The sequence below is a fragment of the Macaca thibetana genome, chromosome 14 (genome assembly GCF_024542745.1).
Source record: "Macaca thibetana thibetana isolate TM-01 chromosome 14, ASM2454274v1, whole genome shotgun sequence".
In the NCBI taxonomy this organism is placed as follows: domain Eukaryota; kingdom Metazoa; phylum Chordata; class Mammalia; order Primates; family Cercopithecidae; genus Macaca; species Macaca thibetana.
Window position 1 is genome coordinate 44,948,023 of NC_065591.1, and position 288,358 is coordinate 45,236,380.

Genomic DNA, 288,358 nt, shown 5'->3' on the forward strand with positions numbered 1-288,358 from the left:
ATTCTCCTGTCTCAGCCTCTTGAGTAACCCAGATAATTTTTGTATTTTTAGTAGAGACGGGGTTTTGTCATGTTGGCCAGGCTGATCTCGAACTACTGACCTCAGGTGATCCACCAGCCTCAGCCCCCCAAAATGCTGGGATTACAGGCGTGAACCACCGTACCTGGCCACTGTCATTATGTTTATAAAACTCGATAAGGCTTTTAAAAGTTATCTGATCAAGATTCCTCACTAAAATATCCTGATTATTAATATTCATAGTTTATGTGGCTATGTGTTCAAGAGATATTTGGTATCATTCATAATTTTGTCCTTGTTTCCTTACCTACTAATTCACAAGTAAACAATATTAAAATGTGTTAGAATTTATATTGACCTTTTAAGGGAAGTTTAACTATATCTATACAAGCAGTTTTCACACACTTACCAATACAACAGGGTTAGCCTTTGAAAATTCTAATATTACCAGATTATCTACGTTTCAAAAAGGATCAACATGCAAGTCAATTCAAAACTATTTAAATGTGTACATATCAACTAAATGACCCATTCATATGCAAACCCAGAGTTTTACTGCGGGCTCAGACCATCCTATGGTCTACAGCTTTGAAATTTTAATACATCACAGTGGTTGAGAAAAGAGAAATATTTAAATATATACTAATGATATTCAAAAGGTTTCCTAATTCAGAAAGGCCAAAGTAATTTATAGACAATAAAACAAATAAAGAAGATAACTGCCATAGTATCATTGGTTAATTATGTGAGGTACCAGTCTAGATCATTGGCCAATAGATGCTACATTCATTCATTCATTCATTTATCCAACATGTATTTATTGAGCTCCTATTTTGTCCCAGTGCACAACACAGTAGTTAATAAAACAGATGAAAATCCCTGTCCTTCTGGAGCTTGTATTCTATGGGGGGAGGGGAGAAATAAAATAAAAATATGAAATTGGTAAAATATAGAGTATATTAGATGGCAATATGTGCTATGAGAAAAATAAAAGAGGAATGGGGTTTGGAAATGTGAGTGTGAGTTTTATAACTTTTAACTGGCAGGTTGGAGAACCTTGTCGAGAAAGTAATTTTTGAAGGCAGATCTGAAAGAGGCGAAGAGTGAGTTATGTGGCTCTCTGAGGGAAGAGGTTTTCGGGCAGAAGGAACAGCTTGTGAGCGGAGTGGAAGGAGAAGAAGGCCAGCATGGCTGGAGCTGAGTCAGTGAAAGAAGTGGTCCTGGGGCACGTTTCAGAGACGTATGTAATGGGATTTGAGGTGCAGGGTTTTCATAGGCAAATGTCAGGACTTGAGTTTTTATTTTGAGTGAGATGAGAAGCTTCCGGGAGTGTTTGAGTAAAGAAGTAACAATCTGATTTATATTTTAAGAGAATTACTTTGTCTGATTGAGGCTACGTGGAGGCAAGTCAGAAGTAGAAAGACCAATTAGGAGGGTCATGTAATAATCCAGGTTAGTGATTCTCAAACTTTTTAAAATTTCGTGACCCCTTTACTTTCTTAAAAATTAAATATTCCGGCTGGGTGCAGGGGCTCATGCCTATAATCCCAGCACTTTAAGAGGCCGAGGTGGGCAGATCAAGCTCAGGAGTTCGAGATGAGCCTGGGCAACATGGTGAAACCTGTCCCTACTAAAACTACAAAAAAATTAGCCAGGCGTGGTGGTGGGCACCTGTAGTCCCAGCTACCTGGGAGGCTGAGGCAGGAGAATTGCTTGAACCTGGGAGGTGGAGGTTGCAGTGAGCTGAGATTGTGCCACTGCGCTCGAGCCTGGGTGACAGAGCAAGACTCTGTCTCAAAAATAAGTAAATAAATAAATTAATTAATTAAACATCCCAAATAACTTTTCTTTATGTGGGTTACATCTATTAATATTTGCCATAATTAGAAATTAAAACTGAGAAAATTTTATATTTATTAATTTATTAAAAATAATAAACCATATATGTTGATGGAAATAATATGTTTTTAATAGAAACAACTATATATATATTTTGAGACAGTGTCTTGGTCTGTCACCCAGGCTAGAGTGCACAGGCACAGCTCACTGCAGCCTCCACCTCCTGGGCTCAAGTGATCCTCCCACCTCATCCTCCCTCACCAATAGCCGGGAACACAGGTGTGCCACCATATGGAGCTAATTAAAAAAATTATTTTTGTAGGGATGGGGTCTCGCCATATTGTCCAGGCTGGTCTTTAACTCCTGGGCTCAAGTGATCCTCCCACCTTGGTCTCCCAAAGTGTTGAGATTACAGGTGTGAACCACCACACCCAGCCTATTTTTAAAAAAATATTTAATGAAAATAATGGTGGTGTTTAGCATTTTTACAAATCTCTATTGTCTTGTTTAGTAGAACCCAGCTGGTTTCTCATAGCTGCTTCTGCCTTCAGTCTGTGAACAGTAAGTTGTTTTAGTTGAAGTTTAGGAAGAAAATATGGCATCACACCAATAGTCCTCTTCAATACTAAACCAGAACTTGACAAGTAGTTTCTTCAACGTTGTTAGGCAGGAATCTAGACCCAACATGACGGCATTACCCGGCATAGCAGGCCTTTTGTTAAAGACTCCCTTCACCCTTGTGCACACCCACAGACTTACATGCGTCAGAGTTCCAGCTGGGCAACCACACTCCCCCATGACCCACAGCTCACCTGCATTCCACAAGTTTGTAAACAGCAGTTTCGGTTGACAGTTTCCAAAGACCCCTTCCTCATGACCTTTACTCAACTCCCACCCTACTAGTTTCAAGACCCCCCAGGCCCTGTTTGCACAACCAGCTTCCCTACCTCTCGGGCTATAAAAAGCTCCTACCCTTCTCCCTCAGTGCGACTTCCTTGGCCCATGCCTTTGGACCGAGGAACCTAGCCCGCAAGCCCTAATAAAAGGCTATTCTCACTGCCATTTGCCTTGTGTCTTTGTTCCTGGTTTGGCTCCAGCCTCAGTTTACCCTTACATTTGGTGCCGAAACCCGGAAGGAGACCCTCCTCCCCGGACCCCTGCCAGGTCGGGCAGGCTCTCCTCTCCCTGAGCCAGGACCTCCTTTCCGAGCCAGGAGCCGTTTCACCAAATCCAAGACTCAATTCGATCACTGCTGGCTAAGTTTTCCCCCTGTCCTGAAGGCTCCCTCCGGGAGTCCCTGTTCGAAACACGCGGCCGCGTCAGGGGCTCTCTCCAGTCAACTGTGACCTTGGTACCGGGGACTAGGAGACGTCCAACCTCCCCGGAAGCCACCAACCCCGCACTCGCGTGGCAGTGAGAGGACACTCCCATTGCCGCTGGACTGCCCGCCTTAGGACCATGGGAACTACCCAGTCCAAACCAAACCGAAAATCCCCTCTGAGGTGCCTCTTGGCTAATTTCCAGACTTTAAGTCTCAGCCAAGACCTAAAACAAAAGCGGCTCATTTTCTTCTGCACAGTAGCATGACCGCAGTATAAATTGGAAAATCAGTCTCGGTGGCCTGCAGAAGGCACTCTAGACTTTAACATCCTCACATATCTGACCAACTTCTGCAAGAGACTAGGCAGATGGTATGAGATACCCTATGTTCAAGCCTTTTAGGACTTGCGTTCTCACCCAGATCTCTGTGCTCAATGCTCGTTAGCTCAGGTCCTACTCGCAAAGTCTCTTCCCTCAAGCAAGGAGAGGGATGATTCCTCCTCTTTTTCTGAGCCTCCTGACACCCTATCCTGGCCACCCCTTCGGTCTCCCACCCAACCTTCTCCTTACCCTGACCCGCCATTATCCCCGTCCTCGTCAGCGCCACCCCTCCCTTCCACCCCTCCTGTGCCCTCGCCAAACCTGACAGATTCTGTCTCCCTTACCTCCACCTCCTCCCCTTCCTCACCTGTCTCAGCACCTAGGTGGTCCAGAACCGACCTCCTGTGTCCCTTGTGAGAGGTGGCAGGCGCCGAAGGAATAGTCCGGGTCCATGTGCTGTTTTTGCTGGCAGACCTGTCTAAGATTGAAGAGTGTGTAGGCTCTTTCTTGGCCAACCCCACTCAGTATTTCAAAAAGTTTAGATACCTGTGCCAGGAGTATGACCTCATCTGGCATGATCCCCATGTCGTTATGACCTCAACCCTATCCCCTGAGGAACGGGAGCGTATTCTAGCAGCAGCCGGCAGCACGCTGACCAGGCTCATTTAACTGACCACGCCATGCCAGTTGGCACTGAGGCGGTGCCCTCAGCCGAGCCCAACTAGGACTAGCAGGTTGGTCAGGCAGGCCGCCACCGCCGAGATATGATGGTCCAGTGCCTTCTTGCTGGCATGCAGGCAGCCTCCAATAAGTCAGTCAATTTTAAAAAACTAAAGGAGGTAGTCTAAGGCACAGATGAAAATCCGGCTGTTTTTCTTATCCGGCTGACTGAGGCACTTATTCAGTACACCCGCCTTGACCCTGCCTCCCCCGCAGGGGGGACCGTCTTGGCCTCATATTTAATTTCTCAGTCAGCCCCCGATATCCAAAAAAAGTTTAAAAAGGCAGAGGAAGGCCCTCAAACTCCCATCCAGGATTTAGTCAAACTGGCCTTCAAGGTCTACAACTCCAGGGAGGAAGCAGCTGAGGCCCAACGACAGGCCAGGCTAAAACAGAAGGTGCAACTCCAAACCCAGGCCTTGGTAGCAGCCCTAAGGCCAGCCGGCTCCAGGAGCTCCCAGAAAGGAGGTATTACCCGAGCGCCATCTGGCGCCTGCTTCAAGTGCGGCAACAACGGCCTTTGGGCCAGGCAGTGCCCTAACCCAAAGGAGCCAACTCGCCCCTGTCCGAACTGTTGGCAGATGGGCGACTGGAAGTCAGACTGCCCCGACCTAAGGATGGTCACTGTGCCTCCACGTGACGACCCTCCTCCAGGTATTGGAGGCGCCTTCCAGCTCCTCGACACCAACGAAGATTGAAGAGGCCCAGACTCGGGGACCCCTCTCGCTCTCGCCAAGCCCAGGGTCATGCTCCAGGTAGCGGGTAAGTCCATATCCTTCCTTATGGACACGGGGGCTACCTACTCTGTTTTGCCTTCCTTCAGTGGCCCCAGCCACCCCTCCACTGTCACAGTCATGGGAATTGACGGCACTCCCTCCACCTACCGCCAGACTCCTCCTCTGTCTTGCCGCCTGGATGGCTGCCTCTTCTCACACTCATTTCTTATCATTCCTTCGTGCCCAGTCCCCTTGTTAGGACGAGATCTCCTCTCCAAGCTAGGGGCCTCAGTTCACTTCCGACCCAACCCCTCCCCACACCTTGCATTCCTCTTCCCCCTCCTCTCACCTGACGAACCCCGCCAGGCTGAGCCCCCACTCCCGTTTCCAGTCCCCATTAACCCTGAGGTGTGGGACACCTCCACCCCGATCATTGCCCAGCACCACACTCCGGTCCACATCCGGCTAAAAGACCCTTCCAAGTTCCCTTCTAGACCTCAGTTCCCCATCTCCCTTGAACATCGACAGGGATTAAAACCTATCATTACATGCCTGCTCCAACAGCATATTCTAATTCCAGCCAACTCACCATGCAATACTCCTATCCTGCCTGTACAGAAAAGCTCTGGGGCCTATCGTCTCATACAGGACCTACGCCTCATTAATGAGGCAGTAGTCCCTACCTTTCCAGTTGTTCCTAATCCATATACACTCCTCTCGCACATTCCCCCTGACACCACCCATTTCACTGTCCTTGACCTGAAGGATGCCTTCTTTACCCTCCCTCTACACCCAGACTGCCACTTTCTGTTTGCTTTTACATTGGAAGATCCAGACACTCATATTTCTTCCCAGCTGACTTGGACTGTTTTAGCAGCCTTGTCAGCCTGGCCTCTGACATCAGACAACAGGAGGAAGCCATCTCAGCTCTAGCCCAGGCAGCAAGCCTCAAGACAGCAGCAACCCTTTTTCCTGGCTAACCTTAGTCAGGGAAGGGGCTCAGGTGGTACACATGGCCGAGGTACACAACATCTCTTGTTGTTTCTTGTGTGCAGCCTTGAATAAGCCCCCACTGGTTGCGGTACCTTTACCTAGCCCTTTTAACTCCTCTAACCTAACCCCCTCCTTTCCCCTTCCCAGCCAAGCCCTGGGGGAAGTTCCTTTGTTCCAAGACCCGCTTAGACAACAACTCCCCTTTTGCTACTCCACCCTTAATGCTTCCTGGTGCAACCGGACAGGATCGGCAGCTCCAAATCTCACTGCCCCCCCAGGCGGGTATTTTTGGTGCAACTCCACCCTGTCAAAAACTCTCAAGGTTTCCGACACTACTCTATGCGTTCCCATCTCCCTAGTTCCCAGCCTCACCCTCTACAGTGAAGCTGAACTATCCTCTCTTCTGCCCCTTGCCTGCCCCCGCCAGGCAAGAGCAGTATTCCTTCCGTTAATGATTGGAGTCTCCTTAGCTGCATCCCTTGTGGCCTCTGGCCTTGGAACTGAAGCCTTAACTCATTCTGTCTGATTGTCTCAAGACCTTTCAGCTCGATTACAGGTAGCAATCGAAGCTTTGGCAGAACCCCTGGCTTCCCTCCAATGACAGATCACCTCAGTGGCCCAGGTGGCAGCCCAGAATCACAGAGCACTCAACCTCCTTACGGCTGACAAAGACAGGACCTGTATGTTCCTTAATGAAGAATGCTGCTACTACATCAATGAGTCAGGACTAGTAGAAACCAACCTCCTCACTCTGGAAAAAGTCCAAGAAGGACGCCACAAAAAAACCTCAGGATTAGAGTCTCCATTTGGGTGGTGGCAGTCGTCCATGAATGGCTGGGTCCTACCCTTCCTAAGCCCCTTACTAATCATTGGCTTCTTACTGCTCATAGCTCCCTGTGTCCTCCGCTTCATCCAGGACCACATGAAATAAGTCTCCCAGGTCACTTTCAATCAGATGCTGCTCCACCCCTATACCCGAGTTCCGACCTCGGAAGAACCCCACGATGACCCATACCAGCAGAAAGCAGTCAGATGAACATGTCGCCCCATTTTCTTATTAGAAAGAGGCGGCGTTACCCGGCATAGCAGGCCTTTTGTTAAAGACTCCCTTCACCCTTGTACACACCCGCAGACTTAGGAACCTAGCCGCAAGCCCTAATAAAAGGCTATTCTCACTGCCATTTGCCTCGGGTCTTTGTTCCCGGTTTGGCTCCAGCCTCAGTTTACCCTTACAAACGTCAGGTGCAATGTGGAATCTGAAATCACATCAGTAAATTTTTGTGTTGTTACATTCAAATCCAGTGGTTTATCTTGCCCACTGAATGAATATTTGTAAGATCATCCATTTTGGGGGAAATATAGATCACTGGGTTATGCAGATCTTCCAAATGTTGACAATTTTGTTCTACAATATAAAAAAATCATATTTCTTATTACCACTAATCTCAAAATCTAAAAATTGGGAAGCCTCAAGTTCACAGTAGAAAATTACGTATTTTCTAAAATTCATATTTTAGCCTGAAAGCTTGAATTTTATCATTAGTAACAAATACTGCTAGTTGTCTTACTTTAAGTGATAAGCTCACTTTTTTCTTTTGCAGAAAAATGTCTGCCATGGTTTGTCTGTCAGTGATTCTTTCAAGTAAAAATGATGTTCCATAAAAAAATGTGTCTAGTGTAGCTCACAGTTCAATTGCATAAGTGCTTTTCTTCAAGGCAAACATTATATTTCGGGATGCAACAGAAGTGCTTTATTAGTATCACACAGAATTTTGAAAAGATATATATTCAAGGTTCAGAATTTAAAAAAATTAGTTTTTTGTTTTGTTTTGTTTTACAGCTTCATCAATAGTTTTTCTTTTCTTTTCTCTCTCTCTCTTTTTTTTTTTTTTTGAGATGGAGTCTCGCTGTATTGCCCAGGCTGGAGTGCCGTGGTGCAATCTCAGCTCACTGCAACCTCTGCCTCCTGGGTTCAAGTGATTCTCATGCCTCAGCCTCCCGAGTAGCTGCGACTACAGGTGTGAGCCACCATGCCCGGCTAATTTTTGTATTTTTAGTAGAGACGGGGTTCCACCATGTTGGCCAGGCTGGTCTCAAACTCCTGACCTCAGATGATCCACCCACCTCAGCCTCCTGAAGCTCTGGGATTACAGGCCTGAGTCAACTCACCCAGCCAAGAATTTTTCTTTTCTTTTCTTTCTTTTATTTTTTTGAGACAAGATCTTGCTCTATTGCCCAGGCTGGATTCAAATTCCTGGGCTCAAGAGATCCTTCCAGTCTGTCTCCTACGTAACTGGGACTACAGGCACATGCCACTGTGTCCAGCTTATCAAGGATATTTTAGAGAGTATGTGGTAATAAAGAATGCAATGCAGCCGAATATGATGGCGCATGCCTGTGATCTCAGCTACTCGGGAGGCTGAGGCAGGACAATCACTTGAATCTGGGAGGCGGAAGTTGTGGAGAGGTGAGATCTCACCACTGCATTCCAGCTGGGCAACAAGAGCTGAACTCTGTCTCAAACAAACGAACAAACAAACAAACAAAAGAATGCAATGACCATTAGTATAGTTTGGTGCCTTGATCTGCGCTAAGGAGCCAGCAAGTTTACCTTCCATTGTTGTTGCACCATCAGTGCCAATGTTGATACAGTGAAAAAGCAAACAATGTGTTAGTACTATGCCAAAAATAGTTTTTCTCTCGTGACTGCCAGCAAGGGTTTTTGGGAACTGCCAGAGTCTGTGCATTACCTTTGAGAATCAATGATCTAGGTGGAAGACGATGGTTTGGACCAGGTTGGCACTAATAGGTAGTGGGAAATACTCTGGTTCTGGATGAATTTTGAAGGCAGATCCTAGAGTTGTTAACCAGTTTGGATATGGTGTGAAAGAAGTCAAGGATGACTTTACCATTTCTGGCCTGAGCTACTGAAAGATGGAGTCCATTCAGTGAGATGGAGGAAGACAGCAGGGACAGGGTTTGAGGAAAGATTGGAAATTCAGCTTTGACTATGCAAAGTTTGAGATGCCCGTTAGACATCCAAGGAGAGATGCCATGTACACAGTTATACTCAGGAGACTGCCCTGGAAGATAGATGGATGGATAAATACCTCTAGGAGTCATCAGTATCTAGGTATTTAAAGCTGTAAGACTGGATGAAATCCCCAAGGGAGGGACAGAAAAGAGATCCCAGGACTAAGGTGCCAACATGTTAAAGGTGAGGAGATGAGGAAGAACAAGGGAAACTGAAGACGACCAAGGAGGAGGGAGGAGAGCGGGGAAAGCCAAGTGTCTTAGTTCAGGCTGTTGTAACAAAGTACTCTACACTGGGTGACTTAGAAACAACAGAAATTTATTTCTCACCATCTAGAGGCTGAAAGTACAAGATCACGATGCCAGCATGGATTGGGTTCTGGCTGGGTTCTGGTTAGGGTTCTCTTTCAGGTTGTAGACCACTGACTTCTCATTGTGTCCTCACTTGGCAGAAAGAAGGCAAGAGAGCTCTTTAAGGACACTAATCTCATTCATGAGGGTGCAACCTTTTGTTTCTCAAAGGCCATCCCCCTCCTAATACCATCACATTGAGGGTTAGGATTTCAACATACAGGCATACTTCGTTTTGTTGTGCTTCACTTTATTGCACTCCAAAGATACTGTGTATATATGTGTGTGTGTGTGTGTGTGTGTGTGTGTGTGTGTGTGTATATACTTGAGTCTATACTTGAGTTTTGAACTCCTGGGCTCAAGCGATCCTCCTGCCTCAGCCTCCCCAAAGTTCTGGGATTACAGGAGTGAGCCACTGTGCCCAGCTGTGCTTCTGCTGTATATATATGTATATAATTTATATACATTATTAAATATATATTTTTTTACTAATTGAGAGCTCGTGGCAACTTTGCATCGAGCAAGTCTATTGGTGCCATTTTTCCAACAGCATGTGCTTCGTATCTCTATGTCAGCATTTTTTAGCAATAAAGTAATTTTAAGTTAAGGTCTGTACTTTTTTTAGACATCATGCAAATTATCATACACTTAATGGTATAGTGTGAACATAACTTTTACATGCACTGGGAAACCAAAAAATGTGTGTGACTTACTTTCCTATGGTGGTTTGGAACTGAACCTGCAGTATCTCTGAGGTATGCCCGAGCAAATTTTGGGAGAATATAAACATTCAATCCATAACAGCAAGCAAAGTGTTTCAAGAAGGAAGTGAATAAAATACTGCTGGTAAGTCAAGTAAAATTAGGGTTGAGAACTGGTTACTGGAATTAACATAGTTCCCTAGTGAGCTTGGTAAGAGTAGTTTGAATGGGGTGGTGGAGGTAAGGGCCTGGTGAGGGTGGGCTCAAGAAAGATTTGCACACAAATGTTCATAACAGCTTAATTCATAACAGCCAAAACCTGGAAACAGCCCAAATGTTCACCCGCAGGTGAATGGATAAACAAATAAGTGGTATTCCTTTTATCATATAGAATAATATTGAGTAATAGAAGGGAATGGGCTACTGAAACATAACATGGTGAATCTCAAAAAACATGCTGAGTGAAGCTGGAGACAAGCGTATACACAGCATGATTCCATTTGCTGTGGTTTGAATGTGTCCTCTCCAAAACACAGGTGTTGAAACTTAATGGCCAATGTGATGGTAATAAGAGGTGGGGCCTTTAAGAGGTGATTAGGCAATGGAGGCTGCTCCCTCTTGAATTGGATTAAGGCCCTTATAAAAGGGGCTTCAGACAACTTTTGGCCCTCTTGCCCTTCTCCTTCTTTTTTGTGTTTGAGACGGGGTCCCACTCTGTCACCCAGGCTGGAGTGCTGTGGCACAGACATGGCTGAATGCAGTCTCGACCTACTATGCTCAACACACCCTCTCCTGCCTCAGCCTCCCAGGTAGCTGGGGCCACAGGTGTGTGCGACCATGCCTGGCTAACTTTATTTTTGTAGAGAGTAGGGGTCTCACTTTGTTGCCCAGGCTGGTCTTGAATTCCTGGGCTCAAGCGATCCTCCTGCCTCAGCCTCCCCAAAGTTCTGGGATTACAGGAGTGAGCCACTGTGCCCAGCTGCGCTTCTGCTGTGTGAGGACACAGGGTTCCTCCCCTCTGGAGGATGCAACAACAAGGTGCTATCGTGGAAGCGGAGAGCAGCCCTCACCAGACAACTAAACCTGCTGGTGCCTTGATCTCGGACTTCCTAGACTCCAAAACTGTAAGAAAAATGAATTTCTGTTCTTTATAAATTACCCAGTCTGTGGTATTGTTATAGTTGCACAAATGGACCAAGACACCATTTAGATGAAGTTCTAAGACAGGCAAAACATATTTACCATTGATAGAAATCAGATTAGTGTCTGCCTGAGGAGGAACGTGAGGACAAATGTTGACGGCAAGGCGGCATAAGGAAACTTTTTGGTGTGAAGGAAGTGTTCTAAATATTACTAGAGGTGATGGTTGCAAGGGTGTATACATTCGTCAAAACTCATACAATTAAAATGTGTGCAACTTATTGTATATAAATCATAGGTGAAACAACGGAAATAGAGAAAGCAGTAAACACAGACAATTCTTTTTGAGGGTTTTCAGTGTAAAGGGAAAACTAGAAATGTGGCAGTAGCAGGAAAGAGAAGTGGAACCAAGATAGGAGAAACTATAGCCTATTTGTATGCTAATTGGGGAGCAGTGGAGGGAAACGGTGATGATGCAGGGGAAAGGGGAGAAATGCTGACAAAACATCTGAGTAATTAAGGGAGTGGGGCATGAGGCACAGGGACAGAGGCTGGCCTCAGCCTCAGTACCCAAAGCTTTGTGATACTAAAGAGAGCAAGCTGTAAAAATAGGTAGTGAGAATGATACTTAAAATTAAGATCAAGCTGGCGTTGGAGTTCTGGGTTATGGCCAATTCTAGAGGGTGACCAGAGGGGTGAGTGGCTGAGGTCAGGTGGAGACAAGATCACTGAAGGAGGCCAATGAACCAAAAGGTCAGGGAATAAAGGATCATCCACATGATACTCATACTGACTCTGATTAGGCAGGAGCAGTGCGGGCAGTGAGTTAGGGGCTAACATTTTTAAGGAGGTGGGAGAGGTGACAGTTGCAAGGGTGTATACATTTGTCAAAACTCATCATAGTATGCAATTAAAATGTGCAATTTATTGTATGTAAATTAAAGGCAAAACAATGGAAAGAAAACAGGAATGAGGTGAGTGACCTGGGGTTGGGGTGATGATGCTGACAAGGTTAGGTGGTTGGTGTTAACAGTCTTGATGACAAGTGATTCACAATGTAAAAGCAGTAGAAGTAAGGAGAATGGTCTATGATTGGCAACCAAAAACAAGAAGTCTCCCACCTTACAGCCAAGTCTAGGGCGATGAGTGGTGCGCGAGAAGATAGCTCCCATTTAAGAAGGCTTCAGGGGAAGCAGTGATCTTGGCAATGATCTCAGGATTTTATTTAGAAAATGGGGATATATTGGCACTGCATGAAGATTAGAAATGGGGGATGCAGAATGAACTGTGAAACCTGGGCTTCTTGGTGATTGGCATTAATAAGAATAAAGGGCATCATGAAATTAGTCCTGATGGTCTCCAAACAATGTTTTCAAGCCTGGAATTGTCGGCAGAGATGGAGGGTTGCGTCTTGCCAGAGTATGCAGAATTTTTGGGCTTCCACATTCCATCTAAGCTGATGGGGTGATCTGGTGGGTTCATTTCTTATATCAACACTTTGCAAAATGATTTCAGCTACTCAGTTTTGTTTAAGAATATATTTTAAAAACTTACAAAAGTTATGCAACATTATAGATAGTTTAATTAGAGGAAAAAGCCATTTATAATCCAATCACTGACACTTTTTTCTTTCAGCATTTTAGCATGTGTTGACTTTTTCTTTTAATCAGTGTAACCTTATCTTGCTTTATCTTTTTATCATGAACTTTTCCACGCTGCCTTGAGGAAATACTGATTTTTCTTGAATGCATAATATTCCATAAAATATGCTATAATTTACTTAATTGCCTCCTTTATTATCAGATTACCTTCACTTTAATTACAACTAAGTGGCAACATTTGTGTGTGCATTTAGCTACACTGTAGAACTGACAATGTGAACAGCTCCGTGTTAAACAGGATGGTGAGACAACAGATGAAAACTTCATTGGAAAGGTCAAATGAATTACTAAGATATTTAAAAAGTGTTTCCTTTATCGTTCTTGAAAAAGTTTAACTTTATAGCAAGGAAACACTCAAAATCATGAAGAGACTTAAGACTGCTGAGCCTCCAAGTCAACAAAGCATGTGTGGATAGCTGTGCAGGCACTTTATATATCTTGCCATGGCCCCATGCATCACTGCAACAGTAGTGCCATGTTCTGGGGTGACATCCAAGCAGGTAAAGCATTAAGGAATCTCAAGACTTGTTAAAACTGCTAAGTCCTTCCCCCACTGTCTCTCCTAACGTCGATAGTTTTGGGTCCAGAGCTATCTTGAAGACCATTGCAATTACCTTCTTTAAGGCTCAGAAGTTATTCACTAGCTGGGTTATTTTGTAGCTCATGGGCAGGGGTCAACCATCTCTAGCTTTAAAATGTTCTGTTTAGGCTGGGAGCGGTGGCTCACGCCTGCAATCCCAGCACTTTGGGAGGCTGATGTGGGCGGATCCCTTGAGCTCCGAAGTTGGAGGCCAGCCTGGGCAACATGGTGAAACCCCATCTCTACAAAAAATACAAAAATTAGCCAGGTGTGGTGGCACATGCCTGTAGTCCCAGCTACTAGAGAGGCTAAGGTGGGAGTGTCACCTGAGCCCTGGGAGGTCAAGGATGCAGTGAGATAGCGCCCCTGCACTCCTGCCTGGGTGGCAGAGCGAGACCCTATTTCAAAACAAAACCAAAAACAAAAGTTCTGTTTGCAGATTTCTTCTGGTCTAATTAAAACTTTTTAAATGGAGTTGATAATCAGCTACAAAGTTTCAGTTTTACTAATTCTCTTTATAGAAGGCACTAATTGTTACAATTCAAAACATCAGTTTCATGTAAATGCTGTATCTTTTTTAGCAATTTAGGTTTAAGCCTATGTTCATAAATGGAGTATATCCAGTTGCTTAGCTCCATATTAAAGAAAAGAAACATAGTTTTCAAAATCTATGTGTTCTGTTGTGTATTTATATCTTCTCTGCCATGACCATTAATGAGTTCTATGAAGAAATATTTTATCTATGGCATTAGCCATCTCTGCTCCAAAAGGTAGCTTTTCTTTCTTGACTGGAACTAAAAACAAATTTATTCCTTCATCTGAGTAGGTTTTCTATACAGATTATACATCCTTTTTTTTTTTTTTTCCTTTTTCTTTTTCTTTTTTTTTTTTTTTGAGACAGAGTTTTGCTCTTGTTGCCTAGGCTGGAGGGTAGTGGTGCTATCTCAGCTCACTGCAACCTCTGCCTCCTGGGTTCAAGCAATTCTCCTGCCCCAGCCTTCTGAGTAGCTGGGATTACAGGCATGCACCACCACACCCACCTAATTTTGTATTTTTAGTAGGGCCATGGTTTTACCATGTTGGTCAGGCTGGTCTCGAACTCCTGACCTCAGGGGATCCACCCGCCTCGGCCTCCCAAAGTGCTGGGACTACAGGCATGAGCTACCATGCCCGGCCTCAGATTATGAATCTTACTTAAATTTGTTTGACTCAGAATTGACTTCCCTATTATCATCACCTCACAGCTGTAACAGCAAATAAGTAACTTGCTACCATTACAAGCCTTATAGGGCCAGGAGTTGGAAAACTTTCTCTGTAAAGGGACAGCTGGTAAATATTTTCAGCTTTGTGGGCCACGCAGTCTCTGTCACAATTACTGAACTCTGCCATGATAGTACAAAAGCAGTTACAGAGAGTATAAAAATGAATTAAGTGTGACTGTGTTCAATAAAATTTTATTTACCAAAACAGGGGGCAGGTGGGTTCGGCCCCGGGGCTGCAGTTTGCCAACCCTGCATTCGACAGGGCTTGACCTCGGGTATCTCACCTAACAGGTCTTTCACCACAAGTTTCTCTCGAAGGAGTGAAATAGTATAAATAGTATAGCATCAAGTTTTTAAACTATTTATTTCTGCAAATGATTTAAAGTGCGGCTGAAACTCTGACAGTGTTGCAAACCTGACATGTTTTTGTTATTCTGCTACACAGAAAAATCTGAATACCTGGATATTTTGGGTGTATGTTACAGCCTAGCAGTTTTGGCATGGTCATTAAAAGCAAAGTGGCATATCATATTGTTTTAATTTCCCTGTTGAAAGCATGAGAGCATGTCTGGTAAGACTCTTATGGACTGATCTCAAGTCAATATCACACGTTATATTTTACATCATCATCAAAAGTGAGAGGTAGAATGCTGAAGGACACAGGTGGCTACACTGATTAATCCACATTGATTTAAACAACAACAAAAAACAACTCTGTAGGACCAGACTTTCTCACTCCTCCCTAACGCAAACGGATTGTTTCAAAGTTAAACTACAGCTGCCTGATTAATCATGGAGTGTGCTCTGTAGCCATTATGGCTACTTATTGGACCATTCTGTATACCCTTGAGAGGTCTGTTTCTTGGGAACACTCCTTCCGAAGTGCTCTCTTCAGACCCCACTGTTCTGCTATAGATGGCCGTCATATTGAGATGAGCCCCACGCATTACAAAACACAATATCACAAAAGAAGATAGAGGAAAAATGCATTTTCTTAATGGAAATAAAATCCCTGGAACAGAGTACACTGATAGCTATAAACACCCATCTGTCACAACAGAAAAGCACACTGTATCATTGTCAAAGGCTACAAAGTACTTATTTTTTACAGCAGCTTGAAGGTGGAAATTCTAATTGAAGAGCTAACATTTGGACACTTATGTTCTCATAAAATGCTTGGGCACACAAGTAAGAATGTCCTGGCCTTGGAAAGCTAATTGAAATGAACAAAGATCCACTAACTGCAGCTGGGCTAGTTATAACCTGAAGAGAATAAAGTGTCACCAGGTGGAAATCTGATGGAAACCTAACAGGAGTTCTGAAGAGAAATAATTTTTAAGAAGTTTATACAATAGGAAATACTTGGTATTCAGTTTCAATGAAAGAAAACAAAAAATCTGATAGTTTTTGGTTACTTTAAAAATTCATTAAATCTTTTTGGCCTCCTTATTTATCACCCTAACCTACTCAGATTTGTGTAGGAAGCCATTCAAGACAAAACTGCAAGTAGTTGAAACTGTGTTATCAGCACCATAAATTTCTAGTAATGGTCTGAGTTCAAATCCATAGTGAAAACGAGCTGACTGGTTTAGCCCAGTGAAAGCAAATCATGCTTGTGAAGGAAGACTAAAGACTTACGGTCTTAAAACCATCATTTGAAGAGGTTTTTCCTCCTCATCGCTAGGCCAGTTTTCTAAGAGACCAAAGACAATTTCTTGTTGAAACAGATTTTGCCACTTTAAATATTAATGCCCATCAGAATCTTCTCACCCATTCATGTACTAGGGCAATAATTACTATCTGATGAACATGACAATTCTTAAACTGATCTAATGTAGGTGCTATATATTCTTTGGAAAGGGAATCCTTGAATGGATAATGATGATTCTATCACCTAATATTGTTTTCTGTGTGCCAGGTACTGATCTAAATTCTTGATTTATTAACTCATAAATTTGGCATGTTCATGGAGGGAGACAGAAGTTAAGGAAAGTGACTAAGATCATACAGCAAGTAAGAGCTGGCGCTAGGATTTGAACCTAGGCACTGACTCCATAGCTAATGCTTCTCAATACTATGTTAAGCTGCCTGGTGTATGTCTTGTTTTGACAAAGAACCAAATGCTGAATTTAAAGGAGGCATGTGGAATGCCTCTCCTTAAAAGTCTTATTTTCTTAAAAATAATCCCTTTGTTAAGTAAGACTTGTTTTAAATGCTTTTGATTTTACAAAAGGCCTTAATATGTTGAAACTTATCTATTTATGAGTGATAAATGAGTGATGGGGCCTAACACTGTCACCCGGGCTTGGAATGCAGTGGTGTGATCATTGTGGCCTTCACCTCCTGGGCTCAAGGGATCCTCCTGCCTTAGCCTCCAGAGTAGCTGGGACTACAGGTGTATGCCACACCTGGCTAATTTTTTGTAGAATGGAGTCTCCCTGTGTTGCCCAGGCCGGCCTTGAACTCCTGACCTTAAACAATCCTCCTGCCTTGGCCTCCTGAAGTGCTGAGATTTTAGGCATGAATCACCATGCCTGGCCCTATTTTTACTTTTAGGTAATTAACTTTTTTAGAGAGTCTTTCTCTGTCACCCAGGCTGGAGTGCAGTGGCACGATCTTGACTTACTGTAGCTTCCAACTCCTGGACTCAAGCAATCTGCTCACCACAGCTTCCCAGGTAGTTAGGACTACAGGCATGCACCACTATGCCTGGCTAATTTAAAAATAATTTTTGTACAGACCTGGTCTCACTATGTTGCCTAGGCTGGTCTCAAACTCCTGGCCTTAAGTGATCTTCCTGCCTTGGCCTCCCAAATGCTGGGATTATAGGTATGAGCCCCCACACTTAGCTGAAATATTTTATAATGTTGTTTGATACATTTTATTGAAACTTTTTATAATATAAATATTTTAAAAATATTTTATAAGTTGTTTGATATATTTTATTGAAGCTTTTTCATTCTACATTTCAAATTGAATCAGTAATTGTAAATGACAACTTTATAGAGTGCTCCGTATAGTAACAGTTACATGTTTAACCTTTGCACATAAATCTAGTTTGAAAAAGATGATACATTAGTAAATAAGTACATATTTATCCCAATCTTTAAAAACTTTCATGAAACCTAGAATAAATGTATTGAAATTAGATTTCCTGGGCAGTACTAAAAATCTATAAGGCTAAGGAATAGTCACAAAGAGGGAAGAAACTACAAAATGAGAACCTTAATCAATTAGGCTGTCTGCATATATGATTTGTATAAGAAGGCTGAAGCTATTTTCCGTATTTTAGATTTTTTACACTAATCTTTATTACATCCTGATTTTCTAGCAAATAATACAATTAAAAACTCTTCCTCCGAGGAGTCCATAATAAAATATGTACTACCTGTGTTACTAGTTTAATAAAACATCCAAATAACCAATTTCTGTTTAAAATTTATAGTAAGAAACTTATTAAAAACAAAAGACTATCTTGCTTCCAAATACAGGCCAATGTAAATGATTTTCCATATAGATAAACTCAAGGTGGGAGTTATAGTTGGTTAAATCTGGTGGAGCAAACTTCTAAGAAAATGATTATGTGGCAGACCATGAGGATCAGCTGATTCTCTTCCTCAGCTGAACTATGTCAGATTCCCACAGTAAGAACTTCTCTCTTATTGAGGAGGCTCATTAGGGAAGGGTCCATCATCCATCCGTCTGCTCACATGAAACCAGCTCCCTCCTGCTGACTCACTCTACCCCACATTAAATACAAGGTAGTGTGCTTTTATGGCGTTTTCACTGGAGACCGTAAGTTTGAGTTGAATTATTCAATGTGAGGGTCACGGTGAGAGAACGTGGATCTTTCTTATTCTTGTGAACTGTGACCTTTCCTTTCAAGGCTTCACCTGTAAAAGAAAGGCAAAAATTGTTAAGAATTCAAGGAATACAGTGTAGCAGAAAAGCAAATAATGTGTAACTACCACTTCTTTTTGTTGTGCTTTACCACTTTTTAAATTTTATTTAAAGTTAATAATCATATTTTGTTTTTTCTTTTTGAGACGGAGTCTCACTCTGTCGCCCAGGCTGGAGTGCGGTGGCACGATCTTGGCTCACTGCAACCTCCCAGACTGGAGTGCGGTGGTGTGATCTCAACTCACCGCAACATCCACCTCCTGGGTTCAAGAGATTCTCCTGCCTCAGCCTCCCCAGTAGCTGGGACTACAGGTGCGCGCCACTATGCCCAGCTAATTTTTTATTTTTAGTAGAGATGGGATTTCACCATGTTGGCCAGGCTGGTCTCAAACTCCTGACCTCAGGTGATCCACCCGCCTCGGCCTCTCAAAGTGCTGGGATTACAGGAGTGAGCCACCGCGCCTAGCCAATATTCATTTTTTAGAGCAGCATTATTTTATTTTTATTATTTTTTTAAGACAGAGTCTCTCTCTGTTGCCCAGGATGGAGTATAGCGGTACAATCTCAGTTCACTGCAACCCCCGCCTCCCGTGTTCAATGATTTCTCCTGCCTCAGCCTCCCAAGTAGCTGGGATTACAGGAATGTGCCACCATGCCCTGCTAATTTTCTATATTTTACTAGAGACAGGGTTTTGCCATTTTGGCCAGGCTGGTCTCAAACTCCAGACCGCAGGTGATCCGCCCACCTACCTCAGCCTCCCAAAGTGCTGGGATTACAGGCGTGAGCCACCACGCCCAGCCCTGTTTCATTAATTTTTGAATGAAGCGAGAACTAACTACACACCACAGTGTCAAATCCTTGTGAAAGTGAGTAAAACTATTGTGGTCATGCAGGGTCAATGGAAGCATTTCACTGAACTTCTGAATATGAGGCCCTATGGTGGGTTCTGGGCATCTAGAAAAAAGATACGGTCCCTGCCCTCAAAGAGTTTGTGATCAGGGTGAAGAAAAAAGCTATGCTAACAATTACACAATAGGCATGTGTATAAAGTGTGCTAGAGGTAAATGCTGGGGATGGTTGAAAGGCAGTTAAAGGCAAGGTTTCAAAGGATTAATGGCCAGGGCTAAAGTCATGGTTCACCAGGCTTAAGGGATGTACATGTAATGGTATTTAAGGAAAACATATACACAGAACCTTCACGAATGGCATTCTGAGGAACTGGAAATTATAGCTGGGAAAATGTAGAGGCACATGACAAGGCCATTGGCCATTAATGCACTGGTGCTGTAAAAGGGAAACAACGTAGCCATGTGAAACAATGAACACACAAAAATTACCTGTGCAAAGGCTGATTTCCTAAATTATGTATGTTCCAAATTTTTATGTACTTTTCTAATTATAAATCTCATTCATTTTTTCCTTTATTTTAAAGAGCTGTTTAAAAAATCACAAAACAAACCACTAAGTTGTAGTTGATCACCATTCTTTCCTTAAATAATATTAAGATAACACCAATTAGTATTAGGAATAGCTTTAGCATCTGCATGGACACAACGAGGCTCCATATAATGACCACGAAAATCTATGTAAAACTACTGAAGTACTGAATCAATATCATATTTAAAAAATGCAAATTCCCCATATTCAAGGAAAATTATCTGAATGCTTTTCAAGATGGTAGTGAAATAACACAAGTAAAACATAACAAACCACCTAATATATTTATTTTCAGAATATAAAGATTCCATTACTGATACATTATTCTCTACATCTTTGCAAAAAAGGAGAGACTCATAGTTTAACACAAAATTAAGGAGTTCAATATTAGAAGAAATAATGTGGCCCATTCAACAAAATATAACAATTTTTGTGTAGGTATATATGTTAATGTATATATTTGGCTTTAGCCTTTATACCTGACCTATTCCTCTGTATTATTAAGAAAATGATATAAAACTATCTCATATGACATGTTCACCAATAGTGGACATAATAAAGATTACCAGTCATAGTTCTACAAACTTTATGGAGTTCAGGTTAATCATTAGATAATTTATGCTTCTATTTGTTCAACACCTACTTTGTGCTAGGCTCTATTCTAAGGTCTTTACATGATTTATCTCACTTAATGGTCACAAAATATTGCTATGAGGTAAGTGCATTTTCCTGACTCAGATGAAGTTCAGAAAAGATAAGTAATCTGCCCAAGGTCATCTGCCAGCTAGTGAAAGAAGTAGGATTTTCAGCAAGGCAGTTTGATTCTAGAACCAAGCTCAACTATATTCTGGTGCTTCTCTATATCTAAAAAATCATGATTTATAGCTTTAAATATACTATAATGAACAAGAAATGACCTGTATTTTACTGCCCTGTGGGTGGTTTTTTTTTTGGTAAAAATATTTAGCCACTTGTTTATAAACACAATTGATATGTAAGTTAATGTAACTATTATTCTATAATAACTCTAATGAAAAATGATACATGTTTTCTTATCTAAGGCATTAACCTAGGGAAGAAATAAAAGATCATTAATATATTGAACACATTTAAGATTTTTTTATTTTGGCTGTTTTATTGCTTTTTAAATTAACATTTAAAAATTAAATTAAAAGTTACTTATTGACACCGAAACTGAGAACGAACAGCCACATTATGATAAACTGACAATGTTTTTGTAAATACAAGACAGAATAGTAACTGCCAACTTGGTTATCGGGTTTAACTTACTGTTATTGAATTGCCAACACTGAATCAACAAACTTGATTTTTACAACACAGTGGCTTGCTAGTTCCTTTTTACTTACAAGCAGCATGTCTTATGTAAATTAATTTAGTCGCTGGTATAAAGTAGTTCACATATGAAAAGACAGATAATGGACACTTGAGATTCAAAAATAACAAAATTACCTCCACAGACCCAACATAAAGTAAGTATTCTATTAGATGTCCTAGTTAGGACATTTAAGTGTGGAGGGAAAAAGGATAGATTGGGGGAGCGGGAGATTAAAGTGTTCATTTGCATACCACCTGGTTTTACACATAGAAAATCCTGAAGCTATATGCAAAGAAGGCAACTAGAACTATATACTGAAGTTTAAGCAAGGTCTTATCATTTAGGATCAAGATATAAAAAATCCTATTTCTACATACTAGCAATGAAGAATTTATGTAACACTACAAACAGCAGCTTCAAAAAAGCATAAAGGCGGTGGTGGCTCATGCCTGTAATCCCAGCACTCTGGGAGGCAAATGTGGGTGGATCACTTGAGACAGGAGTTTGAGACCAGCCTGGCCAATATGGCAAAACTGTCTCTACTAAAAATACAAAAATTAGTCAGCTGTTGTGGCACACCCCTGTAGTCTCAGTTACCTGGGAGGCTGAGGCTATGAGAATAGCCTGAACCCGGGAGGTGGCAGTTGCAGTGAGCAGACATCACGCCACTGCACTCCAGTCTGGGAGACAGAGCAAGTCTCATTCATTCTCTCTCATTCTCTCTCTCTCTCTCTCTCTCTCTCTCTCTCTCTCTCTCTCACACACACACACACACACACACACACGCATACAACACTTGAGATAAATGTAACAATATATGTCTGACTTACATAAACTACAAAACAATTCTAACGATGGTCCACATAAATGGAGAGACCCACTCTCTTGTGGGTGAAAGACTCAATGTTAAGATGTCAATTTTCAGTAATCTATAGATTTAACAAAATCCCAGTCAAAATCCTAACAGGCTTTTTAAGACCAGAAATTAATGACCTGATTTTAACATTTATATGGCAATATAAAGGACCCAGAATAGCCAAAACAATTGTTTGTATAAATCTTGCCATCTTGTTCTTTTTCAATCTTATACAGTCTGTCTTAAAGGCATAAGGACAGACATACAGGTCCATGGGGGAAAATGAGAACTCAGAAGTAGATCTATATACATATAGTCAATTAATTTTTGACAAGGGAGCCAAGGCAATTAAATCAAAAGGATAGTCTTTTTAAGAAATGACGATGGAACAAGTGAATATATATTTGGGAAAAGATGAACTATTATTAACTTTTAAATTTAACTCAATTAGATGACAAACCACCCAATTTGAAACCAAGCAAAATATCTGAGCAGAAATCTCACAGGAAGATATAAAAATGGCCAATACACATATGAAACAATGTTTAACATCACATCAGGCAAATGAAAACTACAAGCACAGCTATAACTACATACTCAATAAAACGGCTTAAAATACTGCATCTTTTTTATAAGTGCTAAAAATGATGTGGAACAACTGAATTCAGCAATGGAATGCTAGCCCTAGGAATGTTAGATAGTTATAATCATTTTTTATTTATTTTATTTATTTTTTTTGAGATGGAGTCTCGCTCTCTTGCCCAGCCTGGACTGCAGTGGCATGATCTGGGCTCACTGCAAGCTCCGCCTCCTGGGTTCACGCCATTCTCCTGCCTCAACCACCAGAGTAGCTGGGACTACAGGTGCCCGCCACCACGCCCAGCTAATTTTTTGTATTTTTTAGTACAGACGGGGTTTCACTGTGTTAGCCAGGATGGTCTCCATCTCCTGACCTGTGATCCACCCGCCTCAGCCTAACAAAGTGCTGGGATTACAGGCGTGAGCCACCGCGCCCGGCAGTATAGTCTTTTTAAAAAAATTTGCCAGTTTCTTAGAAAGTTAAATATACACTTACCATAAGACCCAGTAATTCCACTTCGAGGTATTTACCCAAGAGAAATGAAAACATCTGTCTGCACCAAGACTTTTACATTAATATTCGTAGCAACTTTATTCTTAATGGCCCCTAACTGAGAGCAATCCAGAAGTCTAGCAGCAGGTGAATACCTAAGTAAACTGTGGCATGGCCAAAGGAATATTACTTGGCAATAAAAAGGAACAACCTAATGATAGATGAATCTACAAAAAAAAATGCTAACAAAGCTAGAGTACATTCCATATAATTCCATTGATAAAAATTCTAAAAAGGAAATACATATAATGACAAAGCATATCAGTGACTGTCTTGGTCTGGAAATCAGGGTTGGGGACTGCCCATACAGGGAATTGAGAAACTTTTTGGAGTGATGAAAATAATCTATATTTCCACAGTGGTGTATGTAATTTTCAAAACTCATTGAGCTGTACAATCAAAATGTGTGAATTTTAATTACATGTAAATTATTTGTTTAAAAATGTGCCTAGGAATAAACATAGACAAATGAAATGTAGAGAAATCAGAAGATCAATTAGATTCAGTACATAGAAAGTGGCGCATTTTAAGTCACTGAGGAAGGATTCAATAAATTGTACAAAAGTAGTAATATAATCTTTTAAAGGATGAAACCAAAGCCAGAAACCAAAAGGAAAAGTTTGACAGACGTGACTATAAAAAAATGAGAAAAAAAAATTCTATAAAGCAAGAGTTTAAAGAAAGAAAAGAAAAGAAAAGCAGTGTTAATTTTCATTTCTTTGTGCAACAAGTATTTTTTAAATCTGAATTTTGAATTGATTCCTTAGGATGGATGATCAGAAGTATAATTTCTTCATAAAAGGTATGAAATATATTCCAGTGTTACATTCCTGCCATCTTCATCAATAAAAGAGTAAATGAAAACAACAACCAAACTATGATTGTTCTGATTTGTATTTCAAATCAGAGGAGATAAGTATGATTTCGTTTATTTAACTACCATCTAAAAAATCTGGTGCATTTACCTTACGGCTTTTCTCATTAATGTATATGAGGTATTGCTAGTAAATATTTCCTTTTAGTACATTTGCTCTGATGGTTGCGCGCTTTCATTTACATTGCCTTTCGAGTGTTAAAATATGTAAGTTGTCTTGTTTATGAAAGTCCTATTCAATCCTTAGTGTAAGTCAAAAGAGAAATGTTCCATGGTGCTTATAAATCTGGTTATCATCTTCATTTCAGGATCAAAGGATGTACCTATAAGAGTTCTATGTGTTCCTCAGTTTAGAAACAAAAAGCCCCAGTCAAAATGAATTAGTAACGGATATTTCTGTTAATTTTTCACAAAAGAAAAAATCGTAAGCATCAATGTAAATAGTTGAAAAATTAACATAATGTCATATGTATATAAGCTGATACTGATAACTATGATTTTCATTTCTTAAAATGAAATACAGGTAAATCTTTTCCATAATCATAATTTCAAAGATGAGGGTGCACACACACACTCATTTAAGTTAATTAAATAGCATGAAGGGTCACAGTAATAAATGTATAATTCACACTGCTGATCTCCCTTCTACTGTTCAGACCTAACGAAAGTGCCAAGGCAATGGCTATAATACCAGAATGGATCAGAGTAATTAATCAGTGTCAAATAGATATAAAATGACTGATGTTGTTAAGTGTGTGCACTGTGTTGAGAGCTGGAAGGAACACTCTGGAGCTGAGCTGCATGGACTCGTTTTTTATCATCAGCAGATGGCTGTTAGTATAACACAAAGCAGTGCCATAGTTCTAGACAAAAACGACTTCATTTTAATTGTTATACTGTATTTTTTAGAATTAATTTCTTCTGGAGCAATGAAGCTTCATTTCCCCAGAAAAAGGAAAGAAAAACACAATAAATCATTATTAATTGCTGTTAAAGCTTAGAGTTGAAAAATGAAAGAAAAAACTCCCAGATTCTCTATCATATAAAAGCTTACTATGTACTGTATGGATAAATAAAGAGAAATAGCCTGATTTTATATTTTCAAAGCCAAATCACATTAAAAAGATTTGAATTTTAAAGTACTGCCATATTTACTTACAATAAAAGTTTGTACAATAAAACAGAACATGAATTGTAAAGGGAAAACCCACCCTGAATTTAAACTTTAAGTGTCCTCATCTAGGCAAAATAACTCTATAGTTCCATTTACAATATTTTACTTATCTTGTCATATTACCTTCTGGACACTAAAATAAGCTTTACATATAGTAATTTTTCCAAATGAGACTCACAGCTTCATCTATTTTCATCTAAAAATCTTATAGTACATTGAGTCAAAAGCTACTTTTAGTTTAAATGTAACTATAGAGAACTCTTTTAAGCCATACTAAGGTAAGTTTGAATACTAACCTGCTCAAGTGCAATAGTATGAAATTTCTGATAACACCGGAGTTGGCAAAATTGGCCAACAAAATATGGACACTAGATGACCTTGGCATAGTGTTACCCAAGGTGATGGAGAAAATTAGATTTCAATGACAATATATACTATTGTACTTATTTATTCAGCAGAATATGTCAAATATTACATCACATCAAGAAGAAACAAGGGAGGCACACTAAGATGTTGAACTTCTATTAGAACCCCAGCATGCTAAGATGTTATAACACGTGTGTGTATGAATTTATCTGGGAAATCAAGAAAGAGAACAATCAGCTCTGAAGACATTTACATTTTACAGAAATTAGCTATGCCATGAAGGGTGAGTCGGAATTTATCAAGTGAAAGAGGTCAAAACAACCTTCTAGGTAGAAAAATACCTTCGACAAAAGCAAGAAGAAAAAAGTTAGCTTAAAAATGGGCAATCTGTATAACTGAGGTATATGAGCTTACCTGGGGTTGTGAAAGGATGGGGTTGGAAATGATGAAAAACCAGAATCAGATTGCAAAGGGCCATGGTAAGGAGTTTGTATTTTATCCTGAAGAGATTGACTGTCCAGTGGGAAGTTTAAAACTAACTTTACGGCATTATTTACATAAATTGTGTTCGAATGTTGCCACTTTCTTAGTTTCATAAACCACCCCAAAGTCTCAAATATTATCTCTTCCAGAAGTTTTACAGTTTTAAGCTTTTAGATTTGTATCTATGATCCACTTAGTTTTTATACATGTTAGTTTTTGGATATGGTGTGAAGAATCATTATTTTCTCAAACAAATATTTACTTGTTCTAGCACCATTTCAAAAGATCACCCTTTCTCTATTAATCAGCACTGCTCCTTTGTAAAAATTTAATTATACAAGAGTAGGTCTATTTCTGGATTATTTGTTATATTGACTTAAATGGCTATAATAAACACTACTATACTGCCTAGATTAATATAACCTTTGGTAAGTTTAGAAATAACACTGTATAAAGATTCCAATGTGGTTCTTTCTCAATTATTTTGGTTATTCTAGGATTTTGATTTCTATATAAATTTTAGAATCAGCCCATTAATTTCTACAAAACAGATTTTGACTGAGATTGCACTGAATAAAGGAAATTCTTCTATGAAGAAGTAACACTGTAACAGTATTAAGTGTTCCAATTCACAGAATATATCTCTCCATTTATTTAGGTTTTCTTTAATGTCTCTCAGCAATGTTCTATAGTTAAGTGTACAAGTTTTGCATGTATTTCGTTAATTTTATTCCTAAGGTTTTAATTTTTCTTGATGCTACTGTAAATGGTACTGTTTTTTTAAATGACAAGTTCATTCATTCATTGCTCCTCCAGGAGCTCTCGCTGTGCTGATCCCTGTCTAGGTTTCAGGCTATCTGGAGTCAAGGCTGGGGGATATTGGAGGAAAACATCATAAATTTACCACAGGTTTGCTGGTACTTAGAATTCTGGCCTTCTCCTCCCATTTATTTGCTATTACTTTTCAGAGATCTTAATAGCTGCTCCATGCCCTCTGGTTTTATAGCTATATTTGGTGGGAAAAATTGGATAGAATGTGCTATTATCACCTTATCCTGGGACTGGAATTTCAGTGCCTTTATATTTAAAGTGTGTTTCCTGGAGGCAGCATTTAGTTCTATTCAGTCTATTTCTGCCTTTTAATTGGCATGTCCAGATCCTTCATGTTTAATGTAATTATCAGTCTATTTAAGTCTGAATTTAAGTCTATCATCTTACCGTTTGTTTTTTATTTGTTTGTGTCCTTTTCCCCATCTTCTTTAAAAAAATTTAATTATTTTTTGAGAGACAGGGTCTTGCTTTGCACCCAGGCTGAAGTATAGTTAGTGATGCAATCATAGCTCACCACAGCCTGGACCTCCTGGGCTTAAGCAATCCTCCTGCCTCAGCCTCCTGTGTTGCTCAGACTACAGTTATGTGCTACCACACCTGGCTAATTAAAAAACTTTTGTTTTTCTTTAGAGACAGGGTCTTGCTTTGTTGCCCAGGCTGGTCTCAAACTCTTGGTCTCAGCGATCCTGCTGCTTTGGCCTCCCAGCGTGCTGGGATTACAGGCATGGACCACCATGCTTGGCCCCTATCTTCTTTTGAATTGAGTACTTTTTTCAGGATTCCATTCTGTCGCCACCACTAAATTATTAGCTATAGTTTGTGATTAAATTTTAAATTTATTAGCTGTTGCTTTAGGGTTTACAATGTACATACTTAAACTTCATATACAGTGTAAAAACTTTACAATACATTAAATATTTCTATTTTCTCATTAATTTCCTTGGTTATCATTGCCATATATTTTACTTCTCCATATGTTTTAAACCTACAATACATTATTCGTTTTGCTTTAGTCAATGATCATTTAAGAAATTAAGAAATGAAAAAATAAAGCTTTTTAATGTGATCACACATTTACCATTTCTGGCATTTTCCATTGCTTTGTTAAGATCCAAGTTTCCATTTGGTGACATTTTATTTCCTCTTGAACTTACTTTAATACATGTCTTATATTTCCAGTCTGCTGAAAATAAATTCGTTCAGCATTTTTCTTCTGAAAAAGTCTTCATTTAGTTTCATTAAATAACATATTTCTTGTAGATAGAGAATCTAGTTTGCCAGTTTCAATATTTCAAAATGTCATTCAATTAATCATCTGGCTTACATAGTTTTTGATGAATATTCTTTTTTTTTTTTTGTTAGATAGTCTTGCTCTGTTACCCAGGCTGGAGCGCAGTGGCGCGATCTCAGCTCACTGCAACCTCTGCCTCCCGGTTCCAAGCAATTCTCATGCCTCAGCCTCCTGAATAGCCAGGATTACAGGTGTGTGCCACCACGTCCAGCTGATTTTTTGTATTTTGAGTAGAGATGGGATTTCGCCATGTTGCCCAGGCCTGTCTTGAACTCCTGAGCTCAGGCAATCTATCTGCCTCGGCCTCCCAAAGTGCAAGGATTACAGGCATGAGCAATCACGCCTGGCCAGTTTTTGATGAACATTCTAAGGTTATTTCTTTGTCCTTCTCTACATGATGTTTCCTTTTACTGTGGCTTATGTTAAAATTTAAAAAAGTTATCACTGTTAGCTTGATATGTTTCGGTGTTTTGAGTTTATCCTTCTTTAGGTTAACTAAGTTTCTTCAATGTGTAGTATCAAATATACTTCCTGTTGCATCGCCTCACCTTCCCCTATTCCTCCCTCAGCTTCTTCCAAGGACTAGGATAGAGTGCTTGGTATTTTCCCATAGGCTACTGTGGATATGTTCATTTTTATTTTAAATATGTTTCTCCTCTCCTTGCTCTATTTTGAATACATTTGATTGCTGTGTATTCAAGTTCACTGATCTTTTCTTCTGCCATTAATTCCATCAAATGACATTTTCACTTTAAGTGTCTTCTCACATTCTCTTCGCTATGTTCATATATAAGCATAGTTACAACATTTTCTCAACATGCTTCTCTGCTAATTTCATCACTTCTGGGTCTGTTCCTATCAGACATTTTCCTGCATCCAATGTTTGGTTGAATGCTGGACATCAAGAATTTTATATTATTGAATGTATCCATTTTGTTTTCCTTTGTGGCTACTAAGTTACTTGCAGCTTAGTTCTTTTCCCTTCAAGGCTTGTTTTTAAGATTTGCTAAGGAGGATCTAGACAGCCTTAAGCTAGAAATGTGAACCCCATGCAGCCCTGTGTGAACTGAGAACTCCTTGGTACACATTTGCTCCAACTACTTTGCTTGACCTTGTGCATTTAATCCTATATATACACATCTTACTCGTGTAAAACTCCAGGAGTCTTCCTATAGATCTTTTTGAGCTTGTTTTCTGATGAGCTTACCCTCTTCAGTACTCTGCTCTGCAACTTCCCAGCATCTATTAATTAACGCTACCATCAAAGGCTTAGCAGGATTAAGAAAAAGTGTTACTTACATGATCCTTTCTTTATATTCCCATAACTAAGAAATGACTATTTTTCCAACTGTACCATTTCCTTTTAAAATCTTTCTTCAGCTTGTACTCTCTTAGGGGATTCTAATATTTTGTGACATATTGGTCTTACTATTTAGATACAAAAGCATACACCACGGTAGTAAAAGAAACACAGGTGGTGCCAGCAGGCAATATTTGCATCACACAACTCCTTCATAATATTCTACAAATGCTTAAGAGCAAAGCACAAACCAGTTCTTCTAAGGATTACTAGGTAAAGAATAGTAAGGATTTCAAAACTTCACTAGTCATTAAACAATATTTTGTAATGAAGCAGGAGAAAATTTTGAGAATCAAACTCAAATGCTATCTTAAATCTCCCTCACAATTAAAACATGAACTAGTACTGCCTTTAAAACTCTAGTATTAAGATGACAAAATGGCTACAATGAAGAAAAAAAGCAATATTTTCAAGTTTCCAAACATCAATCCAAATACCAGAGCTACAGAAAAACAAAAATGAGGCTAAACGGACTTCATTTGGGTTTTCCTCATTTCAGTTCTGCTGTGCTCAAGCTTTCTGCAGACAGAAAATGACACCATCAAGGTTTTATTTCCGTATCACTTGCAACTTCAAAGTGAGAAAATGACAAGGTGCTGCTTCAATCTCGTATTTATTTGCATCTATTAAACTCAATTTATGTATCAACAGTGAATTTGAAGCTATAGTAGAATTTATGAAATATTGAACACAGAGATTGATAACCACCTGGTAACTGTAATATAGAGTCCACCACCCAGCTTTGTTAAATCTTAGTATTCTACCAGAGTTCCTCCAATTTTTTACAAAGTTTTCTTGTATATGTCTTTTATATGACATTGACCCCCCTGCCACCTCAGTTGTAGCCTACCCTAATCCTATTTCTGTCCTTCCCCAGAGGTAACCACTATGCTGAATGTGAGTTGTTTCATACTTGTATTAGGTATGTGTATGTGTGGTTGTTTTACATGTTTTAAAAGTTCACATAAATGGTATCTTGTCAGACTCATTCTGCAATTTTCTTTTTTGCTCAATGTTGCCTCGCCTACCTTAACTCCCCAAGAGACAGGGTCTTGCTATGTTGCCCCAGCTGGAGTAAAGTGGCTCAATCACAGCTCACTGCAGCCTCAAACTCCTGGGCTCAAGGGAACTTCCGGTCTCAGCCTCCTAAGTAGCAGGGACTATAGGTGTGCACCACCATGCCCGGCTTCAATGTTGTTTTTGATAGAAACATACATACATAACTTACCTGCTCTAGATACTATTCTATGCAACTACCACCTTTTCTAATCCATCTTCTGCTGGTGGACAATTAAGGTTATTTCCAATTTTTCCCTTCTACAAACCATGCTGCTATAAAGATTTTTATATATGTTGTGGGAGAGACTGTTAGAATACAGGCCTAGGAAAAAATTGCTTGGCTGTAGGGATGGTACATCTATACTTAGCTTGATAGTATCAAACTGTTCTTAAAAGTTCTACTAATTAAAAGCCAGCAAAAGGGGATGAAAGTTGCATTTGGCTACATTATTGCCAGCACTTGACATTGGTAAACTTTATGTATTTTCTTCCCCCAATTGATGGACAAGAAACAGCATCTCATAGGTTCAGTTAGCCTTTCCCTGAGTTATTGGTGAAGTCGGATTTTTTTCACTGAAGCTTGTTATACATTGAGCTTTCATGCCCTCAGGAGGTTTTCAGAGAAGGTTGTACAAGAAGACTTACATGTAGTAAGCAGTTTAAAATTTTAAATCCCATAATGAAATTCTAACTTTTAGAGTGAAATGTATAGGTATGTCAGAACTATAGGTGCTAATATAAGTGAACAATCAATGAGTTTTTAAAATAAAAAATAGAATCTGATTTGCCCTTGAATATTGCGTAACATTTGGATAGGCAGGGAAGAGACAGTGGAGAGAATGGTAAGACAAATAAACTTTGAATGCAATAACTTTTTCTCTTTTTTTGAGACAGTCTTGCTGTGTCACCCAGGCTGGAGTGCAGCGGTATGATCACAGCTCACTGAAGACTCAAGCGAGCCCCCTGCCTCAGCCTCCAAGCAGCTAAAACTACAGGCTTGTGCCACTATGCCCAGCTAATTTTTAGTGTTTTGTAGAGATAGGGTCTTGCTATGTTGCTTGGGCTGGTCTTAAACTGGCCTCAGCTGGGTGCGGTGGCTCATGCCTGTAATCCCAGCACTTCGGAAGGCCGAGGTGGGCAGATCGCCTGAGGTCAGGAGTTTGAGACCAGCCTAGCCAACATGGTGAAACCCCATCTCTACTAAAAATACAAAAATTAGCTTGACCTGGTGGCGGGCACCTGTAATCCCAGCTACTTGGAGGCTAAGGCAGGAGAATTGCTTGAACCCAGGAGGTGGAGGTTGCAGTGAGCCGAGACGGTACCATCGCACTCCAGCCTGGGCAACAAGAGTGGAACTCCGTCTCAAAAAAGAAAACCCAAAACCCAAAACTGGCCTCAAGTTATCCTCCTGCCTCGGCCTCCCAAAGTGGCTTATTACAGGCATAAGCCACTGTACCTGGCCTACAATAACTACTGAATGAAATTGTCTTTAACTTTTATTTTATTGGTGATATCTCTCTTTAGTCACTTGGAGAAAGAAAATATTTTCTTTTAGTTATATTTGTAACTTATAAAATACTAACTATTGCTTAAAGTTTTCTGAATTCTGTGATACTTTAAGAGCTAGGTAATCTTATTTATTTTAGTTGGCAGAAATTAGACTTAAAAAATTTTCTTAAATTATGTCTTTAATTAAATGATATGCCATCTAAAATGTATGTAGATGGTAAACTCTAAGAACATCTTTTCTTAACATCTGTTATATATTGCTTCAAATATATTGTGCAGGCCAGGCACAGTGGCTCACACCTGTAGTCCCAGCACTTTGGGAGGCCAAAGCAGGCGGATCACTTGAGGTCAGGAGTTGGGGACCACCATGGTAAAACCCCATCTCTACTAAAAATACAAAACTTAGCCAGGTGTGGTGGTGTGTGCCTGTAATCCCAAGTACTCAGGAGGCTGAGGCAGGAGAATTGCTTGAACCCAGGGGATGGAGGTTGCAGTGAGCTGAGATCACGTCACTGTACTCCAGCCTGGGTGAGACAGCGAGACTCCGTCTCAAAAAGCAAATATAGTGTGCACAGAAAAAGTGGTTGTAAAATGAATGAATATCTTCTACTTCAGAATGAACAAGATACTTTTCCCCCTACTATTCTTTCTCACCTGCTTTAACAGAAAATGGTTTTTCCAGTAGAAATACTGTTTGTTTCCAGTGTGTTTTGGTGCTCTGAGGGCCCGTAGAGAACACGACCTGAATTGGTAAAGTTCAAAAGTATTTGATGAAGTACAAGATTTTTAATATCATGGTACATTAATCTACAACATCAAACACAAGCCCCGACTGCTTACAGCAGCAAAATGCTTATGATTAAACACCTTGGGGCACAAAATAAAATATAATGTACTTCTGTAATAATTAATTCTTATGAGATAACTCATGATACTCACCCTGTTGTGGCAATTCTTCTCAAAATATATATCAAAGTAGCCAGCAATTGCCTGTTTTTTTAAAAAAGAAATATAAATACTTACTAAATGAATTACATTATGTAATAACTAATTATTGTCTCTTAAGACATGGCAAATGAGAAACTATTTCAGAAACTCAATACCTCTTAAACTCAATATTTTTCCTGGAAAAGATGTTATAAGTAAAAACAAAGTAATGTAATTTGGCTTTTCCTCACAGAAGTAACATAATAAAGGTAATAAGGCTAATCAAATAATCAGTATGATTTAATAGAGAAATAATCATGCTAGACCACTGAAAGGGAAACACACATGGAAAGAGAGCTGGCCCCTCACTGATCCTCACTCGCCAACTGAGTGTCCACCCATGCGTTAGGCCATCTTGGCTTCTCCAGCTGTAGTCAAGCATTCAGACAACTGCAGCAGCATGAAAGATGCCAGGAAAGACCAGCAGGTGCACTAGTCAGTTAAGTCCAGTCAGGATTGCAGAATCGGAAACACAGATATGTTTTGGGCTTCAAGCCAGAGTTTTGAGATGGGTTATTATACAGCAACAAATAATTGAAACATGCCCTTTTATACAAAGCCAGTTCATTTAATTTCTTCTAGTCTAGTATATCTGTTTTTAAGTCAAGTACTGTGAATATTTTTGTGACGAAATAAAGATTTTTAAAATGTTACCTATTTTATTTTCCTGAAAAAATGAACAATAGTACTCAAATTTTATGTTTAAGCAAGTACTCAAAGGAGAAACTCCAAAGTGAGCTCTAAGGGTTATTGTGATAGTACAAAAATAGTACAAAAAGATCTTTTTTTTTTTTTTTTTTTTGAGATGGAGTCTTGCTCTGTTGCACAGGCTGGAGTGCAATGGTGCGATCTCAGCTCACTGCAACCTCTGCCTCTTGTGTTCAAGTGATTCTCCTGCCTCAGCCTCCTGAGTAGCTGGGATTACAGGCATGCGCCACCTGTAATTTTCGTATTTTTAGTAGAGATGGGGTTTCATCATGTTGGTCAGGCTGGTCTTGAACCCCTGACCTTGTGATCTACCCCCCCTCGGCCTCCCAAAGTGCTGGGATTACAGGTGTGGGCCACTGCACCCAGCCTACAAAAAGATCTCTTAAAGAAATTAACATATTCAGGTAAATACATAATTTTGAGTTTTTTGGTTAAATTTAAATACCATTTCTTTTTCTTTCACTATTGGAACTAGCTGGACTTAATCATTTTTTAAAACTGGCATTACATTAAGCTTATAAAGTGTTAAAAACAGGACACTGTTTTTGAAAAATCATGGTAAAGCTAATTTGTGTACTCCGCTGCTTTTGTTAAAAATGTGACATTTTATTGATCTTGTAGGGTTAATATGGATTAGGTCCAAACCAAATTCAATATTTAACCTTGAGGTTCATTGCAATTTAGATACTGAGAGAATCAAAATACTATTAATAATTCTGCCAAATAGAATTATAAAACAATGTAGTACTCAGCCACAGATTATCATAAAAACGATGTGGTTAATTAGAATATTTCTAAATAAAACCTTTTACAATTGATTTCTGGATACTTACGATGCCTCTTCACAGACCAGTTCAGCTGTTTTCTTATTTATTTCTGTATGCCTGTCTTGTTCACCACTATACTCTTAGTGCCCAGAGCAGTAACCTGGCCCATAGGATACAATACAATATTTGCTGAGCAAATGTGTTTATTATACATTCTATTATGTTAGTTACGATACTATATTATAGTTTGCCTTATACTGCAATTTATTTAAGAGCAGGGCGTATGTGTAACTCACCTCTATGCCCCTTACCCAATACAATGTTATATAGTAGGTTTTCAATACATTTTAGCCAAATGAAAACTTTGTCTTCAGTCTCAAATATGGCTAGCTTTATTATATAGTTAGTATACTTTATTAAAGCATTGACTAACTGAACTTGAATGGAACTAATAATTTTTAACTCTGAAAAGCATGGAACATGTGGGACAAATATGGAGAGGAGAGAGCTAGAAAAGATCTCCTAATTTTGTATGTAGGAAATGCCCAAGTCTCAGCCTATACAGGTGAGACCCAAACCCACATAGCAAAAGCTTAGAGAATTGAACTAAAATTGGAATCACTGGTGCAAGTCTCAGGATTAACCTCTGAATAAAACATGCATGGAAAAAAAACCAAAACTAAGTAAAGGCCTAGAGAACTGAACTGAGATTTGAAAAACCTGTAAAAGTTTCAGACTAATCCGTAAAGTAGGTATGTGTAAGACAGCCTCAAAACAGCGTAACAAAAGCTTAGAGAATGTGACTGAGACTTGGCCAACTGTCTGCTCGGACACTAAGACAGAACTTATGGTCTGATTTTAACTGGGCTGGCTGACTGCTAACAACAAACATCAACATTCTTAAGATTCTAACAAGGTACACAGTTTATACAACATAGCATGCACAACATGTAAGGTACAATCTCAAATTACTCAACATACGAAGAATCAGGAAAATTGAACAACTCTCAAGAGAAAAGACAAGCCACCTCTGAGATAACCCAGATGCTCGAACTATCAAGCAAAACTTTAAAGCAGCAATTACAACTATGTTCTAACAAGGACAGAAAACACAATGGAATGAATCAAAAGATTAGAAATTCTCAGCAGAGAAACTGTAAAAAAGAACCAAATGAAAAAATTTTAATTGGAAATTATAATAACTGAAACTTCTGGGCTGAATAGCAGAATGGAGATGACAGGGAAAAAATCAGTGAATTTGAAGATTAATAGAAATTATCCAATTTGAAGAAGGGAAAAAGACGGCAATAAAATGCATGTTATAGGACCTCGGAGACCCATAGATCTAACGTGACATTGGTGGTCCAGATGGAAAAGAAAAAGATACTGATGGAGGAAGTTTTAAAATTCTGCATCTAGACAGAACATCATTTATGAATGAAGGCAAAATATGACATTTTCAAGTCAAGGAAAAGTAAAGAAATTCATTGCCAATAGACTTCCTTCAGAAACATTTTAAAAGAACTTCTTCAGGTTGATGGGAAATGCTACCAGAAGGTAACCTGGAACAACAAGAACAGAAAACCCATAGTTTTAAATATCTTTTTGTTTTCAAAATTTTTAATGTATCTTTTAAAACTGTGTTTTAAACTCATGTGTCAGCCTCTCATCTTTCTGCAATTATAATTCTGTAACTGTTATATTTATTGCCAGTCTTTAAAATCAGAATTAGAAATGTTTCTCTTCATATATCTGAAGCTGAAGATGTTACAAAAGCTGCTTTTAAACCCAAATTTTCACAAAAGCTCTTATTAGCTTACTTAGGATTTATTTTTCCCCACATTTTTTTTGGGGGGGCCTCCCAAAGTGCTGGGATTACAGGTGTGAGACACCACGTCCGGCCATACACGGTTATTAATCAATCTCCAAATCTGTGTATGAATTTCAGTTAAAAATTTCCAGCCCTTAAATAATACAGTGAAAGAAATACTGGGAAGTTCTGGGTAACCAAAAAATAAGTTTTAAGACAAAGAAAAATGACAGACAGAGTTAACTTCGGTTATAAGCACCGGAAAGGATCTATGACAAATATCTGAAATTGCCTCCATGTGAAATGCATCACAGTATCTTTGAGTCCTCAAGCACAGTCACATTTCTAATGAGGTTTGGTTTACAGTAATACTAACTCAGTTCCACAGCACACATTAAACAGAAAGCAGAAGCATGAAGAGAAGTTAGGAAGGAATTCACCTGAAATTCAAACTTTGTGCAGATAATCTACCTATTCATTAGACAGCACTCATATAGCTGAGAAAGTAGAAGATTCTTGCTCTGAAAAAAAAGGGAGTTTCTGGTTTTAAAATGGGTGTTTACCCTCAAACACCAACACGATCTAGAATGCCCCTTAAAGAGACAGGGTTTGTGTTTTTTTTTACTTTTGTGTGTGATTATTTTTAAAAAATTTTATTTAACTTTAGAGATGGAGTCCTGCTATGGTACCCAGGCTGAACTCAAACTCCTGGGCTTAAGGGATCTTTCTGCCTAAGCCTCCTGAGTAGCTGGAACTACAGTTGCATGCCATTGAGGCTTAATTAAGAGATTAAGAAAAAACTTCAATTTTGAAACAGTAATATAAAACCAAATGAATTATGATTAGTGTTTTTATTTCTGCAAAGCTATTATATATGATATAACCAAATATCAGCTGATTTAGGAATAAATGATTTATTTTGTCAGGAAAATATAAACATGCCACTATTTTCAATTACAGTTTGATCATCTTGCTACCATCACTTTGACAGGCTATCTTTACATCTTTTAAATGTTAATTTCAATGAATATACATTCTCTCTGTGGAAGTCATTCAAATATAAGAATAACCATAGGAAATAATGACTAATAGGCAATAGCAATAAATAACCAGAGCTACAACTTGATATGTGCTTGAAAAAGATCAGAGGTTTGAAGGCTGACTACAGAAGAAATTTCTCCTTTGTCTCACACATACATCTTGTCGGGGCAATGAGAACTGCTGAGGGAAAAACATTAAAATGTATCTGTAGGAGCAGGGTTAATTTGCAAAGGCAAGGTCACAATTAAATAAAATTCCACTGAATTATACCACAGTCAGAAAAACTTATAACTAAAAGTTTTAGTTATAAAAGTCCCTTAGAGTGAGAGAAAGGAGAATGAGTGGTAAGTAATTAAAAAACAAAACAAAACAAAAATAATGATAGAAGAAAACAGAATGAAAGGAAAATACATACACATGATGAATTTCTGGGATAGCTTGATCACTCGACATTTTGTGAGAATCCTCCACAATTACTTTGATGCACATAGGGAAATACAAGCATGTAGCTTTGCTGTACATCTTAAATATTCCTCAGCATATAATAGTTCCAGAACTCATCTTTTTGTGGGTTTCACAAAAAGAAAACTCATGGCATTTGTAAAATGAATCATGGAAAAAATCTGTTTTAAGCCATGTTTTGCTTGTTTATTCTATATAAAGGTAAATGCAGTTCATTTAATATACACTCATTTGAAGAACAATGATTTGGGATAAAAACAAATGACTTTCTCATGTATTTTGGTGTGATGAGTATTTCTTTAAAGAGGACACATTGTGTGTATGTAATAGGATGGCAACCAATGAAATAAGATCAGACTAGACCTTATAAGGAAGAAGGAAATTAAAAATTATCATTATCACTATCACCTGCAGGGAGTAATTTATCATTTCTGTTCTTCATTGGTATCATGTTCCAACAGCATGTGGTTACAGCAGATACAATTAGGCAGCTGGCCACAGAAGTAGGAGGATAATGTGCTTTTGATGGAGTTTATCCAAGCATGGAGATAGAGTGCTTGTAATCCATGCAGCAGAATCACTATAACAAAAATACAATTTTTCGTTGAAGTAGTTCTTTCAAAATCATAATATGGAATGCAAAAGCCAACTGATGAGTCTGAAGCAAGCAAAGAAAGAGTAAGCAGACAATGCATAAAAATGACTGTTAGAGCTTAGATCATTGTATATAAACCAAGCAGATGAAAATACAAACATAAGCTATACGAGCTGCCACATATAGAGAATGAACTGTGCTAGTAATAACTGGTGTTTAAGAAGACACAATCAACAAATATGAAAATTATATATTATGATTTTTTCCCCAATTGTAACTATACATTAAATTATGGACTCTTCCTTTTTCAATTAATTTTCTATTGTATCCCAAGAGAAAAATCTGCACCTTTTCTTTCGTTCATGATTCCTCTAGGGAACAATACACATTAAGTGCCATATACTTCTCAAGAGATACTGCCAGATTGAGTGGTTTTAAAAAATAGACCAAGCAATATGGGAAGTAGTAAAACAGACAATAGGTCTAAAAATATTAAAAAAAAAAAAACTTTTATTGAAAAACACAATGTAATTTATTTCTGATCTACTTAGAATATTTCAAGATAACTGAAACTCCTTTTAAATTTATTTGGGATTGCTTCCTTGTAATTTCAAAATTGCTTATTAAAGTGGTTTTGGGGGGCAAAAATCATCTTCAGTCTATAACATGAATACTTTCATTAATTGATACCTCACATGCCTTAATTGCTCTACATTTCTTCCTAGCTATAAACACAAAATTATTTTATACAACTAGTATTCGTTGACATTTACTGATTTTTCACATTTTAAAAACTGCTTAATATATATAATGTACATTCAGTGTAAGTGTATATCAGGCTGAATTTTCAAACTAAACACAGCTGTGAAACCCAAACCCAGAAGAAAAAACAGATCATCTCAGCACCCTAGTAGTCCCCCTTACGCACCTAGACTCTACAAGGCACCCTATGCCTCTAACAACCTATCCTAATACTCTTAAGCAAAGATTCATTTTTCCTAGTATACTTAAATATATAGAGAATCATACATCAGGTAGTCCTTTCTATCTGGCTAATTTTCCTCAATATTGTTTGTGAAATTCATCTACATTATTGCAGATGATTCATTTTCATGGCTGTAAGGTGTATGTGACAATATAATTTAGTTTACTGCTGACAGGCACTTGAACAGTTTCTGTGAATATATGTACCACAGCCATTGGGTATATACCTAAGAGAACTACTGGTATGTAAATATTTACCACTTTTGTTCACCTTTATTCCTTCCTGAATTTCTGGCCTTCCATCAGGGATCATTTGCTGTTTGCCTGAATATCCCTCGGTACTTCCTTTGGCACAGGTTTTTTAGGCAAATTCTTTTTCTTCTTTTCTGCTTATCTGAACATATCTTCATTTCAGTTTCATTCTTCTTTTTTTTTTTTTGAGATGGAGTCTTGCTCTATTGCCCAGGCTGGAGTGTAGAGGTGCAATCTCGGTTCACTGCAACCTCCACTTCCTGAGTTCAAGCGATTCTCCTGCCTCAGCCTCCCAAGTATCTGGGACTAGAGGTGTGTGCCATGACGCTCGGCTAATCGTTGTAATTTTAGTAGACACGAGGTTTCACCATGTTGGCCAGGCTGGTCTCGAACTCCTGACCTCAAGCCACCCGCCTGCCTCACCCTGCCAAAGTGCTGGGATTACAGGCATGAGCCACTGTGCCCAGCCAAGCTGTCCACTTTCATTCTTAAAAAATATCTTAGTTGGGTTAAACTCAGGGTTGGCAGTTATTTTCTGGCATCACAGTGATAATGTCATCATTACAATTTCTTCTGTTTGTCTTTTTTCTTCTGATTCCATTGTTCCTCTCCTCTGCTCCCCCAATTCCATTGTTCTTGTGCACCTGGCTAATACAGGGCATAGATGCTCTGTATTAGGTAGATGTGCAAGGGGGGCTACTAGGGTGCTGAGATGTTATGTTTCTTCATCTGGGTGTGGGTTTCACAGCTGTATTCAGTTTGAAGATTCGCCAATTGTAGAAATTATCTACTAGTCTATTTAGCTCCTCTTTAAAGGTAATTCCAGCACCATAGCTCCACCAACTTTGAGATATTTCTTTGATTTCTGTAGTTTTACTAGGATATGTCTAGGTGTGGATTTCTCTTCCCTCTTTTAAACTGAGATATAATTCACATACCATAAAAATTGACCCATTTAAATTGTACAATTCAGCATTCTTTAGTGTACTCAGAGTTGTGTAACCATCACTACAATTTAATTTTAAAACATTTCATCTCCTCCAAATCTTCCATCCATTCTCCTCTCGTTCAGTCTGTGTCTACAGATATACCTATTCTGGATAATTCATCTAAATGGAATCATACAAGAGATGGTCTTTTGTGACTGGTTTCTTTCACTTAGCGTAATGTTTTTAAGGGTTAACTATGTTGTATCATGTTTCATTCTTTTTTATTGCTGAATATTACATTGCATGAATATGCCAAATTTTATTTATCCATTCTGTAGGTGATGGACATCTGAATTACTTCCATTTCTTAGCTATTACGAATAATGCTGCTATAAACATTTGCGTGGGCATGTTTTCACTTCTCTTAGATATACACCTACATTTCGATCTAATTTAAAAATTACACTATTTAGGTTATGTTGTACTTTTTAAATTGTTGCTTTCACCTGTTTTGGAAAATTCTTAGCCAACATCTCTTTAAATATTGTAACATTCTCATCCTCCTTTTCTCTGGGATGCCCATTTACATGTATATGTAATTAGACCTTTCCTTGTATCCATGTTATTTCTTGCCCTTCCCTCTGTCTCATTCTTGCATCTCTCCAGGCTTCTTCCTGGACATTTTCTTCTGCCCTAAAATCCAGTTTGCGGATCTTCTCTACACAAATATGTGAAGATCTGCTGCTCAAATCGTATTTAATTTGGTCTTAGAATGTCTGTTCTTTTCCAAACAATATTATTTTTAAAAATGTTTCCATTTGTTAAAATTTGCAATTTCTTTTCTCTTTGAATTTAGTAAGCATAGTTTTTTCAAAATCTGTGTCTGTTATAACTAATTCCTGGAGCACCTAGAGCTCTGTTTTTATTGTCTACTGCTTCAACTGGTTCTTGATTCATGTTTTTGTGTCCTTGTGTGACTGATTACGTCTGAATATGTTTTGAACATTAATATTTGAAAAACTTCGTGAAAATAATTTGAAACCTGTAATAATCTTCTAGAAAGATCTTTTGTTTCTGCAGGGAACCTGGGGGCATGAGCAAACCGAGGTCTTAATCTAATAGCAGGGTTTGAGATTTCTACTTCTCTCATATCTTATCCTGGGCACAGTCTTTATGGTCCCAATGCAAAGTGCTGCAAAACTATAAGGGTCCCATTTTGTATTCCTATCCATGTAAGCGACATCAAAAGGGCTACACAGTCTTTCAGCTCCTTCCTCTGAATTGGTAAATGCCTATAGGACAAAAGTAGCCCCAAATGTTAGTCTCATTTTTCAGATTACCTTCTTTTCTGAGTCTTGGCTTAGTAGTACGTCCTTATTTGATAACTTCAAACAGATAGCATTTAACATTTTTTTGGCATTTGTAGCTGTTTTCAGCAAAAGGGTTTCTCCATTTTATGTGGCTCACCAACACAGGAGGAAGATTATTCACTGTATTGCTTTTTCCTCCCTAAGGCCCCCTACCTGTATGATAAAGACAAACCAGAGACTGGGCAATTTACAAAAGAAAGAGGTTTAACTGAACTTGCAGTTCCACGTGGCTGGGGAAGTCTTACAATCATGGTGGAAGGCAAAGAGGAACAAGTCATGTCTTACATGGATGGCAGCAGGCAAAGAGAGTTTGTGTATGAAAACTCCCCCTTAAAATAAACATCAGATCTTGTAAGACTCACTTTCATGACAGCAGCGCAGGAAAGACCTGCCCCTATGACTCAGTTACCTCTTACTGGGTCCCTCCCACAACACATGGGAATTCAAGATGAGATTTGGGTGGGGACACAGCCAAACCATATCACGGTAACACCCACCCCAATTCTTAAACTAACTCATTTGTTATGTCCCAGTTTAAATATTACTTCCTCTGGGCAGCCTTCTTTAATCCTAGAGTAGGTTATAATACATCCATTAAATGTTCCTGCACTCCTTGTAGTAACACTCACTATATAATACTTTTTGTTCAATGTCTTTGTTCACTTGTAGATCCTAATAGCCCCTTAAGGGCACTCTTACCATTTCTTTGTTCACCTCTGTATCCTTACTGCCTAAGCATGCCTGGGCATGCCATCTAAATGGTGAAATTGCACTGAGTTACAAAGGCATGAAATATCCTGGAATGTTCAGGGACTACAGGAAATCAGTATGATTTATTAAGTAAACTATTTGTTAAATGACAAAAAGATGGTCAACCTGTCCCAACCTTTGGTAAAAGGAAATGATGATGCTTTAACTTATAACTTCCTATTTTCAATTAAAAACTGATATCGGATGCAACTACTTCAGACAAATATTCCCTCATCTGTACAATTAATCACTTCCCGCTAATACAATACATATGGTATTAGAAAGACTTTCATGAAGAAGCCACACTTAAAGTAAAAACCTTAAAGATGATCAGGGAAAGGAAGAGTATACAAGGCTAAGGGTGTCTTTTATATGCCTCTGCTATTGTGTTATAGAGCACTACATTACAATTCTCCATTTATGTTGGCCTCTCCTTCTAAATGAATGTCTTTAGGGCTAGAAATTACATTTTGATTATTTGTTGTATTCATAGTGCCTAGCACGGAAGCCCACACATAGGGTTCAGTACATGTTTGAATGAAAAGTGATGTTGCATAGTACTTTTTTTTTTTTTTTTGCAATCTCTGCCATTTAAAAAGGCTTGCAGCCCACTGCTTCTCTAGATTTCTCTCCTCCTGCTCCCTCACACATCATTGGTTTTCCACTGCTTGATATCAATGACTACTATTTCCTTATATTCCATTTTTTGTGCTGCTTTCTAATCTTCCCCAAAAACTATCCATGCAAAGGCCCCTATGTTCCATTCCTATTTCCTCAAATTATCAGTTATAAGTAAACATTGTATTTTAATTTTAAGAATATATTTGTTCACCTGAACAAAACATACACTGAATTTACAAATAAAGGCAGAACAAAAAAATTAGTTTTATGACTGCTGAAGAGGTTTAAAACTGATAACTATTAAAACTAATTTTTGTGTCTAGGTGACCAAGTTCTATCAAATGCTACTTGTCTTCACAACCCTTCAATAGTATAAATTAAGAGATGGAAAACTGAAAGAACAATTTAACAGACAGTAAAAGGGGGACATATAGAAGATGTGATATGCCCTGTTTTCTGAAATGAATAGTTTTTTCTTTTTTTTTTGCCCTTTTGAAAAGTAAGGTAGAAAGATGGCTACCAAGTCACCATCTAAGCCCTTCTGTTATGTACCCGATACATAGGGTGGAAACTAAAAATCTGGCAAATATTATAAGGTATATTCTGAGTCATCTGGTATATATATCAAATTTATTTTTCTAATTTTTGACTTGTCTTTCCATGAGCACTGATTTCCTCCTGTTAATACATACATCTACATAAGATGTCTGTAAACATTAGGTACTTTAGGAGTTTTAGAAGATCTTAATGCCAATATTCTCACAATGGTTTCTGTCAGTGCCTAAGTTAAAATAAATCTGAACCTGGGAAGATTACTTCCTTATAGGTCATTACTCCAGGGGTAACTGGCTGAATCAAAAAGGAAAATACCTGGTCAAGCTCATTTCTTATCACAATCTAATAATGTTAATTGACAGCCTCTGTGATAAGTCTAGGGAGAACCCCTCTGACATCTCTAATCAAGAGTCCACTCTTATTGATTATTTGATAAATACACTATTTTGTGCTTATTGCTGTACTTCAGATAGATATTCTAGTCCTGCTTGAGTGTGATTATTTCTCAATTTATTGTCCTTCAACATTGCTGATTTCAAGTGTAAACCTATACCTATCTAGAATTAAACGATTTTAATATAGCTTAAGAATTAAGATTCTACTCAAATTGTATTTTAGAACAATTTGAGTTATAATATCACTCAAATGGAGGCTTTAGGATCAGAATCTTTTAAAATGCTACTACAATTTCTTTAATGTCTCTGAAATTTAAATAATGAATTACAGAAATGCAGAAGCATTATTTTCAGCATGGCTTTCAAAAGAGGATCAAGCACATGAATCTCTATCAACTCTATGGACAGGTTATTTTACTCAACTTCAGGGTTCCTCATTTTGTGAACTTTTGCATTATCTCTGACTAGGTTTAAATACGATTTCAGTATTACAGATGATTCCTCCCACTATGCTAGGCAACAAACACATACCTAAAAGTTATCCAAAGCAGGAAATATATCTTCCTAAACATGTTTTCATAATGGTAATGTTTCCAAAAAGACTATAAAAGAGTAGACAGAAAAGCTAAACACAAAGAACGGGTTGAAAAAAACACAGATTTTAAAAAGGCTAAAATCCTCTGGGGTTCAGTTTCAAGGGCTGTTGACTCTCTAGGGTTGCAAAAATGAAAGATAAAGTCAAATGGAAGTAAATTTTGAGAGCAATGCATAAGGTGCACCTGGACTTCAATCAATTATGGAAAATATTAGAACTAGACAGAATCCCTTTGAAACAAAGTAGTAAGACATTATTTTATAGTACTCATATTCTGCAGAGGATAAGTCACATGGGAAAAATCTCAAAATTACCAAATCTCAAAATTACCTTGGAAAATCTCTTAAGATGTCATTTTGGAGACTAACATATAAACTATCCCTCAGTAAGTTCAATACAACCCGTTCTTTAAGCAATGGTACAAATCACCATTTCTTTGGCTGGGTTCCAGATGAAGTAGATGGCTTATAGTGAGTGCCATACTGTATTAAAAATACACACTTTTTATAAAGACAATCACATGCAGTCTAGCAAGATGCTCATCCTACAGAAATCTAAAGAAACAGCAGATGTGTTTCTCACCTCATGCTCATTTTGGGGCACATGTTCAAAATTAAAAAGGAGGGCAGAATCGTCTGTACTACTGAGACCATTATTTCTCTGACTCTTTTTTTAACCTGAATGCTTGCAGTTAATTTGCATAAATTATATCTGCATATGATGCTACTCCACTGGATTTGCTTTAAAAAACGAGCTTTTGGAACTCAACAGCCTCAATGAATAGCATAGGTTAAAAAATACATCCTCATTCAAGAGCAATTTATGAAATTTTATGATTGTTTAAAATGCTTTGTTAAATAGTGTCAGCAGCATATTTTGGTGGATATTTTCAAAAAGTCTTCCACGAAATGTTCTTTGATTCCTACTCTCAAGTATCTGGGCCAAATATGTCACAAGTATGACTTGACAAGACAGGTCACAGGACTGTGTTTCAATTCCCTACTAGATATCACTACTTAACTCAAAGGTATGAAATTCAACATACTAATAATTGAGCGTCTGATCCTCACCTCTAAATGTGTTCTTCTTCCAATTTTCTTTGACTTAAAAAGACAGGACTATCATTTTTCCAATTGTATAAGAAACCTTGGAGTCATCACTGATACTGAGAGCAATGGGAGTTATGCCCTCACTCCCCATTATCTAACCCATTCTCAAATCCTGTCAATTTTCTCTCTTAGATAACTCATGAACAAGTCCACTAAAACTGCCTTTGTGTAAGTCACTGCAAATTATTGCCTGAGCTACTAGATTAACCTACCCATTGGCCTCCCACATCCACTCTGGTCTCCTCTTTGTTCTCCATATTCTAGACACAGTCTTTCTAAAGGGCCCTTCTGATCACAACACTGTTTAAAAAACATCACAACTGAAACGGCCAAATAGCACAAGGTGCTTTCCATCTCTTAGCACTATTATCTACATGCCCCAGCCATGCTAGGCTTCTTTCAACTCCATCAAATCACTGACAACCAGACAGACATTTTTTGGCTTTGGTCAACTTTTCACCTGAAGTATTACGTACAAGCAAAAAAAACAGATTTTTAGCTAATTCAAGAACCACTGGTTTTACATAGAACACACACACACACACACACACACACAGAAGTGAGCAAATCATTGGGATACATCTCAGTGAACTTTTTCAAGGTGAACACACTTGTATAACCACTACCCAGATCAAGATATGGACCACTCCTAGTACTCCAGAGACTTCTTTTATGCTCCTTTCCAGTCAAAGTCACCCCACAAATTGTAACCACTATTCTGATGTCCATGATCAGATGGATCTCGAACTCCTGGCTTCAAGCGATCCTTCCAAATGTTGGGATTATAGGTATAAACCACTGTGCCCAGCCTTCCCCCGCTTTTTAAATCAACTGTTTGTTCATGAAATTCATCCATGTCGGCAAGCTCATCTTTTTCAATGCTGTATTTTATTCCATAAATATACCACATTTATCCATCATACTTTCTAGCTTGGGGCTGAAGAAGGCTGCAATGTACATTCTTGAACATTTTTTTTTTTTGGTGAACATATCAACATATTTCTGTGTGTGTATCTGGACCCAGGAGGGAAATGTTTAAGACACAGGGTAAACATGTATTCAGCTTTGGTAACTACAGCAGGTGGCTGAGATGTACAGAAATATCTTTATCTCAGTGCAGTACTTATGCCTCATCACTCTTAGGCATTTCTTATTGTTATGAGATTCTTTAAAAAAAATACCCTACTATCACAAATTTCAAACATACACAATTACAGAACCTCTGACGAACTTATCACCTATATTCGGCACATATACTTCACCTATTCTCTTGAGCAAATACCCTATATTATGTCATTTCTTCCCTCCAAATTCAGTTTGCATCTGTAAAAAGATGGACATTTTCTTAGATAACTAGAATGCCCTTATCACATGTAACCAAATTTTCAATAATTCTTTAGTATTATCTAATATCCATAGGGTGAATTTTTTTTCCACTGAGGGGTGGCGTTGAAAATAGGGTGAATTTTATCATGTTTCCACTATTAATGTCTCCTGAATAGAGGAACTATCGGTTTTGGCTTGTTTTACTACATTCCCAATGCCTCTCAGCTCCTAGTGTGTGCTACTACTCAAAGAACATTTCCTGAGAATAAACGAAGACATGTAAATGTTCTCATCAGCATCTAAGCCCAGCCACAAAGGTTCAGATTTCAGAGAAGAGTAGAAAGTTCAGGACCATACTTTAGACCACATGGTCATTCACAAGGAGGAACCTAAAACCAACTGTAGAGGTGGGATCACATAATGAGAAATGTTCTCCCCAAAGACATAAAATTTACTTAATGAAGCCTATTAAAATATATACCAGATGTCCCATTAAAACCTATGATGCAAGTTCAAGACAAATCTTACTATTTCTAAGCAGCACAGATGTGTTTTAATAATTAGTTTCGTTAGCTGATTAGCTTTGCAAGGTCAAAATTAGGTCAACTTACAACAAAAAGTACTAAGAGCTAATTTAATACCTAGAAATGAGCTTAGAGTTAGTAGGATTCCGTTGTCAGAGATTTTTCAGAAGCATTATAAGATTTAAAGAACACAATTGCAAATAAATGGGCTAATCTTGAAGTTTTTTTCTTAAGCCATTAGAAAAATTTAAAGCTTAATTAAAAAGTAAAATGAAAACAGAGAGTATTATGACTAAGAGATCACTGATTTGAATTGTAAACATTTTAAAGTTTCTTTTAATAGCAATTGCATTAGCCTTAAAAAACTGAATAACTGAAAGACTTGTTTTGATTCCATCCAAAGCCAAATATTGGTGCCTCTTAAATATCTCTATCATTTATCAAGTAGTTTTTTTTTTTTCTCAGAGTCTCACTCTGGAGTGCAGTGGTACAGTCATTGCTCGCTGCAGCCTTCAACTCCTATCAAGTAGATCATCAAAGAAAAAGCAAAGAACTGAAAGGTAACATAAAATTTACTTTTACTTCACTAACTTTTGTTTACTTTCATTTACCTTTCTAACTTTATTTCCAAACTTTCTAAAATCCTAAATATGTAGGCCCAGATTTATTTTCCAGTTTGGGCTTTAAAAAGCAATTTATCCAAGGATGACTTCTAATTAGGATGTAGAGGGTTGCAAAAGACCCTCACTCTGACATAACAAAAAGAAAATACTAGACTGACTAAACATTTCTCATTAAAACCACAGAGAAGTCTCACATGCAAATAGGTCTAAATATACTGTCTGCAGAGAAGAATAAATTCTTCCTAGCTGAGCAAAAACAGCAGCTTTCATACCTGAGGGCATTTGCCCAATGCTAGGGCTCATGCAGTGGGTAAAGTAGCAAAAATGCAATAGGCGCAAGAACTGTGCTGGGACAAAGAAATACTAGCCAGGCGCAGTGCACTGGTGCACTAATCTAGTGCCCTGGAATATGGAGAAAACCAAAAGGCAGAGCTGGTCCTGTCTTCAAACCAATTCTCCCTCATGTTACTTACTGGAGTGGAAGAAACTGGTGGTTGCGCTGCAAAGCAGGAAGAGACGGGGGTTTCTTCTAACCCAAAACCTTCTGTGGCCACACAGTTCACTATCTCTATTAATATGACATTACTATTCATTTATCTGCTATTCCAGAAGCTACTGCTTAGAAAGAAGAAGGTATTTGTTTCAAGTACCTCAAGAAAATCTATTTATTTGAACATCAGATTTATTAATGAACCCTCAGGAGAGTAAATACCCTCTTCTCAAGAACAGATGACTCACTACACTGTTTACTCTGCAAGACTCTACTTTTTTTGTTTTGTTTTTGTTTTGAGACAGTGTCTTGCTCTGTCACCCAGGCTGGAGTGCAGTGGTGCTACGTCGGCTTACTGCAACCGTCACCTCCCAGGTTCAAGTGATTCTCCTGCTTCAGCATCCCGAGTAGCTAGGACTATAGACATGCACCACCATGCCTGGCTAATTTTTGTATTTTTAGTAGAGACCGGGCTGGTTTTGAACTCCTGACCTAAGGTGATCTGCCCGCCTCAGCCTCCAAAACTGCTGGGATTACAGGCGTGAGCTGCCGCGCCCAGCCAAGACTCACTTTAAAACCCACCCCTAGATGTGTCTACCAATTCTCAACTCATGGCAAATCCTAATCAGGACCTTTTCCCTCCAATGCACACAATGAAAGACCTGCTGAGAATTTCATAAATATTTTCACATCCTTCCTCTGAGATGCTATTAAGACTGTCAATGTAGTGGTCATCCTTACTGTAGTAAACCATAAACTCGGCTTTAGTTTGATGGTCTTCCCAAGAACTTGGCCAGAGGGAAGGGCTTGATCCTGTGCTTAAGACACTGGAAATCAAAAGGGATCAACCCTTCCTCCTAGCTAGCTAGGAGATATTCTTCTAAGGGAAAATATTACCTACTCTAGTCTGTATTATTCTTTTACACAATGTCGAGCATAAAATACGAGAACAAACTGGAAAATGTGACCCTTAAAAGGGAAGAGAAGCAAAATCACAGATCACTTGGGGGAATAAGCAAATTCATCTTAAAAGAATGATTATAAATGTCAAGGAATTCAGATAAAAAGATGGATCAAACTGGTTAAAGAGATAAAATGAAAATGGACATTGTACAACTAAAAAAAATCTGAAATAAAAATATTTATTGGCTAAAAATGAACAGCAGAAAGAATACAAAAAAGAAATAATGGATTAAAAAGTAGGTGAAAACAAATTATTCAAAAGGAATTTAAGAAGTGACTACCATACTTCAAGCTTTTCCTTTATTTTGGGAGGGGCAAAGTTTTTCACTGCTTCATGGAATGTTGGCTGTAAAATTTATTAACTACACTTTTCCTCCAGGAACCCAGTCCCATACCCTAAATATAGAGATATACAGAGTCTCTGTATCTCTGTATATCTGTATATCTCTATATTTAAACCTTTACATTCATATTAAAATGTTCACAGTACTTGCCTCCTTTCATTTAAGTGCCTTTCCAGGGCAGAGAATATGTTTTGTTTTGTTTTTGAGATGGAGTTTTTGCTCTATTGCACAGACTGGAGTGCAATGGGGCGATCTCCACTCACTGTAACCTCTGCCTCCTGGGTTCAAGCAATTCTTCTGCCTCAGCCTTCCGAGTAGCTGGGATTACAGGCACCTGCCACCACGCCCGACTAATTTTTTTGTATTTTTAGTAGACATGAGGTTTCACCATGTTGGCCAGGCTGGTCTCGAACTCTTGGCCTCGGGTGATTCACTCACCTCGGCCTCCCAAAGTGCTAGGATTACAGGTGTGAGTCACCGTGCCCGGCCATGTTTTGTTTGTTTTTACATGCCTGCTTTATAGACAAGTACTTGGCACATAGTCAGCATTTAATATTTGTTTAAATCTGTGAATGTAAAGATTTAAAAGGTTATTAAAAAGACATTAAATAGGCAGGCGCGGTGGCTCACGCCTGTAATCCCAGCACTTTGGGAGGCTGAGGTGGGCAGACCACCTGAATCTGGAGTTCGAGACCAGCCTGGCCAACATGGTGAAATCCCATCTCTACTAAAATACAAAAATTAGCCAGGCATGGTGGCATGTGCCTGTAATCTCAGCAACTGGGAGGCTGAGGCAGGAGAATTCCTTGAGCCTGGGAGGTGGAGGTAGCAGTGAGCAGAGATCGCACCTCTGCACTCCAGCCCAGGAGACAGAGCTAGACTTCGTCTCCAAAAAAATAAAGAGACATTAAATCTCTCTTATGACACTACTCAAATTTATGAAGTTTGATAGAATCCAAAATAAAGGACTTTAAGAGGTTTTTAAGTAAAAACAGAGTCATGTGCCACATATCAATGTTTCAGTCAATGACTGCATATACAATGGGGGTCCCATAAGATTATAGTACTAAGGGGGCCAAGATGGCCAATTAGAAGCAGCTGCAGTCTGCAGCACTCAGCAAATGAAAGCAGCAAATGAATTCAGCACCTTCAACTGAAGTATCCAGGTGGTCATATTGGGACTGACTAGGCAAACAGCTCAACCCACAGAAACAGAAGAAAAGCAGGGTGGGGTGACGGCCCAACCGGGAGCAGCACTGTAGAAAGGAACATTTCCTCTTCAAGGTTTCCCTTCTTGTTAAAGGATAATAATAATCGTAAATGTTAGAAATAATTTATTTTAAAGACTAACTTTGTTCAAACCTCCTTGCTTTGTGCTAATAACTTTGTTAAGCCCTATCCTAAGTAGCTCACAGGCAAGTAGTACATTCTATGTCCTTGTACCTTAACCAAGATAGTTGTGCTAGACGTGCTCACAGGTATGTCCCAGCTCGCAGCCTTAAGAATGTTACTACTTTTCTAAGTCCTTTAGTAAACAACTTCCTCTTTTCCTTTGTCCTTCCATTGCTTTCACCTATTTAGAAAAGTTTTAAATTATTATCCAGTTAGGTTTTAGTTTAGATTGTGAGGTCTGGCTCCAGCCAACGTAAACAAGGCATAGCAGCAAAGACAAGCTGCGTAAAAGACATAAATTGCTTCCCTCCTTTGTTCAAGTGTGCTCTTGCCATTGTTCTATCCGTAAGGAGCACCCGTTTTGCAGAAAGTAAAATTGCCTTGCTGAGAGAACTTTTTGTCTAAATGCTGATTTTTTTCCTTGCAGGACTGAAGAACAAGCATTCTAACAGCACGAAGCCAAAGGAACACTCAGTCCCAGTCAAAGGAAGTGGTGAGTGATTGTGCAATCCTGCCCAGGAAACCACACCTCTCCCATGGATCTTTGCACCTAGGAGATCCCTTTGTAAGCCACACCACAGACCTGTATTGATCCTGGTCTCCACAGAAATACAAACCACCATCAAAGAATACTATAAAAACCTGTACATATACAGGTCCAATACACAGACCTGTACAGAGTCCTGGCAGAGCAGCTGCTGGGGCATACACAGAGACTCAGGAGTTTTGCATACTTTGGCTCCAGGATTCCTGGCAAGGCCAGAGATCTGTCCCTACATCCTCTTAGGAGGGGAACTGAATCCAGGAAGCAAGTAGTATCATTCTGTGGGCCCCACTGGCTTGGAATTCCAATCAAGTTTGCCTGAGAAGGACCAAATTCCCAGGGGGAGGGGTGGCTGCCATCTCTGCAGTTCTGTCAACTTGATTATTCCAGCCTGCTGGCTCTGTAGAGTCCAGATAGTCTGGATAAGGAATGGTCTCCCACAACACAGCGCAGCTGCACTACCAAAAAGGAGCCAGACTTCTTCTTTAAGCAGATCCCTGATCCCATTCCTTCTACCTGGGTGAGACCTCCCAACAGGGGTCTCTAGCCACCTCCTAGCAGGGGCAGTTCAGGCTGGGAACAGGTCAGTACGCTGCAGGGATGGGGCTTCCAGAGGAAGGAGCAGGCTGCCATCTTTGCTGTTTTGCAGCCTTCACTGGTCAAAGCCTGTATAACACTTGGTATGAGAGAAACTGAGGTAACTAGGGCCTGGAATGGACCCACAGCAGCCCTACTATTAAAAACAGAAAACATCATCAATGAAAAACCTGACAAAAACCCCATTCAAAGGTTAACAACCTCAAAGATGAGAAAGGATCAACACAAAAATGCTAAAAACTCAAAAAACCAGTGCCTCTTTTCCTCCAAATGACCGCAACCCCTCTCCAGCAAGGACACAGAACTGGGCTGAGGCTGAGATGGCTGAATTGACAGAAGTAGCCTTCAGAAGGTGGGTAATAACGAACTTTGCTGAGCTAAAGGAGCATGTTGTAACCCAATGTAAAGAAGCTAAGAATCATGATAAAACATTATAGGAGCTGTTAACCAGAAGTAAAACACTCCTCAGCAAATGCAAAAGAACTGACATAACAGTCTCTCAGACTTCAGCACAATTAAATTCACTTAAAACGACACAACTACATGGAAATTGAACAACCTGCTGCTTAATGACTCCTGGGTAAATAAGTGGAATTAAGGCAGGAAGCAAGGAGTTCTTTGAAACTAATGAGAACAAAGAGAATATACCAGAATCACTGTGATGCAGTGATTAAAAAAATGCAGTTTTAAGAGGGAAATATATAGCACTAAATGCCCACATCAAAAAGCTAGAAAGATCTTAAATCGACATCCTAACATCACAACTAAAAGCACTAGAGAACCAAAAGCAAACAAACCCCAAACCTAGCAGAAGGCAAGAAATAACCAAGATTAGAGCAGAACTGGAGACACAAAAAACTCTTCAAAACATCAATGAATCCAGGAGCTGGTTTTTTGAAAAAATTAATACAACAGACTGCTAGCTAGATAATAAAGAATAGAAGAATCTAATAAATACAATCAGGAATGGTAAAGGAATATTACCATGGTCTCCACAGAAATACAAACAACCATCAAAGAACACTATAAAAACCTGTACGTAAACTAGAAAACCTAGAAGAAATGGATAAATTCCCGGACATACACACCCTCCCAAGACTGAGCCAGGAAGAAATTGAATCCCTGAACAGACCAATAATGAGCTCTGAAATTGAGGTGGTGATAAATAGCCTATCAACGCCCTATCCTCCCACCAACAAAAAAAAGCCCAGGACCAGATAGATTCACAGCTGAATTCTAATTCTACCAGAGGTACAAAGAGGAGCTGGTACCACTTCTACTGAAACCATTCAAAATAATTGAAAATGGAAAAGGAGGGACTCCTCCCTAACTCGTTCTATGAGGCCAGCATCATCCTGATACCAAAACCTGGAAGAGCTACAACAAAAGAAAACTTCAGGCCAATATCCTTGATGAACATCAATGCAAAAATCCTCAACAAAATACTGGCAAACTGAATTCAGCAGCACATCAAAAAGCTTATCCACCACGAACAAGTTGGCTTCATCCTTGGGAGGCAAAGTTGGTTGAACATATGGAATCAATAAATGTGATTCATCATAAAAACAGAACCAATGACAAAAACCACACAATTATCTCAATAGATGCAGAAAAAGCCTTCAGTAAAATTCAACATCCCTTCATGTTAAACACTCTAAATAAACTAGGTATTGGTGGAACATATCTCAAAATAATAAGAGCTATTTATGACAAACCCACAGCCAATATCATACTGAGTGGGCAACAGCTGGAAGCATTCCCCTTGAAAACAAGCACAAGACAAGGATGCCCTCTCTCACTACTCCTATTCAACACAGCACTGGAAGTCCTGGCCAGGGTAATCAGGCAAGAGAAAGAAATATAGCATATTTAAATAGGAAGAGAGGAAGTCAAATTATCTTTGTTTGCAGATGACATGATCCTGTATCTAGAAAACTCCATCTCAGCCCAAAAGCTTCTTCAGCTGATAAGCAACTTCAGCAAAGTCTCAGGATACAAAATCAACGAGCAAAAAATCACTAGCATTCCTATACACCAACAACAGGCAAGCAGAGAGCCAAATCATGAATGAGCTCCCATTCACAATTGCTACAAAAAATACCTAGAAATATCACTAACAAGGAAACTGAAAGGCCTCTTCAAGGAGAACTGCAAACCACTGCACAAGGAAATAAGAGAGGTCACAAACAAATGGAAAAACATTCCATGCTCAGGGATAAGAAGAATCAATATTGTGAAAATGGCCATACTTCCCAAAGTAATGTACAGGTTCGATGCTATTCCCATTAAACTACCATTGACATTCTTCACAGAATTGGAAAAACTATTTTAAAATTCATGTGGAACCAAAAAGCCTGAATAGTGAAGATGATCCTAAGCAAAAAGAACAAAGCTGGAGGCATCATGCTACCCAACTGCAAACTATAGTTCATGGCTATCGTAACCAAAACAGCATGGTACTGGTACAAGGACAGACACATAGACCAATGGAATAGAATGGAGTGCTCAGAAATAAGACTTCACACTTACAATCATCTGATCTTCAAAAAACCTGATGAAAACATGTGAAGGGGAAAAGAGTCTCTATAAAGTGGTGCTGGAAGAACTGGCTAGCCATATGCAGAAAATTAAAACTGGAACTCTTCCTTACACCATATACAAAAATTAACTCAAAATGGATTAAAGACTTAAACCCAAAACTATAAAAACCCCAGAAGAAAATCTAGGTACTACTACTAAGGACATAGGCATGGGCAAAGATTTCATGATAAAAATGCTGAAAGCAATTGCAACAAAAGCAAAAATTGGCAAATGGGGTCTAATTAAAGAGCTTCTGCACAGCAAAAGAAACTATCATCAGAATGAACAGACAACCTACACAATGGGAGATTTTTGCAATCCATCTGACAATGGTCTAATATTCAAAATCTACTGGGAACTAACGCAAATTTACAAGAAAAACCATTAAAAAGTGGGCAAAGGACAGGAATACTTCCTTCACTTGTGGCCAACAAACATATGGAAAAAAAGTTCAATATTACTGATCATTAGAGAAACGCAAATCAAAACCACAAGGAAATACCATGTTATACCAGTCAGAATGGCGATTATTAAAAAGTAAAACAGATGCTGGTGAGGTTGTGGAGAAGGAGGAACACTTACATAGTTGGTGGAAATGTAAATTAACCATTGTGGAAGACAGTGGTGATTCCTCAAAGACCGACCTAGAGGCAGAACTACCATTTGACCTAGCAATCCCATTACTGGGTACATATCCAACGGAATACAAATAATTCTATTATAAAGATACATGCACACGTATGTTCACTGCAGCACTATTCATGATGGCAAAGACATGGAATCAACCTAAATGCCCATTAATGGGAGACTGGATAAAGAAAATGTAGTACATATACATATATACCACGGAATACTATGCAGCCCTAAAAAGGAACAAGATCATGTCCTTTGCAGGGCCGTGGATGGAGCTGGGAGCTGTTATCCTCAGCAAACAAATGCAGGAACAGAAAATCAAACACCACATGTTCTCACTTATAAGTGGGAGCTGAATAATGCCAACACATGGATACCTGGGGAGGCAACAACAAATACTGGGGCCTGTTTAGAGGGAGGAGATTGAGGAAGGGAGAGCATCAGGAAGAACAGCTAATGGACACTGGTCATACCACCTGGGTGAGGGGATGATCTGTACAGCAAACCACCATGGCACACGTTTACCTATGGAAAAAACCTGCACATCCTGCACATGAACCCCAGAATTGAAAAGTTGAAGAAAAAATTATACCATATTTTTACTGTACCTATTCTATGTTTAGATATATAAATACCATTGTGTTATAACTGCCTATAGTTGTAAATACAGTAACATGCTGTACAGGTTTGTAACCTAGGAGCAATAGGCTATACCATATAGCCTAGGTGTATAGTAGGCTATATAATCTAGGTTTTCATAAGTATATTCTATAATATTTGCACAATGACAAGACTGCCTAATGATACATTTCTTCACATATATCCCCCTCATTAAGTGATGTATGACTGTATAAAAAAAGTCTGCTTCTTTTTAAATTCACATGTTTAACAAAGAAAAATTCCTAGGAAAAACATTCTTAAATGACATTTATAAACATGTTAAGGAATGTTTGTGCAAACTGAAAATTGCTATACCAGTCATGCTAGTACATGCTAATAGAAAAGTAGAATAAAAGAAAAAAATGCTGAAATTAAGATATAAAAACTATTATTAAGAGATGATATATCAAATAAAAACCTTTACAGGTTGAATACCCATAATCTGAAAACCTGAAATGCTCCAAAATCTAAAACTTTGGGTGATGACATGATGCTCAAAGGAAATGCTTTTGGATTTCAGATTTTTGCATTAGGAATGCATAACTGGAAATGGAAATATTCCAAAATCCAAAAAATTTCTAAATCTGAAACACTTCTGGGCCCAAGCATTTTGCATAAGGGATACTCAATCTGTATTATTTGTGTGTGAGCATGTAATCTGATAAATCCATCTTACCTATTTTCATTTTTAAGGTAGACAACTCATTTGTTCTATAATAAGCATTACTAAAAATCATTTAATGTATACTTAGAATTATGAACGAACATACCTTTCTATACTTTTAAGTAGCTTATAGACACACAAATGCAAATATAAATGCCACTTGGCATACAGAGTAAAAATATTACACAAATGACATTATAAATAAACTAGAACTCACAAGATAAAACATGAGTTCTAAATTTTATAGTCTCACCGCTTTTGCTTTTGAACACCTATAAACTTTCCACAAAAATAATTGACCTTATTGTTCATTTTTGGCTAAGGAGGCTGATATGACAGATGAAATGTCAGGAGCCAACTAAACCTTCATCTCTATTGTAAAAACAATGACAATTTTATCTAAACTGTCAAAAATATCCTAGAATAAAGTAAGAAATGCTCAGAAAATTGCTATGTATGTGATACCAGTATTCATTGAAAAAGTATCCTTCAATCATTATAGGCAACCAAGATTCAAGACATTTACATATAAATATCACACGTTAAATTCCCAAAAGTCTGTTAATGTAAAACATTAAAATGCCATGAAACTTCATCTGTGGCATATGGGGATGTGTGTATTTGGTGGTGAAGACTGCAGAAGAAAATGTTTTTCATGAAAGGTTCTAATGATCAAGAAGCTATATAAAAGTATTATCAGTCTATAGGATACATGCTCTTAAAATACAAAAGGGGTGTTCTTAGCATCTTGTAACTTTGTAAAATCCAATTTCCTCTAACTTTTAAATTAGGCCACAAATTTAGAATCTCATTAATAAATAAATGGTTATGACCAGGCGCAGAGTGGCTCATGCCTGTAATCCCAGCACTTTGAGAGGCTGAGGCAGGCAGATCATCTGAGGACAGGAGCTCCAGACCAGCACAGCCAACACAGTGAAACCCTGTCTCTACTAAAAATACAAAAATTAGCCAGCTGTGGTGGTGCACGTCTGCAGTCCCAGCTACTAGGGAGGCTGAGCCAAGAGGATCGCTTGAACCCTGAAGATGGAGGTTGCAGTAGACTGAGATTATGCCACTGCACTCCAGCCTGAGCAATAGAGTGAGACTCTGTCTCAAAAAAGAAAAAAAAAAATGTTATACATATACATATATTTAAACTGGGCTAACTACAATAGAGAAATTCTCCACCTTAATTAGCAGCTGAGCATTCAAGTTTCAACACCAGAGCAGCATTTAATATATCTGAAGGTTTGTACTTAGCAGTACAAATTCAGATACTTTCTTCTTCCCTCTATCTAAAAAAGTCCAATCTCTTCCTCTTATTCCCCAAAGTAATTTATTCCTTTACTAGGCTTTTAAAAAACTTTCAATATCTTCACTAATTCTTCTAACTATAAAGGGGAAACAAGGTTCCAATTAGGCACTCATCATTTTTAATACTTTCGTTATAGATTATTCCCACAGAAGTTGGGCAACTAATCCATTCAAAGAGGCCATGCTTGCATAATAAGCTCCAGATGGATAGGTCCATAGGTGGGAGGGTAAGGAGTTGACACCACCTCAAAGAGCAAGAGAATCGAAGTAAATATGGGCGGATGGTTAAGATTCACAAATAATGAACACCTAATAAAAGCATTAGGCCACAAAATCTTATGTCAAGCTCACGTTAGAGTAAGCATGCTGGGAAGGAGGTTTCCAAGAAACGTAGATGCTTAACCAAACAAGTATAAGCTTACTCTGACCGGATAAAGGGAAACTTCAAAGATCTACCTCCTATCTGCTACAAAGAGGATGAACTATGGTATTGATTTCATCACATGAATCTGTGAGGCCTGTCTCTAAGAAGAGTGAATTCTGATTATACATATTCTCTTTCCCTCTTCATTCCAACTGCTGGATTATTTGCCAAAAATAAACACTGTTAAATCTGTTTCAAATGCAACACGAAGCCTGCTTTCTTCTACCCCTTGAGATCTTATTCAAAGGTTTCTCTATGTTCTTTTAATAGTTTCTACAATCCCACCAAGAAGGTTTTTCAGGTCAGAAAAGAGTAAGGAGATTTTATTTCACAAGTAAAACATAGCAATTTTTTCCTTCACCAGCAAGATGGGAATAATATGAGTACTCATCTCAAATGGTTATTACGAGAACTAAATAATGCTTTTAAAGTGATCAGCACATTATCTGACATTCAAGTGTTCAATGACTGTTGACATAAGTTATCTTCCTCTGATAATATTAACTAAATTTGAAAGGATAACATCAGAAGAGTTAACATTCAATGCCAACTACTAAAATATTTTATCTTCAGTACCTGGCATGCATCCAATAAATGGTTTGTAACAATACTTTCTTCCTGAGGTGAATTATGGAACTAGGTTATTCAGCAGTGACTAGACACCTAAAACTCCACTCCAACCTGTCACCTTCTTCGCAAACCTCAGGCTCACCTAATTTCCAAACAAACTTTTTCATAAACACCATTCAGGCAAGGTGAGACTAAAAATGCAAATCTAAATAAAAGGTACTTTATAGAGATATAATGTAACAGTTTACTTAAAATTCACTTTTCTTATGGAACTTTGTACAGGGACAAATGCAGCAAGTAACTACTTGACCCTTTGATTCTTCAATATTAAAAGTTCAATTACAATCTCTGAATTAAATAGACTTTATCAGTTTTTTTGTTTTGTTTCTTTTTACTCTAAGTATACAGAATAAAACTAAGATGACTGAAAGATACAGTTTCATTTAATACAAACCTTCTTGTACTCTATCCTAAATACTAGGAAATAGAAAACAATTCCATGTATGTGTTATGAAACTCCAGATCTGTAGTACAAAACTGCAGCTAAAACTAGTTTCCAAAACTTACTGACAGCTAGGGCCCAAAATGACCTAGATTCACCAAGCAGATATGCTGAATGAAGATTTGGAAGGAGGAAATGGACCTACATGGGTTGGGAGGACAGAAAACCAGGAACCAGGATGGTAGTAAAGAGTTTCATTCATGTGGGGTTGTCAGTGGTGGCTAACAGGGAGTGGGCCAGGGGAATTAGGGTAAACAGAACTTACAGTGGTAGGTGATTTAAAACAGGCAGCTTTGTAGCAGGCCAGTTTAAAAGTGTGGTTCTAGAAGTTTCTAGAAGTTCAAAATACAGTCTGTTCCTTTTGCTCTCCCAATGTGTCTGGAAACTACTGTATTCCCTCTAATAAATCTCTCAGTTTAAACAACTGATTTAAATTCAGTTGTCTAAAACTAAGAACCCTGACCAATAAACTAGAAAAAAAAGAACATTTCAATGAAAGTCAATAAACTTTTCTATCTATATAGAGTTCACAAATATGCACAACAGTTTTTGACATCTTCACTAGTTTCACATCTGCTCTATTTTGATTCATGTGATAGTCACTGAAAATAAATGTGAAATATATACTTAATACTGGTGATATGACAATTTATATCTAGGAATTCCTTTATACATGATTGATCAATTTTCATCAGTCAAGATGGTCTTTTTTCAACTCTCATGTATTACTAATATCAAAACAGAGGAAAGTCTAGGAGTTAGTCTTTAGCCTAATTTCAATTGACAAAAATAATTACTAAAAAGCAGAATTAGAAAATGCATGGGAAATACAAAGAATCAAATTTTGCTTTTTGTTAATTAAATAAATGATGAGTGCTCCAAAGTCACAAATCTGGAATCTGGATATTTAAACTTTAAAAAATTATAAAGCCAACTTCAACTAAAAGAAGAAGCCCTCAAAACATCAAAGTACGTTGTTAAACTTATTTGGATATAAAATAATCGCTGAATCAAAATGAACTGAAATAACTGTAAAGAAGACATGAAGTCTTGTGTATATCAATCTGAACCAAATATTTAAAAGAATCAGGCAGAAGACTCAATGTTAACATGACTTATAATCTATTTTACAGATTCTTTTTTTTTTTTTTTGAGACGGAGTCTCGCTGTGTCGCCCAACAATACAATTTTCCATAAAAATGGTAACTTCTGAGGACATAGTTTTAAAAACCATATATTTTAAAAATAATATAAATATTCATGTTAATACCACCTATATAAACTCATACTATAAAGGAGCACATTTTATGAACAATTTGAGTCTCCTGACAGCAGTAAATGTTACCTTAATAAATATTTATAAATTGAGGGGAAAAATTTTTTACATTTTAATAATTAATGTTTCTGGCTATATTGTAGGTATTTCACATATATCTCATTAATCCATGTAATGAGTCATTGAAATAGAATTATCCCCATTTTTCTTAAAGCAATTAAATAGTCTGAAGTACAGATTACTTAGGTAACTTGAACAATGAAATAAGTGGTAGAACCACATATGAACCCAGATCTCCCTAACGTTTCCAAAGTTTTCTATTAGACCATTAAATTATTATTAGATTTATTATTAGATTTTTGAAAGAAAGGTAACTGAGATTTTTGAAAGTTAACTCAATAGCAATTCTATAATTTTTTCATACATAAATATAAAATATTCTACCAAATAAACATATCTTCCATCTAAATTAAATGTTAAGAGTTAAAGGGAGGAATACGGTATGAACTTTGGTCTTTGAAGATAAAGTTGAGTACTCTTGACTAATCACGTGATAGGAAATGATGAAGACTCTATACAGAAAAATCATTATGTAAACAGGGTTTCCTAATACCTTTTCTACTGAATTAAACTTTTTTGAAGTTTACTGACCTATTAATTGGATCTGTTCAATGGCCTAGCAAAGGCAATGGTAGACTGTCAGAGGCAATAGTCGTTTTCATTTGTCAGAAGCCTGGTAATTAAACTCATTAGCCTGCCAATCAACTGCACTGCTAGTGAAATTTGTAAAAGCGGAACAAAATAGCTTACCGTGCACATGGATGTCTTTGTGATTTTCAGGGTAAAATCTGATGAAAACTCCAAATCTGAGATAGATGTTGTATGGCAATCTATATGCTACCCATTAAAAAGGAGTGAAGAAAGAGCTTAGTAAAAATAGTCCAAAAGCCCAAAAAAAAAAAAAACAACAAAAACAACCCAGACAAACACTACTTCTTTTATGCACAAATGATTATTAGAAACCAATGTTTTGCAAACTTTAACTACATGCTAGTTTTTGGAATTATTTATAAGTTTAAGGAGTACTAGTACTATCATTTTGTTAATTTTTCCTTAAATTCATTTAACTTAGACTCCTTGTAAACAACAGTATTTATCAAATCATAGCTCTAATGTGCTAAAGTTTTCCTGACACACTAAAATAAATACTTTCAAACCAAAAATGTTTTCCTGTGTTTCACCTAACATTTTGCCTATCGTGTATGGTACACCCACCACAATTGCTATAAATTATGTGTGATAACAGTCAATACATTTATAGGAACTGCCCACTTGAAAACACAGGCTAATGAAAAGAAAGTTGTTTTAAAATTCATGTCTATAATTGTATTTGAAGATAGGTTTTGATAGATATGAGGAGAAACCACACAATTCAAACAAAACAGCAAAACTATGGAGATTCAACCCGGAGAAAAAAATAGCGAATTATCTTTATTTTCCCATTCTGCCTTTTTCAAATCCTTCTCTATTATACTTTGGAGAAGGGATGGAATCACCTTTCAACTACAGGAGTCTAATCAGAAATGTGCTGTAAAGACCATCATCAGCTGACCAGTCAGGAGAAGATCATAACCCAGTGAATGCAATTAATGTAACCACACACCTGAGGCACTATTGAAAACAATTTGAGAAAAAAATTTAACAGTACAATGTGTTTGTGGGAGGACTGGAGAATACAGAACAAACTATTTACTTAAATAAATGTAAATAAATGTTAAAAAAAGAAAGGAGTACCTACACTTTTTAACATCTTGTTTTCAGTTCTAAATTTTTCTATCTCAACTATTTATTGATAGTAGTTTTTGCATTAAGCAGAGATCACTAGAGAGAGAAATCAGCAACCTCCACCAACTCTCCTCTTTCTGCTCAACTTTAAGGCTTAGTTGGTCATAACTGTACACTCCTATCCTGAGCCAAAGAGCCCAAATAAACCCTTTACTATCAGTGTACCAGAGCACTGAACAGTCTTATAACCATCAAGCAAACTGTTTTTCTTAAAAGCTGAACGCACTTTTAATCAGCCTGCTCTTGTTAAGAAACTTCACGTTTATTACTCTATACTAACTTTTAATGCTGTATCCATTTAAGAAAACTAAATATGTACTAAATACTTTGTACAGAGAAGAAATATTGATGCTATATGAAAGTAACAGCATGATTAAAAAGAGAAGACAGCACTTTGGGAGGCCGAGGCAGGCAGATCACAAGGTCAGGAGATCGAGACCATCCTGGCCAACATGGTGAAACCCCGTCTCTACTAAAATACAAAAAATTAGCCAGGCATGGTGGTGCATGCCTATAGTCCTAACTACTCGGGAGGCTGAGGCAGGGGAACCGCTTGAACCCGGGAGGCAGAGAGACTGCAGTGAGCTGAGATGGCGCCACTGCACTCCAGCCTGGGTGCCAGCGAGACTCTGTCTTAAGAGACAAAAAAAAAAGACAATATCCTGAACCTAACACTGAACATATTGCTCTAGATTTGATTATCTAGTTGAAACAGACAAATTAAGGAGTTAAGCAGTATTATTTTTTGCTGCAAAGTTATTAGTGAACCCATGTAAATTCAACATAGAAAAATTCACAATAAAACCAGAGATTAACATGGCAAAAAATAAATTGACAAAATGCAAAAGTAATTAACTGAGAAATCTGAACCTAGTAGGGCTTTCGTTTCATGGGCAAATTCACTACATGTAATTCATCTGAAAACACTGGAAGAAATCTGAATGAGAGAAGTTAAACTGTGTGGAATATATGACACAAATGAATAATCTGGCTATAAATGAGAAGCTAAAATAAGGCTAGGAGGGGGTGATGAAGCAGAACTAATAATACAGCAGGACTTTTTACCTTGATTAAGCCAAAGTAAATATAAATTGTTAACTGGTTCAGAGTTAGATTTGAAGGACTGTAAAACTGAGTGTAAGGAGTTTTAATATATAGAGAAGTGATTCCAAAGAGATGATATAGTCAACTGGTAAACATGACCTCAATTTGTTTTAGACTGATTACAATGGGAAAAGTACTGTTTTGAAAGCCCACATATAAAATCAATGTATTATTTTCAAATGAACTAAGAAAAATAGCAATGCCATTATAAAAAATAAAGTTAGCAAAACACCTACCTTAATACCACAAGGTTCTGAAATAAGAGTCTTCGGATCTAAAACTTCCACAACAGCTTCTGGAATAACTGCTTTCTTCATGCAGGACATCTTGAAGCCATAGACATCATCCCAAAAAGCAATTCTATCAGCATGTTTATTCACATCACTCACTGCTACAAGGCTGATAGTGCAAATGTCAGGGTAGACTGTAACAAATAAAATGCCCGAAAATTAAGCATCTCCTTTTCTTATGGAATATATTTTTTTAAAGGCTAAATATAAATATCAAATCCATCAGTAAGGATTACTAGCAATGGGAGATTAATGAAGGTATAGATCAGGAAAAACAACCATGCTTCATCTTATAGCCTCTTTTAAAAACAGATACCCATTATTGGCCGGGCATGGTGGCTCACGCCTGTAATCCCAGCACTTTGGGAGGCCGAGGCGGGTGGATCATGAGGTCACGAGATTGAGACCATCCTGGCTAACACGGTGAAACCCTGTCTCTACTAAAAATACAAAAAAATTAGCTGGGTGTGGTGGCGGGTACCTCTAGTCCCAGCTATCTTGGGAGGCTGAGGCAGGAGAATGGCGTGAACCAGGGAGGCGGAGCTTGCAGTGAGCAGAGATCGCGCCACTGCACTCCAGTCTGGGAGACACAGCGAGACGCCATCTCAAAAGAAAAAAACAAAAAAAAAAACCCAGATAGCCATTATCATGATGATAAGATTAAAACAGGAATTCCAATGATAGGGTCTGAATTAAAATAGGATCATATAATTAAACAATCCTGAAATAAACATATTTATTGATATTAAAACTTAAAGTGTGCTAACTTAAAAGGTACTAGATCTTTACTTATTCCTATATTCCTCTAAAAACATGCAGAAAAGGACAAATCATTTAAAAAGATACGTAGCATGTAAGAAAATCATGAAATGGGGTTTTATCGTTATACAGAAGACCACTTCATATTACTGTCATTTAATAGAAAAATATTTATAAGCATAAAGTATGTGCCAGACATATGTGCCAGTCTAATTTACAGACTATGGACACATATCACTACCCTCAATAAACTTATATTTAGACAATTTTTGAGGAAGAAATGCACAGTTATTTGTGAGGTAATAAATACTAAGAGTGAGAGCATACAAGGTACTAAGGGAGCTCATGGCAAAACTAGCTAATTCAGACTTGGCTGGGGCAGGGGAGAAGGGATAATATATAAGATAAGAACTGAAGCCCAGTGAGTTGGGAGTGGGGAGGGAAAGCGTATTCTAGGCAAAGTGAGCAGCAGTGTGGATAAAGGGTCACAATAGATGGGATGGCCCATATACAATCTAATTTAGAGAGAAATAGACAAAAGGCTAGAAAGTTAAGTAGAGACCAAAGACTACATGCTGAGTAAACCAAATGAGTAAATTGGACTTTATTCTAAGAATGATGATAATCCAGTAAAAAATTTTTACATAGGGTAGCAACATGACTAGATTTTGATTTTAGATAAACCACCTAGAATGCAATGTGGAGAATAATGGGAGAGTCTAAGATGAAAACTGAGACAAATTAAGAGATCGTTAAAATAAACCAGGTGATCTGAACTAGGATATTGCTGTGGGAAGGGAAAGGATGAGACATATTCAAGGGATTATTTATGAAGTAGAACTCAGAGGACTTTGAGACTGACTGGCTGTGGGAGAAAAGGTCAAGGATGACAGCATTTAGCTTCAGTAACAGCACAGATTGTGACGGTATATATTATAATAGGACATAAATATGGGGAGATTCAAAAGGAACAGGAGCATTTAGTGCTTAAGAGACAGATAAAAATGTCTGAAATGTAGCCGAATACAAAGGTCTGAAATTCAAAAGAGGTTATCTAAGTTGAAGACATAAATTTGGAGACCATAGGCATATAAATGAAAGATAAGTAACAGGAGTTCACGAGACCTAGGGAGAGTGGATGATGAATACTAGAATTCAAGGAACTTGACCAAGAAGCTGGGGCCACAAAAGTAAGAGAACCAAGAAGGCATGAGTTAAGGAAAGAGTGATTGAAGGAGAAACTCTCCACTAATAACAAGTAAAGAAATAACAAAATTAACTTTGTCTTTCCCATATCTCAAATATCAACTTTTAGGGTACTCATGAATTAAAAATATAAATCACATGTTCCCATATCAGCAAACTGAAACAAGTGTAAATGTACCAAAGAAATGCAGCACAAACAAACAAACAAAAAATGAGTATTAACTAGCTTTCAGGTGTAAACAGTAGAAAAATTACCCCCTCCTTCCTCCAAACATTTATTTCCACAGCCTTAGCAATTTTATTATTCACTAATAGCAGCACTAAATTATTCTCCAAATAAAGCCCATGATAAGATCTACTGGCATCAAAGCACCTGCTTCCAAATCTAACTTGTGAGATACTCAGAAAAAACTACCTAGTAGTAAGTCACTGACAAGAAGTTTCTCAAGTCTTCCCTGATAGGCATGTGAGGGAGGTATGCCAGCTGCACCAGAACAGAGTCCATGGCCATGCAAACTCTCCCCTTCCTCCACAAACAGGTAAAGCCTCTGGATTGTGTTTAAATTCTTGACTTATAAAAATTCTTCAAAATAACTGATTTGTTATTGAAAATGTTAACTCAGTAAGAGGATCAGCCATAAGGAAGTATATTTAGTTTCCTGAACCAGATCCTTAAGATGAGAAACACTGAATAAAAAAATAAGAATTTGGAAGCAACGTTAGGTAGGTGGCTAACTTCCTGATATATCCTTTGTTGGACTGAATAATTATAGAAGCTTTCCCACATTATGCCCTGTCATTTCATCATTAAAGAGGAACATAGTAAGGGTATAGTCAGGTGGTCAGGAAACATTTTTTGTGAAGTTACCAGTTTAGGTTTTGTGGACAAAACTGAATTTTGTTGAAACTACTGCTTTCTGCTATTGTTGGTGTGAAAGAAGCCACAGACAATATGTAAACAAATAAGCATGGCTGTGTTTCAATAAAACTTTATCTACATAACAGGCAGCAGGCTAGATACAGATACCCTTGACATAAATGAGCAGAAATGGAGGGAGGTTATTATCAGGGCCACCATATGGTCCGAGTGCCATTCACACTATATACTTCATGGGAACTGAATATCCTCCGGAGTTGTGCAGTGCACAGACATTCAAGATACTTAACATAGTTCATACAGTTCTGCTATTTTAGAATATCTTTTAAAATCTTACTGAAGTTTTAAAATGCCATCAGTCTCTCTATCAGGGTCAGCAGACTGTGGCCCATAGTCAAATCCAGGCTGCTGCCAGTTTTTGTATTAATATATGAAGTTTAGCTGTAACACTACCACATTCATTTGTTTACATGTTGTCTATGGCCACACTGCGCTACAGTGGCAGAGTTGAATAGCTGGGACAGGGGCTATATGGCCTATAAAACTGAAAAATATTTACTATATGGCCTTTTACTGAAAAATTTTACTTATCTCTGGTTCTATATTAATATATTAGTGACAGCATAAAAATAAAGATAACTTTTTCATAAGAAAAAATCGTAACTTACTAAAAGTAATAAAACAATTTTGAATATGTTGGTAATTAGAAGAGAAACTAAAGAAGAACATGATTTTATTTTTGGGTGTTGTGTATTTTTCAAATTATTTGTCTTTCACAAACAGAAAAGCAGTTTTTATATTGCTAGAATTTGGAAATAAATTATTTTTAATCTTTCAGTTAGTAAGATCTATGAATATTCGTAAGGATATATAATCAGTGTTATAGGTCAATTTGGTTCTATATCCACCTCCTCACAGCTGGCTAAAATCTTGGACCACCTGCCAGAATCCTGACTAACCCTTTACCTTCGCATTCTGACACATTTGTCATTTGATTTTTGTCAGATAGAAGCTATAATTGAATAATTATTTCTTCTTGTAGGTGAAATTAACAAAGCGCTGATTGGACAAAAGCACCCTCTTAACAGACCATTTATAAATTCATGGCTTTGACATCTGTGTCCTTCTCGATTCACTGCCCAGAATTCATTTGTCACTAGAACGGCTCACATGGTGAATAGATAAAAATGGGAAATCCTTTATCCCTTAGAAATGCCTCATAAACTTTTGGACACTAAAGGATAAGATAGAGGTGCATAAAGAAACAATTTCTAGTAAACACTAGGAATTTTGTATCACTGTTTGTATAAATAACCACAGAGTAAAAAGATTTAAAACAAAGGAGATAATAAATAAGTCAAAATAAACCACTTTTTTCCACAATATATATGAACAATATGAAGATTTTAGTGAAATAACAATGGTAGCAAAAATGCTTGGTATGCGTAAAAGAAAATGTACTAGAAAGTCACCAAATGGGAATTAAATGAGTTTTAAAAATTAGTTTCTAGTTTATATAATAAAGGTATCTTTAAAAAGTAATATTTATTTGGAAATTGGACTCATTTCCCCATCATTAATGTACAAATAATGAGTAGACCCACTAAAGCTTAGCTAAGGCTAACATATAGCTGTAATATGCTTTGAAAAATTACACGCTGAAAAATAGAAAATGATACTACCGCTCTATTACTGAACAAACTCAAACTAATAAATGTGAAAAAAGCAGATCTGAAGATGAGGAAGTAGACAGTTATGAAAATACTAAAGGAATCCTTTAAGCACTATGAACCAACGCCAGTGGCTGATTATATTGAGATAATCTATGTTAACGTGTAGAAAATGTGAAGTGCTGAATAAAACGTAAGTGTTAATACCACAATGCTTAAATTCATTTCATTAACTTTTATAAAGTATAAACCTAATGCTAATCTCATGTGCACCAGTTGTAACTCAGACTGGGAATTAATATTTATTAAGCAACTACTTTGTGTCAAGCATCTCATTTAGACTTTTGAATAATTTTACAAAGTTGGATTATAATCTTCATTTTATAAATTAAAAAAACTTAAATTCAGAGAGTAACTTGGGCAGAGAGTAACCTGCCCAAATACCTGGTCTTCTTCAACTAACCAGATAACTAGTCAGCTGATATAGCAGAGATTCACCTTAAGGTCTAATTGTGAAATCCATACGCTTTCCATTACGCATGATGCCACATTTTAATGCTTTTCAAATGGAAGAAAAGGAAAGAGGAACCCCATGTTCCTAAGGTAAACGGTATTTGTTGGAAGAGAAGGAGAAAGGGGGTTGAAAAGAGTGGAGATAAATAAAATTTCAGGACAAAGTAAGGAAAATGGTAACATTTAAGCTTATTTTGCTCTGAGCAAAGGAATGAGATGACAAGGCAAAAACAGAACAAAAACACAAAAGGAAACCAAGCAAGCAAGGTGAAGAGATCAAGACCAGCCTGGCCACCATGTTGAAACCCCATCTCTACTAAAAATACAAAGAATTAGCTGGACATGGTGGCAGGCGCCTGTAATTCCGGCTTCTCGAGAGGCTGAGGCAGGAGAATTGCTTGAACCCAGGAGGCAAAGGTTGCAGTGAGCCAAGATCGTGACACTGCACTCTAGCCTGGGTGACAGAGACAGACTCCATTAAAAAAAAAAAAAATAAGACAACTTAAAAATGAAAAGATACATTATGCTCATGAACTAGACAACTCAATATTAAAATGTTGATCATTCCCAAATTGATATATTCATTCAATCCCTTCATAATTCTAGCAGTCTCTTTTTTTTAAGCAGAAATAGCCAGATTTTAACATTTATTTTAAACTCCCTCTTGCCACATGACCCAACTATCAAAGCAATTTTTAAAAAGATCAAAATGGGGAGACTGTCCTTACCTGACCAAGACTCAGTATAAAGTTACAGTAATTAAGACAGTATGGTACTGGTGAAAAGACAGCCTTAAAGATCAAATGAAAAGAACACAGAAATAGACTTACATGAATATGGTCAATTAATTTTCAAGATATGCCAAGCAATTCATGGGAAAGAATAGCATTTCAATTAAGGGTGCTAGAAAATATTAATATCTAACTTTACCTCACACTATACACAAAAATTAATTTGAAATAAATCATAGACATAAATGTAAACACTGAAACTCCAAGAAGGAAACACAGGAAAATTCTGTGTGACCTTGAGTAAAGCAAAGATTTCTTTTCTTTTTTTTTTTTTTTGAGACGGAGTCTTGCTCTGTCACCCAGGCTGGAGTGCAGTGGCCAGATCTCAGCTCACTGCAAGCCCCGCCTCCCGGGTTCACGCCATTCTCCTGCCTCAGCCTCCCGAGTAGCTGGGACTACAGGCGCCCGCCACCTCGCCTGGCTAGTTTTTTTGTAGTTTTTAGTAGAGACGGGGTTTCACCGGGTTAGCCAGGATGGTCTCGATCTACTGACCTCGTGATCCGCCCATCTCGGCCTCCCAAAGTGCTGGGATTACAGGCTTGAGCCACTGCGCCCGGCCTAAATTTCTTAAGATATTTTTCTTAGTATGACGGAGACTGAACACATGTTAAGAGTCATCTGTATTTCCTTTTTTGTGAGCCACCGTTCAATTATTTGTCCAATTTTCTATTGGGTTTGTAGTCTATTTATTTATATAATCTACTTATATGTGGGAGAGATTAGCTTTTTGTTGTGACAGAAATTGAAAAATTATTTTCAGTATGTAGTTGTTCTTGTGACTTTGCTTATAGCATATTCTGCCATTTAGAAATTTATATAGATGCAATTAGATTTACAATGTTTCTTTCAGGGTTTCTGAATTTAAGTTCTTATTTAGAAAGACTCCCTTCCCCCAAGTTTATAAACCTTATGTTTCCTTCTAGTATTTTTAGCATTTGACTTCTCTTGCATTTAATCTTTGATTTGAAATTCAGTGTACAATTTTATAGTGTGGATTAAACTTTTTTTTTTTTTACACAAGTGTCTCAATAGAATTTGCTACAGTAAATCATTTCTTCAATTACATGAGATGCCACATATAGTTAGGTCTATACCATTCTCTTCAACGCATCTCTCCATTCAAGAACCAATAATATATTGTTTTAATTATTAAGGCTTTATAATGTGTTTTAATATTTGGTAGCACTATTCTTTCTGCTACTCCCCATCCTGCACCCTTCTATTTCAGTCTTCCTTATCATTGTTTATTTTTCTATGTAAACTTAATTTTATCCTTTTTTTTTTTGTTTTGTACACAGGGTCTCTGTCATCTAGGCTGGAGTACAGTGGTACAATCATAGCTCACTGTAATCTTGAATTCCTGGGCTCAAACGATCCTCCCACCTCAGCCTCCCAAGTAGCTAGGACTACAGGTGCACGCCACCACACCTGGCTATCTATGAAAGAGGGCCCATGATTTTGCTCTTTAGCCCTACTCCCATTAAAATGATTGGTTATATAATATTTTGGCCTTGATTCCCCCTTGTCTGGTATCAATATCATGACAGCTGTTTCCATTTTGTTTGCATTTACCTGAATGTCTTTATTCTTTATATTTTAACTTCTCCGAATTATTTTGTTTTAGGTGTGGCTCTACAAAGTGCACAGAATTGGGCTTTCTTTGGCGAGCCAATCTGAAATTCTTTTTCTTTTAATGGGTAAATTTAGCCTATTTACACTTATTGATATAAGAAACAGTTTTATGTTCCTGATGCTACCATTTTGTTATTTTTTCTGTATCTATAAATTTTTTAAAGAAATAGTTCACTACATGGTCTTTTGATTTTTTTCCCAAAGTATTAATCCTTATATTTAGAAAGATCTTTGTATTTTTGTTGTAGTAGCTAACTTTTATAAGTATAACCTTAGTATAATATCTTTAGTTCTCTCTTGTCAACACTATTTACTAAACTCCTACCTTAAGCAATAATAAAATTAGTATATTTCCCTTATCATTTCCCTTCCCTTTTCTTTTTCTCACACCCTCTTGGGCCTTCTCTTTTCTTCACACCAATTTTTTTCTGTATGTTAAAGAGTTGCACTGATAATACTAATAACAAGTACAGAGGTGGGCATAGAGTTAGTACACGGTTTTAAAGAAAAGTATTTTTCAGAAAAATTAGGAATCAAATCATGTAATAATTCATTTGAACCGAAGAAGGTGGGAATTGCTACTTCAGCTGTTTTTAAAAGTCGCTTTTCTGAAGTATAATTTATATGCAGCAAAACTCACTCTTTTTGGTATATATTTACATGTGCTTTGATAAAGTCACACAGTTATGCAATCACCACCATGGTTAAGAGACATAGACAGGATCTGCCACCACCAACCTCATCACTCAATTTAATGTTAACTTTGTAGTGCTAAATGTACTTAATAATTCTACTACTTGATCTGTCAGCTTTAAATAATATTCCTTAAGTTTCTATTATTAAAGATAAAGCAATTAAAATGTGAACACTTCTACCTGCCGTCTGCATTCCCTTTCCAATTTTTGTGAGATGGAGTATTTGACACTGTTAGCATATAAAACATTTATATTCTCTGTTGCCATCCTAAAATATACATTTATTTTAGTCTTAATTGTAGTTGTAAAAACACCCATTGGCCATAAACAATATTTTCCCACTTTTCCTCCTCATTTCTTGTTGGCTGCATGTAAAACATTACAATTCCTGACACACAATTAGTGCTTAGTAAATATTAGCTAGAAATAGTAGAAATCATTGCTAGTAAACCTGCTTTCATGAACTTTACAAAATTACTTTTCTTAGAAGTAAGGGTAGTAAATATATAACTGTAATACAGTGGAACTGCTTGATTGATAATGGGGTAGATGAACATCCAAGTTATTGACTGTGTTTTATAAAGCCTTTACTGCTCACTATAATATGTATGGTGAGACATAAATTGAATTTAAACTCATGCAAAAATAAATTGTGGTCCCATCACATTTGTATGGGCCTTCAATATTCTCCCTCTCTCATAATGCATTCATTCTTTCTATAACCTTCATACTACTAATTACTTGGTAAATCTTTCCTTCAGAAAAACATAAAGGAAAACTTTGCTTTGCAATAAAACAATGAGCATTTAAATGACCGGTGATATTCATTAAAACGTACTCAAAAACACAAATAGACTAAACTATTGTGTGTTACTCTTTTCTGAATTTTCTTTCTTTCTCTTGATTCTGTTAACAAGTAACATTCAACAGCACTGCTTAAGGAGTTAAATGCTGACCTCTCTTAAATATACTTCTGTATTATCTTAACACTAATATTAGCTATATAAAAGTATAGAAAGAGCTAGATATATAAGCCTCCACTTTATCCTTCTGATGATAAGAAATAGCTCTGTCATTGTTCACATTGCTGTACGTTCTTAATGAATTTCAGTGAGAATTCAATTTAAATGTATTAAGTTGCTGTCAGTTCCTCAATAAGATCAAGTCAGGCAGGTCTGGAAACAGTTACTTGGATCTTCCCTAGAACATCAAGGCAATAATCACATTTTAAAAATACATTTTAGTAGGGAAACAAGGTTTAGTAAAAAGAACATGAATCTTGGGAGGCTGGCAGATGTGAGTTTAAAAAAAATCATGGTTTGGCCATTTAATATGTGTCATCCAGGACACTTTTAGGAGACTTTCTAAAATCTCAAAGGGCTATTGTGAGGATTATGTCTAGTAACGTAAATGAAGGTAGAGTATATTGTCTGGCAGCCACTAGATGGTCAACAAATGATGGATTATGTTGTTTTTAAGTCATTAAATGTTACAGTTTATGTATCCCTAATCTGAAACTCTGAAATCTGAAATGCTCCATGTTCTAAAACTTTTTGAGCACTGACATGAACCCAAAGGAAATGCTCATTGGAGCATTTCAGATTTCAGATTTTCAGATAAGGATGCTCAACCAGTAAGTATAATGCAAAGAACTGTACTCCAAAACCCCCCAAAACACAAAATCTGAAACACTGCAGGTCCCAACCATTTTAGATAAGGGATATTCAACCTGTAAGTACTCATTAAAAAAACAAAGCCGCTGCAATCATAGAAAGTTGCAGCCAATTGTTGCAGGGTAAAACATACCTAAAAATTCTAGTCAGGTTCATGACAGAGATTGGGAACATATCTTGAAATGGTTGCAGAAAATAAAGTGACAAAATGGGCACATTTTGAAAAAGAAAGGCAATCCATTTAAATGCTCTTATAAAAAGAACTCTCTTGTTCTGGAGAATTTTCTCTGTACTTATGTTTTAGCCTTACTTTTTTTTTTTTTTTTTTTTTTTTTTTTTTTTTAAGACAGAGTCTTGCTCTGTCACCCAGGCTGGAGTGCAGTGGCAGGATCTCCTCTCACTGCAACCTCTGCCTCCTGGGTTCAAGCAATTCTCCTGTCTCAGCCTCTCGAGTACCTGGGACTACAGGAACCCGCCACCACGCCCAGCTAATTTTTTGATTTTTTTTCTTTTTTTTTTTTTTTTTAGTAGAGATGGGGTTTCACCATATTGGTCAGGCTGGTCTTGAACTCCTGACCTCAGGTGATTCGCCTACCTCGGCCTCCCAGAGTGCTGGGATTACATGCGTGAGCCACTGCACTGGGCTGGTCTTACTGATTTTTCACTGTACCAGAACTGCCAAAGTAATTTCATAGAACATGGATGGTAGGAGGCATAACTATGGTCAAGTCCTTTGCATCACTAGTTTGAAATGCCTACCCCCCCTTTCGTGTGACAGTTTTACCAACTGTATTCTGACCATGGAAACCACTTGCTGATTCTGAAACTCTGAGAAAGGTAAGATGCAGGGAGGTAAGTGAAGGAGAAACATGCTGTTCAATTCAGTTTTAATGATTCTTTAAATGATTCAATTCAATAAACATGTATGATGCTCCATCTACATCCTAGAAGCTGTGGAGCTCATTTAAGAGTTTAAGCTAAACAAACATAATCCCTGTCCTGAAAGACAATTATTTTGTATGGACACAATTGCTCACAGCAGAAGGTCTGTAAAAACAGAATCTCACTCTGAGTATGCAGAGTTAATATGATTAAATGTTTTCCAGAGACATGAAAAGAAAGCCTTCCAAATTTATTAGGGTCCCTTTATATGTGGATTGGGTATGCTGTACTTTTAAAACGTATTAGAAACCAGTCACTACTTAAAATGTTCTCAGAAAATCACAGAGAAGTCGGGTTTTCATATTTAGTGAAGCCGTGAATAATCTCCAACTTAGACTGAAACATGCCATTGGGAAAAAAGGGAACTAAATGATATGAGGATTAAAAATAGAAAGGAGTTTGTTAGATTTGAGTTTGAATATCAAAAAGCTTCCAAAACCTAGTCTTCAGATATTTATTAAAAGGACCTTTTAATAAAAGCATTCTTGAGAATACCATTACCTTGGAGTCCTCCATATCTCATATAATATTCTACTTTCAACAATATAGTAAACAAATGTCTTAAAGCTTCTTGTAATGGAAACATCTTTCATCTCTATCAGGAACTTCCTCAGCCATGCATAGTTTATTTGAAATCCAAAGGTTCATTTGGTTCTGCTAGACTAAAATTAGATTATTAACCAGAATTTTCTACTCACCCGAGCCTCCTTTTGCCAAGTATTTGTTCTTTGCATAAAGGACAGAATCTAACATAGACTCAAACAGAAGAAAATAGCCCTGCATAAAAAGAGGGGGGAAAAAAGTTTAGAAATGTGCAATACTGTTATAAGCAGGTCAATTTAAACATAGGTGCTATTCTTTTAATTACAAAATAGTTTTTTGTTTCTGCCATAGATGTAATAATATTCTGCAAAATCTGAAACTTATTTTTGCAGTAAAAGTTATTGGAAAATCAGGCCAGCTTATAAAGTGAACTCAGAAAGTTTATTGTGGTAGAATATACTGCATGTTCTTTACCTATGATTCTACTTTCCAGACTACTCTTTCTTCCTCATTAAAAAATGTTCGGAAAGAAATTAATAACAAGCCCCATAACTCCCTGGAATGATGCAACATCCATCTAGAGCAGTGGTTCTCCACTTGATTTTGCCCGCTGGGGAACATGTGGCAATGTCTGAGTAATTTTTGATTGTTGCAACTAGGGGTGAGGGATGAAGGAGATGCTACTGGTATCTACTGGGTAGAGCCAAGGTACGTTGGTAAACATCCTACAATGCACAGGACAGCTTCTCACAAGAAAGAACGGCCTGGCCCAAAATGTCAATAGTGCTAAGGTTGAGAAACTCTAGTCTAGAAAACCATTTCCCAAATAATTTCCTGTATAGTGACTTTCTTTTAGGTATAAAAAATAAAATAAAATAAAATAAACAGACACAAGAAAGGAGAGGGATCCTTAGTCAAAAAGGTTTAAGAAATGCCAGCTGCCATATCCTCCTACTAGAGATTCATAATGCGCACAAGCACACTAAAAGTTCTGAGCAGTTGTTATGGTAAACAGAACTGCTGAACATATTTTAACCCAGTATTACCTACTTTCTGACTACAGACCTTTTTTTCTACTTAACATCTATCAACACCTTGCAGAACTAGTGTTTATGGAAATATAATTCATGAAACATGATCCTGGTATACTACCGATTTTACAGTATGATAATGAATCCTCTACCAAGAAAGGATAATGATACAGTACAAATGAAAAAAGAATTTGCCACTATTGGTGTCACAAACACACTACATTCTAATACTGTGCTTCACAGTTTATTAAACAAATGACAAATAATCATGACTGAGAAACCACTCTCAGTTTCAGTCAGTCTTTCTCCTTCTAGGGTCCAACACCCCAACAGCCCTATGCAGCAGGGAAAGCCAAGTGCTCAGCACATAGCACACCTTATTGCTTAGGGTGAACCAACATTAATTTTACCTTTACTTTAGCATTCTATATCAAAACTGTCCTCATTCACTCATTTGTTCTGTGCACAAATAAATGACCAGTGGGGTAACTATAAGTATTCTTTAACCACATTAACAAAAAATATTTTAAAGGTTTCTCTAGAATAAGAAAAACCTGCAAACCCAGAATGGATAATCTTCACAAGAGATTAACAGCAATTTTAATTTACAGAAAATACAGCTCTCATGCTTGAATCACTTATGAAGGAACTGGACTGAATGCCGGCAACTCTACATTGGTATTGACCTATTCCTCCCAACACACTAATTCACTGATACAAAAATAACTGCCTACTAAACAAAGGCTTAGGAACAAAGCTTGTTTATCAATATGTTACTTTAGGAAACTTAAGGCTTTGACAGAAACTTGTTTTTCTGGATAGAGTACTTCAGTAACATGTAAAATTCTCACAAGTTAGTTCCCCATTAATATTATCTATGTATTCAAAGAACAAGGGACTTAATGGGATTCAACTAAGAAATCTTTACCAATCTGACATATCCATGTAGATTACGCACACAAATGCTTATAAATAGGCATTCAACTGTTGCTTATAGTGAATTATAATTTATGCCAAGGAATTATTAAATGGAAGGCATCTATTTATCTTATGAGGAAAAGACTGGCTGGTAAAACACATTAATAGATTTGGTGAAAAAAATGGTCCCTATTTGCAAGATTGCTGTGTTTTAAAACTTAAAATAAATAAACTTTAGTACAAATTAAGTATTAATTACAGTCCAATCCTTTTTAGACAAAAGCCCAAAAAAGTTTGTACTGATTTGTCATTGTCAAATTGTTTTCTAGTATTCTGGCTCTATCTTTCAGCTCTGCTGTTACCTCATCACAAAGAATTTCTCTGATGTTCCTATATAAAATATCCTTTCTTTTTCTTTCATCAAGCTCCATTTATTTATCCTGCTTTGTATTTCATCATAGCACGTATGAATTAAAATACTATTTATTTTTGTTAATATTTTGTCTCCTTACAAAACTAACAGCTCCAAGACTAAGGATTTTGTCATATTGTTTGAAGCTATATTCCTGAAGGCTGAAAATGTGTCTGGTAGATAGTAGGAACTCAATATATAACTTTAAAATGAATAAATGAATAAAAGTTATTAATACTATATGTAATATATTTGTTAAAAGGAAACTGCTTGCTTTTTGTTATTTTTTGTGGTACAAATTAAAATGTTATTTTAAAATGACATTTTGTTTTCTTTTCCTTTTTATTTTTTTTTTTTGAGACGGAGTCTCGCTCTGTCTCCCAGGCTGGAGTGCAGTGGCACGATCTCGGCTCACTGCAAGCTCTGCCTTCCGGGTTTACGCCATTCTCCTGCCTCAGCCTCCCAAGTAGCTGGGGCTACAGGCGCCCGCCACCTAGCCCGGCTAGTTTTTTGTATTTTTTAGTAGAGACGGAGTTTCACCGTGTTAGCCAGGATGGTCTCGATCTCCTGACCTCGTGATGTGCCCGTCTCGGCCTCCCAAAGTGCTGGGATTATAGGCTTGAGCCACCACGCCCAGCCGATATTTTGTTTTCTAAAATTAAAACTGACAAATAATGGTGGTGATAATTGTTAAAATTCATTGTAATGCCTCTATAAAAATTATTTAATTCTTCCCCAAAGCACCATTTATTGTTATTCCAATTTAATTTATTTATGTTAAGTTGAGATCTAAAATAATAGTTCAGTCACATAAATTGGGGAGTGAATGAGACAGAATTTGAACCTTGATCTCACTACACAAGTTCTGAATTGCCCTTGTATGTTGCCTCTTAAATTGATTTGCCTAATTGAAAGTAAGATTTAGTATGTGTATTATACTACATTTGTAATTAAGGATTCAAGCATTCCAAAATTGAAAAATTTTCCATAGACCATATTAAACAAGATTAGAATTTACAACAGGTGTGCGATCATTTCAGAGTAATATCTCAGTTGGCAACTGGCTCTTAGCCACCATTCATTGTGAAAATATTAGTTTGGAAAAATCAATGCACATACTAGAATATATATAGAATAAGACATTCGTGAGATAAAATATCCAGTTAAAAATATTAGCAGATGAAAAGATTCATATATGTATTGCTAATGGTCATTGTCCTTTCTCTCAACTTTCCCCTTTGCTAAACTTCATTTTACGATAGGCTCCCTATGTGATACAACAGCCTTTAAATTCCTGGGAATTTTCCTTGGTTCTGAACCAAGTCATTTATTACTGATACCAGAAGGCTTTGGTCCAAATGCCCCGCTCATCTGCAGTGTAATTCAGACTGTAATTTCACACGCTGCTGCCTCACCTGTAGCGGTGCCATCTGGAAGGAGAATTACGCCTGATATTTTCTCCCATGATGCTCATGGGCATTCTTCTTTCAATAGTAACATTTACTTTTTAAAAAATTAAATATTGCATTTATACTTTAATGGTTACTGTAAAGGAACATATGGAATTAAATCAGGGACTAGAATATTAATCTCATTCATTGAAGTGGGAATCTTATTTTTAAAATGGCTGTTCATGATATTTTCTTGGATTAGATACATTAGTGATAAATGAAACTTTTGATACCTTCAGTATAAGGTGCCTTTCTAACTTTTTGTAGTTCAAATAACTGAATTACTGATACATCTTTAGGCAAATTTAACTATTAAAAAAAAGGTGAGGCAAGGGAGAGTTACAAATAAAATGGAAGAGTTAATCTGAAGGACGACAAAGAATCAATAATCTGAAATGTTTAAAGATAAAAGATTACCTGCAACAAATACACAAGCCTATATAATCTAATCATAATTTCTATGTAGTATATCTCTGAATCATAATAAGCGGTTGATAACATTTTTTCCAGTATTACTCTCAAATTCTGTAACATTCACTGTAGATAGAATTTTTTTTTTTATGTGATTGGAGCTGGCAGTCAGTTGTTAATGGGAAACAAGACATTTTAAGTAAAAACATACAGATTTGTTTGCCAGCATTCTTTGAGGACATACTCACTGACTGGAATCCTCATCATCTTCCCTATCTAAACCACATTCATAGATTTTAAGTAATTTCCAGGTTTGGTTAAATAGAAGAAAAAAAATCTATCAGCACTTGCCAAGTGGAGAATCCTCCTTGAATTCCATGATTTCCACCCTCCTACTCCTACTCTTCAAACTAGGAGGAGACAACGACAACCCAGGAAGGAGAAAACACCAAAACAAACAAACAAACAAACAAACAAAAAACCACTGTGGAATGGACTGAGTAAAACAATTTGTTTACAAACAATTTACAGTTGTTTATGAGTAAAACAATTTACTCACTCCATTCTACAGCTTTTTTTTAGTGTTTTCTCCTTCCTGAGTTTTTCCAAAGCAGTCACTTTTGTTTGCATAGAAAAAAACCAACTGTATCCTTTATATAATCTTATCAATCGTTTGTGTTCATATTTAACTGATTTTACATAAATAAGCAGGCAAACAAACACAATAAGCTCTTGGTAAACAACACAACTGACAGAAGCAGAACAGTGGCAGCATGCTGAAGGTGGCTTTACGTGTTCAGAGAGAGCCACAGGAACCTAGCAATGTTGATAATAAGTTATTATCAACGCATAGAAACAATCATTCTAAAGCAGGGTTTCTCGATATTGACACTAATGACATTTTGGGCCAGATAAATTTGTAGGGGCTTTCCTGTCCACTGAAGGATGTTTAGCAGCATTCCTGGCCTCTACCCACTGGCACCATTGTCCCCACCCAACCCATAGTCCCAAATTATAACAATCTAAAATGTTTCCAGAGATTGCCCATGTCTCAAATATCCCCAGGAGTACGAAATTGTCCCCTCTTCCACTCCATTGAAAACCACTGTTCTAGAGGTATCCAAAATGCAAATAAATAAGCATTCTTTCCTAATCTACTGTGTTCTCTGCTTAAAAAAAAAGTACCAAACTTAAGGTCTTACAGAATTCAATACAATCTCTATTTATTTCACTGTTATAATAGCCTTAAATATTAAACATTTTTACCACAAAGTTTTTTCAATGATTCTGCAGTCTATCACTTGACCCTTCCATCTTAAAATGTACTAATAATATCCACCTAATTTATAATAAATGTGATAATGAACATGAGAGTTTTCAAAGTAATTATATAAAATCCGTTTGGGTAAGATACTTTCTTTACAGCTCCACAGTGACTGATAAAGATTATGTTATACTGTTACGCACTTGGCAAAATACAGGCGGCTGATGATATCACTCAACAGGGATACCTTTACCCTTTGCACTTATTTGCCATAGAATGAGTAGGAAATGTTGTGTTGGCATCTACATATACACACATAGACATCTTTGTACAATGTTTAATGTATTTGGCCAAGCTAAATTTCTTAAAGTAGAATTCTTGGATTAAAGGATATGCACATTCAAAATTTTGATATGTATTATCAAACTGCCCACAGAAAACTACGACAATTTTTATTCCCACAATTGTATGAGTGGAGTAAAGACCTAAATGTAAAAGGGAAAGGTATAGAGCTTATGGAGAATATTTTCATGTTCCTGTGAAAAAAGTACTGACCATAAAGACCAATACATTTGACTATGTTAAATCCCAGAACCTCTGCTCATAAAAACAACCTAAATGTAAAAGGGAAAGGTATAGAGCTTATGGAGAATATTTTCATGTTCCTGTGAAAAAAGTACTGACCATAAAGACCAATACATTTGACTATGTTAAATCCCAGAACCTCTGCTCATAAAAACAATGAAGTTACAGAGTCTGAAAAGATATTGGCCACCCACACACATATACACATTTGTATATTTTCCATCTCCAATGAAGAATACTAATTGTTAAAAAAAAAAAAAAGTATGCAACCCAAAAGAAAAATGGGCAAAATAATTATATACAATTACTTCATAAGACAAAAAATATATTAATTCATTAGTAATTCAAACACAGTGGAAAAATACTACATGACTACCAAATTAGCAGTCACACAATCCCCAGGGTTGAGAAGTCTATGGAGGCATGAAATAAAATTTTACTGCAGTACTTTGGAAAAGTACAGTACTTCGGAATTATCCATTAACATGTAAGAGCAGCATACCCTGTGATCTAGCAACTCTACTCCTAATTGTATACCTAGACACAAGTGCTTAAGTATAAGAGCACACACATACAAGCACACTATAGCACTATTATTTGCATGATAATAAACTGGAAATGATCCAGCGCCCACCAACAGTAAAATTTGAAAAACACTTTCCTACCATGTGTTTTCTTATGGTACATTCATACAATGACATCTATAGAAATGAAAATAAATTATCCTTATAGGCAATAAATGAATGTTATGAACATGACTGAGTGAAGAAAGCAAAAAAAAACCACATTTAAAAAAGAAAAAGATATGTTTTGCTCCATTTATATAAATTTCAAAAACTGGTAAATATAAACTACACTGTTTAGGGATGTAAGTATTAGTGGTAACAGCAAAAAGAAAAGGTAGGAAATGATTATCATAAAGGACAGGAGAGTGGTTACCTCTCGGGTAGGGAGTTGTAACTGAGAAATGATATCTGGATGTCTTCTTTCTATATTTTAATCTGGCTGATGATCACATAGGTGTTCATTATATAACTATTTGTTATACTGTACCTGTAAGTTTATGTAATTTTCTGTGCATGGTATATTTCACAACTAAAAAAGTTATACAAAGAAGATTTATATAACTAGCATATATAATACACAATAATGTGGGTGAAAGCAAAAAGAACACATTCATATCTGCTGATAAATGGTTATAGCATGTGTGGAACAGTACACAAGTAGACAAAATCATTGCCTCTGTAGATGGAATATAATAGTAGGGGTATAGGAAGGGAAGGAGAGTAACCCTTCAATATAAACTCTTTCATATCTTGTGAATTTTATATCATTGTTATACACTATTTGTATACAAAATTTTAAAAAAGAAAATGGCAAATAATCACAAGCTAAAAAGACAACAGTTTTTCATACTCTATTTTGAAAGAAAAAGTGAAACTGATTTTTTTAAAAAAGACATTAAGATTACAGGAAAAGATTGTTAGAGAGGTTGAGAAAAGGAAAAATCAAGGAAGTGCTATACAGAAGAAATCCACTTTTAACCTATCTATGTTTTTATATTTAAACAAAAAGGGTGGGAAAACCCATAACATTTAAACATTAACCATAAGAAAATTACAATTATTAAAAACATTATCAGGGACAAAGAACAATACTTCATAATGATAAAGAAGCCAAACTATCAATAACACATTAAAAACCTAATGTGTATGCACCTAATAACCACATAAAAATACCTGAAGCAAAACCTGACAGAACTGGAGAGAGACAACCCTGAGCTACAGGTAGAAATTTCATTCTTCTTCTTTCAGTAATTGACAGAATTAACAGACAAAATAAATAAGGATTTAAAAGACCTGAACAATACAATCAACCAACTTGACTCAAATGGCAATTATGTAACACTCCAACAATAACAGAGTACTTCATTCTAAATCAGTGTGGAACATTCAGTAAGAGAGACCATATGCTGGGCCATAAAGCAAGTCTGAACAAATTTAAAGGAATGATAGCATATAGAGCGTGTTCTCTTATCACAACCAAATTAAATTAGAAATTAATAACAAAGATATTTTTAAAATTTCTTAACATTTAGAAATTAAACATGCTTCTAAATAATCCATGGACCAAAGCAGAAATCACAAGGGTGTATTTTGAATTGAATAAATTTGTGGGATGTAGCTATAGCAGTCATTAGAGGGAAACTTATTATTGATGAAAAAAGCAAGGTACAGAACAATATGTAGAATAGGCATACCTTACACTGAATATGAGATTCACTGCTTTATCCCACCTAGAAGAATGCCAGGTACGTAGTAGCCACACTATCTGTTAAGTGAATGAGTATGCCAAGGGGTAGAAATATACATACATGTTTATAATAGAGTGAAATATTTTAAGAAGGATATACTAGAAACTGGTAACAGATTTTGTTGGGGACGAGGGGTGGGTCCTGAGTAACAGGGTTAAAGACCAAAAAAAAAAAAAAAAAAGGATAAAATTTATAATATCTATATATCACACAGTCAAAAAATGACAATAGAATCTTACATGTATTAATCACAAATATCTGTCAGAGAAGCTCCTAATTTACCTATTATTTAACTTGATCACCACCTTCCATGCAAGAAGAATCAGGGCAATAACTGCCACTTATCAGGTCCCTATTATATGCTTGCTACTGTTCTGCAAGACTACTATCTTCCACTTCTCTCACCTTCCAACATACAGTTCCCACTTTTTTAGTGCTGTGGACTTCTGGAGAACATAACTTAGCACAAGAAATAATTTCCACTGCATATTCTAAAGTTTAAAAAACTTGTATTAGTTTTTTCTCCCACTAGATGGCACTCTCACTTAATCCACAAAAGACTGACAGTCAAATTGGCCCTATTCCTCAGACTGCAGAAAACTGTCCAATAAGCAAGTCTATCAAAAGAAAAAGTGAATATCTAAAACTATTTCCAAAGGCATGTGTGGGTCTTATACCAGACCCACAAAAACAGTTTCTAAAACAATATTCACAATCCCCCATGGTGGGTGAAAAAATTCATTAATGATAATTGGATATTCCACTCTCAAAACTAATTAATGTTGGCCAGGCATGGTGGCTTATGCCTGTAATCTCAACACCTGCAAGGCTGAGGAGTGAGGATCCTTTGAACCCAGGAGTTTGAGACCACCCTGAGCAACACAGGGAGACCCCGTTCTACAAAAAATTGAAAGATTAGCTGGGCATTGTGGCTCATGCCAGTAGTTCCAGCTACTCCAGAGGCTGAGGAAGGAGGATAGCTTGAGCCCAGGAGGTCAAGGCCGCAGTGAGCCACGACTGTGCCACTGCACCCCAGCCTGGGCAACAGAGCAAGACCCTCTCTCCCAAAAAAGAAAAAGAAAAGTAACAATCTCTCCCTCTGTTGCCCAGGCTGGAGTGCAGTGGAGTGATCTTGGCTTACTACAACCTCAGCCTCTCCGGTTCAAGTCAGCCTCCTGCCTCAGCTTCCTGAGTAGCTGGGATTACAGGTGCACGCCATCATGCCTGGCTAATTTTTTTATTTAGCCAGGGTTTTACCAGGGTTTAGCCAGGGTTTTACCATGTCAGCCAGGCTAGTCTTGAACTCCCAACCTCAAGTGATCCACTCACCTCAGTCCCCCAAAGTGCTGGGATTACAGGCATGAGCCACTGTGCCCGGCCCCAAGCACTTTTATTAAAGACAATTATAGTATTACATAGTAACAGTGTGTGCTATGGTCTGAGTGTGTTCCCCAAAATACGTTAAAACTTAATCACCAATGTGATAGTATTTAAAGGTGGAGTCTTCAGGAGGTGATTAAGTCATGAGGGCTTGGAAGGGATTGGGGTCCTTAAAAAAGAACTTGAGGTAGTAGGTTCATTCCCTTCTATTCTTTCCGCCATGTGAGGATACAGCAACAAGGCACCATCTCGGAAGCAGAGATTTAGCTCTCACTGGACATTCAACTTGCTAGAACTCTGACCTTGAACTTGCAGCCTCTAGAACTGTGAGAAATAAACTTCCTTTGTTTATAAATTACCCAGTCTCAGGTATTCTGTTATAGCAGCACAAATGGACTAAGACACAGTGATTCTAGAATACTTACAGACTTTTGAGGCTATAGGAAATAGTTACTGACAGTATGATTCAGTCTATAAAGAACAAGATCTCATTCTGTTTCCAGCAACAATGTATTTTAGGAGCTACTGACACTCTAAATACAATAAATATGCTAGGAGGAAAAAGAACATCTTATTAGACGCATCAGTAAGCTGGCTTTCGCCTTGAGAGCATTTGCTAAACCTAGTCAACGAACATGGAGGAAACAGGAGACAAAGCCCAAAGTTCAACCAAAGTGAGAACTCTAAGAAGAAATCATCCTAAATAACGGAGCTGGGACAAACAAATGTACCTACAGAGCAAATGTGAATTTACAATCGCATTTGCTGTCACCCGTTTCCCTAATTCAGTTTAGAACTTTGGTGTTGAGTACTCAAACACATACTTCCTCCCTAACTCCACCCCGTCTCCAATACGCATAAGACAGGCCCCAAACATACAACTCTGATTTACAATGCCTGGGTGGCAGGAAAAACCTAAACTCAATAATTTAAAAGTGACCCTTCGACACACTCTTTGGTAAGACTGCGGAAACATGGGTATTCTCATTCCACTGTTGGTAAAAAAGTCAAATGGTACACAGTATTGAGGAGAATTTGGCAATAACCAGTAACATTGCCTTCTCCCTCCCTTTCTCCATCCCTCCAGAACTGGCCTCAAGCAATCTTCCTGCCTTGGCCTCCCAAAGTGCTGGGATTACAGGTATAAGCCACCATGCCCAGCCCTCATTAACCCTTTGATATCTCAATCTCACTTCTAGCAATATAAAATGATATTACACATGTACAAGAATATTCAATATTATTTGTAATAGCAAAAGTATGGGTAAAATTCAAATGAGCATGATTATGTAGAATGTAATTATCTATACAATTTATTCTATACAAGAATAAAAACCTTATATTTGAAATATACTTGAATATTATTAGTTCAGGTCGGGGGCTGCGCAAAATTAATCAAATACATGTCTAGGAAAGTTGGTGTGCATGTGTGTACAGCCATAAAAAGGAATGAGAAATATTTCTATAGAATAATGAAGTGATTTCTGAGATAGAATTTTAGTTGAATAAAAGCAAAGTATAGAACAATATCTCGAATATGCCAACTTTTGCATAATGGTGAATATATACATACCTAATATTTTCAAAATAACCCCAAAGATAAAAAGAAAATGGTCATCTATCCACAAAGGAAGATAACAGAAGAAGAAACAGAATCTCCTGTTATCTTAAAATGTACATAAAAATTACTAAAAAATCAGTAATTTTTTGCATAACTAAAACACAAAATTAAACTAAACAAGGGAAAAAGAAGCAATCCTCCCCAAAATTGAAAAAAAGAAAACACTGAAATCTGGTTGTGTATCAAGTTAGTAACATAAAAGGAGAAAATAGTGACAAGTGACTTTAAAAGAAAAACCAATATTTTGACTGTATATTTCTCATGAGATACATTCTATAAGAAAAAATATAAACAAATTTTAAGCTACATTTAGAAGTCTTATTGTTTAGTAGTAAAATTGGTGTTAAATCTCGGAAACTGGCCGGGCGCAGCGGCCCAAACCTGTAATCCCAGCACTTTGGGAGGCTGAGGCGGGCAGATCACCTGAGGTCAGGAGTTCAAGACCAGCCCCGCCAACATGGCGAAACCCCATCTTTACTGAAAATACAAAAATTAGCCGGGGCGTGGTGGCAGGTGCCTCTAATCCCAGCTACTAGGGAGGTTGAGGCAGAAGAATCACTGGAACCTGGGGGGCAGAGGTTGCAGTGAGCCAAGATCACGCCACTTCACTCTAGCCTCGGCAAAAGAGCAAAACTCCGTCTCAAAGAAAAAAAAACAAAATCTGAAACTATTATAGGTAGGCTATATGATAAAGCAATTATTATCTTAGGAACCAAGGTTTTCTGCATAGAAGTAAAGAGATCCAAGTATAAAATCAAAGATTTCAAGTAAAAATTCCATAATCTTACACTGAAAATACGAGTGTAGATTTGTGACTTTTTATATTTAAAAAGTTAATAACATCTGGTCTGTAGGAACCTAGATGATGGTCTCTACATATCATTTTCCAATGAAAGACCAGGATTCTTTGATTCCAAATTTAGGCAGTAAAAAATGACCATAAAATATCTTCTAGTACCAGAAAGTAAAATTTGAATCATAAACATACTTATTTGATATTTTCTGTGTATTACTACAATATATCAACCTGTAATTCAGATATTATATTGAGGACTACTAGGGTTTGTTAAAGGAACACAAGAGACAAGAAAAAAAAGGGAGAGGTGAAACTACAGATTAAGAAATTTTAGACTTGATACCAAAGGCATGATCTATAAAAATAATTGATAAATTAGACTTTATCAATATTAAAAACTTTTGCTTTATGAAAGACTCTGTTAAAAGGACAAAAGGACCTGCCAGAGTGGGAGAAAATATTTGCAAACCACATATCCAATAAAGGATTAGTAAAAAGAACGGCCAAACACAACAGTAACCAGTGCTTGGGACATAGTAAGTACTCAGTGAATGCTTCAATATAATTTCAAATTTTTTCTTTGTAAAATTCAAGAAAAATTAATATTACTATTTTAATATATAGTACAATACTAACCATTTGGATAAAAGCATATCAATTTATTCATCATCGCTGTACATAAAAGACATCCAGAATGACTGTTATTGCTTTTCATGCTCTTAAATATGTATTTTTACGACAGAATCTCTTAATTTTGATGTAGTCCAATTTATTTTTTCTTTATCTCTCTCCCTTTCTCCTTTTTTTTGTATTTTTAGTACAGACAGGGTTTCACTGCATTAGCCAGGATGGTCTCGATCTCCTAACCTCATGATCCACCTGCCTCAACCTCCCAAAGTGCTGGGATTACAGGCGTGAGCCACCGCACCCGGCCTCTCTCTCTCTAAGAGTCAGCATCTTGCTCTGTTGCCCAGGATGGAGTGCAGTGGTGCAATCACAGCTCATGCAGTCTTGAACTTCTGGGCTTAAGCCATCCTCCTGCCTCAGCCAATTAAACTGCTGGGATTACAAAAGTGAGCCACTATCTTTTCTCTTAACATTAGTATTTTGGGGGTTTTGACTAAGAAATTTTCTCTATCCAAAGTCATAAATGTATTCCCCTTTTATTCTCTCCTAAGGCTCTTTTTCCATGTAGAACTTTACTCCACTTGGAACTGATTTCTTCGTTTTCTATGAAGTAGAAGTCTTATTTCTTTATACTGGAGCTCCAGTAAGGATATTCAGTTGTTTCAGCATCATCCTTTCCTCACTACTCTGTAATACTACCTTTACCATAAATCAAGTGACCTTATGAGTATGGGTTACACAGGTCTGTTTGTCAGTCTTTGCGCAAGTCAAACACTGTTTTAATTGCTGTATTATACTTTATAGCTTGATATCTAGTACACCACGTCCTCCCACCTTATTCTCTTAAAAGTATACAGGCTGCTTTTGGGCTTCTTTTTCATTTACCTAAAAAGCTGATTTTTCAAACTCCACATAAACATGGTTGGGATTTTTACTGGATTGCATTAAATCTACAGACTAATATGAAGAGAACTGACACCTTTACAATGTCTTCCAAACTTCAAACATGGTAATATGATCTCCACTTATTTACAGTATTTCATCAATTCTAAAATGGACATCTCCCCCAATACTACGATTTTTGAAACTGCAATGTATATTAATAAAATTGGTGGCTTTCGAGAGTGATATCAGTAAGGGCTGACCAGAAGCCACTGGCACTTGTCCCTTTCACAAAGACAGCAAGAACAATGAAATATACAACTATGTTAACGAAAATAACCCAGGGAGAGCTCTGGAGACATCATTGGAGTAACAGAAAGCCTGGTGAGCACAAAAACGCAGGATGGCCACAATAGAGAATGAAAGAAAACACCAGTCTCCTACCACCCCAAACCCCAACCAGGATTAAGTGGGAATCAGGAGGAACTTCTCCCTAAGGCAAAGAGGTAAGCAAGAGGATCCCAGCAACCTCCATCAACACACTGGACATCTACAGACCTCACCACTGGGGTCACCTGCGGTCCTGATAGGCAATATGCCAGCTGAGGGAGCTGCCTGGGGTCCAAAAAGCCGTGCTCTCCCAAGAGACACTGACACTGTGTCCTGCCCCCAGTGGCCTGTGTGGTTACTGCCATCTTGGAACTGAAACTATGGCTGAAGTGTACCTTGCTTCAGGGGCTAGTAGCCACAGCTCCCCTTCATCTCTAAGGCTAAGCTGCTGAACCACCCCAGTCTGGTGGTCCAACTTCCCCAGGCAGAGCTGTGAGCAGCTGTTACACCCTTACACGCAGGGTCAAGCAGAGGTGGAGGCACTCCACCTACCCCTCTCCCCACCCCCTCGAGCTGGAGCTGCAGCAGTATGCTGCCTCCTGGGAAGAGTACTAGGGCCACTCAGAGCAGTAACACTGCTCTGCCATTAGGGTTGAAGCAGTGCCCTGCATCCCAGGAAATGGTGCCTTGGCTGCCCAGAGAAGCCACAACCCCAGTACCTAAGCTGAAGTAGTACCCAGTATCATGAGAAATGGTGCCCAGGCCACCCGGAACAGTAATGCCCCACAGGCCTATGGTGAAGTGGCATATCATCCTCTGGCGAATCAGTGACCTGGCTAAGCTAAGTATCTGTGCATCCCAGGGCTGAGCTGATGCAGTATCCTGCATCCCAGGGAAACAAGAGCAGCGGCTGAGCTGAGACACCCTACCTTACACAACAACTCTAGTACCCTGCTTGCCTGAAGCTAGATTAACCTCCACGAGTCCGAGCTGCAGAAACACCCCTTTCCTTGGGAAGTAGAGTCATCACTGTGCCTTTAGGCCACCAGCTGCCCTTAGGGCCCAAATGACAGCTGAGCTCCACCATTCTGGGGTACCTGCTGCTGCTGCACCCAGCCTCACAGAGTCTGGGATACAGCTAACACCCACCATCCTAGTGTCTAGAGTCACTACTATACAGTGTACCCTGCTCCCCCAAGCCCAAACCTCCAGAACATCCCTGCTTCCCCAGGGTCAGGCCAGTGCTGTGGCTTGAACTCCAAGGGTAAAACCACAGTTACAACTGAGCCGCCTGGTTCCGAGCTGCTGGAGGGTGCCTCATTGTCACAGATCCTGGTTCTTGTGGGAAACTTACATCCAACCCTGCCACAGAGGGTGAATCGGCACTCCAAGACCCAGGTGCCACAATAGGTTCATGGGACTCTGATTGCAGTACTGTAGCCCCATTGCAGCTCCAAGCACCACTGCTGCTGCTTATAGACCATGTCAGACCTAACAGCAGGGTCAGCTAAGTCTTCCTATTGTAGGAAAAATGAAAACAGGAGGATCTCCCAAACTGTTGCAACTGCGTACCTTAAAAACTATGCTGCTGCCACCACTGCCACAGACTTCTACAGCCTATACCACTGAGTAACTCATATTATTGCTGATGTTGAACACAGGTCAAGAAGCTGCGTAGAGGCTGTACCACTGCATCTATCTGGAAACAGAGTCACCACACCACTCCCAACTGGAACACTAAAACTCATCTACAGGTAGAAGTCTTTCCCTCTGGAACACTAGGAAGTCTGGAAACGGCCATTGCTCCACCAGATGTCTACATCAAAAAAAGTTGAATGATCTCAAATACAAAACCTAATGATGCATCTCAAAAAACTAGAAAAACAAAGTAGAAGGAAAGAAATAATAAAGGTCAGAGCAGAACTGAACAAAACTGAGACTTAGAAAATATCAATAAGAAAACTTGGTTTTTAAAAAAGATAAGCAAAATTGACAAACCATTAGACTAACCAAGAAGAGAGAAAACACCAAAATAAATAAAATCAGAAACAGACATTAAAACAGATACCAGAGAAATGCAAAGGTTTATTAGAGACTATGATGAACAACCATACGCTAACAAACTGGAAAACCTAGAGGAAATGGATACATTCCTGGACACATACAACCTACCAAGATTGAACCAGGAATAGAAAATCTGAACAGAACACAAGTAACTAGATTGAATCTGTAGTAAAAAGTCTATCAAAGAAAAATTCAGGACTGGATGCCTTCACTGTTAAATTGTACCAGACATTTAAAGAACTAACAGCGACTACTCTCAAACTCTTCCAGAAAATCAAGAGTGGTGATTTCTTCCAAACTCATTCTACGAGGTTAGCATTACACAGATCAGTTAAAGACACCAGCAAAAAGGAACTGCAGGCCAATATCCCAGATGAACACAGATGTTAAAGTCCTTAACAAAATACTAGCAAACTAAATCCTGCGGCACATCAGAAGATCACTTGCCATGATCAAGTGGGATTTATCCCAGAGATGCAAGGATGACAAAATGTACACAAATCAATAAACATGATACTTCAACAAAATGAAAGACAAAAGCCATATGATCATCTCAAAAGACACAGAAAAAGCATCTGATAAAATTCAACATCGCTTCATGATAAATACTCTCAACAAGTTAGGCATAGAAGGAACATACCTCAACACAACAAAGGCCATCAATGACAAAACCACAATCAACAACATACTGAATGGGGACAAGTTCAAACCATTTCCTCTAAGAAATGGAATAAGACAAGGATGTCCACTTTCACCACTTTTATTCAACATAACACTAGCCAGAGCAATCAGGCAAGAAAAATAAATAAAGGACATCCAAATTGGAAAGAAGGGCAACAAATTGTTCCTGTTGGAAGACGACATGATCTTACACAGAAAATCTAAAAACCTCTTGGAACTGACAGATTCAGTAAAGCTGCACGATACAAAATTAATATACAAAAATAGTAGCACTTCTATACCCAGGGGAAGTAATAAAGAAATCAAGAAAGCAATGCCATTTACATAACTACAGTAAAATAAAATACTTAGGAATAAGTTTAAACAAAGAGTTGAAAGATCTCTACAATGAAAACTACAAAATACTAATGAAAGAAATTGAAGAGAACGACCAAAAATGGAAACTCATCCCATGCTCATGAATTGGAAGAATTAATACTGTTGAAATAACCATACTGGCCAAAGTGATTTACAGATTCAGTGTAATTCCTCTCAAAATAACAATGACATTCTTCATAGAAATAAACAACCTTAAAACTTGTATGAAACCACAAAAGATCCTGAATAGCCAAAGTGATCCTGAGCAAAAAGAGCAAAGCTGGGGGTATCACAATACCTGATGTCAACAAGCTATAGTAACCAAAACAGCATGATATTGGCATAAAAGCAGACACACAGACCAAAAGAACATATTGGAGAACCCAGAAATAAATTCATACATTTATAGCCAACTGATTTTTGGCAAAGGTACCAAAAACATTCATTGGAGAAGGGACACCCTCTTCAATAGTTTGGGAGGCTGAGGTGAGTGGCTTGCTTAAGCCCAGGAGTTCAAGACCAGCCTGGGCAATATGGCAAAACGCCCTCTCTACTAAAAACACAAAAATTAGCTGGGTATAATGGTGCACACCTGTAGTCCCAGCTCCTCAGGAGACTGGGGTGGAAGGATTGCTTGAGCCCAGGAGGCAGAGGTTGCGGTGAGCTGAGACAGTGCCAGGGCACTTCAGCCTGGGTGACAGAAAATAAATAAATAAATAAATAAATAATAAATCAACTAAAAATGGATTAAAGATTTAAATGTAAGAACTGAAATTATTTATTTTTATTTTTATTTTTTTGAGACGGAGTTTTGCTCTGTCGCCCAGGCTGGAGTGCAGTGGCGCAATCTCGGCTCGCTGCAAGCTCCGCCTCCTGGGTTCACACCATTCTCCTGCCTCAGTCTCCCGAGTAGCTGGGACTATAGGCACCCGCCACCATGCCCGGCTAATTTTTTGTAGTTTTAGTAGAGACAGGGTTTCACTGTGTTAGCCAGGATGGTCTCAATCTCCTGACCTCGTGATTGCCCCCCCTCGGCCTCCCAAAGTGCTGGGATTACAGGCGTGAGCTACTGCGCCCAGCCAAGATCTTAAATTATTAAACTAATAGAAGAAAACATCGGGAAATGCTTCAGGACATTGGTCTGGGCAAAGACTTTGTGGAGATGATCTCAAAAGCACAAACAACAAAAGCAAAAATAGACAAATGGGATTATACCAAATTAAATAGCTTCTACAAAAAAATCCCATGCTGATGAGTAGGATCAATATCATTAAAATGGTCACACTGCCCAAAGTCATGTATAGATTCAATGCTATTCCTATCAAACTACCAATGACATTCTTCTACTTTAAAATTCACATGGAACCAAAAAACAGCTCAAATAACCAAGGCAATCCTAAGTAAAAAGAATAAAACTGGAGGTATCACATTTTCTGACTTCAAACTATACCACAGGGCTACAGTAATAAAAACAGCACAGTACTGGTACAAAAACAGACACACAGACCAATGGAACAGAACAGCAGGCCCAGAAATAAAGCCACACACCCACAACCTTCAATCAGATTGAAGATTAATTTCTAGTCTTCAACAAAGCTGACAAAAACAAGCAACAAGGAAAGGACTCTCTACTCACTAAATGGTGTTGGGATAACTGCCTAGCCATATGCAGAAGACTGAAATTAGACCCCTTCCTTATAACATATACAAAAATCAACTCAAGATGAATTGAAGACTTAAATTCATCAATTTAAGATGAATTTTAAATTCATCTTAAGATGAGATGGACAAAACTATAAAAACCCCGAAACAAAACCTAGGCAATACCATCCTGGACCCAGGAACAGGCAATGATTTCATGACAAAGATGCCAAAAGCAATTTCAGCAAAAGCAAAAATTGATAAATGGGGTTTAATTAAACTAAAGAGATTCTGCACAGCAAAAGAAACCATCAACAGAATAAACAGACAACCTATAGAATGTGAGAAAATACTTGCAAACTATGCATCTGACAAAGGTCTAATAAACAGCATCTATAAGGAATTTAAACAAATTTATAGAAAAAGTAGGCCGGGCGCGGTGGCTCAAGCCTGTAATCCCAGCACTTTGGGAGGCCGAGATGGGCGGATCACGAGGTCAGGAGATCGAGACCATCCTGGCTAACACGGTGAAACCCCGTCTCTACTAAAAAATACAAAAAACTAGCCGGGCGAGGTGGCGGGCGCCTGTAGTCCCAGCTACTCGGGAGGCTGAGGCAGGAGAATGGCGTAAACCCGGGAGGCAGAGCTTGCAGTGAGCTGAGATCCGGCCACTGCACCCCAGCCTGGGCGACAGAGCAAGACTCCGTCTCAAAAAAAAAAAAAAAAAGCAAACAACCCCATTAAAAGGTGGGCAAAGGACATGAAGAGACACTTTTCTAAAGAGGATATGCATGTGGCCAACAAGCATATGAAGAAAAGCTCAGTATCACCACTGATCATTAGAGAAATGAACATCAAAATCACAATGAGATACCATCTCACACCAGTCAGAATGGCTATTATTAAAAAGTCAAAAAGTAGGCCAGGTGTGGTGGTTCACACCTGTAATCCCAGCACTTTGGGAGGCTGAGGCAGGCGGATCATGAGGTCAGGAGATCGAGACCATCCTGGCCAACACAGTGAAATAGAATAAATTACAAAAAATTAGCTGGGCGCGGTGGCAGGTGCCTGTAGTCCCAGCTACTCGGGAGGCTGAGGCAGGAGAATGGCGTGAATCCAGGAGGCGGAGTTTGCAGTGAGCCGAGACTGCTACTACACTCCAGACTGCGCTACTACACTCCAGCCTGGGCGACACAGCAAGACTCCATCTCAAAAAAAAAAAAAAGTCAAAAAATAAGAGTGCTGGCAAGATCGAAGTGAAAAGGGAACACTTACACACTGTCTGAGTGTAAATTAGTTCAAACATTGTGGAAAGCAGTATGGTGATTCCTCAAAGAGCTAAAAACAGAACTACCAGGCCAGGTGCGGTGGTGCACACCTATAATCCCAGCACTTTGGGGAGCCGAGATGGACAGATCACTTGAAGTCAGCAGTTCGAGACCAGCCTAGCCAACATGGTGAAACCTCGTCTCTACCAAATATACAAAAATTAGCCAGCACGGTGGCGCACGTCTGTAGTCCCAGCTACTCGGGAGGCCAAGGTTGGAGAATTGCTTGAACCTGGGGGGCGGAGGTTACAGTGAGACAAGATCGCGCCACTGCACTCCAGCCTTGGAGACAGAGGGAGACCCTATCTCAAAAACAAAACAAAACAAAAAAACAGAACTACCGTTTGATCCAACAATTCCATTACTGGGTATATACCCAGAGAAATAAAAATCATTCTACCATAAAAAGCAAGATGCATGTGAATGTTCATTGCAGCATTATTCACAACAGCAAAGATACGGAACTGGAACCAACCTAAACGCCCATCAGTGACAGAGTACGATAAAGAGAATGTGACACAGATACACCATGGAACACGATGCAGCCATAAAAAAGAATGAGATCATGTCTTTTGTGGGAACATGGATGGAGCTGGAGGCCATTATCTTTAGCAAACTAATGCAGGAACAGAAAACCAAATACCGCATCTTCTTACTTATAAGTGGGAGTTAAATGATGGGAACTCACGAATACAAGAAGGGAATAACAGACACTGGGGTCTACTTGAGGGTAGAGGTTGGGAGGAGGGAGAGGAGGAAAAAAAAAAAAAAAAACTACTGGGGGCCGGGCGCGGTGGCTCACGCCTGTAATCCCAGCACTTTGGGAGGCCGAGGTGGGAGGATCACAAGGTCAGGAGATTGAGACCATCCTGGCTAACATAGTGAAACCCCGTCTCTATGACAAATACAAAAACTTAGCCGGGGATGGCGGCAAGTGCCTGTAGTACCAGCTACTTGGGAGGCTGAGGCAGGAGAATGGCTTGAACCCGGGAGGCGGAGCTTACAGTGAGCCGCGATCGGCACCACTGCACTCCAGCCTGGGCGACACAGCGAGACTGTCTGAAAAAAATAAAAGAAAATAACTATTGGGTACTAGGCTTAGTACCTAGGTGATGAAGTAATTTGTACAACAAACCCCCATGGCATGAGTTATTACCTAAATAACAAAGCTGTACATGTACCCCCAGATCTGAAAGTAAAAAAAAAAAAAAAAGCCACTAAAAAATTAAAGTTTCTGCACAGCAAAGAAAACAATAAAGAGATAATCTGCAGAGTGGGAGAAAATATTTATAAGTTATTTATCCAGCAAGAGATTAATATCCAGAATATATAAAGAACTCAATAGCAAAAACTCAAATAATCTGATCAAAAATGAGCAAATAAACTGAATAGACATCTCTCAAAAGAAGACATATAAAAGGCCAGCAGGTACATTAAAAAATGCTCAACATTACTAATCACCAGGGAAATGCAAACTGAAAATATAATGTGATATTATTTCATGCCAGTTAGAACAGCTGTTATCAAAAAGACAAAATAAGGATGCAAGGATGCAGAGAAAGGGAATTCATATACACTGTTGTTAAGAATATACATTAGTACAGCCATTATGAAAAAGAATATAGAGGTTCCTCAAAAAACTTAAAATAGAACTATTATATGATCCAGCAATCACACTACATATTCAAAGGAAAAGAAATCAGTATGCCAAAGAGGTGTCTGCACTCCCACGTTTATAACAGCACTATTCACAATAGCCAAGATATAGAACCAACCTAAGTGTCTATTAACAGTTGAATGGACAAAAAAAAAAAAAAGAAAAAGTGGCGTGTATACACAATATACAGTTTACAGAAGACAATTTGTATTTATCATAAATGCTTGTGTGTCTACAAATGCAAGCTGTAAATTTGAAGGGTTTACTTTTACTCCCAGGGAGAAGTAAACGGTATTACTGACAAAATATTTTTAAGTTGTTATAGAATTTTAGAGTTTAAAATCAAAATTAACAAACATTTTGTGTTCTCTGAGGGATTACCTGAAAAATGTTTATAAGGGCAATTGATTCATGTTCCTGAATAACTTAACCTTTTAATATTCATGATTAGAATACTTTATAACTTATTGAAGATTGAATAAAAGAAAGGCTAGGAAGCGGTTAAGAGCATAGACAAAACAAACATATAGATTATAAGACCAAAATAATTATACACAAGGGACGTATTCTTAATTACATTTCTATTCTCTTTGTTTTCATTTTATTCTTGATTCAGATGTTAGCCTACTTATGAAAAAATACGAACCACAATTTTTCTTTCATTGTTCAAGTACTATAAATATCTCCCTGCTAACACTTAACAGTACTAGAAAATAGTACTGTGGAATGGGAATTTTATATTTTATCTAAAATTATTAGGCATTGTCAGTACTGCCTAAAAATTGTTTCCAAGGCAGCAAACTGAGAATTATGCTTGAAATATACATAAAATACATTTTGATTCAACTAACATTAAGAAAAATACCAAGAATACCCCAAATCCCAGTCACTCACATCCATCAGTTTACTTTCATACTTCTGCACACCACCCACAGACAGTCAATTAGTAAATGCTAGACATGGAAAGAGAAAGTCTTCTGCTTTTACAAAGGGCTGTAAGCAAGGGAGAAGCCCTAAGAATGTTCTTCCTCCAAGAATTAATATTCTTTATTTCATGTATATGATTATTTTCAACTTTTATTGAATTAGCTAGTGTGGTAGCTCGCTCATGAGTTACAGAGTACTTAAAAGTTTGTATAACTTTCAAAACTGAATAGCTAAATTATTAAGATCTTATGTGCCAGAAACTGTTCTAAGAAATTTGCATGTATTGACTCATTTAATCCTCACAAAAAAACCTTATGAAGTAGGTAATACTGTTATTTTCATTTTATAGAGAAGGAAACTGAGGCATAGAGAGGTAATATGCCCAAAAATGGAGGTAGTTTGCCTATGGACCAACATTCTTAACCCTGTCATATACTAACTCCATGCCTTTAATGTGCTGTACATAAAATTATAAAAGTCTGAGGCCAGCGAATTTCTGTCTGGGAACATTCTCTTACAATTCACATTCCGTCATTTACTAATGCTAAGCCCTGTGGACTTACTCTATGTCCTTGCAAAGTCATGCTGAAAACAGAGGAAACACAGCAACACCAAATGAGTCAATTTGGCTTACTGGGTCAGAATTAGGGATGCTTATTTTGAACAGTTTTATTACGTAGTCAGAAATAAGAAGCAATAAAGAACAGCTCTCAAAACAAGAACTTCTATTAGTAGACTAAAATGTAAAAAATGGGGACACAGACACAAAAGGCAATACGAGTATTAACATCTTCTGGGGATTAAACTGTTTACATTTAATTGAAACAATTTTGTCAAACAGAAATTCCATCTGATGAAAATGAAAATGTAGAGCATGAGGACTCTAGTTAGTAATACTGTATTGTATATGAAACATTTCCTAAAAGAATATATTTTAGGTGCTCTTACTACATACACGAAGACAGGTAAGTATGTGAGATGATGGACATGTTAATGTGACAGCAGTAATAATTTCACTGTGTAAATAAAAACATCATATTGTACACCTTAAATATATAAAATAAAAACAAAACTTCTCTTAAATAAAAACAAAAACGAAAATATAAAATTAAAGGCAAGCCTAAAACTGGGAATTTGTTAATAAAAGACAAGTGATCGTTTATTAAATAACATGCTAACAGCAATAATTTAGCTTTTAAAATTAGTCTTATTTAGAAAAATCTTCCAAAATAAAGACAAAAATTCATGAACAGGTGCAGACTAAAAACATATTTAGATTCAGCCATGAAATAGTTAGTGGACCACAGAAGAAGAAAACAGATGTATATCTCTGCAATATATGATTTATACATTGCTATACTGGATTACAAGTCCATTAAACATCTGTGCCCAATTCTGGAGGGTATATTCCATTTTTGTCTTTCCTTGTTGGAAACACTTGTAAAAAGAGAAAAAAAAATGCTTAACCATGGTTCATTCTAGATTTTTGTATCCTTATTATGTTGTATGTAAAGAAAAAACAAAGACAGGAGTCTGTGCAATTTAAGTTTAAAATGCTGGTTCATGAAAATGTGGCTACAGATTTAAAATAGTTGTTTACCATTTGCCTACTGTTTCAGCCAATGTGCCTGAAACATGGAGAATAAATTTTAGAAAGCATACCTGCCCTTTGTTTAATTATGTAATTAATGTTTTCCAGTTTCTCACATCAAAAATCCTAATGAAAGTACTAAATAAAGTTAGGGACTTGTAGGATTTAGAAGATACCATAAATGATATTTCCAATCCACAAAGATGACTGAAAATAATTTAGCACAAGCCTTCTTAATGCCTTAAATGCAAATTTCACTAGAGAAATAAGGCCATCCAGAGCTGATTGCCATAAGTTCAGTGTCCAATGCCCCACCTAGAGCACTTAAAACAGTTGTTAGACTTCAACTCGCTTAAAACAAGGAAAGCCAGACAGTGAGATAATGCAAATGCTTAAAAGTAACACCTTTGTGGCGAGGAAGAAGAAAAGTTCTTAGTTATCCCTTCCTGGACACACTGATTTGTTTTTCATTACTGGCTTCCAAGCATCTTGGCTTCCAAACAACTGGCTCCTTTCATCTCAGCCTCCAGTGACTCCAATGACTGCCTTCCTGAAGAAGGGAGAGGTCCTACCCAACCAATGCTCTAAAGTGAAAAATGTTCTTTATTTCAGTTAGAGCAAGAGTCCCCAACTCCCAGGCCATGGACGGGTACTGGTCCATGGCCTGTTAGGAACTGGACTGCGCAGCAAGAGGTGAGTAGCAGGCCAGCACTACCACCTGAGCTCTGCCTCCTGTCACATCAGCAGTGGCATTAGATTCTCATAGGAGCATGAACCTTATTGTGAACTGTGCATGTGAGGAATCGAGACTGTATGCTCCTTATGAGAATCTAATGATGTAAGATGGAACAGTTTTATCGTGAAACCATCCCATCCCTATCCCCCAATCCATGGGAAAACTGTCTTCCATGAAACTGGTCCCTGGTGCCAAGAAGTCTGGGGACTGCTGAGTTACAAGTACAAACTAGGAAAAGAGAAATCACAACAGCTGTCTAAAATAGAGGAAAATTAATGTCAAAAGTCACTTATACAGAGGATAAAAGATACGAGAAGTCATCAAGAGAGTGAGACAACCAGACTTTATAATGCCCACAAGTTTATAATTCCTAGGCTACTGCTACAAGAACCCAGGGCTGGGGTTGCACAGTGGATGCTGGAATTACAGCATGCCTGTCTGGTGGGAAGTGGAACCACAAAAGAAACAGCTTTTGCCAGCAACACACTAGAGATAAAGAAGGGAAGAAATGCCCTGGCTTCTCCCTTTCTTAAATTTTGGGAGATTTAGTGTTTCTAGTGTTTCCCATTGGGTTCCCCAAACTCAGTAGAAGTCAGCCATCACTGGAGCTTCGGAAAGGCAGCCTGCAGGGTTAGCCCTCCTTAGTACAGAAGAAAGCAGAAGGGTACAAAATGGATTCCAGTACAACTTTCAACAGTACAACGTTCAAAGTTCACATCATAAAGACAATCTCATGAATTCATTCAATCCAGCTAACTGCAGTTATTAAACCAGCTGGTTCTAAGGTATCAATTGCATATTAATAATTCTAGATCATCTTTCAGATTTGGAAGTGAAAAATCCTAGAACATCAACATCCAGAAGTATAATTCTGCTAGGCAGAGCAAGAACTATCCCATTAGTTATTGTAATCAGATATATAATAATGTTCAACTGAGGTAACAGGAAGTTTGGACAAGTCTTTCTTTTGGTTTGCCTATAAAGTCTATTTTGGAGTGATTTAAAAGATGCATTTTCCAAGAAGAGTAAAACATACAGCATAAACTATTTAAAATTCTTGTCAAGTATATGCCTCAAATGTGCTTTCTCGGAAGCATCTTTTCATAGTCTTTAAAGAAATGTTACATTTTTAATTCATATCTACTTTTTCAATTCATGAGAAATTAGAGTGCTGATACAAATTCTTTGGTGTGAGAATATTAATATTGTGACTAAAGGTTGTTTAAGGCCAATCTTAGCATTAAAAAAAATCAACATACTGTTTCACATACAAAATCGTAACCGTCAACAACTATGACTGTCATCAGCTCTAGATTGGAACTCCCTACACTACTACATTAAATCTGAATATTCCAAAAGTTCCTTGAAATGTCTATTTCGCCAGGATTATAACTATGTTTATTCAAAATTTATAAAAAAAAATAAAGCAAAACTCATTGTTTTAAAATTTTTTGATAAATTTATTTTATGAAAATATATCCACCAAATAGAACTTTAAGGAAAAAAGAATTTCAAAATAATTTAAAAATCTTTATTAGAAATACTATCCAGTTTATTTCTGTCAAATTGACATATCAGTAAGTATAATCAGCTGTCAAATACAATTTTTTTTTTGAGGTGGAGTCTCGCTCTATTGCCCAGGTTGGAGTGCAGTGGTGTGATCTTGGCTCATAGCAAACTCTACCTCCTGGGTTCAAGCCATTCTCCTGCCTCAGCTTCCCAAGTAGCTGGGATTACAGATGCCTGCCACCATGCCTGGCTAATTTTTATATTTTTAGTAGAGATGGGGTTTCATCATGTTGGCCAGGCTGGTCTCAAACTCCTGACCTCAGGTGATCCACCTGCCTCAGCCTCCCAAAGTGCTGGGATTACAGGTGTGAGTTACCATACTCAGCCCCCATTAATTTTATTTTCCATATATTTAAAAATAAATATTCTGTCTTGACTCAAGATTTCAACAGCAAATTATGAAGCTATGTAACATGCCTTCCTTTTATTATTTCAATAACAGCAATAAATTCTATTTTACGTGATAATGGACATTGATTACTTGGCCTAACAGATTAGAAAGATAGGACATTCAGTATGATAATGGTGGCAGTATTACGTTAATTTTGATGAAACAGTCCTAATAAGTTCTTACTAGTCCCTGAAGGCTTTCAGGCAAACACTTAGATATCTAAAACTTAGAAAGTAGAAAAATAATTTATTAGGATTTTTAAGATAAAAAAGATAATTTATCACTTTTTAAAGATTATGAATAGCCAATAAATAAGCGCCATTTCAGAATAAACTACTGTAAGAAGACTGTAGCTATTTTTTAAAATTACACATTATAGTATCTAATGTAGCTACTTAAAAAATAATGTCACCATTCTGCCATGTATCGAATATAATTAAATTCAGGAAAACTATTATCTTATTCATTACTTTAAAAAGGTTTTTTCATTTTACCAATGAAAGTAGTTTTTTCCGTAAATACTCACCATCCACTCAGATATAATAACATCCACTTTTTCTACAGGAAGATGAACTTCTTCAATCTTTCCTTTAATTAGTGTAATAGTATCTTCAAGTTTATTTAGTCTGAAAATTATCATAATGAATTAGATTAGTAGATTAAACAGATTCTGAAAGCTAGTTAAATTACATAATTTTTTGCCAACAACTCGTTTTGTGAGACAAAAAAGTATTTCAATCAAAGTTTAGTTGTTCTTTGGACACTATAATTATTTTTATGGTTACTCCATGAATGCCCAAAAATGTTTCTGGTTAATATGGCAATACAGTGAACCAATATTTAAAACTTGAGTTTGAAAAGAAATCCAAATTTTATCAAGAATAACATGTCAATGAAGTTACATGTCTTTAAAACAAAAAACAACACAGAGGTGAAGACAGACATATAAGACATACAAAAGTATGGTTTAAAGGGAAATAGTGTGTCTGTCATAGGGCTGAGAGAATTTGAAGCCCCAAGCCCCTAATTTAACCCCCAGATTCTCTGGCATTTGTCAGCTATGTGATCTTCACCAACATTTTAAGTAATTTCATTGAGCCTGTGCTGCTCAGGTGTAAAAGAGAATACTGACCCTATTTATTTCACAGGCTATTAAGAGGATCAAATACTTGTGAAAGCTATACATGTATCTATAAATAATAATGACACTATCAACAAAAAAACATTAAGTGTTATATAAAACCTGAAATCCTATCACTACCAAAAATTATTTAACCTTGACCAGTGGCAATCATTAGATGTTTTTATACATTTGCTAATAAGATTAGCAATATTTTCAACCTCCCCTTCTTTTGTAATATGAAACAACAGTTAATTTCACAAAGGTGAATGTAAGCTGCTGGTTAAGTTTATATCTGATTAATAAATTCTGAATTCTCAGAGTGTACATTTTAACTACAGAGGATTTTTTTCCTCCATCAAAGAAGAAATTGTCCCTCCTTAACTTCATTGGGTATTATTTACATACAATTCAATGCATTCATTTTAGGTTAATTTTGTTAAATTCTGAAAAACAGATACTTTGCTGACCACCACCATCAATATACGGAACGTTTCCTCTTCCCCTAAAGATTAGTGCCCATTCCGAGAAAATCTCCCCATCCACAAGCAACCACTGATTTTCTTTCTTTCATTATATATTAGAGTTGTACTTTACAGAGTTTCATGCTAACAGAATCGTATTGCTTCTTTTTGTGCCTGGCTTCCTTCGATAAGCATGACATATTTTCAGTTTCACGTATGCTTTTGTGTATATTAGTTTGTTCCTTGCTACTGCTGGGTAGTATTCTACCACAGGGATAAATCACAATTTTGTTTATACATTCACCTGTGTATATAATTCTGGATTGCTTCTAGCTTTGGATCATAATGAATAAAGCTGCTATAAACATCTGTGTATAAGCAGAATTGCTCCATCAAATGGTAGTGTATATCTAACTTTTTAAACAAACTGCCAACTTGTTTTACAAAGCATATAAACTATTTGACATTTTAAGCAGTAATACATGTGCATTCCTGTTGCTTCACATCCTTGTTAATACTCACTATTGTTGATCTTCGAAACTTTCACTGTGTAGAAGGAATTCATTGTGGTTATAAACTGCATTTTCCTAATGATCAAGCATTTTTTCTAGGCTTGCTTGCCATATTCCCAAGTCTTCTTTTGTTTGAATCTTTTGCCCATTTAAAACATCAGGTCAGTTGAATTCTTTTTTTTTTTTTTAAAGACAGGGTCTCACTCTGTTGTCCAGGTTAGAATGTGGTGGTGCAATCACAGCTCACTACAGCCTCAACCTCTCCCAAGCTCAAGTGATCCTCTCACCTCAGACTCCTGAGTAGCTGGGACTACAGGTGTGTGACACCATGCCTGGCTAATATTTGTGGTTCTTTGTAGAGATGGGGTTTCTCTACATTGTGGCTGGTCTCAGACTCCTGGGCTCAAACAATCCACCTGCCTCAGCCTCCCAAAGTGCTGGGATTGCAGGCATGAGCCACCACGCTCAGCCCAGTTGTATTCTTATTACAGAATTGTAAGAGTTCTTTACATATTCTGGATACAAATTCTGTCAGATTTATGTACAGTGAATAATTCTGCCATACTGTGGCTTGGTTCTTAATTTTTTAAATGGTATGTTTTGAAGAGCTAAAGTTTTTAACTTTGATAAAGACCAACTTATCATTTTGTTCTTTTATAGTTCATGCTTTTGGTGACATATCTAAGCAATCTTTGCCTATACCAAATACTTCACCTATGTTTTCTCCTTAAATGCTTCTGCTTTCTTTCATTTCAGTTAATTTTCCCATATGCACCTTGTTCATTTTTCCCCCATATCAATAACTATTGATACAGTGTTGAAAAAACTTTGTTTGACAGACTATCAACAGAGATAGTTTCAACGTTGTTGGGAAAACTATCACTAACTTAGGAATTACTTTGGTATCTTTGTCAAAAACAACCATGTATGTAGAGATTTATTTCTGGGCTTTCAATTCTGCCCCCCAAATTTAGATGTGTATTCTTATGCCAATATAACACTTTCTTGATTACTATAGCTTTAAATTCAGCCAAGAAATTTGATAGTGTACATCCTTAAAGTTTATTCGTTTTAAAAATCCTTCTGGCTATTCTTGATCATTTGCACTCCCATATCAATTTTTTTTTTTTTTTTTTTGAGATGGAGTCTTGTACTGTCACCCATGCTGGAGTGCAGTGGCGCGATCTTGACTCACTGCAAGCTCTGCCTCCCGGGTTCACGCCATTCTCCTGCCTCAGCCTCCTGAGTAGCTGGGACTACAGGCGCCCGCCACCATGCCCAGCTAATTTTTTGTATTTTTAGTAGAGATGGGGTTTCACCGTGTCAGCCAGAATGGTCTCGATCTCCTAACCTCGTGATCCACCTGCCTCGGCCTCCCAAAGTGCTGGGATTACAGGTGTGAGCCACCGCGCCTGGCCTTTTTTTTTTTTTAAGAGAGTGTCTCACTCTGTCACTCAGGCTTGGGTGCAGTTGTATGATCATGGCTTACTGTAACCTCAAACTCCTGGGATCAAGAGAATTTTTTGGAATTGATAAAAAGCCTTAAGCCACAGACAAAAGTAATCCAATGAATCTCAAGACTAAATTTTTAAAAATCTTTAATACTTAAACAAATCAGAGGCAAAAAATCAACAAAGGCAAATTGTCTTCAATGGAATAACAATTGTTCTGATAAGTGACTTCTTAATAGCAACAATGAAAGCCATAGATAGTAGAATATCACCAATGAACCAGGTAAACCTTTTCTTAAACTGCCGAAGTAAAAACAGTTTAGACTTGCAGCACATATGATCTCTGTTTCAACTATTCAACTGCTATTGCTGTGTGAAAGAGGCAATAGACAATATGTAAACAAAAAGGCCCAGCCGTGTTCCAGCTTTACTTACAAAAACAGGTAGCTGGCCCATGGACTGAGGTTTACCAACTCCTGTACTACAATATTACTGCCAATGTAGAATTCTGTATGTACAGAAAAATATCTCCCAAAATTATAGGCAAAATACATTTCAGACCAACAAACAACATTCTGTTTGGCTACTGACATAAATGTACAATGAAGGAAATACTAAAAAATTAGTTCAAGAAGAAAACTGGTCCTAGATGGTCAGGGAAAAAGGAAGAAATGAGAAAAGCAAATGGACATACGTAGTGAGTCAATACATAGATCAGAGTGTCAAATCTAACTCACATGAACCACAGATCTTACCCATATAATAGAGGGAATCAGGAAGTCCAGACAAAGAGATTTGGGATATTAAAAGCAGCTGCTTTAGTCCTTCCTTCCCTATATGAGCTACACGATCTCTGGCCCGGAGTAGAAAAGGTCTGCAAATGGGGTGGATGGGTTATCAATTCACACAGTAAGAAGCCTTGCTCTATGTGCCAGATTAATCCCTACTTCTTCTGAGTCTCCTCATTGCCTGTACCTTTGAAATTATTAATAAAGTTTAAAACTGGGTAATCTCTCTCGGTAATATTGGGTAATTAGGTTCATGTGTGTCTGACTTGAAACTACGTTAGCTCAGAATGGTGCTGTGTGCAGGACTCTCTTGCAGACCCATGAGTCACAAAGGCTAAAGAATTTCTTTAGCCAGAAAAAGGAATTAAAAAAAAAACTGGCAGAGGATTGAATCCTAGGATGTTTGCCTACCTAACCTTGGTAGGAAATGGCAAGATTTTGATAACTAGCTAGTGGACTGATAGGGAATAGTATGCAGAGGGTAAGATAGTGAAAAATCCCATTGTCTGGCTGTTACTAGTTTCTAATAAATGTCAGTCCTTTCAAAGAGGAAATCGTGGCAAGAGAGAGAGTTTTTCCTTTCACTGAAAGACTTTCTTAAGCTTTTACATCTACCTGGAAAGATGAAGTATTCACTAGGAAAGTAATGAACTTAAAACTATGAGTTGCCACAAAGACAATGCAAACAGCTAGAGGACAAGTTTCGGGGACTACTATGTTCTGAGAGTATTCAGTAAAAAAGAAAAGAAACTGTTTTACGGAGAAATACCAGAAAATCCTGGTGATTCACTATTGGCATAAACTCTCAACATTTACTACTGGCATAAATTCTCAGAATTAATAAACAGGGAAACACATCACTCACTTTATATACTGCTGAGTAGAAGGGGTAACTGGATTGATGATTGATCCCCAAGTGGCTGTGAAGAGATTCTTCCAGGTGGTATGACAACCAATCTGCTACAGTGAGTAAAAGCAGGATTGCAGCATACCTACCCCAAGAGAGGTAACTGCCATACTCTCTTCCCCACATATAAAGCAAACAGTCCTTCTGAAGGAGTAGGCATGCTAGGAGCACAACTGAACTTAGATTGGCTTTATAACAATAGAATTTAATGCTATGGACAGAGGTGACGATGTATGTAGAAATTAGCAACTCTCCATTCTCATATACTTTATGTAATCTTACGATTAGGAGGCCAAGAGAATATTCAGGAGGCACTATCTGATTGACTGGCTCAGTTAACAAGCATGAGGCCCACACGAAGTTTTTAACATAGAAAGGAAAAGGAAAATCAATGAGAGGAAAGAAAGGACAAGGGAAAAAAACCCCAGCTCACTGAGAAGGACTCAATGGTTTTTGAAAAATGATGTAAAAAAGAGAAATCAGATGGGAGTTCTACAAAGAAATTATTAACAAGCTTTATAGAGGACAGGTCAAATCCTGGTGGTCATTAAGGGTTTTTAGAAACTTATTCTTTGCATAAGTGATTGCAGAAAACAATAAAACAAAGACACCTGAGAAATATATGGAAAGGAGATAATGATCAAGGTCAGAAGGTGGTGGGGAGGAAGAAATTAAAACAGCTGACCCATGATTCACAGCCAACATTTATTGGGGGATGTTCATCCCCAGGGTGAATTTTCCATTTAAAGTGACTTAATGTCCTTGCATTGTCTGGGAGGAGGTTAAAAACATTAACAATAGGCCAGGCGTGGTGGCTCCTGCTTATAATACCGGCACCTTGAGAGGCCAAGATGGGAGGATTGCTTGAGCCCAGGAGTTCAAGACCAGCCTAGGCAACATAGGAAGAACTTGTCTCTACAAAAAATAAACAAACTAGGCAGGCATGGTGGCATGGGCCTGTGGTCCCAGCTACTTGAGAGGCAAGGTGGGAGGACCACTTGGGCCTGGGAGGTCAAGGCTGCAGTAAGACATGATTTTGCCACTGCACCCCAGCCAGTCACCCAGGATGACAAAGTAAGACCCTGTCTCAAACAAACTAACAAACAAATAAACAAAAATAATAATAAACTCTGATTAATTATGTATTCAGCATCTTGATACTTTTATCATAATTTGTTTATAGATTCTTTCTAATGTCTATATTCATAAACATACACAAACATCATAAAAACAGTTTTGTTTCTTCATACCCCATTCTTATACTTCTCTTTTGATCATATTAGTGCATTGGCTAGGATCTCCTTTATGGTGTTGGATAGAAGAGGTGATGAAAGGTATCCTTGTCCTATTCCTGAACTTAAAGAGAATGCTTTCACTGCTTCATCAAGATACTGGCTGTAGGTTTTGTTTTTATAGATACTCTGTATCGGCAGTCCCCAATCTTTTTGGCACCAGGGACTAGTTTCATGGAAGACAATCTTTCCATGGACCTGTGGATGGGAGATGGTTTTGGGATGAAACTGCCACCTCAGATCATCAGGGATTAGATTCTTGTAAGGAATCTAATCCCTGATGATCCCTCACATATGCAGTTCACAACAGCGTTAGCATTTGCACTCTGTGAAAATCTAATGTCCCCGTTGATCTGACAGGAGGTGGCACTCAGGCGATAATGTTCACTCACCCACTGCTCACCTCCTGCTCTGTGGCCTGGTTCCTAACAGGACACTGACAGGTACTCGTCCACAGCCTGGGGTTTGGGGACCCTGTTCTTTATCATATTGGGACACTGCTTTCTAACTCTAGTTTGCTAATGGTTTTAAATACATAGATACACTGAATGGATACCAAATTTTATCAGACTTTTATACTGCATCTCTTGAGACACACTCAATAGATTTTTCTGATTTTCTCATATTTAACCATTCCTAGAATAAACTTTACTTTCCAATTTATTGCTCAGTTTTCCTTTATTTTTGAGACACAAATTATTTTGAGACACTCTTGCTCTGTCACCCAGGCTAGAGTGCAGTGGCACGATCTCAGCTCACTGCAACCTCCGCTTCCAGGGTTCAAGTGATTCTCCTGCCTCAGCCTCCCAAGTAGCCGGGATTACAGGCATGTGCAACCATGCTGGGCTAACTTTTGTACTTTTAGTAGAGATAGGGTTTCGCCATGTTGCTCAGGCTGGTCTCCAACTCCTGGTCTAAAGTAATCCACCCACCTTGACCTCCCAAAGTGTTGGAATTATAGGCGTGAGCCACTGTGCCTGGCCCAGTTTTCCAATATTTTTATTAGGATTCTTGCATTTGCATTCATGAATGAGTGACTTGTGAATTTTGGTCCTACTGCCTTAGTGGAGTTTTAGTGTAAAGGTTATACAGGCCTCATATAATAATGCTTGATTCTTGATAAAAATGATAATATAAGTACAAAGATTAATGAATGGGACCAGGACAACTGGGTCATCTAAATATAATACCAAGAAAAGGAACAAAACTGGACCACCACTTCATACCATATACAAAAATCAATGCCTAAGAGTAAAAAGCACAATTATAAAGCATTTACAAGAAAATATACCTCTATAACCTCAGTGAAGGTACAGATTCCTTACTCAACTCACAAACAGTGGCAACTATAAATAAGAATGTTGCCATATGAAAACCGAGAATTTCAATTCATTGAGAGATATTACAAAGAGGGTGAAAAGGCAAACACGAATGAGAGAAAACTTTCGCATTACATAAAACCTATCAACAGTTCAAATCCAAAATATATATATAGATTGCCTACAAATACACAAACAAGACACAACTCAAAAGAAACCTGAGCAAAAGGCATAAACAGATATTTCACAGAAAAAGGAAATCCAAATGGCTAACAATCACATGAAAAGGTGCTCAGTTTCATTAGCAATCAAAGAAACAAAAATTAAAATTGCAATGAGATACTCCTACACAAATGACTGGAAACATTTTTTAAAGGTGGATAATACCAACCAGAACTGCTACATACTATATGTATAAGATACACTGGTATAACCACTTTGGAAAATAGTCTGGCAATATCTGGGAAATCTGAAGATATGTATACCCTAAGGACCACAGTTCTACTTGTAAGTATACACCTCCCAGATGTGTGCACCAGGGCACATGTAAAACCAGATCATAATAAAATTGTTCATAGTAGCCCATCTGATCGAGAAAGAGCAGTGGAGGTGGGTGGGATTCTGAATTGGTGGCAAAGTTCTCTTGGCCTGGGTGATGGTTACTATATGTTTAATTTCATTTGTTATTTATGGATACTTATGCATATTAAACATGTTTATTGATGTTTTACGTACTCATTTTACATGTTATATTTCATACAAAAAGTTTTAAAGAAATGCTTATGAGTTTTTTTTCAAAACAGTATTTAATAAAATTCTGATGAAATTGCTATAGTTGCTTGTTGCTTACCGAAATACTGATTAAGGCTTTAACAATGACAAACGCTTCAAAGAAAACTGAAGGCAAGCTTCTTTTAAAAGAGAAAAATGTTCCCATTGCTTAAAAATATCTTCAGAATGGTTATGCGGAAACAAGATCTGTGTTCTGTAAGAGACCATCTGCTAGGCCTGTTTACTGTCTGCTACAAGTCATAATCCTATTTGCATCAGTAATTATTTGTTGTTCAAATATGACTATAACAAGAAAGATTATGATTTAATCTTAAAAAGGAAACACAGGAAAAAAGACAAAGCCTTATAATTCCCATTAGTTTTGTATTAAAATAGATATCATCGACACAGATAACCTTTCATAAGACTTTTAATCACCACCTGATTTTTTCCATTTGTGAAAAAAATATACAGATTTTACTTAGTTCTCAAGTGGCTACTCACTAAACCCTACTTCAATATAAGCCAAATGAATCTTTATCTTTGGAAACATCTACTGAAAAACTACCATGATTCTAATGTAAAGAAATATGATGAGGTAATAAAAAGGATATCTTTAAGTAATTCTCTTAAATAATCCAATAAAAATGAAATTATCAACTTTTTCTGAGGGGAAATTTTGTTAGAACACATACGTTCCTATCTTATTTCCTATCTTAAAAGTAGCAATTTAACTTTCACTTCATGATACAGGGACATCATCATGATTAATTATCTTGTACAAAGCATACAGAGATAAAAGACACAGTCCAGGCACTTAAGGGTATGGTCTAAGAGAGACAGAATGGTAAACAGGATTGGGGACTATGGAAGCTCATATGATAAATCTTTATCTAAGTGACATCTGAGCTTAGCCAGGAAAGGACACAGCATACACAAAGATGTGTATGGGTATGGGTAGAGGACGGTTGTGTGTGTGCACAACTGCCTCGTGTGTGTGTGTGTGACAGAGAGAGAGAAGTAAATTTAAAGAACTTTGAACAGTTTAGTATGACTAGAGCAACAAGAGATAGTATACAGTGACATAGCTGGGGGATATTTAGAGGTAATGCTAAGACTTATCTTTAAGTCTAGATTTTACTTAAAGATAATGAAGAGTCATTTCAGGATCTTTGGAATAAGAAATATGGGACTAAATTTTCAATCTACGTTTTCCCTACGTGATTTAGGTAAAAGATATGGTCTATGTTCTAAGGAAGAAGATGGTCTAGTGGGGAGACAGACAAGCAAGCAACAGAAAGTACATGTGAGTTCATACAATGAATACCTTATCAAATGCATTTAAAGTTAGTGATAAAACACATGTAAAGTTCACCTAGAATATATGGATGATAGCTTATGGGGGAGAAGAAGGGAATATCCTAATAGATATAATAGATACAATATATACTATTCATTTACTTTCAGTTCAATATGTCATTGATGTATACATATTTATTTCTCTTTTGCTCCCTAAGCACAGTGAAATGACAATAATATAAAATGTAAGACACGGATAAATACATGGAGATTTTGGAAGGGAATACCAAAGAACCAAAGAATCTCATAATTTAGTTGAGAGAAAAAAGGGAATGAAATTATATTGGTAAATCTGTGAAGAAAGACCCAGTACTCAGTGCACACATCAGCGAGCATGATAGTGGATGTGGAGCCATTCTTCACAACACAAACCAGTGGAGACAAGAGGTATACAATGTGGGAGTGATAAAGGGACTAAAACATTACTGGGGTAACTGTAAACTGACCAGTCTCCACCTTTTCCCCTCAGAGATAAAACCTATACCAGTTACCTTTATTAAAATATCTAGTCCTTCATTAATAAATGTCAACAAAAAGCAAGAATTCTTAAACATATGAAGCTGGAGGCAGATTTACACACATCCCACAAGGAATGAACTACCAAGAAGGTATGGGGCATAGACCTGGAACCATAACAAAGCTATTCTATGAGCTGCTCCCTCCCAAATGTATCATCTTTATTTACAAATGTGTAGCTGTGGAATTACTAACACTGAGGACATTTATTGTTTGAAATTAGCAATAACTCAGTTCTAATAAAGTGAAAAAAGATAAAAATAGTCATCTGGAATCTATCAGAAACAATGGGGTTGCAGGCTTTGGTGATAATGATTTACCTGGCTTTGAATATATAATGTCCTGAATCTTAAAAATTGATTAATTAATTCATTCATTGAATAAGTACTTACACTGAATGCCTAGGATGTGCTGGGTCCCCTTCCTGGTAATTGGGACACATCAATGAATGAAAAAAAGAAAAATTCCTGCCACACCACAGGGAGCTGATATTTTGGTAAAGTTTACATTCCTATGGATTTCATCTTTGTGACCTAAGGCTTTTGAGAGTGGCAAGAAATATACCAAAATGTTGATAGTGGTCTCTGATAGAATCATTGTAATTTATCCCTTTCATCTTCCCAATACAAAAATATCTTTTTTCCCCCTCTTTCTTCCTTTTTATTTAAAGTAGAGGAGAATCAAGTGGGGAAATCAGTCTGGCTGCACTACAGAGAACAGAGGAGAGAGGTGGGAGGCAAAGACAAACAACTGGTCCAGTTAAGTGCAGATGCATTAATTCAGGTGAGAGATCTAAGAATGTAAAGTAACGCATGAGAAACATCATAGATAGACGAGAGACACATTTGAGAACCATTAAGGATACTCAACAGGACTCTGTCTCCAACAGGTATGTTGGGTAAAGGGGAAGAAAATGTCAAGTATGAAGGCCAAGTTTACAACTTGGAAAAAATGAGTGAATGCAGCAGATCTGTTTTGTTTTACTCAGTTCTTGCTTAGATCTCTATAGCCATGGCAATGATTCTTGATCAAACTCTAAGAACAAGAACGCCTAGATCACTCATATGATTGCAGAATAATGATGATACTCCATTTACCTGAAGCAGTAGGTTTAGATGAAGCAAGTTGACGACATGTTTAAAGTAAACATAAAGATTCATCATGCACACTTATTACCTGGTTTGGGTATATACCATGGCTGGTCACATGGTGGAAATATGCCTACTTGACCCGCTAGCTTTAAGAACTACAGTCTCTAAGACTCAAGCAAATTTCCCTAGGTAGAGACATCTCACATGTGCCTCTGAGGTATGAAGCTGGGGAGTAAATCTCTTGGGTAACTCTTGTGTAAAAAGAGAGAGACACCTTGGAAGTCTGCCTGTGACCTCTTTGCCTGTGGGTATCTTTTTCCTGCTGTTTCTGCCCTATACCCTTTTCTGTAATCTTAGCTGTGAGTACAGCTTTATACTGAATTGTGTGAGTTCTTCCAGTAAATCACTGAACTAGTGGGTGGTCATGGAATGTACCCCATAAAGACAGAACCACTGGGGTGAATTAGAAATTAAGGGGGCTTCGGGGTATACTAGGAAGGGAAATAAATTTAATTTCCCTGTAAGGTGTCTGATCACCTTCATGACCTTCACCAGAGTTCTATGGCTTTTGAAGAACAAATTTTTAAAAAAACTATTTTAGCCTCATCAGTGGTTCAAATTTCTCTTTGGCTTTAATTCACATTTCTGTTATTTCTATTAAATTTAGAAACAAAATACGAAGTAGCATCCCTTATTTCAAGAATTTTTGCTGGTGTATTTTGTAATCCTTTTCCAAAATACACACACACACACACACACACACACAGACAGACAGACACACACACACACACACACACACACACACACACACACCCCCACCATCACCACCACCATCTTTAAAATCATTACCTTAAGATACTTTACTTCTACTCAAAAACCTTAACTAAGCATCTACTATGTACATCAGACACTTTGTTAGGTGTTAGGGATAAAAAGATGAGGATAAAGCTCCTGTCCTCGTGTCTAGAGAAAGACACCTACATAAACATGACAATAAATCAAAATATTCTCTAGACTTTCCTTAATGTTTCCTTTCTAACTGTATTCTAGACACAGGCAATATAAAAGATTGCATCTTTAATGTCATACTGAGATTGAGTGTACTGCATTGTGGCCATATGATGGATCAACCTTCTAAAAACTCTTCTGCAGTAACATCTGAAAGTCTGAATAATGAGCTATTCCCTAGCTGTGTCAATGAGAAACCAAAGGCAGCCAAGATAATGCTAAAAATATTAAACAGAAGCTACCTGTGCTTCCCGAGGGTAATAAACACAGTATACAATTGTCTGGCAACTGAATAGCTTTGCTATCCTTAGGTAAGTTTATGTTGCTGAAATGATCTTTCACTGCAGAGTCCAAAGTATGATAGCAAGAATAAGAAACAATTTCTCATTCTCTTCCATATCTCACTTTAGGACCTATTTGCCCTTACTAACATAACATCTCAGAAAATCTATATTGTTTTATTCATGTCTGCAACCTCAGAAGAGCCAGCCTAATCCGTAAAGCCTGATATACTGTCAGTTTACAATAATAACCAAAATGTATCCTATTCTAAACTCATTTCTTTAGAAATGCTAGATCACCTTTTTAAATAAAAAGGAGATAAAAATTGTTAGTAGTAGTATTTATTATTTTTTTGGTAAAGACAGTTCTTGCTATCTTGCCCAGGTTGGTCTTGAACTCCTGGTCTCAAGGGATCCTCCTACCTCAGCCTACCAAAGTGCTGGGATTACAAGTGTTTAAGCCACCATGCCTAGCCAAAAATTATTTTAAACATAATCCAAGGATTGTTAAGTTGCATGTGTTTGAAAGAATAAAAGACTGTATATTTTAAAAATATCTATCTTTTAGAATTTAAAGTGCCTTTTAGAGATGTAGGCTTGAGGAGTTTAACAGAAGATATTCTGCTGTATACAGACTTCTGACAGAGAAAAGGGCCTCAGAAGGGATAAGGACAACTTAGAGCCTGCTAACCAGAAGAGCTGTTTTCATTGACTGATGTTACAGAAAGCTTCAATAAACAAGAATAGACAAGTATCAGAGAAGTTGAGAACAGAGTTCAAGAGAGGTGAGTGAGTACAGAGTATGACTAAAGTTTGACGTTTTATGGTATAAGAGAATAGAGATTGTGAAATAGAAGACAAAAAAGTGAGTCACATTTTGACAAGATAGCTGCAATAAATGTCCTAAATGAAACATAACCACCCAAACATAAAATACTATTTGAGGCACTGATGCCAAGCCAAGCGTATGACCACTACTAATAATTAACATGATTATCATTACTGCTAACATTTAGTAAGCAGTTACAGGGCCAGCCATTTTGCAAAGCACCATAATGGATACAATTCCTGTAACAATCTTATGAGACTCTATCAACCTCATTTTATAAACGAAGAAATCAGGGCTTAAAGGGGTTGTGTAATTTGCTCATTATTATAAAGCTAATTAGTGAAAGAAAAATTAGAACTCAAGTCATGTCTGGATGCTGAGATGAGCATGCTATGTGGCATCCTCAACTGGTTAGAATAATGAGTCAGTAAACTGTGGGGATATTAACAATTAACTTTCGTACATATTCTTTTAGAAGTACATTCACAGAGGAATAGAAGGTATTTCACTCCAAATTTTAAAATTTCAAAAGGAAGACAAAGGAGACACATATGAACACTATAAAAATAACACCTTTTCACAATATAAAAAAGGCAAAGAACATTTCTGAAGAAACAGTACAATGTTGGCTTATCCAAAACAAAAAGGCGTGCTTTTCAAACTATCTGTAGGTTTTAAGTAAAGCAAACTACTGAATATAACCAATACATACCTTGTAAGTAGTTCAATGGAGATAAGGAATTGCAAACTGGCTATGAGGATAAGCTATGGAGTCAGGCTGCCTGGGAACTCATTCTTACCCACTATAGAGACACAGTCTCACTATGTTGCCCAGGCTATAGTATGCTGGGTATTCACAGGTGCAATCCTAGCACACTAGTAGCTGCAAACTCCTAGTCTCAAGTGATTCTCCTGCCTCAGGCACACGCCACCATGCCCAGCCTCTTAATCTCTATAATAGGTATAATAATCTACATCAAAAGAGATTCAGTTATACCTGCACCAAAGGAGAGTCAATAGAAAAAACTAAATTAATGTTAGCAATTTTATTATTAAATTGGGGTATCTAAAGATTGAGTGCTAGTCATTTTCAATAAATGTTCTCATGCACTAACACTCAAATGTATTAGGACACATTTACTGATATATAAGTTTTACTTCAAAATACTCCAACAAAAACAAAAACAAAATAAAAAGGTGGGAGGGAAATGGATAAAAAAAGATGGCAAAAAAATTGATAAATGTAGACACGAGTGATAGGCACACAGGAATTCATATCATTCTCTCTACTGTCATGTACAGCTGAAAATTTCAAAAATCCTTTTAAGGAATTCTCAGGAATAACTCTGATACTTCAAAGCAAAGGTGGGGGGGAGGTTCAGACTACATAACTGTTCAACAGTTTTGTGAACAGATTTTTAAAAGTTCATATTTTTGCAAAATGTATCTGGTGAACAAATGCTTCCCTCTGCTCTGATGACCATGACTCTGGTAATGATTAGCAAAACTAATGTCTATAATGAATCTTAAACATGGCCATCTAGCATGAGGTGAGACAAAGATCTACACAAATATCACTGCATCTTGATAATAACAACTACAGCCTTTGATAGTTTCCATCTGAAAAGAAAACTAGGAATTGAATGACAAGGTATTCAATAAGCAACTAGAGTACAATCCTGGTCATTAGTACTAAAAGCCGTGAGATAATAATAAGCCTGCTTCTTTAGTCCTTTAAATACATCTACTTGTTCAATTTCCACACTGTACAAAGGGAGAAAAGAACATATGCAGGACCTTTAAAGATAATTAGAAAAAAAAAAAAAGTCTTATGTGGATACCATTTGTTTTGTTAAAAATCCATTACCACAAAGTCACAATACATGGCTGTTCCCTCTGAATCAACTGTGAACTTGTTGTATAATAAAACTTTTCCTCACTAAGCTTCTAGGTATATGCTCTCATGTGCAATGTTTTAAAATTATTTTTTAAAGTGTGATTATTTTTTGCAAAAGCTTATTTATAGTAAATATGTGCTCTATGCAAAATGTTCACTTAGCTAAATTGGTACTTTAATTGAATATAAACTTAAGGTTTAGTCATTTTATTACACTCTCCATGCTTGGTAGTAATCTTGGTCACAAATGCTACTTCTCTGACTGCTAACATTACAGCAAGAAAATAATTATTTGCAGTAGTGAAACTGATTTTGATTTCTTCATTGCACTTTTTATCTATGCTTCCTTCCTATAACTACATCTGACACTCAAGCAAAGATTTAGATATACTTTGGAGCTAGCAGGAAATCTTACAAAAATGACACTTTACAAGATTGAGAGGATAAACACTGGTAAGCATAAAATATTTGACACAGCAAAGAATAGTTTGACGTATTTGCTTCCTACTTCACTACATTAAAATTAGTGATCGAAATTCAAAAATTTGGTTGACAAAATGATCAAACTGTCCAAAAATACACACAGAAAAGACTAAAGACAAGTACTTTGACTCAATGATTAGACAGAGGATCCTTATTGAAGTAAGTCACATATCTCTACCTATTCCATCCTGAGAAACTGACAGAGCTCAAATTTTGGGTCTTAGATATCTTGAACCCTAGTAATTTTAATGAAAAGCTATTATGCTAGATTAGATTGCTGGGTTTTAATCTCATTATTACCATATAAACATCTTGTTAAAATACTTTTAGTTATGTGCTTACTTAGCTGAGTTAACTTTAAGTTAAATATCAAAAACACGTTTGTATCGAATCCTCTAAGTATGGCTAAAGAGACATTCTGTTAGCTCTGGCTTTATAAGTGAAAGACCTAAAGATGAGATGGGAGGAGCAATTTATTATTGTCTTTGAGTACATGGAAAAGCACTCCTTTGTGACTGCAGATGTCACTTGCTGAATCAGGGACATATTTCTTTCACATTTCTGCTTTTGCCCACTGATGTTGAAGACGCTATCTTAACAGAAAAAATACTAATAAATGCAAATTGACACCCATCCTTTGATTAAAAGTAAGTTGGTAGCTTTCCCGGAGACTTTAAAAACAAAGACTTAATCCCAAACCATTGTGGGCTCTGCACCGGTGACAAATATATTTTAGAAGGTCTTCTAACTAATAAAAATATTTAGGATTATGTGGGCAGAAAAAAAATTATTCTTAAATCTGGATAGAATTACTGTGAATATCTTTAAATAATATTTTAACATAGCTTCAAGGTTTTTAATACCGGTATTAAATTAAAAGAGTTACACAGACTAGTTTATCATTTATTTTGAAAAATCATAAAATATAATTTTTTTAAGCAATTGTTTTTGCTGGGAGCTCATCAATATACCAGAAACATGCTTAATTCCACTGTCTTGTTCCTCCAAAACTGTAACTCTAGATCAAAAGTAATATATCATGAAGTGTTTAGATGACTGCAAAGAAAAAAGGACTGAAAATTAATTTCCCTCTAGCAATAATTTGTCAGAAAACATTTTCCTCATTATTTTAAGTAATCGAATGTCAAACGTATATGTCAGAAACATTTTAAATATTTTACTAAGAAGCTTGGACACTGTATACTCTAGCACTAAATATTAATATTATAAACGATGAATTTTAGGTGTAATCATTATATAAACATGTTTCTACAAAGACAATGGGAATCAGGACTTCTGTAAAATAAAATGAAACAGTGTATTATAATTCCTTTCCATTTCTTTCATAGAGTTAAGAAATTAAAATGAGAGCACATCTAGTCCCATGCTATAGTAAAAAAACTGACTAATTCATAAATGTACTCGAAATTCTAATAGAAATAGCTTTCATAAGACTAGAAATTCTAGTAGAAATAGCTCATCATAATATTACTATCGACAATAAAATTTTGAGAATTCTTCTAAAACAATCTCGTCTTTGGGACAGTGGTTCTCATATTTGTTTGGATGGCAATGAATAAGCAATTGAGGGTACTTTCTATGGAACCCCCAAAATGACTATGTTGTACTTAACGGTATCATAAGAACTAGAAAAAGCTTGACTAGATATCTATTGATATATATGTATGTGCAATTCTATAATTGCAATTGCAACATATATGTGTGTGTGTGTGTATACATATTCCAATACAAAAATCACAACCACAAACCATTATCTATGAAAAACCTAACAAGTTCAGTGCAATTTTTCCATTAACACTGATTTGGTATTTGTTAATAATAACCATAGCTAATGCTCCAAATATTTAACATGTGGCGGGCAACAGGCCAAACTGATTTATATGTATATCTTTCTTATAACTTACGCATCTCAAAATATTTACTATGTGCTGGGCAATAGGCCAAACTGATTTATATATACGTATTACTTATAACTCATGCATCTTACTTACAACCACAAACGAAACTTACAAGTCTGTGAAACAACTGAGTGAAACAACTGAGATTTCTAACACGCCAGATGTACTTTAACTCAAGTTCCAAGTACTGGTTAAATGGTAGCGTGAGGACTCCATCCCAAGCTTGATTCAAACTTGTTCTTCTAACCACAACACTATCCTTCTAGTTACAAAATAAAATCTAAACAAATTTAAATATTTTATATAATCATATTTAAATGTTTTAACTAATCAGAAAAGATCAACACTAATCAAATTTTTAAAATTTTTTTTGGAGAAAGTGTCTTGCTCTGTTACCTAAGCTGAAGTGCAGTGGCATGATCACAGCTCACTGCAGCCTCCACCTCCCCAGGTCAATCAATCCTCCTGCCTCAGTCTCCCAAGTAAGTGGGATTACAGGCATGCACCACTATGTCTGGCTAATTTTAAAACATATTTTATAGAGGACAGAGTGAACTCCTGGGCTCAAGCAATCCTTTCACCTCAGCCTCTCAAAGTGCTGGGATTACAGACATGAGCCACCATGCCCGGCTAACATTAATCAATCTTAAGAGTGGAACAGCAGTGTAAGTTGAAGAATCACTTAAAAGTTGCTATGAGAAGCCTCCTATTGATTACGTATTCTGGAAATGACTCCTAAGTTCCAAATGTAAGGTGCTTTTGTTAAGCACATAGGGAAAGAAATTCAGTTGTGACAGCTGGATTTCAAATAAAGGCCTTCTTACTAGGTCATAAGCCAACTATAAAATCAACCCAACTAAATACTCAAAAGACAGAGAGTTTTAGAGAATAAAAGTTTTAGGGGGTAATAAACTAAATCCACTCTGCTTTGTTTTTAGCAACTTTGGAATTTACTTAATTTGAAGGAGGTACATGGACTAGTGTTGTCACAAAAGAAAAAGACAAATAACTCTTAGTCTTTATAATTGGTATTTGCTAAAGAAAATATTACTAACATATAATAAATATATTAGTAAGTAGGGAGTCCTGTCAGTATTACCCTAAGTATCAAGTTTTTAATTTTACATTATTAGAATTAGCATATTTATAGCCATAGTCAGAAAGCCAGAGAACTACATAAAAATAATTCTCATCAATGTGAACTGTGAAAAGATTATTCAGCAGCATAGCTCAAATGTGTCTAGCTCAATTCAACTTAAAATATTATTATTCTGGAGTGAATTTTTACTAAAAGACAAATGTCATTAGTCTGCCTCAGATAGCTACTAAAGACAAGAAAATCTGTTAAAGAATCATTAAATTTTAAAATAAACTTAAATGAAGGCTTAAAATACATGTACCTTATAATATCCATTGCCTGGTAAAGTATTTCGGATTGATCAACTCCAAGAACCTTCTTTGCCCCAGCTTTAGCAGCAAACAGAGAGAGAATTCCAGTTCCACATCCAACATCCAAAACTACCTGGGGTAATTAAAAAAAAAAAAAAGAGATGTTATCAAAAAGGTCTCTATATTAAATTCTATTCATATATTATGATCTTTCTGGCTAGGAAAAATTCACAATAAAAACTTTAAACTGGCTAGGCATGGTGACTCACGCCTGTCATCCCAGCACTTTGGGAGGCCGAGGTGGGCAGATCACTTCAGATCAGGAGTTTGAGTCCAGCCTGACCAACATGGAGAAACCCTGTCTCTACTAAAAATACAAAATTAGCTGGGCATGGTGGCGCATGCCTGTAATCCCAGCTACTCGGAGGGCTGAGGCAGGAGAATCTCTTGAACCTGGGAGGTGGAGGTTGCGGTGAGCCAAGATCACGCCATTGCACTCCAGCCTGGGCAACAAGAGAGAAACTCCATCACAAAAAAAAAAAAAAAAAAATTTTAAACTAAGCAAATACGGCAATTTCTATTTGGGAAAACTGAACATATCATTACTATGAGTTGTTTTAAATTAATAACAGTATAGTTGGCTATAGTCTATTGTAATCAGACCCAACAATGCTTAATTTAAGAGATTTTATATAAAAAAAATTATGTCTATAGATTTAAGAGAGAATCATTGTTTTTAATTTCCCTATTGTATGTATATTCTATCTTAGGCTCAGTAATTCTACATTTTAACAGAAATAAATTTCTTCAAGTTTGAGTGGCAGGAATTAATTTAAGCAGGATGGCTTGACCCAATACAATTTGAAAAGGGTTATACAGTAATCAAGGATACGGAATATCACTACATCTTTCCCACTCCTAAAATCAAATATTCAGCCCATTTTAATAAGAAAGTACAATGAAAACAAGTTAGCTGCTAAAATTCAGTAACTTGAGAGTTTAAGTTGCAAACTTAATTCTTGGTGAAAGAAAAGTATTTATTAGAACCAAAAGTTTTAAGATGCTATTGGGGGTAAGTGGGGAGCAATTATTTAAATCAAGAATTTAATATGGTTTTCCCTGGAATATAATGAAGCCTGCTTAGTTCATAGTAAAAACAAAAACAAGTCAACAAGGAAACACATTTAGCAAAATCTTTCTAGGTACACTACTCTGTGAAATTACTGAAAACTAGTGCTTTAAATCTTTCACTATCAATGGCCTAAAAAATCATATATATTTGTCCCCAAACAGGAAATTATTTCAATGCCCTCATACTGTAAGTATTCACTAAGCATTACTAAGTACCAGGAATTGATTTCAGTGACAGGGGTACAGCAACAAACAAGACCAAATCCCTGTCTTAATGGCACATACAATCTTGTGAGAGAGACAAAGAATATAAAATAAGGTCAGGTAGTAAGAAAAATCAAGTAGAGTAGAGTTAGAGCAGAGGAGAGAAGATACACTCTTTTACCATTCTAGTTAGGTCTGAGAATACCTCTCTGATACATGTGAGCAGAGTACTGAATAAAGGAGGGTGTCATGCAAAGATCTAGGAGAAGAGCATTTTAGTCAGGAGGATATTAAATATAAGACACAACATTCCAGGCAAAGCCAAGATGGCCAGTGTGGCTGAACTGGGTTCAGAAAGGTCACTTGGAGGTGAAGGCAGGGGTCAGATCACAGAGTGCCTTGGATTTTCCTCTGAGTAATGAGAAACTATCCTACGAAAAATAAAACTAGAATTAAGAATCAATGATACTATACACCAATTTTTTTTTCTCACTAGGCAATAGAATTATGGTTTAACCATCAGGTACATTTCCTATGCTTTAAAAAAAATTTTATGCATATTACAATTCAATACATGTTTTTCCTTCTTTTACACAAATGATAGCATATTATACCCACTGTGCTACATATATATATTTTTTAACAATATAATTTAGAGATCTCTCCGTATCAATTTCTAGAGCTCCTTTCTTTTATGTAGCTGTACAGGATTCCATACTATGGCTGTATCACAATCCAGTTCTCTGATGAACATTTTTGGTGTTCCCAAAACCTTACTAGGGGAATAAACGCTGAAAATAACCTCATATGGAAGCCCATTCCCATGAATTAGTAAATCTAAAGAATATATTCCTAAAAGTGAAAACACTGTGTCAAACAGTACATATTCGTAATTCTGCTAGACATAACCAAATTGATCTCATAGGGCAATTCTGCTAATGAAGACTCCAATGAGCAATGTATTAGTACCAATTTCCTCATAGGTGAGACTAGCCTATGGGACATATAATCAAACTTTTGGATGTCTACCCATCTGGCAATCACAAAATAATGATATGTTGATCTAGTTTTAATATGCATTTCTCTTAGGAGATTTAGCATCATTCCATGTATTGTAGAGCCATCTGTAATTTTATGTGAACTACTGATTTACATCTTCTCTCCATTTTTCCCACTCAGTTGCTAGTCCTTTTCTTATCAATCTGTCTTAGCAGATAAGAGTTATTTGTAAATTAAGATTAGCCCTCTGTAATATGACATGCCATGTTTTCTCACAGCATGTATTTTTGTCTTTTGATTCTACTTACAGTGATTTTTGCTACACAGGAATTAACCTACAATTAAACTTATTAATCTTTTCTAAAATATCTCCAGGACTTTGATCATAATTAGATAAGCCTTCCCCAGTCTTCCCATTTCATTGCATTTCATCTTTACCCATTTCCTTCTAGTACATTCACAGTTTCATTAACACAGTTTGTTTTTAAACCATGGTACACTCTATGAGGCATGGTTCCAACGCTTTGTTCAAATGGTTGGCCACTTGTCACAATATCAGTTATTAAACAAGGTTTCCCCCACTGACTTGGTATGTGACCTTTAACAGTCATTTAAATATTTATGTATATTTGCATTTAGAAGTGGATTTTAAATCTGTTCTGTTAATCTATATATTCATGTGCCAGGAATTATTTTAGTTACTGAAGCTTTATAAAATGATTTAATATCAAGTAAGACTGGTCCACACTCACTGCAAATATTTTCCACAATGTTTCTGGAAGACTTTTTATATTTATTTTTCCATATAAACAAGATAATTGGTTTGTCTAGGTTTAAAAGTGTTAGCATTTTTATGAGAACTGAGCTAAAATTTAGGGAAAACAATTTTGAGTTTTCCTATTTAAGAACCTGGTATGACTTTCAATTTGCTTAAATTGTCTGTTAGGTACTTTAGTTGTTCTTTTACAAATCTTTTTTTATATAAGTCCTGCATATATTTCTAGTTTACTTCTCTGCATTTTATCTTCTGTATTACTATTATAAGTGGGGTTTTCCTTCCATTATATCTTTATTTTTTTCATTTTTGAGACAGAGTCTCGCACTGTTGCACAGGCTGGAGTGCAGTGGCACGATCTCAGCTCAATGCAACCTCCACCTTGCGGGTTTAAGTGATTCTCCTGCCTCAGCCTCCCAAGTAGCTGGGATTACAGGCGTCCTCCACCACATCTGGCTAATTTTTGTATTTTTAGTAGAAACGGGGTTTCACCATGTTGGCCAGGATGGTCTCAAACTCCTGACCTCAAGTGATCCACCCACCTTGGCCTCCCAAAGTGCTGGGATTACAGGCGGGAGCCACCATGACCGGCTGTTTCCATTATGTATTGAAAATATAATTTATTAGTATTGACTCCAGAAGACAGATAATCTAAACAGCTTGATATCCATTGAAGAAATAAAGTTGTTGAAAGGTTACTACTTTGTGCTTCCTATCCTACATCCAGATGGCTTCAGTGGGAATTTGACTGTTCTTGAACACATGGCCTGTCTGGGTGAGTCAGTACATTTTAACATAATTACTTTTATAAACATTAAGAATTTTATTTTAACATGCAATTGATATATATCACTGCAAACAAAAAGAATTTTTTTAAAAGTTCCAAATAAAATGTATTAACCAACATAGCAAGAAAACAGTATACTATATAGTATATATGTATCTAGTACAGTTATAGTACCTCAACTTGAAATACTGTATGGCAAAAATGAAAATATATACAATAGAACAGTGTGTAATAAGTTTCTAGAAACTCTCATTAAAATAAAACATTTACAAAACTAAAAAATTAAACAAAAGATTCGTGTGGAATTTAGAAGTTTGCTAAAAGTGCTTTGGTGACAGTGTCTGGGAAGATCAACGCTCCCTTGCTGTGTACCAAAGACAAGCTGGCAGCACAACTGGTAACACCATTCATGGTATATACCCTTTATGACCTAGGGGGTCCAGTGCTAAAAAATTACCTTATAATTGTACTCCCATATATATAAAAATATTTTTAATAGTTTATATGAAGTAGTTTCTAATATAAAAACTGAAACAACTTATGGACGTTCTTACATTAGATATATGAACCATTAAAAGAATATTAATGAAAACATGCTCAAAATCACTAATAATTAGAAAACTACAAATCAAAACAAATATCACCTCACACCAACCAGGACAGCTACTATCAAAAAACTAGAAAACAACAAGTACTGCTAAGGATATGGAGAAATTGGAAGCCTTGTGCACTGCTGGTGGGAATACAAAATGGTACACCCACTGTGAAAAACAGCACGGTGCTTCCTCAAGGAATTAAAAATGAAATTACTATGTGACTCAGGAACTTCATTTCTGGGTATATACCCAAAAGAATTAAAAGCAGGGCCTCTAAGAGATATCTGTATACCTATGTTAATAGCAGCAATATTCACAGTAGCTTTAATATAGAAGTAACCCAAATATCCGGACAGATGAATGAATGAATAAGCAAAATGTTGTACATACATACAATGGATTATTGAGCCTTAAAGATGAAAAAAATTCTGACATTTGCTACAACAAGGTCAAACCTTGAAGACATTATGCTAAGTGCAATAAGCTGGTTACAAAAGGAAATACAGTCAGCCCTTTGTATCCCTGGATTCCCCATCCAGGGAGTCAAGCAACTGCTAATCGAAAACATTCTGGAAAAAAAAAATTGCATCTGTACTGAACACGAAGTCTTCTTTCTCTTGTCATTGTCCCCTAAACAATACAGTATAACAACTATTTATATAGCACTTACATTGTATTAGGTATTATAAGTAATCTGGAGATGATTTAAAGTATACAGGAAGATGTGCATGGGATATATGCAAACACTACACCATTTTATATCAGGTAAATGAGCATTTGTGGATGCTGGTATCCACAGAGTGTCCTGGAACCAACCCCTCACAGATAATGAGGGAACGACTGTACTGTAAGATTCCACATATATGATGTGTATGAGTAGTCAAAATCATAGAGACAGAAAGTAGAATAGCGATTGCCAAGGGCTGGGAAGAAGGGAGAATGGGGAATTAACGGTTTAATGAGAATAGTTCCAGTTTTACAAGATGAAGAGTTCTGGAGATGGAAGTGGTGATGGCTGCATGACATTATAAATGTATTTAATACCACTGATCTATACACTTAAGGATAGCTCAGATGGCAAATTTCATATCATGTTTATTTTACCAAAAGAAAAAACACGCGGGTAAAAAGATAATAAGGAATTTCTCCAAGAAAAGCTGCTGAGTGAAGAAAGTATAGAAGGATATGTTTAGTATACTCCAATTAGAGTATGTGTTTTTTTGTAAGACTATCCATATACACATTCAGATATAATGTATATACAAATGCATATATGCGTATGTGTATGAAATCCTTATTTAATCCTCATTCTACAAATGATGAATGTGAGCTTCAGAGTGGCAAAGAAACAGGTCAAAGGTCACAGAGCTGGTAAACTGTAGGGCCTGCATTCAAACACAGGTTAACCTGCTTCTAAAGTCTGTATTTTTAATTGTATGTTAGTTATTTATTACACTAGCTTAGAATTAGGTGATCAGGTAGATAAGCTAAAATTTGATAGAATCAAAGAGACAGAAATAAAATGAACATTATTTTATAAAATGATGAGGAAATATGATTCATTTTTTTCTTAAAAAACTGAATGAATTGTAACTGTAGATAACAACCACAAGCATAAAGAAGGCACCTAACTGGGAATTTCTGCAATAAACTACAAACAGAAATTAATTATGAGTGGGTGACAACAGGATTAAATACCACCCAAAGTTAAATTAATCTGAGAAACCATATGGCCTCCACAGGAGCTTTGTGAATTGAAACAATATTAAGAAAAGAAGGAAGAAAAGGAGGCTGGAAAGGGATGGAGAGAGAAGGGAAGGAAAAAAATTTTAATAACAGTATTTAATACTTGATGATTAATCTTATGATTACTAATACTTGAGCTTTTTCAGTATTTACTTACCTATTACAAGACAACTCCATTCAGAAGCATACTGAAGGAACATTCTAATTTACTTTCTTAACAAGCTCCTCTGGTATTCCTTGTTAAGAGAAGATGGCTCAAAGAAAGGCAATGATGATGCTTTCACCGTAACGAAACCCACAGAATTTACCAGAAGGAATTTTTACAATCACCTTACAGGTTAGGCTCAAAGAGATTCACCACTTGCCCAAAATTATATAACTGGTTCCAGACTAGCCAGGATTAGTGATTCTCATATTTACATATTAAGGAAAAAATAAAATAAAAATCTGGGCATCATCTAACTAGAAATATAAAGCAACGTCGTTAACAGTAACATAATTTGCTTCACTGGAAACAAAGTGGTTTTTAGACAAACATTAAATAAATTTTCCAGCACTTGTTTTGCAAATATAAAAATTATGAAGGGCCGGGTGTGGTGGCTCACGCCTGTAATCCCAGCACTTTGGGAGGCCAAGGCAGGCAGATCACAAGGTCAAGAGATCAAGACCATCCTAACCAACATGGTGAAACCCCATCTCTATTAAAAATACAAAAATTAGCTGGGCATGGTGTCGCGTGCCTGCAGTCCCAGCTACTGGGGAGGCTGACGCAGGAGAATCGCTTGAACTCGGGAGGCAGAGGTTGCAGTGAGCCGAAATCGCGCCACTGCACTCCAGCCTGGGTGACAGAGTAAGACTCTGTCTCAAAAAAAAAAAAAAAAAAAACTATGAAAAGTCTCCACTATAGTAACATATAAAAAGCATACAAAAAACTTAAATATAAAAAAATAAAAAACTGATCAACTATAATTTTTAAATGAAATCATTTATTTGTCTCTGGCGGGAATCAGCACAAACGAACAATTATAAACTTTTCGTGAGGTGCAATGCTTTGTCTGAAAAGATCAGAGCACCATATAAATTCTGTCCAATTCAGCCAACTCACAAGTGAAACACTGCTCTTAAAAAAGAGGTATGGAAAATGAAAAGTCAATCCAGATTATATTCCAAACAATACAAAAATCAGGAAAAAGGATTTTTAAAACATAAAGGTTGTTACTGCTGCCATATCATGTAAAGCCCATGAAATAATCTTAGAGAAATGAAAGCTGAATTATAAGAATCTGATACATTATCAACATACATGTTCTCAAAGTAAAAAGAGTGGGAAAAAATTCCCAAGGAAAGGTATGTAAACGGCAGAGATCATAATATTTCTGATTAAATTAGAGGATTAATTTCCCATCAGGAAGAACAAACAGAAAATCTGAACTTTTTTTTTTTTTTTGAGACGGAGTCTCGCTCTGTCGCCCAGGCCGGAGTGCAGTGGCCGGATCTCAGCTCACTGCAAGCTCTGCCTCCCGGGTTTACGCCATTCTCCTGCTTCAGCCTCCCGAGTAGCTGGGACTACAGGCGCCCGCCACCTCGCCCGGCTAGTTTTTTGTATTTTTTTTTAGTAGAGACGGGGTTTCACCGTGTTAGCCAGGATGGTCTCGATCTCCTGACCTCATGATCCGCCCGTCTCGGCCTCCCAAAGTGCTGGGATTACAGGGTTGAGCCACTGCGCCTGGCCGAAAATCTGAACTTTTAAGTAACCATGCCAATGTAGAAAGGGAGGAAAAGGCAGAGGGGAAAAGACAGAGGGAAACAGAGTAAAGAAAAAATGAAAAAACAAAATGTGTAAGGAAGAAAAGCCAAAAAACACAAATTTCAAACACTCAGGCACATGCACACACAAGAGTATAAGATCATTTTTTAAATAACTTAAGCCAATATTAAAACTAATTGTAAAATACAAAGTATCTCTTAATGGGGTAAAGTATTAAAAGAAAGCATATAAAATAAGTACTATATTACAATAGTGAACCCTACTTCTTAATGTTCTTAAACTCATTAATTTTCCATTACTGAACACAAACTAGAGTAATAATTAAAAGTGTGCTATGACATGGTGCTTATCTGATACATTTAAAATTCATAGGAATAACTATAAACAAAAAATATGGTTTAAGCAAAATTATCTGAATAAGCAAAATTTAACTAAGCTATGTCATTATAACTAAGCTATGTCATTATAATTAATAACTTTCAATTTTTAAAAAGAGCATATTGAATGACAGCAGCAATCAGCATTTCTGTTATCAGTACTCTGCACCACAGAGCAGCATCATAAAAGTCTTCCATGAAATAAAGACAGAAGGTGTTAAATCAATTGCTATCACAATGATGACCCAACAGAGGATTTCTACTGCCCAAGAACAACATGAAATGTATAATTCTATAACCTATGCTACTTACCTTGTCTTTGAAGATATGTGGATTCTGGTATATGAAATCTCGGTAGCTTTCTGTTCGTATTTTGTCCTAGGGTGGAGAGATAAAAACGCTGTATTTATAGGACAGTCTAAACAAATAAATTTTTTAAGGGTGATATTTGCCATTTTATCACACATTGCTAGTTTCCATAGCAGCTTTTATACCTGGGATACCAAGCTTATTTTTTTTTTCCTAAGAAAACAAAAAAGAATAGAAATAGCAACAACACACAAAGAAAATATTTTACGAAGACTGAAACGCAAATAAGACCCAAGTTCTTAAAAATGTGTACATTTTTCTCTTTATGTGCATTATCACCATAAGACTTAGAGTGATAATTGAAGCTAATAAAAGATGAATATGTTTTCTCCTTTCAACAGGGCCTGGAAACTACAGCCTGATTCTCTGCACTACAGCTATATTAAAATAAGGGAGAAGCCAAGTGCAGTGGCTCGCGCCTGGAATACTCACTTGAAGCTAGGAGTCTGAGACCAGGCTGGGCAACAAAGTAAGACCCTGTCTCCAAAAAAAACAGAAATAAAAGTAAGGGGCTGGGTTCGGAGGCTCACGCCTGTAATCCCAGCACTTTGGGAGGCTGAGGCGGGCAGATCACCTGAGGCCGGGAGTTTGAGACCAGCCTGACCAACATGGAGTAACCCTGTCTCTACCAAAAATACAAAATTAGCCAGGTATGGTGGCGCATGCCTGCAATCCCAGCTACTGAGGAGGCTGGGGCAGGAGAATCGCTTGAACCGGGAGGCGGAGGTTGCGGTGAGCTGAGATCGCACCATTGCACTCCAGTCTGGGCCACAAGAGCAAAAATTCCATCTCAAAAACAAAACAAAAGAAGAAAGGAGATAAAAATAAATAAATGCAAACGTTGCAGCTACATACGAAAAATTACACTAAACTGGATACGTTTTTCAAAGAAAGTCATTGATCAGCACCTATCTGATTTACATTCCTGTTTTGTTTGTAAAAATTTCTGTAGTAGGAAATGATGTTTAAAAGACTGTAAGCCTAAAAGTAAATCATTTGAGCCCTGCAGCCCACATTATAAGGCTCCTACACTCTGGAGTCTCATATAACCTTGTGACCAAGGCAAGCACGTAACTCTAACATTTATGCTGGTTCATGAATAGAGTTGATTCCCTAGGTTGAAACACATACTGACTGCAAATTAAGCAGTCAGGGGCTCTGCTGTCATGTTAGTACAATATGACTGTGATAAAAATAAGTATCACAGAATGGGAATTCTAGTTTTAAGTTTCACATCAGGGTGAAAACAAAATATTACACCAATTGCTACAATATCAAAATTTTATACAAATCATACCCCCAAAATATTTTTATGCCAATTGAGACTTTTTTTAAAGCATAAAAGGAGATCTTAAAGGGCAAGTTGTTTTACTTAAGTACTAGACCTAAAAAGGGAATTGTCCACAATTAATTCCATGTTTTCTGATTACTTCTCACTGCTTTTCAAAAAAATTTTAAAATTAGGCTTATTAAATCTTCTCCCGAAGTTACTTTAAGAATTACTAAGATAAATAAATGTATATATAAACTAATTATCTAATTTTAAAAATTTTTTCAAAGCATACCATTTCATACATGTTTACAAATTTTATACTCCTCTGATACTATAACCAGTGATTTTTGCAGAAACAACAAAACTTACAGAGGGTGAACATCAGTCAGGAATGCAGTCACTCAGAAAGCTCTCACAAATCATACTGCCTCACCACTACTTCCACTTAATCAATAGAATTCCAACTGCTGTCCTAACGCCATGCACTGCTACTCAACTAAATTACAATCTTTCATTCTGGCTCTTTCAATATATTCATTTGTTTTTGTTTGTATGCTCATGCTGGTGTAATGAAATCCAAAGTATACAAAACATAGTGCCTTGTATATAGCAGAGCTTCAATTTAGTCACTGAATTTTTGAAAAAAAAAAAATCCAATAAATAAGAAAATGTAAGCAAACAAAAGAGTAGCCTTTATAACCATTTCTAAAAATTTATTCTAACAAAGGCTAACATGTCAATACAAAACAACAATAAACAGAAATTTAAAAAAATTTTTATATCAACCTTGAAACTAAGAAAAATAAAATAAAAAAATTACTGCTCCAATACTTAGGAGCAAGATAATATTTTAAGACTAGTAAGGTATCAAGAAATTATTCCTGCAAATACGAAGAATGAAGGTAAAGAAAAAAGTTATATACTATAAATTTTACATATATAAGCAACAGTATGTTTTTAATTTACAAGCTCATAAAGGTGGTAGTGCTCACTTGGCAGTCCATAAGACAGGTGCAGATACAATAAAGAGAATGCAGCAAAGAAAAATTACTAAAATTTCACTTTACTAAAGGGCACTATGATCTGTGATAAATGTACAACAGAATGAATAATGTTGATCTTAAAACAAAGAAGAATGATGCATTTCGGATTTACAGTAATAGTCAATGATGACTCTTCTTCAAAAAGATAAAGTGGCAAGGAATTTTGAAAGTTCATGTAATTTATCCCTCTATCAATTATATCTCTGTAATTCAAGAAAGGTAACTTCATCTCATCTAAAGAAATAAGATCACAAGCTATTTTTTAAAAAATTATAATCAAAACATGTACCAAAAATAGTGTCATGAAAAGACATGAAGCCAAGCAACAAAAAACCCGAATTATACTCTCTAAAAACAAGGCCGATTCCAACCACAAAAATATGTCCTGCAAATATGATTTCTCAATTTTAAATGGGTTACAAAAATTAGGTAACATTCTAGTGGTAATATACCTTGAACAGTTTATGTGTGCTAAGAATCATTCTGATAAGAAACAAGAAATAAAGCTGTGATATAAGGCATGCTTCCCATTCATTCACAGCACATAACTTGGCAAAATGCAAATGTATAAACAGTTCTTTTTGAATCAACTATCCATATGTCCTATAGACATTTAATAGAATCATTTCCAAGGGGAGGATATTACACTGCACAAGAACTAAAGGAAGCTAGGGCACACAGAATGATATTTAAGTGATTCTCTCAAAGGGAAAAGGTGACACTGGAAACTTCAAGTTGGAACTTCTTAAATCTATATGTACATCGAAAGGAGTTAAAGGTACCAGACCAGGTGTGAAATCTTACGGTTACTGACATATAGATACAAGTGTCCAGGATAAAGATTTGTAAATGGTCAGTACTTAAACTAAATTTCCCTGATGATTGTACTCACAACGCTCAACACTCTACTGAAAGTTTCAGTAACCTTTAACCTGTCTGAAAAGCCCAACACAATTTCCATACCAAAGGAATGAAAGGTTTATGGTATTTAATGGGATGATTTAAAATGACAAACATGGCTCTAGATAAACTTCTTTAAAGAAAATATTCTAAACATAAAAAAATTAATAAAGAAAATGAAGCAAGTCAATTTCTTTTCAACGAATTCACTGAGACTCAAAATAATGTATTACTTATAATAACGTATCTATTATTTATAATGCTATGCCATTACCCAAGTGACAATGAAAAGCACAACCACGACATATAATTGGTAATGACATGACAATGTTTTAAAAGACCCCACATAAGTACAATTATCAATTACCAAACTTCTATTCTGTGATCCGGCAAAACCGAATCAACAAAATATATACATGTTATCAAATATCCCTGGTTAGCTTAAATGCCTGTGCTTCAGGGAAACCATAAAATAAAACAATCTCTGGAGGAAGGATTTAGAAAGGGATATTTTGTTTGTTGGTTTTAAGAATAGGTAATGGTGGCATCTAAAATTCAGAGATAAACATCTAAACTTTCAATGTTTACGTTCCAACATTTATTTTACTCTACGTAGATATTCTAAATTTCACTGAACTAAAAATTACATCTTCCTATTTTACAATCTATAATACTTAATAAAATGTATAATTATCAAGTATAGCTAGAAATCAACTTTTATTTTACATGGATATTACCATTATAAAAATTAAAACCAGCCAGATTTAAATACAGTCACGTGTTGCTTAATGCTAGGGATACTTCTGAGAAATGTGTTGTGTGAACATCACAGAGCATACTTCACAAATGGAGATGGTATATAGCCTACTACACACCTAGGCTCTGTAAGATAGCCTATTACTCCTAGGCTACAAACCTGTACAGCATGTCACTGTACTGAATACTGTAGGCAACTATAACACAATGGTATTTTTGTATCTAAGCATATCTAAACATAGAAAAGGTACAGTAAAAATATGGCATTATAGTCTCATGGCGGCACCATCACATCAGTCTGATTGACTGAAACATTAGTATGCAGTGCATGACTGTATCTAATTTGACCAATTCAGGAAATACTCCTGTATGTCAATGATTTCAATGGTAAAAAAGTTCCATAATAATTGTGAGATTTATAATTAAACTTTATATCAAAGAATTTATTATTGGCCCAAACAAAAGTCAGTATGGCTATTTAAAACACTGAAATTAATCATTTCCTATATACATTAAAAGGTAAATATATAATTTAATCCATCTAATTGTTCCTATTTAATAGTTGCCTTTGAGAAGACTAAAATTGCCAAGTTTTTCCAATATTTTAAGGAAAAAGTGATTTCATAAAAAGATTAATAATGATTTTAAATGGAATGTACAAATGACTGATGCCTCTGTAATCTTTTCTTCTTCTTTCTCTTTTTTTTTTTTTTTTTTTGGTAGACAGGGTCTCACTACATTGCCCAGGCTGGTCTCGAACTCCTGGGCTCAAGCAGTCCTCCTGCCTTGGGCTCCCAAAGTGCTGGTATTACAGGCATGTGCCACCGTGCCCAGTCTTGTAATATTTTCAACCCAAGATGAGCTATCAAGCACCAAAGAGGTGTTTAAAAAGCAGTTCTCCCCACCCAAAAAAAGGAGGTCTCCTACAGTGTACATATATATTAAGAAAGAACCTGTTCTATTTTTCCTTTAGTATGGATTTGGCACATTTGTGTTCTTTTCTAACCTTTAGCATTTCTTCATGTATCCCATAATGCCCGTATGAGCTGAAATAAACACCGTCCTCATCCTCCTGGAGGTCCGCAATGATACTAGTAGATGACGAGCAGGTTCTGACATCTGCGTTCATCACAAAATCCTGAGCAAATTGTCTGTAATCAATTTGAAATACACCCTTGAGACAGGTTTATTGGACCATGAATAAAGGAAAGGCTAGAGGTTGAAGAAGAGGAAAGAGGAGGCAGTATAGTGTGATGAGCCTTCTAAATCACATTCTACCTTGAACAACTGAAAGCTCCCCCTGCTGGATCTGAAGCAACGGCAATATTCAAAAACAACTTTATGCACTCCTTCTACAAACCACAAAAGCAATGCCAACTGCAAATTATCCTCTTTATGTCTTTCAACTGAACAAAATAAGCATATTACTTTTATTATCCTCTATTATTTCTATTGTTTTAAAATCCTTTTTTAGCAACTGGATCAATGTCGTGTATTTCAGCTCTATTAATATTCTTTAAAACCATATTATTTCTTGGGAGTGTTATATAAGCAGAAAGTAGACCCAAATAGATAATTATTTATATACACCAACACCACCCACTCCAGCTCTAAAACTCAGATCCCTCTCAGATCATGACATATTAGGAATCCATAAGGTATACAAAAGGGACAAGTCCAAAGGGGCAAAAGGTAAAGTTGGTGTTGGTTGCTTGGTTACCTAGCATAAAAATTCTGAAACAGAGAAGAGGAACTACAATTGGTTCTACTATCTTTCCCGCTGAACATACATTCTGGCAAATCATCAAATAGGTACTCAGGCAACAGCAAACAGCTTACAAATCCAACAGGAAGGCCTGTGAGGTATACTTGTTAGAAATGCAGAATCTCAGGCCCTGTTCTCAATCTCCTGAATCAGAATTTACATTTTAACAGGATCCCAATTGATTCCTATGCACATTAAACTTTGAAAAGTACTACACCAGTACAATGCTAATTTATTCACTGGAAAAAACTGTCACTGTGTATCTGGTTTTCTGGGTTCATACTATACCATAATTACATTTTGATTCTTCCCACACCCACCCCCCACACACAAGACAAAGTCTTGTTCTGTTGCCCAGGTTGGAGTACAGTGGCATGATCTCGGCTCACTGTAACCTCCACTTCCCGGATTCAAGCAATTCTCCTGTCTCAGCCTCCCAAGTAGCTGGGATTATAGGCATGCACCACCACACCCCAGCTAATTTTTGTATTTTTAGTAGAGATGGGGTTTCACCATGTTGGCCAGATTGGTCTCAAACTCCTGACCTCATGATCCACCCACCTTGGCCTCCCAAAGTGCTGAGATTACAGATGTGAGCCACTGCAGCCTACATTTTGATTCTTTAAAAATAAAAACTTCAACCCTGTATTTTCCCCAAACCTCAAAAAGATTAATCCTTCCACTTTAAAAAACTAAGATAGAAAAAGTAAAATGGAGAAATCAACTGCAAACAGGAAAACTGAAAGGAAGGCAATAAAAAACAAAAACATTCATGAGGACAACATTTGTCAGAACATATCAGAATAGGTAAAACCATAAGACTTTATATTAATTAACAATATCCATAATGTATAAAAATGCTACATATCTTTAACTGTATGAAGATAAAATATCTACATTGTACTTTCCAGTATATGAAATGTTCTATATTCTACTTTGCCATTGGTTGTATTATTTTGGAGATCTAAACAATTAATTTTGCAAGATTGATAAATTACTTCATTTTTTGCAGATCCTCACGTGCTCTAGCCAATTCGGCTTCAGCAGACAATGCCCTGGCTTCCATACGTTTCAATTTTTCAACAACAGATGTATTTTCACTGAGTCCATTGGGGTATGAGAAGGGTACTGACACCGGTTCATAAAGATCTTCCACATCTAAAGAAATAAATGGACATTATCATCAGGCCATCTTATAACAACAAAACAAGTATAAATATGTTAGGAATAAATATGCCCTAAGCTTCTACTATGTGGCCAATTGAGAAAGATTAGTGAAAGTACTTTTAATTGAATATTAATCATCTTGGCTTTGCACAGTGGCTTACACCTATAATCCCAGCATTTTGCAAGGCCGAGGCAGGCAGATCACTTGAGGCCAACAGTGATCAAGACTAGCCTGGCCAATTTGGTGAAACCTTGTCTCTACTAAAAAAAAAAAAAAAAAAAAAAAAAAAAAAAAAAAAAAAAAAAAAAATACAAAAAATTAGCCAGGCCTGGTGGTGCGGGCCTGTGGTCCCAGCTACTTGGGAGACTGAGGCAGGAGAATTGCTTGAACCTCAGAAGTGGAGGTTGCAGTGAGCTGAGATCGCACCACTGTACTCCAACCTGGAGAATACAGTGAGACTCGGTCTTAAAAATAATAATAATAAATATTTATCATCTAAACTATTTCAGTTTGAATTCAAAGAGCATGCTTTTAGTCTAAGTTTTTCATTAGCTGGCTCAACTGGACATATATTTAAATATTAATTATACTCAACCAAATCCAGGGAGAAAAAAGTAGAAAGAAAAAACCTAATATTTATTGATCAGCAGGTATCTTTCAAGTACATCATTACATCTCGTTTTATTCTCAAAACACAGTAAAGATGTATTTATCCCTATTTGAGGCATGGAAAAAATAAATTTCAGAGAAATTAAGTGACTATCCCAAAGTTATATATCTGTTTATGGAAGAACTAAGATTTAAACTCACACCTGCATTCCCAGCCCATGTTCTTGCCATTACACAAAGCCACCTCCTAGCCTGTGTCCTTATTGTAGCAGGTATTAAATTCAGATATTGCTTAAGGGAAATCCTGCCATATATGACAATATGAATGAACGTGGAGGACATTATGTGAAGCAAAATAAGACAGACACAAACAGACAAACACTGTGTGATCTCACTTTTGTGTGGAATTAAAAAAAAAACTCACAGAAGCAGAGAGTGAAATGGTGGTGGAAATGAGGAGATGTTGATCAAAGTGTACACACTTTCAGCTACAATACGAGTAAGTTATGGGCATCTGCCTATGGTAAAGTGACTATAGTTAAAAATGCCGCACTGTATACTTGAAATTTGCAGACAGTAGATCTCAGCTGTTCTCAACACAAAAATAAAAAATGGAATGTGAGGTGATGATGTTAATCAGCTCGGTTACAGTAATCACTTCACAAAGTATATGCAAATCAAATCGTCATATTGTATACCTGAAATGTACAAAATTTTCACTTATCAATTATACCTGAATAAAACTGGAGGAAAAAAAAACATTCCTAAGGACAGTGTGCAAAGAATTCTACACACTAATTTTTCATCCTGGGCAAGGTGGAATGAAATCTATACACTAAAGTCTTATTGCTGATATTATTAAATATTCTAATTCCTAGTATTTTTAAATTATTGATTTAATTTTAATTTCACTATATTTAATTTTAATTTCACTTCTCTGCAAAGATAAGTTAATATATGTAGTTTGTGAATTTCACAAAATCCATGTCCATTTACTGGTCTAACTTTCAGATCAACTTAAGGCAGGAAGTAGTGCAAATATTACCTTTTCCCCTCAGGATAGCACTGGAAGAAATGTGACTTTGTAAACATTCCTATTCATTTTTCAGTTGTGAAGACACTTCTTCAGAGTTAGGACAAAACAGCTAAGCCTAACGAATGCCTAATACTGTAAGAGACTACAGCCTAAGTTGAATTCTTGTTATAAAAGCAGTGCAGGGTGTCACTAACTTCTAATCACTCTGGTAGAATATTGAGTCACTGAGGTTTAAAAACTGCATTCATTCACTATCTAATTCACCAAAAATTAATGAACACAACAAAATATTTCCAAATTATATAAGGCTGGTATACTGTGTTTTCTACTTCCTACTACAAACCTCATTTTGTATTTTGATTTCAAAATTCTTCAAACTGGTCAGTTTCTGTTTTGCTTTCTGCTACAATAAAAATTGTCATAATAAAAACTTTTTAATTTTAAGAATATGCAGATAATTATATATTAAAGATTAAACTTAGAGATTTGAAAAAGAGAAAGGATTTAGTTAATATTAAGATTCCTAACTACAATTTGCTAGAATTCAAAGGCCTAAACCATATTCAGAAAGACAAATTTCCACGTCTACCTTCTGTCTCAGGATGTTCAAATCACCTGGATACTTCTTTCAGGCAGAGAAGAATTACTGCAAAAGTTGGCCAATATTTCAGTAAAATATAACAATTATAAATGTGTATAAACCTCACATAAGAGCTCCAAAATAAATGAAGCAATTAAAGGCAAAAACAGACAATCCTTTGATCACAGAGTATTTGGTTTTTTTAGACAGAGTCTTGCTCTGTCACCTGTATCCCAGGTTCAAGAGATTCTCCTGCCTCAGCCTCCCAGTAGCTGGGACTACAGGTGCCCGCCACCATGCCCGGCTAACTTTTTGTATTTTTAGTAAAGATGGGGTCTCACTGTGTTAGCAAGGATGGTCTCGATCTCCTGACCTCGTGATCTGCCTATAGCCTCCCGAAGTGCTGGGATTACAGGCATGAGCCACCGCGCCTGGCCGACTATTAGTTTTTAAGCAACTTAACTTTTCTATTGAAACCAACTACGTGATGAGGCGTTTAGAGAATTTTAAAAAGCATGTCTTTTCCTAAAACACTTTACTTCCATTTTGCCATAACAAATGGCCTTATGTTAATTAAAGTAGATACACTTATGTTCATCTTACCAAATTGAAGTAAAAGGTCATCTTCTAATACTGGCTTCAAATATTCTTCTTTCTCCCAAGGCACTGGGTTGTATATGGAATTCATATACTCAACTGTAGGATTCTGGATATAAAATTAATTTCATGTTTTTTTCATTAATTGCAAAATCTCCTTAGTAAAACTACAGAATTAAACAAAGGAAATTATGTTTGCATTACACAAAATCAGTATGTCTCTAAAAAGTCTGTACATGCCTGTCATTTCATTAACTTGCTGGATAATTGCTTAATCAGTAGTTTCAATGCAGAGTTTTTTTTACTGTTTGGATTTGGGGAAAGTGTTGTCATGTCATTAAACATTCATTTAAGTAGGACAAAAAAAACACAAAGTATTTGAAAAAAACAGAAAAAAGAGCAATCAAAATACTTAAAATCACATTAGAAATTATTTCTGATTTTACAGATCCTGTCCATCAGTATTTCCCTTTATCTGACACTGAATTACTTTTTCACATACACGGATTCATCTCTTAGACGCAGTGAAAATAGTACTTGTTAGTTATGGTAGACACTTACATGGTGCTTTCTGCTGTGCTAGTTCCTAATGTCCATGATTCCCCAATATAACGAGTACCGAATTTAATGCAGTTCCTCATATTCTTTTAAATAATCAGTACACTGACAGTCACTGTAGCATTTCTTTAATTTCTAAACAAAATTGTAAATTAAGCTGTCAACTTACCTTAAGTCTAATAAAATTTATTAGCTTAATGTATCCATAAAATTCAAGTCCTAAAGGGGGAAAAAAGATAATTCACCTATTTTAACATAAGGAGTTTTGTTTAACTGACCCGTTCTATAAAGACTTCTCTGATTAAACAATAAAATACTTCTGACCTCTAAATTACTACTTATATTTTGAATTTTATTAAGAATTAGAAGTAGTAATACGACAATACTTCTGTATTGAGAAGCAGCCATAGAAGACAAATTAAAGTTTTTGTAGTATTTCTAAAAGGATGGGAAATTGATCTTTAAAATTCTGCTCCTCCTTTGTCAGAACAACACAAATCTGGAAAATTAGGTCCGACATTTTACCAAGTATTTGGCAATTGATATCAGAGCTGAAAGTTTTAAATCCCTAATTTTTATGGTGTGTATCAAATTATAATTTTGCCAGGACATGGTGTATACTAGCTTCTACATGAAGTTAAATGATGCAAACCCAATAAGGCTTGTTATCTGGTTCTCATATCTTTCCAGAAATTAAGCAGCATTTAAAACAAAGGAAAGCAGTAATATATCCAACCAACCAATTATTTGTCATAAAACTGTTGTTATGAGAAAGCTTTAATAGTATACAAACCCCCTATATTGGTAAGTGGAAAAAAAACAAAACAAAACATAATTCTATCTCAAGTATGATTCTAATACTTTAGAAATGCAACATTAAAAACATTAAGGCTGGGCACAGTGGCTCATACCTGTAATCCCAGCACTTTGGGAGGCCAAGACGGGTGGATCACCTGAGGTTGGGAGTTTGAGACTAGCCTGACCAACATGGAGAAACCCTGTCTTTACTAAAAATACAAAATTAGCCAGTGTGGTGGAGCATGCCTATAATCCCAACTACACGGGAGGCTGAGGGAGGAGAATCACTTGAACCCAGGACGCTGAGGTTGCGGTGAGCCGAGATCACGCCATTGCACTCCAGCCTGGGCAACAAGAGCGAGACTCCGTCTCAGAAAAAACAAAAACAAAAACAAAAACAAAAAGCATTAAAAAATGAGGCTGTCATTTATGCCTTACAAAAGTACTTGCACCTGAATTTATGATTTATGAACATGTGATACCACATATTTATTGACACTGAAACATCTGTTAGTATTTGCTATTCTTCAATAATGTCCCTTCTTAGTTGTCAACAAATATAGGGACCAAAACACCTATTCTGTATTTTTTTTTTTTTTTGTGAGACTGAGTCTCAGTCTGTCGCCCAGGCTGGAGTGCAGTGGCATGATCTCAGCTCACTGCAACCTCTGCCTCCCGGGTTCAAGTGATTCTCCTGCCTCAGCCTCCCAAGTAGCTGGGACTACAGGCACGTGCCACCATGCCTGGCTAATTTTTTGAATTTTTAGTAGAGTAAGGGTTTCACTGGGTTAGCCAGGATGGTCTCGATCCCCTGACTTTGTGATCCACCCACCTCGGCCTCCCAAAGTGCTGGAATCACAGGCGTGAGCCACCGCACCTGGCCTATTTAATTTTATTGTAGTATAGCTCTTCTATATCCATTTAAAGAAGTGGAAGTCCTTAATCGTAAGTCAAGTGTGTTTAAATAAAAGTTTCAATAGAAACATCACCTGAGTACTTTGTATATTAACCTTAACTTCATCACTTTTTCCAGTCTCTACCAAACTTCGTATAAAACTCAGTCTCATAGGCTGTGAAGTTCATGTCATTCTTCAAGCTGATTGTCTTTTTTCAAATGAACTGCCTCCTTTTTCAAGTCCTACACCTACACTTGCTCTCCCTAAATCTAATATGTAATCACATAAAATGTAAAAATGTAATCACATGCCAAATCTGTTTTTGTTTTTAGTTGAAAAGCTAATATAAGCTTAAATATAGTGAATCTTGTCTAGAAGAGTGACTTATTCATCTTTTCTCAAGGACTGCTTGTCAAAAAAACTCCATTTCCACAAGATAAGATGTTGCTGTATGATTTGCCATATTAAACTCATACAGAAAAGGGTCTGAAAAACTATAAAATCTGAACTTATATTTCACAACCTTCTTTTTCTTTTTTTTTTTTTTTTGAGAAGAGTCTCACTGTCACCCAGGCTGCAGTGCAGTGATGCCATCTCAGCTCACTGCTACCTCCACCTCCCGTGTTTAAGCAATTCACCTGCCTCAGTCTTCTGAGTAGCTGGGATTACAGGTGTGCATCACCACACCCAGATAACTTTTGTATTTTAGTAGAGATGGGGTTTCACCATGTTGGCCAGGCTGGTCTTGAACTCCTGACCTAAAGTGACCACCCACCTCAGCCTCCCAAAGTGCTGGGATGACAGGTGTGAGCCTCCATACCTGGCCAAATTTCACAACTTAAATTGCCTTTATTCTAAAAAAAACACTCACCATGTTTATGAACCATGCTGTCAATATTAAATTGATGCTCAGACTTACAGTGTGAAAATGTTTCTTCGGCAGATGTGAATAACCTGAAAAATTAAGCAATAGCTTCATGGAATAGTCCCCCAAGAAGTCTAAATACTGATTTCATGCTACATATACACTTTTTTTTTTTTTTTTTTTACTCTGCTGGTTTCTAGTTTTATTTCCAATTAAGAAAAAACAGACTTGTATCTGAAAGGAAGGGAACCCAGCATTTCTAAAGGGAATTAGTACTTCTGAGTCCCATTTTACACCTAAAACCAATTATCGTTTAAACATCAAGGTGAATTTATTTGTCAAATAATGTCACTGATTTTATCAACAAGCTTTTAAGAGCGTTCCCTTTGATAGAGTCTGTTTCTCTCAAGTCACACAATTTCTCTACTTGAGATTCTTCTCTAAGTGTCAACTCTGCTTTCAGAGGCTTTGAACTGGCACAGCTCAAACTGCTTTTAGAAATAAAGCAAAAAATGTAATTTTACAGCTGGCATACTCCCAAAGTGTCTTATTTCAAAAGTGATCTTGTAGTGTTCCCAACGTACTTGCATTACAGACACTGTGAGGATCAAGCCTCTTTATTATGTGACATGCAAATCTGAAGGACACTTAAACAGGAATACACAGCAGAGAAGCTGCATACTTTATCTATATTCCTAACACATGTGGAGCATTAGTTTTCAACATATGTTTACCAAGATAGGTTATTTGAAGTATTTATGGAGGCTATCACAGCCACTGCACCACTGGTGCTCAATAAATACTGTATGACAACTAGAATATATACAGGCATTCTATCTACCCAATGGGGCTACAGATGAGAACACTAACACACCACCAATCAGCACCACGCCCAGATACAGGGAACACTGAAAAAAAGTATTAAAGTAACACTGGCCAATGCCAGCCGGGCCTCTTTCCTGCCTATTTGCCTAGGACAGCAGCCAAAGCTTCCCAAGACTAATAGGCAGAATTTCAAGTGGCAGGAATGTGAGTTTGGAAATAAGCACACCACAGCTTTGTGACCTTGAGCAAATTATTGATACTGCAGTCTCTTTTTCTCCAAGTGAAAAATCCTACTTAAGGAAGGTGAACTTCCTTCTTAGGCTATGTAAACCGCTCAAATGTAACAGAAATGTTTCACCTGAGAAGCTCCCTACTTGTCAAATAATTAGCATGGTAAAGCTGGAAGGCTACGTAGGGATTATCTAGTTCAGTGTGGCTCCCAAATTTGTTACTCATTTAGTAACTCGTTAGTAACTTCACTGTTACTTCTGATCTTGTTCTCATAAAAGAGAATATTCCTAGACCCCATGCCTGATTTAGAAGGATTCAGGTGCAGAGTTCAGTATCATTTTGTTGTTGTTTTTTCAGCGTTTCAACCGACAAGATTAGGGAACCACAGATTCAATGCACTACTACTAGTCAAAAGCTGGCAGTACAACCGGCCTTCCAGTTCATGGTTCCCACTTTCTACTACTGACGGTCCTCCTTCTCCACAAGCCCTCACCCCAGACCAGTGTTCCAGAATTCAAAGACAGGCCACTCTGGCTCGCCTCTTGCCCGAAGTCGTTCCTGGGCACACACACCCACGCGCCTGGGCACACTAGGGCAGGGGCCAGGCGCTGAGGTGGACGAACCTGTTACAGAACAGGCAGGGGGTCTGTTGCTTGTCGTGGGGGAGATCAGCATCGTCCTCATCCTCCCAGGCAGCCTCGTCCCCGCTGTCCGACAGTTCTGGCGGGTCCTCCTCATCCTCCACAGCGCCCCGGCCGCCTAACACACGCACAACAATCAGATCGGCCTCGGACACCAGTGCAGCCCGGGGGCTCGAGGAGCAAGTGAGGATGGGCTCTCCCTCGCCCCGTCCACCCGCAGCCCTCACTCAGCACCTCCTCCGTGCTCCCTGCGAGCCCCCAACCCCGCCCGGGCCGGGCCCGTGTCCCGGAGGGTCTTCCACCGGCCCCACAGCGGCACGGCCTGGGGCTGGGCGAGCCGGGTGCTGAGGGGCCAGGGTACCCACCGGTAGCGCCTGACGCTAACGAGCACATGACTGTGGTACCCCGAGAGCCCGGCGTGCCTAGGGGCGGGGACCAGGATGGGCAACGAGCGCGCGCAGCGGCCTTGGCGCAAGCACAAGCGCGAGCCCGCGGCGGGATCCGGTCTCCGGGAACTTCGCAGATAGCCGGGAACATCTGAGGGCGCGCGCTTCCGGCCTCGAGGCGCCGTGTGGGTCACGTGAGGTGGGGGCGGGGCGACAGCGGGGGCTCCGCCTCCTCCCGTCGCAGGGTTGACGCAGTGCGCGATGAGGAGGCGCGCTGATGACGGTTAATGTTGCAGCCCAGGAGGTGCCTTTTCTCTCTTCCTTAGGTTGCGGCAGGCGTTAGTGGGAGGTCCCGGCCCGCTGCTCTGAGCCCTGAGGCAGAGAGACGTCGCAGCGGTTTTGCTGTTGGCATCCTGTCCTCTGTGCGCCCCTTTTTCCTGGGATGAGCGGTTAGCGGAGGGGCGATCGGCCCATGACGCCCTCTGGTGGCGGAGGAGGCCAAACGCTGACGGCTCGGCTGGTTTCTGGGCTCCCAAGTCCTGGAGGGGGGGCAGCTGGCGAGAGGGAACGAACTGCATGGGCCAGGGTGGGTCTACTGCAGGGACAGATAGGCGTCAAACCCCCCAAAACGGATTTTAATCTTTGGTTAAGTGAGAACGTGAACTCTAGAGGCAGCCTGCTGTGTTTGAATCCTACCCATGTCACTTTGTCATTATGATCTTGGGCAAGTTACTTCACCTCTCTCTGCCTCAGTTTCATCAAATACAAAACAAGGATAATAACCGCACTTGGGCTGGGCACGGTGGCTCATGTCTGTAGTCCCAGCACTTTGGGATGCTGAAGCAGGCAGATCACCTGAGGTCAGCAGTTCGAGACCAGCCTGGCCAACATGGTGAAACCTTGTTGCTACTAAAAATACAAAAATTAACCGGGTGTGGTGGCACGTGCCTGCAATCCCAGCTACTTGGGAGGGTGAGGCAGGAGAATTGCTTGACCCGGGAGGCCGACCTTGTAGTGAGCCGAGATTGTGTCATTGCACTCCAGCCTGGGCAACAGGGCAAGACTTCATCTTAAAAAAAAAAAACCCTGCACTAACCTCAGGACTACAGTAAGGATAAAGCGAGATAATACATGTAAAGTGCTCAGACGTAAGTGTTAGTTTGTCCTAAACAATGGAAAATGGTTGAACTGTTTAAGCCAGGGAGTGATGCTCTCAGATGTGTTGAGAAAGTAAAATTCTGGCTGCTGTGTAGGGAAGAATACAAATGTTCCCCTGCCTGTCTCATGCCACTTCCCTTTCTTCCTTTCTATTCAAACCATAGAATCTTTTTTTTTTTTTTTTTTTTTTTAAGATGGAGTTTCGCTCTTGTTGCCCAAGATGGAATGCAATGGTGATCTCAGGGTTACCGCAACCTCCACCTCCCGGGTTCAAGCAATTCTCCTGTCTCAGCCTCCCCAGTAGCTGGAATTATAGGCATGTGCCGCCACGCCCGGCTGATTTTGAATTTTTAGTACAGACTGGGTTTCTCCATGTTGGTCAGGCTGGTCTCGAACTCCTGACCTCAGGTGATCACCTGCCCGTGAGCCACTGCCTGGCCCAGAATTCTTTCTTAGGAGGGACTGCCCTAGGCTCTAGCAGAGTTTATCTAATTGGCCTATCAGGCCCTGCATAATCCTGCCTCTTTCCAATGGAACCGTTCACCTTAGGTCCCACCCTTAAGCCTTTTGTTTACCGCTGATCATTGAATGCTCTACAGATGGGTTAAGTGCCTTTGGTCTCAACCAACAACACTTTCCTCAGGCCTTTTCTAAAATAGTTTCCACCAATATTTCAGGAGTATCTTGATGGTTTCTTAGCACCCACCATTTGTTTACTTGATTTTTTTCTTTCTTTTTTGGTGATACCCCACAGCACTGCACAATAAGGGTAAGTAAGGGCCATGTCTCTTTACTTTCATTTCTCTGGCAAATAATATGTGGCCTGGCCCATAGTATTAATAGATACTGAATGTATTCACTGAGTAAAAATGATGCCTTATATTAATGCTAAATGCACTTCTAAATGTACTTCTCTCCCTTAATTGTAAATTCCTAGAAGACAGAATCCATTAAATACTAGTTTTTGTTTTTGTTTTTGTTTTCGTTTTTCTTTGAGACAGAGTCTTGCTCGGTCACCCAGGCTGGAGTGCAAAGGTGCGATCCTGTCCCACTGCAACCTCCACCTCCCAGGTTCAAGCGATTCTCCTGCCTCAGCCTCCTGAGTAGCTGGGATTACAGGTGCTCATCACCATGCCTGGCTAATTTTTATATTTTTAGTAGTGACAGGGTTTCAGCATGTTGGTCAGGCTGGTCTTGAACTCCTGACCTCAAGTGATCCACCTCAGCTTCCCAAAGTCCTGAAATTACAGGCGTGATCCACTGTGCCCAGCCCAAATATTAATTTTGAAGTTTTCTTACAATCTAGGACATTGCCAGAATAGCTGCTGGCTGTCTTGAGTTGGAGTCATTGCTCATGGATGCATCCCCAGTGCCTATGTGTTCAGTGGCACATAGGAGGCACTGAATAAGCATTTGCTGAATGAATTAATGAATTCAACACTTGTGATTACCTGGTCCCATCCAATTTTTCCCTTCATCCTTCCAACATAAATTTTTTCTGTGTCACATTTGGTGGAAAACTTCCTGAATCCCTTAGTACTAAATGGAACACCCAGTCCATTCAGTGCTGTCAATAAAACAAGTTAACACCCATTGTGGAGGAGCGATTGGGCCAGAGTCTTGTTCCTTAGTTCGTTATCTCACCACAATGCAGAGCTCGAGAGAGGGCTGCTTTTCTCTCTACTCCAAAGGTGAACACAGACCCTTCCTCATTATCCCACATCACTACTGAGACCAGAATAACATGTTCAATGAAACCTGCTCGAAGGTTTTTGAGTAAGGAAATAATATAAGGAGAATAACTTAAAATAGGTCACCGGATTTAGCTGCTTTCGGAGCCCAGAGGCCTCAAAATATCCTCAGCTCATGCTTTCTCCCCACCAAAACAACACACTTGGGCTCTTCCAAGTTCGGCTCCCAGGGAACCCCACCTGGCAGGAGGAAGATATTTCATTTCCTTCTAAAGCTCACATTTCAAGATTCCACCCTGCCCTAAAATATGCCTCTTTTTTGGGTGACTGACATTGGGAATGTCTACTCCCTTCTAAGGATATACACCACAAATTAAAGGGAATGGCCTTTATCCTCCAGTGTATACTGAAGCTTGAAATGTACTTGGCATACAGTGGGCCTTGGAAAAACTGACTGAATCACTCGAATCACTTTGCTTCCCTGGTGCAGATGTTACGTTACACTAACATCTTTCGTTCCATGATGGAAATCAGCAATGTGTGCGCCTCTTGGCTTTGACCCTTCCTTCTGCATCTTCCTTTGCCTTAATTTTTAAAGTGCAGCAGCATGAGCGCACTTTAAAGTTTGGTGGCATAGAATTTTACTGGCTATGTGAACATTTAGTGATTAATCACTGGAACAAAGGAGAAACCCAAATATTTCAATTTTGTTCATCCACAACACGTAGTAACCATCAACTGGAACTACCTGGAAATACACAGGAACAGAGTGCTCTTGCAGGGTGCTTAAAAACACCATCTATGGAATCTGTGGGATTGGGTTAGAATCCTGACTCTACCATTTCTTTGCTTCAGTTCTTCAGCTTTGGACTCTTGAGCAAGGCACTTAACCACAGTAATCTCATTTCCCCATCTAAGATATGAAGATCATGATAGTATCACTTTATAAGGATGGTTTATAAGGGGTTTAAAGCACAGATAATACATGTAAAGACTAGTACTTAGCAAGCATTTGGTAAATATTAGCTGCTGTTATATCACCCCATAGGCTGAAATGCTGCATATTACCACTACTACATGGGCATTTTCAAGCAATCTAAGAGGCACCCAGGAGTTGTCAATTTATCTTTATTCCTTTATTTAATCCTCCCCATGTATTATATAAGCTTAGGTATATAATTTCTATTACATAAGTAGTAAAGGCACAATGTTTACTTACACAATTACATGTAGTGAATTAGCACTTTTGTAACTCAGAGACGTGAATGTCAACAACTTTAGAGCAGAGCTCATTTGCATGGTCACAAGGTTTTCCCGGCTGCTGTGACTCTGCAGACAAGCATTTCAAAGCAGGCCCCCCAACCAGTGGCATCAGAACCAGTGGCATCAGGGGCAGTATAAACAAAGAAAATTACAGATTATTCTGCCCACACCCCAGAAATTTTGATTCAAGTTTGAGATACGGCTAACATCTTTATTTTTCCAAAGCTCGCTGAGGATCTATATGTATAACCAGGCTCTGAACCACTGATTCAGAGCACCATCATTTCTTGATTGGAATGGATGCCTGAGGATAGTAAAACAACAAAGCTAAAATATGCGGACTTTTTTTAGACCCTGAAATTACTGATTTGGTGATGGGTGTTAAGACTGACAATAAAAACCATTTCTCCTGTGTGGTCATGGCTTGAGAGAGCCATGTGCTTTCCCCAGGTCATGGATGGCCTTGTTCTCCAGCAGTTCCATCTGCTTGTCGCTTGGTCTCACCACATTGTTCAGCATTGCTCTAACCACAGTCACCAAGGGCACAGATTGCCCACTAGCCCAAGATTCTGGTAAGGAGCCAAAGAACTTTCTAACCAACCATTCACCTGGGCGAGACTCTTGCCTATCACATAACAGAACTCTAAAATAAAAATAAAAAAAAAAGAAAGAAAAGCAGAGGAAGAGGTGGTAAATTGCACTGAGACCACAGTGGGCATTATGGACCAAACTATATCCCCTCAAAATTCTAATGTTGAAGCCCTAACCCCCAATGTGTCTCTATTTGAAGATAAGGCACTAAGGGAAGTAATTAAGGTTAAATGAGGTCTTAAGGATGGAACAGGACTAGTGTGATGGGACTGGGGTCCTCATAAGAGGAAGAGACATCAGAGGTCTCTCTCTCTGCATACATAAAGAAGAAAGGCCATGTGAGGACACTGCCAGAAGGTGGGCTGTCTGCCAGCCAGGAAAAGAGGCCTCACCAGACACCAACCCTGACGGCACCTTGATCTTGGACTTCCAATCTTCAGACTGTGTGAAAATACATTTCTGTTGTTTAAGCCACCCAACCTGTGTGGTATCCTGTTATAGCAACCCGAGCAGACTAATAGAGTAGATTTAATGTTTTATTTGGTGCATGAAGAGGATTTAAGAAGGCAGCAAATGCTGTCTAGGAAGTTCTGGACTATTCTGGAGCAGGCCCCAACATCTACCCTTTCTTTCTAAGCAAAAAGGTGTGTCCTTCAGAGAAGCAATACACCTCTAGCCAATGTCTTTCATATCTTAGATATTTCAGTTGTCAGCCTTTCCAAATGAAAAATTAGCATCTAGGGATTAACCTACAGTGCCATACTCTCATTCAGTATAAATACTATACTTACCCAGGCCTAAATACAGAGTAACGATCAAATTTTAATTCTTCAATCTTGGCTTCCACTTCTCCCTATTAAGAAAAACCACATTTTTAATATTTAATCAAGACCAGCTCACCTGTGTGAAGTTTAAGACTAATTTGTGGTTTTGAAGGTAATCTGCTTTTGCAGGTCTCAATACTCAAAATATCCTTATCTAGAATTTTAGGTTCCAAGGAGTCTGGGAAATTAAGGAAGAGATCATTTAATCCTGATATGTAGTCTTGCATTTAAAAGATCCACTAAATGAGTGAATGGCTGTATAGTCAATCCTCTCACTTTATTAATATTAAAAGATTCAGAAAGGGTAAGTAATATGTTAGTACAACCATAAAAGAATATCCTCTCTTTAGTCCAGAATTCATGTTGCATGCTGGCAGACACTAACCTTTTTTTGGTTTATAGGTAGTTCCAGTGGGTCAGAAAACCATAGACCCACTATATTACTCACTTCTTAAACCCCACAAAATTTCAAGACAGATTATATCTAGATGATGCTTTAAACCTAATTTGTTAAATAAAGCATGCATTTTCATGGCAGGCATCTCTGGAAACAAAGTGCCTGAGGAGCTCAGCCCACAGGCACTTCCAAAGGCCTGTGAACTACCACACAGTCATGCATGCCTCCTTCTTGGCCTATGTGTACCACCTAACTGGCACTTAACCTGTCTCATCGCAGACGTTTAAGTAGCTATTTTTAAATATCTTTTTCTTTTTTTTAATTTTTAAATTAATTAATTAATTAATTAATGTATTTATTTTGTGATGGAGTCTCACCATGTTGCCCAGGCTGGAGTGCAAGGGTGTGATCTCGTCTCACTGCAACCTCCACCTCCCGCGTTCAAGCGATTCTCCTGCCTCAGCCTCCTGAGTAGCTGGGATTACAGGCATCCACCATTATGCCTGGCTAATTTTTGTATTTTTAGTAGTGATGGGGTTTCACCATGTTGGCCAGGCTGGTCTCGAACTCCAGACCTCAAGTGATCCACCCGCCTAAGCCTCCCAAAGTGCTGGAATTACAGGCGTAAGCCACCGCGCTTGGCCATTCTTTTTTTTTAATAGGTGGTTTTTAGTATATACACAGAACTGTGCAACCTTCATCACAATCTAAGTTTTAAAATATTTCATCACCCTGAAAAGAAATCCCATATCATTAGCAGTCACTCCCCATACCCTATTCTCTGGGGACCTAGTCAACCACTAGTCTACCTTCTATCTCCATGGATTTGCCTATTCTGGGCATTTCATATAAATGGAATCATGTAAGTTATGGCCTTTTGTGACTGTTTCCTCACACTTAGCATAATATTTTCAAGGTTCACCCATGTTGTAATGTGTATCATTTCTTTTTATAGCTGAATAATATTCTATTGCATGAATATATCTCATTTTATTCATCTATTCATCAGTCGATGGCCATCTAGGTTGTTCCCATTCTTTGGCCATTGTAAATAATGCTGCTATGAACAGTCATACTCATACACAAGTTTTTATGTGGACACACATTTCTTAGCTTTTTAAAAGATTTGTTTTGTCTCTATTAGCAATGTGCCTAAAAGAGATACCATAGCAGGCTGAGACTGCTATCCTTAGAAAGGCCTGTTGCAAGGTTGGCCCCTGGCTTGTGCTTGCAAACTTGGATTTTGGGTGTGTTTCCACCATTCCCTATCTGATAAGGGTGATGTACTATGCCTAAACTGTCTGTACAAACAATGTGGTTTATGCTGAAAACTTGCCTTTCTTCTGGAGGGCTGCAATTTTGCTAGGCCAATGTGCCTATGTAACTGGCTCCCATAAAAACCCTGCATTCCTAGGTTCAGATGAGTTTCTCTGGCAGAAAACATTCATCGCTGGAGAAATTAAGCACATCCTGTGCAAGCTGTATGGGGAGGCCTCTTGGAAGCTCGTACCTCCTTTCCTCCAGACTTCACCCTACACACCTTTTCCCTTTGCAGATTTTGCTCTATATCCTTTCAATGCGATAAGTTTTAGCTGCGTGTATGACTATATCCTGAGTCCTATGAAACTTTCTAGTGAATTACCAAACTTGGTGGTGTCTTTGGGAATCTCCCAGTATAAGCAGATTACAAACTCCTTGAGGTCAAGGATGATACCCAATAATAAAATGTCACATGTCTGGAAAGTGTACCTTCACCCTGAACAGATGAGGAAACCAAAGCTTATCAACCCTGAGAACAGAGGACATGAAACCCATCCAGTACTCTGGGCTCCACATCCTGACATGTCTCCCCACAGCACCAGCAGAGTGCCCATAAAGCACATGATTGATCCAGGCCCCCAGAGCTGGCCCACCATGAATGAATGCAATGGAAACGTCATTGAGTAGAATAAATGTTCCTAAAGAATAAAGGAGTTTCTAAAATTGGGTGGGAGCGGGAAGTTCATACACACATGGAGACTGAGAAAATAAGCAATAAATACTAGGAATGTTATACACAGTAGTTGAAGGATTATTTCGGAAAGATAATCTTTCCAAATTGTAAAAGCAATTACATATTGTTCAGCGTCATTCTGGGCCGGATCATTTGGTTGTCATTTCTGCCCTTTATTAATCTAATTCATAATCCCAGACTGCAGGTAATACAGGCCAATCTTTCTGTTGTATTGGCCTTAATATTTGCTGAGGCTCTGTCATGGTCCAATCTCTGCTGGGTCCCTTTTGCATGTATTAGTGACAAAGGCTATTCATTACATAATGGCTAGCGGCATAGGCCTTGGAATCATACAGCCTCAGTTCAAACTCTAGCTTTGCCGCTTAACAGCTGGTGTTCTTTTTGTTGTTATTTTTGTTTTGTTTTGTTTTTGAGACAGAGTCTCACTCTGTCCCCATGCTGGAGTGCAGTGATGTGATCTCGGTTCACTGCAGCTTCTGCCTCCTGGGTTCACGCAATTCTCCTGCCTCAGCCTCCCGAGTAGCTGGGATTAAAGGCGTACGCCACTGTGCCCGTTAATTTTTGTATTTTTAGTACAGACAGGGTTTTGCCATGTTTCCCAGACTGGTTTCAAACTCTCAGCCTCAAGTGATCTTCCCATTTCGGCCTCCCAAAGTGTTGGAATTACAGGCGTGAGCCACCGTGCCCAGTCAACAGCTGGTGGTCTTAATATCACAGTACCTGTTTCCACACAAATGCACATAAAAGCCCTCAGAACACTGCCTGGATCATTTAATGTTAGCTATTTTTTAAAAAATCTGGTTGAATCATTATTATAACCCAATGAGTCAGTAGTAATGCCTTTATCTTTAACAACGAGGAAATATCTTACGTATATTTTCTTTTCTAAAAGGTATAAATGTTGATCTTGCTAATGAGAGCAAAAATCCTATTTGGTAACCTTTCTCAGAACCCACATGTGTCAGTATTTTGAAAAACAAGTTGGGCCTGGTGCCTCATGCCTGTAGTCCCAGCTACTCGGGAGGTTTAGACTGGAGATCGCTTGAACCCAGGAATTTGAGGTTGTAGTGATCTGTGACCATGCCACTGAACTTCAACCTGGGTGACAGAGCAAGACTGATTCTAAAAAAAAGAAAACCAGACTTTTTTCCTTTTAAGAATTGTTCTAAACTCTGACAATTAAGTGGAAACTTTTCCATTCTTCATGTAATTTCATTGGTGGCTCACTGATCTTCATCTGGTTCAAAATACTATTTTAGGATAGGTGAGATATGGCTCAGCTATTAGCCATGTGAAAAAAATTTGGAAATTTTTATTATTACAGGCTGATCATGGGCCAACAACATAATAAGGATGTTTGGTAAAATAGTAACAATCTTATATCTTATTTTTAAAAACACATAGTGTCCAGAGCGTGAATAGTACTCCCACTGTAGTTCCAGTATAATATCACTGCAAAGTTCACCCTCAGCAAAGTGATGCAGTCATGAAGGAGCTAGACACAGGAACCTATAAAGAATGGTGCAAGGACTTAAAGGTGTGATGCCTGGGAAACATACGATTAAGGAGGCCATAATCTCCAAACGTCTTAAAAACTACAATGCAAAAGAAAGACTGGACTTGTTTTGGTTATTTTAAAAGGCAGAACTGATAACAATTAGCATTTACATAGCAATAAATTTCACTTCAAGGTAAAGACTTTTGGGCAAGTAGATCTGACCCAAAATAGAAAAAGTTGGCTAATAAGATAGTAATCTCTGTAGTGCTGGAGATATTTAAGCAGAAGCGAGATGAACTTCTGTAAAGGGACTTCACATAGGAAAAGTCTATGACTGAATGACCTCTGTGGCTCTGCCGCTTAAACTGTGGGCACCTGAGGTGCACTGGAGGCACACAAAGACAAAGCCATGCCTATCTTCCAGCAGCATCAATTTAACTCAAAGGTAGGTTAATAGAAATCTTTTAAATTAAAATAAACAGGGATATGTATAGCACTAAGAATAGCAAAATGTGCATAAATTTTTAAAAGAGAAAACGTAAGACTTTTAAGAAAGTTGAGGCCAGACGCAGTGGCTCCCGCCTGTAATCCCAGCACTTTGGGAGGCTGAGATGGGCAGATTGCTTGAACTCAGGAGTTTAAGGCCAGCCTGGGCAACATGGCGAAACCCCATCTCTACCAAAAATACAAAAATTAGCCAAGCAGGTGGCTCATGCCTGTAGTCCCAGCTACTTGGGGGGAAAGAGGCTGCAGTGAGCCAAGATCATGCCACTGCACTCCAGTCTTGTAACTAGAATACTGCTTCAGGATAGATGTCTCCAAATCTCTAGACAAATAAAAGCTCTTCTTTCCTCTCAATCATTGGAGAAACTGACAGAAAAGTTTAAGAATCACTGCCTCCAAGTCTCTTCCAATGCTAAGTTGCCATGCTGACAGTCAAGGCTGGAGACACCATATCTCATTCCATTTATTGCTGGATAATTAATAGAGAGGAAGACATTGGAAATTATTTTTCAAATCATTCCTGTTTACTAAATATATTCCTGCAGTCCCATAGCCATACAAATGCATAATATGATGTATTGATGTTTTTTGTATTATATAATATTTTATATTCTTTAGTACTGCCAAATAGGTAGGCTTCTCCAAAGTGTATGAAAGACAGAAACTTGCACAAACCTTAACTTGTAGATATAAAAAATTGCTTGATTTATCAGCTCCTTTAGAGGATACCAAGTTGAAATGTTTGCACCCTCCAGCTTTTGCCAGCTCTGCAGACTTCAGCACATAATCTCGGTCAACACGAACAAATCCCTCCTAAAGGGGAAAAGAATATGAGTTATTTCCAAAAAGCAGCAAGTTCATCTTCAAGATTATTACTTGGCTTGGGTAGCAGGCTGGGAGGCCTGGAGGGATAGAGATCTAAATAAAATGTGTCCAAGCAATACATGAAAGTCAGGCTTAGACCCTGGGAAAGGCTCCAGGTCTGGTCCTCCCGATAGACATACCAGCTTTAGCAGCAAGGCTGGACTGCAATAAGGAAACAAGGACAATGACACTGAAACATAGACACCAAACAAATCTGCAAAGAACAAAGGAAACAATAAGGTCAGGCTGAGAAACTACTTTTAAGCCAGACATTTTTTTTTTTGTCTTAATAACTTTACAACTTTACACTCCTGTCTGTTTTCTGTGTCAATCTAATGTGGTAGGGTCTCCGACTATGGGTGAGGACACTCCCCAGGCAATAAGAGAACAAAGTCTATTTAATTCCCAATTTTCATGTATGCTTTACAATGTACCTCACATATTAGTAAGGTATGCATCCTCAAATTTTTTTATTAATGGGTCTCTGATCAAAAATGTTTGGAGACACCCAATCTAGCTAGATTCAGTCCAATGAAAGCAGAGAAAAGGTAAATCCGGTCAGAAAAAAACAGAACTAAGTGGCAATAAAAGGGGAAGGGAAGAGAATGATACAAATAACAAAATATAGACTCACTTCCAGGGCCTAACTGAAAAACATGCACCTTTACCCAGAAAAGGGAATTCCATGGAGTCACAGTCTCTTGAGACCACTATAAATTCTGGCATCTTCAAACCCAAGACAGCTAAAGAGAAGTCTAAAGTCTGTTGAAGCTGAACTTCACAGGTAGTCACAATTACAGAATGAGGTCTTAGAGTAGTAGAAATTCCAAATCTGAAGACTGGACTACTGCCCCAGTGATTGATTGATTGATTGAGACAGAGTCTTGCTCTGTCGCCCAGGCTGGAGGGCAGTGGCGTGAGCTCCACTCACCACAACCTCTGCCTCCTGAGTTCAAGCAATTCTCCTGCTTCAGCTTCCCAAGTAGCTGGGATTATAGACACACGCCAGTGTGTCTGGCTAATTTTTGTATTTTAGTAGAAATAGGGTTTCATTGCGTTAGACAGGCTGGTCTTGAACTCCTGACCTCAGATGATCCGCCTGCCTCGGCCTTCCAAGGTGCTGGGATTATAGGCGTGAGCCACCACGCCCGGCCTGATTTCTTTTTTAATTAAAAATTTGCTCCGCAGTAGTTACTGATTCTAAATGTTGTATTTGGTAGGGCGATGTGTATCTTTCATAGAATGTTAAAAGGTACCTTAGGAAATATCACATCCAGTCCCTTCATGATGTAGAGGGGAACCAAGGTCCAGTGGGCGGGTGAACTGCTAGCTGGGAAGTGGGAGAGCTGAGAGCAGACTGCAGATTCCGGACTCTGAGCAGTGCTCTTTTCACTGTACCCATGTTCCTTTTCATCACCTACTCTCTTGCTGATGAAAATGACTAATCCGTAATTATGGTAGGCAGAATAATGGTCCCTCAGAGATGCCCACGTCCTAATCTTTGTGAATACGTAAGGTTACATGACAAGGGGGAATTCCATCGCAAATGGTATTTAGGCAGAAGCAAGATGAATCTTGCTAAAACAACAACAACAACAACAACAAAAAAACTGAATTTATTTCACTAGTCAACTGTGTAATTTTGTTGTAATGAACCCATTATTAAAATCAGAGTTCTAGTGAACTGGCATGAGGGGTAGAAATAGATGTGGAAGAGAAATTCAGTGTTTTAGAAATTCAGTGTTTAGAATTAGGGTACTAATCAGCTGACCTTGAAACAGAGAGATTAGTCTGAATTATCCACGTGGGCCCAATGTAATCACAAGGGCCCTTAAAAGTAAAAGAGCGAGGCAGAAGAGAACGTTGGAGTGATGCAACGTAAGAAGGGCTTGGCTACCACGTTGCTGGCCTTGAGGATGGGTAGGGGACCACAGGCCAAGGAATGGGGGGCAGCCTCTAGAAGCTGAAAAAGGTATGGAAATGGTTTCTCTCCTACAGCCTCCCAGAAAGGAATGCAGCTCTGTCAATACCTTGATTTTATCTCAGGGAAACCCATGTCAGACTTCTAAGATGATAAATTTGTATTGTCTTAGGCTGCTAAATTTGAGGAATTTACTAAAGCAGCAATAAGAAACTAATATAGACTTCAATTTTAAAACAATAGGCCCATGCAGATTTTTTAACTTTGCATGGAAGTGTATCATAAAAGTAAACATAAGTATAGAGCTCAACAAATTTTCATTAACTGAACATGCTCTGCCACCAGTTCCCAGATCAAGAAACAGAACATTACCATTACTATAAAAGCCTTCCTCATCCTCCTTTCCCATCACTCACAAGTACATTTTTAACTATATCCACCACCTGGAGGACAGTGTTATTTTTCTGCCTTACTTTTTCTACCTTAGTTTATGGGTAAACTAGTTTATGGGTAAGTAAACTTACCTCTTTACTCACGAGTCATCACCATCTCCTTTTGTATACTTTTTGTTGTATACTTTGACATTCACTCCTAAACAACAGACTTGCCAAGCTGTCTATATACAGACTCAAATTCATGCTGTTGCTTTTAAAATCAGTGTAAAGCAAACCAATTTTAATACTCAGCACATCCTAAGAGAGGTGATTACCCTCAGAGCCATCTCCAAATTGAGACTTTAGATGTGCTGAAAGTGTGCCAAGAGAAACAGCCCAAAACTACATAGAAAAATGCTAAAACACTAAATTTTTCTTCCACATCTGTTTCTTCCCCTCATGCCAGTTCACCAGAACTCTGATTTTAATGACAGGTTAGTTATTCACAACATAATGACACAGTTGACTAGTGAAATAAATTCAGTTTTTTTTGTTGTTGTTGTTGTTTTAGCAAGATTGATTGGAGGGATTATTATAGTCGTCTGTTAAAATACTTTTTCTTTCATCCGTCTCTTTAAAAATAAGAGAAAGATTCAGCCAATCACAAGTCTCCCGACCGACGCTGTCTCTCTCACTTAATCCAGAGCCAGTAAAAGGATAATTTGATTAAACTGAGACCCTAATTTATTTGGCTTTAGTTCTGGATCAACCTCTCCTTAATAGAGTGCTGTCGTCTCCAATTGTTTGATGAAAATTAAAGTGACATAAATACCATGGGACTTTTTCAATCTGATTAGTCAGCTAAGGCACATCAATACTACCCCAGCCATCAGACTCTGGCGTCCTTCCTTTCACCCGCCTCGCTAACAACGGACAACCGCTCCTTGAAGGACGAGCACCCACGCTGCTGCAGAGACCCCCACACTTAGCCCATCATCCCCGCTCAATGGGGCCTGTTGACAAGATGCCCATACCTTTCTCCATTGCTGTTCTCTGGACAAAGCTAAATATTGTTTTATTAGCAATCAATGGCTGTTAATCCAAAACGATTTCACAAATCCTCTGAGCCTTCAAGCTGATTATAAATACGCGTTTTTCCAAGCACACTAAATTTTGAATTTCACTTCCGTCACCCTGATGGCGTGGCCTTTTAGCTGGTGAATGAAACTCAAAAGCAAAAGGGTCAACAGCTTTCAAAGACTTAAAAATCAAACTGAAGCGTGGGTCCTGATGACTGACTAGGAGGTATCACACACCAGTTTTCTCTGGAGTGAGGAAGATTCTATTTACAGATGAAAGAAGCGATCTCTAAAAATCTTATTCATGCCCTTTGTTGTTTTCCAATAGCTTGATTTAAAAAACAACAGAAAAAATAACTAAAACAAGCTACTTCATATCTCAGAAACACAATTTTTAGAAAAATTGTACTTAGTTTCCCTAACCATGTGGACAGATGTCTCTTCTGAGAGTATTAAGTCCATATGTCATTCTGTCTTTATGATTCCATAGCCAGTGTGTCCTGCTCTAAGCTAGGAATCCGAGTCCCTTCTAGAAAAAGGAATTAATTAAATAAGTTGCCACTATAAAGTCCTTTCCCAGCACCCTCTCAAAAAGAATAAACACAGTATACACACTCAGTAGAGATATCCTCATACGCTCCACAACATCAAAGGCAACAAATTCTCCAACGACTCTTAAGTCTTACTAAAATCCAAAGCTACTAAGTATTTCTTCTTTACCAGTGCCTAAAAACTAAAAACAACACTCTGGCTTCAGAACAACTCATCCTAACAAGGTATAGTATTTCAGTGCTGACTGACAGGACAAGTGAGCACACTTAAACGACTCAAGAAGGTCATGGGGCCAGGCACGATGGTCTGTGGTCCCAGCAACTCACCAGGCTGAGGCAGGAAGATCGCTTGATCCCAGGAATTTGAGTCTAGCCTTGGCAACACAGTGAGACCCTGTCTCTAAAAAATTAATTCATTTACTAAAAAAGTAAATCATGGGGATCTTTTTCTGAGAAGGGTGGGTCTATCATTCTGTAAAGGTCCCACTCAGCCATATTTCTGCTTCAGGTTCTTTCTCCTTCACTCCCTTTTCAATCCAACCCTGTAAATTAGATCAGAAAACAAAGATGCTGACAAACACTAAATGGTATAATCTGAGGCACCTTTTGTTTGTGTCCTGGCGTCTCTATATTTGATGTTCAATGGTAGGAGAAAGATCTTGGTTAGAGAAGGACCTCTGGATAAATAAAATCAAGCAGATAGTGAGGATTCCTGGGTCAATCTATATGTTCTTGAAAAAGTTTTCCAATTGGGGCATTCTTTCTTCTGTGTTTCATAGAGTCAAAGAATTTTGCAGGCCGGATGCAGTGGCTCATGGTAATCCCAGCACCTTGGGAGGCCGAGACAAGCAGATCACTTGAACCCAGGAGTTCAAGACCACCCTGGGTGGGAAGCATGGCAAAACCCTGTCTCTACAGAAAAAAAAAAAAAAAATACAAAAATTAGCCAGTCATGGTGGCGCATGCCTATGGTCCCAGCTGCTTTGGAGGCTGAGGTGGGAGGATTGCTTGAGCTGGGTAGGTCGAGGCTGCAGTGACCAAAATCGCACTGCTGCAGTGAGCTGAAATCATACAACTGCACTCCAGCCTGGGTGATGGAATGAGACTCTGTCTCAGAAAAAAAGGAAAAATGTTTAAGAATTTTGTAGTAGGAAAGTGGGTTCACTGGTCACCTCCCTCTGACAGACAAGGAGGCAGTGGCCTCCAAAAGCTAACCAGCAAACTCCAGACTCCATAGCTACTTGGCATTCAAACAGGGCCTATGATCTAGGTCCCTTGAACCAGCTAGGACCTCGCCACTTCACAAGCCCCCTCCTAGACATCAAATAAAACAACAGAGATTAGAACAAGGGTGGGCAAACTTTTCCTGTAAGGGATCAGACAGTAACTATTTTTAGCTTTGCAGGCCTCTGTTGCAACTATATAGCTCTGCCATTATATTAATAGCACAAAAGCAGCCACGGAGAATACATAAAGTAATGAGCATGGCTGTGTCCCAACACTACTTTATGTATAAAGGCTAAAATTTGAAGTTTTTATATTTTCACATGGTATGACATTATTCTTTTGAATTTTTTAACCATTTAAAAATATAAAGACATTCTTAGCTTACAGGCTGTACAAAAACAGGTGGCAGGCTGTATTTGGCCCACAGACTGTAGTGCAAACCTCTGAATTAGAAGAGCAGATCATTCGAATCAGAAGCCATGAGATTCTAATGAGATGGGCCATGAGATGCCTAATAAATGTCCCAGTAACCACATTAATCACATTAATGACATCATCCACTCAACAGAAAACAGGAACTTGGACTTCTGGAGCCTACTACTACCAGGTGAAGAGACAAATGAAAAGGTGAAACCGCATCGAACCACCTTGAATTCACTAATCAAATCCTTCTTTTGATACAAATAAGGGGAAATGAACTATTCTCACTGGCATCTGTAAGTTTTTATGCTTCACTCCAGGATAATACAGATCTGGTTTTCAAAGACTATTTCAATCTTCACTAGCAAACAAGTTACTCAGTAAAGCAAGATGAAGGTTGTCTAGGACCACAGTACCCAGAAAACCAGCAAGTGAGGAGAATTAATACACCCCACTGCTTCTTGAAAGCAGGTTCAACAAGAAGGACAGGGTTGACTGCATCAGGATCTCCCAAGGAGCCTGCTAAAAAGACAGATTCCAAGCTTCCAAATTCAGAGATTCTAATCCAGTAGATCTGGATCAGGGCCAAGTCAGGGAGCCAGTACATTGATTGAACAACTATGTTCTGTTAATATGAAAAGGAAAATTAGCATCTACCCAGCTACTGCTAAAGGAAATAGTCTTCCAAACAGCTGAAGAAAGGTAATAGACCTTTTCCTAGACCCAGTGTCAATAGAAACCTGAGTAGACTGAATTTTGTGAGTTGGATTATATCCCCCCAAAATGCATATGTTGAACTCCTAACCCCCAGTACCTCAGAATATGACCTTATTTGGAAATAAGTTCGTTGCAGATGTAATTAGTTGAGATCATACTAAATAGGGTGGTCCCTAATCCAGTATGGCTAGTGTTCTTATAAAAAGGAGAAATGTGGACATAGACACAGGTATTCAGGGAAAACACCACGTAAACAGACACAAAGAGAAGGCTACCAGCTACAAGACAAGGAGAGAGCCTTGAAACTCAAGGGCTCAGCCTCAGAGCACTGACCAGCCTGCTGAGACCTGGATCTCAGACTTCTAGCCTCCAGAACTGTGAGACAATATATTTCTGTTGTTTAAGCTACTTGGGTTATGGCAACCCTAGCAAACTAATACACTGAACATCACAGGGAAATAAGCCACCTACTCAGAGGATCTCAATACTGAGACAGAAACGCTGAATTTCTTGAAGTTTCTCTGCTGGAAACCCATATATTGCTAAGGCAATATATGGGGTTCCAGTTACAAAATCCCTAGTGAAGCGCACTAGGTTTGCTACTAGCTTTGTAGTACTTATACAATAAACCACCCAGCAAACTCTTTTCTACAAAAAGAGCTGCTGACCCAGAACACCAGCTGGGATGAGCTTGGAAATCTACAACCCCCACTTAAAACACTATCATTACTTAGCCACTTACGAACTGTCACCTCTTTCATATTGGCTAAAGTTATCACAGCCTCCCAACTTTATATTGTACTAGTCCAAATTGTTTTTTTTAAAGCCCCCCAAAACAAAAACAAAACACTTTTCTGGTATAAGTGCCAGCTTGTTTTCCACCACTAACCTCTTAAATCATTTAAGTCCTAATTCATTTCTAAGCTAGGTGAATAATCTAGGCTCATTAGTCTATTCTTGCTTACTAGTTAATTACTTTTATCTTTCCAAATTGATTTTAAAGGAGAACAAAAGGTATTGAATAGCCTGAGAGGTGGAGAACCAACCCCATTAAGACAGAAAATTCTGGATAGTAAAGACACACAATTCCTCTGATTAAAATTGCATTACCCAGTCTGAACACAGAAATCAGTTTAGACTTTTCCCTGGCACACCCTATAATGAAATTTGCCTTATGTCATGAAAATCAACACTTCTGTGCCTAATGCAGCATTTTGTTTTGCTGACTCACCACCAAAACCAGGTTGGCACTTGAGACAAACCTGCAGTGTCCTGGAACAAAAGTTTTTCAATGCTTTTGGAGGGCACACCGCTTGTGACTGTGCCTGGGACAGAAAAGACTGCACCCACTGTTAAGCAGGAACATGACCCTTTCTAGGAGAGATAATGTGCCATTTCCTGGGAAAGTCAAACTTCTCTGTAATCCATAGTTCCCATCACAGAGCTCAAATCCCAGCCATGTTCCAGGATAGATATGCAGAACTGCAGAAGATATGGAAATACATCTCGATTGAAAGCACACAGAGAATTACTCTTTGCATCACAAGGAGGCCCAGAGAAATACATCTGAATCTAACTACTTAGTTGGTATAAATGAATAGTTCTTCACTATATGCTCCCTTGATGATTCAGGTGAAAGCGCCTGGTTTATAAACCTAAGGAGAGTTCCCACGGCAGAGTCATAGTCATATATATATATATATTTTTTGTTTTGTTTTGTTTTTGTTTTTTCTGGGATTACAGGCATGAACCACTGCACCTGGGCTAACCGACTTTATTTATTTATTTACTTTTTTCACTTCTATTTTATTTATGTATTTATTAATATGTATTTTTAAATTTTACTTTAAGTTCTGGGATACATATGCAGAATGTGCAAGTTTGTTCAGCTCCAGCATGTAAATTCTGCCAGAAGCATAAACTATAGTCAAAGTATAAATTAAATAAGATGTACCTGCATTAACATTTGCCCAGAATCCATGTAGTCAGCTCTGACTTCTAACCATGCAGTAAACTATAACTTCTGGACAGGAGCTGACTCAATTTAGAACACCATTAAAAAGAAAATAAAATGTGTGTTAAAAGAGTTTTGCGTCAGTAAAGACTGAATCATCACTGGGGTTGAATCATCGCTGAAGGCTGAATCATCGCTGGAGGCTGGTTGAATCGTGCCTGTGTTCTGATGTTCTATTCCAGAAGTTTAAAGCTTGACATGAAAATAGGTTGGAGCAAATCACTCAAGTGAGAGAGAACATTTCAAATTTAAAACATTTGGTAATGGGAAAAAAAGCTGATTGTTAACAGCATAAACCAATTAGTTTTACTCAGACATCATGGTTTCCCTTAGTCAGGGGATGTAGTGATAGCGATATTCACAATAGGCAAAATCATGTAAATATTTACAATGTCTCCAGCACTGGGGCCTGAACTCAAGGATTACTTTGAAAGATGAACTTATCAGTATTATGAAAAGGATAGCAAGGTTAGTGCAGCATATAGAATCTTAAACAATAAGGGTTTATTCACATTTAAGCATTGCAACAGGCACAAAGAAGAGCGAGCAAGAAAAGAATCCTTGATATCACTGGCCAGCAAAAAGGGAAAAGAGCATATGCCTTCCTTACCGCGCCGGCTTTTGCTCTGGTGGTACCCAGGCAACAGAATCCAACATCATGACCTTGAAAGGCAGAAGCGTAGTCCTCCAGCTTTTCAAAGTCCACCACTTCTTGGTTCTAGGCAAGGACACAGTTGTATGTAGTTTCGTGTTATTTAAACAACAGACCAAAAATCCCCCTAGATTTAAAGACTAAGTTACAGAACATTACTGATAGGCCTGTCCACTTAATACCAAATTTTACAAATTCCTTTTCTCCAACCAAAAAGCCATCAGCCTCAATTGAAAATCAACAACACACACATATGTCCACAGTCTCTATAAGAGGACTAGGGGTGATCCAGATTTCTGAAGTCAGGTTCAATTATCATCTCTCTCTGGAAAAATAAAAGAACTGTGTGTAGCTTTCCAGCAAGGAGACCACTGAGGTATGATGTGAGGGGAAGAGATGGCGTTTGGCATCTTAAAGAAGACCTACTTGCAAATCTTGGGCTTGCTACACACTAGGCATGCAATTGTGGGCAAGTTATTCATCAGACACTACAGCTTTTTTTTTTTTTTTTTCCCCCCAGCTGTAAAATGGGGGTGATAATCTTTCCTTCAATCCAATCCATGAACCATCTGCATTATAATTAGTCAGGGAGTGCTTGACAAAAAGGCATATTCCTACATCCCACACCAATAGCTCTGAATCAGAATGTGCACTTTTAACAAGCACCCACCTTAATTCTCATGCACACAGAAGTTTAAGAACCTCCATCTAACCTTATAAGTTTGCTGTATAACTTTAAAAAGAAAGCATGATAAATTCCTGTCATGCAGGAATTCAGATAAAATGTTGGTTTCCATCCTTACCGTCAACTCTGAAAAGAATTTTTCTGGCACTGCCTATGACACTAAAGAAAAATAGGGTTTCATTGTAATCCCAGCACTTTGGGCCGAGGCGGGCGGATGACGAGGTCAGGAGATCGAGACCATCCTGGCTAACACGGTGAAACCCCGTCTCTACTAAAAATACAAAAAAAAAAAAAAAAAAAAATTAGCCGGGTGTGGTGGTGGGTGCCTGTAGTCCCAGCTACTTGGGAGGCTGAGGCAGGAGAATCGCTTGAACCTAGGAGGCTGAGCTTGCGGTGAGCCGAGATCGCGCCACTGCACTCCAGCCTGGGCGACAGAGTGAGACTCTGTCCCAAAAAAAAAAAAAAAAAAAAAAAAAAAGGTTTAACTTAGAGTGAAGGGAATATTCGATTTACAGACACAAGTCTGGGAAGTCAGGCAGGGCCAATTCTTGTAAGTGAATAACCCACCTTTCACTGCCATAGACCTTTCTCACTCTGCAAAGCAGTTTCAGAATCCCTGACAATATTAGTGTGAAGTGCGCAGGTTGACAAAATCAGCAAAGTGGCTGAGAAAATTCTCAAGGTCACCAGGGCTGCCTCTAGAAGCCAGCTTGTATGACCCTGAAAACAGTGCTCATCTGTCTCACCAGCCTCACCCCCATTACAACTCAGATCCAGCTTTATAGAGTTGCAGATGGAAAGGGCTTTGCCCAAGAACACACAATGAGCGGGAGGGAGGCACACCTGGGCTACAATCCAGGAGTCGGACTTCTGGAAGGGACCCTCACAGACCAATCTTGGCCAAGGTTTGATGGCCTCTCACTACCCCCACTACTGGCAGGGCAGTATTTAGCCTTTAGGCGTGAAATATGTTCACCTCGCAGAATCACTGGGGGTCCGTTTGAGCCCCAGCTCAAATACCCACCACATTTTTATATGCTTCCTCGTTGAAGGTGAGCTTCCTCCGGCCAATGAGCGTGACTTTGGAAAATAGGCCCTGCTCCAGGATTTCCTTTAAGAGCGCTCTGCCGGTTTCTCCGCTGGCGCCCAAAATAAAGACGGATTTATTCTGCATCCTGAAGTCTTCTCGAAGCTTCGACAGTGCTTCTGTTTCGGCCATGCTGAGGAAATAACATCGACAGGTGCCGATCTTAGGGTGTCAGGGGACTGCCCGTCTTTACCCCAAGGAACAAGGGCTGTTTATCTGTTCCGGAAGAGGATATTGTTCTCCGCAGTCCAGGCCCTGGGGAAAGCGCTGACTCACGTGCGGGGCGCGGCTCCCAGGCCATCCCCCGTACCTGAGCCAGCAGACCCATCGGAAGGGGCCCGAGCTGGAGGGTGAGCCCAGGTGCCACAAGCTGCTGGCACCACTGGGCATCCCCCACGGTATCCCTGGCCCGGCCAGGAGACCGGACCAAGCTCGGTCCCATACGCGGAGGGGTTACCTGGGGCCAGCCCCCGGCCCCGGCTCCTCACGACGCAGCAGGAGCAGGGCGGCCACCAGAGCAGCCGCCGCCGCGCTCAGCGCCGCAGGCCCGGCCATCAGAGCATCCCACCTTCCCTTGTCGGCCCGGGGCGTTGGAGGCGACGGAGCCAGTGCCTACCCGGCTTGGTCTTCCGGGTGGCCTCGCGGCGACGCTGCCTCGCCCCGCCCATAGGGGCGGGACCTGGGGACAAACTCCCTGCAGCTTCACAGGCGCGGGGAAGGTGACTCTGAGAGCACGTGCGCGGAGCCGCGACCCTTCCTGAGTCAGGAATCTGCAAGGACCTTCTCCCCGCGATTTCCCTCACCTGCTGCGCTCAGCTAATAGACTTGCCAGACTTGATCTTCAATGGCCCCCAAACTGGAATGTCAATTGTATATTGGCTATCATCTCAAATTCACCGTATCAAAAACTTAACCCTGCCCACCCAACCACCCCAAACAGGAATAAAACAAACCTATTCCTAGCCTCTCTTGTGTGTCACCATCCCTACATACACATACACACACATACGCACACATACACACACCTCCTTCTGCCCTGTCAAGTCAGAAATCAGACTATCTCTTTTGATTCCTTTTTTTTCCTAGCCTTTCCACACTACAGACTCATCAAGTCCTGTTATCCCATCTGCCTTACAAATATTTCTCCCATGTAATTCAAGCTCTCATCATATCTCCCCAGTATAACTGGTCTCCCTGCCCAGGTCCTGGCCTAATTCGGTCTTCTAGATGGTGGAACCCGGGTGACCTTCCACACCTGTGATTCAGGCTTCCTAAACCAGATCAGTGGTTTGGAACACAGCTATCTACACTCGGCCTGTCCTGGATCTTGGAAGTCCTGAACAGAGGTTAGAATGACAAGCAGAAATCTGAATAATTTCAGATTGTTCAGGTTGTGCTGGGAACATCGGTCATTTGGGGCCCCATCTCCCATCTAGAAGACAATGAAACACATTTCCTCTTCCATCTCCATGGGAGTTTTTATATGTAGGCTTTGCTTAGGCTCAGCCAACCAGAGGCTCACACATAGGTTTTCAGTTTTCGAGGAGTAATGAAAAGATGCAGTGAAGGCCTGAGATATATGTTGGTTTGTTGGGGCAGGGGTACAGGATTATGGCATCATATGATCCACCTGCCATCTGATGGTCTGATCTTGTCTTAAATTCCTGCCTTAATTCCTGTCTGTTTTCAGAGACTGTTGTGAACACAGTACTTCTGTTACTCTTCTGATACATTCCTGTGCTGTGTAAGCTTACCAGATATATTCTGTTATTGGCAATAAAAAAGCTTGATTGATACAGAGCAGTGTGGTTCATTCCCCACTGGCCTGTCACAGCACCTGGACTCTTCCCTTTGAGTTCCTAAAGCTTTTCTACAAGAATGCAATGTTAAACCTTGTCAGCAAACACTGTCCTAGTAATTCATTTATCAAATCTGTCACAGAAATTATTCATTGTACCCTACTGTCTATTCTTCCCCTTTTGTTTAAAATTGTGGCATAATTAATATACATTAAAATGTACAGATCCTAAAGGTTCTGTTCCACGATTTTAGAAGATTGTATATACACCTAAATAACCACCACCAAAAATAAGATATAGAGCATGTCTGCCATCCCTGAAAGTGCCTTCATTCCCTTCTTGACAATCTCTCCCCTCTCCAGAGGCAATCACTTTCTGGTCACTATCAACATAGTTTTGCCTGTTGTCGAATTCTATTTAAGAGTACAGCATGTACTCTTTCATGTCTCAGGTGTTTGGCTTAACACATGTTTTAATATTTATTCTTGTTTGTAGGGCTGCATTATGATTTCTGTGGGCCCTAAGCACTTCATGAGCCCCTTCATTTTATGCACACACACTATTTATATAATCAAAAATTATGTCTTATGACTATGTTGCTATAAAGATGAACATGACAATTTCTTCCACCTCAAACATTTTCTTCTACCTAAAAGTTTATTTTCACAGGCCCCAGAACTGTGCCTACTATGCCAAATGAGTAAATCAGCCCTGGTTGTTTCATGTATCAGGAATTCATTCCTTTTTATTGCTGAGTAGCCTTCCAGTATTCCAGTATGAATATCCCACAACATGTTTAAACATTATTCTGTTGATGGACATTTGGTTTGTTTCTACTTTTTGGCTAATTACGAATAAGGCTTCTATGAACATTATTGGACCAGTCTTTCTTCAGTAACATGTTTTCCTTACTCTTGGACATACACACACACACACACACACATATATATACACACACATATATACATATATACACACACATACACACACCCCATATACACATATGTAATGTATATACATATGTGTACATATACATAATGTATACATATGTATATATACATATACATATGTGGATATATACATATATATATACACGTGTGTGTGTATGTACACAACAGAGCAAGATAGACTCTTGCTCTGTTGCCCAGGCTGGAGTGCAATGGCACGATCTTGGCTCACCACAACCTCCACCTTCTGGGTTCAAACTTTTCTCTTGCCTCAGCCTCCTGAATAGCTGGGATTACAGGCACACACCAACATGCCTGGTTAATTTTGTATTTTTAGTAGAGTTGGGGTTTTGCCATGTTGGCCAGGCTAGTCTTGGACTCCTGATTTCAGGTGATCCGCCCACCTTGGCCTCCCAAAGTACTGGGATCACAGGCATGAGCCACCATGCCCAGCTACTTATGGACATATGTTTTTATTACTTTTCAGTAGATACCTAGGAGAACAGTGATCAAAGAATTCTGTAAGATAGATGTACCATTTTACATTATATTTTCACCCACTTGGTATCATCAGTCTTTTAGTTTTGACCAGGGTCAAATAGCTCCTTATCTCTCATCTCTCTTTCTCTCTTTCTTTGTCACCCAGGCTGGAGTACAGTGGCACTATCATGCCTTGACCTCCTGGGCTCAAGTGATCCTCCTGCCTCAGACTCCTGAGTAGCCAGGACCACATGTGTGCACCACCATGCCCAACTAATTTTTAAAAATTTTCTGTAGAGACAAGATCTCTCCATGTTGCTCAGGCAGGTCTTGAATTCCTGGCTTCAAGCCATGCTCCTGCCTCGGCCTCCCAAAGTACTGTGGTTACAGGTATGAGCCATCATGCCCATCCTTGCCTTTCTTTTAGCAATATGGTCCATAGGTTTATTAGAACATGTGGCTGCCCATTCAGATTTTATATTTCCTGGTATCACTTGCAAGCTAGCATGAGCACGTGACAGTGATATAGCCAATGAGAAGCAAGCAGAGGTAATATGTGCAAATTTGAATCACATCTTTATAAGGAAGTTACCTTCTTTCCCTTCACTTTCCCTTTCCCCCTTTCCTTAGGCCAGAATGTGAATGTACTGGTGAACCAGCTCTGACCATGAGTAGAAAGACACTCTCTAGAGGATAGCGGGGCAAGGTGTCCTTGGATGACTTTCATAGAACAGAGCTGCCTACCCACCCTGGACTGCCTGCACGCCTCTGGGCAGTGAGAGAAAAATAAACTTCTGTCATGTTGAAGCCACTGTAATTTTGTTACAGCAGCTTAGCCAGCGTTTTGCCTAATGTAAGATTCTTTTAGTCAATCTTGTCAATGGATATTTACTGATTATCTAATGCGAGCCAGATACTGTGCTAGGTACTATAGATTTTTCCAAGATGAATCAGGGACACCAGCTAAACTCACTCTCATCTTGAAGGCAAGTCATAAATACTTGGGAAGCTAAATAAAGTTCAGCAACATTATAAAACATCCCCCAAACTTTCATAGAGTAGCACGTGCTGAATGCCAAATGAGCATACAGAAATAGAAGGAAACTCAGAAAAAAACAAGTCCATGCCTTTCCTTCTCTGACAGCTGGAACCTTCTCATGCAGGTGCTGAGATAATGTGACAAGACCTACCCTCCTAGAGCAACTGGACCACAAAAATTCAGGGCAAAGGGGAAGGGGAAAGCATAGGGAAAGAGGGAAAGGGGACATAAGGAAACGGAGGTAGCATGGAAAGATCCTTGGCCAGAGACCTGCCTGCCACATTCAGGTTTGCCTTTCATGAAGTCTCTTCATATATCTTGGCCTCCATTTCCCTATCTGTAAGATGGGAACTGTTTCATTACATTCACTTTGCTCCAAGGAACAGACTGACTCACATTAACTTGAGTAAAGATGGTGAATATTGTAAGGCTACACATCATGTATAAGAGAGACAGAATCTCAGAGAAATCTCAAAACAGGATCTGCTGCAGGATGGGGCCTTATGGAGACTGGAACTGTATTTAGGTCAGATTTAGAGTCCTCAGGATCAGAGATCCATGCATCTTCACTTCAGAGCTATATTTTTAGTTACACTTTCATTAAGACTGTTTCATGTGTTTGAAGCCCCAAACTCAAAATGTTTTGAAGAAAAAAAAAAAAAAAAAAAAAAAAAAGGAAATGTCCTGGCTCGTGTAACAAAGAATCAATGTATATAATAGTCTTGGACGTGACCAGAATCAGCCAGTCAGCCAGTGGGGCCAGGACCCAGTCCCTCTCCCAACCATGGTTCTACTTTCCTTCATGTGAGTCTTACTCTGAGACCCTGCAAAGACGACCCAAAGGCTGTACTCTTGCTCCTACTCTTCACTGTCTAAACTCAACCAGAAGCTAGAGGGAACTTATACTGTGCAGACCAGTTTTCTTCAGGACATACAGTAAGGTGGAGAAATGGGGAGAATGGATGATTGAAACTATCAAGTACATCCTCCTAGATTCACGTCTAGCAGAAAGAGCATAATTGTAAGCAGAAGTCCCCAGCTGTATCTCCTTAGTTCTAATTAAACCTCCTGACTGTCACTGTGACTCTGGGAATGAAGCTGGGTGGGGCTATCTCTTCCCACATGTCTGGGAGCAGGGAAGGAGGTAATGTTCCCAAGGAAAGTAGAGGTCACTATTATAGAAAGAAAAGAGAATGGATGTTAAATAGCATCTAAAGTGGTCATCCTTGTTCCCCATTTATCTCATTTATTCATAAATATGAATGCTGGATATATATATATATATATTTTTTTTTTTTTTACAAATGAGAGCTTTAAATAACTGTAGCATGACTAAGATATCTGGTTGGGCACATGAAAGGTCGGATTTGGTAAAGGTAGGTGTCTGAAAGAAAGTATTGTAATTTTCTGCTCTCACATAACAAATACAGCCATGAATTGCATTCAACAGTTGAGGTAGGTGATTTAGTATATCTATCATGTTCTTGATAGCTAATTGTTTTTAAAAATGGAGAAACTGAGTCACACATTTATTAAATATATCATCTAAGATCTTGGGATTCAACTTTGGTGCCAGGACAAGAACCTGGATATCCAGATCAATAACAAAATCATGAATGCTACCTGTGTTATTCTAGAATGTATTCAGGAAAGCATAATTCTTCTTATTTTTAGCTGATAGCACTGTATTTGTTGAATTCTTCAGGATCCCTAGCACTCATGGGTATGTCCTCTTACTGATATATACCAAATGAATAACCTATGTAAAAGCACTGTGGTAGGTAGAAGTATAGCTGGTTTTGAAGGGCCAAAACCCAATATGCTTGAAATGGAGGGATGGAAGCATAGGGCAGAGGTAGGGCAGGGGAGGGGAGACTAGAGAAGCAGGTAGGGACCGGCCTGTGAAGGACATCATAAGATACATTATCATTTATAATTATTGTTAAATTTTAGGTTTTAAAATTTAGCAAACTTGATTTTATTAGATTTATTTTTTACAGCTTTCTTCTATTCAAGGTAGTGAAATATCACCTTAATTACTATTAATACATTTGTTAGTACCGGCTACTAGTAGTACATTTAACAAAGTTTAAACAAAGAGGAAATTTTCATAAAATATTAAGTACAGTTGAGTGTATAGTAAACATGGGATATGGTAAATTCATGAAAATAGTATCTGAAGGAGTAAAGTTTGGAAAACACTGGTATGTTGGGCATTTTTCTTTTTTCTTTTGTGAGATATGATCTTGCTCTGTCACCCAGGCTGGAGGGCAATGGCACAATCTCAGCTCTTTGCAACATCTGCCTCCCTGGTTCAAGCTCCCACAGCTTCCCATGTGGCTGAAACTACAGACACGCACCATCATGCCTGGCTTTTTTTTTTTTTTTTTTTTTCTTCCAGAAACAGGGTTTTGTCATGTTTCCCAGGCTGGTCTTGAACTCCCGAGTTCAAGTGATCATTTGTGTCAGCCTCCCAAGTGCTGGGATTACAGGCACATTTTTCATTTGCCCCTCCAAATCCACTTTCCACTCTCTGTATCCTTTTTTGTGACTCCACAGCTGACCTCTAAAGCCTGCATCACCCAGTCTACCTTGTCCTCCTTAACCTATCAGCCACCTTGGTGATAAGAGTCACCAGCAGGAAATTGTAGCAGAGGAGGAGTATGGGGTTAGGGGCTTTATTCCACTGAATCCCTGCTGTGAGATTGCTGTTCCTCAACCCAAGAGCCTCACTCCTGTCTGACAGCCTCCCTGACAGCTACAGGCGCTCTGTCCAGGTGCCAATAACCACCTCCTTGCCTTAACCTTTTAGACTTAGGAGTAGAAATGATTCCCCGCTGTTGCTGGCATTGGGACACAGCACCATTTCTTGTTTTCTTTAACCCTTCCTGCATCCTTGTAAATAATCTTTCACTAAATTCTCCCTCAGTTACTTCGTTGGAACACATTCTCTGTTTCTTGCTGGGACTCAAACTGATACACATGATGTGGTAGAAAGCAACTTTGCAGTCATACGGAAGTAGATTTGAATCCTGGCCACCCACTTAGTAACTGTTTGACCTTAGTCAAGTCCAACTAGATAAGCATAGTATTTATCAAAACAGGAAGACTCTGCTCTGTGAGGTCAGCCACCACATCTATCTCACTGCTACAGCTCCAGCTTTGGGGCAGTGTTTGGCACTTAGTAGGTGCTTAAGAAAAATGTTTTCATGGGTAGATTTCACCACACCTTATGCATGAGACCTAGGAGAGTAACAGGTCAACTAGTCAAACATACTTTATGGATGACACCCAAGAATGTAGCAAGACTTGTGCAAGTAGTGGGTCTTAGACACACTCTTTAATGCAGGCAACAAAAGGAAGGGTTGAGGCCAGTAAAAAAAATTAGAAAACATGTCAAGGAACTGACTGGCAAAGAGCACCCTGCCTACCCCACCACCATGTCCCTAGAGATCATGTCCTCCCCCAATATCATGCCACCTCAAAAGCCAGTTCCCTTCTGAAGGGAGACTCTGTTGAGAGGGCGTGTCTTCTTTCTGATGAGGAGGCAACATGAGGGAAGGCACACAAGGAGACCTGAGGGTCCCAGGGAAGAGACAGTGAAGGAACAACCAGATGGGCAGAGGATTTATGCAAGACCAGGGCTGGATTAGCAGGGAAACCACAGATGTCATGGTCCCTGAAAGTCAAAAAGAGGTGATGAGCTGGTGTATTAGTTTCCTGAGGCTGCTGTAACAAATGACCACACACTGGGTGGCTTACAACAACAGAAACTTACTCTCTCCGAAGTCTGAAATTGAAGTATCAGCAGGACCATGTTCCCTCTGCAGGTTCTAGGAGAGAATGCTCCCTTACCTCTTCCTGCTTTTGATGGCTCCAGGCATTCCTCGGGTTGTGGCTGGAAAACTCCCATCTCTGCTTCTGTCTTCACATGGTCTTCTCTTCTGGTGTCTGTGTCTTTTGTCTCTTACAAGGACACTTGTCATTGGATTTAGGGCCTGCCCAGATGATCCAGAATGACCTCATGTGAATATCCTTAACTCAATTACATCTACAAAGACCCTTTTTCCAAATAAGTTCATGCTCATAGGTTGCAGAGGTTAGGATGAGGACATGTCTTTTTGGGGGCCACCATTCAACCCATTACAGTTGTTGACATGGTTTGGCTGTGTCCCCACCCAAATCTCATCTTGAATTGTAGTTCCCATAATTCCCACATAGAAGGTAATTGAATCATGGGGGCAGTTTCCCCCATGCTATTCTCATGACAGTGAGTAAGTTCTCACAAGGTCTCATGGTGTTATAAGGGGTTTCCCCCTTTGCTCAGCTCTCATTCTTCTCTCTCCTGCCACCGTGTGAAGAAGGATGTGTTTTCTTCCCCTTCCACCATGATTGTAAGTTTCCTGAGGCCTCCCCAGCCATGCTGAACTGTGAGTCAATTAAACCTCTTTCCTTTATAAATTGCCCAGTCTTGGGTATGTCTATTAGCAACATGATAATGGACTAATATAGTTGGTAAGCAGGTCGAATATTGGTCAGTTTTAAACAGAAGAGTTACTTGATGAACTCTGCACTTAATGGTTAATGATTAAGCTGAAGGTAGTGTTCAGGGAAGAGATAAAGATAGGAGAGGGCTTCTGGTGAAAGCTCTCGCCAAAGTAACCTATGGGATGAAAATATGGACCAAAGTAGTCACTGCAGGAAAGAGGAGGAAGTAATACATACGAAATACCTTGTTTTTTAAAAAAATTAATCTTGTTCTACAACAACATGGAAAGAGCATAAGTTTTTGAGTTATATGACCCAGGTATAAGCCCCAGTTTGTACACTGACTAGCTGTGTACATTTGATCAAGCCCTTAGTTTTAGTCTCCTTATCTATAAGTTGAAGGTAATGGCAGAACCTGCTTATTGCATAGGTTTATAGCAAAGTTCAAATTAGATACCACACGGCACTGGTAGTGTGCTATGGCAGTATACCACATGGCCACATGGCAGCAATTTGCAATTCTGACTACCCATGGACATCCCTTGAAGCTTCTGAAAAATAAAGATGCCTGAGTTTGCCCTAGACCTACTGAATCAAGAACAGCAGTTTTTGGGTTTTTTTTTTTTTTTTCTTTGAGATGGAGTCCCGCTGTGTCACCCAGGCTGGAGTGCAGTGGTGTGATCTCGGCTCACTGCAACCTCTGCTTCCCTGGTTCAAGTGATTCTTCTGCCTCAGCCTCCCGAGTAGCTGGGATTACAGGCACATGCCAACACGCCTGCCTAATTTTTTTGTATTTTTAGTAGACATAGGGTTTCACCATGTGACCAGACTGGTCTCAAACTCCTGACCTCAGGAAATCCACCAGTCTCAGCTTCCCAATGTGCTGGGATTACAGGCATGAGCCACCAAACCCGGCAAGGAACAGCACTTTTTAAAGCTCCTTGAGTCATACTGCTGCCCAGTTAAAGGAGAAATTCACTGTGGAAGGATGTGGTATTAGGATACAATATCCATAAAGAGAATGAACACAGTCTTTACCTTAGAAAGACCATATAGAGTCCTGAAACGAACTGTGTTTCGACTCTCCTCCTTTAAAAAAAAAAATTATGAACATCTATAAATCAGGAATTACGATTATTACAGATAAGGGAGCTGAGGCACCAAGAGGTGAAGCAGCTCACTGCAAGTCACTCAGTTAGAAAGTAGGAGAGCCAGCATTTGAATTGCAGTGCTCTGGCTTAAACAACCACACCAAACAGATTCTCTTAAAGCTATAGTGTCTCTCAAAGCAAGTAACCTCTCTAAACCTCAGTTTCCTTTTCTGTAACATGAGGATTATAACATTACTTACTTAGTAGGGGACTTGTGAAAATTAAGTGAGTCATGGGATGTGACGTGCTCAGTGTATTTAGTACATATCAAGCACTAAAAGAAAGTCAGCCATTATTATTATTAATTTTATTATTATCACTGGTTAGTCAGTTTCATGTAAATATAATACAAATTCCAGTTTAAGTCTAACTAAGAATTTGAAATATCCGAGCCTGTTTATCCAGTCACTGGGACAGGACACCCAAAGTCTATTTGCTGGGGTCTGAGGAGCTTGTTGGGAAATAATGGCTCCAAAGAAAGGAAAGATCCAGGAACGAAGTTTCACCCCATAAGAAAGATTTAGCCATCAGAAAGAAGGGTGATTCCAAGACAATATAGGACCTGTCACTTAACTACATTTACTTCCTGAGCCTCGGCTAGTTTCCCATGGCCTTGTGTAACAGTCCTGTGATACACACACAGTGAACCTGAAAAACCAAAACGCTTGTTTTACTAAGAAATGAACAAACAGCTCTGCAAGACATTGAAGAACAAGCAGCACTGCTTGGAGGAAGGAAGTGGAAGGACAATGGCTATATTTTATTCTTCCAAAGGGAATTTCTGGCAGTTTTAAATCCCCAAGGAATTCAGAGCCTTGGCCTCAGAAAGGAGGAAGTGGGCAGATGGAGGAGGGGAGGGAGAGGGAAAGAGGGAGAGAGAGAGAATGCAGTGAGAACAGTCTTATCAAATAACACGGTCAGACAGGGAGGCATACTTCCAAAAATGCATTTCACAGATTGTGTGAGTCTTCAGGAGAAGGAGCTGAAGGGACTTCAAAAGGATACAGAAAATTTCAGCCTAGGAAACCCAGGTCAACAGATATTTTACAATTCCTGACATAAGCACTGATTAGAGTAACATGCAGGGAAGAAAAACAAGTTTAGTCTACAAAGGTTTGTGCGTACAACGCAGAACATAAATCCAGATTCAGTTTCACAGTCCTGCACTCCTGGAAACATCAACAATCTTGACAGTTGCAGCTAGGAAGCACAAGAGGGAGCCAGAGAAGGTGGAAATGTTTTATTTTCCCGGGTACTATTCAGTGTTGGAAAATCCCTTTTGATCTATTTTTTTCCTTTTTTATCATTAATTCTAGTTAACCCCTTTGATCTTTACTTATAAGGACGCTTACTATTAGTTCTCCTGACTTTTTTTTAAAAAATGGAATGACTATGAGAGTAAGTTTATTGGCTAATATTTTATTATGAGCATAAGTTTATTGGTATGTAAGTATAAGTATATTTTATTAGCCAATAAACTTGGCTGAGTTGGGGGGTGGGATAGTTCACAAGTGAAAAAGCTAAAACAAGTAAACAGTTTTGGAGAATGCAGGAGGGAAAGAAGTTGCTAGTGATGGATTAATTAAATAAATTAACATTTACTCGTTGGGTGCCCAGTTGTGTGTTCAACGCTATGGGTAGAAAGACAAAATGCACCCACAAATTTTCATTGAAACATCAGAAGTTAAAATTTCATAATACTTATTTTTCCCTATTTGAAACTCTCCTTATCCTCTTCACCTCTTCATCTATTAATCTCTTCAGAGGAAGTATCTGTAATAGTTAAGCACAAAGGCTTTGGAGTGAGACAGCTGAGTTCAGTTCCCAGTTATTTCACTTTCTGGCGGTTAACTTCCTTGTGCCCTACTTTCCTCATTTGTAAAATGGGATGATAACAGTACCAACCTCACTGGGTGGTGTGAAGATTAAATTAGATAATCCATATAAAGTGCTTGGAATTGTGTGATATTTAAGAGTGCAGTCTCTATTATTATTACTTTTTTTTTTGAGACAGTCTCTCTCTGTCGCCCAGGCTGGAGTACAGTGGCTTGATCTCAGCTCACTGCAACCTCAGGCTCCCAGGTTCAAGCGATTCTCCTGCCTCAGCCTCCTGAGTAGCTGGGATTACAGGCATGAGCCACCATGCCTGGCTAGATTTTGTATTTTTAGTAGAGATGGGGTTTCACCATGTTGGCCAGGCTGGTGTTAAACTCCTGATCTCAGGTGATCCTCCCGCCTTGGCCTCCCAAAGTGCTGGGATTACAGGCATGTGCCATCACACACAGCTAATTTTTTGTATTTTTAGTACAGATGGGATTTCACCATGCTGGCCAGGCTGGTCTCGAACTCCTGACCTCAAGTGACCCCCCGCCTCGGTCTCCCAAAGTGCTGTGATTACAGTCGTGAGCCACCGTGCCTGGACTTTTTTTTTTCCCTCGAGATAGGGTATTGCTCTACGACCCAGGCTGGAGTGCAGTGGTTTGATCATGGCTTACCACAACCTCAACTTCCCAGGTTCAAGGGACCCTCCCACCTTAGCCTCTGGCATAGCTGGGACCATAGGTGGCACTGTCATGCCCCGCTAATTTTTTTTTTAAATAGAGACAAGGTCTCACTATGTTGCCCTGGCTGGTCTGGAACTCCTGGACTCAAGCAATCTTCCCACCTTGGCCCTCCCAAACTGCTGGGATTACAGGCATGAGCCACTGTGCCTGGCCTGCTATTAGTTCTTGTTCAGGTACTGCACATTTTTAGAATTACAACTGCAATCATAAATTCAAACTACCACAGAGCTGGAAAGGAAATAATACCTGATCTAACTCTCTCATCTTATAAATGAGAAAATGAAAGTTTGCCACTTGCTAGCTGTGTAAGATGGAAAAGTTCTTAACCTTTCCAATCCTGTAAAAGGGAATAATGAGCCTCAGCAGCCTCTTGATGCTGTTGAGAGAATTAAATGAGGTAATGTACATAAAACTATCAACATCACACAAAGTCAGTGCTCAGTTCTTCCATACTAGGGTGTGGTAAAAAAAAAAAACAAAACCAAACCAATGAAACAAACAAAAAAACACAATACACTCCAGCCAGCTACAAACCCTAGGCTTTCAAGAAAAGATGGCCAAGTAGTTTCAGATTTTACAATCATCCTTTTTCACCAAACCAAACAAATGACACCCAGAAAGACTATGCAGGCTGTACTCACACAAAGGAAGGGCACCCCCTCATATCTCAAACTTTAAGGTGGCAGCTGGGGACCAAAGAGCCTAGAAATAAAAACACAGCCTAGACCCCTCCCTTCTAGGGAGGAAGAAGAGTCTAGAGACTGTAAGGCAGACAGCCAGGAGGAAAAGACATGGAACGTCTCTTGAGGCTAAAAGTCCCTCTCGGCAATGACAGAAGAAGAGCTGAGCTAAGAAACACATTTTTCTCCCAGTTTAACAGAAAGTCGGGGAAAAGGGCTGAGGAATGAATGCCCTATTCAATCATCTCAGATTGTGAGCAGAAGCCTGGGTGCGTGCGGGTGAACATCCCATTAGAAAGCAAACTCCATGAAGACAGGAGTTGTATCTGTTTGGTTCATTACTATATTCCTGCCACCTAGATTAGTGCCTGGCACTTAGTGGATGCTCAATAAATATTGAGTAAATATATTGAAACACTCCTTATAGTAGGGAAAAGTGCAAACATATTTTTGGAGCTTGGGGAATGCAAAAATAAATTTTTATGAAAATATATGTATTTTCTTAAAAATTCGTGCAAATTTTGTGCTGCGTCATTTATTAGTGTTTATTTTTACATAAATTAGTGATGACACTTGTAGTGGACAGTTATACTTTTTTACCCAGTATCGATTCATATTTCCTTTGTGACCCACCCCTTGCCATTCCCCATCCTGCAGGTGACTCTAGCAGCAATTCTACCTTCATCTCTAAGGCTGGGCCTATGATTCACTTTAGCCAGTCTGAACATTTCCTTCCCCGACAACAGTGATTGTTTTAGGGTTAGGCACATTACTCAATCAGACCTCATGTGACATAATTCCTATTTGACTGTGACTATGAAAAGAGATGCACTGTCTTCCCTACTGGAGCTGGAGCTCTGAGGATATTTGTCTGTGTAGGGAGGAAAACCATCCTTTCCTTCTATCCTTCTAAGTTCTTAGCTGAAGCCCTTATAACCAATGACAGATTAACATGAGAACATCATGCGAATGTATATTATGTTTTATGTGACATGGAAGCCTTCATTAGGAAATAAAGACCCAAAAAGGTGGTTAAAGACAGTCCCAATAAAAATATGAGCAGTCAGGTTTTAGCCCTGAGTGGTGCCATTTTAGGAGGCTACAGAAAAATGTGAAACATTAATTTGAAGAGTTGTAGACAACTATTGGAGGAAATGAGAAGATTTAGGACTCAGTTTATAGGTAGATAACAAAACCTTGAAGAAATGAACAAGACTGAAAAAATGGAATACCCACAAAGCTGTGCTACAGATTTCCATTGAAACATAATTTTTCTCTCTAAAATCACCTCCATTTCTATAAAAGATAACCAAAGTAAAACTAATTTGTTTGCAAAAGAAGCCTAGTCTCATTAAACTTGGTCTGATTGTTGACATCACTGCAGCAAGAATAGTGATTGACCACATAAGTCCCTTTCTTTTAGTTCGCTTTGCTGAAACTTCGCGTAAAAAATCTCAGATTAGACTTTTAAAAGCCTCTTAAGGCTAGGAAACCATGCCAGGGACCTGCCACCAGACCTTGCCTGCAGTCTCTGTAGATTTAGGCAAATTCCTATTTTCTTAAGGTTTCCCAATATTATGAAGTTCCTGGGCCTGCAAGAACTGAAAAGACAACATGAAGCATGGGAAATTATTTTGATAAGACACAAATCTTTGTTTTCTAGGCAGGTTACTTAAAAGGTAAAGAAAAGCCATTTTACAATTTCATTTTAAGATCAGACCAATAATCCAAAAAACTGTCATTTTAATGTTGCATCATACATTTATGACACTAACATTCTTTTTCTTTTTCTTTCTTTTTTTTTTTTTTTTGAGACAGGGTCTTGCTCTGTTGCCCAGCCTGGAGTACAATGGCACAATCACTGCTCACTGCAGCCTCAACCTTCTGGGCTCAAGCGATCCTCCCACCTCAGCTTCCTGAATAGCTCGGACTATTGGAATGCACGACCACATTTGGCTAATTTGTTTTATTTTTTATTTTGTAGAGACAGGGCCTTGCTATGTTGACCAGGCTGGTCTCAAACTCCTTGTCTCAAGTGATCCTCCCACCTCAGCCTCCCAAAATGCTGGGATTACAGGTGTGAGCCACCGTGCCAGCCTCATCTCACATTTCTTATAGGTATATGCTGTTTCCTCATAGTACAATTTCTCATATTTATTAGCAGACTCAAATATATTTAGATTCTCTATACTGCATAAAAACAAGATGCCAGAAGTATACAAACTTAAATCTATATTCAGCAATTAATGTTTCATTGTTTTATCTTATTTGGAAATGATCTAGATATTCAATGAATACTCATAATTTAACTTAACTTACTAAAGCTTTAACGTTTCAAATTACCAAAAAGAGTGGAAACTATTTTTAAGTGGACATATTATAAATCATAACTTATAAATCATAATTATTGCTGAAAAGTTCATTTACAAACTTTTATCCCACTTACATTAATTAACTTGTTCTTAGTAATTATGCTTGAATTGCTCATGAAAATTTCATGAGATATTAGACAAAGCCAGCCACTACCTCAAATTATTTTTTGTTTTTGCTGACAAATCAGGCAAATATCAAAAATATCACAGGAGCAAAGAACCTAAAAAGTTAAACATATAGCTTTTTAAAATTTTACTGCTGTACTTGATATACATCAAGCAATTCATTTCTATTGTACATTTTGTTCTGAGGTTGGATTTATAGTCTTATAATCTTAACTAATCTAGTAAAGATAACTAAAGCTTGTTTGACTAGTAAAGCTAGGTAGAAAACATGTCTGCATTATATTTAATGCTGACAACTCTAAAGGCATATTTATTTTCTTTAACTAAACCAACAATATTTTTATTTACCAAAGATTACCCAAGGCACATGAACTTGAAAATCATTGAGTTAGTTCCTATATTTCTGAGAGAATACATAATTTACATGAGTGTTTTTTAAAGCCGATTAAATAGAGCTCTTTTACAAATTAATTTTGGAAATACCATTCAGAGCTAGAAAAATATCACACATACATAACATTACATGCCAGACACATACATACACATGTAAAACATGTACAGATTCAAAAAGATCTTATCGCTTTCATTCTAAATGTTAGCCATGAGCTGGATATAAACACGGAAACACAAAATTCGCTAATTTACCAAAGAGTTGATTCTCATTTTTGTCTTATTTTTATAATGCAAATTATGTTTTCAGCAGATGGAACAAGTTAAGATTACCTACACAATGATGGCTGAAGGAATTTATTTTAGTTTATTTTAAGTTCCAGGATGCATGTGCAGAACGTGCAGGTTTGTTACATAGGTATACATGTGCCATGGTGGTTTGCTGCACCTATCGACCTGTCCTCTATGTTCCCTCCCCTTGCCCGCCACCCCTCAAAAGGCCCTGGTGTGTGTCATTCTCCTCCCTGTGTCCATGTGTTCTCATTGTTCAGCTCCTACTTATGAGTCAGAACATGTGGTGCTGGTTTCTGTTTCTGTGTTAGATTGCTGAGGATGATAGCTTCCAGCTTCATGCTTCATCCATGTCCCTGCAAAGGACATGATCTCATTCCTTTCTATGGCTGCATAATATTCCATAGTATATATGTACCACATTTTCTTTATCCAGTCTATCATTGATGAACATTTGGGTTGGTTCCATGCCTTTGCTATTGTAAATGGTGCTGCAATAAATATACATGTAGATGTGTCTTTACAGTAGAATGATTTATATTTCTTTGGGTATCTACCCAGTAATGGGACTGCTGGGTGAAATGGTATTTCTGGTTCTAGGTCCTTGAGCAATTGCCACACTGTTTTCCACAATGGTTGAACTAATTTACATCCCACCAACAATGTAAAAGTTTTCCTATTTCTCCCCAGCCTCGCCAGCATCCATTGTTTCTTGACTTTTTAATAATTGCCATTCTGACTCGTGTGAGATGGTATCTCACTATGGTTTTGATTTGCATTTCTCTAATGATCAATGATGTTGAGAATTTTTTCATATTTTTTTGACCGCATAAATGTTTTCTTTTGAGAAGTGTCTGTTCATATCCTTTACCTGCTTTTTGATGGGGTTGTTTCTTGTAAATTTGTTTAAGTTTCTTGTCGATTCTGGATATCAGACCTTTGTCAGATAGGTAGATTGCAAAAATGTTCTCCCATTCTGTAAGTTGCCTGTTCACTTTGATGGTAGTTTCTTTTGCTGTGCAGAAGCTCTTTAGTTTAATTAGATCCCATTTGTCAATTTTGGCTTTTGTTGCAATGGCTTTTGGCATTTTCATCATGAAGTCTTTGCCTATGCCTATATGCTGAATGGTATTGCCTAGGTTTTCTTCTAGGGTTTTTATGGTTTTGTGTTTTACATGTGAGTCTTTAATCCATCCCAAGTTAATTTTTGTATAGAGTGTAAGAAAGGGGCCCAGTTTCAGTTTTCTGCATATGGCTAGCCAGTTTTCCCAGGACCATTTATCGAATAGGAAATCCTTTCCCTGTTGCTTGTTTTTGTCAGGTTTGTTGAAGATCAGATGGTTGTAGATGTGTGGTGTTATTTCTGAGGTCTCTGTTCTGTTCTATTAGTCTATATATCTGTTTTGGTACCAGTACCTGCTGTTTTGGTTACTGTAGCCTTGTAGTATAGTTTGAAGTCAGGTAGCATGATGCCTCCAGCTTCATTGTTTTTGCTCAGGATTGTCTTGGCTATATGGGCTCTTCTTTAGTTCCATATGAACTTTAAAGTAGTTTTCTCTAATTCTGTGAAGAATGTCAATGGTGGTTTGATGGGAATAGCATTGAATCTATAAATTACTTTGGGCAGTATGGCCGTTTTCACAATATTGATTCTTCCTTTCCATAAGGATGGAATGTTTTTCCATTTGCTTGCATCCTCTTTTATTTCCTTAAGTGGTGGTTTGTAGTTCTCCTTGAAGAGGTCCTTCTCATCCTTTGTTAGCTGTATTCCTAGGTATTTTATTTTCTTTGTAGCAATTGTGAATGGGAATTCATTCATGATTTGGCTCTCTGCTTGTCTATTGTTGGTGTATAGGAATGCTTGTGATTTCTGCACATGGATTTTGAGACTGAGACTTTGCTGAAGTTGCTTATCAGCTTAAGGAGTTTTGGGGCTGAGACGATGGGGTTTTCTAAATATAGAATCATGTCATCTGCAAACAGAGACAATTTTACTGTCTCTCTTCCTACTTGAATACCCTTTATTTATTTCTCTTGCCTGACTGCCCTTGCCAGAACTTCCAATACTATGTTGAATAGGAGTGGCGAGAGAAGGCATCCTTGTTTTGTACTGGTTTTCCAGTGGAATGCTTCCAGCTTTTGCCCATTCAATATGATATTACCTGTGGTTTTGGCATAAGTAGCTCTTATTATTTTGAGATATGTTCCATCAATATGTAGTTTATTGAGAGTTTTTAACATGAAGGGATGTTGAATTTTATCAAAGGCCTTTTCGCATCTATTGAGATAATTGTGTGGTTTTTGTCACTGGTTTTGTTATGTGATGGATTGCTTTTATTGATTTACATATGTTGAATCAGGCTTGCATCCCAGAGATGAAGTTGACTTGATTGTGGTGGATAAGGTTTTTGATGTACTGCTGGATTCAGTTTGCCAGTATTTTATTGAGGATTTTTGTATTGATGTTTCTCAGGGATATTGGCCTGAAGTTTTCTTTTCTTTTGTGTGTGTGTGTGTGTCTGCCAGGTTTAGATATCACGATGATGCTGACTTCATAAAATGAATTGGGGAGGAGTCCCTCCTTTTCAATTGTTTGGAATAGTTTCAGAAGGAATGGTACCAGCTCCTCTTTGTACCTCTGGTAGAATTCGGCTGTGAATCCGTCTGGTCCTGGGCTTTTCTTGGTTGGTAGACTATTAATTACTGCCTCAATTTCAGAACTTGTTATTGGTCTATTCAGGGATTCGACTTCATCATGGTTCATTGAGATGTTAATGTGTTGATTTGAGATCCTTCTCGCTTTCTGATGTGGGCATTTAGAGATATAAATTTCCCTCTTAACACTGCTTTAGCTGTGTCCCAGAGATTCTGGTATCTTGTCTGTTTGTTCTCATTGGTTTCAAAGAACTTCTTGATTTCTGCCTTAATTTCATTATGCACTCAGGAGTAATATTATTCAATTTCCATGTAATTGTGTGGTTTTGAGTGAGTTTCTTAATCCTAAATTCTAATTTGATTGCACTGTGGTCTGAGAGACTGTTATGGTTTCAGTTCTTTTGCTTTTGCTGCAGAGTGTTTTACTTCCAATTACGTGGTCAATTTTAGAATAAGTGCCATGTAGCACTGAGAAGAATGTATATTCTGTTGATTTGGGGTGGAAAGTTCTGCTGATGTCTATTAGGTCCATTTGTTTCAAAGCTGAGTTAAAGTCCTGAATATCCTTGTTAATTTTCTGTCTCATTGATCTAATATTGACAGGGGGGTGTTAAAGTTTCCCACTATTACTGTGTGGGAGTCTAAGTCTGTTTGTAGAGCTTGCTTTATGAATCTGGGTGCTCCTGTATTGGGTGGATATATATTTAGGATAGTTAGCTCTTCTTGTTGAATTGATCCCTTTACCATTATGTAATGCCTTTTTTTGTCTTTTTTGATCTTTGTTAGTTTAAAGTCTGTTTCGCCAGAGACTAGGATTTGCTTGGTAAATTTTCCTCCATCCCTTTATTTTGAGTCTATGTGTGTCTTTGCAAGTGAGATGGGTCTTCTCAGCATACCAACGGGTCTTGACTCATTATCCAATTTGCCAGTCTATGTCTTTTGACTGGGGCATTTAGCCCATTTACATTTAAGGTTAATATTGTTACGTGTGAATTTGATCCTGTCATCATGATGCTATCTGGTTATTTTGCACACTAGCTGATGTAGTTTCTTCATAGTGTCATTGGTCTTTATATTTTGCTGTGTTTTGCAGTGGTTGGTACTGGTTTTTCCTTTCCATATATAGTGCTTCCTTCAGGAGTTCCTGAAAGGCAGGACTGGTGGTGATGAAATTCTTCTGCATTTGCTTGTCTGGAAAGGATTTTGTTTCTCATTTGCTTATGAAGCTTAGTTTGGCTGGCTATAAATTCTGGGTTGAAAATTCTTATCTTTAAGAACGTTGAATACTGGCCCCCACTCTCTTCTGGCTTGTAGGGTTTCTGTTGAGACATCCACTGTTAGTCTGATGGGCTTCCCTTTGTAGATGACCTGGCCTTTCTCTCTGGCTACCCTTAACACTTTTTCCTTCATTTCGACTTTGGAGAATCTGCTGATTATGTGTCTTGGGGTTGATCTTCTCATGGAGTATCTGAATGGTGTTCTCTGTATTTCCTGAATTTGAATATTGGCCTGTCTTGCTAGATTGGGGAAGTTCTCCTGGATAATATCCTGAAGTGTGTTTTCCAGCTTGTTTTCATTCTCCTGTCTCCTTCAGATACTCCAATCAATTGTAGGTTCGGTCCTTTTATATAGTCCTATATTTCTCGGAGGCTTTGTTCGTTCCTTTTCATTTTTTTCTCTAATCTTGTCTGCATGCCTTATTTCAGCAAGGTGTTCTTCAAACTTTGATATCCTTTCTTCCACTGGGTTGATTTGGCTATTGATACTTGTGTATGCTTCATGAAGTTCTCATGCTGTGTTTTTCAGCTCCGTCAAGTCATTTGTGTTCCTCTCTAAACTGGTTATTCTAGTTAGAAGCTCCTCTAACTTTTTATCAAGGTTCTTAGCTTCTTTGCATTGGGTTAGAACATGCTTCTTTAGCTCATCAGTTTGTTATTACCCATCTTCTGAACCCTACTTCTGTCAATTCATCCATCTCATCCTCTGTCCAATTCTGCACCCTTGTTAGAGAGGTGTTGCAACCATTTGGAGAAAAGGCACTCTGGCCTTTTGGGTTTTCAGTGTTTTTTTGTTGATTCTTTCTTGTCTTCATGAGTTTGTCTAATTTTGATCTTTGAGGCTGCTGACCCTTGGATGGAGTTTTCGTGGGGACTTTTTTATGTTGTTGATGCTGTTATTGCTTTCTGTTTGTTTTCTTTTCAATGGTCAGTTCCCTCTTCTGTAGGGGTGCTGCAGTTTACTAGGGGTTCACTTCAGGTCCTATTCATCTGGTTTGCTCCCATGCCTGGAGATGTCACTCGATGAGACTGGAGAATAGCAAAGATGGGTGCTTGCTCCTTCCTCTGGGATCGCTGACCTCGAGAGGCACCAACCTGATGCCAGTAGGATTGCTCCTGTATAGGGTGTCTGACAACCCTTATTGGAGTGTCTCACCGAGTTGGGTGGCAAGGGGAACAGGACCCTTTTAATGAAGCACTTTGACTGTCCCTTGGTAGAGGGAGTGTGCTTCCCTGGGGAGAAACCCACTCACCTGGGCTGCCAGGATTCCTCAGAACTAGCAGGAGGAAAGGTTAAGTCTGCTGGTCTGCAGAAACTGTGGCCAAGCCTCCCCATAGGGGCTTAGGCCCAGGGAGATCAGAGTTCTGTCTCTGAGACCCTGGCTGGAGCTGCTGGAGTTCCTGCAGGGAGGCTCCGCCCAGTGAGGAGGAATGGGTCAGGGTCAGGCCTGAAAAGGCGGTCTAGCTATAGTCTGCCTCAGCCGGTGTGTTGCGTTGTGGGGGACACCTCTTGGGAGCAAGCCGTCCTGCCTCCCTGGTTCCAGCGGGAGCTGGGTGGGTGGGCGGTGGAGGGGAGGTGCAGCCTGGAGCGATAGAGATGGCTGCCGTCCTACTCCTGCCCAGGGAGCTTAGCGTGTTAGGCAGTTATCAGTCCCAATGCTGGCTGCTGCCCCTCCCTCAAGGAGCTCAAAGGGTTTAGATAGCAGGCAGCTGCAGCTGTGGTGCTGGTTGCCCCGCCCCGCAGGAACTCAGCAGGCTTAAGCAGATTCTAGCTTACTGGCTGTTGAGAATCTGCATGGCTCCATGGTTGGAACCCTAGGCCTCGGTGACATGGGTTCACGAGTGGGATCTTCCGATCTGTGGGTTGCACAGTTCTGTGGAAAAAGCACTGTTTCCCCGCTGGGTAGCACACTCACTCACCACCTCCCTTGGCTGGGGGATGGCTGCTCCCCTGCCCCCTGTGGCTCTAAGGTGGGCTGCTGCATCACACTGCTTTTCCTTCCTCTCTGTGGGTCATGCTAGCCACCTAGTCAGTTCTAATGAGAGAACCTCGGTTGCTGGTGCAGGATTTGCAAGCTATTATGGTTGTTTTCAATGGGAACATCCGATTGCCACTGCTTCTACTTGGCTGTCTTGGCTGCACCCCCAGGAATTTTTTTAGCCAATATTTGTGGAAAAATATTTTTAAATTCTCATTTTCCCTGACATGTAATCTTATGCAGGCTGTAAACTACATTCTAGGCAATGACTAGGAGACATCTAGCAGTTATCTCTCTCTCTGTGTGTGTGTGTGTGTGTGTGTGTGTGTGTGTTTCAAGAGATGGAATCTACTATGTTGCCCAAGCTGGTATTGAACTCCTAGCCTCAAGCCATCCTCCCACCTCAGCCTCCCAAGTAGCTGGGATTTCAGGTATGTGTCACTACTCCTGACTCTAATCTGGATATTTTCAAAGCAAATGTGAATGGATAAAATAGACATTTCCAATTAGGCTTTTTCCTTTTCAGCCTCAGATACTTGCTTTTGGGGGCTCTTGAGTCTCTTGAGAGTAGAGGAGCTAAAGGTTCAAGTGACTTAGGGGCTAGGGTAGAAAAAGGTCTGGCAGAGATGGACAGAAGAATGGAGGAGGTAGGAGCTTGAAGGAGGAAATATCAAAGGATTCAGGAAACTGAATGGAGGATTGAAAGTGGCAAAAGGATGAAGGAGGAGCACAAGCAAAGGGAAGGAAGAAATCTCAGAGGGGCCAGTTTTGAGAGATCTTAAGTTTCCCCAAGGAGCCAATGGAGTTCCAAATTATCTTCAGCAAAATTGTGCCAACAAGAAAGAGGTGGACATCTAGTCAGCAGGGGCTTGAGAAAGGGATTTCAGTGAACTGGGAAGTTCCCATGGGAAGAGCAGGATTAAATAGAGAAAACAGAGAAGACTTAAACAAAATTGGTTCCATTAGGCCCTGAATATCAGCTTCCAATTAGGCCAATTTCTGACCATAGATCTTTAAAAAAAAAAAATTCTTTCAAATATCTTATTATCAAGTTTTAGCTGGGACAAACAGTAAATATCTCTGGCAATATTGAATTTCTTTTTAAAATATTTTTTTTTTGAAAATGAAGGTATCTATTTCAAGTGACTGAAAACAAAAGCCAATAAGCCTTTTATGACTTTCAACCAATAAGACTTTTATAGCTTAACTGTGGACACAAGAGCCATCTTCAAAGAGAGTGCAAAAAAGGCAGCCTTTCAAGATCCAGACCACTCCCAAAGATAGCCACAAGAAAGACTTAGATGGCCCTTCTTGGGGCTGGCAACAGTCAGTAGAACATTAGCGGAGAATGAGGTGCAACCTGCATTTCCATCAGGCCATATTCTCAGGGCCAACAACCTGATGGTTGACTGTCTGCACATTTCCCTGGCAGGCAGAAAGCCAAGCCAAGCTCTCAGGATGCAAAATGAGATAACTAGGAAAGCAGTAGCTGTCTCTGGCATGGAAAGAATCAGTAAACAAGATGTACCCCAAAACCAAGTTAGTCAAATGTGCAAGAATCATAATCCAAAGAACTAACGTTTCCAAGTTTTTCTTCTGCAAATATGAATATGGAAAAGAAAAAGTCACAAGGAGAAATTTTTTACCTTCCTCTCTTAACTGGGTGCTACAAACAGATATCTGAGAAAGCTGACTCTGGGAGAATGCTTACCTTTTTCTGGCTTTTGTCAGTTTCCCAGGATCCCGTCAGTAGGATCTGAAGTGAGTGAGGTATCCAGCCGTCCCTTTCTGGCCACCAGAAACTGTAGGGGAGGAAAAATGTCTTTTCTTTCTACCCTTCTAAGTTCTCAGCTGGGGCCTCTGTAACAAAAGGCAGATTAAGAAGAGAAAAGCATACAAATTTATTTAATGTAAATTTTATGTGACAAGGGAGACTTTACAAGGAAATGAAGACCAGAAGTGGTTAAACCTGAGCATTTTTTGTTTTGTTTTGTTTTGTTTTAAGATGGAGTCAAGCTCTGTCGCTCAGGCTGGAGTGCAGTGGCGCAGTCTCGGTTCACTGTAACCTCTGCCTCCCACGTTCAAGTGATTTTCCTGCCTCAGCCCCCTGAGTAGCTGGGATTACAGGCACCTGCCACCATGCCCGGCTAATTTTTTTTTTTTTTTGTATTTTTAGTAGAGACGTGGTTTCACCATGTTGACCAATCTTGAACTCCTGACCTCAAGTGATCCACCCACCTCGACCTCCCAAAGTGCTGGATTATAGGAGTGAGCCACTGCACCTGACCAAACCTGAGCGTTTTTATGCTAGGTTTGAAAAGTCATGGAAAGTTAGGAAAGTTGTGGAAAAATGTGATAGGTCAAAGGGTATGAGCTAAGAGTAACAAACTGGGGGAAACTTAGCAAGACCTGTTCATTCATATTTCTTTGGGTGTCCCTTCATCTTTAGGAATATGGATACTCCTTTCCTCCAAGTATAGAGGAAGGTACCTCTCATCTGAGGGTCTATAACCTGCTTCAGGATAGAAGGGCAAGGGAAAGTCAGAGAGTTCCTCCTCCTGTTTCTCAAATTATTTCAGCTTAAAAATATTCAGTATGCCAAGGTCCTATATTTTGGGGTAATGTGCCTTTGGGGTAGACATCCTGAACTCCATTATCTCATGTAAGCCATCATGCCACCTTGGGAAGATCTGTCAAGGAGTGAGGGCAGAGCTGAAGTAAAGCATAGTCAACCGACAGGGAGAGAAATTGGGTCCTAAGGCCTTGTTTGCTATGATTATGCAGGCCAGTACATTCTTTTCTCATTGCGACCTCTTGCAACAGAAGTAATCCAACCTGACATGGCAGGTGTATTTATTAATTTCTTACTTTGTGTCTATTTCAGTGCTAAGTGCTTTTCATGTCATAGCTGTTTTATCTTTTAACTCTCATAATAGCTCTATTAAGTAGAAATGAGATAGGCACTACTATTTTGGGGAAACAGTGTAAAAACCATGAAATAACTCATCTGAGATCACATAATTTATAAATGGAACAATCAGAATTTGAATCCAGTTTCAGGCTTTTCTTATAAAACTAGTATTCCCAGAAGTGACACAACTATTCCCTAATGTAATACATGCTTTAAGAAATATGACCTTGGTTGGTTGTTGCTCTATGTAAGAGTAGCACGTTTCTATCCATTCAAACTTTCATTGATGTCTCCTTTCTCTGAGTATTGGTCAGGGTCACCATTAGTCGGAGCCACCAGAATTTATCACTCAGTTACATATTGTGCTATATTACTTGCCAGCTGTCTTACTAGAATGAACATTCTATGAAGACAGGAACTTTGTTTTGTTCACCATTGCATCCCTAACACCTAGAACAGTACCTAATCACCACAGGCATTAAATAATATTTGTTTCATGAGTGAATGAACAAATGTAGATTAGCTTTCCTTGACTATACTGGACAACTTGGAGAGCAAGAGAATACTTGAGAATGTTACACGCTTGATAATAGTGGTCAAAATCCTTTTTATATCTTCCATATCTTCACATTGCAGAGGCTAAATGCACTTGGTCACACATACACACATGCAGGCAGGTATGCACGCATGTTAACAGATAGAAATATCAACTGCACTCTTAAAACTCGCTTGTTTCTCTCAGCTTCCACAGCAGGATCTGAGAGCATCTGGTTAGTGCCTTGAAACTGAATGTGAATGTTCCCAAACCCTGTTCTAGGCTCCTTTCCTAAGAGCAAAGCAGGGTCTACATTCTTGGCACTGTTGTGGTGGAAGTGGCCCCAGCAGAGGAGCCTGAGAGATCTGAGGACTCATCCTAGCTTTGCCACTTACTAGCTCTGTGGCCTTAGGCAGAGCCTTTTACATCATCGTACCTCCATTTCCTTTGACATAAGACAGGAATAATAATTCAGACCCGTTTATCTCCCAGCTTTTTGTGAGAATCAAATTATATGGCTATGAGAAGACTGAAAAACCAAACAGGATATTTAAGAGAAAGTATAAATTAGATTCATACCATTTCTGGGTAAAAGAGGTTAAAAATCCAATTTTGATGCCTAAATCCCTTATATTTATTGACTTTGTGGGTAGCATAGGATATGACTGAATGCAAATTGAAAGCAATTTAACCAAATATGATTTGGAAGAAAGAAATCCAGTTGAAATTAGTTGGCTCATAGAACAGATTGGTCAAAATAACAGTTTGATAAAGAAAACTTGATTTTCTCAATTATTGGTTTTATAATAATTGGTTATTTGGTTTTACTTTGATGGGGGAAGTCTTTTCCCATCTTTTGGTATTATTTTTTATCTTAAAGAATTTCTTAGAGTTTTAAAACATTTTACCTGTTTAAGTCATTTTAAGGACACTTTTGAGTGGGTCTTTCATCACTTCGGCCATGCATCAAATGTTCCTCTCAGGAGATCTTACTAACATCCGTTAATTATTTGTAACTGTGAATTCATAACTGAATAATTAAAAAAATGGATTGCCAGAACACAGTCAACTTCTCAGCTTGATAAATGTTGGAGCTTCCCTTTCAAACATATGGACTCTTGGCAACTGGCTGCTTTTGGGTCTTTTTTACCACTTTTATGCAATTTGCTGTTAAGAGAGAGCAATGAAGGGGAGCAAATCTTGAGTGCAGGGGAGGAAGCATTCAGGATTCCAGTGTGGACAAAGACACTATTATCTGCTAAGAGCCTTCTGAAACCTCCATTTAAATTTAAAACTAGCGGGCAAACTCAACTGTTGAAGTGGAAGAGGAAAGATTAGGTGGGAGGAAGGCAGTGAGGGGATTTGCATGAAGCCGTAAACTCCGTGGAAAGCGCAAGAGGGCAGTGTAACGCTAAATATTTCAACCCCGACTGCTTGAAATCCTAACACTTGGACCTAAACATTACATTAAAATTCAAAACCTTGAGATAAGAACTATAGCAGCTATTTATGAGGCCATCAACAAAATACTTGCAAGTAGGTTTTTTTCAGTGCTTTTACTAGGAAAAATTGAAATATACACGAAAGTAGCAAGAATTGTATATTGAATTCTCATGCCCATCACCCAGACAAAATAATTAGCAAGAGTTCACCACCTGTGTTTCATCTCGCCTTTCTTCTTTTCTCTAACTTTTTTTGGGAAGTATTTTAAAGCAGATCTCAGAAATCATGTTATTTTGCCCCTACCTAGTTCAGTTTGCATTCCTGAAAGGCATGGAGATTTTTCTATTTTACATAAATACAAGCCATTCTCACTCTCGATAAAATTTCTTGTTATCGAGAAATTTTAAAATATCCAATTCATATTCCAATAATTCCAGTTGTCTCCAAAATATCATTTTCTAGTTTTGTTTGAATCAGTAACCAAACAAGGTCCATAAATTGTATTTGGTTGTTTTATTTCTTTTCTGTTTTAATCTAGATAGAACAATAGTCACCCTGTCCATTGCCCTCATACTTTTTCTGATGCCACTGTACATTCAAGAAAGATCCAGATTCTGGATATGCCTGTTTGATTCTTCATAATGTTTAGAAGTAACTTTTTATATTTTTTAAAGCAAGAGTAAATAAATGTTGTATTCTTAATAGACCATTTAGGATTATTAGAGTATTTGGATTGTAGATCTTGGTTTTATGCTGTGTTACTCTTAAACTCAAGAGCACAAACTATGAAGGCAGATAGAACCACATTTAAATCCCAGCTTGGCTATTTAGTAGCTGAATATTGATGAATATTCATCAATATGAGCCTCAATTTCTTTATTTGTAAAGCGGATATCTTGGGACATATTATTCTTGGGAAGATTAAATGAGACAATTTATGGTAAGCTCTTGGGACATAATAGCTGTACCATAATTGGTAACTATAAGTGATAATTGTTAATTTGATAGTTAATAATTGATAACTATTTGATAATTGATTACTGTTATCACCAAACTATTTTCATAATGCTTGCCATTTCTGAACAAGACAGGTAATACACAATGTGATGACAATAGCAGACAGTTCATTTTCATCCTCAAGTGTGAAAAGTGTAATTAGTTTAGTTCTGCCACATTTATTCTCCTGCTGAAAATCATTTAATGACTATGGAAATCAGTATAACTCATTCAAATATAGAAATTAGTGTTCTGTGGAGCCATAGCAAATGAAAATGTCCTGTTAGTGTTAAGATGTTAAAGAAAGATTTATGAGTAGAGACTAGCAAGCCAAGAATTTATAAACCCATTTTTCTTGTCAAATCTCAGTACCTGATTCCATAACAACAGTAACCATAATAATAACAACCCTTATTTTTACAATTGACAAGACTGCCAAGGCTTAATTGAAAAGAATTCACCTGGTGATCCAACAGTCACCCTGCCATAATGTCAATCATAATAAATTGCAAGGCTGCAAATGAAGCACTCAGAAAATAAATATTGGCTGTTAAGGGTTTAAAGAAAAGAACATTGAGGACTGGAGAGTCACTGAAGCTCCCAACTCCACTGGAGGTGATTATGTGAGAATGTAACATTTAATACAAGTAGCAGTATTCTGCATGTTCAGAAAAATTTCGATCACCACTATTGGCATGGACTAATTCAGTCTAAAACAAAAATCTATTAGGGAATTGAAAGTTGAAGAACTTAAGTCTATCCTCAAATTGTATAAAAACAGAAAGAGAAGAGTGAAGTTAGCTGCTAACATTTTAAGTTTCTTTTGTTGACCTGGCATAGTCTATTAACATACATTTTAAATATAGCATTCTGCCTCCTATCCTTTTTTGGTACAAATCCAGCTACATGTAAATAAATAAAATAAAATGAAAATATACTAATTGCATTTTAAAATAACTTGGCAACAGTTTTGTTATTATGCTGATCCAATAAAAAAATCACCCCCATAAATGCATGTTATGTTGGAGATGATGATTCACTCTTCCACAGTAACTTTGAAAGTATCTGCTTTAATTAGCACTGCTTATAACAAAAGCATCTTTCTTTTTTCTAATGCGCTGGATATCATAGTTATAAAAATATCCATAATCCATATGATATGATAATCCATAAAATGGATATCAAAATTATTCTCTTTATTGTACTTTTGTAGTGAAATTCATACTGCGAGTATCTGAGATGCAAGGACTATAGCTAAAGGACTATAAAACAAAGAATAAAAATGTGTTCTTTCTAGGAAAGCTTGATTAGTTTCTACTTTTCTAACTAATGATTTGTATCAAATCTACTGCAATCCAAAGAGACAAATGGTAATCAGTTGGACAACTGTGGCCAGTGGCCACAAGAATGACTTCATCTGCAAACCAGATTCCTCAATTTAAAATTGGGTGGCTCTTTCCCTTGAAATTACAAGGAGGAGATCATACCCTTCCAACAAGGTCAACATGAATTCCTTTGGTTGGTATTACTCTCTTTCTCCAGGCAACATAAACTGCCAGAGAATATTAGTCCTGTTTGTAGTCATGTTTTAAAAGCAGACCTAATGGTTGGCAAAACATGCTAGTTGTCAGAAACAGATGCTTAAAGATGGGTAAGTCATTTTTGACAATGTAATCAAAGATCTTGGAATGATTATCTGCCCTTCAATTATGGATTCCAGAGTTCTGGAATTTCAGTGTTGGAGAGACCTTCAAGTCTTTTTTAGCTCTTCCTCTAGTGTCTGCCCAGATTAAGCTGGAGACTCTTCTGATCTTGTAAAACTCACCAGAGATGAAGACTCTATTTTTTTTTATTGTCTTTTTTTTAAGACGAAGGTCTCACTTTGTCACCCAGGCTGGAGTGCAGTGACACGATCTTGGCTCTCTGTAACCTCCACCTCCCAGGTTCAAGCGACTCACCTGCCTCAGCCTCCTGAATAGCTGGGACTACAGGCATGTGCCATCACGTCTGACTAAGTTTTGTATTTTTAGTAGAGACAGGGGTTTCACTGTGTTGGCCAGGCTGGTGAACTCTTGGCCTCCCAAAGTGCTGGGATCTCAGGCGTGAGCCACCGTGCCCGGCTGAAGACTCTATTCTTATCTTACTAATTGATTTCAAGAGTTTACTAACACAGATGTTTAAGTTCTTTCCCAGAGCCCACAGTGAATCTGATATTTTTGTAGTAGTCTCCACAAACTTCCAAATGTGTACACCGTGCTGTTGTAGAAAGAGCACTGAACTTGGAAGCAAAAGACCTGGATTTGACACTTCCTATTTGACCTTTGGCAACTCTTTAATCCTTTCTAGGGTTCAGTTTCCTTATTGGAACAGTGAAGCTAGTAATTCTTCACTAATATATCTCAGAGGAAGTTGTGAGAATCAAATGAACAAAGATATGTAAAAACATAATAACTGTAAAGATGCAGACTTTTATCTTAAGTCCTATGATATTTAGGAAGCATAGAAATAAGTAAAACTTTAGGTCTTAAGTATTTATTTTGCTATGGATTTTGATTATGATTGTTTTCAGTTTACATTAGACATACCACTCACGCAGGGGTCTGATCCCCAGGCCTAACATCTAAAAAATTTCAACATCCATCCATCGCTTAGATTCTTTTTAAGCATATTGTGAACTGTTAAGTCGTATAAATTAAGCTGTTGCAAAAATGGTTAGTGCTATTCTATTAAGAGCCAGTGAACCACCTGTTTCAGAAAACCCTGAGGCTACATTGTTTTATGAGGGCTGGGCTGAGTAGTTTTTCTTGGAAACTATAAGGCATATCCTTTATAAATAAATCTAGTTTGCAAGGAACTTGACTACACAGAGAATCATCTGATCCTAACATGGTTGTCAGCCTCCCCAACTCAAAAGACTGTATTGAAATCAAAGAAGCAAGGAGAGTATCTGCCATTTGTATAGTGCAGTTTTCTAAGTTCTTCCATATATTACAAATGGAATGTGTAATGTGACTTACATGATTGGAATAATCTCAGTAATTTGAGAAGTGGCAACAAAAAGTAAGGAAGTAAATGTCATAAGTTCAACCACTTAAATATCTTAAGGCAAAACTGTAAGGGAGATTAAAAACACAGTTGTAAAAAGTGTGTATCCAAACTCAGCTGTGATACTAACAATACAAAGCTGTACCATTTATGCAATGGAGTGGAGATTTGCACCTACTCCTCATTTGTTTCCTTTTTCTCATTCTAACTTTCCTTTGGAAAACCATCACTCATTGCCTAGCATCCATACACTTTGGGCATTACAGACATTATACTTTGGTCCTGGGGTGGGCTCTGATTGCTGTCAATTAAACTGGTTGATCCTTACTTCTTTGACATTATTCAGGATTGGTCTAAGCACAGTGAAACTCAGACCTGTGTTTGAAAGATGCGGAAAGCATCCTCTTTTCCAGGATGTGAAGGAGAAAGCCCAGTCTTCTGCTGCCAGCTATCTTAAGACTATGCCTGAAGCCCACCTGATGATAAGTTCACCCACACTGAAGAGCAGGGTGGAGAGGTGTGTGGAGAAAAGAGGTGGAGCCTAAACCATCTCAGGGCTTATCAAGTATGAAAGCCAACACATTTTCTGCATATTTAAGCTACTTTGAAATGGATTTTCTCTTACTTGCAACCTAAATCACCCTAAATGATATATTTAACATACAAAGTACTTTTTGGTTTTGTTGTTTTGTTTTTTTGAGGCAGGGTCTCTCTCTGTGTTACCTAGGCTAAGCGTAGTGGTATATCACTGCTCACTGCAGCCTCAACCTGCTGGTCTCAAACAGTCTTCCCACCTCAGCCCCCCAAGCAGCTGGAACTACAGATGCATGCCACAAAGCCCAGCTAATTTTAAATTTTTTTGTAGAGATGGGGTCTCACTATGTTGCCCAGGTTGGTCTTGAACTCCTGGGCTCGAGTGATCCTTCTGCTTTGGCCTCCCAAAGTGCTGGGATTACAGGCCCACCACCCCCAGCCATAAAATACTTTTACATCATATATTGTGTAATTGTACATTCACAATGACTCTGTGGAGTGGGTTTCACTGTTATTCCCACTTTACAGAAGAGGAAGGGAATCTCAGAGGTTTATGACCTGCATAAAGGCCATACTAGGCAAGTGTTGGAGCCAGAAATTGAATCGGGTGTTCTAGCCTAAGAGCAATTGCTTTCTGCTCTACCATGTCATGTTGAAAAGCCAAATTAAAGGCAGATTTTTGGATTTTTATGACCTAGGAAGCATATAAGATTGTTTAATTATTAATATTAACAAATGGCAGGCACAAATTACAAAATTTAAAATCTGAATCTTTTGTTTGCAGCAGTGGTTGGATTCCTTAATTTAAAAAATCCTTTTGACATATGGGCCCTAACCTGTGTCTGAATATGCTGTAACTTTCATTGAATATACTGTAATTTTAGCTCTGTACTGTACCACAAGGCAGCAATGATGATCTTCAGTTACGTGAGTGTTGGGATTATCCACCTTTATGGCTAGTGCTACTGGCCCTGCAGTTAAGAATGTCCAGCAAAAATCTTTGAATTGTTACCAATTTCAAAACCATATTCTTTGAAGGCAAGATGAGCTGCTACATTATCCTCTTGTTTGTTTTTTAGTATTTCCTAAAAAGCCCATTTTCCAATGTCATGGGTATGGATTCTCATTGTATCAGAAAGGCTCAACTGATATTCATTTATTTGGCAAAAATGTACTGAGCACAAACTAAGTGTCAGAAACTACTGGAACCCAGTTATACATATGAATAAACCATAGTTTATTCTACCCCAGGTTTGCCTGTCCTTTTGTTTTAATTCAGTCAGCTATTATTATTATTATTAGCTATTATTGATTGAGTACCTTCTAGAGGAATGTGAGAGAATCAAGATGTGGTGTTTGTCTTTGAGGAACTCACAGTAAAGTAGAGAAAAAATAATGAAACATCAAGTTCTTCAAGAACAATTAAATTACACATTTGTGACACTAAATCTGTTTACACTCGGTAGCCACATAGGGAATATCAGGGTGGGCCCAGTTTTCAGTAAAGGCTTCGAGAAGGTAGTAGAACAGAAATCCAGTAAGAATAGGGGTATCCTATTTTCCTTAATGGAGGGTCACTCTACCATGACAAGACCTACCTCTACAGATCTGACTATAAATTATGCTTGTTTCAGGCAAAGGTCCTGCTTTTTCAGCTGGTGTCACCATCTGTAAAATGGGGACGCAACAAAAACTGTCTTCAGAGATTGGCTGTGATTATCTAATCATATGATGTATAAAATGAAGGCATTTTCCTATCAGTTATAAGCTTTCAGTTGTAAGTAACAGACAACCAATTTTAAGTTTGGCTTAAATAATACAAGGAATGTCTTCTCTTTGTAAATCCATAGAGGATCGGTCTTTAGACACAGGTTCATGAGAGCTCTGTATCTCTGTTTATGAATTTCTTTAGCTTTTCCTTCTTCTTCTTTTTTTTTTTTTTTTTTTTTTTTTTTTTTTTTTTTTTTTTTTTTGTATAATGGCTTTATCCTCAGGCTGACTTCTAGTGTTTTTCAAAGCATTTATCACCCTTATCAGAATCTCCTCTTAAATCAGAATTTTGGAGTATGGGACTGGGGAGCGGGTGTCCAGGAATCTGTTGACAGGATTCCACGTGACTGTTAGGCACATTAAAGATGGGGAATCATTGGATAGCCCAGAAAGAGGAAGAAGCTGAGAGGACATCGTTTATTCCAGGTTTTCCAGTCACAAGCCAATGATTATAGGGCATTAGCTAACTACTTGGTAAAGCCCAAGTCCCTTCATTCTTATACTGGAGGCACTCAAAGGGAAATTCAGGTCTGAGACTCTATAAACATAGTGTTTAGCTCAAGTCCCTCTTTCCCGTGTGCCTCCTTTCAGACACTTGACATGTACACCATTGTCTTCTCAGCAGAATCTATAGAGGGAGAGGCAGGTGGAAGGTGAACCATTAGGATTTTTTTATCACAGCAACAAAAACAGACTCTGGCTATATTAGGGAAAAAATTAATTTATTAGGGCTGGGCGCGGTGGCTCACACCTCTATTCCCAGCACTTTGGGAGGCCCAGGCGGGCAGATCACGAGGTCAGGAGATCAAGACCATCCTGGCTAACACGGTAAAACCCTATCTCTACTAAAAATACAAAAAATTAGCTGGGCGTGGTGGTGGGTGCCTGTAGACCCAGCTACTCAGGAGGCTGAGGTAGGAGAATTGCTTGAACCCGTGAGGTGGAGGTTGCAGTGAGCCAAAATCGCGCCACTGTACTCCAGCCTGGGTGACAGAGAGAGACTCTGTCTCAAAAAAGAGAAAAGAATTTATCAGATAAATATTAGGTGCTCACAGAATTGACAAGCAGCTGAGGAACAGCATTTGGAGACAGGGAAGGAAGCATGAAAGATCTGGAAGTTTAGGCAGCAGGAACCATGCAGAGGTATGGCCACACCTATAGTTTGGCCTCTAGAATTTACAGCCCCCAGAGGATTAAGGGCATAGGAACATGTGGTGGTTATAATTTCTTGGAGTCAGTCTTTATTGAATGTTCTTCCTGTAATAGGCCATGTGCTAGGGATACATGAATTAAAAAAAAAAAAGAAATAACCACAAAAAAACCATCCTTGCTTGGAGGGTATAAGCAAATGCTGGGGCTCAGAAAACTACACCCCAAAATGAAGATCTCAGAAGCAGCTGTCTCTTACTTTCTCCTGCCCTGGCCTGTCATTCTACCCCAAGGCCAGCCATAGAAACTAGAATCCCTGTTCCCCAAGGCAGCTCATGGAAACCAGAACCCTTTTCCCCAGAGCCAGCCATAAAACCTAAAAATATTACTCTAATTTTCTCTCTCTTCTTCTGTGTAAAAACTGGCCATAAGGAAATCATCTGACCGACCTTACTTAAGCATAGGTCATAAGACTCCCATTCCACAGACAGTCCTGCCCCATACCTGGGAGGAAGGAAAGCTGCACAGAGAGGCCAAGAATACCTAGAAAGACTCACCTTGCTGGTTTGCCTACTTGGTCCATTAGTATTCAATCATACCCTTTTTGCCTATCATATTTCTACAGGGCTATCTACACTTCATTGAACTTAAGAATAAAAATGGGCCATTCCTTTGTACCTTTGGGTCTTTATTCTGAAGGCTCCCATGTCATGTAAAACTATGATCAAATAAATTTCTATGCCTTTTCTCCTTTTAATCTGCCTTTGTCTGTGATTTTCAGTGAACTTTCAGAAGGTGATGAGGAAGTTTTCCTTTGGCCCCTACACAAGCAACTAGAATAACATGTTAAAATTGTTATTATCCAAGATAGCAATTTTTTTGTACCTTTAGAGCTACAGGACACAGATGAGGCTGCCATTGCTTTTAACTGGGGAGTAGCGGGGAGTCAAAGAAAGCCATAAGGAAACACTGACCTGGACAGAGCTTGGAAGAACAGGGTGCAGTTCACCAGTGGATCTGTGAATGGTGGGTAAGATTTTATCCTTTTATCTAGCTTGACACTGGACCATTCAAAATACACAGTTTCAGGAAACAAACAGAAACTACTGCAGCAAAGTACATTTAGTCTTAACTTGGCTCATTTAGAAACACAATTGGATTAAAAATTAGTTTTCTTCTTGATTTTGTTAAAATGCCCTCCCATTGAGACCTTGTCATTAGTAACATATCACTCTGGGTATCAGGTGTTTGGGGTTTATAAGGTAGTGTGTGGTTAACACACAATTTTTTCATTTATTTTCGATGAATATTTTATCTTTTCTAGACATTGCTTACCAACCTGGACAATGACAAAGTGAAAAAAGAAAGAAGGAGAGAGAAGAAGGAGAGAAAGAAGAAGGAAGAGAAGAAGAGAAAGAGAAAGAAGGAAGGAAGCAAGAGAGAGAGAGGGGAAGGAAAACAAGGAGGAAGGAAGGAAGGAAGGAAGGAAGGAAGGAAGGAAGGAAGGAAGGAAGGGAGGGAGGGAGGGAGGGAGGGAAGGAGGGAGGGAAGGAGGGAGGGAGGGAGGAAGGAGAAGGAAAAAAAGGAGGAAGGAAGGAAGGAAGGAAGGAAAGAAGGAAGGAGATTGATCCTGGGTGCATATTCATTTGGAGATTAGAATCCAGTGCAAAAGAGACATCAGTTCTTAAAAGAAAGAGCATGACCTGGCACCAAATGAAGTATGAGACAAGCATGATGGGAGTTGAAAGAATAACAACCCAAGAAGACCCAACAGGAATAAGTCAGAAAAGAATGGTGGTGGAGTACACCCAGCAGAGATGACCTAATTCCAAAACAGACACAAAAGACTAGGCGGTTGGTCTACTTATGAGGAAAAATGATTAAAAGTGTGTAAAAATTTACCTCCTTGCACAAACAAAAACAAAAATTGCATCAGCAGAGGGAAAGTAGCTAAAATTGACAGTTTGTAGAAAAAGCAAATTAAAATTTCATATCCAGTGCAGAGTAGGCTGAAAACTGTCTCCCTATTGCCAGCAGGAACTGTGCTCTGAGGGTTGTTGGCTTTAAATGATATCAGGGTAGTTGCTGGTCCTTCTGTTGAGCCTTTGGCCCAGAACAATTTCCTGCTTTGATGATGATTCCTGTTTGTCCCTAGCTAGGCTTCCACTAAAAAATCCTTTTCAACTCTTTCACAAGTTGAAATAAGCTTCTGGGGAAGATGACAAAGCCATCCTATTTCTGACTGCTATGACTGAGTCCTAGAAAGTTCCGTTCCTTGCAAATATCTGAATCCCAGGCAGCTGCACATGTCTTGATTTTCAAATAGAATCCAGGGACCGTCACTTCCCTGGGGATTTACCCTTTAAGCTGCAGAGCGACAGGCATCAAATGATACCCATCCTCTGCCACCGGGGAGCCCAGGGAGAATTTTTACGTTTCACAGCTGAACCAAACTTCACAATGTGCCAGGGAAGAATTGGTAAAAGGTTGAGCTAGAGCGACAGTCTTCAAATTGGAATACTAATGATGACCTTTAATGAAGCCTGACAGTACAATCTGTTTCTTATTGTTGCTTAAGTGCCGGCTCCCAAGCACACCCTGGCTTTCAAGGCAGGGGCAGACTGGGATAAATGGGCCCTGCTGGTGAGCAGGCCTGAGCACAGCTGATCTTTCAGCCAGGATTAAATTAATTAAAATGATTCTCGTGGCCAAAGAATTAGTCTTTTTATCTGTCATTATTGTATTGTTTATTAATCTCCACTGGAGGCTAATTGGTATCTGAGCTTTCGGAGGCAAGGGATCTTAGAGTGATAGGGATGAAATTGCTCTCATTTAGAATGGGGAGAAGAGGAAGGCTTGTCTTAGTTCGAGATGTAAAATGAGCTTGTTAATTTAAGACCTTCATCAAAAGACTACAACAGCCCAAGGCAAGAATAGTAAGGCAAAATGGACCTATATGGAGAAAGGTTTAACTGTGTTGGCTGACCCAGATTACCAGTCAGTGGAATGGTCACTAAGAAACCTACTATATGCAGAGTCCTGTGCCGGGGAATTAGAGAACCCAATTCAGATGTCCTAGTTCCTCAAATAGGGGCACTTCTGTTAAAGAGATGCGCACGTTCCATACCCCAGAGGAATGTGGAAAAAAGTCGAACACTCATCTAGTTCAAACCTTCATTTTAACAGATAATAATGAAAATGCCATCAGTGGTGATGAAGTTTATCAAAGCTAGAGTATTTCTTAGGGTGAGAGAAAGGTGCCAGGTCAAGCTCAGAGCACCAAGATGTCAGCTGAGTCCAAAGGAAATAAGGCCTCCCTTCTACTCTGCTTTCAATTCTTCCCTTCGGACTGGGGTAGATTTGGAAGGATGATCCATGGAGGGGATCTCCAGGTTGTGCAGGTATGGGCGGGGTATGTACTCAAGGCTTCTTGAAACAGCCTAGCCAGGAAAAGAGAGAACCCAAGTTCTGTTTGTATTAGTCAAGGTTTTTAAGTTGCAAATGACAGAAACCTCTTTGTCCTTTGCCTTCATGGTCATTCCTGGGAGGGATATCCTGGGGAAATTCTTATTCTGAAGGCTATGCTGCTTTCGCAGTTCTCCCTCTGTTGGTTTGAGTTCTGGTGTCTAGGGATGGCAAAAGAAGGTGATCAATTACAAGATGTTATTTTGCAAGCTTGGGGCTTCTCTGGCAATACCAACCCTTAAAACTTCAAATCAGATGCTAGACTGTTAGCATTATGTCAGGTGTCAGGGATGGTGGGCTAATGTCCAAAGCCAGACATCTTGGTTTATGATTCTTGAATGTAGAGTCCAGCCTTGGGGTTTCTGTCTCTTAGCAACAGTCTTGCCATGCTAACCTTTCCCCACTCTGATCATTAAGTGCTTCTTAGCCTCTGCTGAGCAAAACAATAGCCTGAGAGGTAAAACACAGCTGATATTTCTCTTGCCTCCAGGCTGCATCCCAGTGGAGGGCTGCCTACAATAGGGTCAGATAGGGAGTACACGGCATAGATGTTTGGGAAAATAAGGAGGGCCAGGCTTCCCTAGTTCCAAGATTATGCCCAAATTCTAAAAGTATTTGCTGCTCTGTATTCCATCTTTTTCCTTTGTTGGCACTATAGGGTGGGGTAAAGGATTCAGCCTTCTCAACTCAGGGACGACACAACCATCTCGAATCACTGACCACAGCAGAAAGGGTATCTCAACAATTCCCCTCTGTTGCTAATGCTCTCACCTGGAGCATGTAGGAGACTCAGAAGGACTCAGCCCTGAAATGGCCACCTCCACAATGCCTATGTTGGGGAAGGCATGCCCCTTGTGAAAGTTGTCAGAATAAAAATGGAGTCAATAACGTTAAGAAAACCCTGACAAATAGAGCCAGAGAAAGCCATGAAGAGCGGATTCTTACTTGTATGCCTGATAATGAAAAAAAACTACAAAAACCACAACCTTGCACAAAGGCCATCAAAACCTTACACCAAAAAAATACTTCTACAAGGACATCTGCCCAGCAACTGCCTGTCCAACCTTGGATTGGACTCACCCTTGTTACTGATCTTCATAGCCAAGGATAATTATTTCCAAACAATTACGTAATCCTCCTCCTTTCTTTCCTTTAAAAACTTTTGTCTGCTTCTCAAAAGAAGACATTTATGAGGCCAAGAAACATATGAAAAAAAGCTCATCATCACTGGTCACTAGAGAAATGAAAATCAAAACCACAATGAGATACCATCTCACACCAGTTAGAATGGTGATCATTAAAAAGTCAGGAAACAACAGATGCTGGAGAGGATGTGGAGAAATAGGAACACTTTTACACTGTTGGTGGGAGTGTAAATTAGTTCAACCATTGTGGAAGACAGTGTAGCGATTCCTCAAGGATCTAGAACCAGAAATACCAGTTGACCCAGCGATCCCATTACTGGACATATACCCAGAGGATTATAAATCGTTCTACTATGGTGGGGCAAGGTGGTTCAAACCTGTAATCCCAGCACTCTGGGAGGCTGAGGCAGGCAGATCATGAGGTCAGGAGATCGAGACAATCCTGGCCAACACAGTGAAACCCCGTCTCTACTAAAAATACAAAAAATTAGCCGGGCATGGTGGCAAGTGACTGTAATCCCAGCCACTCAGGAGACTGGGGCAGGAGAATTGCGTGAACCTGGGAGGCAGAGGTTGCAGTGAGCTGAGATTGTACCACTGCACTCCAGCCTGAGTGACAGAGCAAGACTCTGTCTCAAAAAATAATAATAAAAATAAAGACAAAATAATAAAATAAATCATTCTACTATAAAGACACATGCACACGTATGTTTATTGAAGCACTATTCACAATAGCAAAGACTTGGAACCAACCCAAATGCCCATCAATGATAGACTGGATAAAGAAAATGTGGTACATATACACCATGGAATACTATGCAGCCATAAAAAAGAATGAGTTCATGTCCTTTGCAGGGACATGGATGAAGCTGGAAACCATCATTCTCAGCAAACTAACACAGGAACAGAAAACCAAACACCGCATATTCTCACTCATAAGTGGGAGTTGAACAATGAGAACACATGGACACAGGGAGGGGGACATCACACAGTGGGGTCTGTCAGGGGGTGGGGAGCTAGGGGAGGGGTAGCATTAGGAGAAATACCTAATGTAGATGACGGGTTGATGGGTGCAGCAAACCACCATGGCACATGTATATCTATGTAACAAACCTGCATGTTCTGCACATGTATCCCAGAACTTGAAGTATAATAAGAAATAAAAATAAAAAAATAAAAACTTTTGTCTGCTGGGCACGGGCTCATGTCTGTAATCCCAGCACTTTGGGAGGCCGAGATGGGTGGATCACCTGAGGTGAAGAGTTTGAGACTAGCCTGGCCAACATGGTGAAACCCCATTTCTACTAAAAATACAAAAATTAGCTGGGCCTGGTGGTGGGTGCCTGTAATCCCAGCTACTCAGGAGGCTGAGGCAGGAGAATTGCTTGAATTCAGGAGGCAGAGGTTGCAGTGAGCCGAGACTGCGCCACTGCACTCCAGCCTGAACGACAGAGTGTCTCAAAAACAAACAAATAAAAACTTTTGTCTTCCTTTACCTCCCTGAATACGCACAGTTTACTATGGCATGTGTATTCCCATTGCAATGTTTTATTCTTAAATAAATACCTTCTCTCTTAGAGCCTCTCTCTGATATTTAGGTTGACACCTTTCATTGCTAGGGTTGGTTCTACCCAAGGCTTTTACCCAACAGAGGTCACTTTTTTCCCTCTCTCTTTCCATTTTTTCTTCTTTCCTTCTTTTCTTTCTCCTCTCCTCTCCTCTTTTCTCCTCTCCTCTTCTCTCTCTCTCTCTTTTTCTCCCTTTCTTTCTCTTTCCTTCCCTCCCTCCCTCCCTCCCTCCCTTTGTCCCTCCCTCCCTCTCTCCCTCCCTCCCTCCCTCCCTCCTTCCTTCCTTCCTTCCTTCCTTCCTTCCTTCCTTCCTTCCTTCCTTCCTTCCTTCCTTCCTTCCTTTTCTTCCTTCCTTCCTTCCTTCCTTCCTTCCTTCCTTCCTTCCTTCCTTCCTTCCTTCCTTCCTTCCTTCCTTCCTTCCTTCCTTCCCTCATGCTTTGTCACCCAGGCTGCTGTGCAGTGGCCCAGTCATAATTCACTGCATTGGCAGGCGCAGTGGCTCACACCTGTAATCCCAGCACTTTGGGAGGCCGAGGCCAATGGATCACCTGAGGTTAGGAGTTTGAAACCAGCCCGACCAACACCGTGAAACTCCGTCTCTACTAAAAATATCAAATTAGCTGGGCGTGGTGGCGCATGCCTGTAATCCCAGCTACTTGGGAGGCTGAGGCAGGAGAATCACCTCTGGGAGGCAGAGGTTGCAGTGAACTGAGATCGCACCATCGCACTCCAGCATGGGCAACAAGAGCGAAACTCTACCTCAAAAAGAGAGAAAGAGAGGCAGAGAGGCAGGCAGCCAGGCAGGCAGGCAGCCAGGCAGGCAGGCAGGAAGGAAGGAAGAAAGGAAGGAAACTCACTGCAGCTTTGAACTCCTGGGCTGAAGAGATCCTCCTGCCTCAGCTTCCCAAGTAGCTTAGATTGCAGGCACCCACCCCTGCACCTAGCTAATTTTTGTAGAGGTGACATCTTGCTATGATGGGCAGGCTGGTTTCGAATTCCTCACTTCAAGTGATCCTACCTCCTCGGCCTCTCAAAGTGCTGGGATTAGAGGTGTGAGCCACTGCGCCCAGCCCAAGGGTTACTTTCAGTGCTGCTGCTGCCACTGGTAGGGAGAACAGGTTTGCTGTTTCCTTGCTGACTCTTACCTGGAGTGGGCCAGAAAAAGTTAAAAGACCTTCATATTGCAGCACTCCCCTGCATCTTGCAGGTCCTCTGGCTAGAGAGCGTGGGCTTTTCTCAAGCTTTTTCCGTCCATTACCACTTGTAATTCTAGGTTTCAGTCTTCCCTGGAGCCTGAGACAGGAGGTACAGGAAGGAAAAGCAACCCAGGAAATTCACAACTGGTTTGTCGTTCAAGTACAGAGTTCTTTAGGCAGTGTACCTTCCAGAATCCTCTGAGAGCTGCTTTATGCATTTTGTCTAAGGTTTTAGTTGCAGTCAGTGGAAGCAACATTTTTATCATTGCAGTGCTGGTCTAGGTAATTTCAGCTACATGATGTCTTTATTATCCGTATTATTTTACATGTGAAAACAAAGCATAAAGCCAAGTCAAAATTCCTATAACGTCTACCTATTAAATTAAATACACACTATTACCCATAAGAGGCATACATACAACCCAGGAAGTGCTTTTGAGCAAAAGGAAGATCAATGTTTTCAAACAATCAGATTGCTTTCCAGGCCAGCAGTTTATCTACGTAAGTCAGTTTTCACTCTCAAAAGAGAGTTGAGATTTTAACAAATAAATTTCTCAAGAATTCAGAGTCCAAGATGCAGTACCATCTGAAATAAGAAATTCTTCATTTTTATTCCCTGTTTGTATTTTTTCCCCTGAATCAATGAGGGAGGGCTACTAAGTAAACACATTGTTGATTATACAAGGCATATCCTAGCAGTACAATGCATAAAGTCCATCCTCTCTAGAGGACCACAGGATGGAGCCTTTGATGTTTTCACAAAAATCATTGAAGAAGCTGACACAGTTCTCATTTTGTTAGCATTCTTACTAAAGTGTTACAAATCCAGGCCTGCTGACAATGACTGGCTAGAGAAAAAGACAGAGGGAAAAAAATAATCTCAGAATTGTGTCCTATATTGTCTCAAATGTTATCCCATAGCTGGTGACACTGGTTTTTGAGAAAACGATTCAACAACAATTACCACCATTACAACAAACATCAAAATTTTCAAAAATTGAAGCTACGATGTCTTTAGCCTTATATTAAGAGGAGCATATAATCAGAAAATTTAAAACAGTAGTACATCCAGTTGTTATAGATATTCTATTCCCATACACTACTGGAATTCTTATTCTCTACCAACCAACTCTCACATTATTTAGTTGTTATTTCTTTATCCTTCACAGGAATACATTCTGTCTCTCTCATACACACACACACACACACACACACACACACACACATATACACAGCTCCTTTAGAAGAACTTGACCGTTATGTTTATCTTTGTGAATTATTCTGACTCTTTGCACTTGAGACTTATAGCTCCTTGAGTGGCAATATGCCTGAAAGAAAAGAGAAGATCAGTTGAAAAACATGAGTGGAGTTTCTTAGAAAACTGCAAGCCTCCATCACAGGGCTGTTGTGAGGATCAAAGTGAGAATGTACGTGACACCGTTTTGAAAACTCTGAAGGCGTTTTCAAGGGATGGAAGGGATTGTTATTGTCATCATACTAAAAACAAAATACCACTTCTTCCTCCCAAAACAATTCCCCCAAACAGAGATCAGTGGAAAGGCAGAGCCTGTGCTTCATAGCCTTTCTTTTTATTGTCAGACCTCAGATATTTTGTAGGTTTTTTCGTTGTTGTTGCTGTTACTATTTGTTTCATTGGGTTGCATAAGACTTGCACAAGCTCATGAACACTGTGCAGTAAAGATTCATCTATGAATTGGTCCAACAGATGACACATTTTTTTCAGGGAAATTTGCATTTGTCATTGCAATAATTGATTCATGCTCAACACATGAGTAAATTTCTGAAAGACGTCTTTGGGTTGTGTTTGGGATTAAGAGTATTTTTTTCTGTCAAAGCAAAGCAAATTCTGCTTGAACTTAATTCCTTTTTAAGGCACAAAAAAGTAAGTTGGTAAAAAGATGCTAAGACAATCCTTTGGATGTGATGACGTCAGCTGAGCCTTCTTGCCATGTGGCCTGAGTAAAACATCGTAAAACTTCTCCAGGTCACAGTTTTTCTAGCTAGAAAAACTGGATGAATGGACTAGGACTCTGTAATCCATTCAGACACTCACATTTTATGATTTTATGATTCTTGCCTTCTGAGATGCTCAAATCATTAAATGTGGTGCACTTAGGCCTTTAAAATGGATAAAACCTAGTATCTTCTTCAATTAACAATGGTATTGCTATTTTTGGTTTTGGCCAATTTGATGGCATAAAATGGTACCACATCATTACTACATTTGGCATCTCCCTCACTACTGAGGTTAAGTCTCTTTTCATGTGTTTTAGGGCTTTTAGATTTCCTCTTATGTGAGTTTCTTGTTTATGTTATTTATCCAGTTCTATAGTTTGCCTTTTAAAATTTGTAGGAGCACCTAGCATAGTACAGATATTGTTTACATTTGTCATATATTTCATATTTTTTTCTAGGCTACCACTTTGATTTTTGTCATCGCATATTTTGCCATACTAAAACACACACACACACACACACACACTTCTATTCCTTCATGGCTTCTAGGTTTCCTGTCTAGATTAAGAAGGTCTCTCACATAAAATGTTTCTACAAATATTTTTCTACATTTTTAATTTTATCTTTAAAACACTGAAATACTTTATCAATCTGTAAGTTTTACATAGGATATGAGTTAGGAAATCTTTTTCTTCCAGGTGGAGAGCCAGCACCATTTCTATAATGCGCCATCTATTTGTATTGAGTTATAATGCCATAGCTCATATTTTAAGTTCTCACTTGCACGCAATCTTAGATTTTCTATTTGGCTCCATTGTTTAATTTACTTAAAAAATTTTTTTCTATGTTGTGCCAATCCTGTACTGTGAGAACAGTAGACTTGTGATAAGTCTTTACTTGCCTTAGTTACTTGTCATGTTTTGATAAAAAAGAATTGAGTAAAAAGTCAAATTATTTAAATTAAAAAGCTTATTACTCAAATGGAAAAAAAATTAAAACAAGCAATAAGTTAGTTTTACCTAACTGAGCTTTTTGGAAATGTCCTTTACTTTCCTCAACTTCAGTCTTCTCATCTCTAAACTGGGTGTTGATAATTGACACCTACTCCCGGGGTTTGTTGTGACAAGCTAAAGAAACTGTAACACAGTTCATCTATCTAAAGGGTGTTACAGATGTCTGCTGTTGTTATTCACATATGTCATCATATGTGGGATACTATTTCTTTAGTATTCCACAATATGTGTGAATATGTAATATGTGTGAATATGTGTGAATATGTAAACATTCTTATGTGTGAATAAGAATGCTTATGTGTGAATAAGCAATATGTGTGAATATGTAAACGTGATGATGCCTTGTAAAATGTCATGAACCTGCTCTTGTTTCTCTCCACTGGGAACAGAGGAATGGACTACAAGGCATTAAAATCACATGGTTTTCAAAGCCTTGGCTAGTTAATTGGGAGGAACTACAGAAAACAAATGGCAGTGATGAACAATGTAGCGTGGAAAAGCTGCCTCCCCAAATCCCCAGGTTAAATAGACTTAAGCATCCCATGTTGTGGGCCTTGCCTGGAGAGGATACTAAGAGGATCACTTCCCCATGGCAGGCTGGGTAAAGGGTGAAAGGTTAACAGGCCAATCCCAGGACAAGGTGTTGGCCCAAATTAAGTATTTAGAACATTTGCTGAAGGACTTAGTCAGCTGAGTTCTTTATTTCCAACAGCAAAAGTATTTAGGGAACAAAAACAGACTTTTGTATGGAAGAATTTGAGAAATCCAGTTGGGTCCTCTCTTCTTCAAGGGAATCAAAAAAGTAAAAAAGTTTTCCTTCTATTTCAAGGAGACAGTTATAGATTGAAACCTATTTTGTGTTCTGGGAACCAATATCACATGTAAGACTCTGTGCTCAATAACTTTCATTTGGAATTACTCTTCCAAAGACCAACCAGAACCACCAAGAAGTACATATGGTTGCCTGGCAATCTGGCATCTCAATACTTCGATAGATTGGTGCAAAAGTAACTGCGGTCTTTGCCATTACTTTCAACCTAATAATTTTTATTTTTTATTTTTTATTTTTCAGAGAAAATGAATTCTCCAGTAAAGCCTAGGCTGGGGCAAGGGCAAGAAGAGGGAGACGATTTTAGAGTTGGGGGAAAGAAGTGTAACTGGACACCTGCTCCCATGCACTCCAAGGTCAGAAAAAATTTCTCCCATCAAGTTGCAAGGTACACAAGCCCCGGCTTTTGGCTATGTTGTTATCCAAAGATGGAATTCCATAGCAACTAGATCACAGACCTGGAAAATGGCATTTTCGAAGAGAGAGAAAAGCATTTCTGTAGATGTTTATATAATACGCTCTGAAAAGACCTCTGCTGAATTTTATCTAGTACCAGAACTCTCATATCATCTTTCTAAATTCTGAGGATGTTGGCATAGATAGAATACAAAGGATCATATGAGCAAATCCCTAAGAAACAGATGCCAATCAATCAAATAAGGATTTACCTTCATTCTGCAATGACAGGCAAGATAATTTTAGAAAGCAAAGTCATTGTACGTGAGACTAAAGCCTATAAACTACAGAATTTAGAAAAATAGGTGTTTGGAACAGGATAAAAGGTAAGTTTGGGAGGGAGAGGGTAGCAATTATTCACTTTACTGAGAAATTACACATATAGCAAGATGCCTTAATGGATTTAAATGATATGGTATACAAAACAAAAATCTGAGTTTCATACACACCTTCTGCATAAAATAAAATGCCATGAAAGCAAGGACAAGCCTGAAACACCAGTCTTTTTTTTTTTTTTTTTTTTTTTTTTTGAGACATGGTCTCGCTTTGTTGCCAAGGCAGGGGTGCAGTAGTGTGATCTCGGCTCACTGCAGCCTCAATCTCCTAGGCTCAAGCTATCTTTCCATCTCAGCCTCCCAAGTAGCTAAGACAACAAGTGCACACCACCATGCTCTGCAATTTTTAAATGTTTTTGTACAGATGAAGTCTCACTATATCACCCAGGCTGGTCTCAAACTCCTGGGCTCAAGGGATCCTCCCGCCTCAGCTTCCCAAATTGCCTGTGCTGGGATTATAGGCATGGGCTACCACACCCAGCTAAATTTTTCTGTGTTTTTAGTACAGATGGGGTTTTGCCATGTTGTCTGGACTGGTCTCAAACTCCTGGCCTCAAGTGATCTGCTCACCTCGGCTTCCCAAAGTGCTGGGATGGCAGGCGTGAGCCACCATGCCCAGCCTGAAACATCAATCTTCAGCTCTGTAAAATCCTTCTCATTTTAGGCCTCTTGTGACCAAGCACATGTACTCAAAAGATGGCTAGCTAGGGTTTAGATGTTATCTGTAGAAGTTGGAACAAAGTCATTTTCTCCTGGAGAATCATCCCAGGTGACCCCACAGCCCGGGCCAGGCTAGCTGCTCCTCCCTGCACATAGATGCTTCCAAGCCCTTCCCTCCCGGTGTCCTGCCTGCCTCCTTGCTAGACCATGACCTCCTGCTGAGTTGCAGCAGGGGCTTTTTGTCTTTGTTTCCTCATACCTAGCCAAGGACACAACATGTAGTAGAAGTTGGATCAAATTTTGTCAAGTAAAGTAAGCAAGGATGAGAAGGAAGAAAAGCCAGGAGGAGGCCCTCCTTAGTCGTGAGCTTTTCAGGACATTGAAAAAAGGGCAGATGCAGGGGCTGTATCTATTCAACAAACACTCATTAAATATCTATGACTGCCAGACACTGTACTGGTTCTAGGGACAAGTAAGACCCAGTTCTTGTTTTCAGGAAGTTTGAAATGTACCAAAGTATTATGAAGCCAGACAGCTTATTGCAACGGAGGCAATGAAACAACATGGGGAAAATACAAGGGTAATAGGAAGGGATTTTGTTGCCAGAGAAAGCTGGTTTGACTCCTTCCTTGGTCCTTCATGAGCCGAATTACCTCAATAACCAATTAGTAATAGCCTAATCTCTTATTATGTCACTCAACTTCTCTGTAAAATTCTGTATAATGACCACTTTATTTGGTAATCATAAGAATTAATAAGACAAGCTATGTTACAACATTTAGCAGTCTCTGGTAGTCAGCAGGAACCCAGTTGTGTTTTTCTCCTTACCTTAATAAAAAGCAAGGGTAGAATAGAAAATGATTTATATGCTATGATGACAACATGTAACCATTATGTCTACTTGTGGGTCAAGACTGAAAGAGATCATTAAACACACAAACACCAAAAAACTGTGTGGGGGTGGGCTGGGGGATTAAAGGTAATTTTTTTCTTTCCTTTTATTTAAAAAGGCTTATTATGTTGCAATATTCCTTGGGAAGTAAATAAGAGTAACACTTTTTTAAAAGAATTTTTTTTTTTTTTTTTTTTTTTTTTTTTGAGACAGAGTCTCACTCTGTCACCCAGGCTGGAGTGCAGTGGTGTGATCTTGGCTCACTGCAACCTTCACTCCCTGGGTTCAAGCAATTCTCTTGCCTCAGCCTCTCTAGTAGCTGGGATTACAGGTGTGTGCTACCATGCCTGGCGAATTTTTGTATTTTTAGTAGAGACGGGGTTTTGCCATGTTGGCCAGGCTGGTCTCGAATTCCTGACCTCAAGTGATCCACCCGCCTGGGCCTCGCAAAGTGTTTGCCTTACAGGCATGAGCCACCACGCCTGGCCAAGAGTTACACTTTTTAAAGTCTAACTCTTAAAGTCTAACTCATCATATGATTTTCCCCAGAAGATAATAGCTATCCCTTATGATAATGGGGGTGTAGATTTGCTATTTTCCAAAAGTGATAGTTTGTAGAAAGTCAGGTCAAAACATGTAGCAGTGTGTTTTCACTAAAAGTAAATGAAATCTAAAAATTAGAAAGATCTAAGATTCTCTAAGCCTGATTCTGCATCACACACACTTCTTTTCTTTCTGTTTGTGCCAAAGATCACCAACATTTCAAAGGCCCTCAGGCCAAAGAGGACCTCACAGAGGTGCTGATAAGTCCCCAGTTTTCCCTAATCAAGAGAGTACTCTCTGGTGAGGATCTCACCATTTTCTTTTGCAGTGTTTTCAAGTTTGCACCCTCATAAGGAGTAGGAAGGCAACATAAATGTGGGAATCAGGGGGAGTGTATGAATGGGGAGTAGTGGGACCTGGAACAATGAAAACTTTTCAAACACAGTGCCAGGTAAACAAAACTCCTGGAGCTGGGCTCTGACACATCAGCCTTCAGTCCCAGGATACATATGCTCCAGACCCCAGCAGCCAGAGTCATCATTCTAAATTGCAGATCAGATCAGATCATGACCCTACTTAAAAACTTCCCGTGGCTTCCAGATGCCCACTAAATAAACAGAAACTCCTAGCCAGGCAAAGCAGACAAGGCATCCCCAGCTTCACAAGCTGTCCCTTACCCTTCTCCCTTGCTGCCCCACAGAATCGCAGGTCTAGCCAAGCTGACCTTCTTATGGTAACGAAAGCACATGCCCTCCTGGCTTACATACCCAGCCTGGCTTCCCCTTCACATCACCTTCATTAAGCAAACTCTTACTCATTCTTCAAGACAAAGTATAATATCCTACTAGATCAGTAGTTTCCAAACTTTTTGGTTTCAGAATCCCTGTACACTTTAAAATTATAAAGAACTCCAGAGGATTCTGCTTATGATAATTATATCTCTTGATATTTGCAGTATTACAAATTATAACTGAAGTTTAAAAAATATTTAATTCATTAAAAAGAATATAAATGCATTATATATTAACAAAGACAACATTTTTATGAAAAATAACCATTTTTCAAAATAAAACATATTAGGTAAGAAGAGTGGCATTATTTTACATTTTCGTAAATCCTATTAGTGCCTAGGTAGAAGACAGCTGGATTTTCATAGCTACCTCTGCATTCAGTTTGTTGGAATATGTGGTTTTGGCTGAAGTATATGAAGAAAATCATCCTCACAGATATGTAGTTGGGGAAAAATGTGTTTTAATAACCATTTCAGATAATTGGATTGTATTCTTTGCCATTATACTCTAGCTTGACAAGTGCTGATTTCTTAAAGGTTAGTCACAGTATGTAATTTGAAACCATTTCAATGAAATTTTCGTACTCTCTCATGTTAAAATTTGTTGCTCTATCTGGCATCTGAATGGATCTTTTACCTGTGCTTGATTTTGTACGACCATGCACCGGTCATTTGGAAAACACTGGTTCACTGAGTTACGCGGATCTTTCAAACGTTGACACATTTCATCATGCAACACCAAAACATCACTTTCTTTCATATCTCCACTAATCTAAAGAGAAAAGTCATTATATTGGGAGATGTCAAGCTCATGATGGAGGATACATACACTTCTAAGATTTTAATTTTTGCTGTGAAATTTCAAATTTTATTGTTGGCAACAAATATTCTCAGCTGTTTCCCCTGAAGTGACCAGATCCACTTCACTCATTTGCAGGAAAATGTCTGTCCAGTACCCAAGTCTGAATAAGCACAGTTTGCTCTTTGAAATAAAAAAGGTTCATGAAAAAGCAGCTAGTGCTACTTTAGCTCAGAACCTGAGCAATCCCACAGTGCTTTATCTTGAGGTGATTATCACGTTTGAAGAAGTATGTTATATGCATTTCCCAAGTAATCACATAGAATATTAATAAAGACATGTATTCAAGGGTCAACATTTAATAAAATTAATATATTTTTTTGCTGTTTCATCAAAGCCATTCTCAAGATAATCTGGGATTTTGAATTTTCCTGCAACTGTGTGGTGGTGAAGAACACAAAGATTGTGCTAGGGGTGCCATGCCTTGATTCACGCTAAGGCTCCAGTGTCACCTGCCATTGCTTTTGCACTAACTGTGCAAATGTCAACACAGTGAAAAAAGGCAAAGAACACCTTAGTATAATGTGAAAGTAGTATTAACCTCACAGACACCCTATGAGAACTACTGCCCTAGACTGTAAGTGCTATGGAGGCAAGGCCTATGTCCAGTGGCATGCCAGAGTCAGCTCATACTGGCTTGCAAGAACTTGTTAATTTTTCAGTGATTTTTGCAAGGCTGTTGATGTCACATTGGCTGTCTGGCATCAGCCACGGTAGAAGTGTTTATGGAAATCAGCAGACATTAGACATCAGGGCTTTTTTTTCTTTTTCTTCTGGAAAGCTTATTGTTAAACATCTACCAACATACCACTATCTATGTCTTTACTTCTTTGTGAATTAGCATCTTCCATTGTGTTTCTCACATATAGGCATTTACTAAATATTTGTTAAATAAACAAGAGAAAATGAGTAAGTCAACCTATTGATGTTACCCCCTCCAGGAGGGTTTCCCAAGCTCTCCAGGAAGAGTCAGTCTTGCCTTTGTGTTCTCAGTGTTCTAACATTCTAACATTGATTACATTGAGCCATAATTATTTTACAAGTCAGTTTTCCCCACCAGTGGGAGAACGTCTCAAGAGACTATTTCTTGCAGAGTGGCAAGACAGCAAATTTCAGCATAGATACTTTGGCGTGAAATCACCTGAGTTCTAATCTCAATTTTGCTACATGCTAGCTGTATCACCGGGCAATTGATGCCTCTTCTTTGGGCTTTACGATCAAAGTAGAGATCACATTAGCTTATCCTTCCAGGCATTTGGGGGAGAATTAAACAGATTAACACATGTCTATCAATGAGAACAGTAAATTAGTCCAACAAACTTTTTCTTTTTCTTTTTTTTTTTTTTTTTAGACGGAGTCTTGCTCTGCCACCAGGCTGGAGTGCAGTGGCACTATCTTGGCTCACTGCAAATTCTACCTCTCGAGTTCAAGCGATCCTCCTGCCTCAGCCTCCCAAGTAGCTGGGACTACAGGCGCGTGCCACCACGTCAAGCTAATTTTTGTATTTTTAGTAGAGACGGGGTTTCACCACATTGGCCAGGATGGTCTCGATTTCTTCTACATCAACTATTTCTTCATGCATTCTATCTTCCTAGAATCTCATATATAGCAGATGTTCATTAAATATGTGGTGAATACATCCCATGTGTCAAGCCTTGTACTAGTTGCTTATGAGAATAAATTAAGTCTGGAATTCTAACCTCAAGATATTTTATAGAAAGGCACACATGTAATACAAATGAGAAAGGAAGAAGGTAGAAAGCTCCACAAGATGGTAAAGGTGAAATGATGAAGGCTCTATTCTCAAGAAGGTGAAGATAACAGAAAAGAAAACAGAAATAGGTAACTGACCCATTTGAGGAAATAGTGAGGCAAAATAACTTTCAGAAACAGAAGTTTCTGGTACTACTTGGCCAGTTTCTGCTACGTCATTTGAAGGGAAGAGGAAAAGTGAATGTGTTCTAGTTACTAGAATAAAGAATTCTATTCTGGGGTAGTTATAATTTATTACATCTTACTTAAGTGTGGATTAAATATCCCTCAAAATACTTTGAGAATAGTAGGCGGTTACCTCTTAGTCTTGGTTCCTTTGTTTATGAAATGGGAATTATGATAGTGCCGGCTTCAGAGGTTTTTGTGTGTGCTAAACAACTCAGTGTTTGCAAAACATGGCACATAGGAAATACTTTACAAATATTAGCTATTGTTATTGGTTGTTCAAAGTATTCTATGCTTACCTTTTAACTTCTGATTACTATTTTGCTTTTTAAGATAACTTGATGACTAGGAATAGTTAACCTGTACTGATTAGCAGTATGCTAGTCATCAGAAAATTATTTTGGTAGAGATAATAATGTAGTGTTTTGGTGAAGTGTTCCTCTGGTGCTTGATTACCTTTGGGTTAACTGATTATTCAGTTTTCTAACTCCTTTCCTGAAAAACTTGGGCCAGATATGTTTTAGGATTCCGATTTTTAAAGCAAATTTTTAGAATAATATCAAGTATATACCATAATTTAGATAAAACTCTGTGTGTTTTATCTAGTGTATGGTATATATGGATATTATAAGCACCTCAAAATCAGACATATTAATAACATTCATGCAATAAAATACATAAATACTTACACTTAATGAGATAGGTTATAAGTAGTTTCATGTAAGGTTTTGCTGTTAAATGAGTTATGAAAAAAACAACCTCTTCGGCTTTTCTGATCTTTGAGGATTTCAGAATTGCAGAGAAGGGGAGTAGGCTGGTTTTGGGCTTTGGGCTGGTGGAGCTGGGAATCCGACCTGCCTGGTAGTGACAATTGCTCAGTTGCTGCCAGCCAGTCTCTCTCTGACCTTTCGCGGCACATTCCACAGATAGGAATCCTTTGTAGGTAAGTACTTGCCTCAGGCCACAAGAAAAAAAAAAGTTGAGGGGCTGGGTGCATCTCCCAGATAGCGTTCCTGGTGGAGGCTGCAGAGGCAGTAGCGAGTGGTGACTAATATTGGATACAATGCCCGCTTACTGCTCCACAGCAGTTTCTCAGGCCCTTCCCCATGTGGGCAGAGAAAGAAAGCCCCTACGGCGAGGCCACTCTCATGTTGCTGTGTATGCCTAAACACCCAATGGCCGGATTTATTACTTTGTATCTTTTAGCGAGGAGCTCATGTCAGACCTACCACAGGCCTAAAGATGGCTCCTGCTGGCCCCCAGGGTGAGGACAAATGTCCAGGCTAAGAGTGCAAGCGCAGCATGAATAGGCCTAAATTAGGCCGGGCCTAATAACCCGTTCGCTAACACCTGTATTAGTCCTCCATCACTAGGGGTGCACTGCTGTCCGACAAGCAATAATCCCATAAGCTTTTCATTTGCATATCCCTCATTAGCTGATTAAAACTTGAAGAAGGCAGGTCTTTGCAGCTGGCGGGCCCATTCCTTCACACTGCCTGCCTGGGTGGCTTTGGTAATGAAGTCATGTGGGTGGATGTGAGGTTTATATGTATGGAAGGGATTAAGAGTATTAGAATTTGTGTGAGCTGATGTTGCCATATTCTCTCTACTGGAGCCCAGTAATTGGATGGGAGGAGAAATGGCAGACCCATTAGTTTTGTCTGTTTACTCAGGAGCAGGGTGCTAGAGATTCAATTTTGCTTTCTTTGGCTCCCTCGCCTTTGTGAAGCAGGCCTGCTTTGTCTCCTCTGGCCCTGAGCACCTCCGAACACCAGCCCCGCTAAGGCGATTCAGCCTCAAAGAAGAGACATCGGTGACTAGGGGCCCAGGGAGGAGAAAATGCAGCCCTGACTCAAGTACTACTTGAAGGCAACCTCATCCCGTCTAGTCCAATCCTGGGATAGAAAGCAAAAGATAATTGAAATTTATAAACACTTCTGAGGCCCTTTTTGATTATTTTATTAGTTTTCCACATTTGGGATTAACAGTCCTCAGCATCAAACGCACCGCAGGCTCCTTATTTGAGAAATGAATGGTTAGACATTTCGGAGACTTAACAAAGCAATTGTTGTATTTGCCGGGTTTGCATAATTTTAATAGACAAAAAATAACACGAAGAAAAAATCCATTTCCTGTGTTGTTTGTACAGCTGGAGACAGAGCTCCTTGTGTTTGATGATGCAAGAGATGCACCATTGTCTCCTCCCTCACCCCGACAATGCAGTCCCACTAATGTTGTTAACAAAACCGGACTGGGCAATTCTGAAAACTTTGAAGCTGAACATTGTCTCCAAAGTGTATGGGGCGCCACAGACACAACGATGTTTATTCATCAGCAGGGCTGCGTTTGCAAAGCCCGGAGATGAGTACTGGAACCAGCAAAGAGTGAAGGAAAACGTGGCCTAAGCTTGAAGCCAGGGAATATACAGGGAAAATGTGGATTTGGAAATTTTATTTTCCTTCCATAAGGATATTACGGAAGCATAGAATATTTCAGGTCACTTACATTCTGAGAAGATTTATTTTATGTTTTCAATTTGCTTCATTAAAAGCCACAGCTCCCTTTCTCCCTCCAAAAATTTCTGATGTGAAACTGTGCAAGTATTTTTATCACTTGCTGAAATATTTCATTTTAATTTGGTTTATGTTTTTAAATGTCTTTAGTGAAGAAACAAATTAAAACATCCACCACATGCAACTTTTGAGTTTCAGAGTTGGGTCATTTGTGGGGTTTGTAGTGAAATCATTGAGCAAGATTATAGAATTCTAATGAGACTCCCAGAGGGAATAGAAAGAAAAACAGCAATACTGGTCATTGTAAAAAGTTTCCCATAGTGAAACTGAGATGAAATGTTTAAAAACAAAACAAACAAAATCAAGCAAGCCAAAAAACAAACAAACAAATAAAAACACTAGCAATAATGCAACAATCTTATGAGAATATTTATGTGTGTTTTACCAATCATTAAAACAAAACTTTTCAATTTCTATCTCTCTCTGCCTTTTTTATTATAATGACTTTTTTCTGCTCCTGTTAATACTTTTAGTAAAAGCAATGGAATCCCCTGTGCTTATTGTTCAATTCAGCTAACATTTTTGATCCTCTACTCTGCTGTGCTTAAGTTGGGGATAGAAAGAGGCCCACTAACAAAGCCTGCAAGATTTCAACCACAGCTCAGCATTACTAGTGGGCATGAAAGGCAATCTAGTTGTAAAGATAGTGAGGAAAAGAGAATAGGAGAAAGTTTTATCCCGGCTCATGTAATGATTCTTAGAGCTAGAGATTAATGGAATCTTAAGAACAGGTCCCCAACTCCATCCATGCAACCTGCATTCTATATCCCTTCTTAGTAAAAAAAATTCAATATATCTACTTACCTGTTCCAAGCATTTGTGACCTATCATGTTCCTAAATTTTTGTAATCCTGATCTGCAAACTGATCTTCCAGCCACTTTGCATTCCTCTCAAGCTTATCTTTACGTAACATATTCTTCATAAAGAAGGAATTTCACATTTTTTGAGGACCTACTTACCATAGAGCAAGTAACATGCAGTATCCTGGGAAGTGGGAATAAATATTGTCATTCATAGATAATGCAATGGAGGCTCCAGAGGTCTAAGCAGCCTATCCATGGACACATAGCCCTGAGAAGATTGGCCCCTGATCTGATCTCTTGCTACATAACAAACCACTCCAAACTTTGTGTTTTAGAACAACAATCATTCTATTACTTTTCATAATCCTGTGGTTGAGCAGGGATGTTATGCTGTTCTGGACTGGCTTGGCTGGGTGATCTAGGAAGGCCCCACGCACAGGTCTGGGCCTCAGCAGGAATGGGTAGGACAGCTGGACCTCTCTTCATGTCATCTCAAGGAGGCTAATGAAGACGTGCTCATACGGTGGCAGTATTTCAAGAGAGCAGAAGCTGCAAGATTGCTGAGGTCTAGGCTCAGAACTCACAGTCATTCCCTTGCATTCTGTTGATGAAAGCAAGTCACAAGACCAAGCTCAAGAGGTGGGAAAACAGATTCTGCCTCTTGATAGCAGTAGTTGCAAAAAAAAAAAAAAAAAAAAAAAAAAAAAAAAAAAAAAAAAAAAAAAAGAAAATGCCATTTGCAACTGAATACATTATCTGGGTTCTATTCACTTAACTCTGGAGCCAGATAGTATATGTTCAAATCTTGGTTTTGCTAGTTTTTAGCTGTGATGCCTTGGGAAAATTAACAAACTCCTGTCTCTGTTTCTTTATTCGTAAAACAGGGATAATAATAGTACCTTAGTCAGAGGGTGGTTATGAGGGTTAAATGAATGGCTCTCCAGAAAGCACTTAGAATGCTGCCTGGCACAGAGTCTGCACACAGTGGAAAACAGTGTGTTTGTGACTGTTATTATTATCGTCATTCACTCATATGTTGTACTGTCTTCCTCGATATTTACTAATGCTTAGCATATGCTAAGACACGGGGACCCAAAACCAAAGAGTTAGGTGGGAAAGATTTAATACTTTTTTACCACCTATTTATGTGGGCACCATGCTGGGTGCTTCATAAGTATATTTTCTTAAGTTCTTAGAAGGATTCAGTAGGGTAGATGTTATTCTCCCTGGTTACATGTAAATAGTGTCTCTTTTCTTGAAAAGTTCATAGAGTGTGGAAAACATTACAAATAACAGTTGTTTGGTAATTTTATAACACACTCATATACGTTATTAACTCACGGGAGCTTCATGTTTTTGTCATGCCTATGAAGCAGCTGAAGACACTGATGTGCAGAGAAGTGAAGCATCAGGAGGTCACACAGCTCGTACGAAGAGCCTGCACTAGGACCAATATCTCCAGCACTCCACTCTAGGCTTTTCCGTGATGCCCCAATGTCTCTCTTATTTATATCGGCATTTAACACATTAGGAGGGAAAAGATCTCCAGAAATTGCTGAAGATCTCCAGACATTGATTAGATGAAGGCAGAACTGCCAAACGAAGCATATGATGGCTGCCCCTGGTGCATTCCATGTCTTGCCATAACACTTCCAGTTGTTTGCTGAAATCATTTTGGATGTGGTATGCCTCTTAAGCTGATACAGCAACACTAATGTACCATGGCCTTCTCAGGACTAGATGTATAGTCCAGTTCATAAAAGGAAATCATTTGATAGCTGGCTTGATGAGTAATCAGCTCACAGATGCAAAGCGTTAATCAAGGACTAGGATGGTCACTATGAGAACAACTTTAGAAAAACTGGGGATCATCTCCGTAATTTAGGATTGTCACAGTTCCTGGTCAAGGTGAGATTGGCACATGGAGTCTCTTTTTGTACAGCGGAGGGGATCCAGTATCAGCCATCAGAAAAAGCAAGAGTTGGAGTCGGACAGACCTCAGTTTTGATGAACTGCCTCTTACTGGTTGTGTTACCTTGGGCAAGTCCTTCACCCTGTGAATCTCGATTTCCTCATCCATAATAATAGCAGCTTCCTCAGATGGCTATTTCGAGAACTATGTGAGATTCTGCACATAAAGTGCTGAGCATAGTGCCTGGCACAGGGAGAATGCTTCTTTTTGGTGCAAGATGAATTGATAGTGTCAGAATGAGGAAAACCCAGGCATTCCCAAATCCTGCCCTGCAATCACCTTTCCTACTGAAGGAGCTAAACACATAGGAACATGAACAGAATGGAAATCCAGGTTCCATTTTGGCATTCAGCTGCTTGTACACCCTTTTCTAAGTTCTGGAAAAGCTGTGGGGGAACTCAGAGTTTCAACCTGAGGACAAAGCAGGGCCTTCATATTCTTCTTTGAAGTGGAAATCTCAGAATTGCCTCCTCTCTGATGGGTTCTCGAAGGAAACTGGTCCAAGAGAAGAGGAAGGACAAGTGGGCATCTTGACCAGGTTTGGAGGGAGGAAGAGCGAGAGAGAGAGAGAAAAAAAAAAAGACAAAGACAGGAGGAGGAGGTAGTGGTGGACAAGGAGGAGGAAGAAAAGGAGATGGTTGGCCCCTTCGATGTGCCAGGCTTTGTCTAGGTTTGCTCACCACACAGATGTAGGAAGAGATGGAAAGGTTGTTTAACACAGTGATACTGCCTTTTGGTAACCATAACTCACTCAGTGTTTTAGATTGTCATTATTCAGATTAGCAATTCTTCTTCCCTTGACAGGGATCATGGAAAAAGGTGGGTGGAGGTAGGCTTGGCATTGGGATACAAGGCTGAAGACTCGTGTCCACTATGGTACTCAATCTACCATACTGTTGTCATTGTTGTTGTTGTAATATGCCTGTACTTCAGTGTCCCCACTAACAGCTAGAGAGAAATTGAATAGGGAGAGCTAAAGTTCTTTTCAACCCGGAATAAATGACGGTAATATTTTAGAAAAACTGTAGGTAAGTAAAATTCATTATTTTCTAATGGTATATTGAGAGAAAGAGAGAATACCATAAAAATAGAGCACAAAGAGAAAATCATACTTGGGCAAATTATTTAACCCTTCTGAGTCTTAGTTTCCCCATCTGTAAATAAGAACTCATGATAACTATCTTCCAAATTTGGGAGAATTAACGAGTTAATATAGAATAAAGCCTTGTATATGGTCAAGGTTCAACAAGTTGTAGTTTACTATTATTCTTTTTCATTAATTCTGATCTTTATTATGTTACTCAATGTACTCCTACTTTTTCAGCTTGAAGTTTATCATTCCTTACCCACTCCCACCCCATAGCCCCACAGTGCCATGTCCAGGTGGAGCATCGTAATAGAATTATCATTGAATTTGGATTTAGGAAGGACTAGAATTAAGCCCAGGTCAGTTTTCTAGTTTTGTGACTCATGACAAATTATTAAAATCTCTGAACTGCTTCCTTATTTACATAATAATTCTGTGGCCAAATTTCTAATTGTCCACACCCATATTCATTCTTTTCCTTTTTATCTGGGCATATTGCTGCTTGGTTAGAAGACTACATTTCTCAGCTTTCCACTGGTGACCACATGATTAAGTATTGGCCAGTGAGATACAACTGGGAATTTGTCATGGCCCTTCTTGAATTCTTTCCTGTTTCTCAGAACAAAGGTATGATGCCTGGAGCTTGGTCCCTGGGGATAATTGAATAGCTGGAAACAGGGCAAAACCCTGAGATAATGGGGTCCCCATACTAGCCCTGTAACAACTACCTTTTAACATCTTCTATGAATGATTAAAAATAATCAACCTTATTTAAACTAATATTTTAAGTTTTCTGTCACATAGAGCCAACTTTAAATAAAATAATGAATGTTCAACCATTTGGTGTATTGTAGGCACTTTCAAAGAAAATTTTAGAGAAATTTTAGTTTCTCTCTTCTTCCCATCAAATCCATTCTTCTTGCTCTAGTCAAAGAACCTTTCTTAAATTCAAATATTAAACAACACATTCCACTGATGTGCTCACGTTATCCCCATTTCAAAGTCCTTGGTAGGATTATAATGAGGCTCAATGGAAATGATTCTGTAAAAGTACTCTGTACATTGTAAAGCCCTATCTAGGTAGGAAGTCTGGGGGCCCTTCCCATCCTGACTGTGGCCTTTCTGACCAGCCTTTTTCCCACTGTCTTTTCCTGCCCATCCCAACTCTGTCTTTATGTACCTTATTTTCCAGGTGTACCAAACTGGATATCTCATACACAAGTCTCAAATGTTTCTACCAATGGCAGAGAAGCAAAAGCACAAATCCTAGGAGGATCTAGGGACAGAATCTGAAGCAGCCCTAGACAAAAGCCCCAAATTTCTTGGATGTATTAGATTTTTATCTCAAAAAATTAATTTGAATTTTTACTCTCTTAATATCCTGTTTACATGAATAAAACTTTACTGTTTAAATAACTCACCCTTGGGTAGCCTGTAGCTTTGAGAACTCTGAGATCCAGATCTGGGAAAGAAAAGCAAATTTGCCACATCTCTGTTTTTCTATGCTGCTGCTTCTGCCAGAAATGTCTTTCATTGAACTTTGTCCTTGCTAGCCTCCTCTGTAAAAATGTTCTTGACTTCTTAAAGCAGACTTGGTCATTCTCTAGCATGTTGTATATCCGTACACTATGGGTATTTAAGACATTGTATCTAAAATGGTTTTGAGGCGGGGAGGTGTTGGGGTGGGATGGGCTCTTTATGAGTCTGCAATATCTTCCAGAAAAATTACTTCATTTTTGTACCATCACCATAGATAAAACCACCATACCCCCATCTCCCTTAGGGCCTAGTACTATGCCTATGTCCATAATAGACACTCATTAAAGATTAGATGGAATGAATAAATGAATTAATGTTCAGCAAATGAATGCCCCTCATAACATCAAAAGAAAGGTAGTTTTGTGGATCTTAGACGTTGGATTTCACCCACGTGCACTGTCTAGTTTGGCCTGGGGCAATGCCAGTGGCGACCTCCTCCACGTACATGGCTTACTACACTTCTGAGTTGGGCCCTGGACCCTTCTCTGAGTTCAATGGAAAGATGAAGGCAACCACCTACAACTCAAGTCAGCCCAGCTAGGAAAATCCACTGCCAAGGTCCCAGTGGTCTCTGAAATGTCAATACTATGAAGGTTGACGCTAAGCTTCGCACACCCCACATTATCAAATGCCCTTTTGCTTCATGTTTTGTCTGGTCTGTCAGCACCATTTACTGCTGAGCAGGTCCCTTATCTTTATTGATCACTTAATTTGTCTTTTCTTAACTTCCCTTGCACCGTCTGGTGCCGTGTGTCCGTCTGTTGAGGCTGTCATGACTGGTTTGCTCTTGAAATAATAGGGGCAGCAGGTGGTGTGACTAAGTCGACCCTGTGCAGAATGGGGGACCATTCCCAGTCCCTGTCTCAACCTGCCAGTGTGTCTACACCCTCCCAGCTGTTCCACATTAAAGCAGTCAACTGTGACTTTACAGTCCGAGTTTTACACAACTGTTTTACAAACTGGGAAGAAGGTCTTTTGTGACAAATCCTTTGTCAGGCAGTAGAATGGGGGGAGAGAAAGCCAGTTCAGAGACTTGGTGCATTTTAATGAATATGCAGATAGACATACAACCCTTTGCCTTGGTAAAGGGGGTGTGTAACAGAGATGGGCGGCTGGCTGGAAGGAGAGAGAGCAGGCTCACTTCTTGCTCTTGGGACAATTTAGTATGAGGAGCAACTGCTCTTTCAACACTAGTTTCTGCTTCAAACAGATCTCAACTCCATGAAAGCCTTCATTCCTCTTGTATGAAGGGCAGTTAGTTAAGAACCCTATGTCCTAGGGTCAATTCTCTGGGGGCAGGTATCATGCAATTGGAAAAACAGCAAGAAAAGTAAGCCTTTGGGAGGCAAAAGCAAGTCCCTTTATGATTTGAGGCTTGTACTCACATGTGAGAAGAAATGAGACAAAGTAAAAAGAGCACAGAGTTTTGAATCAGACAGACGTGGCTTCAAAGTTAACTGCCTTTGACGTAACTCACTATTAACAATATGTTACATTAAAATTTCTATTTCTTAAAACAGAAATCTTTGATATGACAACTATCTCTATTAACCAGAAGTTGATTAATCAAAAATGTTAAGTAATTAAAATCTACCTCTCTCTCTCTCTACACCCACACACATACACACACACACACAGCACACCACACCTCTATACTTTAGTTATAAGCTAAAAAGCAAGGGAGAAATGATTCAATCTTAACACTCTGGAAAGAGTACATTTGAGAAAGAGTCAGGTAACTTTCTATGTTCTAATACTAACCAGCTGATTGAGTTTAGGCATATCGCTTAAGCATTGCGAGCCTTAGTTAGGAAATTGTAGTAAATTATTTTATCTCTAAGGTGTGTAAATTGGGAAAGGTGATGGTAACAGCCGAGCATGGTGGCTCACACCTGTAATTCCAACATTTTGGGAGGCTGAGAAGGGAGGATCACTTGAGCCCAGGAGTTTGAGACCAGCCTGGGCAAAATAGCGAGACCTCATCTCTACTAAAAACAAAAAAATCAGTCGGGCGTGGTGGCACATGATTGTAGTCCCAGCTACTTGGGAGGCTGAGGTGGGAGGATTGCTTAAGCCTCGGAGATTGAGGCTGTAGTGAGCTGTGACCATGCCACTGCACACCAGCCTAGGTAAGACAGCCAAAAAAAAAAAAAAAAAAAAAAAAAAAGGAGAATGGAACCCTTGTTTTCTTTTCTCCTTATTCATGTTCAAGCAGGTTCGTGGAATGGCAATTCCTACTCTCTTTTTGGTATTAAAAAGGCACTTTATTTAACTCTTCCTTATCTTGACTCCTTTCTAAGGTGGGAGAGGACTAGAGCCCTATCCCATGGATCCACCTCTCTAACACACCATGTGGGGTGTTAAAGGTTGCAGTCTCTAAGGGCCTGCTCTTCTCTTTCTGGTTGGCTGCCTGAGTGGTCACAGATACAACATTCTCCCTCCAGCCTATACATCTTCATCCATATGATGAGCAAAGCTGGATCAAAACCCTGGTCCCATGGAGTCTCACTCTGTTGCCCAGGCTGAAGTGCAGTGGTGTGATCTTGGCTCACTGCGATCTCCACCTCCCAGGTTCAAGCGATTCTCCTGCCTCAGCCTCTCGAGTGGCTGGGATTACAGGTGTATGCCACCATGCCCTGCTAATTTTTGTATTTTTAGTAGAGACAGGGTTTCACCGTGTTGGTCAGGCTGCTATCGAACTCCTGACCTCAAGTGATCCACCAGCCTCAGCATCCCAAAGTGCTGGGATTATGGGCATGAGCCACTGCACCTGGACCCCTGGTCACATCTTCTAATGCAGAGATACTAAACATGTGATCTGTTGACCAAAATGTTTATTACTGATCCAAGAAAAGTAATGCAGACACTGTCACTAAGCATTTAAAAATACGTCAATTCAACCCATGCTAGATAAATTAATCATAAAGCAAGCTTATTTTAAAACTCATGATGTAGCTTAGAGGAGAATGTATAGCATTATATGTTCATATTAGAAAACAAGTAAGTCCTTTAATCAATAATCTAAGATTCCACCTTAAGGCAGGCAGATCATGAGGTCAGGAGATCAAGACTATCCTGGCTAACACGATGAAACCCCATCTCTACTAAAAATACAAAAAAAAAAAAACAAACAAAAAAAAACCAATTAACCTGGTGGGTGCCTGTAGTCCCAGCTACTCGGGAGGCTGAGGCAGGAGAATGACGTGAACTCAGGAGGCAGAGCTTGTAGTGAGCCAAGATTGTGTCACTGCACTAAAGAAGAATAAAAATCAAATGCAAACCAAAGCAAGAAGTCAAGCAAAAGGAAGGAAATAATAAAGAGAAAAAAAAAATCAATAAAATTTAAAATAGAAAATGAAGGAGAAAAATTTTTGAAGTTAAAAGTTGTTTCCTTGAAAAGGTCAATAACATTGATAAACTTCTAGACAGGCTGATCAAGGAAAAAAGAGGGAAGACAGAAGTTATCAAATCAGTAATGAAAGAGAATATTAATATACATACTACATAAATTAGAAGATAAAATAATATTGTGAATATCTTTATGCCAATGAATTTGCAATCTTAGGTAGATGTATAGACTTTTTTGAAAGACAAAAACTACTCAAGAAGAAATACAATCTGAATTGTCCTTTATTTATTACAGCAATTCAATTCATTACTAGAAACCTTCTCACAAAGAACACTTCAGGCCCGGAGGAGTTCACTGGTGAATTCTACCAAACATTTAAAAATAAATGATGCCAATCCTAAATAAACTCTTCCAGAAAATAGAAGAGAAACAAATATATCCTAAGTCATTTTATGAGGTCAGCATTACCCTGACAGCAAAACCACAGTAAAACATTATAAGAAAAGAAAACAGTGTAATATTTCTCATGAATAGTAAATAAAAATATTTAACAAAATATTTATTAAGTTGAATTCATCAATATATAAATGATGACATATCATGACCAAATAGAGTTTATCCTACGAAGCCAAAGTTGAGTCAACATATGAACATCAATCAATATAAATAATCATGTCAAAGGACCAAAAAAGAAAAATCCCATGCTCATCTCAATAGAAGCAGAAGGCCGGGCGCGGTGGCTCATGCCTGTAATCCCAGCACTTTGGGAGGCCAAGGCAGGTGGATCACTTGAGGTCAGGAGTTCAAGACCAGCCTGGCCAACATGGTGAAACCCTGTCTCTACCAAAAAATAAAAATAAATAAAAAAAAAATAGATGCAGAAAAGCATTTGACAAAATCCAACATTAATTGATGCTAAAAATTTTCAGCAAGCTAGGAATAGAAAGGAACTTCCTTAACCTTATAAAGGACATCTATGAAAAACCTATACTGGTATCTTAGTTTGTGGTAAAAGACTGAATTCTTTCCCCTTTAAAATCAAGAGGAAGGCAAGGATGTTTGCTCTCACTACTACTATTTAACATTGCATTAAAGATTATAGCCAATGCAATAAGTCAAGAAAAAAAAGGCATACAATTGGAAAGGAAAAAATTAAACTCTCTTTATTAGAAGATTTATAATCACCTATATACAAAATTTTAAAAAAACTATTTAAAATGCTACTAGAAATAATAAGTGAGTTTAAGATAATTTCAGGATAAAAACTCAAGATACCAAAATCAATTATACTTCTACATACTAACAGTGAACAGTCAGAAAGTTGAAGTTTTTAAATGCTATTTACAATAGCTTCCAAAACCATCAAATACATAGGAAGAAATCTAACTGAATCTGTGCAAAATTTGTATAATGAAAATTATAAAACACTGAAGAGAGAAATTAAAGAGGACTTAATAAATAGAGAGATATACTATATTAATGGATTGATATTGGGAAGATGTCAATTCTGCCCAAATTGATCTATAGATTTCAATCAATTCCAACCAAAACACTGTGTAGAAATCACAAGCTTATTTTAAAATGTATGATTTATTTTAAATAAGTATTATTACTTGTAATAATACTTTATAAAAATTATATATAAATAATATAGAAATAGGTATATTTTAAAAATAATATTTTAAACAAAATGTATACTGTATTTTAAAATGTGTACAGAAAATCAAGGCCCCCAAATAGTTGGAACAACTTTAAAAAGAACAACACCAACAAATTTCAAGGCTTACTATAATGGTGCACTAATAAATACCATGTGGAATTAGAATAAAGACAGACCTATTGATCAATGAAACATAATATAGGGTATATAAATATACCCATAGATATATATTCAATAGATTTTTGACAACAATGTCAAGGTTATTCAATGAATAAAGTATAATCTTTTCAGCAAATGGTACTTAAAAGTTGAATATTCATGTAAAAAAAGAAAAAAAAGAAAGAAAGAAAGGAATTGCAACTCTTATTTACAACATAAACAAAAGTTAACTCAATTGAGTCAGAGACCTAAATGTGAAGCCTAAAACTAGAGAGCTCCTAGAATAAAACACTGGAGAGAATCTTTGTAATCTTGGATCAGGCAAATATTTCTTAGACAAAATGCCGAAAGCTTGAGTCATAAAAGAAAAACCTTAATAAAGTATATTTAAACAAAATGTAAAATTTCTGCTCTTTAAAAGACATTATTGAGAAAATGAAAAGTCAAACTGTAGACTGGGAGGAAACATTTGCAAACAAAACATTTGATAAAAGACTTGCAACCAGAATGTACAAAGATCTCTTACAACTCAAGAATAGTAAAATTTTAATGGGCAAAAGATTTAAATAGACATTATCAAAGAAGAGATTTGGATGGCCAATAAGCACTTGCAAACATGCTAACATTTTTAGTTGTTAGGGAAATACAAATTAAAACTACAGTGAGATATTGCTACACACTTATTAGAATGGTTAAAAGAAAAAAAGAAAAAACAAATAACTCCAAATACTAGTGAGGATGTAGAGCAATTTGAACTCTCATATAATGTTGGTGAAAATGTAAAATAGTCATTTAGAAAACAGTTTGACAATTTCTTATAAACTTAAAAATACCCTTACCATATGAATTAGCTATTCTACTTTTAGACATTTATCCAAGAGGAATGAAAATATATGTAGAGACAAAATCTGTTCATAAATGTTTATGGTAACTTTATTCATAATTGCCCAAGACTGAAAGTAACCCAAATGTCCATTAACTGGTGAACAGATAAATGAATTTTGCTACATCCATACAATGAAATACCACTCAATAATGAGAAGAAATAAACTACTGATACGTATAATAACATGTATGATTCTGAAAAGCATTGTGCTAAGTCAAGAGTCAGATACAAAAGACTGTGGAACCAAACTATGTGGCTCCATTTATATGACGTTACAAAAAAAGGAAAAACTACAGGAACAGGCTCAGAGTTACCAAGGGGTACCCTGAAATAACTCTTGGGGGAATATTGGATTATTTTATATTTAATTGGTTGGTGGCTACCTGACTGCATATATGTAGCAAAACTCATTGAAGTATATATGAAAAGAGGGTAAATTTCACTCTATTTAAATCATAACTCAATAAACCTGATTTTTTCCATTCCAAGTACTTGAATCAATAAATCTGATTTAAAAAAATATTTTGGCTGATATGTTTGTAAAAGTCTTGAAAGAAAACCAACATGTAGATGAGTGAAGCCCATCTTTTAAGCAACAAGTATGCTTATGCAGTTAAACTTTTCTAGACAATAGAAAAGGATGAAGAGTTTCCCAGTTTCTCAGCTAATAGCCCAAAATTGATAACACACCTTAACAATGATATCAATTAAACTCCAGAATTATAATTATAGATACAGATATATCAAATTAAATATTAGCAAACCTATTTGAGCATTATTTTAAAATAATTATGTAGTATAGCCAAATAGGGTTTATTCAGAATTTTGTTTGTTTGTTTGAGATGGAGTCTCGCTCTTGTTGCCCAGGCTGGAGTGCAATGGCACGATCTCGGCTTACCGCAAACTCCACCTCCCAGGTTCAAGTGATTCTCCTGCCTCAGCCTTCTGAGTAGCTGGGATTATAGGCATGCACCACCACGCCTGGCTAATTTTGTATTTTTAGTAGAGACTGTGTTTCTTCATATTGGTCAGGCTGGTCTTGAACTCCCAACCTCAGACGATCTGCCTGCCTCGGCCTCCCAAAGTGCTGGGATTACAGGTGTGAGCCACCACACCTGGCCTTCAGAATTTTTTAAATGTTCAACATAAGGTAGTCTATTGGCATCTATTCCTGATTTTAAAATGCCTCAATAAACAAAAAAAGTAATAATGTAACTAAAATGTAATGTTATGAGGAAATGCCTAAAATTATCAACCAAAATCCTTCTAAATAATGAAATATCAAAGAAATAAGGTATAAAAGTCAGAAAAGTAGAGATAAAGTTATAATTATTTACAGATTATATAACTATATATTTTATAATTATTTACAGATTATATAACTATCTATTTGGAAATCCCCCCCCAAATAAGCTCAAATACTTTTGAAACTAATTAGAATACTTACTTTTCTAGTTTTAAATAAAAATCTATAAATATAATACCATGGAAAAATAGTAATCAGTTGGAAAATATAATGAAAAAACAGGTGCCAGCAGTAACAATAACAACAACAACAACATAATTATTTGCATAACCCAAAACATAGAGAACCTATTAAAGAGCTATAAAATTTGGCTGGGCACAGTGGCCCACACCTGTAATCCTAGTACCTTGGTAGGCCCAGGCAGGCAGATCACTTGAGGTCAGGAGGTCACGAGTTTGAAACCACCTGGCCAACATGGTAAAAACCCGTCTCTACTAAAAACACAAAAATTAGCTGGACATGATGGTGCATGCCTGTAATCCCAGCTACTTGGGAGGCTGAGGCAGGAGAATTGCTTGAACCAGGAGGCAGAGGTTGCAGGGAACAGAGATTGCACCACAGCACTCCAGCCTGGGCGACAAAGTGAGACTCTGTCTCAAAAAACAAAACAAAACAAAAAAACTTTACTGAAGAACATAAGTGAAAACATGAGTAAATGGTAAGACCCTGCTTGTCTCTCAATAAGGCTGATTGTTATGAAGATGTAAATTCTTCTCAGAGCTCACTCAAGAGCTACGAAAAAATTTGTCCACACAAAATATGTGAATGTTTACAGCAGCTGTATTCATAATTATCCAAAACTATAGACACAATAAACAGATTGTATTATACCCCATACAAATGACATATTTCTCAGCAATGAAAACTAATGAACTATGGATACATGCAACAACATGGCTAAATCTTAAAAGCATTATGGTAAATTAAAAAAGCCAGACACAAATAGCTTCATCGTATTTGGTTCCACTTCTATGTCATTTGGGGAAAGAAAAAAATCATACTATCAGAAATTAGATCTGGTTGCCAGAGGCTAGGAGTAGTGAAAATGGTTTAATTGCAAGAGGGCACAATGGAAATTTCTGGGATGTTGAAATATCCTATATCTTGATTGGGTTACATGAGTTTACATATTCGTACTTGTCAAACTATGTACCTAAAAGGGGTGGATTTGCTGGCAAATTATAATATAAATTATAATAAACATAAGTTATACCTCCAAAAACCTGACTTATAAAAATAACATAGGATATACATAATGTTCATGCAAAGCATGCAATAGGTGTTAAATGTGGGGAATTGCTATTTTACTCATAATTTTAAATTTTGTTCTGATTTACAAGTGGCAAAAAGTTGTGAGTATAATAGTAATTTTACATTTTAATTGCCTATATGCACATTTACAATGAAATGTATATACAACTTTGTAATTCTTTGCTTTTATCTATGTGATTTGGTTTTTGTTTGTTTACTGATGGGAGTCTATGTGGCTCAGCTGGCCGCGAACTCCTAGGCTCATGTAATCCTCCTGCCTTAGCCGTCTGAGTCGCTGTGACCACAGGTGCATACCACTGCATGCAGCTCTTATTTTATTATATTAATTGAAATATAATTTTATATGTGTTTAATAAACATTAACATTTGTGTTTTACATGTCTTTTCTTTCTTCATTTGTCTAGTAATTCATACTTACTGCATTTGGAAAATTTATAGGTATGCTATGGATTGGAAATTTTAAAAATCTAGTCCTTCAATATAGATAGCTTCTAGAAGTCTCTACAAGCATTATTCTAGAGACAAGTCTAAGGGTTCGTGTGAATGTGTATGTGTATGTGTGTGTGTGTGTGTGTGTGTGTGTGTGTGTGTGTGTGTGAGAGAGAGAGAGAGAGTTTGTGTGTTAGTTATTTCCCTTGCAATTGGATTGACTGTCCATTCCTCAGACCCAATCTCCTCTCTATAAGGTAACCATTTTAGAAATTCCACTGGTTTAAACTATAAGATAAATTCTCCAATATAGCTCTATTGGCAATTTGTAGCTAATTCTCAACTTTTTCTGAAACTGGAGGAAACAGTGTGATTGGCCACATCAAACTTCAACATGAAGTTCCTTCCAGTTTTAAAATCCTAACTTTTGTTCCTAAGAAACAAACAGTGCTCAAGGGTGGTTGCCAGGGCCAGTGCACAGAGAAGTCTCCTTCCACTAGTCATTTTTGCCAGTTTTGGGCACTTCCTTCTAAACTAGCAAACAGTTACAGGTGCCTGCCCAGCCCTATAGTAGAGAAGATGAACAAGGCCATCTGTGCCCACAAGGATTTATAGCTTACCTTATAATAAGAATTGCTCTCAAATGACGGTCCCAAGGTCAGAAAGATCTATAATTATCATGAAACATTCAATTGTGTTTTCCTTCTTGTGTAATAAAGTGGTGCCAGCAATGCTAGAGAGGTTTTATACCCACACCATGAAAATTAACAGCTTCTTCCTTAAATTTCAGAAAACTAAGCATTTATTTTATCCAAATATCCAAACCTCAAATTCCTCAAGATTTTTATTCCTATTAGGTAAGGATTTTTGTTTGTTTGTTTGTTTGTTTGTTTGTTTTAGATGGAGTTTCGCTCTTGTTGCCCAGGCTGGAGTGTGCAGTGGTGCTATCTTGGCTCACGGCAGCCTCCACCTCCCAAGTAGCTGGGATTACAGGCGTGTGCCACCACGCCCGACCAATATTTGTATTTTTTAGTACAAACAGGGTTTCACCATGTTGGCCAGGCTGGTCTCGAATTCCTGGCCTCAAGTGATCCACCCACCTTAGCCTCCCAAAGTGCTAGGATTATAGGCATGAGCCATCGTGCCCAACCCCTACTAGTTAAGGTTTTCACTGCCCACTTGAAACTGTTATCTGAGCAGGGTAGGACCTTCACTCCTAAAGGACTGAACCACTGTCTGCAAAACAGTCACAGTCAATCAGATAATTAGCTTGATTCTGATACACCTTCCTTTCTTCCATTGTCTTAGCTTTTTAACTTACAATTTTATGTATTCATACAACATAAAAATACTTATTTAGAGATTTTTTGAAGTAAGATAATAGACATGGCATTAATTTCCTGTAGCTTGTTGATATTTTCAAATATTGGAATGCAAGGTTTATGCAGAGATCTAATTTCCAGGCTTTTCTTTTGCTAAAATGTGAAACCCTGGACCTTAAGAAATAATGATCTGAAGGCTTTTCATTTCTGGAGCAAATAGTTTAAAATCCAACCATTTATCAAGAACATCCTTCTAGAATGTTTTTTCAGGAAAAGGTCTTACTTTCCTCTAAACCCATACAACTACATTTAACATAAAATGGGAGATATATGATTTATCACATATCACCTTTTGGTTTAAGCTTTATCTGTCTTGTACCTTTGTGTAAGGTGCCTCTGAACTTCTGTGGAAGCGAGAAAGTATATAGCACTCAAAAATAAGCTGATTAACCTAATAATGGCAGTTTAAGAATGGGTTTTCTGTGAGGTCCTTCTCCTCCTTCACTATTATTTTGTTTAATTACTTAGATCTGGAAGTCTTTCAAGACCCTAAATTTCTTTCTTTTAATTAAATCCATGTAATGATATAATCAGGTAAAAATATTTATTAAGACTGGATATTATTCACTCTTTCTCACCGAATGAAATCAGAAATAACTTACTGGGTTTCTGGAAAAGATAATTTTTTAAAACAAAAATAAAAAATGTTGCAAGCAACTAAACTCAGATAGTGGGTAATGGTGTTCCTCAAGAAAGTACTAGAATAAGCATCTGAAATTAGTCTTTAAGAATAAAAATTCAGGCCACGTGTGGTGACTCATGCCTGTAATTGCAGCTACTCAGGAGGCTGAGGCAGGATGATAGCTTGAACCTATTCAAAGCAATATGCAAGATATTTGATATTTGGATGACATAAATAAAAGCAACATGTTTTCTTAAAGATAGCATAAAATATTTAACTTATAACCGAAATCTGGGGCTCAGGTTTACCCCTGAATACAAGTCTTATGAAGGATGACCTTATTTCAAACATCTCTTATACCCCTGTGTCAGTAATAAAACCATGTGAGCAAGCAACTTCAATGCCTGTCATCACATTCAGGAAGCTGGATTCTTTCTAAACTCCCTTCAGTTAAAAGTCCTCCAGTTGGTCTTATTTACTGTGGTCAGATGATCAAATGGCAGGGTCTCTCACCTCAGGGATCCAGGGTGTAAATTAGAGAGAAGGCACAAGCGAACTGAATTTGGTGGTTTGGTGAGACCCTGATAGACATTTGTCTACCTCACAAAGGCCTCTGTACAATTGGGTTCAATTTGTCACAATTGACAGTTTCTGCTCTAAAGAATCTGGAGTGGCACAGATGTTATAGTTTCTATACTTCCTCAGTTTGGACCAGAAAGACTCAGGAGAGTTAATAATTCCAAGCAATCTGACCAACCCAAAATAGAAAGTGTTTTCTATTTTTTCTCCTATCCTTCTGATGTTATTTGAGATCAGATTCCTTAGCATGAGAGAAGTAGTTTCCCAGCCATTGCCAGACCCAACCAGGAGACCTGCAAAAATGCAGTCTTTTATAAACTCTTAAAAGAGCTCTAAAAGGCACAAGCTGAGAGAATATCCCAACAGAAGTGCCTGACCTATTACTGTATTCCCCCATAGTGTGCGAGTCAGTTGATACTGCAGTAGTCCCTCATCACTGGTAATAGATACTGCAATAGTCCTTCATCACTGGTAATAGATACTGCAACAGTCCCTCATCACTGGTAATAGAATTGACAGAGGAGCTCGACACATTGCCTTAAATGCCAATGAACTCATTTAACTCAAAACTCCCTTAGGAGTTTCAAAGAAAGCCCAATTTGTAATCAAACATCGACAGCCGGGCCATAAGACAGCACAATTACAATTGCTTTTGGGACAAAAGTCACCAAACTCATGTTTTTTTGTTGTTTCCAGGAAGATGACTGAGGAAAACAAAAATTGTTGCGTAGGCACCTTGCAGTGAGTACAGTTTCCATATAATTGTCTTAAGAGTAATTGAATCTGTCCTTTAACAACTCACAAATTATCTCCTGACAAGTCGAAATAATAGACCTTTTTGTTAAAAGGAGAAAGCTTGTGGAGACCAAAGGTTAAACAGGTCTTTCCATCATGATAAATCACTGGTTAATGAGGTTACTATTGTTGGGTATTATGACCATTCCCTTTAATGCCATTACCTCCTGTTTGTAAAGCTGACACTAGTAATGATCTACATTCTTTGAACTTTTCCACAATATTGACTGGCTTCTCTGAGCAGATGTTCCTTGGATGCAATTGCAATAGGGACTACAATTCTTAGTCATGGAAAGAGCTTCAAGAAAGTTTATGAAATCCAGACGGTCTAGGCATTTGCAGAGAGGCAGGAGGAGGTAGTAGAAAACAGAAGAACACAACATTTTAATTCAGTGATAACAATATCAATTTGCTGTAAGGACTGGAATGAATGGCCCTTAATTGGAAGGTCACACTGCCATTGTCACCAGGAGAAGAAATTAACCAATTACTGCAGTAGACTCTGTAGTATCAAATGTCAAAATTAAGATTTTTCCCTTACAAATGCAGTTCCACAATAAAGTAGTTCTTCATTTGAACTTGACAATTGAACAGAAATAGAACTATATAATTTTCACAATGGAAGGATTTTAAAGATCAATTACATAGGGAACAGATACCCAGAGGCAGGCATTTTAGCAACATTGGAAACCACATAATGAATATATCATCAATATCACATTTGTAGCAGCGTTCTTAGGGCAGAATGGCTTCCAGGGCACATTACAATTTTTGAATCACAAAATCGCCCTTCTTTTGTTGTTTATTTTTGTTATTGTTTTGTCTTACTTTTTGTTTTGCTTATCTGATTCAAAAAAGAAACAAATCAATAATCCAGACATACTGCCAATATGAATTAAATTATGTGCAATGCCTTCCAAATATACATATGATTACTGTTGTGTAGGCTGGATATCCAGGTATGTTGGCATGAACTATATGTGTTATTCATCACTCAATGTCCACTGCCTTTGTGAAAGAAGAAAACAATAAAACCATGCAATTGTAATCACTCAAGAGCTAGTAGGCACTCGATAAATATCAGTTGAGTTAAACAGAAAAACATTTGTATGAATTTATGCCATTAATATTTGATACACTGAGATATTATACATGTTTTCATCTTTGCATTGCTGGGAAAGAATTTTTCTTATACATGAATGAATCTAGAAACACCAATGCTTGTTACTTTTTCTCCCTCACAGTAAGTAATCACGTCAGCAGGTTAGCTAATCTTTGGTACTTCAGTCTTGAGCCCAGCTAACACAGGCTGGGTTTGTTTCACTTTTGAGACGACACTGATGAGATTCAGAGAGAAAAAATGAAGCAGTTAAAAAAAAAAAAAAAAAAAAGAGTGGGGAAGTAAGAGAACAGTCTGTATTCAGCAAGTAAAAACTCTCCTTAATGGCAAGGACTATATTTTATTCACTTAGTACCTGTCAGATGGAAAGTTTTCAATACATGTTTGTTGACTTAATTTCACAAATACATAAAGATACAAATTCACGAATGAAAACTTCATGTATACATTACAGTTTATGGCTTAACTATTTTAGAATTCCTTTTCCAAAGCTGGCTCACTTCAAATACTTAATCTGTTATTACAAATTCCATGAGTCAATTGAGTGGGGAATCACTTTGTCTATTTTGATAGATTAAGGACATGGATCCACTGAGCAAGTAACAAACTGCATGAAAAGGAAATATCAATTTCAAAAGGACTTTGTTCTACTTTTAAAAATTGCAAAAAGGAGACTGTCCAAAATAAAATTGATCAAATTAATGCAATAAGAGGTGGTCTTGGTTGAGTGCCTTTCCTGAGGAAAGAGGTTTCCATCCTTGGTAAAAGAATCAAAACCTTCCCTTTTGCACAACAAAGGGTGAAACATGGTATTGAAACATTAATCTCTTAAGTGCTTTGTCTCTGCACCACCAAAGATTCTGAGATGGGGGAAAACTCTGGATGTCTGGAATCTCATATCAAAGCACTATTAATTAGCTGTTTTTCACTTTTTTTGAAAACACAACCCTGGAACCACAGGGGGGATTAGGCAAATGTTAATTAGTAGGGCTTAATTTCCAAACCAAAGCTCAGACCAGGCCTATTCAGCATTCAGCTGAAATCTGGGGGGAAAAAAATCAAAAACACATCAGGATGTTTTGAAATATATGAGTATCAAGTCCCACATGAGCAAAACAGATACTCCACTTAATTTCATTTTTCACCACATTTAGGTGTCATAGAGAGTCTAAATTGGAGATTAAGCCTATTTTCTCATTTTCAGGGCTTATAGAGCTTCAATCATCAATTAACTTGTGATTCTGAGAATCTAGAGACACTTGGTAGACAGACAGAGACATGATGAGAAAATGACAATTTACATTTCACTTGAGCCTCATAATAATTTTACATTGTGTTAGCTTTGGCTGGTATTATTATTCCTGTTTTAGATGAGAAAACCGAAGTTCTAAGAGGTAAAATGAGAGGCTAGATAAAGCTCAGGGATATACGACTACTAGGGAAAGACGCTCATGTAAGCTAAAAATAAAATCCTAAGCCCCCTACAGATTGATGGGATCCCTTCTTAGCCAAGGGCACCCGATAAAAAAATAAAAACTGAATTCCTGGCCATGACTGGAAGAGAGGTTGAACACGCCTCATTATACCCCCTTCCTTTTGGAGTTTAGACACACTGACCAGCATTAATATTAAAATAGAGATCATAAGACTGACAGAACAGATTCTTTGTGGCAATAAGATACCAAAGTATACATGACCTGAGGCCATACGAGGCAAGGGTTAAATTGATGCCTGTAGGTCATCAATTTTCTTTTTTTTTTTTTTTAATTTTTTTCTTTTTTCTTTTTTTTTATTATTATACTTTAAGTTCTAGGGTACATGTGCATAACATGCAGGTTTGTTACATATGTATACTTGTGCCATGTTGGTGTGCTGCCCCCATCAACTCGTCAGCACCCATCAACTCGTCATTTACATCAGGTATAACTCCCAATGCAATCCCTCCCCCCGCCCTCCCCATGATAGGCCCCGGTGTGTGATGTTCCCCTTCCCGAGTCCAAGTGATCTCATTGTTCAGTTCCCACCTATGAGTGAGAACATGTGGTGTTTGGTTTTCTGTTCTTGGGATAGTTTGCTAAGAATGATGGTTTCCAGCTGCATCCATGTCCCTACAAAGGACACAAACTCATCCTTTTTTATAGCTGCATAGTATTCCATGGTGTATATGTGCCATATTTTCTTAATCCAGTCGGTCACTGATGGACATTTGGGTTGATTCCAAGTCTTTGCTATTGTGAATAGTGCCACAATAAACATACGTGTGCATGTGTCTTTATAGTAGCATGATTTATAATCCTTTGGGTATATACCCAGTAATGGGATGGCTGGGTCATATGGTACCTCTAGTTCTAGATCCTTGAGGAATCGCCATACTGTTTTCCATAATGGTTGAACTAGTTTACAATCCCACCAACAGTGTAAAAGTGTTCCTATTTCTCTACATCCTCTCTAGCACCTGTTGTTTCCTGACTTTTTAATGATTGCCATTCTAACTGGTGTGAGATGGTATCTCATTGTGGTTTTGATTTGCATTTCTCTGATGGCCAGTGATGATGAGCATTTTTTCATGTGTCTGTTGGCTGTATGAATGTCTTCTTTTGAGGAATGTCTTCTTTTGAAAAATGTCTGTTCATATCCTTTGCCCACTTTTTGATGGGGTTGTTTGTTTTTTTCTTGTAAATTTGTTTGAGTTCTTTGTAGGTTCTGGATATTAGCCCTTTGTCAGATGAGTAGATTGCAAAAATTTTCTCCCATTCTGTAGGTTGCCTGTTCACTCTGATGGTAGTTTCTTTTGCTGTGCAGAAACTCTTTAGTTTAATGAGATCCCATTTGTCAATTTTGGCTTTTGCTGCCGTTGCTTTTGGTGTTTTAGACATGAAGTCTTTGCCCATGCCTATGTCCTGAATGGTACTACCTAGGTTTTCCTCTAGGGTTTTCATGGTATTAGGTCTAACATTTAAGTCTCTAATCCATCTTGAATTAATTTTCATATAAGGAGTAAGGAAAGGATCCAGTTTCAGCTTTCTACTTACGGCTAGCCAATTTTCCCAGCACCATTTATTAAATAGGGAATCCTTTCCCCATTTCTTGTTTCTCTCAGGTTTGTCAAAGATCAGATGGCTGTAGATGTGTGGTATTATTTCTGAGGACTCTGTTCTGTTCCATTGGTCTATATCTCTGTTTTGGTACCAGTACCATGCTGTTTTGGTTACTGTAGCCTTGTAGTATAGTTTGAAGTCAGGTAGCATGATGCCTCTGGCTTTGTTCTTTTGACTTAGGATTGTCTTGGAGATGCGGGCTCTTTTTTGGTTCCATATGAACTTTAAAGCAGTTTTTTCAAATTCTGTGAAGAAACTCATTGGTAGCTTGATGGGGATGGCATTGAATCTATAAATAACCTTGGGCAGTATGGCCATTTTCACGATATTGATTCTTCCTATCCATGAGCATGGTATGTTCTCCCATTTGTTTGTGTCCTCTTTTATTTCACTGAGCAGTGGTTTGTAGTTCTCCTTGAAGAGGTCCTTTACATCCCTTGTAATTTGGATTCCTAGGTATTTTATTCTCTTTGAAGCAATTGTGAATGGAAGTTCATTCATGATTTGGCTCTCTGTTTGTCTGTTACTGGTGTATACGAATGCTTGTGATTTTTGCACATTAATTTTGTATCGTGAGACTTTGCTGAAGTTGCTTATCAGCTTAAGGAGATTTTGGGCTGAGACGATGGGGTTTTCTAAATATACAATCATGTCATCTGCAAACAGGGACAATTTGACTTCTTCTTTTCCTAACTGAATATCCTTGATTTCTTTCTCTTGCCTGATTGCCCTAGCCGGAACTTCCAACACTATGTTGAATAGGAGTGGTGAGAGAGGGCATCCCTGTCTTGTGCTAGTTTTCAAAGGGAATTTTTCCAGTTTTTGCCCATTCAGTATGATATTGGCTGTGGGTTTGTCATAAATAGCTCTTATTATTTTGAGGTACGTTCCATCAATACCGAATTTATTGAGTGTTTTTAGCATGAAGGGCTGTTGAATTTTGTCAAAAGCCTTTTCTGCATCTATTGAGATAATCATGTGGTTCTTGTCTTTGGTTCTGTTTATATGCTGGATTATGTTTATTGATTTGCGAATGTTGAACCAGCCTTGCATCCCAGGGATGAAGCCCACTTGATCATAGTCGATAAGCTTTTTGATGTGTTGCTGAATCCGGTTTGCCAGTATTTTATTGAGGATTTTTGCATCGATGTTCATCAGGGATATTGGTCTAAAATTCTCTTTTTTTGTTGTGTCTCTGCCAGGCTTTGATATCAGGATGATGTTGGCCTCATAAAATGAGTTAGGGAGGATTCCCTCTTTTTCTATTGATTGGAATAGTTTCAGAAGGAATGGTACCAGCTCCTCCTTGTACCTCTGGTAGAATTCAGCTGTGAATCCATCTGGTCCTGGATTTTTTTGGTTGGTAGGCTATTAATTATTGCCTCAATTTCAGAGCCTCCTATTGGTCTATTCAGGGATTCAACTTCTTCCTGGTTTAGTCTTGGAAGAGTGTAAGTGTCCAGGAAATTATCCATTTCTTCTAGATTTTCCAGTTTATTTGTGTAGAGGTGTTTATAGTATTCTCTGATGGTAGTTTGTATTTCTGTGGGGTCGGTGGTGATATCCCCTTGATCATTTTTTATTGCGTCGATTTGATTCTTCTCTCTTTTCTTCTTTATTAGTCTTGCTAGTGGTCTGTCAATTTTGTTGATCTTTTAAAAAAACCAACTCCTGGATTCATTGATTTTTTGGAGGGTTTTTTGTGTCTCTATCTCCTTCAGTTCTGCTCTGATCTTAGTTATTTCTTGCCTTCTGCTAGCTTTCGAATGTGTTTGCTCTTGCTTCTCTAGTTCTTTTAATTGTGATGTTAGACTGTCAATTTAAGATCTTTCCTGCTTTCTTTTGTGGGCATTTAGTGCTATAAATTTCCCTCTACACACTGCTTTAAATGTGTCCCAGAGATGCTGGTATGTTGTATCTTTGTTCTCATTGGTTTCAAAGAACATCTTTATTTCTGCCTTCATTTCGTTATGTACCCAGTAGTCATTCAGGAGCAGGTTGTTCAGTTTCCATGTAGTTGAGCGGTTTTAATTGAGTTTCTTAGTCCTGAGTTCTAGTTAGATTGCACTGTGGTCTGAGAGACAGTTTGTTATAATTTCTGTTCTTGTACATTTGCTGAGGAGTGCTTTACTTCCAATTTTGTGGTCAATTTTGGAGTAAGTATGATGTGGTGCTGAGAAGAATGTATATTCTGTTGATTTGGGGTGGAGAGTTCTATAGATATCTATTAGGTCTGCTTGGTGCAGAATTGAGTCAATTCCTGGATATCCTTGTTAACTTTCTGTCTTGTTGATCTGTTTAATGTTGACAGTGGAGTGTTGAAGTCTCCCATTATTATTGTATGGGAGTCTAAGTCTCTTTGTAAGTCTCTAAGGACTTGCTTGATGAATCTGGGTGCTCCTGTATTGGGTGCATATATATTTAGGATAGTTAGCTCTTCCTGTTGAATTGATCCCTTTACCATTATGCAATGGCCCTCTTTGTCTCTTTTGATCTTTGATGGTTTAAAGTCTGTTTTATTAGAGACTAGTATTGCAACCCCTGCTTTTTTTTGTTCTCCATTTGCTTGGTAAATCTTCCTCCATCCCTTTATTTTGAGCCTATGTATGTCTCTGCATGTGAGATGGGTCTCCTGAATACAGCAGACTGATGGGTCTTGACTCTTTATCCAGTTTGCCAGTTTGTGTCTTTTAATTGGAACATTTAGTCCATTTACATTTAAGGTTAATATTGTTATGTGTGAACTTCATCCTGCCATTATGATATTAACTGGTTATTTTGCTTGCTAGTTGATGCAGTTTCTTCCTAGCTTCGATGGTCTTTACATTTTGGCATGTTTTTGCAATGGCTGGTACCGGTTGTTCCTCTCCATGTTTAGTGCTTCCTTCAGGGTCTCTTGTAAGGCAGGCCTAGTGGTGACAAAATCTCTAAGCATTTGCTTATCTGTAAAGGATTTTATTTCTCCTTCACTTATGAAACTTAGTTTGGCTGGATAAAAAATTCTGGGTTTAAAATTCTTTTCTTTAAGAATGTTGAATATTGGCCCCCACTCTCTTCTGGCTTGGAGAGTTTCTGCCGAGAGATCTGCTGTCAGTCTGATGGGCTTCCCTTTGTGGGTAACCCGACCTTTCTCTCTGGCTGCCCTTAAGATTTTTTCCTTCATTTCAACTTTGGTGAATCTGGCAATGATGTGTCTTGGAGTTGCTCTTCTCGAGGAGTATCTTTTGTGGCGTTCTCTGTATTTCCTGGATTTGAATGTTGGCCTGCCCTACTAGGTTGGGGAAGTTCTCCTGGATGATATCCTGAAGAGTGTTTTCCAACTTGGTTCCATTTTCCCCCTCACTTTCAGGCACCCCAATCAGATGTAGATTTGGTCTTTTTACATAATCCCATACTTCTTGCAGGCTTTGTTCATTTCTTTTTCTTTTTTCTTTTGGTTTCTCTTCTCGCTTCATTTCATTCATTTGATCCTCAATCGCTGATACTCTTTCTTCCAGTTGATCGAGTCGGTTACTGAAGCTTGTGCATTTGTCACGTATTTCTCGTGTCATGGTTTTCATCTCTTTCATTTCGTTTATGACCTTCTCTGCATTAATTACTCTAGCCATCAATTCTTCCACTTTTTTTTTCAAGATTTTTAGTTTCTTTGCACTGGGTACGTAATTCCTCCTTTAGTTCTGAGAAGTTTGATGGACTGAAGCCTTCTTCTCTCATCTCGTCAAAGTCATTCTCCGTCCAGCTTTGATCCGTTGCTGGTGATGAGCTGCGCTCCTTTGCCGGGGGAGATGTGCTCTTATTTTTTGAATTTCCAGCTTTTCTGCCCTGCTTTTTCCCCATCTTTGTGGTTTTATCTGCCTCTGGTCTTTGATGATGGTGACGTACTGATGGGGTTTTGGTGTAGGTGTCCTTCCTGTTTGATAGTTTTCCTTCTAACAGTCAGGACCCTCAGCTGTAGGTCTGTTGGAGATTGCTTGAGGTCCACTCCAGACCCTGTTTGCCTGGGTGTCAGCAGCAGAGGCTGCAGAAGATAGAATATTGCTGAACAGCGAGTGTACCTGTCTGATTCTTGCTTTGGAAGCTTCCTCTCAGGGGTGTACTCCACCCTGTGAGGTGTGGGGTGTCAGACTGCCCCTAGTGGGGGATGTCTCCCAGTTAGGCTACTCAGGGGTCAGGGACCCACTTGAGCAGGCAGTCTGTCCCTTCTCAGATCTCAACCTCCATGTTGGGAGATCCACTGCTCTCTTCAAAGCTGTCAGACAGAGTCATTTGCGTCTGCAGAGGTTTCTGCTGCTTTTGTTATTGTTTACTATGCCCTGTCCCCAGAGATGGAGTCTACAGAGACAGGCAGGTTTCCTTGAGCTGCTGTGAGCTCCACCCAGTTCGAGCTTCCCAGCAGCTTTGTTTACCTACTTAAGCCTCAGTAATGGCAGGCGCCCCTCCCCCAGCCTCGCTGCTGCCTTGCCGGTAGATCACAGACTGCTGTGCTAGCAATGAGGGAGGCTCCGTGGGCGTGGGACCCCCCCGCCAGGTGTGGGATATAATCTCCTGGTGTGCCTTTTTGCTTAAAGCGCAGTATTGGGGTGGGAGTTACCCGATTTTCCAGGTGGTGTGTGTCTCAGTTCCCCTGGCTAGGAAAAGGGATTCCCTTCCCCCTTGCGCTTCCCAGGTGAGGCGATGCCTCACCCTGCTTCAGCTCTCGCTGGTCGGGCTGCAACAGCTGACCAGCACTGATTGTCCGGCACTCCCTAGTGAGATGAACCCAGTACCTCAGTCGAAAATGCAGAAACCACCGGTCTTCTGTGTCGCTCGCACTGGGAGTTGGAGACTGGAGCTGTTCCTATTCAGCCATCTTGCTCCACCCCTCCGGTCATCAATTTTCTTACATAGGATCCTCATCTTTACTTAAAACAACCCTTTCTGCTGACTCCAAGTTTTAGACAGAGGCTTACTCCTTCAACTAATTGTAAATTAAAGAATGTCTGAATCTACCTTAATCTGTAAGCCCTCACTTCAAGATAGCCTGCCTTTTGGGGCCACACCAATATATACCATCCATGTACTGATTTGTCTTTGCCTGTAACTCTTGCCTCCCTAAAGTGTAAAAAAGCAACTATAATCCAACCACCTTGGGACTGCTTACGTGAGGCTTCTTGGATTTGTGTTTTCCCTGGGCTGTGGTCACTCATATTTGTTCAGAATAAACTTCTTTAAAATATGTTAGAGTTCATTTTTTTCTGTTAACACTTGCCTCTCTCCTGCTATGACTATGAGAATTTTCTTGTTGCACATAGGTAACAAGACCCCTTTCTGTCACAATATACAAAATTCAAATCCAAATAGATTAAAGACTTAAGTCTAAGACCTCAGACTATAAAACTACTAGTAAAAAAACTTTGGTGAACTCTCCAGGACTTTGGAGTGGGCAATAATTTCTTGAGTAGTAACCCACAAACACAGGCATCCACAGCAAAAATGGACAAATGGGATCACATCAAATTAAAAAGCTTCTGCACAGCAAAGGAAACAATCAACAAAGTGAAGAGATGACCCACAGAATAGAAGAAAATATCTGCAAACTACCCATCTGGCAAGAGATTAATAATCAGAATAAAGAAGGAGGTCAAACAACTCTATACGAAAAAAAAATGTAATAATCCAATTAGAAAATGGGCAAAACATCTGAATAGACATTTCTCTAAAGAAGACATACAAACAGCAAACAGATATATGAAAAGGTGCTCAACATCACTGATTATCAGAGAAATGCAAATCAAAACTACAATGAGATATCTTCACATCCCAGTTAAAATGGCTTTTATCCAAAAGACAAGCAATAACAAATGCTGGTGTGGATGAGGAGAAAAGGGAACCCTTGTACACTGTTGGTGGGAGTGTAAATTAGTGCAATCGCTACAGAGAACAAAAAACTAAGAATAGAGCTATATATAAAAATGTATAAACATTAATGTAAAAATATTACATAAAAAGTGTATAAACATAACTGTAAAAACAAAAATGTATAAACATTAAGTATGCTCTTTATTATTTTAAGAAAGTTATAAAAATTGTTCTGTGTTCAGCTGGTGAACTGTACTTCTAAGGGTCTACATCTTTATCTGTCCTCCTAGTGTCTCACCTAGCTGGGGTTCCATTTCCCTGATGTAGTCCTTTGCAGGCCATGGGGTTATTGCAACTATTGGGAAATTCTAAACTCTATAAATGAAGTGGCACAAAATGACCATAGCATAAGGCACAGTGAAAAAAACAAATTCTAAGATAGTGCTGTAGGAGTTGAAAGAAGGGAAACATCACATTAATGAATGAAAAGGCCAAACACAGTGATAGCAAAGTCAACAGCATGGAATCTAGTGAGCTCATAGCCTGCTTGGCAGGAGCACAGGGCCTAGGAGGCTTGTAGGAAATCTAAGGAGGTTGGGGATACCTTGTGAAGGACTGATAATGCTCACCAGAGTATGTGTGTTTTGCCTTATTCTGGAAGCATTCACCTATAGTTGCATTGGGTAGGTCTGGTTAATGAAGGCTCTTTTATTTGCCTTTGCCCCTGATTCTGGAGTCAGTTTTCCCTGTACCCTCCATATGGATCATCCTGTCCTCAAATAGGTAAGTATTGGTGGGTTCAAGACACACCACCCCAGAATTTGACTATAGAAGACCAGAATATGCCACCCCAAAATATACTTCTGTTAAAAGACAAAATTACAACAAATCTATCATTAAATTAAGTTTAGCCTAAAGCTGCCTCCTTACATGTTTTAAGTTTCACCTAGAGATTTACCCATATATAGTGAACTGTAACCTAACTGGATGTGTAAACAGTGTCACCTATACTTGCACCAATCACCAAGTTTTGGGCAGTCACAGGTGGCCAACTGTTCAAGCTGTGTTCAAATAAGGGAGATGCTGAGCTGTAACCAATGTGGCTGTTTCTGTAAGTAAGATGTGTGCAAGGCTTTAGGAGAGCCTAGCAGCCACCTGTTTGTTTGTTTGTTTTGGAGACGGAGTCTCACTCTGGGGCCCAAGCTGGTGTGCAGTGGCACGATCTTGGCTCACTGCAACACACGCCACCTAGGTTCAAGCGATTCTCCTGCCTCAGCCTCCCAAGTAGCTGGGACTACAGACGTGAGCCACCACGCCTGGCTAATTTTTGTATTTTTAGTAGAGATGGTGTTTACCATGTTGGCCAAGTTGGTTTTGAACTCCTGACCTCAGGTGATCTGCCCACCTTGGTCTCCTAAAGTGCTGGGATTGCAGGAGTGAGCCACCGCACCCAGCCTGTATCTCACTTCTGTTTTCTGTATGTCACTTTCCTTTTTCTGGCCACAAATCCTTTCCAACCACATGGCAGTGCAAGAGTCACTCTGATTCAGGGAGACAGGCTACCCAATTCATGAATCCTTTGCTCAATGAAACTGTTAAATTCAATTTAAGTTTGTTTTTTAACAGATGATGTCAGAAGTGCTGTTAGAAGTAGAGCTTTCAGTGACCCCCAAAAGTATCAAGTGGCCAAATGAGGTACATGCCAGGCCTATTGTGTCCACTGCTCTCTCATGGCAACTGGAGATCATGGATAAGTTCTCTCTTGGATTCTGAAGCTCCATGGCTTTGTATTTTGGGCTATCCAAGTTTGTTTGAGCAAATTTTTCATCCAAACTTGGTTCAGAAGTCAAGACTGAAACTGGACTGGGTCCAGAATTTGATCGAATCTGATAATTAACTGGCCTGGATCCAGATAGAGGGTTTAGATATCTGACTGGGTTAGAGACAGAAACTGGCAGCAAATGTCAGTATTGCAGGAGGTGTGGACTTCAGCTTTCAAAAATTTTCAGAGATGTTTGTGTTCTATCCCCTTTTTTTCCTTTTGTTGCATGCTTTAGGTAGGGAAAAAAATCATTGACTAAGTTGATCAAAAGGGGATCCAAGAGCCAAAGCCAAGATTCAATGTAAAAATGGGATTTTTAGTTTCTGAAAAACTGAGTACTCCATCTTCTGGCTACATCTACCTATACGCATATAAGTATTAGACCCTGAAAGTAGCAAATGCTTATAAAATGGCAAAATCTTACTAAAGCTAATTTAAAATTATAGTGGAATGTTCCAAATGAGCAACACTGTACTTTAAGAAATCCATTCAAAAATCATTGTTGTTGTGTCTGTATATCTATACATCTACATATGTTATATGTATGTGATAATCTTTGGTAAATGAAGCTAGTTTTCAAATTGTTAGCAAAATAAAATATAAAAGGCTTCAAAATCATCAGTTAAGCATAACTGAGACATTTTTGCCTGAGTCTACTGGTCAGACAGGTTTATTCTGTCTCAGATATATGTTTTGAGGTCATAAAACTGATATTTCTGTAATATTTGTGACACTTGTTTGACTTGTCTGTGAGCTAAAGCTGTAAGAGTTGGGCTAGGCTCTCCTAAAGCCTTGCACACATCTTACTGTGAGCTTGTCTTAGGTTTGAGCCTCTAGATTTTTGAGGTCTGGACAGGTGACTATGCAGAGGCCTAGGGAGATAGTCTCAACAGTTGGATCACCAGCTTCAAGGCAGAACCAAGCCCCATATGGCCCTATCCTCCCTGGTCCAGCTTTGCCTCCTGGCCATTTTGGGATTGGTTGGATCTTCCAAGCATCCTCTTCACCACTGTGTTCTCTGTCCTGAGCTCTATATCTGGAGTGTAAATTCAGGACATAGAAGGGCCCCGCCCTTCATAGCTCTTCTGGGTGCCATGTGGTTACTTGGGACCCAGGAAAACTGAGAAAGACATTAGGGAGGTTATCTATGTCATAGTTTCAAAACCCTTTAGTAATTTAAAATCTTAGTCATGTTAAATTAATAATTTAATAAATTAAATTAAGTAATAATCATATAGTGTTTGAGTCATTTCTAAGTTAAAATACTGAAACATTAATTATTTTATTATTTTTTGAGACAGAGTTTCACTCTGTTGCCCAGGCTGGAGTGCAGTGGTGCAACCTTGGCTCTGTGCAACCTTAGTCTCCCAGGTTCAAGCGATTCTCCTGCCTCAGCTTTCAGAGTAGCTGAGATTACAGGCACATACCACCACATCTGGCTAATTTAATTTGGATTTAGTAGAGATGGGACTTCACCATGTTGATCAGGCTGGTCTCAAACTCCTCACCTCAAATGATCCACCTGCCTCTGCCTCCCAAAATGTGGGATTACAGGCATAAGCCACCGTGCCCGGCTGAAACATTATTAAACATACGTTTAAGTATATATACTTTGGCATTTTATTTTTATTAGTATACAAAAGCTAAATATATTTAGATCTGTTAATGAAAAAATTGAGAAAGCATGTCTTTTTAAAAATATGTAACATGGTTTTTATCTATAAATAATAATATAAAACAATTCAAACTTAAATCCTAGGTTTTCACTAGAAATTTGGGTTTCTAGAGTTAAACTTGCAGTTAATATATGTAATTCAAACTACTAGATACTTTAAAATTCTGTACCCAAAGTACATAAAAATAAAATATGTTTTTGGTGAGGAAAGTTGTAAAGGAATAAAAATGTGCGTTTGTTAAAAAAATAATTTTGTCTAGTTTAAAAGTTAAAGGTAATTTTTAATTTCAAAAATAAAAAACATATAAATAAAACTAAAATATAAAAAGCTTAAAGAAGAAAAATCTTGTAAGAAATTATAACAGGTTTATGAAAATCTTAGGTGGTTAAAAGCTGACTGATGGGATCTAATTAAACTAAAGAGCTTCTGCACAGTAAAAGAAACTACCATCAGAGTGAGCAGGCAACCTACAGAATGGGAGAAAATTTTTGCAATCTACTCATCTGACAAAGAGCTGATATCCAGAACCTACAAAGAACTCAAACAAATTTACAAGAAAAAAACAAACAACCCCATCAAAAAGTGGGCAAAGTATATGAACAGACATTTCTCAAAAGAAGACACTCATACAGCCAACAGACACATGAAAAAATGCTCATCATCACTGGCCATCAGAGAAATGCAAATCAAAACCACAATGAGATACCATCTCACACCAGTTAGAATGGCAATCATTAAAAAGTCAGGAAACAACAGGTGCTGGAGAGGATGTGGAGAAATAGGAACACTTTTACACTGTTGGTGGGACTGTAAACTAGTTCAACCATTGTGGAAAACAGTTGGTGATTCCTCAAGGATCTAGAACTAGAAGTACCATTTGACCCAGCCATCTCATTACTGGGTATATACCCTAAGGATTATAAATCATGCTGCTATAAAGACACATGCACACGTATGTTTATTGCAGCACTATTCACAATAGCAAAGACTTGGAATCAACCCAAATGTCCATCAGTGACAGACTGGATTAAGAAAATGTGGCACATATACACCATGGAATACTATGCAGCCTTTAAAAAGGACATGAGTTCATGTCCTTTGTGGGGACATGGATGCAGCTGGAAACCATCATTCTCAGCAAACTATCGCAAGAACAGAAAACCAAACACCGCATGTTCTCACTCATAGGTGGGAACTGAACAATGAGATCACTTGGACACAGGAAGGGGAATATCACGCACTGCGGCCTATTGTGGGGAGGGGGGAAAGGGAAGGGATAGCATTAGGAGATATACCTAATGTAAATGACGAGTTAATGGGTGCAACACACCAACATGGCACATGTATACATATGTAACAAACCTGCACGTTGTGCACATGTACCCTAGAACTTAAAGTATAATTTAAAAAAAAAAAAAGAAGAAGAAGTGCAGGATTTATTCAGTCCTGAAGTTGAGTTACAATTCAGCCAGAGTACAATTGGGACAATAAACAATTACCTAAACTCTCTGGGAAAAAAAAAAAAAAAAGCTAACTGAGATTGGATGATATATTTATAAGGTTTTATTAAAATTAGCTTTAGTATTAATAACACATTAATACAAAAGTAAAATTTGGTTTTTACTTTTAAAAAACTTTATGCAGTATTAAGAAGAGACAGTGAAATACTTTCAATCACATTTGTATAAACCACAAAAAAGGGGGGAACAGGGAGACTCCATCTCATACTGTTTTTATTAAAGTCTTTTGATTTTTTTGGAAAACTGAGTCTCCTCTTTATCAAAGAATAAAAGTTTTTGCTTTTTTTTTTTTTTTTTTTTAAATCATTGATTATGTCTTTGGCTAAGTGAATGACTTTTATTTTACAGCAACCTGTGATTCTTTTTTTTGAGAAAGGGTTTCACTCCTGTCACCCAGGCTGGAGTATAGTGGTGCAATCTCAGCTCACTACAATCTCCACCTTCTGGGCTCAAATGGTTCTCCTGCCTCAGCCTCCTGAGTAGCTGGGACAACAGGTGTGCACCATGCCCAGCTAATTTTTCTATTTTTAGTAGAGACAAGGTTTCACAGTGTGGGTCAGGCTGGTCTCCAACTCCTGACCTCAAGTGATCCACCTGCTTCGGCCTCCCAAAGTGCCGGGATTACAGGCGTGAGCCACCACCCCCGGCCTCTGTTTTGATTAAGTGTTTTAAGCTTTTGATATATTTGACAGGCTTCCAAAAATCAAATTTCAAAATCAGAATTAAGGCTTTTCACCTCAAACTAACTAACGGAGGGCCCCGGCAGCATCTAAAAGGGGTAATAAATAGGCTTATTAGATATGTTAAATTATATGGGAAACCTTGTCAAATAACAAATGATGTTTAACCTTCTTCAAGTTACATTTTTATGAATATGTTATTAACATATGTTTCAAAATTGCATGACATTCCTAAAATTCTAGTAGGTCTTTATATGTTACCAGTCATAACTATGGTTATTATGTTAAATTATTGTAGGCCACAGAAATAACCAAATTTTCTTGTCAACTGTGTCTTTAACCATGACCATTCTAAGACATTTCCACAGTTAATTGCCGAATTCTGATGCATTTCCTGAAAGTTTTTTGCAAGCAAGTAAAATTCTAGAGTGTTGTGTCTTCAAGGAAGTTCATGGAAAGGATGGAAAGGACCCTGAGAAGCACTGCTGAATAGAGGTTTTCTATAACTTCAGGATCATATCATTTGGACTGGGTAAGAATTCCTGGAACTCTAATAAAGAAACTGCCGGGTTTATAAAACTGCTAACCCAAGCAGAACAATGATTAGTTATATACCAAGGAAATACTTTGCCAGATTTTCATGCTAAATCAGCCAGTACTGAAATTGTTAAGATAGACAATTTGAGTAAATTCCATATCCAAGTTAAATTACCTATGATAACCCATTTAATAAACAGTGTTATGCACCTGAATTGGAGAAACAAAATTGATATTTAAGAGGATATTTAAATATCAATTTAAGAGGACTTATATCCTTTTAAGTATCAATATAGAAGCTTTCCCATGGAAGAAGGCTGGTGCTATAATAGTAGCTAATAGATTATTAGAAAGTGTGATTCCCTCATAGGACATTCCTGGAAAAATCTCTAACAATAAAGGTACTTGTTTCACTGGACAAATTGCAGGACAGTTAAATGAGATATTATAGATACAATGGCATTAGGTAAAGCTAATTGAATCAACTGGATTGCCTTGGTCAAAGGTATTGCAGACTGATGACAATCAGAACTACTTCCAGTGGAAACTAAAAGTTAATCTTTTATAAGTAGTCACTGGTAGGCTTATGCCCCTGATAATAGAACCTCATGTATCTCCTGCTCTTAAACTACCATATGACTAAATGCCGCAAGTTTTAATGCATTATGCCAAAGTGTATTGTTACAAGGTAAAGAAAGCTTTTCATGATCCACCAGCAGAGGACCATCATGATCTAGAACCCCGCGATTGGGTCTTCTGGAAATGACCTCAGAGAAAGATCACCCTTGCCACTCACACTGCAGCAGCAGTCAACTGTTTAAACTATGTTTAAATAAGGCAAAGACTGAGCTGTAACCAATCTGGCTATTTCTGTACCTCACTTCTGTTTCCTTTATGTCACTTTCCTTTTCCCATACATAAATCCTCTCCAACCACACAGCAGCACCAGAGTTGCTCTGAACCTGTTCTGGTTTGGGGGGCTGCTCATTCAAGGATTCTTTGCTCAATTAAACTCTGGTAAATTTAATTTGTTTAAAGTTTTTCTTTTCACACTAGTTTTGCAGATCTTAATTGGCTTCTATTTGCAATTCTAGAGTTGGGCAACATTTTACATCAAAAATGGTTCAGAAGCCAGGTATGGTGGTGTGCACCTGTAGTCCCAGCTACTCAGGAGACTGAGGTGGGAGCATCACTTGTGCCCAGGAGTTCAAGGGTGCAGTGCGCTATGATTGTGGCTGTGAATAGCAACTGCTTTCCAGCCTGGGCAACACAGCAAGACCCCCATCTCTAAAACAAACAGAAAAATGGCTCAGAATGCTTCACCCCACCACATGTGCAGGTTATATTTATAGTCAGAGGAAATGAAATGGCATACAGAAAACAAAAATGAGGTATAGAGACAGTCAGTTGGTTAAATCTCTGCATTTAACTGAACCTAGTTTGAACAGTTGGTCACCTGCCCCAGGCTCAAATTCGGCTGCTATAATTGGCTGAGATTCAGTTGTTACAAAGGCAAATTCCTAAGTTAGGTTTTCTGTTGGTTTACATGCTAAGTTAGGTTGCAGTTAGTTACACAGGACTTGTACACAGGCTTCTAAAGCCCAAATGTAGTTTGATTTAGCAATTCTTTGGCATATTCTGAACTGGTTATTCTAAGAAACTGCACACACAGGAGTAGCTCTAAAACGTTATCCTTCTGTAAAGGAAATTTACATCTAGAACGGAAATCTACATTATTGAAGTATCTGTACCAGGAAGAGGGCTGCTGGGAGATAACGTATATTACCTGAGAGAGACTTCAGCTGCATAACAAGACAACTTTTATTCACTGTACAATTCCTCCCCTCACCTTCCCATAACTTGTGCTGTCTGCTACTCTCCGAACCCACAAACCCAAAGCCTCTATTTCTTTCTGTAACTCAGGATGCTACAGAAACTTCAATCATCTGACCCTTCTTTGAGTCTCATATTTTGTGGGACTCCCATGGTTATGCATGTAATTAAAATGATTTTTTCCTGTTAATCTATCTACTTTCAGTTTATTTCATAGACTCAGTTCTCAAACCTTCAGAGGGTAGAGAGAAAGTTTTTCTCTCCCCTGCAATACATTAGTTTCATTTCCTCAAACACAGTCCACTCCAACACTGCCCACAAATGTGCAGGGCTTCACATTGAAGAGATGGGCAGGTCCGACAGGCTCTGTCCAGTTCTCCACTGCTGCACACTTTCCTGTGTGCCTCAGCCGAGGAATGTGGCTGTATAGACGCCCCTCATTTATCGTGTCTCCAAGCGAAAGAAGTAGAATTTGTAGAAAGAAAAAAATAAAAAAGCTGATTTCATGTACACTGATTAGTATAAAATTGCTCCTTTGTCTCAGTTTCAAGGGAGGACAATGGTGCTGAGACTCCTGGCTGGGGGGATTATTACTCCTGCTCCCTTCCTCCACCCTGAGCTCAGCAAGCCACCCCACACACACCCCATCCGCAGAGCAAACCAGCATCAGCCACACTTTCTACTGTAACACCTAAAGGGGGGCCACCTGGCCAGACCTCTGTCACCCCAAGGTGAGAGTATCAACGTGTATAAACAAGTATAGACATGACCTAGAGATCTGGACAGGAGAGAAAATATTCTTCCATAAAGTAAAGCTTCTGCTTTCCTTCAGGAAAGACGTCAGAAACTTCATTCATCTAGTCTTTCAATACTTATTCAGTGGCTACTATGTCCCAGCTACTTGCTAAGTACTGATTTGCCCAGACCCCTGGGACTTGAGAAAGAAATTAGAAACAGCAAACAAAGCCATTGCTTTTTCCAAGAACCTGGAAAATACAGCAGCCCTATGATGCTGAGATCCAGGTACATATATTTGATTCTAAAATATACAACTTTCTACATTGTAATACCTCTCAAATAGGGATAATCCTATAATTAGTAGCACTCTGAAATCAGTAGCACATAAAATAAAGGCATGTCTAATAATGGAGGGTATCTTGGATTGGATAAAAATCTTACAGTGAAAGGCAATAACAGAATGGTGGAAACTGAGAAACTAGCAAAAAAGCCTCATAGTTTTAAAGCTCTGCCCATCTCATAGAAATTTTCCTTCCCATTCCGACCCTTTAAAGATATGTCTTCCAAAAGACAGAATTATACCTTATCAATCTGAATATGAGATTGTGTATTTAAAATGATCTAAGAGTATTTTGTTCCTGACAAAATTGCATGGAACAACAGAGCCAACAAGCCAGTAGACAGACTTCGTTCTAACTTTCATTTCAGGTATCTCCGATTCCTTTTCCTTTTTGAAGCCTTATTTTCCTGATCTATAAAGGTAGATGACAACATTCCCTTCCTTTTTATTGTTGTAGGATTAAATGAAATAAAGCATGGCACATAAGAGATATTTAATAAGTTACTTTCCTCTTTATATGTAATTCTAACAAAGCTCATTCGATCTGCGAAACGCATCTATCAGGTGAGGAACTGAGGAACTTGAGCAAGATCACACAGCTGGTGAAAGAGTCAGAGCTGGTGTCTCCAACAGATCTTCCAGAGCCAAGAGTCTAGCGCCTTGTTTTCTATACAATGGCCAATTCCTTCAAAATCCTCATCACAGGATTTTCACTCTCCAGAGCAGGGTCTCCAGCAAGCCCATTATTTAGGAACATTCTGGTTCCTGAAGAGCCACAACCCATTCAATAACAAAGTTCAGAATAAACAAATCCAGAGAATGACATTAAAACGGGTAGGCTGCTTATAAGACATTGATTGATTCTAGTGAACATTTGTGTGAGTTCTTGTGTCAAAGATGCAGGGGTCATAATCAGCTCTGATATGATCCAATGCCTGTGACCCTCTCCTCCTGACACCCTCTGGGGCCCACCATTTCCGGGCCGACACAGCTGCTCTGCTACCCCAGTTTGCAGCTATATTGACACAGCCATTTTCATGGTAGGCCCGTTGTAAATTTGTTGTTACATGGTGCGTCTGCCCCAAATTGCACGGTGTACGTAAATTTTTGTGTGTGTGGTGGGGCTGGCACGGGGGTTGTGGGGGTGCTAGGGCTGAATGGAGCGTGTGATGGGGCAACCCGCAGGAGACCTAACCCTGATAAATTGTTTACTTGTTAGCGATGGGGCTCAAGAGTGGGCTGGGGGCTGCAGGCTCAGCAGGACAGACGTAGAAGGTGGACCCACGCCAATTACCGGCCATTGTGGTGTCCCACCCCATGATTGACACCAATGTCTCCCCTCTCACCATGGGTCCTTTTACTATCCCGGACCCAACACAAGCCCCACTGTGCTAATACTATGGTGTCTTCAACTTCCTTTGCAGCCAGCAAAAATTAACCTAGGCCTCCGGCCTGTAGAAGACCTACGGGCTTTATTTTATTATGCGTTTTTTCCCCAGGTTTTCAAGGATGAGTAAAAAAAATAGAGGTTGCTAAGGCCAGTTGGGCAACAAAGGAAGCAAAGGGACAAACATTATCTTTGGATGACTGACTTCAAAGTTAATGATCTCCCCCACTGAATTGTGCCCTCTGCAGCTCAATGAGGTCTTTGCCATCAGATAAAGAAGCACCTCTTTAATCCACTAACACTTCTTTGTCCCATTGTGGCAAAATGATCATTTCATCAGTTTCGGGTACTCTCTGCCTGGAGAGTTTTTTAGCCTGAATGATTCAGAGCAGGGGAGACAGAGAAGGGTATTTCTCTACTTCATTTTTCCTCAAGTGACGGCTGAATAACTATGCAAAAAAATTAAGGCATAATGACCCGGCAACAGTGACAAAACCTAATTAGTCACGGAGGCCACTGGGTAATGAGCCGCAAAACCCGGCTCTTGAGTGTGTAATAACTGTATTTTTCTCCATTTCTTCCCCTTTAGTCACAGCCTTGTGTGGCATTTTTAACAAACTAAAATGGCACCAGATGCAACAGGGTTCAGACATTTTAACTTGAATTAAGAAACCATATGTTCCGATAAGTCATGGTCTCTTCTTTCCCACAGGCTAGGTCCTCCATCTGTGAGGTAACACTCCGGTGGTGAGGGAGTGACGGCCATTGGGACGATCACCCCACGAAGGTGACTGGGTGTTGGGGTTGGGAGTGGGTCCTCCAGAACCCGCCTGAGACTGAGGGTCCAGCTCCCAGAAGCAGCCCGGACATTCCAGCTGTGGGCCCCAGATGCGCTCCCAAGGCACAGTAAGACTGAGAGGCCGAAGCTGGAACAGAAGATGGGAGGGAGGGGGTGTGTGGTGGGGCTGGCACGGGGGTTGTGGGGGTGCTAGGGCTGAATGGAGTGTGTGATGGGGCAACCCGCAGGAGACCTAACCCTGATAAATTGTTTTCTTGTTAGCGATGGGGCTCAAGAGTGGGCTGGGGGCTGCAGGCTCAGCAGGACAGACGTAGAAGGTGGACCCACGCCAATTACCGGCCATTGTGGTGTCCCACAGAGGTGGGAAGGGCTCTGTGTTCAAATAACAGTGTGGAAAGCTGAGAGCTGCCTTTAACAACATTATCTGCTTTCACAGAGGAGAGTGCTTGGCCATCTAAGGCATACGTTAGCCAACTCTGAGCACAACAAAAACCTTGGGCCTTAGTATCTCCATTGTTTTTGAGATGAAGCAACTATAGACCAGTGAAGTTAGGAAATTGCCCGTGGTCACAGTTAGAAATGCAGGAATCAGGATTTCAAGCTCTATTTGTGATCATTATTCCAGTATGTTTCCTATGTTTGTGGTCGTTATTACTGTTAATCATAATTTCTTCTTAGAATTAGAAAAACTTGAAAGGATGGAAAGTTTACACATCATACAGTCTGGCATGATGTATCTCTTCCATCCTTGGGCAGGGAATTACTTTCCAAAGTCAGTTGGGTAAAGTGTCATTAAGACATCGTTTTTATTTAAAGCAAGGCATCATCTAAGGTGTGTCCTTGGTCCCACTCAAGGTTTAATATGACACATTTCCAATCCCAGTTCGTGGAGGAGACACTGCCCCACAGTGCTAAGCTGAATCTCTGGTCTACTTTCGTGAATGTCGTCTTCTGGCTGTCACTAACATGGGCACTGTGAGTGGGTTTACAAAACAGCAGACATTATGATCTCTGTTCTCTGAGAGACAGGAAAGCCGACCTTTCTTTTGTTCTTCTCCTTACCCAGCAGATGAAGGAAAAAATCTCCCCAAGATAATCCAATTCTGCCTTGACTTCAATAAGGGATTTATTTCCTCCTGAGCCTCTCAGGTCATGGAATCACATGAGGGAATCCTGAATCAGGAATTCCATGTAGAATACGGAGAATAGAATTAACCACAGAACACAGACACAGTTTTGGACAGGGACTGCTGTCTTCTTGACAAATCTTAAAATAGCATGCATTAAGCAATAAAAACAAAAAATGCAGCACTTCTCTCCCTGTAACAGGAACAAGACATGAAGTGAAAATGCAAACAAAACAAATAAACAAAAACAGATGTATCTGTGCAGTTTGAAGGTTTATACAATGTAAATTATATTCTTGACTCCTCATACAATTCTGACACAGCAAAGTCCTGGTGTCTGGGACTGTATAAAGTGACAGCTCTTTGTCTTTCTAACCCAGGACTGGCTGCATAATTTGCTGGGCCTGATGCAAACTGAGAACGTGGGGATATCCTGTTCAAAACTCATTAAGAATTTTAAGATGGCTATGCAGAGTGTTAGACCTTGTGCAGGAGAACCTCTTTAAGGATGAGGTCCTGTGTAACTGCACGGATTACACTCCCACGAAGCCAGCCCTGCGGAGAAAGCTAATGCATCAGTGTCCATGTAGTGAAGGCACACACTAGACAACTGTGAATAGTTCAGAAGGCTGCCTACCATTATTCCAGCTTCTCACTCAGAACTGTTCAAAGTTGACTCTTTCTGCTTTAAACTTTGAACTTCAGAAAGTCTACTTTAGCATCTCAGAAGTACTGTATGTAAAACGGGGAGTTTCTCCATTCAGACAATGCCATTTCTTCTCGACTCTTCTCCAAACTTTCATCTATTCTAGTCCCGGCAAGCTTGGCTGCTCTGTTCATTGGGCCTTTTCCTGCACTGAAGTCAAGTCATTATCCTCTTTTTATATACTGCACTTCGTGCCCTTGTGAACCTGTTGAAAAATAGTGAAAGGGAGTTGAAAAGTACCACTGGCTCCTAAAAATGGTGCTGACTAGGAGGCAGAAAGGGGGAACTCCGGTTTTATTCAGTGCTAAAGATAACACCACCAGAATGATAGACTCCTTCGAATTGTTTGTCCCACTGGCCATTGTCCCTTGGGCACTGAATGAGCCTCTTAGCAGCTCTTGAGGGCCTGTCACAGGTAGGCACCCAACAGAGATAATTCCCAGCCTATGCTTGACTGCCCCTTTATAGACACTCACTCATGGCTCTGAAAGGCCTCAGACACTGTTGAATAAACTCCTACTCGCTTCCATAAACTTTTTCTCCCACTGAATTTTCCGGGGATGTGAACAGCTTCCCAGCCTCACCAGAGGATGCTTCTGAATGCACTCCTGTTCTGAATCAAAGCCTGACAGCCAAGCCTCTTTTGAAAACAAGAGAGAAAAAAACGGACCATCAGTCCCCAGGAAGAATCTCTGTGCTTTCTTCTGCAGGTGAGGGCCAACTCCCAGCGGCTCTGGTCTGCTTCCTGCTCTTCTTATGGGTTTATTTTGGTTGCAGGAGGCATCTTTTTCTATGAAGAAAAAAACCCCTCTGTTTGTGGTTCAAGTCTTTCTCTTTTGGTTTTAAAAACAGAAGGGCCTCCCTACAGGGCAAAAAGACTCCAGGGCATGCTTGTCAGGATGTCATAGAAGAGCATGGGCTTCAGGGTTCTGCCAAGCTGGATTTGAATCTGGCTCCCCCACTCACTTGCCTTTCTGAGGTACAGTTTTCTCATCTATAAAATATAACAGAGCTGCCTATAATCCCAGGACTTTGAGAGGCCAAGGCAGGTGGATCACAAGGTCAGGAGTCGAGACCAGCCTGGCCAATATGGTGAAACCCTGTCTCTACTAAAAATACAAAAAATTAGCTGGGTGTGGTGGCGGGCGCCTGTAGTCCCAGCTACTCAGGAGGCTGAGGCAGGAGAATGGCATGAACCTGGGAGGTGGAGGTTGCAGTGAGGTGATATCGCGCCACTGCACTCCAGCTTGGGCGACAGAGTGAGACTCTGTCTCAAAAACAAACAAACAAACACACATACACACACACACACACATCACACACATATATAATAGAGCTACTAATAACCTATCTCAAAGGCTTTTTTTCCAAAGGTTAAAATAGATAATGTATGTAACATATTTGGCATAGTTCCCAGTAGATTTTATGATATATAGTTATTATATTTTTCTTACATTATTCTTCTGACTTATCAGATTCTTAGGAGCCCCTTAGGGCCAGTCCTTACCTTCTGAAGTTATCATTTACCTACTGTCATTCAGATCTTTCTAAACTGGCTTCTTGAAGGAGACATTAATTCCTCCTTATTACTTACAATTCAACTCTCCAAAATATCCCAGGTAGCCACATAGTGGGCTGTTCAGAGGAAATTCTGCCCCAATTCTAACTCACCCGGAAGAATCCATTCCTCTGAAACATCTCTCCTCCATGTTTCATACAGCAGGACTGCTTTTCAGTAACCACTTATTCTTCGGCGACTATTTATTGAGCATCTACTTTGTGCCCAGTCCTGTTTAGGTGTGGGGATATAAAAATGAGTCAGGAACAGATCACGAGGGCAAAGAACTCACTGTCTAGGTGGGATAATGGGAGTACATACAAAAAAACTCTAAGACATATTTTGTTTTGCTTTTTTTTTTTTAAAGACACTATGCCCCAAAAGGGGTGCAGATAAAATACTGTGGGGGTCCAGAAGAAGAGAGATCAGTTCAATTTTGAAGTATAGGAAGGAGAGAGGATTGGGTCATGAAGGTCCTCTTGAGTTGCATCTTATAAGTTAAGTGGATTTGTCCTTGCTGAGCTTGGCCAGGGGGAGGAAGGGAGCTCTCAGGTGGAGAAACAATCAAAGCAAGGAAATGTGGGATCAAGGCGCATGTTCAGGAACCAAGGGCTTGGCACATACACATCAAGTTCTCAAATAAGAATGAACTCGGAGAAAGGGGTCTTCCTTACCCATAGCCTTAGCAGTCAGCAGGCCTGTTTAGTGTGGCCTTCCTGTTCTTGGTTAAGTACCACAAATGCTTACCTCTTTCCAAAGGGCAGAAAGTTACACTAGGAGTTCTGAGAAGTCAAACCAACATGAGACTTGGTCTTTACCCTCCTAGGAATAAGAGCCCTGCTTTCCAGCCCTCTCCTTCCAATAGTATAGTTTAATTTGCTACTACATTGAAATTATCTCTCTATATTATCATATGTGATATAACCTACCTACATACGTGATTTCAAAAAAGCAATGTGATGTCCTATCAGTAATTTAAAGGAGAAACATAAGGAAAATAATTTATAATAAAACAGAATATATTTCAATATGTAAATGCTTAAGGAAACTTACTCTAATAGTTATGAGAGGTCAGCAATTTTTGTCTATACATATAATCATTGTAAATGCAATAGCTATAAAAGCAAACTGACATAGCTATGTTTTGTGGGGACTCAAATGCCACAAGCAGTGTTGCCATTGGTGGGTGTAATTTTCTGCAATAGTGAAAAACTCTTGGCCCTTTAAAGACCAAACTAAACAAAGTATAATTGTCTTTCAAAATTTTGTTAGCAGTGTTAGTTCCTTCCCTGGAAAGTTCTCTGTGTCAGTTTACGCTATGCAAAAATTATTTAGCGTCTATATGTAAAATAGTATTTGGTTTGAGCCTTGGATAATTATAAACAGGTTTTTAATTTTGGATATCTAGTGGGACATCTGAAGTTCTAACGAGTTGTGGGATGATTCGTTGTCGCCTGGGGCTGTCCTGTGCACTACTCCTGCTGGGTAAATGACAATGGTTCTACCCAGTCAATGTGATGCGCAATCTCTCTACACATATAAATTTCTACAGTGTCTCCTAGGGGCAGTACCACCTGCATTGAGAACCACTAGCCTAGAGTTTAGCTGGGGAGGGAAGGTCTACATCCCAAAGGAAGGTCTATATCACAAAAGACAATTTGTATTATAAGTAACCATTGATTAAATGACAAATTAGCCATTCAGAAGAGACACCAAGTACTCTTCAAAAGAGGGCAAGTCACCATGGGTACAAGTCATCAGGAAAGTCTTCATGACTAAGCATGGTGTCAGAAAAAGTATAGACTGTCAAGTCAGACAAGCCCTGAGTTTGTTATGCCCAGACCGTTTATTCCCCGAAGAAGACCACCAGAGTCCAGAGTCAAAGCTAAGCAGCAAGGATCTTTATTACAGGTTCGAACCTGGAACTCTCCCTCGCTCGTGAAACGAGACGGGCAGGAGAGCTCCCCCACTGAGCTCCGAGCAGTGTTATATAGTCTAAGAAAAGTGGGCATAGAGTTATTATACAAATCAGATATATGATTGGCTAGTGTTTGAACAAGGCGATTTGGCTAACTATGATTGGTTCCCGCCATTTCTGATATTTTGGTTCAAACTTTGAGGCGGGAGAGCAGGTTTATGGCAGCAAGAGTTTATCTTACTTAAACACGTCTTGTGACCTTGCCTCAGAACTTACAAAATCTCTGGTATGTGCAAAACAAAATCTCTGGTACGTGCAGAAAACCAGGTACTCACAGAACTTACGAAATCTCTGGTATGTGCAAAGATTAGAGAGCAGAACAAGGGTGTAGCGGGTGGGGGGCGGGTACACATCTATCTTTGTGTCCTTTCAAGTTCAGAATCCTAACTTTGGCACTTATTCCCTACGGGAATTTGGGTAAATAATTTAACCTCTCCAAGCCTCCAGTTTCCCACCTGCAGAATGTGAGCAACGGTACCCACTTTAAAAGGTAAATAGAGGGGATTCAGTAAGATTATATATATAGAAGTACCTAGGAGAATACCTGGTATATGGCAGATGCTTAATAACAGTAGCTAGTATTGGTATAAAAAGAGCAATTTCAGCCAGCCTTTGAAGGATGGCAGGGGTCGGCAAGTGCAAGGCAGGTATAACATGAGCAAAGGCTTAGGGGGAGGAATATCTAAGGTGCGTTTTTGGTCAAACTAAATAGGTAAGTGAGGCTAACAAAGAGGGTAAGAGTGGGAGGCACGATTGGAAAGGTGGGCACATTTAAGAGTGTAAAACCTTAAATGCTTGGCTAAGGAGTCTGGCATTTATTCTTGTTGACTAGAGAGAGTCAGTGAACATGGAGCATTCCTAGACACAACCTAGGTTAAAGCTAACTGCAGACAAACCCAGTGAGAGCTACAGCATCTGCTTCTCAGCCAAGTTACATACCACAGGCTTTTTCTCACAGTGCCCTACACCTCAGCTGATGTGAAATGGGGTGGCCTCGGACTTGAGAGCAGCCTTTCCAGTAATCTGTAATTTATTCTTAAATGCTTCCTTGTGGCTGAATGTGGTAGCTCATGCCTGTAATCCAAGAGCTTTGGGGGGCCAAGACAGGAGGATCACTTTAACCCAGGAGTTGGAGACCAGTCAGGGAAATATAGCAAGACTTTGTGTCTACAAACAAAATGTCAACAATTAGCCAGTCATGGTGATGCACACCTATCATCCTCGCTACTCAAGAGGGTGAGGAAGGAAGATCACTTGAACCCAAGAGTTTGAGGTTGCAATGAGTTATGATCACGGCCATTGCATTCCAGCCTGGGCAACAGAGAAAGACCCTATATCAAAAACAAACAAATAAACAAACACCCCTACCTAGCTTACAAAGTTGAGCTGGAACAATCAGACAATGAGATTGTTCTCTTGGGAATTTGAAAAGAAAAGAGACAGTTGCTAGAGCCAAGCAGACCTGTTGCTGGAGACTTTAGTTGGGGCCATGGGGAAGTCAGGAGGAGGCCAGTTGACAGAGGGCTTGGGGACGGAATCAAACACGGACAAAAGCAAAAACATCATTATGAGAAACTGCATGGCCCCTAGAGAGGCTGAGAGAGTAGCTGCACCCTACCATTTGTACTGTTGGTTTTTTTTTTTTTTTTTTTCAGACAGAGTTTTGCTCTGTCGCCCAGGCTGGAGTGCAGTGGCAAGATCTTGGCTCGCTGCAAGCTCTGCCTCCTGGGTTCGCGCCATTCTCCCGCCTCAGCCTTGCAAGTAGCTGGGACTACAGGCGACCGCCACCACGCCCCGCAAATTTTTTGTATTTTTAGTAGAGACGGGGTTTCATCGTGTTAGCCAGGATGGTTTCTATCTCCCGACCTCGTGATCTGCCCACCTTGGCCTCCCAAAGTGCTGGGATTACAGGTGTGAGCCACCGCACCAGGCCAGTTTACGCACATTCTTACAAAAATTCCCCTTTCCTTAAGGTTAGTTTATGATCCTAGATACCCAAACTTCTTTAAGCACACTAGTGTTTCTCTCTTCTGGAAATTCATGGACAAAGTGATTCCAATCCTTTAAAAACCTTATGCATATTAATATTTCAACTTTGTGTGTAGCCTAATTGTGGAGGTGATATGCTAAGTTACAATCTATGACACCATAAGAAAGACAAAGAATGGATTCTAATGAAGAATGTGATCATAGAGCTAATGCTTGATGTTCCCTGCCTCAACAAAATTTCCACTAAAATTATCAAAGAAAATCAACTGTTTGGAGTTAAAAACCCACCTTATCCCTGGAAGCTAGGGAATTGTGGCACTCACGTGCCAGCAATTTTGCGGAATTTCTGCAGATTATAGCACAGGCAGTACCGAATTGGTGGAGGGACTACCAATACACTGTATGGGGAAATAACACTATCTGAGTTGTAAATGGAAGAAATCCCAGTGAGACCCACATAACAATCTGTAGTTTGCAGCATTTTGTTGGGGGTGGGGTGGGGACAGGAAATCAGTGAAAGGACACATTTCAAGCCTCCTAAAGACTCTAAAGAGGCAGCGTGCTATAATCCTAAAGGAATTAGGGATCCTGTTGCCACAGGCTGTACCTAACACGGATGGATAGTCTGTCAAAGTATGCAGACAATGGCCACAGGTGGTCCCTGGCAAGAGTAGCTCTGCAAGTTAGAGAAGAGAATGGGGGCACAGTTAATTCAGACAATCTATTCCAAGGAAGAAACAACTCATACACAAAAGTAAATACTCCGGCTTTGACACTTCTGGTAGCCACTTCCTTCTACTCCATGATCCATGAGAGTGACAGACTGCTGGTTTCCCCTCAGAGCCATTCTATGCCTCTTTCTAAGTAGTGAAATGTTTAGTGGAGCACACAACTGCTTAGAATAAAAAGTGTGTTTCCCAGCCTTCCCTGCAGGTAGGATTCAGCCATGTGACTAAATTCTGGCCAATAGGATGCAAGTGCAAATACAATATGGCAGCTTCCATAAGCTTCCCTTAGTCCCTTCTTCCCCCTTTCCTTCACCCTGCCCCTTGGAATGTGGATATGATGACTGGAACTCTATCATGGACCAGCGGAATAAGGAACACACCCTTATGATGGCAAAACAAAAAGCTAGAGGGAGCCTGCACCCTGAGGGCTTGAAGAGGGCTGCCTTACCAGCTCCAGGTTGATTCTCTCTGGATTTTTAATCTCTAGAAATTTGTTTCTGTTCCATTAAAAATAGTATTATTTCATATCTTTGATACAGCCAAACCTAATTCTGATCCAAAAAATAAAACTATACCAAATCTGAGGTGTTCACTTTCCCCTTTATCTGAGTTTAAAGAGCTGTATAAAGGTCAGATATAATCATAGAACCTCGATACTCAACAAATAAAATAAACACATCACATTGTAATGATAAACAAAAAGAGAGAATCCCCTGGATACATAAAAATATTCAGCAATTCAAAAGAGGGTTAGTATGAGGAATGAGAAACAAAGGAAAATTGTAGGAATGTCTACAACTTGTATTGTCAATAACCTCTAAAAACTATTGATCTATAAAACAGGATCAAATTGGTAACAAGAAAAAAATCTGCTTAGAGGAAAGTTTTCTTAAAGAAACCAAACATGGCCAGGTGTGGTGGCTCACGCCTGTAATCCCTGTACTTTGGGAGGCTGAGGTGGGTGGCTCACCTGAGGTCAGGAGTTCAAGACCAGTCTGGCCAACATGGTGAAACCCCATCTCTACTAAAAATACAAAAATCAGTCAGGTGTGGTGGCACACACCTGTAATGCCAGCTACTCAGGAGGCTGAGGAAGGAGAATCGCTCAAACCCAGGAGGCAGAGGTGGCAGTGAGCCGCGATCATGCCACTGCATTCCAGCCTGGGCAACAGAGCAAGGTGGAGGTTGCAGTGAGCCGTGATTGTGCCGCTGCATTCCAGCCTGGACAACAGAGCAAGGAAAGAAAGAAAGAAAGAAAGAAAGAGAGAGAGAGAGAGAGAGAGAGAGGGAGAGAGGGAGGGAGGGAGGAAGGGAGGAAGGAAGGAAGGAGGGAAGGAAGGAAGGAAGGAAGGAAGGAAGGAAGGAAGGAAGGAAGGAAGAAAGGAAGGAAGGAAACAGGAATAATGAATTTTAGAATACAATGAAGGCAATAAACAGCAGATAGAGTATTGCAGAAATCTGTGTGCTCCTGGTTATTTACCTTGCTTATTTCAACTTATAACAAGTGCTAAATCAAACTAAATTTGGGCTTTAGAAGCTTCAGTATAAGTCCTAAGTAATGAACTACAGCCTAACTTAGTATGTAAACAAACTGAAAACCTAATTTAGGAATTTGCCTTTATATCAAATAGCTGAGGTTCAGCCAATCACAGTAGCTGAGCTTCAGTCAACGATAGGCAGCCGACTGTTCAAACCAGGTTAAATTAAGGCAAACACCAGCTTTAACCAACTAAGCTGTCTCTATACCCCAACTTCCATTTTCTGTATATCACTTTCTTTTCTCTATCAATAAATATAACCTGCACATGTGGTAGGGCAGAGCACTCTGAACTACTTTTGATCTGGACTGTTATTGAGTCTAAAATCACAAAAGTCAACTAAGGTCTGCAAAGTTAGATTTGTTGTAATTTTGTCTTTTTTAACACTATTTTTTCTGAAGCTTACAACACAAATCCTCCATTCTATTCTTTACAACATTTGGCTTAACTTGTTTCATTATAAATATTAGGTCTATTAGGTATGATCTCCATCAAGTTTTTCTTTATACTTTATACCTCATCTCCACCTGCCTGCATCTTCACCAAAATAACTTCTAAATCTAAGAGAAATATTTATATTCTTCCCTGTCTTAAGGCTAATCCTTTAATCTGCATCCTTGGTCACCCCCTTTTCTGATTTCTCTAAGATCAGGCACTTGTATCTTTCTTTCTCTCCTATATTATAACCCTTTAATCATTTCCCTAGTCCTTTCATGCAAATTATAAATATGCTAAAATTACCTGTTTTTTAAAAAACCCTGCCATTCTTCATCTACCATGGGTACCACATCACCTATCATCTCCTGTCTCAGTCATGGTTCCCAAAAGAACAGGTGATACTATCTCTATTTTCTCATTTCCCTAGCACAGTTTTTAAATTAGTTGCTTTCATTGTTACAAATATTATAAAAATTTTGAAAAATGTAAAAAGATACATAAAATAAATCATCCACAGTTATGTGACTCACTGATTATTACTGTGAATATTTTAGAGATTTTAAAATTCATCCAGTCTTTATATATTAGAATATAAAATTGAATCCTACTGCAATTATAATTTTGTAAGCTTTTCTCATATTATACAGTATTTTGCAATTTTTCTATATCAACTTTTGTCAAAAATGATATTTGTTCAGGCAAAAATGCATACATGAATCTTCATAGCAGCACTACTCACAACAGCCAAAATGTGTAAACAACCTAATTATCTTTTTTTCTTTAAGACCAAGTCTCACTCTGTTGCCCAGGCTGGAGTGCAGTGGCGCTATCTCAGCTCACTGCAACCTCTGCCTTCTGGGTTCAAACCATTCTCCTGCCTCAGCCTCCCGAGTAGCTGGGACTACAGGTGCATGCTACCATGCCTGGCTAATTTTTGTATTTTTAGTAGAGACGGGGTTTCGCCATGTTGGCCAGGCTGGTCTCTAACTCCTGACCTCAAATGATCCACCTGCCTTGGTCTCCCAAAGTGCTGGGATTATAGGTGTGAGCCACTGTGCCCAGCCAACAACCTAATTATCTATCAGCTGATGAATGGACAGACAAAATGCCGTATAGACATACAATGGAATACCATATTGTTCAGTCATAAAAGGGAAGGGAGTACTGATACATGCTACTACATGGATAGAACTTAAAAACATTATGTTAAGTGAAAGAAGCCAGACACCAAAGATCACACATTGTGTGATTCTCTACATAAGAAATGTCCAGAATAGGCAAATCCGTAGACAAAACGTAGATTAATTGCTGCCAGTAGATAAGGGGTGGGGGGAAAGGAGTAACTGCTTAATGGATATGGGGTTTCCTTTTGGAGTGATTAAAATATTCTGGATCTAGATAATGGTGGTGATGGCACATTAGGTTATGTATATTTTACCACAATAAAAAAAATGATATTCAGTGACTACAACAGATAACATTGTATGGCTATGCCATAATTTACTTATTTTCTCTATTGTCTAAATTTTAATTTATTTAAATTTTGCTTTTAGCCTAATATTACAATAAAGTTATTTTTCATTAAATCTGACTCAGAATATAATTATCACTGTTAATTTGATGCATATGCTTTTATTAGATTGAGGAAACATTAATCTATTCCTAATATTCCAGGAATTTTAATCAGAAATAAGTGCTGAATTTTATCCAGCACCTTTTCATTACCCATTGGTTGAAATAATTATTTAATTATGTGACCTTCTGCCATGATATATTTTATTTGTATATTTCCTTATAGTAAACTGCTCTTGCATTTCTGTTATATATCTTACTAAGTCATAATGTACTGTTGAATTCTATATATTAACATTTTACTTCAGACTCGTCTATCTATATTAAGAAAGAAGATGATCTACAGTAGTGTTTCCATGTGTAGGTGTCTCAGGATATCTGCCAAAGTCAAACAGATTTAGAAAAATTTGGGTAAATTCATTCATTAAAGTTCCTCAGATCCTTTAACATGCAAATGTATATTGTGAATCTTCAAGGGAAAGATACAGTGTGAGAATTTCCCACATTTATTTGACCATAGACACATTTTTCAAGTCCTATCTGTTAATGGAACAGAGTTCCCTAATGTGGAAGTGTGTTCCACAGAATGTCATTAGGAACCTGGCTATATTTTTGGGGACTAAATTTGAACATACTATGTTTAATTTATAAGATAAGTTGGCCATCTCTTCATCTTTTCCTGTACTTCAAAACATATAAATTTCCTGCCCCTTTCAAAATACGATTTTCCAGAGTTCTGTCTCTTAATTTTATTAAAGAACTACTAGGGTCTATCTGTAAATTCAGTCACTCTGCTCTCTAATTTGGTGATTTCTGTTTCCATCTTTATTATTTCCATCTGTATCCATCCGTATCCTATCAGGAAAACAGAAACCATAGCAGTTATGTGGCCAGAGAAAATGTAACATAAGGAATGAGTGAAATAACGATCAGAGGGCTGAAAATTGAAAGGGGACTCAGGTAACACAAAGGTAGTAAATACTGGAAACAGCTCCTACCCCTGGGGAAACAAAGGACAGAGCTTGGGCTTTTAGAATCTGAATCTTGGAGAAGGGAGCCTGCAAAGTCAGGGCCCAGTCTCTGAGGAGGAGGGCCTGCTCTCTGGCTGTTGCTAGCATCTTTTGAGGGGACATTGTGGAAAGCATCAGGATGCTGGAACCAGTGTTGCTGCCATGGTCAAGAACTGTTGCCAGGGTGGTATAAAGAGGAACAGCAAGCAAACCACAGAAGCATATCCCTCTTCCTCTTCCACTTCCCAGTCCCCCTCTAATCCTTCCTAATTGGCACCTGGCTAGCAAAGGAGGAATGTGGCTTGCAGGTTCCCAGCCTCAGCACCACACGGCAGGTATAGATGGATGGGCCTGGAGTTGAAGACCAGAGCTTAATGGCCTGCACACCTTCCTTTTTCACTTTTGTTTGTTCTTTCCTCTGCATTTTTTTTTTTTGCATAGTTTTTATTGAAATACAATTCACATGCCAAAAAATTCACCCTTTTAAAGTATGCAGTTCAGTGGTTTTTAGTATATTCACAATATTGCATAACCATTGCTACTATCTAATTCCATATTTTCATCACTCCATAAAGAAACTCCATACCTATTAGCGGTCATTTCTTTTTCCCCACTGCCCCCACCCAGCCTCTGGCCATTCCTAATCTACCGTCTGTCTCCACAGATTTGCCTATTCTGGACATATAAATGAAATCATTCAGCATGCAGCCTTTTGCATCTGGCTTCTTTCACTTTAGCGTAATGTTTCCAAGGTTCATCCGTGTTGTAGCATGTATTAGTACTTCATTCTTTTTGTGGGTGAATAATATCCATTTATGTCAATATATAGCATTTTATTTATCCATTCATCATGATTCATCTTTTGTGTTTTTTGTCTGCTTAAGAATATGATATCAATATATTTCACAGTAATTTTGTCTCTCAATTTTTCTTTATAGTTTCTGGTTAGTTGACCCATAAAAATGATTATCCATTCATTGTGAGTGGATAAATGAAATGTTGCATATTTATATAAATGGATATTATTATTTTGTTTCTACTTTTTGGCTATTATGAATAATACTGCTATGAACATTTGTGTACAAGTTTTTGTGTGAATTTAGGTTTTCAATTCTCTTGTGTATATACTCTTTTGTTTATTATTTATTTATTTATTTATTTTTTTGAGACAGGGTCTCACTCAGGCCAGAGTGCAGTGGTGGGATCATGGCTCACTGCAGCCTCCACCTCCCAGGCCAACGTGATCCTCCTGCTTCTGACTCCAAGTAGCTGGGACCACAGGTATGTGCCCCATACCCAGATTTTTTTATTTTTTATTTTTGTAGAGACAGTGTTTCTCTATGTTGCTTGGGCTGATCTCCAACTCCTGGGCTCAAGTGATCCTCCCACCTCTGCCCACAAAGTGCTGGGATTGTAGGTGTGAGCCACCGTGCCTGGCCTCTTTCATTTATTCTTAAACATAATGTTTCATGTAATTATTGGTTGTGTTTAAAAGCTGATCCCTTTAAGATCATTAGTCTTGCTTGGTACAACTTTCCCACATCTGATAGAGTTTGATATGCAGTGTTTTCATTTACACCTCTTTCTAAATAGTCATTAGTTGGAGGGTTTTGTTTTTTTTTAACCCAATGATTATTTAGGAGAGTATTTTAAACTGCATATAAAACTTACGTTAAAATTGTATAGACCACTTAAAGCTATTTGGAGTATGTTGAGCTTTTCTTGGCAGCCTAGTGTACTTTCAATATTTTATAAGACCCATGGTTGCTTAAAAAGTTTTGTTATATAAATTTTTCTAATTTTATTCTGCAGATTTTTTGCCTGGTTGATATAAGAAAATGATATCAATATCTTTCACAATAATTTTATCTCTCAATTTTTCTTCATAGTTTACCTAATTTCAGCTTTAGGTGTATTCACCCTTGGTTAGTTGATGCACAGAAATCTTTGACTATTAATTCTTCCTTGTGAATTAATTTATTAATTATATATTCAATTTAATACTTTTTAAATTTTGAACACATGCTAAACAAGGGAATAAGCATGCTTTTGCTCATTCTCTTTTCTTCCTAGATTACTTTTGCAGTTGTTTTCAGTATGAAAACAACTATTTTTGTGGAAATCATTCAGTGTTAATTCTAAGTTTACTTTTGTCCCAGAATATTTCCTCTCATGTTCCAGTCAGGGTATCCAAAATGCTTATATTATTTAGTCATTGGGGAAAAGACAGAGGAGTGATTATGTTTTGGATAACTGCCTAAAAAAACAAAACCTAAAAATACTGAATGCTTATTTAACATTTCTACACACTAACATCTGTTTTTAAAGCCCTACTTATATTAAATGATTTAATACTCACAGAAAGATGCTGACCTGACACACTTAACCACTTCATTCCCCGACTCTGCACACCCGACCACCATCTCAGTCTTTGGCAGTGTCTCCTCCTCTGTCCCCTGCTGGGAAGTCATGTTCATATAGCATGACATGGCAGTACTCATCACAGTGATGGGAATAGGGCTAACGGGAATAGGGCTGGGCCTCTGACCCAGGGTAACAATCCGTAGATTAGGCCGAATCATTTATTTATATATTTTGAACAAGAGACATTGAGACATTAGAGGGGTAGGGGCACTTGTATAGAAAGGCTATGTGGAATCTGTTCTGGGAAGCTATTCCCAACCTCAGGAATGTTGATGATGCAGCCTGTGAGAGGCTGAACCAAATGCAAAGAGAGATGCAGTGTCAGAGGCCACATGGCTCCTGAGACAGAGGACAACAGAATTCCTACAAGGCTGAACTATATTTCCTATATATTGTTACTGGGAGATATCCTTGCCTTCTTTTGATAATCCCTTTTAACTTTTACTGGTTTTGGTGTCCTTCTCTTTCTTAGATGAGCCCTGATTAAAATAGAGCCAAGATTAAAATGTTATTTAACTAGCGAAGATAGTATGGCAAAGTATATTTTCCAAAGGTAGACACCATAATATCCCCCATACCACATGCTCTTCTAGAACCTTGCTATTTCTCAGATAAGAGTCTGAGAGTCTATGTCCTCTCCCATTGAGACTCGGTAGCTCTTAATAATTGTATTGCCCAATGCAGTACGGTGGAAATGGCGCCATGTGACTTCCAAGGCTAGATCATACAAGTGGATATTATGGTGTCTATCTTTGGAAAATACACTTTGCCACACTATCTTACATAGCTAAGTAGGGACATTTGCTCTTGGAACCCAACACCATGTTGTAAGGAAGCCCAAGTAGTTAGTGGAGAGGTCCGTGGAGAGGTCCATGTAGAGATAAATGAGGGCTCCAGGCCCAAACCCAGCTGACAACCAGCATCAACTTGCCAGCCAAGTAAATGAGCCATTTTGAAAGTGTATCTTCCAGTCCTGAGTTAAGCTGTCCCAGCTAACGCCACTGGAATCATAGAATCATAGATGGAGTTGTTCCTAACAAGTTCTGCTCTAATTGCAGATTCACGAGCAAAATAAATGATCACTGTTGTTTTAAGCCACTAAGTTTGGTGGGGGAGGGGGCTTTTTCCTGCTTTAGGAATTTATAAGTAATATAAACACCACATTAAACTATAGTCATCAATTAATATACAGCTATTTCTTAGCGGGGATCTATAAAAATTGGACTTGGGGAAAGTTATTTTAAGATGGAGAGGCAGGGAACAAACAATGAGGAAAAGAGCTACCTTGCAGTCACCCATAGTGCATTTTGATACCTAGAGGGCAGGTTACTAAAGAAATGGATGAAAAAAGGAAGAGAGGATGGAGGGGAGGACGACTTTGGTTTCTTTCCCTATGCTCCGCAGAAATCTCATGAGCAGCTTGGAGGCGGCGGTGGAGGTGGTGATGGGAATGCATGAGATGCTGGCATGAACTGTAGACTCCTGAGGAGTATATCCTGCTTTTATTCCTTGTGGTTTCCCCAGAGGCTGGCACAATGCCAGCCACATAGTAGATGCTTAATACATATTTCACATTAAAGAAATAAATGGAAATTCCATGGTGTTCTGGTCAGAATCTTTGTTTATAAAGAATAAAAACTCTGGGCGGGCGCGGTGGCTCAAGCCTGTAATCCCAGCACTTTGGGAGGCCGAGAGGGGCGGATCACGAGGTCAGGAGATCGAGACCATCCTGGCGAACACGGTGAAACCCCGTCTCTACTAAAAAAAAAATACAAAAAACTAGCCGGGCGAGGTGGCGGGCGCCTGTAGTCCCAGCTACTCAGGAGGCTGAGGCAGGAGAATGGCGTAAACCCGGGAGGCGGAGCTTGCAGTGAGCCGAGATCGCGCCACTGCACTCCAGCCTGGGCGACAGAGGGAGACTCCGTCTCAAAAAAAAAAAAAAAAAAGAATAAAAACTCTGTCAAATTAACTTAGGTAAAAGTGAGTTTAGTGTGCAGATAAAGGTGAATTGCCTATAACCCAACTGTTCAATGTAGAGCAGGGTCTTGTGAGAACAGAAAGAATATTTATATTTTTCCCTCTGCCTGGAGCCATGGGCATCTCTTACCTTGGCTCCTTTCTCCATGTCTAATCGACTTTTCCTCTTTACAGGTCAGCTTCCTCTGCCAAGCTTTTAGTTTATTTTTTCCCCAAATTCTACTTGCTTTGGAGAACCATAGGTATGTTGGAGAACCCCAACATACCTACTACTCCATGACCAAAACTAACTGGCTCTCTCAGCCTAAATTTCAAACTCCTGTGAGAGAGACTTTAATTGGCTAAGTTGGGGCTTGGTGTCCCCATGAGTCTAAGCAGTTGTGACCAGGCTGGAGTCATGCAGTTCTTTGGGCTTCCTCTTCTAGACTGTGAGTGAGACAGGTTTCTAAGATGGGGCATCGTTGAGGAGGAAATAGTGAGGCTATGACATGGGTAAGCACAGAGTTAAGAGGTTTGCATTCCACCTTCCAAAGCTTTGCTACAATCTATGGTCCTATGAAAATGCCTTTAGGATATAAAATACCACCATTGCCACAGAAATCCCATCAGCAAGATGCTTCCACTGCCCATCTGTTTTTCAAGCCACAATGTAAGCCTCAAGGAAGGAGATCAGGCTACAGGGTGAACCATGCGGTGATGACTCATGTTGTCCAAGATTCCCTATGCTTCTAAAAATTAGTATCCCTAGACCCATGAGCACTCTCAGGTTAAACAATTAGATCCACAGGCAGCCAATGATTAAGATTCAGCATCCCTCCCTGATTGAGAAGTGCAAATACCAATCCTCTTTCTGAAATTTCCAGCATTCCAGTCTTCTAGCAACCTATATAGAAGCATACAGGAACCAGGATGTCAATTTGAATCAATCAACTGTGTTGAAGCAGGAAAGCAAACAGTTGGTTTCTGTAGAGTCCACCTTAGGCTGATTCCGGATGGGTCTTCAGACTTTCAAAGGTCCCCTAATGGTCTGAAGGGGGCAAAGCCAAACCTCCAGCCCCACCTTCTTGAAGAGTAGCTTGCAATGGACAAGAACCTGGTTAATTGACTTTTTATCATTTGGGCCACATACAAGTGTTGAACACACATCGAGTTACAAACACATTTTCTAGGCCACACATCAAGTTGGCCCAGAATAAAAAAAAACAAAAAACAAAAAACAAACAAACAAAAAACTTAAATGTGGTACATTTTAATACTTGCTTGGACATGTCTTTCTGATAACAGCTGATCAAAATTCAAGTTGGACAGTTTAAAAAAATAGCATTTTCTTCATTCTGAAATTCTGCACAGTGTTCTAATTAGTGTGATAACAAGACCCTCTAAAGACATAATGTGGCTGAACTTTTTATATTTATGAGTGGCAGCCCCTCATGTCAAGTTTATATCGTATTAGTTTCCAAAATGTCTACAATCCAGTGCTCTGTTTCTAAACACTTAGTCTGAGATGGGGTTAAGTGCTGAAATAAGTTCTTGCTCCAAGATACTTTTTTAAAAATTCTTTTTTAAATCTTTAAAGGTCCAGGCTGTTGGTTAACTGAGAGAAAGCCAGGGTTGATTGACAGTATCTGTCAGAGGCAATGAACTGCACTTCAACGATGCTTTTATGCCGGCGTGTCAAGTTGTTCAACTGTGACCCTTCCATCTGTTCCAGCTAATCTGAAAGTCATTTAGACCCGCTTCCCCATTCATTTGAAACACAGCACATTCTCCTGTTAACACACATATGCAAAGTTGTCCGCTGTCAGCAACCTAAGGAGTTTTTTGAAAAGTCTCACTTACAACATCTGTATAAACATTTACACAACAGAAAATCCATGTATTGACTATTACTGCCTCCCTAACTTAATTTTTTCAGACATTTCTAAGTATGGGGTCAATTTGGACGCACATTTAGAAGTTTAACTCCTCAAATTATTTTTTAAGCAGGTATGGTCACTTGACTTTGATATTTGAAAAAAAGAATCATTCTGTATTCCACGTATTAAGCCTTCTTAAGAATACACAATCTTATTTTCAAGGATTCAGTTAAAATTGAAAATGCTTGCATACTTTGGGGTTTTTTTTCAAGCAAACTTAGGAGCAGATAGTCAAGTTCATTGTATCTACTGAATCAGAATCTCCGGGGTGGGGTTCTGAGAATCTGTATTTCAAAAAGTACCCCAAGTGATTTTGTGAATCAACGAGGCTCAGAAATAGCTGATCAGATTTATTTACACCTTAATAAAATGCCTCCTACTTCATGATTCTATTTTCTTATTCATATGACTCATACGATCCCATTGAATACATTTCTTCACAAAAGGTAAAAAATATAACAAAAACAAGAAAACTTATTTAGGTGATTTCCATGAATGTTTCCTTGTGTTACTTGTAAACTGAGATTGTATTTGGATGTAATACAAAAGCATTTATATTAAATAAATTAAGACCTCCTTTGGTCCAAAACTAAAAATAATTGCTTTGCTCTATTTTAACCTGGTTCCTTCCTATACTTTGTCCGGATTTACATTGTATTGCTCAAGTATCCTCAACCCTGACACTGAATCTCTGTGTGACCTTGAATGAGTTATTCTTATCTCTTAGTTTGTATGAAGGAGTTAGAGAAGATGATCTCTAAAATTCCTTATAACCCTGACATTCTCTGGGTATCTAAAACAAATTTCCTCAACGATAAAATAACCTCCAGCTTTGAACATTATCTCCAACCACACAAAATCAGAGCCCACAAAGGTACAAGTTTATCAAGATATTTCAGAAAATAATTCAGAGGTATAGGAGCTTAAGGGACCACCTTTGTGAAATCTTCGTAGAACTTAAATGTACACCTCAAGTTCCAATAAAATTTTTATTGATCTATTCACAAAATCCTCCACTCTGTTCTTTGAGGTTATATTTATAATCTCCAGTGATTCATTACATTTGTCCCTCCATTTCCCCACCTCCTCTTCATTTTTGTCTTTAGCCCTCTTGGTGCAGTCAAAAACACATAAAAGACTTCTGATGAGGTGTGTGAACTTGAACAAACAAGTCATTTAACCTTCCCAAGCTTTAGTTATTTTCATGTGTAAGATGGAAATAATATCTGCTTGAGTACTAAAGGAGGTAAGTGAATGTGAAAGCACTTTCTAAGCTTTAACTTGTAGAGATGTCATTATCATTGTTTATTATAATACTTCTAGTGCTGCTGCTGCTCATAAATTGATCTTCTGTATTGTGAATAAAATGCCTTCTAATAAATTACTGTTTCGGATGCCTACGGAAAAAAATGAAAGGGAATCTCAGACATATATATCAAAAGACATGTATATTAAAATGTTTAAAAACATTCATAACTTTTGGCACAGAAATTTTATTTCTAAAAACATATCAAAATATGTATCCTATATTATACATAAGGACATCCATAAAAACACTGTTTATAATAGCCCCCATTAAAACCAATCCGATATCCATGAGTAAATCGTTATCTAGCCATCAATGAGATACTGTGTGGCCACTCACTATGGTGTTTTGGAAAAATATTTAATGACTAGTAGATGCTCTTATTATGTTGCAAAGAATAAAAATAAAGCAAGATACAAATTTACTTTTTTACCTTTTTTTTGAGTCTCACTCTGTTGCCCAGGCTGGAGAGCAGTGATGTGATCTCAGCTTACTGCCACCTCTGCCTCCTGGGTTCAAGCGATTCTCCTGACTCAGCCTCCCGAGTAGCTGGGATTACAGGTGCACGCCACCAGGCTCAATTAATTTTTGTATTTTTAGTAGAGACAGGGTTTTACCATGTTGGCCAGGCTGGTCTCCAACTCCTGACCTCAAGTGATCTGCCTGCCTTGGCCTCCCTAAGTGCTTGGATTACAGGCATGAGCCACCGCGCCTGACTCAAACTTACATTTAAGTTTGTATCTTATTAAGTATTGTAACGTTACAGTGAAATATATTCCCTAAATATATCTTAAACAAAGAAAAACAACTGAGACATATTGAAGTATTTACAGTGGTTGTCAGCAATGGCAGTATAGATAACTTATGTTTTCTTTGTGCCTCTGAGTTTTCTAAATTTTCTTCTAAAAATATATATTTTTAAAACCTGCAGTACTTGCTCCTCTCTCAAATTCAAGTCATAAATACATTCACCCAAGGAAAACATTTTTAGTATCTCCTGTGTATCTTTGTGCATTTTTGTACTATGTTGGACACAGTGGAGACACAGAAATATATATAATATGTTAGGCTTTAAGGCACTTACACTCTAGAGGGAGAAATTGTTCCTTATACCAAGAAATGCAGTAATGTGAAAAGGGTCCTTAGAACAGAACAAATGAAATGCCATAGAAGTTAACAGAGGAAGTTTCTATGAGGATGTGAAAGTTAAGCTATTTATCAAATCCCTTAAGAACTGCTATTGAGGTAATGAACAATTGATAGGACTATTTTCATCTAGTAAGAGTCTGCATAGACTATACCTTCTCACTGGAAAATGGGTAGTATTTTAGCTTTTATTCACTGAATGTCTCCTATCAAATTAAGGCCCAACCTGATGAGCCCCTTATTTTCCCAAAGAACTGATAAAAGTGAATTTATCAACAATTCATTGTTACGAAGTAAGATATCTAAGAAAGGATTTGAGGAGTCTTCAAATAACAGGTCATTCAAATCATATGAGGGCACCTGGGTTCATCTTATGATACTTACTCAGTCCCCTAAACTCAGAAGCAAGACTTTATATGGAAATGAGCAGGAGCTAAGGTGAGGAGGGAAAGAACACTTTCCATCCAGTTCCAAACTGCCTAGCTAGGGGAGAAAATAAATAAATTATAGCTGGAGTCTATAATGGTTGACCTCACAGTAGAAATACAAATAAAATTGTCCACATAACTATCCCATCTTCCACCTTCAACAGCACCATTTTCTATTGGTGAATAAATTGGGGATAGATTATTCCACTTGGATGAGCACTTCTATATCTAAAGCATGGGCCATGAATTCAGGTGCTTACGGCAGCCAGGGCAGGCAATATAGATGTGTGAACTAGATGGGTATTAGACCCTGATACCACAGTAAATTGGAGAGTATGCCTCACCTGGAGGTGTACTAAAGTATACAAAGCACCATACCAAACATTTGCTTCCCTATATCATAGCTAGTTTGTTCCTATACAGAGTGGCCCACAGAAGACATATGCATCAACACACTATTCACAGTTCCAGATAAGAGCTATCAATTTCTCCACGAATGCAAGCATTCACATCCTGGAAATGATTCATTTTCAATGAGAAAGCTAGAACAATGAGAAGCTGAAAAACAGCTCAGTGTGACCAGAGAGTCAAGAAGAGCTTAAATCTTGAGTCAAGAAAAGTAAATGGTGAGGGAAGTTACACCCTACCTAAGGAACTGCATGAGGAGCTGCTGGTCTTCTTCTGATGCCCCCAGATGATATGACGAATTGCTTCATATCAGTGGTTCTCACTGGGGCAATTTTGCCCCAAGGGCCATTTGGGAACGTCTGGAGACATTTTTGGTCATCACAGCTGGGGGATGGGGGCAATGTGACTGGTACCCAGTAGATAGAGGCTAAGGATGCTGCTAAACATCCTACAATGCACAGGACAGTTCCCATAAGAAATAATGTCAGCATCACAAAGGTCGAGAAATCCTGTCCCATGCTCATGGCCAATGGGTGTCAAGGGTAACACATTGCTACACTGAATCACAGAATTATATATTTGCATGTTTCTTCATTTCTAGGAGTGATCCTAGAACGCGTTTCAGAGGCTGTGGCAGACTGATGGTAGAAATGTTGAGGCAGGAAGCCCTTTGTTACCAAATCAATCCTACCTCCACAATTGTGATTCAGCAGGTTGTCACAAAGTTTCCACAACAGAGTCTCCTGCTCCCAAACTTTCCAGGCCTCCCTACTGCCATCAAGATGAAGATTATGCTTCTCAGTGTACCTTCCAAGGCATCTCATAATCTGATTATATCCTGTGCTGCCAGCTCCATCTCTAGTCAACACCTGCCACCTGTTCCAGACCTAGACTGTCTTGCCTTCTCCCAAATCTGGCTTGTTCTTTACACCTCCATGCCTTTGCCCATGGAGTTCCCTCTGCCTCAACTGTCCTCTCAGCTCCACTCCCCTTCCCTGATTTTGCCAAATGTAAAACCTCATTCATCCTTTTAGACCCAGTGAAAATGTTATACCCTCTCTATCCCCAGGAACCAGGTAGAATGAACCACTTCTTCCCATGTCTTCTATGGCATTTTGTGCTCACCTCTGTTGACCTACTTAGCACTTACCGTCATGTGTTTAGTTTCAGACTGTGCCTGGCACTATGCCTGGCACAGGCTAACCCTCAAATCTTCCCTAAACTTAGTTTAATTGAATCCTACCGCACTGTAGTTCTTTAGCGCTCAGCATTCATTCAATCATTCATTCATCATTCATTCATTCATTTTTGGACACTCACTATGTATTAGGCATTAAACAGGCCATGTGGTCTCTCATGGGGCAGAAGTTCTATTGGGGGAGATAGATAATAAAGCCAATTCTGAGGTGAGAAATGGACTCCACAGGCTTCCTGACCATCAGCTGCCTCATCTCTGTTTGAACTCTCTCTGTGATGAGAAACTCACTTTCTGAAGAAATCTAATCCACTGCTGTAGACTCAGACTCTCCTTTGATTGAGCCCCTGTACCTTCTACAAATGGATCCCAGGTCAGCTCCCTGCAGCCATGCAGAACAAGCCAGCTTGCTCTTCCTCATGATGATGCTTTGTGGATTTGAAGATGGATCTCTAGGCCCTCACTTCCTTCAGTAATTCTCACATGCCATGGTTCAGACTGCTGACTGCTATCATATCGCTCCTACTCCTTTGGGGGTCTCCCAGAATCTCTAACCCTATAATTGTGATCATTGCCATAATAGCCAAGATATATTAAGCATTTACTATTAGCCAGGCATTGTGCTAAGATTTTTTTTTTTTTTTTCAAAACAGAGTTTCGCTCTTGTCGCCCAGGCTCACTACAACCTCCACCTCCCAGGTTTAAGTGATTCTCCTGCCTAAGCCTCCCAAGTAGCTGGGACTACAGGCATGTGCCACCATGCCTGGCTAATTTTGCATTTTTAGTACAGATGGGGTTTCACCATGTTAGTCAGGCGGGTCTGGAACTCCTGACCACAGGAGTGATCTCAGGACCACAGAAGTGACCACAGCCCTGCCTCAGGCTCCCAAAGTGCTGGGATTTCAGGTGTGAACCACTGCACCCCTCCTGTGCTAAGTTTTTTAAAAGTCTTATCTCACTTAATTTTCATAACAATTCTATGAGGTGAGTCCTATTATCTCCATTTTACAGATGAGAAATCTAAGGCCAAGAAGAATAAATAACTTGCCTAGGTTTATACAGTTGTTAAATGATAGGGTTGGGATTCATACCCTGAACTGAATTCATAACTATTATATAACACTGCTTTTATGGCCTGTGCAAGGGGTCTTTTATTACACCTGGAACTTGGGTAATAACTCTACATCATATTGCATTTTTACAGATGACCGCACAATCCTAGCGATTCATTCACTTGCATCTTTTTCAATCATGGTACTGCTAAGGTCCCCAGTTCAGTGCCTAGCACGACTCGGTATCAATAAATAGTTTAAAAAAAAAAAAATCAGGTACATCTTCTAGCCATACCTGTCCTTTTTTTTGTTTTATCTTGCCCAAGTACGGGACTTCACATTTACGCCTGAAATATTTAACTTTGTCAGATCCAACTCCTGGCTTTAGACTGCTGTAGTAGGCTGAATAATGGCAACCCAAAGATATCAGGACCTAATTCCTAGGACCTGTAATGTTATCTAAGTTGGAAAAGAGTCTTTACAGATGTGATTAATTTAAGGATCATGTGATGAAGAGATCACCCTAGATTATCTGGGTGGGAATTAAATGCCATCACAAATGTCTTATAAGGGGGAGGCAGCAGGAGATTTGGCACACAGAAAGAAGAGGTGTGGGCGATGTGACCAGGGAGGCACATGTTGGAATCAGGCTGTCATAAATCAAGGAATGCCAACAGGTACCAGAAGCTGGAAAAGACAAGGAAGAGATTTTCCCTTGGAGCCTCCAGAGGGAGTACAGCCTTGCTGATACCTTGATTTTGGCTCAGTGCAATTGATTTCAGTTTCCAGTTTCTAGTACTATGAGAGAATACATTTCTGTAGTTTTAAGCCACCATGTCTATATAATTTGTTACAGCACTACAATGAACTAATACAAACACTGAGTAGTTTTGGATCCTATAATCCAATGAATTAATTGTATCTCCCCAACTTTAAGCCATCAGCAATGTAAAAGATCTTGATCATGTCTTCTATTAAATACATATACTGTAGAATCATGTAACTGCCAAAATGTAGACCAGATGCAAGACCACAGGCATTGTCAGCCCAGGCATTGTCAGAATATGTTTGTAGGATGCTAGTTTCACAGTAGGAATTACCACACAAAAGAAGCTTCATGGTTTAGCAAGGAAGTTTGGAAAACACTGGGTTGAAAACATTTGAAAAAGTTTCCCTACTACAGGACTTCTCAGAGCCTTTAGTATGCTAATGCACGCCATGAATGTCCAAGTAGGCATGTGGTCTGGTATGTTTCCCAAGCTTATTTACTCATATTCATTTTACCCTTGGAAAAAGCACTTCTGCAAACACGTCTTGCAAAGACCACAGTTAAGAGAAAAATATGTCTGGAAGTCCAAAGCAATTGCTTTGCGGAAATCCACTGGTGGTACTACATTCAGGACTATAACACAGGTCTCCTAACATTGTGTCCAGCATTCCTTCTACTAAACATGGTGAACATCCAAAAAGGAAGTACTGAATGTCACCTTTAAAATAAAGAACAGGGATTCTCCAAAGACAACTTTATTGAAAGGAATTTTTTTTTTTGCAGCGAGTTAACAGCTTATAGAATATAGCAGTGAGATATGAGAAAGGGTGATTTTTTTTTTCCTATCTTTTGTTATTGGCATTGACCCTGAAGGTCCTTAGTCCTTTGCAGCAGCTTAAGGGGCTTAGATCAAGGGCAGATTTTGAAATTGAATTTATTCAGATTAAGCAAAACCTTCAGTGAGAGGATTTACTCCCCACAAGCTGTTGCCAAGTTGAGGCTGCCCAGGCCAGGCCCATTTTCCTGAGTCACAATCGACCTGTTTCCAAACTGCTGGCAGTATACGGGCAACCAGTTGCCCCAGGACATTAAACATTCAGAGCTTCCTCAGCCTGCTGGATCATTTTCTATCTCTCCAATATTTTTAGACAGGTTTTTTGCAGGCTGCAGATTTTATAACAATTGTACAGGAAGATGATCCTTGGGATAGTAGCCAGAGATTCAAAGTTTAGAAAAATGCTCCTTCCTTATCAGCTGCCAGTTGACAAATCACA

General features: G+C 38.7%; 2 protein-coding genes across 6 annotated transcripts; both read right to left on the reverse strand.

The window, feature by feature from the left end:
• Positions 1-17,572: 17,572 nt before the first annotated feature.
• PRMT3 (protein arginine methyltransferase 3) lies at positions 17,573-146,389 on the reverse strand. Of its 3 annotated transcripts, none has more exons than XM_050755397.1 (16): positions 146,179-146,389; positions 145,796-145,931; positions 144,123-144,205; positions 141,727-141,776; positions 141,006-141,108; positions 138,008-138,167; positions 136,251-136,395; positions 131,216-131,281; positions 122,532-122,653; positions 103,651-103,750; positions 76,316-76,394; positions 64,806-64,993; positions 62,431-62,517; positions 33,204-33,254; positions 32,919-33,006; positions 17,573-18,548 (listed from the first exon to the last, which is right to left on the reverse strand). In XM_050755397.1, the coding sequence occupies exons 1-16, from the start codon at positions 146,348-146,350 to the stop codon at positions 18,439-18,441; spliced, it is 1,740 nt and encodes a 579-aa protein (XP_050611354.1). In that variant the 5' UTR covers positions 146,351-146,389; the 3' UTR covers positions 17,573-18,438. The 3 variants fall into 3 exon arrangements, 2 of the variants coding, with proteins under 2 accessions (XP_050611354.1, XP_050611355.1); XR_007719075.1 differs by lacking the exon at positions 17,573-18,548 and adding an exon at positions 34,793-34,886 and having other exon boundaries at positions 32,983-33,006; positions 146,179-146,366; XM_050755398.1 differs by lacking the exon at positions 145,796-145,931 and having other exon boundaries at positions 146,179-146,279.
• A 3,773-nt stretch (positions 146,390-150,162) lies between these two features.
• HTATIP2 (HIV-1 Tat interactive protein 2) lies at positions 150,163-168,405 on the reverse strand. 3 transcript variants are annotated; one of them, XM_050755478.1, is made up of 6 exons: positions 168,347-168,405; positions 167,668-167,863; positions 165,917-166,024; positions 156,815-156,952; positions 151,694-151,755; positions 150,163-150,954 (listed from the first exon to the last, which is right to left on the reverse strand). In XM_050755478.1, the coding sequence occupies exons 2-6, from the start codon at positions 167,860-167,862 to the stop codon at positions 150,729-150,731; spliced, it is 729 nt and encodes a 242-aa protein (XP_050611435.1). In that variant the 5' UTR covers position 167,863; positions 168,347-168,405; the 3' UTR covers positions 150,163-150,728. The 3 variants fall into 3 exon arrangements, with proteins under 3 accessions (XP_050611435.1, XP_050611434.1, XP_050611433.1); XM_050755477.1 differs by having other exon boundaries at positions 168,299-168,398; XM_050755476.1 differs by having other exon boundaries at positions 168,188-168,383.
• Positions 168,406-288,358: the final 119,953 nt, after the last annotated feature.

Bases quoted from the DNA above. Each gene is read 5' to 3' on its own strand.
- PRMT3 (XM_050755397.1), bottom strand. From the start codon at position 146,350: ATGTTCCCGGCTATCTGCGAAGTTCCCGGAGACCGGATCCCGCCGCGG. The intron at 144,206-145,795 runs GTTCGTCCACCT...TTAATTTTTCAG, and splicing joins CCCTGCCTGTTCTGTAACAG to GTTATTCACATCTGCCGAAG. The intron at 141,109-141,726 runs GTAAGTTGACAG...TTTTATATCCAG, and splicing joins TAAATTTTATTAGACTTAAG to AATCCTACAGTTGAGTATAT.
- HTATIP2 (XM_050755476.1), bottom strand. From the start codon at position 168,285: ATGGCCGGGCCTGCGGCGCTGAGCGCGGCGGCGGCTGCTCTGGTGGCC. The intron at 156,953-165,916 runs GTAAGGAAGGCA...TTTCCCCTTTAG, and splicing joins CCAGAGCAAAAGCCGGCGCG to GAGGGATTTGTTCGTGTTGA. The intron at 150,955-151,693 runs GTAAGTATAGTA...TTTTTATTTTAG, and splicing joins TACTCTGTATTTAGGCCTGG to AGTTCTGTTATGTGATAGGC.